Consider the following 231,538-nt stretch of genomic DNA (forward strand, 5'->3'; position numbering starts at 1 on the left):
TTGCGGGCTCGGCATAAATCCAACCAAAATGGAAGTAATGCGATTTAACACCAAGCCAAGGGCACCCGAATTACACATCACGCGGATAAATGAACAAAGATTGGCTCATTCTTCCAATATAAAGTGCCTGGGTGTGATCCTGGATCAAAAACTAAATTGGAAGCTGAACATAAAACTGAGTGTTAAGAAGGCTTGCATAGGTCTTCGGGCGAGAATGGTTCCATGAATGAACACAGCCGTAGTTCGTTCCAGCCTAACGTACGGTTCTGAGCAAGAAGTACAATAGGATTCAAGGAACCGCATGCGTAAGGTGCTACTATAGCTCTGCAGTTCTGTGTGGCGGATGCTCTCCTCCCCTCGGACGTCCACATTAAATACACCGTAGCGGCAATGTTGTCTCACCAAGGGAAGTGGCCCTAGTGACAACCTGGACAAAATACCTCAGGAACTCTGGACATTTCCTACGGACTATGCCACATGCAAGCCGAATTTAACGAAGAACTTTGCTGTGAGTTTTCCCACCAAGACAAAGTGGGGAACCGACGTCCTATTGTTGTATTGTGATACAATATTCTTCACCCACAGATCAAAGATGGTCTGTGGAGGCAGTGCAGGAGTTTTCTCCAATATACACAATGTAGCCGAGTCGAACTGGTCTCCGAAGATTCTCCAATGTATTGCAGATGGAAGTGCTGGCGATAGTGGAAGCCTGTCGATGATTGGGGTATGATCCGAGCCACAAGTATAACAGAGTCATTGTAAGAGCCAAGCGGCCTTTAAGGCTTTGTACTTAGTGTCTACATCCTCTTGACCGGTGAGGCAGTGCAAGGACGCGCTGCATCTTCTGGACGGCACGCTCAAACTCAGCCTTCTCTGGGTCGCCGGTCATAGGAACATAGAAGAGAATGAGCGGGCTGATTGGCTCGCTAGGTGGAACTTCAATCCCTCGGTGGGCACAGTCTGCCAATGACTGCGAGGAGGAGGATCTAGCCGGACTACACACTAATTCAGATGGCACAAGCTCACCACCAGCGCCAAGACAATGAGGATTTGATCTACCAATAACAATATCCAGTAACAACCGGGTTGCGGACGCTAGGTGAACAATTCTTTGAGGACCTCAGAAAGAGGTCCTGGAGGACTGCTATCCATCTTGAATACTAAGGAATGGCAACAAATATTTAAAGAGTGATTTAGGGGAAATTTATTCCCAAGACAAAAAACATCGAAAGATGCCAGAGATTGCTTGACTCATCATTATATTGTTGATTTACCCATCCAAAAGAAATTGTTTTAAAATCGGATAATATAAATTTTATTTTTAAGTCTTTAACTACTAATTTTACTATTATTATACAACTGGTCGACAAGAGCGTGATTCATCATCATCAGCGGCGTAACAACCGGTATCCGGTCTAATCCTGCCTTAGTAAGGAACTCCAGATATCCCGGTTTCGCGCGGAGATTCCCCAGTCCGATATCCTGAAAAGTTGCCGTCCTCGCCTACGCTATCACTCCATCTGAGACTGAATCATCCCCACACATATAAATTAAGTGACCCATGCACTGCAACTTATCCACAACCAGATGGCCGTGGTATGGACTACAAAACCGTGATGGACATGGTTACTTCAATGAAAAACGTACAGGGCAAACTTATTGAAAAAGAGGATTGACAAAGGAAATGGTCCTTAAGATTGTCAAGAAAGATTACACGATTCTTGGCAGTTTCTATGTTAAACTATGAAATCCCTGGAGAACAATTCTGCCGAATATGGAAATTACTTTGGAAGACCCTACAAAAGTAAAGTAAATTAAAAAGATTACGAAGGACTTTCTGGTTATGATTTAGTTGATTCAGCGAAATCCATTACTACAGAAAGTTTCTCGGGGCGCAAGAATTTTACTTGGAGGAACGAAATGGTTAGAACGCAAGGCTGTCGTATGGAAGGTTGTGGTTCTAATCTCACTGGTGGCAGTGGGATTTGTATCGTGATTTGATGTCAGATACCAGTCAACTCAGCTGTGAATGTGTACCTGAGTCAAATCAGGGTAATAAATCTCGAGCAAGCGCAATGGTGACCACATTACCTCCTACAGTGTTATTGCAGTGTACCGGTCTTGAATGAAGTGCTCTAATATACTTCAAGGTCCTGATCCAATATGGATTGTTGCGCCAACGATTATTATTATTAACAAAACAATGTATCACTGTGTGATGATCTATCTAATCAATTTGAAGACATTTTTTCTGTAAATAAACCTTTTCCAAGGATACTTTTGCTTATTTGCGGATATCCGATGAATCGGCTTATTCGCAAATACCATGCCATCCAATTACGCAATTAGTGAACTGTAACCTACTTTGCAAAATCTTATCTGTCTTTGGTTTGTTTGGTTCACCAAGGGTTATCTGGTACATGTGAACTAGGATCACCTTCTGAGAACATATGGTTTAGGAGAATTCCTGAAGGACGTGCTCGGAGCCTGGTTATTTGCGGTTAGCCCCTTATGAGAGTGGTGGTAGTGGTTGTGACCATATCGCGAGCAGAGCTCCTTGTAAGTTTATAACTCGGTATGAATGCTGAGCCTCCGGAAGAGCGGGAGGGCTAGCCGAAGTAATGTGTCAAACGGTTCCAGGCTAGTTCTTTGATGACAGAGAGGTGTTTAGTTGGTAGTCCGCCAGCGTACTATTGCGGGAGTCCAACACTTAGTGCGTAAACGCATTCACCTACCCTACTCCCAAAAAAAAAAATTAATGCTGAGCCTGCCCTCAGTATTAACTAGTACTACGATGCTAATCACGCTGGACCTCCGAAGAGGACGACGGTGAGATTATACCTTCACAGCAGGTACTCATGTTAAACTTCTATCTCTTCTATTTCTTCTATCCCGAACAAAATATCGCACTGTTAAGTGGAATTTATGGTTTCAATATCCTCACAAAAAGAAAATGCTTTTATTTTCGAGATTACCTCTTATGCCTTCAAGTTCAATGTTCTGCAAAAATGCGAAATTAAGAAAGCCCAGGAACAAATGAATCGAGTAATGAGTTTTTATCATCTACAACAAATGTTGTAAGATAACTTCAAAACGATTCACTTCTCTTCTCCTGCCGATTATTACAAAAAGCTAAATTATTGCTCAAATACTTCCTTTCATTCCAGACGCAAACAATCATTATCTACTTCCAGAATGATAACTCATCCACATGAACTACTTCCACAGATACTTTTGTAGGCAACTCGCAATGCGACCTAGCTATTGAATACTTTCTAGACCATCTGAATCTTATATTTCTCCACTGCAGACGCATACTGCTCTTTACCTTTATCAGCAATGTTCATTGCTATCGTAAATTTTCAAATTTTAAAAATAAAAGCTTGTCAAACGAAGAGATAAAATTAGATACAATATTTACCAGAGTATTGGGGAGGAAGTTTCCGATAGTTGAGTGCGAGTTACGTGGATTATTGTGAAACCGCATGAAATTGTAGTTAAAATTTAGTTCATTGTTCGGTTTGAAGTAAATTACATTTTATGAAATAATATAATAAGTGTATCATATAAACATTAACTACTTTGTGACGGAAAACCACAATAATATAATAAAATAACCGTAAACAGGAATGAATAGAGAAAATATCTAAAAAAGATCTTTATAATGAAATAAACATTAAAAATTGAACAATCATCGTACATTTCCATAATGGATATAACGAAATTTGAAGCCGGTATAAGTGGAACAGGAACTAGATATTCAAGTGCTGACAAAGACAATGACCAAAAGCAGGATACGAATATAGTAGCTTCCAACCTGCTGGTAGACCCCTTTCAAACTATTCAACATAACGAAGACGCAACAACATCCTACGAAGGAAAACTTTCCCATAAAATGCAGTCAAATATTGTTTCATCACAAACCCAGTTTGGTAGTATCGCTCTTAATAACTCTAAAAACGTTATGTTTGGTGACAAAGCCATCTACCAAGGACCTGTAACAATAAATCAATACTTACTGAACAAACAAGCTGCGGAAAATAAGGGTGAAAGTGGGAGTGCTAAAAGCAAATCACAAAAGATATTCAAATGCTTCAAAAATGGTATGTAATTGTTGATTTTTCTTAATTTATTTATTCCCAATATTGAATTCAAAAAACGATCCATACCTTCAAATACCTTCCTTTCCGATGTAATCATGACGTGTTACACCACTGGTCAAACGCAATATCTTCGTCTTCATTATCCCAAGCATCGTTCATAGTTTTTTATAATCGGCTAACACTCAAAACCATAGAGGGCCACAGGACAGACGACACTGCGATAAATTTTGGATTTCAGACGTTCGTTCGTACATCAATCATGAAGAACGCCAGCTGAGGAACGCGACTTCATCCAAGTTGCACTGAGCCGTTAAGCAGTTAATCATTGGCTGATAGCGTTGTTCTGGGATATTTAAATCGTGCAGTTCTGGGTAGGTCACTGTCACTGACAGTGTTTGTAACTGTTTCATTAGGATCAATCGCTAAAAACTCTGCTTTATTCAGATTCAGTCCGAGATCGTATTACATGAGCCCATTTTTGAACTAATTACTCGAGATCAACTTTGCTATGAAAAGCTAGGAAAATATCATCACTCATAAAGCAGTGCGCTGGACGTTGGATGTTCCATGTGAGAGTGTCCATATTAAGAACAAAAAGAAGTTGTGATAGGGTGGTTTCCTGATGAACATTAATAGAGACATGAAGCGGTTTGGATATACCCCCTACACTTCGAACTTTACTTTTCGGACCGTGGCAGAGCAAGTTAACCCATCACAAGGGTTCTCCTGCCTGCGTTGTTACCGCAGATTACCATATACCAGATGATTTGTGATCCACACGGTCAAACTCGTTCTCCATGCAATGTAAAAAGGGCGAGGCTTCTCACGGTCTTTCTCCATGAATAATCGGCAGTGTGTATTGCCTCATAGTTCCTAACAAACCCTGCTTGATTCGTTGCTATTTTAACGACATCATGAATACGGTTGTCAAGAATGCGGTTAAAAATTTTCATGGGGCAGCAACCGGGTCTACTCAGTATCCGCAAAAGGTAACCTCAAATATAGAAACAATCCCCCACCTTGCAAAATTGAAGGCGTTTCTTATATCTAGCGCCACAAGAAGCATCACTTGTCGGCAATGGCAATTGTATGCCTCAACCTCAGCGTGGACCATTTCCTCAATCGATCGCCCCGCTTTAGAACCATATTGTTTTGGTGAGAAGTCTCTCACAACACGTGTTGCGTCAGTCAATCTTGGCTTAATGAGCTTCTCAAGCAGTCTTCCTGCTTGAGGGAACGGTAAACTGACGGCGCCTTTTCACTTTTTGCAACTCGACTTTGAAAACCTGGCACCCTCAGAACCGGAAACATGAGCCGTGTGTTTGCAAACCATGATTAATGTAAAGAACACAGCATTTTTCCAACCCGCAAGTCGTCGCTTCGTGCCCGGGTCCGCCACACTTATAACACACAGTGCTTCTGTCCTGTCCTTTGCAAACCCTGGTTATGTGCTCATAGCTCCAGTACTTAAAGCAGGAAATCGGGACTGTCCTTCATCTTATCCTGCAGATGATCTACCGAATTATTGTTTTTCCGCTGTTTTTTCAGAGACGGTGGCAATGGTCATTTTTTGTCCTCTTTTGTCGTGCCTAGAATGCTAAGGACTGTCTCACAGACAATATTCTTCTTCCAGACTTCAACCCAAATTCGGCTAATATACTTTCGATTTCGCCGGATAGACTTGACGTCGTGTGACTCGATTTGATTCTTAAAAACCACACCCTAATGTGCGTCCATTGACCTTTCAAAGACTCTTCCTATTTGCGTTATGTTTACCGCTCCATACATTTTGGATGATATATCACACTCAATTCTTTCACCACCTGGAATGAGATAATGTCCACCACCACCAATAGTTCCTTATCTGACGGGGTTCTAAAAGCGCTGCAAACCCTCAGCGCCATCACCCAGTAAACCAAATTCACCTGCTTCCTTCTCTGAGAGTTTGTAAGCGCCTCCGCCTACACAGAACGTAAGGCAGAATGGGTCGCACCATTTCGACTAAAAGTAATCTTCTACAGTGTTAGATATTGCCTTCTGTTTGTAGTTAAGTCTAAAATTGATAGACCAGTAGCTTACTCCAAACTACAATTTTATTTTATTATGTATATATATATTTCGATAATATATATATATATTTTCGATCTAGAGCATGCATGTCAAAGGGCAGCTAGTGCCAGCGGGGTATTCGCATAAATGTTGTCAAATGTTGGCGGATCAAAACACTGTAGAAGATTAAAATTGATAGACCAGTAGCTTACTCCAAACTCCAAACAATATTTCGCGAGCAACTTACTCCCTTCATCAGTACAAAGCTACTGAAAATATTCAGTAATAAAATAAAATTGTAGTTTGAAGTAAGCTACTGGTCTATCAATTTTAATCTTCTACAGTGTTTTGATCCGCCAACATTTGACAACATTTATGCGAGTACCTCGCTGGCACTAGCTGCCCTTTGACATGCATGTTCTAGATCGAAAAGTCAAACTGAGCATCTCCCCCAAGTATCTGATAGTCGACTCAAAGACGACTGTATGTGCACTGACTTTTACATTCACAGGGTTTTGCTTTTTTCGGTTCGTTATTGAGACCGATTCCATTTTCTCATCCGCCAGATTAAGGCCGACCTTTTTCAACAAGGAACCGCTCTTACCAGGTCATCGCCAAAACCGATAATCGTTGCCGCCATGACATTCCTCAGCAGAAAACAATGTATTGTTTGGGGTTCTCATCCGTCTTGTACCAAAAAAGTTTTCTCTAAGAAGCAATCCTCGACCAAAATCACCCAATATCCATCCAACCCAAGAATTTATATCGGGACCTTAGCACAACCGTTTGAAGCAGTCCTTTTTGTTTTTGCGAATCCCCCCTTTTTACCGGTTCATAGTTGTGTATGTTTCCCTTGTGGATCGTCGCTTGCTGGTGCTCTGAGGTGACAAAGAATTAGAGGTATCAGCAACCAACTAAACCAAACCGCTGTGATCACATTGACTTGCCGATCGTGATGCAGAAGGCGAATGCTCCAAGGCTTAATTAGGGCAATCATATCCAAGTCTACACGTCGCGTATGTGTATGTTTCCCCTATAGATCGTCGCTCTCTGGTGCTCTGAGGTGACAAGGAAGTAGACGGATCAGCAACCACCTGAATCAACTTCTACATGGTAGCACCGGAAACCACTGTGATCACATTGACTTGCTGATCGTGATGCAGTAGGCGAAAGCTCCAAGGCCTAATTAGGGCGATCAGATCCAAGGCTACAAGGCGGCTCACCGGAAGTGGCTTCGGCTATGAAACCTCACCAAAGGTTATCTGGTACCACGTGAACCACGATAGCCCTCTGAGGAAGAGAATTACTATGATATATGTTTTCGACGCGGTTATTAGCGGTTGGCCACCTAGTGGGGGTTTCATTGAGGTTGGGTTTATGTCCAAGCGAACAGAGACCTTCAAGCACCAGACTTGGAGTTGCGTTTACAATTCAGCTACCGTTCCGGTTAGTTCAGTAGAAATTTGAGTATGTCTTGCATCCACCAGTATAAATGCTGAGCCATACATTCAATACTCGACCGTCGATACCGGATTTCTCCGATAAAGCACCCTTACCCGCAAACATTCGGCTCGCAAACTTGCGATTTTGCTGTTCCACCAGTAGTTCGGTTACCTACTGGGCAGCAGGCTCCTTCTTCTGAAAGTGTGTGAGGTCTCAACATTCGCGAGTATTACATCTAGTTTCATGAGTGCTTTGAGCAAAACACGTCCCATCACATTCATTGTCCTGCTGTTCTATTCAAGAAACAGTCAAGAAACGTCCTCTCATCCAAACCCAGAGCGCCTAGCACCTACTCATGCCCCGCAAGTGTAGCACTAGGTGGACCATACCAGCCGTATATATAAATTCGTTTCACTTGTGCTCTGATGAATCCCTCTTCCAGGTGCTCCATTATTTCCAGAAAAACTTGTTCTCTACAAGCCCATATCGTGATGTCAATATGACTAACTAATTATGGTCATATCGATATCCTTCTAGCGGATGGTTTGTGAGAGTAGACCCTGCACCACCTGGCAGTGGTTAAGATTGATTTCCCTCTTCTATATTCCGGATACCTGTTACGATCTGCTATATGCCAATGGTCTACACCCTCCTTTCATTTGCACAGTGAGCAATTTGCATCAGCTCCACAATTCTTGCTGATATAGCCCTCCATTCCGCATTTCCTTTTCCTGAATTCACCTATCGCAATGCTACCGAAAGCAAGATATATAAAGCACCATTTCAGTGCCGCCTGATCTCTAAAATGGCACATAATCCAACCTATTCTTCCTCTCCCTGCTGTCGATAGTTTGAATGCTATCCCCACTGGTAAGCTGATGGTGGCGATTTGAATCCTATCGTGGGCTTTTTCTAGCCTCATGAAGTCCAATAAGGTTGAATTCGTTTCAACTTCTTTTCAAAAGCCTTGCGGACCTCCTCCTTCATGATGACCTTATCTATCTCCTTGCAGACTATATCGGTCTACAGTCTGTTACCGCTTATATTGGTTTCATGTCTTAAAATTTGTCCGCGATTACATTCTTCAATTTCTTTAATTCCAACACAAGGTCCTTTTCTGGGACCATCTAATGCAATGTTTCCGTACTATAACGTTTTGAAATCGTTAAATTGCACAAGGCACAAGCCAGGCAAGAAGCGAAACGGGAACTGCAACAGGCCCTGCTGGATGATATCACTTTGTCCGGAATATCGTCGTTTGAAATCGTTAAATTGCACAAGGCACAAGCCAGCCAAGACAGGTGGGGACGAGTGTCAGGTGGTAGGTGTGGCTTTGATGCGTCGAAGATTGTCCCTCACCAGACGCACCAATTCCCGTATACCAGCTCCGCGAGGCTGGCAGCAAATTCCTCTCTCGTGGCGCGGCAGGATTGGCAACATTCAAAATTCTTCGTTTGGAGTAATAATAATCTCCGGTCATATCATATTCCTTTTTCTCTTTTCCCAAGGTTTCACCTTTCTTCAGGCTTCCACATCCTCCTTGTAAGGTACACTCACACTATCTGGAATTGTGGGTACGTGAGTTCCTCCTCACCTGCTGCACTTTCTTGATAGTTGACACCTCCTTCTCTTGGGGTTTATTGCCCTGTTGATTCGTTCAATCGCTCGCGTATCTCAAGTTTCTCCTGTCCTGTGTCCTGAATGAGCACCACTTTTGTTGCCTGGCTTACTTTTCCACCCGAAGCCTTCAATGCGCTTTCATCCTGGACCTTGCCGTACACCAACCTGATGCCTTTTATCGTGGTCCTTATATTCCAGTGAATATTCTGCCATGTCCAAGATGGCCGGGAGCCCACTTCCCCATTTCCGCGGGTACTGAGGTCCCAAAACTCTGCCCGTAACCTTAGCTCTCCTCTTCTCCTGCATGTTCGGTTTTATTTCTGGGTATCCTTCCCATCGCCAATTTTTAACCACCTAACCGGCCTGTTGTTGATTCACCATCCGAATCTACTTTGATATAGAAAAGATTTTTTTTCTTACTATTTGATTTCCTTCAACAATATCAATCATAAGTTACTAATTACAAAATTACAAATGAAACATATTACAGGAAGTAAGAAGAGACAGAGACTGAAAACAAAATTTGTTGTAATTGGAGTCGCTTTAATGTCAGCCATATGCATACTTGTAGTTATAATCATCTGCACAGTGACGCCTCAACCGCAACATACAAACAACCCATCTACATGTAAGAAAACTAGTCTGAAGTGCTATTTCCTTCGACTGATATTATGATACAGTTATATTTACAGCTAGTCTCCATAATGGAACAGATTTCGACATCATACACAGAGACGAATGGTTAGCGCAACCAGCCAAATCAGCCGCCACTTTGAAAGTTCCTGTTTCTACTGTAATAATAGCCCATACAGCCGGCGGGCAATGTTTCAATAAAGTATTCAGACCAATCATAAATTACACTACGAATTTCATTGTATCCTACTTTGCCTTACAGAGCGATTGCACTTATATAGTACAGAATATACAGAATTATCATATCAATGATCGCGGTTTCACCGATATTGCTTACAACTTCTTAGTAGCAGGAAATGGCTTGATTTATGAAGGTCGTGGATGGGAGAAACCAGGCGTCCATACCCCGGGCTTTAATAACAAAAGTATTTGTATCGCGTTTCTGGGAAAGTTTTCGAATGTAGAGCCACCAGAAATTCAAATGAACGCCACTCAATTTCTGATAATGGATGGAGTGAAAAATCAAAAAGTCACCGCAGATTATAAACTATTTGGACAACGGCAGCTTATTGCGACGGAAAGTCCTGGCCTATCACTCTATAAATTGATCCGAAAATGGCCCCATTGGTCAGATGATATTGACTAGTAATAATGGCGATTAAATATTTAGATTTAAGTGCAACAAAGCACAAGAGCAAAAACCACGTGCCAGACGTGACGTGAGTAGAAGCAGCATATTTTACAACTCAAAGTTGGGAAAAGGAGAATATAGCGGACAATAACAACACAGAAAATCTTTTACTTGTATATTCGTCTGTATTTTATTTGTGTATTACATCTTTTTCCGGAATAATTTACAGAATTCTACTATATTACAGTTCTTATATTCAAGTGCCCCAATAAATCATACCAACTAGAAAAATATCCATAATTTGCTAAAACTTTCTATAAATCAAAAAATACGTGAATCAATATATCGATTAAAGGGATTTTGATGAAAAAAATTCTAATAGGGTGTCCATGTCCCATACATTCACATCTATACATAGCTAGGGCAAACCAAACCAAAATTAAAAAGAATAAAAATTGCAAAAAAATCAATAGGTAAAGTTTTTCAGAAAAAAATGAAACACTTGCAATAACAAAAAATAAAATACCAACGATTTCAGCTCACGTGAAGCTATTTAGCCCCGTATTTAAGGGAAGACACAAAAATAATAGAAATAAATTATTGTGGCACTTTGTGCACATGATTCATGTGATGGAAGCAAAATTAAAATCGGATTTTTGGATCCCGTCTCGTGGCATTATGTGCACAATCGGTAAAGTAGTAATGAACTAGAACCAGGCCTTTGTAACATTTTTATGTATATATATATTTTGCATTTCAGAAGTCTATTTTTATTCGCTATTATTCATTCACTTATTAAAATTAAAGAATTTTGTTCTGATACTGATATACATGTCTCGTGTATTTATCTATTTTTCCAATATCTTCTTGAACTTTTCCCGGTTCCAAATTTATTCAGCTCTCTAGAAACCTTAGTTGATTATCAGTATCCGTACTTGTCTTGTATGGAGGACATGACGTCATTCGCTAACGTACTCAGTTTACCCGCTACTTTTGTGACACCCTGGCGAACACTCTCTCTAACATCTTCCAAATCAGGAGCATTGAAGTTCATATTGTTGAAACCTGGAATGAAGAAAATTTTTTAGTACGAATAACATAAATTAAAGCAGCAAGTACAACTGGGCTCAGGCGGCCTGAAGGGTGTTGTAATTTTTGTTTATATTGGGTCTATCCATAGTTTTTTTAGGTTTTCCAAGTCGCTACAGCCGCGTTCTGGAAGGCTAAATGAGCTTGAAAGTATCCACTTATTGGTGGCATTGAAGGAGGAGAACAACGTATACAAATATAAATATGAATAATAGTATAGTCGGTCGCAAGTCCGGTTGTGAAAGAGAAGGGATGGATAGCTTCAGTCTAATGCTACCGCAGGGCCTCATGGAGCAGGTAGGGAAAGTGCAAGAACTTTGCCGTATTACAGATTACTTACTCAAAAGGCTATCACCACATCTAGGTTAGGTATAAAATGCAAATCCATTAGATGAGAAGGGGGTGCGATACGGATAACTGACGGGAGTCGTCTGACTTCGAACTACCGTAATGAACAGCACGGCGTCGAAACCGCTAACCGTGAGGCGGTTCGACGTCCAGGCGCCACGATGTCCAGGAGCATGAATCCGCCTGATGTGGCTGTTTCATCACAATCTGTGAGGATCACTTCAACGTAGGCAGCGGATGAAGTGGTCATACCGGAAATTGACGACCAAGACTCAATGGGGGTCAATAACACCATGTCGCACTGTGGGCAACAGTTTCAGTATTCGCCGCAGCACTTTTATTCGCCGTACGACTGCAGTCTCCGATGAGGTTCGGGACGAATTCCAAACAGCGGTCCATAGGGTCAAACAGGAAATGGATCCTTTGGCTCTCTGCATCTCCAGTAACACCGAGAATTCTATCTCATTTGAGATTGTATCTCGACTGTGTGCTGATATATCGCTATTATAATTACAATCACTTGTGTATTGTTGTGCAGTGACGGCTGTCATATTGCACGGTTAGAAGATTCGCATTATTGGTTTGTGTGACCGAAGGGATCCCGACGAAATTAATAAGACTGATTAGGTTGACCTTGATCAATATGCTAGGCCAGATAAAAGCAGCAGGATCACTCTCGAAACTATTCAACATCAACAACGGGATGCCCTATCATACATCCTCTTTAACCTGGAAAAAGTAATCCGCGATTCAGCACCCTCCTCTTTAACTCCACCCAACTACTAGCCTACGCTGATTGATTCGATGATTGACATTGTGGGAAGAACAACTCGAGCAGGCGGTGATCAGCGCGAGATCTTCGGCTGCACATTAATGAGGGAACTTCAGCGCCAAAAACCAAAGAAGGTACAACATTCAATCGTACTAGTCAAAGGAAAAAAATAAAGATAAGAGGCTACAACTTTGAGACCGTTGAAAATTTCTCCCATGTTGAGTCGAAAATCACTACCGATAATAACTATGACGATGAAATCTCCGCGCGGAGAGAAACTATTTCGCTCAAAACGCCTCATCAAAAGGGCAAAGCTATTACTGTACAAGACAATAATCTTACCAGTCTTTATGTATTCCTCGGACTCGGACCTTGCGAACTCTTGGCAGCGTTCGAGAGAAGAATCTTCCGAATAATTTTTGACCCCCTACATTAGGATGGACGATGCAGCAGCCAGACGGCTTTTAGGGATACCAAATTGGTGGAGCTCGGCGCAAAATCGAGATGTCTGGAGTTCGTTACTAAGGCAGGTCTAGACCAGATACCGATTGTTGCGCCGTTGATGATGATGATGATGACTGAAGAGATCTACCATGAAAAATTCGTCTGGAACCTCGGTTCAAGAATAAAGTGCAGAGGGTTTACCGAAACAAAGCCATCTCCAGTGAGACATCCATAGTTGAAATTTTTGACACACTAAAGTAGAAAGTTTCTATCGTATGCAATCAATTGTGATGGCGTGGCGAAAGTCACTCCAGACGTATCCAGAATAAACCGTATGCGAGAAAACAGCGCAGCCTTTTCAGATCACTCAAAAAATCCCAAAAGAGCATCAAGGCAGTATAATTTTCGGCAAAAAATAAAAGAATGGAATTCGGGGACTACCCGCCCAGCATGCTGACTGGATTACCGCTGAAGTTTACCATTATATATGGTCGGTTGGCACAAAACATAAACTAGGTCATTAATCACTGCGGGAATATTGCCGTGGATGAAGACCAATCTGGAAAACGATCAGCGGCGGATGCCGACTATAATGTCCAAATTCCAAGTGCACTATCCAAATTCTACCGAAGAGCTGATGAACCTGCCTCGGGGCATCAAAGGTTAGTTGATGTTGTAGCACATTACCGCCAAATCGAATCGCTACGCGCTTATTTTTACAGCAAAGAGTAGGCGAGTCTCTGCATCAGTTGTTTGAAAGGCAGATTGCGTCCTGACTCCACTTAACTTCAATGATTGATCTTTCAATCGTCTGAGTGGAGTGAAGTCAGACGAGGAGCAGATCGATAAATGGAAGGTCAGAGGCAGGTGAAATGCCTCTGGGAGCCATTTGTCGAGCAGATGGTTGTGTGCTGGGGAGCTCTTTGCTGAGATGGAGGGATGTTTTGTTTTTTTTTAGTAACGGTGGTGGTCACTTTCTACGTGTTAATTCCATATAAGGACACCGAAATAACAGAACAGTCTCAACTTGATCTTTGTCTTGAAATAACTGCATTTTCGGATTGTGTATAGAGCAGCGAAGGCTTCCTAGATATACAAATTAATCAATTCTTTCGACGCTCTGTCCCTTAATGTAACCTTCGGTCCGATTTTACTTGCCTCTCTTTCCAAGGCGAGAGTCATTTAGCCACAATCCAAGACTTGGTGAAAGTGTCATTGTCTATTGTAGGTTTCTAGGTAGGTGTAAATGTGACAACATGAATAACGTCATCGATAACAAGAACAAATAATATCGGTGACGAGATACAACCTTATCGGACATCACTGTCGACCTCAAATTCCTCTGAAGTGCAACACGTGATATTTTGCGCTTTCATATGCCGCTTTGATAATAGCTATTATTTTCTCTCCCTCGCCATCGAAAACTTTGTCGAAATCGATGAACAGGTGAAGTTTTAATGTGGTGAATACAGAAAAATTCAAACCGGAAACCATCCTGCTCTCTCTCAATCAAGCTTTCGAAGTGCTCCTTGATACGTTGCATGAAAATTTTCAACGGAGCTCATGCTCGTGGCGCTCACCTCCGTTCGAAGCTAACAACAAAACTTTCAACTTTTCAGCTCTACATTTCCACAGTCAGCCAAGCTTTCAATAGGCGATTTTGATAACGGGTTGTTTATGGTTTACGTCACTTGCGTAGCAAGAAAGTTTTCCCATTACATTGCTGAACGACAGCCGGATTATGGAGACGACTGGTATTGAATTTGGGAAACCTACTCTATTCCTCTCAGCAAATGCAACACAGAAACGAAGGTAAACAACCATCAGATGATTTTCCTTTTCGAAGCCGCTGGCAACACTCCTTTCTTACGCCCATTCAGATAACAACTCTTAAATCTACTGGCAATCGCGATGAGCTTTATCCGATTAGATTTTGGTTGCCGATAAGTTGGAAACTAGACCGACCGTGTGCCAGACTCTGTGCTCGAACAGTCTGCCGCCGATGATGAGTCGATGAAAATTGCAGAAGTCTACAAACTGTTGTTGTTGCGGACACCAAGACCATGCCTCCTCATAACATATCTGGAGAAAATATCAGACCTCACTTGGGCATTCAGATCACTCATCACAATCAAAATGTCACCCTTAGGGAACCTCTCAAGAGCAGCGTGTAGTTACTCATAGAAAGCATCCTTCTCCTCTATATCGGACATCTCCATTGGTACATAGAACTGTACAATTGTGACGCTCCTTAACCGGGACCGGACTTTTATAGTAAAGACACTGTCAGAAAACGACTCTCAAGTAATGAAAACCCACTTTGTGGGAATAGTCCGACACCGAATTCGCTTCTACTACCAGTTAACTTTTAAGATTACAAAATCACATTGGCACAACAAAATGAGGAGAGAATGAGTCCGAACATACCATTTCGTTTAGACCCAGAATGTCCGACGGAATTCTCGCTCGAGTTGGAGCAAACAAGCATTCTGCAAAACCTCGGTACAGGGGTGAAAGAGCGTACGCCCATTTTAAGAACCAATCCTTTGCCATTTTCGATAGTCAAAGGTCGTAGCCATGAGGTCTATCCTAGGCGTTGATTTTTCAGTAGATAGCTGGCCCATTCATCTCTTATAATAATACTTTAACTGTATTCTTAAACACCAGCTCACTGACCAATTGTTAGTCAAATTGATTTCTCAATTTGACATCCTCCTGTATAATTATATTATTGTCACTAAGATATTTCCTACGAAGCTGTTAAGAACAACTTTTAAAAAATCCCAACCTGTTGATTGTTTGCCGTTGCCCGTATCAGGAACTTTAGTGTGCGAAACAAATGATAAAGGGTCGGTCCGGGTTGTCGATGGGTGTTCCACGTTTTAAAGACATACCTTGAAGACATATCCGAAGAGTTTTTATCAAATATGAAACTTGCGATTTAATTCTAAACACAACATTCCAGGGAACATTCAAATTTAGAAGTTCACGTAAACCATACCATGAAATCTTACCTCTATGTGATGCTGTATTTGATGATGAAGATCCATCTCCGAAATAATCTGCTGACGAAATACTACTTGAGCCCTGGAATCGTGATAAATTAGTCGCACGTTCAATCGACGATTGCTCGTTGCCGAAAAACTGATCTGAAGAAATACCCTTTGCATTACCGAATTTCTTTTGAGCCGTATCATTTTCATAGGTTTTAATTTCTCGTCCACTTTTCAATGTTTTTCGTCCAGGCTGCTCGTTTATGCTTGATGGCTTGGATGGCGAGAACATAGTGGAAATATTTGATTGCATATCAATTGGTTCAATTGTCTCCCAACCCATTTGACTCAGCTCCGAATCAACCTTCGGCGATGTGGGTGTGTACATTGGAGTCGAGTATTCATCGAAAAAATCAGTTGATGGCTCCTTCTCGAATGATTTTAAACTATGTTTCGGTGCAGAGGTTTGAGTGATAGTTTGCATATCGGTAAGCACGGAATGTGAAACGCCGCTTCTGAAATGAAATAATTTAAGAAATGATTGAAATATTTATATAATTATTAATTTAGACTAGATTTGACCTATGAAAATATTCAATTCAATTAAAATACCTGAACCAAACAACAAAGCTCAATCTATAGAAGATGCAGGTACTCATTCGAAATCATCTTGACTTCATTGCATTTAATAAAACGAGCTTCAACTTGAGCCAAACCGGCAAAAGCACAGACCTATTTCACGTAACTTGATCAATGCCTATGTTCAAGATCGGGTATCATTTTTGGATCCATATGATAATGCCGTTCGTGAACAGCCAGGGGCAGTATTACTTTTAAGCAACGCAAAGCACGACCCATGCAATCGGAAACGTGGTTCAAACAAAGATTGCATCTGAAATGTTAGGTGTTATCCGGATTCTGCTAACCAAAAACATATAGGCTAACAGCTAACAGGCTAGCTGAATGAATCGGCGTGGGAAGCTGTAGTAACGCCCACCTACGGTATCGGCGGCAATTTTAACAATCGAAGGAATTTCATCCAAGCGGTATTTGTCAAGATAGCGTCGTCAAAGCATAAAAGAGGGTAAAACTTTAAATTATAACACCAGCAAAACGATAATTAAATATATGTTTGACGACTTGAATAGCGTTTGCCGAAGTATTGCTTTTCATTGACTGTAATGTTTCTGTCATCTTTATCTCTTTAACATCGAACAAATGACCTAACCTGATATAGCTCTACCAACCTTTAGGATAAATAGATAGTAGACTCTAGGGAATACTAACGATCCTAGTGGAGTTATTTGGAATAACACAAGCATTTAGAAGAGAAAAAAAATATAGTAGGGCCCAATGGTTCCACGAAAACTTAAATCATAAAACCATTCAACCGGGAATGTACCTTATTCGAAAATATTATTTTCGATAAAAATTAACATCAGTTTCCATCTCCTCTAGAGACCAATCCATAAATTGTCGATGCAAACGGTGGCCATCTGACTTGAACTGCGTGTTCATCGCAAAATACGCCAATCCTCACTATTAGAAACGGCGTACGGGGTAGAACGAATATACGGTAACAGCGACTCTATCTTCGAACACGTCAATTACGCTGTTGATATGTGAATGCTGTCTGTCATCAAATCATAGGCCTTGGCCAAATGACTGCCGATGATTGTTCGGTGCAGAATCCGCATTCGCTCTTTTGTTTAAAATTTGGTAATGCAACTATTTCAACACCAGCATCAAGTCGAGGTTCGTCCTCTGTGTACTACTATGTGAGGATGATACAAAGAAAGTGATCGCCACTGTTACTCAAAAGCTCAAAGCTTTCGTCAGCTCATATCTACGCCGTGTCATCGGAGTATTCTGCCGTGAGACAATAAGTAATGAAGAACTTCGACAGAGTATGGCCCAAATGCCAGTGGAAAAGTTGATGAGGAAATAAAAGTGGCAATTACATTACGCGTTATTCCATGCAATCAGAAGATGGCCGGCGAGTTGGTCGCACTAGAACTACGCCGCGTATAAAAGTGCAGAGTACAAGCTTCCCGAAAAATCGTGAGGGAGGAACGGATAGCGATGGTGGATTACTCAAGAACGTAACACTTTTCGGAACCACAATATTACCAGAGACCAAACTTAGTGCAGTACGTGCCACCTGAATTAAATAATTAAACTTTGGATGCTATGTTGCCTTCCCAATCATTTAGGTAAAAAGAGTATGAATAGCTCCCGAAATACCTATATACATGGAAATAAACATTTTTGTAGGAGAAGAAAAAAAAATGCCACAAGTTTCAGAAATAACTATTTTAATGTACAGTTTAAGGTTTCTTCTACATGCCGATGCTGAAGTTTCTCATACTCTGGTGAGTTGACAATCATCCCCTAAAAATATCAAACATGCACAACAGCACCCACGGGGATGAATTGCTTTCAGTTAGGCTTGGACTCAGACCCACAGTTAACTGGATATTCGCAATTACAGGTGCCCTACAACCGTAACAGGAACGCCCAGAGGGAGATGAGAAGGGATGTTTTGAACCTAAAGCCGCCAAAGTCAAATCTTTCACAAAATTAGATTAATTCTGTAATGTCTGAGAGAACCCATATGATTTCCACCCAGGCTCGGAATTTTGGATTGTGTAGTTTCCGAAAATGAGTCCTGTCTCACTTGCGGTGTGTACATTATGACTCCTTACTCGCGCACTTTACAGATTCGGATACTAATGGAGACCTTTCGTTTGATATCCCACATGACTATATTCGATGAAAAAAATGTTAACAACCCCCCTTTGCATGTATTGCGATTTCCCCTTTAAACTCCACGTAAATTTATGTCACTCACTGAATGCATGTGATCTCATAGTCCCCATATGCCCACCAAATTTCGTTCGGAACGATTTCGCCGTTTTGGAGAAAAATGCATATAACAGACAGACAGATAGACAGACAGTGAATCGACTTTAATAATGTTTTGTTTTACCCAAAATTTCGAAAACGGCAAGCATGTTAGGAGAAGGTAACGCAAAAGTTTCTAGATCTTTTGATTTTGGTATAGAATTTAAATGAAAAAAGGAAAATTAATTCCTACAATTTTATTAGAAAGGACACTTATTGAGTTACATACGTTTTTTTATGTAGCAAATTTTCGCTGCATTTTTTTAGATCCACCACCGAATTTCCGTCTCCCTCATCGGTATTTATCCAATCAACTGCTGCATAGTCTTAGGTAGGTGTAGGTTCCGTAAATTACCTTTCTTTCAATCTGCGCCACAATTTTTGTATGGGACTCATGTCGCGAAAATTGCAAATTTAGCCAAACATTTACAAGCACTGATAAATCGCTCCGCAAGTTGACAAAGCTCTATGCGGTTGAGCACCATTCTGCATTAAAATCACCTCCTTTTTGACAATAAATGAATGAATATTATTGAAGCAGTGGGAGGATATTTGCCCCTATACTATTCTCCATTAACGGACATCCCCTCCTCAAAAGAGTGTAGTTTTTTTCCGGGAGTGCGGGGCATAGCTGGCGGATTGCTGTCATGACTTTTATTTCACTGACACTCTATTCTGGGAATGCTCATGGAGCCGCTTGTCCTCATGTTGCTGCTTTGTCGATTGCGGTTCAGATACAGTTGTATTCACAACCCGTCCGTAAATAGAGTGTGCACACGCCGCTCCTGACCATGGCGGTTATCGTCAGCCAATTTTGAAGCTTTTTTGCAGAAGTTCAGGCGATCAAGAATGCTTCTTTGCGGAAGATTAAGGGTTCGCATATACGTTTATAAAGTTCGCCAAAATTTACTTGGATATACTCAAGATTCATAGACCTAATTTTGTATTAGAAAACAATTGCCAAATATCGTGCTGTTTGCTTAAATCTACAGCGATGATTTCAACTGACGATATCTCGATGAAGAAATAACTGTTTTGAGTCCTCCTTTTGTTCTCTTGGAGACAGCGGCTTATAAAACAGTAGCCAAGTAACGGCACAAATAAATCCATCTTGCAATGTTCCGACTTGCTCATGGGAAAATTTGATTCCTTCTCTACTTGCAAATTAAGCAGAGTTTAGCAGGTATAAGAAAAATTGAAGACAATCAATTTAAGGTGATTTCCGCCCGACACATATCTTTATGAGTCTATAAACTTTTACGCTACACAATAGATGTGATAGAAACTAAAATGGGCAGGGCCCTCAGTTTCTTATCAAAAAGTAAAAATTGGTTGACGTTGATGTAGCTTCAACGTGACGTGGAATGGCCCTTGGAAATCTAGAAATTCGATAAAGTATTCTACAGGACTTGTGTCTTTCATTTCGGCATACTAACACGCCTGTCAACCGATAACGACTCAAAGTTTATCAAGCGCTGCAACATGCCATAGGAGATGTGTTGCCCCCTATCCTACCCACTATATTACAATCAAAGAGACATTTGTTTACGAAGCCAATTTACAAATACCAAACGAATTCTTCACACCCTATGAAACACAAGAAAACTAGAGTTTCCGTGCACAAAAGTATTTCAACTTCCTCTGATACTTTCATCGCTATTGAAGTTTTGAACACTCTTACGAAGGCATTTGCAAGATTCTAGTGCGAATTGCCAACCATGGCTACAAATTAGAAAAAAAATCGCACGATTTAATTCTTTACCGTATACGCACCACAGAAAGGTCAATCCAATGCCGATCAATATACCTTCTGGTACCTGCTTGACGCAAAAACCTACAACGTCCCTGCTGATGACTATATCATCATTGCCGGCGACGGCAACAGACGCCATGCGGGAAACCCGCAATAAGAGTATCGACGCATAGTCGACTTTGCGGACACTCACGAAGTTGTACTTGCAAACACGCGGCCCGCCGCAAATTAAATTTTTGCGATTTCGTGAGAAAAAAAAGAAAGTGAACAGTAAAACTAGGAGTGTGGCAGGTGTATCAAAATTGATTCGTGTTCTGTCGGTGTTCATCATCACTTCGTCACTCTATGTGTATTAAGCAGTATCCCACGGTACATCTAACGTCCAGCTGCTCTATGCATATTATACTTCCTAAGCGTCTCATAACAATACTTACCTAGAGCAACTTGTTTAAAAGTAGAGTGGTTCATCTGATGCAACACGGTTTGGAACTAAATCTGAGTAAAACAGAAATTTTAATATCCTTCGTCGAAGGGTTGCTTACCATCCACTTTGATGTTCAGACCAATCTTGGCAAGTGAATACTCGTTAGCACGAATTACGTAGGCACACCATCGAAGACGCTTTTCTCGCAATTTTTCCGCGATCGGTACAACCCCATATCGACCGCAGATATCCTCATTTCGGACGTGATCAAAACGTGTCACGCCAACGCCAACGCAACATCTTTGTCTCCATTACCGCAAGACGGCGTTTATTCTCTTATATAGTCAGCCAAAAATTAGAACCATAGAGAACGACAGGACGGGCAACGTCTCTTTTCACGGACCTTCATTTCAACATCGTCGTTCCAAAGCCAAGTATCGCGATTGACGTACCGCTTACCTAACTTGGTGACCCCGAGGGTTGCTGAGGCCATTTTGCGGATCGTGCCTTTCATTTGGTTCCACGATTCTTCCACATTCCTAATGGTAGGTAATCGCGTAAGTGAGATCATTTCATCTTCTTATCACGAGACCGCCACCATTAAATGCATGATGGGCCAGTGCGTTCACGCTGTTTTATTGGTGGTTTGATTCGCAAGAAGGCAATCAACAGCCGATGTTGAGGTGTGCTGGTCTTTGCAATCAATGCCGGTGGTAAAATATCGGGGTCTTGTGAGAATATAGTCTATTTGCGTTTTACTATTCCTACTATAAAATGTAGGAAGATAATCGTTTGATGGACCATATATCCTTAAGTACAAGATCATGGGTGTTGCGCGCTGCAAATCCATTTCTTCCATTGCACCTGTTACTGCTTTTCTTTCACATAACCATCAAGCTCGCCGCCAATGATAATATAGGCATGAGCAGGCATCTTTCTCGGTGTCAGGTCGACCTCACTCGATGGTGCGTATGCAGTGAAGAAGTGAATAGTGCGATCAGCTAATATAATGGTGAGCTTTATCAGACGGTCAACAAACCGTTCGACTTCTTTAATGGCATCAGGGAAACCCTCTGAGAGGGCAATGCCAACACCTTATTGAGTGTGTGGGGACTACCAAAATATAGAAGTTTATAGCCATTTTTACCGCGTCCTAAGTCATAGCTTTTGACACAAGACCAGCGGGTTTCTTGAAGAGCGCAGATGCCAATGCAACGGCCGACCCCAATAAAACAGACACTATCATGTTAATGACGGTGACCTGCCCAGAACAGAGCAATTTAAACCTCGGGTCAATGCTATCAATTGTGAACCGGCGTTCTTTGTAATCGACATTAATGAACGACTCAAATCCAAAATTGACTACAGTATTGTACGCCCGACAATAAACGGCGCCTCTGGATAATGGAACGCACGATCAACCCATGGCGTAACACAAAATGACATCCGCGATCGATATGGGGTTGCACTGATCCTGGAAAAATTGCGCAAGAAGCTTCCTCGGAGATAGGGACATGTAATTCACACTAAAGAGAACTCACTTGCACAGATTAGTCTGAACATCGAAATCGGTAGGAAAAGTTCAAAAGGACGGTCGAAACAACGATGGCTAGTTATGTATGCGTCAGCACACATAAATCAAAAAAACAGATTACACGTGCCTGTATCTAATCCGCCAGATACAGACACCTTAGACGCGACGAAACAAGATACCGTCTGGAAAGAATTTGCTGCATTTCTGGAAAAATGCAACCAGCCAGACGCTTAATCAGCATTTATAAATGAATAAATATAGGAAATCAAATAACATCTCGCCCAGTTGCCGCGAATCACCCGTCACTTCATATTGTCAATTAACATTGTGTAGAATAAATATTTTCGAAAAGTAAAAACTCTGTTTTCATTTATATTTCTTTTTTTTTTGTCCCCGCTCGGAGCTAGGGACTTAATTGGCTTGATACGATAGATGGTGATTTTAGAGTTTCTCGTCTTCATCCAGATCAGTCGATCAAGACCAGCCGGCCCCGCTTCTGAATAAATAAACCCAAACCCCCCAAAACCCATATCCCAGTAATATCCTACTTTCTCCACGACTAGTGGATCTTTACTAGATGTTAACAAAAATTTTAAAAAAAAGTCTTTTAACTTACCCCTTCAAATTAAATCCCATTCCTAATCGCTCCAACTGCTTAGCTTTTGCCGGATCAACAGCTTTCAACTTCTCCTCCTCTTGGCTTTTCTTAATGGAAAGATCTTGATACGCTAAACGAACACTGGTAACTGTCTCCTGTTCCTCCTCCGGGGAAAGCTTACGTTCAGGCACTATTTCTTTATGTTGATCGGCCAAACTCGCTCTATGTTCGATATCTTCAAAGTTCGCCTTGACTTTCGTAGCACCCAATCCGCCCTTCCTAGCACCAAGCTGCACAAAAATCGTTCGCGAAACTTAAATTCACAACTTAAATTGCACGAAATCATTCAACTTACCCCTGCCCTTTTTGGTTGAATTTTCCTGACACCTATGATTGATTTTGGAGGTCCAGCGAGAGAGGGCGAGTTTAGAAAATCAACGCTGGGTTGTTCGGTAGAGAGTAGCGAGGCAGCAGGAGGTATCGGTTCGGCCTTTTGTACTATCTCCACCTGCGAATTGCAGAGTTCATCAAAGACAGAATCACAATTTAGTTAAGAAAAAATAGGATCAAGTCAAGTGAAAAGAGTTAGAAACACGCAACTCAAAACCACAGAACTTACCAACTTGACTGTGGGAGCTTCATTATCAATATCATTGTTATTATTGTTATTGGTAAATTCGTGATTGTCATTTGAGCACTCAGCGAAGAAGTCCTCCTCGTGGTTTTTCGTCTCGTGTTCACTTTTGTCTGAGTGAGTATCCAAGAACAACTGGAAATTGCAAAGAAAAAATGTTGATGTGTACTTACGGCAAAAGTTGATAAAGAAGGTGACTAAGCCTTCTCTGTTGTGGAAATGAGAAGAAAATCGAGGGATTGCTTATTTTTATCAAAGAATTGGAAATTCTCTCGAAAGAGGCAATCAATTAGAGATCCTCAAAACGAGGCATCATAGAAAACCCTGTTTTTAGAAACTCCGCAAGGACAGAGTCCCCAACAACTTCAATGGAAGCATTTTACTTTCTCCCCATCCAAAACTCAATTTTGTCAGATGATCGCAGCACTTCAAAGCAAAAAGTTACGAATGATCCCGCGTATCAGCCAACTGTTTGTAATTAACTGATAAAAAAACCAGATAAGGCACATATTTCTTATTTCGATTCGGTTTCGTGTTTTTTTGCAGTGAAATGATAATATTGCAATCGAGAGAGGTTAAATCAAACAAACAAACCCAACGCCAGCTCAGCAAACAAGCTTGTGATAAAAATCAAAACATCTCATTCGAAATCAAAGCAATTTACCTTCGTTCCGTGAATTTTCATAGCCTGAATGGCCGCAGCTTGCAATTTGTCGCGATATAACTGCGCGGCCCGGGAGTTATACTTTTGCTGGGCGTCCGTTGTATTGCAGTTGTGTTGTCGGAAGAACTGCGAGGCGTTCGCATTACCGCCCAATTGCATCTGCCGCAACTGCACCCATGTCCAGTTCGTGTCTAAATTCGTCGAGCGCACAAAACTCAAGTGAACGCCGAGGCTGCGATGAACGGCAGAACAATCTATGCAAATAAAGACTCCATAGGTGACGGAGGACCACGTTGGGTTTTTCGCAGCACAATCAAAGCAGCTCTACAAACAGAATTAAAGAAAACAATTAGTACACGCAAACATTCATTTGCATGTTTTGAGGCCGTGTCGCCGATCCCCTCGGCGATATCGCACAAATCAATGCAAATTTATTCAATTGAATATAAGCCACCTTGTTTGCTATTTGCGCCCGAAGTCTATTGAAAATTTGCTCGATATCTTGTTTAGTGGGGCCGTCATTTGACATTTTGGACGCGTGCTAGATCTCACTGACTTTATGGCTTTTCATGAACTAGTAACGAGGAAGCTAAGAACAATTATTCCTTGACAAATTATCGAAAATTTAGCGGACAGAAATTGTCAACTACACACTTCACTTGATGGAAACAGATGAGTTTGACGTGTTCATTCCATTCCGTCAATTCCACATCACATTTCCAATTGGTATTGCAGTTCAGATCTATTACGATTTTGAGCAGCTTTGGGAAATTTAGGAAACTCTCCACGTTTTAACATTCGGGGTTTTTTGGGTTTTTTAAATTTTTTTTTTTTTTTAAATTTATGACTTTAATTTTCAAGTCCGAGTATGACATCTCCTTTGTGTATTCACAGAGATAGACGCTAGAATATATTGTGCAAGGGAGCTAGCAAGGGAGGTAGCGCAGAAGAGATATGAAAAGTATTTTGCCGTCGTTGTCAGTTCGAAAATTTTAATAAAAAAAATTTTTTAAAATTTAATAATACCAAACATAACATTGGTGACCTCCACATTCAAGCTCGACCCATGCTCGAGTTGGTGATCTGAAGGTTGCTGTACAGTCCGAATTTCTGCGACGTGTTAACCTGGTACTGAAATCACATCCCTCGGGGAAGAATAAAATAATAGCACTGGATGTATTCGCTATACCTTCTCTGGCTAATGCATTCGGAATTTTCCGTGGACGAAGACCGATCTGGAAAACGTTCAGCGGCAAATACGGACAACTATGATCAAAGTCCGAATGCTCATCGAAACTCTGGCGTGGAGCAACGAATGGACCTGCCTCATGACATAGGAGGTAGGGGCGTCGTTGCGTGGCGGCACATCTTCACCGATTGTGGGCTGACTCCATCTAATTTGAAAGATAGATTTTTCAATTCTTTGGGTGAGGTGAAGTCACACCAAGAGCGGTTCGATGAATAGAAGGCGAAGGCAATGCACGGCAAACATGTGAATTGTCTTTGGTAGCCATTTGTCGAACAGATGGCTGTGTGCTGGGGAGCTCTTTGCTGGGATGGAGGAATTTATGTGTGCCATTCAGGACGGCTTGACTACCACCCCCGCTTATAAAAAGCTCATAATAAAAGAATAGGTGGAGAAAGACCAGTGCAAAATGTATGGTTAGGTGTTAGAGATGTTTAACCATCTCATTTCTGGCTGCATTTTAATGGCACCGGTCCAATACACAAACAAGTATAATGCTGTATGCAAGGCGATTCATCAAAACGGGAACCAGTCCGGTTTACCGGTGTGAGCCGCATGCAGTACTTAATAGTTCGGCTTACAGCACGTCTTGGAACCGGAAAGTTTTAACTTATCACCATACACCACACCACACATACGCTATTAGTTCACAAGACGGGTTGCTCCGCGTATATTATTGATGTTGCTATCCCCCATAATAGCAACATTGAATGAAAATGGGTGGAGAAGAAAATGAACTATGAGCCAGTGGCTAGGGAAATCAAATAAATTTGACGTCTCAAGAAAGTAGTTGTAGTTCCCATACTATCGGCAGCTATAAGTATTGCACATAAATTTCTCACAGCTTCCCTTGATATCCTAGGGCTTCCACGCATGGTTCAAACGATGGATAAATACACTATTATGCTTACGTGTTCGATGTTGCGAGGAGTTCTCGACGCTAGTATTAGGTAGTAAAATTCGAAAAAACTCGAACAAAATATAATATAATTTGAAAACCAACAATCAGTAAGACTTGTTAAAACCAGAAGCCTTTAACATTCACATCATCCAAGGTATGTCACGAAAAATTAGTTACCATGCTAAGTAAATAAACATGAGATGTATTTCTACAGCGTTACTGTACAGCTGTTTAACTTACAGGAATGAATTATATATCTCTCTAACGCACTCCATTAATAGCAAAGTTAGCATTTCCGAAAAAAATGCAGATCATTGATACTTCTTAGCCATAAACTACACTAAACAGTTGTACGTGATAGATGTCGTTATTTCTTAATATCTATTTTTTGATTTTCAGGGCCCAATTGCTTGTTAACCGTTTCAGTTGAGACTGCAGAAATGCTATAAATATTAAAAAAAACCAAGATTATTTTTGTTTAGCTATTGAGGAGTCCTAAGTCCGCATCCACTTTATATTTGACTCTTCAAATGAAGAGCAAGTTACTCCCAGCTTTTTTGATTCATTGACTCCTATTTTGGGCTTGGCAAGTATCAAAAAAAGAAAAGACAACGAAAGACGACTCAGGTACTCATTCTCGGACGAGCGCAATGCTGACCACATTGCCTCCTACAGTGTACTACTGTAGTGTATCGTTACGGTCTTGAATGAAGGGCTCTAACACATTTCAAATCAAAATCAGATTTTCCTCTTTGTCTCGGCAGAATGAGCATCGAAGTGTGTAAGGCTACATCCTGCTAACTGCTTGGTAAAACTTGCGCGCCTGGTGCGGTTGCTCCCTGTACTTTTCGAGTTTACAGACTTGTTGTTTCCCCCAGGATTCCTTTTCATCTTTGAAGTCGCCCCTGCGCGTGCTCGCGTTATTCGAGATTGCAACAATACTCGGTATGCAGCATTCCTCCTTTCCGTTACTAGCTTACATTCATCATCGAGTCAGCCGTTCCGACTTTTCTTTCGACTGGAGCCAAGTATGTTTGTGGCCGTATCAATGATAACGTTCTTCAGCTGGTTGTGAAGATCATTTGTTGATGCTTCCAGGGCATCAGTCTGCTGCGGTTATTGCGGTATCCATTTCCCCTTATAGGTGTTACCGGGGGCTGTATTGTAAATGGCTTCAGTATTCACTCTCACCTGATTGTCAGAGAGGATTTTAGGTGGTGTTGCAATTCGAGTCCAGAACACTATGCTAACGAGATAGTGATCCGAGTCTATACTGGCCCCCTATATGTTCTGACATTCATCAAGGCTGAGAGGTGACGCCGTTCAATCAACACGTGGTCAATTTGGTTGAAAGTGACTCGTTTGGAGAGGCCTACGCACGTTTGTGAACCGCTTTCCGAGCAAACCAGGTAATTACAACAAGTATTTTGTGTAATATTGCTAACTGAATAATCCGCAGTCCGTTATCATTGGTATCCCTATGTAAGTTATGGGAGCCAACGTGTCGCCTGAGTACGGGCTCCGTCACTACTTGACTGTTGAAATCTCCAAGTATGATTTTGATATAAGACTTGGGGCAGGCGTCGAGAGTCCGCTCAACTGCATCGTAGAAGGTATCCTTCTCCGACTCTACAGTCTCCTCTGTAGGGACGTGAATGTTTGTGAGGCTTATAATTCTAAATTTTCCTCTCAAACACAGAGTGCATAGCCTTTTGATTATGCTTTCAAAACCGATAATAGCAGGTTTCCTTTTTTGGGCTGACAAAAAACCCTACTCCGAGCACATGGTTTACTGGCTGTCCACTATAATATATGGTGTAGTGACTTTTCTCTAGGAAACCGGTCCCTGCCCAGAGCATTTCTTGCAGCGCTGTTACATGAGCCTTATATTGAAACATACAGGGAGCACACATTACATGATAAAATGTGTAAATCGTTATTCCCTTGTCATTGCCGGGTTCGTCGTTTTGAAATCCACCCCGTCCGATGCTCCTCCTGTGGTTTCGTAACATCGGTTTTCCGTGTAGGGTTGTTAGCCCTACCCAACTCCAACCTGGAGGACCAGTTGGTACAATTTGTCCCATTTTTAGGCGCGGGGGACTAGTCTTCATCCTTCTCCGTCTCCAGTCTTTGTGGATACCAGTGGACGTTTCGCCCTGGGACCTATACCATCCTTTGACCGTCATTTTTTTGTTTTTTTTATTACTTCTGATGGAATTGAGCATTTGGTTTGTCTGCGAATAAATTCGTTGATTGTCTTATGATTTATATCGGAGCATATTGAAAAAATCAAAGCTAATTCAACTCCTACGGATGCCAACGCAGGGAGGGAACTTCAAATGTCTCGCCTCATTGCAGATCTGGGGCAGGAGAGGAGTCGTGTCTCGTCGTATATCTTCCCTCTCGATTTCAGACTAGGCGCGCGCGGTTGAGCGCGGTTGAGTTCTTTTATTGTCAATTTCAAGGTTTAGCTCACGTGTTGATCTTTCGGCAAGTTCGCGCGAATTGCCATGTTTATTGATTTGCAGACCCCGGTGTGTTAAATAACATGTGAGTATGAATAGGATCCAGTTTCTATTCAAAGCGAAACGCGACGCCTAAGCTTTTTCTCCTCACATTGTACACACCACTGTATACACTTTGTACATTTGTAGATATTAGAGAGTTCAGCAGTTGCTGTGTAACATTCAAGAAACAACCCGGGTTTGATATTATTGAAAATTAATTAAAAGTTTCTTTAAAAACGTATGCCTCAAATTGGTGCTAATGTGAAAGATAGTTGAATTAATCGCAAGGCAAGAAATTGCATTCTGGACTTCAAAATTGGCACTATTGCAACGACTTGATCGGAGAAAATGGACCAGTGCCTTATCGTTGCTCGATACGAAGGAGTAGCAAACAATCAAAAGGGGCTGAATTCTCAAGAAAAAAACTTTGGCCGACTATTTGCATTTCATAGATATAATGGATTTTGCAAAAAAAAAATTAAAAAATGTCTTTCTATCAAACTTTGCCTTAAGTAGCGCAGTCATTCGGTAGAACGTACAATGAAAAATAGGCTTAATGTTACATAAATTGATTAAAATTGATGTTCTCCTTAATCTTTGCCTGTAATTTATTAAATGTTCAAAATGTTGATGATGATGTTGAAATGATTCATCCGCCTCGCCTAGTAATTCCCAGAATGAAAAGATAATTACATATCTAATATCGATGGCAGCTCTATATATCATAGATTAAGAACATAACATCATTTGGGACAATGAGTAAATAATAAGGAAATGCAGTAACGGCAGGAGAATCTGGCGATCTTATGTTAAAGAGAGGAAAACGGACTAAATTTTGACTCAGGTAATATTCAATCGAAGCTATCCAGCCAATTAGCAAATGAAACACCTGGTAATAATCACCCCTACTCTCGTCCCCTACTACTAGTATCAGTACTAAACTATCAGCAATTAAAACGGTTGAAGATATGAATAGCGGAATTCAGACCGAACAGGAGTTGAAAATATATTGAAAAAGGGAACAACTGCTGCCAGAACAGCCTTTATATGAAAAATAATTCCAAACACGTCTTTGAAAAAACAATGATAGTGTTTTCATTCTTGAAAGTTCGTGGAAATCGTGGAAAAAATCTATAACGACAAAATGGCATTTATATGTTGCTACAACCATGACCCAATTTTGAAATAAAAATTTCTGGCGGCAACTAATTGAAATCGTTTGCAAAAGTTAAGAGACGTGCTAATTCGAAAGACAATTGGTCATAGAATGGTGTCTAGTTCCTCAAGAATTGCAAAACCTTTTCCATGTCAATCAAATTTGGTTTTAGAATTTATTGAAACTAAATGAAACTCTTTACTAGGTAATAAATGATATTACTAGATTTATATAACGACTTTGTGTTTATTTTCAATCTGTTAATATAAACTATCATTCCTTACCATTTCAGAAAATATAACAGTTTTGGTGGTCAATGAGTTTGCTGCCTACTGCCCAATCTCTAATTTTTTGAAATATTATTATTATATTATTATTTCCGAGTTATCACAATCTCGGCAGATGCCGGATTTTACCTAATACTAGCACTAAGTGCCAAGCATTTAGGCTCGGACGATCCTACCTACTTAAGAACTAAAGGGGCACTGGTGGTGGTGGCCGGTGGTAGGTCAGTGGGAGAATCCGTCGAGTACCCCCCGCAACATCGAGCACGTATGCAGAATGGTGTACTTCTGCATGGTTTGAACCAGACTGTGCGAAAGTCCCAGGACATCAAGGGAAGCCGTCAGGGATTTAGGTACAATACCTGTAGCTGACAATATTATGGGAACTACAACCACCCGCTCGAGACGCCAAATTTCTTTGATTTCCCGAGCCAATGGCTCATAGTTCACCTTCTTCTCCACGTATTTCCGTTCAATGTTGCTATTATGGGGGATAGCAACATCAATAATATACGCGGAGCGACCCGTCTTGTCAACTAGCAGTACGTCAGGCTTGTTGTGTGCGGTATGGCGATCAGTCAGAACTTGCCGGTCCCAATACATGCTGTAAGCAGAACTATCAAGTACTGCTTGCGGCTCATATCGGTAAACCGGACATGTTTTCGTGATCAGCCCATGCTTATATGCAAGGTTTTGATGGACAACCTTACATACAGCATTATGCCTGGTGATGTATTGCACCGGTGCCATAACAGTACAGCCAGAAATGAGATGGTCCAACGTCTCTAACGCCGAACCACACATTCTGCACTGGTCGTTCTCCACCCGCTCTTTCATAATGAGCTTTTTATAAGCTCGGGTGGCGACCACGCCATCCTGAATGGCACACATGAACCCCTCCGTCTCAGCAAAGAGCTCCCCAGCACACAGCCACCTGTTCGACAGATGCAAATCGACAAATGGCTGTCAAAGACAATTCACGTGTTTACCGTGCATTGCCTTCGACTTCCATTCCTCGATCCGCTCCTGGTCCGACTTCACCCCACTCAGAGGATTGAAAGATCGATCCTTCAAGTTAAGTGGAGTCAGTCTGCAGTCTGCCTTACAGACAGCCGCATGCAAGGGGCTCGCCTGCTCTTTACTGTAAAAATAAGCGCGCAGCGAGTCGACTTGGCGATGATGTTGTGCCGCCACGTCAACCACGCCCCTACCTCTGATGTCACGAGGCAGGTTCATCCGCTCCACGGCAGACTTTGGGTGATGGATTCGGAATTTGGACATAGTTGTCCGTATCCGCCGCTGGACGTTTTCCAGGTCGGTCTTCGTCCACGGCAATATTCCGAATGCATAAGCCAGTGAAGGGATAGCGAATACATTCAACGCGCTTATTTTATTCTTCCCCGAGAGATGCGATTTCAGCACCAGCTTTACACGTCGCAGGAATTCGGACAGCAGAGCTTCCTTCAGATCACCAACTCGAGCATGGGTTCCTTGCAGAATTCCTAGGTACTTGTAGAAGTCTGTCTCGGTCATAGCTTCGATGTGGAGGTCACCAATGCTATGTCCGGCATGCAGCTCGTGATGACCTTTGCGAATGGCTTGGATTCGACATTTGTCTAATCCAAACTCCATCCGAATATCACGGCTGAACATGTCTATTATTCGCAACAGACTTCTAAGATGGTCGTCAGTACCAGCATACAGCTTGATGTCATCTAGGTACATCAAGTGTGTCAGTTCGCACTTAGCACGTAGGCCATATTTTATTGCAAAACCATGCCCTCTAGCATCATTCAGTAGCCATGAAAGGGGGTTCAGTGCCATACAAAACCAAAGAGGACTCAATGAATCCCCCTGGAAGATGCCCTTCCGAATACGGATGGGCTCTGAGGTATTAGCACCCTCAGATGTACGGACTGACAAGGTGGTATGCCACCCTTCCATGACTGTCGTCAAAAACTTTATTAGTTTCGGATCAATGCGATACAGATGTAGGATGTCGATTAGCCAGGTATGCGGAACGCTATCAAAAGCCTTGGCATAATCGATATAGCAACTGAAGAGGTTTCTTTGGCCTCTAGTTGCTTGTCCTACAACTACCGAGTCGATAATGAGTTGCTCTTTGCAACCCCTTAACCCAACTCGGCAGCCCTTCTGCTCCTCGGACAGAATGTTGTTGGTCTCGAGGTGCGCATTGATCCTTCCACTAATAATGGACGTGATGAATTTGTAGAGGGTTGGTAAGCAAGTGATCGGTCTTGTGTCTGCGGGGTCCTGCACCGTGTCCTTCTTAGGGATGAGGTAGGTAATTCCCGCAGTGAGGAAAGGTGGAAATTCCTCCGGCCGACTCATGACTTCATTTATACTGCGTGCCAACCGACTGTGTACGCTGGTAAATTTCTTATACCAGAAATTCTGCACCCGATCCAGACCTGGGCCCCTCCAGTTCTTCGAGATGTTTATGGCTCGTCGAACTTCCTCTTCGGTAACATCCGCGAAATTCATTGGCATGGCGGGTGCCTTCGGTGGTGATCCTCTCAGCATGCTCAGCATGCTGGGCAGGTAACCCCCAAAGTCCACCCCAATACTCTTTCGCTTCCGTCACCGAGAACTGTATTGTCTGGGTGCTCTGTTGGGATTCGTTGAGAGATCTGAAAAAGCTCCGCTGGTTCCTCGCGTATGTTGCATTCTGGACACGTCTGGAATAACTTTCGCCATACCGTCGTAACCGACTGCATATGACAGAAAGTTTCTGTTTTAGTGTGTCCAGAATTTCAACTACGGGTGTCTCACAGGGGATGGCATAGTTCCGGTAAACCCTCTGCACTTTATTTCTCACCCGTCGGCTGGCATTGCCAGTGCTGATCTGAATCAGTCTAGCAATGTCCTGCCTTAGTGAGTCCCGCCGACGTTCCAGACGAATTTTCCATGGTGGATCTCTTTTGTCACTCAAACCAATAATGCGAAAGCGAATCTTCTGACCGTGCAATCTGATAGCCGCAACTGCACCACAATACACAAGTGATTGTAGTTGCAGCAGCGACATATCAGCACACAGTCAAGACGCAATCTCATCATTGATTTGAGATAGAATTCCCGGAGTTGCTGGAGATGCATAGAGCCTGGGAATACCTGGTCTATGCAAAGGATCCATATCCGAGAATTCTATACACGCTCTTTGGAATTCGTCCCGAACTTCAGCGGAAACCTCAGCTGGACGGTGGAGAAGAGTGCTTCGGCGAGTACTGAACCTGTTGCCTGCAGTGCGGCGTGGTGTTGTTGATGCCGCCGCCTCTGCCCCCATCGACTCTCGGTCACCAGTTTCCCCGATGACTTCAAGTCGAACACGTTCCCTGATGGTGGCCGGGATTGTGTCACTGCGAGTGATGAAGCGGTACTGGTCTGCGACTCGCTGCACAGTCACGTGCGCGAATTGCGGGAAACGCTCGACGAATCTCTGGTGCAACAAGGGGCGGTAAGATGTTGTACGCGCCTCCGCCGTTATTTCGTAGTAGGAGCGGATGATGAAGAGGTTCATTTCTTCAGTCCATTTCATCCGCTTCCTACGCGAACCTGCTGAAGTGGTCGCCACAGATTGTGGCGAAACAGCTGCAGCAGGCGGAGCTGTGCTCCTGGTCGTCGTGGCGCTTAGACGTCGAACCGCCCCACGACTAGCGGTTTCGACGCCGTGCTGTCCATTACGAGAGCCCGACCCAGTCACCAAGTCAGACGACTCCCGCCGGTTATCCGTACCGGACCTTAAATTTCTCCTTCTTCTCATTTTTTGGTGGTGCATTTTATCCCTAGCTGCCAGGTGTGTAGATAGCTTCCTTAGTGAGTAATCTGCAAGACTGCAAAGTTCCTGCACTTTCCTCACCTACCCCCTGAGACGCTGCGGTGGCGTACAGCCATTCAGACTGAAGCTATCCATCCCTCCTCCTTTCACAACCGGGCTTGGGACCGGCTTCGGCGGTATTATTATTATATTCTCGGTAAAATATGATTTTTTTCTCATTAATATAAAAAAAAATAAAAAAAAAAGATAGAAGTGTGCTACTCTTTTATCGTGGAGTGTATAATTCTAATGTGTTTAGGATCTTTTATTTATCTTTACCTTTGGGAAACTTCACTTAATTTCCTAGCTAGTGGAATTAACTTTAATCCCCGGGAATTTTCGAATGGGGCTTCCCCGCGTCAAACTCGCCAGTTAAAGTTGATTTCCTCTACCCATTTCTGTGTAGAGTTTCAAAGAGAACTTGCGAAATGAATGAATAGCAAGAGCAAAATACAAAACGGACACGTCAGACGGTAATCTGTCAGTTCGCTTCAATCAACTCGTAGGTTTGGTTTGAGTTTGGTGCCATTATATCGTTTTCTGCAATTGAGTGCTCGTGCCAAATGGTAAATAATTCGTGTTTTGAGTGACAGACTTGTGTTCTAGAATAGTCAGTTGTTCTGTGGATTGAATATTCCTCTTTACACGTATTGCAAAAAGTGTTTGTTTACTCACGTCATCGTTTTCCCTTTCTTTGCCATATTTTTAGAACTAGACGCAGAATCGCAATGCGAATTTGTATATTACTCAGCTTGACGTGCTTTGTCGCGGTTTCCGTGGGACTTCCCGTAACCCAGCAAAAGGGTTCGTCATCAACGGAAAAACCAGAAAAGCCAGCCGAAGATGATTTAACGGTGAGAACAGATTCCTTCCTCCCAACTACTTTCCTGGTTCCAACATATGTTGCAATAGTTGCGATATCAAATACATATTTTCTCGCATTTTCATATTTCAGAACGTCCTTGAGTACGAAAGGTACCTGAGGGAAGTTGTGGAAGCGCTCGAAAGTGACCAGGAGTTCCGGAAGAAGCTCGACAAAGCCCCAGAAGCAGATATTCGGGTGAGTACTTTAGTGGAAAGCGAGCTGTGTAGAAAGCGTAGTCGTAAATTGCTAATTAAAAGTAGTTTTTATGCACGGTAAATCGATTTCATGATGCCTGTCGACTTGTTGCTTTCCTCCTCTCCTTACCGCTGTTTTGATTTAGGCGCGATTCACCTAACACAACCGGTTCCAGTAGATGAGTCCGAAAGAAAAGTTTTTTTTCACAAGTGTGTTATTCAATGCGAAGGTCAGTTGGGTAAAAATGTTTACGTAGAACTTTAGCGATTATCAGACTACCACGTACATTGTTTCGCTTGTTTTGTTTGTTCTCTCAAGGAAAGATGTGTCAGTGTTTGGAAGAATACGTGGATGTTTCTCAGCCTTCTCAAGAAGTGGAATGATTAGCAAAAACTGAAAGGTTAATGCACCTGTTTCAACAATCGCCAACTCGTGCACGGCAGCGTAATTAAACATATGCTTCACAACTGTCGATCGAACTATTGCAAATGGCTTGCAAATTTTGCCGGCATCGTTATGGAGTGCTTGCAAGCTGCAATTATGTAATCGTCAATCAAGTTTGCCGTGTGGAACTAATTGGATTGGTCAATTGAAGTTGCATTGAATGTCAGCATTAGACATAAATTTAATTACTCCTATGAGCTACATTGAGCATTGCTGATGATGAAAATGATTTTCTAAACAGATGTTTCTGATGCTAGGATGTTTTTTTGTTTACAAATAAATGGATGTGGCAGAGCTACTAGAACATGAAATAATTAAAAGTATTGAATTATGAGAAATCGAAATAATCTTCAATAGCCCTGGCCCGATGGGTGAAACTTAGACATTATAAATGTCGAAGTTTCCTCACTAAACGTACGAAATTTTCCATCGAAAAAGAATAATAATTTCTGGAATGTTCGAGCTGGGGTGGAGATATTTTCCTATAGAATTTGTGGAGCGATGGTTGAACTCTAAGGAGTATTGAATTGCGTAAAATGGGAGCTGATATCTCCCACAAAGCATTCTCTCTCTATTGTTAAATCAAACACGGGAAACTGAAGATTTTACGTATATAATCCTAAATGTTTTTTTATATTTATGAAATTTGGGTGCTAAGTACCTTATCTGCATGAAAGCAAAAATACAATTGCGTAGTATCTCACAGCGTAGCAATATTACTGCGAAAAGTTTACCCGCAGTAAAGTTGTCGTATGTGTAAAATGCACGGCATGCGAATTATTGTTGAAGAAAAGACAATCGGCTGAACAGACTACAAACAATCAGAATGCTATATTTTGCAACCTGCTGATCTCTTCTTGTAGGTAATCTGGAAAATCTGCGGAAAATACTTTGAAAATTCTTGAGAGAGGTTCTCCTTTCTTGGATGCTTAGTTACGTCTACTTCTGTTACTAATTTTACTACACTTAGAAACGATGAATGTTTATTTTCTTCGATTTTTCCTTCCACCATTTTTTTTAGAATATTAATAAAACTGTCAAGGGAAGGTGCATTGCATCCTAGAAGAAGTATTGTGCCATTGCAATAGTTATAGTATGTCGGTTAAGTCTATAACTGACAGAAATGTCAATATGTTCCCTACTTCCAAATGTGCCAGCCCAGCATCTGGTATTAGGTATTCCCCCAGGGGCCTTAACCTGACCATCAAATACTTGGGGGTGGTGATAGACAGGAAGCTCAGCTATAAGCAACATGTACAGTATGTTTGTGATAAATCATCCAAAGCTAGTATGGCTGTGGCGAGGATGATGCCGAACGTGGGAGGGCCACGGCATACCTCTAGGTTGCTTATAGCCAGGGTGGTGACCTCAATCATACTCTATGCGACCCCAGTTTGGAGCGAGGCGTTGCGGATGTCAGTTAATACTAGCAAACTGAATGCAGTCTACAGGAGGACAGCTCTAAGGGTATGCTCTGCCTTCAGGACTGTCTCAGATGATGTAGCGTTCGTCATTTCTGGAATGATGCCGATTGACATCTTGGCAGATGAGATGACGAATATATACCATGCGAAGCCAATCTCTCCCTTATTGCAGACGAAGAACGCTGAGAGGGAGAGATCCATAAATAGATGGCAAGAGCGGTGGGAACGCTCGGGAAAGTGTCGGTGGACTCACAGGCTCATTCCTGCCATCAAGGAGTGGTTGGAGAAACGACACGGTGAGATTAACTATAATCTCACCCAGTTTCTCACGGGACATGGCGGATATCTCCAATACCTTCACAGGTTTAAATTGGAGACCTCACCCGACTGCCCAAATTTTGATGGAGTCCCAGAGGACCCAGAGCATGTATTCTTCCACTATCCGAGATTTGTGTAAGAAAGGGGGAATCTAGAGGAGACTCTAGGAGAGGTGCTGGTACCAGAAAATCTGGTGCCGAAAATGCTAGCACATCAAGAGAATTGGGATGCGGTCAATTCTATGATCGCATCTATTCAAAATAAATTGCGAAAGGCAGAGGAAAGGAGAAAAGCGCGGTCAGGTGCGCCGCATATAGAAGAAATGAGATTAAGCTAGAGTGAGTTGATTCCGCCCCGTGATGTAATATCTTATGGTGGTTCCGCGGGGCAGGGAGGGAGTCGGGGGTGGTTTTAGTGGGTAAAAATCCCACACACTGGTGTGTCCAGACCAGTGTCTTTTGAAGATTTCCACCTCCTCAAAAAAAAGGGGCCTTAACCTATATACTTTGCACAAGTCCCGAACTCTGTCACAGAACACTTATGAGGGTTTCGTCATTCTCCGCACAGAATCTACAAACAGTGTCCGTAAATATAATTTTCTGCTCAAACTGATAATTCAGCCTGCAATGACAAGTGTGTATTCTCACTATGATCCTGACGCACTTCCTGGTGAAGTTTAAGCAATACTTCGAACGCTTTGGTTAGTTTACTCTCATGATCATCCTGGAATGTTACATTCCTGGTAAGTTCGCCCAGTATAGTTCCCTCATTGCCGTTATGAATGATAGACGCTTTTGATTTTCCACCAGGAAAATCCTCGCAGACCACGAATCTACCCCCGGTACACCCAGGTTTCTTTAGCCAGCACTGTTTCAGTGTTTTCCTTGAAAATTGCCCTTGCAATGGTTGCAGATGCAGCTTTTGCATTATGGAGGTTTATTTGAGCTGTCTGAGTGCTGGTCATTGGCTTCATTAATGCTTGGTGCTCTACTTCAATAATTTCCTGTGTACCGCTGTCCGCTTTGAGCCCAAGAAAATGCAGATCTAGGTCGTCCAGCTTATCCTCCTTAGTGGGCAGTGGGCAATCCAATTTTCTGCGCAGAACTGCCTTTTGGCCTCTATGATCTTCGTGATTCCTTTGGGGATCTCAATACGCTTTTCAACCGATTTCTCCTCCGAAGCATCTTTCTTCGGCTTTTCCCTGTGCATAAGCTCAAGGATGTTATATAAGTTAAGAAAAGAACTAGGTGTTTTTCCTTATCCTGTAAATATTTTTATTTTTTCCCCCGCACACAATTGTTTCGGAGATCACGTACCTCCTTCCTCAGTGCGAGTACCTAATTACGGAAATAAATGTATGCAGTCTCAATTGGCTGAATTTCTGACCAAATCTCGTTTTTACGTTACATTCAGACAAAACGTTTCATATTTTTTCTCACTGATCGCGAACAGAAATCACGAACAAATAGGTGAATATCCAAAAAGAGGGACTACCGGTTTCGTCCAGGAGAGAGGCAACTCATCAGACGCTGCCTCACCTCTACCCTGGAAGCAGCGTGATCGAAAGCGGCAACAGGTGGAAAACGCTCCTTTATCTAATCAAACACGACAAGGGTGCGAATTATTTCCAAGTTTGAGCCCGAGCTAGGCTAAAGCTAGATGAGTATTTCGAATATGATGATGTTAGATCGGACCAAATGGGAGCTATGTCCGAAACGACGGGTTCGGGACCGAAAAACTTGGGAGTAAGTTCTCCATTTGGTTCGATCCAACATCAAGTGGATATGGACTTCGGAACTCTCGAATACCTTCACAGATTTTTATATTGATTTGGGATACGCCACTACTGTTCAGAACGATTCGTCCCTCACTTTCACGCAGATTCGCTATATTCATTTCAATAATTAATAGTTCCTCTCAATCCAGATATTTCGAAATAATAAAAGCAATGAAATCAAAGCCGAGTACACACCCACCGAGCCACCTTAGTCGCCTAAGCCTGTACTTTAACTTTTCTTCTTTTACACAATCAACACAAAAGCAGGCATTATTTCAGGGGTTCTTTCCCGCTGCCATTGCCCCGCGGCAACAACAAAAAATTCAGACAAGGGTGCGCATTGGGAATTTCCACAAGCTCATCATCATCATCTTTTGTTTGTATTGATCCGTTACGCGAAAAGACATTCAATGACATGCAAATTGTGTGAGAAATGCAAGACTATAATCATTTGATATTCGGACAATATATGTAATATGAGTAAATGGGGTCGAGGGTTTCGGAAAATGTAAAATTGGAGGGATTGATCTAGAAATTTGAAAGTAAAACTAGACTTGACCATTTAATGAATATTTAAAAAAAATAAATAAATAAAGTGAATAAATCAGTATTTTTTTCTTCAGCTTCTGTCCCGTTCAATGGCTGACTCATCTCGAAATAAAATGAGCTAAATCAGGGTAATAATCGGGTCCAAGCGAGACGTTGATCGGATTGCCTCCTAGTGTTTCGATACGATCTTGAATTAAGTGCTTTAACATGCTTTAAGGCCTAGATCTAGATTGGTTTGCTGGACAAAAACTTGTGGCAAATGCGTTTTATTAGGCGTGTGTCCAATATTACTCTGTTACCGCACCCTGAAAAATGCCTGGTTGGTTGTGTACTGCTGCAGACAATATACAGGAATTGCACTCTTTAAGAAACCCAGTTATCGCAGGCGTTCTGATCAACTGAAGCTTTCGGACCATGCTGATGGACGTTCAAGTAAAAAAAACTACCCTCAAATTTGAGTAAAATATATAGTATCACGTGACAACTTCGGCTAGCATCACGACAGCAACCAACCGTCGAATATGTAACTCATATGAGACGTTGTGACTATGAATTATTTCGGAGATGATTTTTCTCTTCAGCAAGAATCCAACTCACCCAGAAGCGGGCTATCGGCAAGATGCTAAAACCACATTGATGAATTTCTCGATTTTTCTTTGCATACACTAAAAAAATCTTCATTACTCTTTCGCCATCTTATTTTCTGATAGGCTCAACCAATTTCGATTTTTTCTCCCTTTTCAGAGCGGTAAAATAGCCCAAGAATTAGAGTATGTTAACCATCATGTCCGTTCCAAATTAGATGAAATCAAGCGACGGGAAATCGAAAGGCTTCGTACGCTCGCCAACAAACAGGTAATTACTGCCATAGAAAATATGTCAACCCATATATCAACACCCGTAATTATAGTTTGAACTGTCCAATGATATCGATCGTGAACGGCTTAAGATTCCCACTCATGTTCAGCATGAAAACGAACATACATTCGAAATTGAAGACTTACGACGGCTAATTCTTCAAACATCGAACGATTTAGCTGAAGCAGATCGTAAACGACGAGAAGAATTTAAGCAATATGAAATGCAAAAGGAATTTGAAAAGCAACAACAATTGGAAGGGTTGGACGAGCAACATCGCAAAGAGTACGAGGAAGATCTGAAGAAACAGAAGGAAAAGCATAATAAACATGAAAAAATCCACCATCCTGGCAATCGTGCTCAATTAGAAGAAGTTTGGGAAAAACAGGACCATATGGAAGGACAAGACTTTGATCCTAATATTTTCTTCAGGTTGCATGGTAAGTAAAGGCTTTATCATCTTACAGTAATTAGATTTGAAAGATCGCAAAATATTGCAGATTTGGATGGAAATGGCTTCTGGGATGAAAATGAGCTTAAAGCGTTGTTTGTGAAGGAACTCGACAAAGTGTACAAGGAAGGCGTACCTGAAGATGATATGCGCGAACGAACTGAAGAGATGGAACGCATGCGTGAACATGTTTTTAAAGAATCAGATACCAATCGTGACGGATTGATAAGTTTCCAGGAATTCATTGATCAGACGAAACGCGACGATTTCAATCGGGATCCAAGCTGGGATACTGTAGATAACGTACCTCAGTATACACATGAGGAATATCTAGAATTCGAACGTAGACGCCAAGAGGAGATTCAGCGATTGGTCGCCCAAGGAGTGGTAAGCTTGACTTGAAATTATTTTCTATAATTCTAAGTGACGGCACCCGACATTTTTTCTAAATGTATTCCCATTGATATTTTAGCTTCCACCGCATCCGAACATGCCACATGGTTACTATCCAAACGGCCAACCACATCCTAACCCCAACCAACAACAATTACATTATCAACAACAGCCTCAGTACCATCAGCAACAAGTGCCACATCAACAACAGCAACAACAATATCATCAACAACAACAATATCAGCAGCAACAATACCAGCAGCACCCCGGCCAACAACAATATCAGCCTCAAGCTCAACAAAATCATAATCCACCGCAAGCACAACAGCAATACCAGACACCTCCAGCACAACAACAACAATATCAACAACCACCCCAACAACAACAATATCAACAACAGCCTCAGCAGCAACAATATCAACAGCAGCAACAATACCAGCAACCACAACAAAACCAACAGCCACCACAAAATCAACAACAACAGCAGCAAAATACCCAAAATCAACAACAACAGCAGCAAAATACGCAAAATCAACAACAACAGCCACCACAAAATCAACAGCCACCACAAAACCAACAACAACAACCACCACAAAATCAACAGCAGCAGCAACAGCCACCACAGCAGTATCAACAACAACAACCCCAACAACCTGCTCAAACTGGAGGCAATGCTCCTAACGTCAACGCTATTCCATCGGATCCTAAGCAAAATCAACAACAATTGGGGAAACATAATTAATTCAATTGAATTTCGAGATTGTTATTTAGAAAAACAAATTCTGTGGTTGTATGAATTATTCTTTTATATGATCCTTTTTTTATTAAACAAAAATCAAATGCATATCGCATACGAAGCGATAAGGACAAAAGTCATTTTATCACCTGTTGTAAATAATATCAAATAAACGTACAATTTAGGAATGAGTTTCTTATTTATGAAATTTTATCTGTTTTTTACATCTAGTGTAGGACGATGCAATAGTCGAGTTGGATGAGTGTCAAACTCTTGAACTCAGGTCGCAGGCTCGAATTCCAATTGCATCTTTGATGTTCTTGTTAATCTTCATGTTTGTGTGACGATAATGAAACTCGTATTGCCTCATTAAAAATGAAAAGGAAAAAATAAAGAAGTTCCTGGAATTACTTCCGAGGAGCGTTTCTACCTCTCCTACCACGCTGGCCCTTGCTGCTCAATGCAATGAAATTGATTCGAGTACGCACGATTTCAATTTGCTTTGGACTTGAACCCGCTCGAAGTTGCTAACGTTTTATGTGGTCGATATCTTTTGACCTACATGTCAGTGAATTCGCGAAAGCTTTTGTAGCTGCTTTTGATCGTGTAGATGGTCACGGTAATTCTTTTGTTGTTTTATGACAAGGGGTTTCTTTCGATTTACAGGTATTTCAATTTTGTTGGATTCAGAGTCAGGAATAAGAAATTAATTGTTGTTGGCCACTTTTAAGAGATTAAGATCTTGCTTGGATCGTATGGAATTAGAAGCTGCGGTGAAATCAGGGCGTTCTCTATGCACTCACACGCCCCATTGGTCTGTGTTCCAGTTGGAAAGGCTTTGCTTCAATCGCCATTGTAACGTATTTCGTTTTTTTCTGAAAATAGTTGTAATTCTCGGCCAATAATTAACCAATTGATGAAACACCGGAGGGCTTTCGACATAGCTAAAAAATATTATATGATAAACGGCGGATTAAAACAGCGGAAACTCCGAAACTAAGCAAACCGAGAATGAGGACACTGGTAAATCCATTCGCCACCTGAGAAATAAAAAAACCCTGAAAATCCACCTAATAAATTATTTCTTCAGTCTCGCGGCTTAAACGGGATTTTCCAATTAACTATCTCTGAAGGATGGTATCCATTTGACATTGCCATATCGCTGGGATGTTTACTGCCCCCGTAGATATTTCGGGCGAACGAGTCCGTAGGTATCCGATCTAAATCTGCCTTAATAAGGAACTCCAGACATCCCGGTTTTGCGTCGAGGTCCACCAATTCGATATCCCTAAAAGTTGTTTGACGTACGCCATCGTTCCATCTCAGGCAGGGTCTGCCTCGTCTTCTTTTTCTACCACAGCCTTATAGACTTTCCGGGGTGGATCATACCCATCCATATCCATCCATCCATATCCATATATCCCCGTAACCTATTAAGCCAGCAGCAGAGGGAGCGGGTGCCGGTGTCATTGATCCAAGGAAAATGTACTTTGAGCCAATGGGCAGGTACACTAGCATATTCCAGGCGGAAATATACGCCATAGACAAATGAGCCTCCTTTAATCTGCAAAGGAACTACAGGGGGGCAGAACATAGCTATTCTCACCGATAGCCAAGCAGCGATCAAGGCACTTAGGTCCAACCAGGTGAACTCTAAACTGGTATGGGAATGCCTTGAGAGACTGAATACACTCGGCTCGTCCAACAAGGTCTGGATACTTTGGGTTCCAGGCCATGCTGGGTTGGAAGGCCACGAGGCAGCGGACGAACTAGCCAAGAAGGGAGCAGGGACGCCTTTACACGGGCCAGAACCCTTCTGTGGAATCGGAAACGGTTTCATGGCTATGAGTATAAGAAATGAAGAGAAACAGTTGAGGGAACTATATTGGGCGGGCCTACCAGGGATGGAGCAGTCGCACAAAGGATTGCTTAAACCTCACCAAAAAGAACCTCCGAATCATAGTGGGAATTCTCACTGGTCATTGTCGGCTGAACTATCACCTAGAGAAGCTAGGGATATCTACGGACACTGCCTGCAGGTTTTGTGAGGGGGAGGACGAAACCTCTATACACGTCCTAGGACAGTGTCCGGCACTTGTGCCAAGTAGGTCGAGACATCTGGGAGAACACTTAATACCAAATGCAAAGCTGAAACATCTGGAAGTGGGGAACATACTAAAGTTCCTAACGGTTACAGGCCTGCTTGAGATAGGTACACTATAACCAGTAAAAGCATACAAAGCACAATAGTTCTTCAAGGACGCGATGCGGCTTTCCCTTAATAATAACCTAATAACCTATTAAGCCGGATTTTAAATTCTTCAGAGGATTCTTCTCTCGAACGCGGCCAAGAGTTCGCAATTTTTCTTACTAAGATCCCAAGTCTCCGAGGAATACATGAGGACTGGCAAGATCATTGTCTTGTACAGTAAGAGCTTTGGCCCTATGATGGGACATTTCGAGCGGAATAGTTTTTGTAAGCTGAAATAGGCTCTGTTGGCAGCCAACAACCGTCCGCGGATTTCATCATCGTAGCTGTTATCGGTTGTGATTTTCCACCCTAGATAGGAGAAATTATCAATGGTCTATAAATTCATTCTTCATTCTTCCCGTTTGACCAGTGCGGTTTGATGTTGCTGGTTCCTTGGTTTTTGGTGCTGACGTTGCCACCATATATTTTGTGTTGCCTTCATTGATGTGTAGCCCAAGGTCTCGCGCCGCCTGCTCGACCTGGCTGAAGGCAGTTTGTACGCCTCGGTTCGTTCTTCCTATGATATTGTCAGCTTAGGCCAATAGTTGGGTGGCATTTACCTCAGCATTACGGATCACTTCTTCCAAGGCCAGGTTAAAGAGGACGCATGATAGGGCATCCCTTTGTCCTAGACCGTTGATGTTGAATGGTCTCGAGAGTGATCCTGTTGCTTTTATTTGGCTTCGCCTCCTAGTCAGTCTTATCAACTTCGTCGAGATACCGAATTCTCTCATGGCCGTGTACAGTTTTACCCTGCCTATGCTGTCATAGGTGGCTTTAAAGTCGATGAAAAGATGGTGCAACTAATGTCCATATTCCAACAGTTTTTCCATCGCTTGCCGCAGAGAGAAAATCTGATCTGTTGCTGATTTGCCTGGAGTGAAGCCTCTTTGGAATGGTCCAATGATGTTCTGGGCGTATGGGGCTATCCGACCTAGCAAGATAGCTTATATCTTATAGATGGTACTCAGCAACGTGATACCTCTATAATTGCTGCGCTGCTTGATATCTCCCTTTTTCTGTATGGGACAGGTAATGCCTCTTTGCCAGTCGTCAGGCATTGATTCGCCGTCCCACACCTTGAGTATAAGTTGATGAGCCCCTTGGTGTAATTGGTCGCCTCCATATTGAACTAATTCGGCTGCAATTCCATCGGTTCCTGGCGACTTATGCACGGACTGTTTCTTCAATACTTGGTGGTGGCAATATTTGTCCGTCGTCTTCAGGCGGAGCGACCTCCAACTCGTCGATGTTCTGGTTGTTCAGTAGTTCATCAAAATACTCAACCCATCGTTCCAATATGACCATTCTGTCGGAAATCAGATTTCCCTCTTTGTCTCGGCAGTATGAACATCGAGCTGTGTAAGGCTTCATCCAGCTGACTTGTTGGTAAAATTTTCGCGCCTTTTGTGGTTTCTCCCTGACTTTTCCAGTTTACAGACCTGTTGGTTCTCCCAGGCTTTCTTTTTCCGTCTGTGAAGTCGCTTCTCCCCTCGCCAGAGTTCGTGATAAGTCTCCGTGCGTGCCCGCATCCTTTAAGAGTGCAACATTACTCGATATACAGCATTCTTCCGTTCCGTTGCTAGCTTACATTCATTGTTGAACCAGCAGTTCCGACTCTTTTTGTGGCTGGGGTCAGGTATGTGACCGTGTTTATGATAACGCTCTTCAGGTCATAATGAAGATCATTTGTTGATGCTTCATCTCCAGGATCTCTGTTGACTGCGGTTATTGCGGCATCCATTTCCCCTTATAGGTGTTGCGGAGGGGAGTGTTGTGGATGGCTTCAGTGTTAACTCTCACCTGATTGTCAGAGGGGATTCTGGGTAGTGTTGTTATTCGAGCTCGGAGTACCACGCCCTGGGACCTATACTACCCTTTGACCACCATCACCAAATCATCAGCACTGTCAAGTTCAAAAATGTTTGTAGAATGTTAGAAATAATTACAAAATTAAAGGAAAGTAAAAGTTTTTAATACAAAGTAGTCAATTTGTAATAAATGTTATTATTTGGAATGTTTTCAGACACCCCATAAACTTTATTTCAGAAAATGTTAGAAGCTATAATTTTATAATTGCACTTTATCTTTTTATGTGCTAAATCTTTTGAATATGGCAGGCAGTGTCGCACGCGGCACGGAGAGTGTCTATTTACAAACACGTCATGCTTGCGAATTATATTGCGTTACAGCCGAAGTTTTTAGTTTTTGGGATTAAGGGAGCCTTAAGTTCAGTAAATCGACCACATTTTAAACACTGCTCTTCGGATTGCAGATGAGCATTTCTATCCTGCAGTCATTCTGCCACTTAATATTGTATGTTGTTGCAGTATTTAGCTTTCTTTAAATCAATCACAGAAGTTCACAACTAAACCTGCTGGCTGAAACTTTTGTAAGCATAAACAAGTCGGGAAACCGGAAGCTGGACGCTTCAGATACGAAAGGTTTTGTGTATTTCTTAGTACGTAGCACGTAATATATGCATATATTATGTGAAAATATCCACTTTCGGATGACATTGACTTTCATAGTCTTGAATTTGCAAAGAAGCGACAATTTTGACGTATTATAACTTTGTTAGTAATAGTGCGATTTCCACCAAACTTGGTGATATCATGCTCTATATTATATCCTATATTGTTGCGTGGTGCTAGCATGAACTTAAGGGGGGTTTTCCAGCCAATTACTAAAAATTATAGTAATATACTATTATTAACTTTATTTGTACAGATATCAGTATGGAAGGTATTTCGGAGCCCAGGCACCATATAGTGGCAGCCTCCTGATTTTTTTCAGATTTTTCGGTTGAGTAGTTTCTGAGAATGGCCCCCTTAAAGGAGTGGACACTTTGAACCTCCCGCACTCCCCACCTTTCCAACAAATGTCAAAACTAAGACCGGCTTCGGAAAGTACTAACCGAGACCTTTAATTTGATACCCCACATGACTATATTTGATGAAAAAAAAATTTACACCCCCCTTTTGCATGTATGGGGACCCCTCCTTAAATTCGTCATAAAAGGATGTAACGGACTGTATGTGTGAGCGTTCACAGTTCCCAGCTTTCTAGCAAATTTGGTGTCAATCGCTATAACCGTCTCCGAGAAAAATGCGTGTGACGGACAGACAGATGGACAGACAGACAGACAGAGAAGCAAAATTGAACTTTGTTCTGGCTTGATGAAATTAAGTGTTTATTTTCATGCTGATGTAAAAGTAGAAAAAATTAACCACTATGATTTTGCTGTCAAAAAGAGTATTCTTTATTTACACTATTTTCCTAAAAATTATTTAGTTTTCCATAGTTGATTTCTTATAAAAAGTAGAAACAGATTCATAATACGCGAAATGGAAAAATCTAACGCAAGTGAAGAACAACTGCTATCACATAATTTAAAGGGGATACAAAAGAATTTCTTTGTGAGCAATTTACTTCAATTGTAAATAATCCCTAATCTAAGGAAAGATTCAAATAAAATGCGTATATCATAAATGTTCTCTTTATGGAATTTATATAGGTCGCATTTTCTCTTGATTGTATACTTTCAAATATTTTTATAAGCAATTACCTGACATCATAGCACCGCTTCTATTCTTTCCTTCTCTTTATTTAGTCGCACGTTGCTTCTAGCTAGTTACCTAATAAACAAAATTAACATTGTATTGTGCTTCTAACTGTTTTCGCTATTACTCCAGTAACTCAACTAAACGGTATGCATATTTAAAAGCGATTAAAGAATTGATAATAGATTTAAACGTCAGTTCTTGATAACACATACGCTTTTGTTATTGATCAAACATTAGACTATGTTCGTAGCTTTTAACATCAAAGGGCGAGATAAGGGTTTGCAGTTGATCGCCTTTTGCCCTAGACTGAAGCTTTGAAACTTCATTACGCCATCGAAATCTAGAGTTCGATAGAAACTAAATTCTTGGCACCACTGAATACTTTATCAACCTATCACTAAGTATCTCATGGTTTTAATGTAATCAATACAATTTTCTCAGTAGCATTTTAACAATAAAATCATTTGAAATGCTCATTAGACAACTAAGATTAGTAGATAAGAAATCATGTTTTGATGATGTAGACGTAAAACTGGAAAATCATTTTTCTTTCATATAAAGGCAAAATGTTAAAAATATAAGGCGTTAAAAGGCAATCCTCTAAAAAGAAATGCAAATAAAACGAATATGAACTAGGTTAAGGCATAAATACGTGAGAAATGATATATGTAAGGTATTGTATGATGAATCCTAAGAAAGTTGTTATATGTCGTCTCCAGGATTTTAGCTTCACAGTTATCTCCGAACAATACTCGATGGACGAGGAAGACCACTTTTTCGCACGGTCGATGGAGGTCTCAATCCAGACGGCTTTGGTATACCCGTTTTGACAACCCTCGTCACTTCCTCCGCCTGTACATTGTTGCTCAATGATTGACGGATTTCCTCGTTACTTGTGCTTTTCTCATGTATATAGCCATTAGTACATTTGGCCGGTTGCTGACAATCCTGTACACTGCCTCTTGAACTTGTTGACGATAAGCTCTGTGAAACATAATTTCCATTAAACTGAAAATTATAAGAACAATATTAACTCACGTTATTCGATGAATATCGTCCACTTTGTATATCAGGATCACTTTTCACAACTGCCTGTCCATAAAATCCGGAGGATGGCCTCACCAATCCAGTTCTACGAGAGTTTGCTGCTCGCAAACTCGAAACTGGAGGAGGAACTTTGAATTGTGATTTTCCGTCTTTCTAAACATTTGTAAAAACAAGAACTTTTATTTTCGCACAGTTCAAGTTCGAATATAAATTGTCTCTCACCTCCACAACATCATTTTGTAAGGCTTTCATCGTTGTTTGTCGTGAGGATAGTTGCGGTCGATCGTTTTTCTATAGAAAAAATTGAATTAATGAACTGTCAATAAGGAATCAATGGAATTAAAAATATGATCGGTTGCAATATTTGATTGGCGGTCATAATCTGAGTTACTATGCTCTACAATTTCTTACGAGCTGCTTCATATTATCCTGTCAATTGCACTGAAAAACTTGAATACTTTGTAAGGTTATTTACTGAAAATGAGATAAAAGGCCATTCTAACTATTAATGAGTAAAACATCAGCAAAAACTACAACTACGCACACTACAAAATTGCAGTAATAATACCATACAAAACTTGAAAGTAGAAATTGAAATATTATAAATTTGAGAACAGTTTAAAATACTCTGAGAATTATCTAATTGCAAAAATTTTATTTGAAGTATTACTGATTCTAGGACGCAATATATTTGGATGATTTAACCTTCCTTCTTGCCCAAATACCTCCAGAACTTAGATTTATTTGTTTCTATTGAAATTTTGTAGACTTTTAGACAGAGTTTCCGCTTCCTTTTCTCCCATAATAATAGTCTTGGGAATTGTGGCATTAAAACTACATACCATAGCGCTAATTCTATAGCCACTTATACCTACCTACGCAACCTCTTGTTATCAATGACCAGATATTATAGAAGTTAATGAACATTTAGTACGCGTTCCTTCTACCTTCACTGGAACTTGGCAATCATGGAGGGTGAAATGAACTTCTGAAGTTTCTCCGTATAAAAATAGTTGTACCGTGGCTTATAGAGATTTACTGGAGTTATATTTCCAATATGTACTGGAGACGCGCACGCATGGTTTTCATAGTGAAAGATTTTCGGCCAATCAACCTCCCCTCTTTCGTGCTGAAGATTCTAAAACGCGTACATATACTTAAAGACGATCAAGGAGAGGTCGCCCTTCTCCAAATGTCAGTACGTCTCCCTCAAAAGCGATTCTACAGAAACCTGTCGCAAAGGTGTGTCTTACGCAATAGATAGTAAACATGCTAAGTACCAAGATAATCCAGTCTGACCTGGGAGGCAGCCACTTGACCAGAGTTGTGAGTGCTATTTCTCCGGTGCTCTGCGGTGTGATGTGCTGGATGAAATTCTACGGTTACTGGACACGAACGGAATGACTTGGTGATATTGGTGTCAGGGATGTTTCCCTCCTTTATGAGTGAGATTATGAAGCGTACGTTAAGAAAGATGTGCCTGTGAGTTCCAAGATTCGGACTCAGCATAAATCCAAACGAAACGGAGCTTATGCTATTTGCAATCAAGACAGAGGTAGCCGAATTCCACCTTTCACAGCCAAATGGACAAAGATCGACACGTTTGATTCTGGATCCTAAGTTAAATTAGGGACTAAACATAGAACTGAGGGTTAAGAAGGCCTGTATAGCATCCTACGACTGAAAGAAGACCTTCGAAATTGGGTCTTCGGGTGAGCATGGTTGTTTAGATCTACACAGCCATGGTTTGTTCCACCCTAACTAAGGGTTCTATTGTGTGCTGGTCGGCGCTGAGCAAGATGTCAAATAGAAGCAATCTTAATACTGTCAGACTTTCTAAATCCGGGCGTCAATCAGCAAAACCCTATGGCCACAGTAACATTCTAGACAAAGAACTTCGAGAACTCTGGGCATTCTCGATCGGCTGCGCCACATGTAAATCTAGTTTCAACAGGGATTTCGCTGCGGGCTTTTCATCTAGGGGAGGGTAATGTGTTGCAAGCTTATGGCACAGAATTTTTATAACTATGGATCGAAGATGATCTGCGGGGCCGGTACGGCTGTATTCTCGAATACGCATAGTGTAGCCTTTGAGATTCGACATATTCCAGACTGGTGGGGTAGTCCAAGGACGTTGAACAGTCTGGTTGGCACGCTCAAAGTCACCCCCTCTGGGTTTCCCGTCATAGGAACAGAGTAGAACGGACAAGCCGCCGGACTTTTCACAGTCTCTCAGCGGGTGCAGTTAGCATCCCCCTGGCGACTATGAAAGATGGAATCCACTCACATTGATAGCCAGATGACGAAGGTTCACCAACTGCGCCAAATCAAAGAGGATCCTGCTCTAATCTAACAAGACCCGATTGGGAGAGCTTCTAGCCAAAACGCAAGCGATTGCGTACAGGATTACAGCGGTTTGTATGAGGGACATTCTTAGGGAGTTTCTGGCACGCTAGTTGGGTTCCCCGTAGCGACCACAGATACCTACCTACCTGTACATTGGGCATATTTGTCACCAATTCCATGCAAATCAGCTGTAAGTTAATGTGCACACAGTTTTGCGCGGACCTGTATTCATATTAGTTAGATTCAGACAGAGCTTGTTATGCAGGAGATCGGCACAGCTTATCGCAGAGAAAGAATGTGAAGCCTTATTTTTTGGTAGAAACAGTAGAAAAAAAACCTTTTTTTTGGGTTTTTCATGGGAAGCAAAGTAGTCAAATCAAATGGTTATGAATTGTTGTACTTGAAAGGTGTCAAAATGTTGGTATTAGGTCTCATGGCTTTGTGGACTCCATTACCTAAGGTAGGGCAATATAAGAAATTCCGCGTGCTATGGAATACCTTAGCTCTTCTAGCAAGTCCTACCCAAGATGATCCGGTCTGATGCTGAGGCAATGATTGGCGCGTCAAGACAAAACGTGTTGTTGGCTCGTTAAAAGTTGGAAGAGAGAGAACTGAAACAGGATATGGTAAGGTGCGGAAATATAATGTTATCACCCCGCTGCAAAAATTGCTATAGATAGGTACTGACATTTTGGAGAAGCGTGACTTTCAGTTTTTGTTTGGCATATAAGGGGCCGGACCAGATAGAGAGCTACATACTCTCATTTTTTTGCTCTACGAACTCCTCGTTTCGGGCGTAGCACACAAGTATTCAAAAGTAATAGTAGTAGAAAAAATATGGTTTAAGTTGAATATACTTCGCACTCTAGTCATGTTTGCGATTTCGATCGGCCGAGGATTTCCTTCTGTCGTCACTTCCAGTGCGTGAGAGAATGAAATAATTAATGAGGACTGGAATTATTGGAGCGATAATCATCGGAAGAACCGCATACTGTGAATGAATCTAATTCGAAAAGGTGGCTGTGGTTGATACGGATAAAGTGAATACGAAGCAGAACAATCCCCTACAGATGGGTAGGTGATGAACCCATATAATATCACAAAAGTAATATCACCTCGTAAAGTGTAATATCACATTACCATCACCGTTCGCGATCTAAACATTACAACATCACCGCATCACAAAAGTGATGGTGGTATCACTTCTGTGATAGTTAATGATATGTAATATGATATCACATTTCAAAACATCACCTAGCATTATTGCTCTTCATGGTATAAGCGGCGGTGACAATTAATGAGTATCGAGCCAATGATGCTGCCGAGTATCGCCTGTTGTTAGGGTTGGCTATTTTTTTGACTAGCTTATATACAGATTCTTGATTTTAAATAATTAATTTGTAACGTTATAACTTGGATTGAAGGTCGGTTGCTAGTTGATGGGTGTAAAGGCGTTGGGCTATGTGCGTAGTATTTCCTAGTAAAGGCAACCGAGCCGACTATTGGTTGCGAATCTATTCTCTTGGCTGGCTTTGGTGTGAAAAGATGATTTCGATTTTGTGCGAGATACACAATCTTTTAAATTTTAATTGTACCAATTAAAGATAAATGAGTGAAATAATGCTCGTATGCGAAAATCAGAAAGTTCTTTGCATGTGAAAATATTGTATGTACTATCTAATGTTTTATCAAATTTGTTGGTTTTTCCTTCTCTTGCATGAAACGTTGAGTCATTGGTACCTATTTGGCGCTGTCATATACTTTACAATATGAAGGTAATATATGCAGGTAAATCATTCTGGTGATAAGTAATATTTAGTACTATCGGCTGCCGAGTGTTCATATTTGTACTTAATGATATAACATCAGCTAAAGTAATGAATGATAATGTTTACAATATTATTTCTTTCAAAAAGTGATATGTTATCACATTATCTACATATAAACGTGCTCAAATCTATATTCTTTCGGTCAGGGGGTGATAAAAGACATTGCGTCACTCCAAATCAGATTGAAATGGATGAGCGAATGACAGAAAAATCTGAAAACCCTGCTCGTCGAAAGCAAGGTGAAATGAAAAGCAAAGCACAATGCAATTGATGGCAACCAAAGAGCGAATGAACTTGTAAGAAAGGGATACAAAACACCATTTGTGGGACCGGAGCCTGCATTTGGAATCAACAAAGCCGTAGCTGTGAGAACCACGTGAGAATTGGAGTTCAAGTAATTAACTCATCGATGGGACATGAATTTTCACATGAATGAATGTTAGCAAGATATAACATACAATAAGCCAAAAAACTGCAGTATGGACCCAACATAAGCCTATCTTTCACAAAGTACCCATGACACCATGACAAGTAAACGTGGTTGACGCATTAGGCACAGGTCCTTTTGGATCTTTCCCTTTTGTTGAAAGAATTGATGAACAGAAATCAAAGACTTTCTTGGTTATTATTTGCTGGAAGTAGTAAAAATTGCTATAATAATGGACACCATCTCCCGTGCAAGTGGAAGAAAACCGAGCGTTGTCAGTTGAGTCAAATTTTAAAAACCAATGATATACTACAACAGAATAGAGTTGTGGTGTTTGACGATAAGAACTAAACTAAAATCAAAATTTTATACGATCTAATGTTTAATGAAAGAAGCTGTGAGCAAGAGTGGATTATAATTTTAATAATGAATTGAAAATTATTAAAAAATATATCCGTCAAATGCAAATGTATCAGGCAAACTAATCCACGTGTATTTCTTTTTGGTCAACGGTGGAACTATACCTGAACTCTATAGAGAGTTTTTGGGGAAGCGTTTAGCAAGGAAGACAATAGTGTCTGATACGATATCGGAAGATCCTGTTCCTTCTGCAGCCCGTTCTCAGCGACGAAATTCAAATAAGAGCAATGTTGGGTGCTAGCAAGTCTACATGATCATTGCGCAAGTGAGAATAGATGGCCAGTATCACGCCTTTATTAATCCATTTCAAACGCACCATTAGAACCAATCATTTTTTGCATTTTGTTTTTGTTATCAAGACCTATGGTGTAGAAAATTTTTGAGATTTTTGTCACTCAAGAACTGAAGGACGACCATTGCCATAGAAAAATATAACCCAATACTAGATCCATAGAATATCAAGCGCTTAATTTCCTTCCAAAGCTTGGAGGTCTTCTCTATGATATTCGAAACTTTATTTAAGATTCCACTTGAAGAAACATGGGTTCCTAGATTCGCCGAGCTATTATTTTATGTGACATAATAAAATCTACTATTTCTGTCCCAAGAAACAAAATTAGGATTAACCTAATAGTTCGAATATGGTGATCTGAAATAGGCGATTTTTTATGACTTAATCTGTTGCGAAATTAAAATTATAAGAAGTTAATTCATTAGAAGGCTGATGTAAAGTTCTCTATTTCTCGAATGCGTGTGATCCTTGGAATTATAATGCATGTCCTTCAAAGTAGTAACCAATCAGCACGAAGCAAAAATTAGTTTTAAGCAAACACACATCGATGCCTGAAAAATTTATATCTTCTGAATTTATATCAAATATTGAATATTACTGTTCCGCTCGAAACGTCTCACCATAGGGTCAAAGCTCTTACTGTACAAGACTATGATCTTGCCAGTCCTCATGTATTCCTCGGAAACTTGGGTTCTTAGCAAGAAAAATTGCGAACTCTTGGCCGCGTTCGAGAGAAGAATCCTCCGAAGAATTTTTGGCCCCCTACATGAGGATGGACGATTCCGTAGCCTACACAATGACGAAATCTATGAGCGATACCATGACCGTACGGTTGTGGATAAAATCCGGCTCAATAGGTTACGGTGGGCGGGTCACTTAATCCGTATGGATGAAGATGATCCCACCCGGAAAGTCTATAAGGGCAATATCTATGGTAGGAAAAGAAGACGAGGCAGACCCTGCCTAAGATGGAGCGATGGCGTGGGCCAGGACGCCAGACAGCTTTTAGGGATATCGAATTGGTGGACCTCGGCGCAAAACCGGGATGTCTGGAGTTCCTTATTAAGGCAGCCCTAGACCGGATACCGGTTGTTTCGCCGTTGATGATGATGATGATTGAATATTACTCGAAAACTTCTTGATTTAGTAGAACATTTATTAGCAAATTTGATGCTAGATAAATATGTAAATTAACAAATTAAATATTGACATGCAATATCATAAATGTTTGATAGTTTCTGAGAAATCTGCATTTTAACGTTTTACGAACAGAGGTGTCAATAAATACTACAAATTAAATTGGGATAGACATCGTTACAATCTAAAACTCCAAGACAAAGTCGAATTTCGATTGTGTGCAATATAAAAATTATATATTCAATAAACCAACACCAGACATAAAATGTTATAAATGGGGTCCACCATAATCTATTCTGACAGCAACGTGCTTAAACCAAACCAAACCCAACCGCTTCCTAAAAACAACTTACTCAACATACACTTACCTCTTTATAATTCGCAACATTTCCTGATGTTTGCGTCAATAGCGATGGCTGTGAGCTCGGCTTTGCTATTGACAATCGATTAGCTGAAGAAATGCCATACGAACCGTTGCCACCACCTGTAAGATTAGTAAATGATTTTGCCTTAGTGCCCATCGGGCTCTTCAAAGCATTGTTCTGAGGTGTGTTTGTGGCAATACCCAAGTTGCTGCTTAATTTCCTCATTCCCGAGGTGGCTCCGTTAGCATAGTGATTTCCTGTTGTATTTGCATTGTTGTATGTTTTATGAATGTCACCAGCTGAATTTGCTTTTGGTAGTGCATCGGCACTGAAATCAGGATCACGTCTTGCAATTCCACTAAAATATTTAGGTCGAGAGAGTGATCGTGGTTTCGGTAATTCGCGATTTGTCGTTTGAAAGGTCGCTTGCTCGTTTATTGATGGGGGTTTCATTAGACTTTTCGGCTTTTTGTACGTTTGATACATAATATTCGGCTCCATTTCGGACTTGTTGTTATTGAATACTGTTATTGTTGTATTTGTCGAGTGTACCTCTACAGGCTGCTCGCTATTTGTCGTATCCACGTTCTGATCTTGCTCTATGTTCTGATCGTTGCCCTCAATCTCTGAATCGATGCATGGAACTACAATTTCACTATCCGTCGACTTTTTGAATATTCTTATTGTCTTAAAACGTTCTGGGTCTCGATTCCTTTCCAGTTTTGTCTTGGCATTCTTAGCGGCTTCGACACCTTTCCCGGAATCTTCAACCGTTTCCACAGGCGACGTCATTTCAGTCTTACTTTCTACAGTATAGGAAGAATTGGACACGGTTGAAGGATCAGTCTTTGCAATTGCTTTTTTAGAATCATCTACAATTATTGTTTTATTTGCACTTTCAGAACCTGATTTCATCACTTGAACGTCATCGTAGAGTCGGCTCCTTCGACTCAAAAGGCGTTCACTACTACTGGAAGCTGATAGAGAGCTTTTACACATTGAATCGGAGGGAAGACGATTCAGATCCACACTGCTATCACTGCTTTTCCAAGTCAGATCATGCCCTTTTTCCAGTGATAACAAAGCATGTTTCTTCTTAATGTTGTGTATTGATTGACGCATTTTAATGCTATCCTCTAGACAAGAACTTCTACCTAATTTCTCCAGCAGATCATCAAACTCTTCCTCGTTCTTCTCATCTGCCAGCAATTCCATACCATTCTCGAAACACTCTTGTTTTGTGAAAGAGTCGTTCTGAAGTACTTTCTCGGTCTTGAAATTCTCGATTTGTTCTTGCGTATTTGGGAAATTGCCTGATAATGATTCCAGGTATCTTTCTAATTGGTCAATAGACGCATCAGTATAAGGCTTTGTTTCGTCGAGTAACTGAAAATCGTCGTCTAAAACTTCATTGTTTCTAGCAGGTACTATTGGAGATATGTTTACATCTTGAATAATACGTTTCATAGAAGGAGTTTGACTAACTAACGATGAAGGCAAAACTGATGAGACGTTTCTGTGTGGTGTGGACTGAATAGTGCCATTCATTTTGATAGGTGGCAATTCAACGGGCGAGTCGAAATTTCCGTCGTCTTCAAGAACGTTCGTTCCGGAACTCTCGAGGAGATCAAATGTTTTGTTTCCGTCTAGTTCTTTGTAGTATGTACGGTTCATAATTGTGGAAGGGCAACCATTTGGATTATTAAACGTAGAATTGAGAATATCCTTTTTCGAAAAGGTTTCATTATGTGTTTCGATGTTATCTTTTCCGAAAGTCGCATTTGCATTGCCCTCTGTTTCAGGTGCTGCTGTTTGAACTATATGGGTACTATCTATTAGTGTCATGGTTGTGTTACATATTAGATCATCTAGCGGCATATTGACTGTTTTATTGATGAATGTTTCGTTCAAGCCATTTTTCGATTGAAGAGTGTCTGATTCTGATAGTGCAACTCCGTTCTCTATCGCTGTTTGATTGAGCATTGAGAAGGTGTCATTGAGGCAGCTGGCCGTACTCTCTGTTGAATTATGCATTGTACTGTTGCCAGAATTGGTCTTACTTAGGTAGGTAATTTCATCGATTTGAGCAATGTTGCAATCTTTTATTATTGCACTGTCTCCTGATAAGCTTAGCCTTTCTAGGGTCTTGCAATCTTCTATCACATTATCGAAATTGTAACCAGCAATTTGTGCGCCCGACAGAACATCTTCCACGTCTGTTGTTTTAAAGAAGCTAACATTTGTGAAATCACCACTAGTTATTAAGCTATTTCCCATACGATCTATCGATGATGCATCTACTGATGATGATATCGAACTTGGTGGCGATGTATCCATGAGAAAACTTTTTTGCATTTGACTTGTGACCAGGCCACCAACTTTCAAATGAATGTTCGAACCAGTATTGTCTGCTGATCTTGAAGCCAAAGCAAAGTTTGGATCCAAATTCTGAGCGGACCGACGTTTCGGTCGGGTGAATGTGCGGGTATCCAATTTGCCATCTGAAATATCACGAAATTAAAGAAAAATCGCTAAGATTAGTTTATGTGTTTAGTTCTCTAATTTAAACTTGTTTAAAATTTTATTAAATTCATTTAATTTCCAACATACAAAAAATTAAAGCCGTCAATTCACTGATTTACACGTTAGCGCAAGTATTAATCTTGGAGAACAACTATGAGTGCTTTATTGCTTACTAGCCCCCAGTGTGTATATTTGAGCCAAACAACTCGACAATGAATTTAAATTTGATGAATTTCTCTCTCTGTTGTTTCGCATCCACAGTGAAACAAATGAATGGCCAAAATGGAAATTATATGTGGATATTCATCGTTAACAATGAGCACACTTAAAACTACAATATTTTTAATAGAAAATAAAGAGGTTATTACCTAATATTATTGCAAACGAAAGTTCACACGGAATGGTCTAGACGTAAATATTTTTTTGCTAGAATCTCCTCAATAGTGAAACGATATAAGCAACAATCTTACAGTTAAGGTGGAGTGAATTATTGGTCGATATAAAGTTAATTTTTAAAAATGGATTTGTGCCCTCTGACGTCAATATTGGTTGACAGCGGTAGTCTCTAAATGATGTTTTTGTTGAGGAAATATTGTTTAATTCATTGTGATAAATGATATCTTTTAATTGTGTGAAGTAATCGATCTAAGAATCTGGACTATAAAGTTGTTAGAATTGATTAGAGGCTGGCGAGTGCTAGATAAAGTCTCATCTCAGATCATCGTTGTTTAGAATGTAGTCTGACTATTGCAGGTGAACAGTCTGTAATACAAACGAAAACGGATTGGGAAAAACAAGTAACAAAATGGAGGTTTCTAAGCGACTAAGGACTCCTTTGGAGATAGAAGATCAATTGGAAACTCTGAGACGCACAAATTTAGAGCGCTTTGTAGAGATTTATCCTACCAGGTAGGCTAGAGGGTTCATATGCTAACACATAGATGTCGTTACTATTCAAAAGACACGTGTACAAATTTGACAGCTGTGGAGCTATTAGTTTCTGGAATAGAGCATTTCAAGTGAAGCAACTTATGTTGGTTTGAAAAAATGGATAAAAAGGAATTTCGTATGTTAATAAAGCATTGCTTTTTGGCCAAAAAAAAATAATGCTGAATCCAAGGTTTGATAAACATTATTCGGACTCTGCACCACGAAAATCAACCGCTGAGACATGGTTTGCTAAGTTAAATCGCGGCGAAATGAGCACCAGTGATGCACGGAGTGGACAACCCCCAGGCTCTTAACGACGAAAACATAAACAAAATGTTGAATGACTACAAAGTGAAGTTAATCAAAATAGCTGAGGCTCTAAAGATATCAAAGAAACATGTAGGACATATCGTGCATGAATGTTTGGATATGCGAAAGCTCTGTTGAAAATGGCTGCCGCGCGAGCTCACAATCGACCAAAAACCACAACGAATTGATGATTTTGAGCAGTGTTTGAAGCTCTTCCTTCATAAAAGACCCGAATTGATGCGCCGATATATGACAATGGACGAAGCATGGCTCTATTATTCCAAACCAGAATCAAAACGATAGTGGACTACACTTGATAAACCGACTCCAAAGAGTGCAAAGACGCAACAGTCAGCTGACAAGACTATGGTATCAGTATTTTGGGATGCGCATGGTATAATATTCATCGATTATCTTGAGAAGGGGAAAATCATCAACAAAATTGCATGAATTGGACTTCTAATTGCTTCCGCATCCACCGTATTCTCCAGATCTGGCCCCCAGCGACTTTTTCCTGTTCTCAGACCTCAAAAGAATTCTCGCTGGAATTTAGCGCCGATGAAGAGGTAACAGAGGCCTATTTTGATGCTAAAGACAAATTGTACTATAAAAATAGTATCAAAAAATTGTACGACCGTTATAATCCTTGCATTGCCCTCGACAGCAACAATATTGAACAATAAAATCAAATTTAATAATAAAAAAAAATTTATGTTAGCCTACGAACTTTTCAGTCTATCCGGTATCTCCCGACGTTAAAGCGATAAAACGGTTTTATGGTAGAACCGAGAACTGCAAAAACTTAGGAAATCAACCAGACGACTTCTGAATCGTGCTTGTAAAAGCAATATAAATGAAGACTGGTTAAACTTTCGGAACTCACAGCGTTAATATAAGGGACCGGAAAACGTTCGAAGTGAGCATACTGCGAGGAACTGTAAGCAGAAAAAGAGGCTTCAAGGCTATGCAGAATCCTTTAAAAGGATGAGTCGACCAAGTGCTCTTAGAAAACCGGATGGAACTTTCGCGAACTTCACAGTTAGGTCTGTACAGACGAAGTACACCATCCGGGAGAAAAGGGGACATAAGTGGGAGGGTGACAATTGGCAGGGAATTGGGACCATGCGAGAGCTACACTATTATTTGAATATGTCAGAACATCTGGCATGGAATTCTAAGAAATATTTTTCGAGGTTGTCTTGCTCTGAGCTACCTCTTGCTAGAAGGCTAAGATAATCTTCTTACCTAAACCTGGGTAAGATGACTATTTAAATCCAAAGAATTTCAGACAAATCAGCTTAACATCATTTTTGATGAAATATCTGGAGAGACTGGTTGGACGTCACATTCGCGAGAAGGCGTTAAAGTCGCACCCACTAAATGAAAACCAACACGCTTACCGGTGTCAAAGTCTTGTCTGATCTTCTCCCTTTGGTATCTGAAATGCGCGCACACAACGTGCTGTTGATTTGATTGACAGCTAGTGCCTCAAACACTTTCAGTACATCCAAATAAAACCACAATGGTATTATTTACAAAAAGGAGAAAACTGAATGATCTTTGGCATTCAGCGATGAGGGGTACAACCTTTCAAATCTGCCAAGAAGTGAAATATCTGAGAATTATTCTAGGCAAGAAGCTTCTTTGGAACAAACATGTAGAGGTAAAGATGAAAACAGTTCTCACAGCTTGTGGACTAGGTAGGCGGACCTTTACTTCGACATGGCCTCAGGTAGTAATGATGACGATATATGTTGTTATCATTAGGCCGATGTTCGCTTAACATATGCGTCCATAGTGTGGTTGATTAAGGTGAAACAAAAGAGTTTGCGGTGTAAACTAGCCACACTACAAAGAACTGTGTATCGGTGTCATGAGTACGACATCCGGCGATACTTTAAATGCATTACCCAATCTGTAGCTTTTGGATATGTTTGTTACAAGATATGAGGTTATCTTGGGTACTTGGTCACTGTGTTGTAAAGGAATTGAAAATCAAAAGAGCAAAAGAGGGTTCAACTTCCCTCATGCGAACAAGCTTCGCATAATGACAGGTAGCAGAGCATTAATGCTGCTAAACAAACCAAATTTTTCAGGAAGACTTGATGGAATATTATGGGCATTCTGGCTATAATTCAGTATCTGGCATATGTTCTGTAGGGATATATCGGGATTCTTCAAGATGATAAATGCCCATCCTCTAATGAGGATGTCGGATCCCCGAAACATTTTCTATGTGAGTGCCCCGCCATTGGACACATCTGACATCAGGTTTTTAGTGCTGATATGCTCTCCATTTTGCAGATAGCACAAATAACGGAAATCCTAAAATAATTTGGGATAATCCGTTAGACGGGGGAATCGAGTACAATGGAGAGTTTAAGTGCTAAGAAACTTTGCCTCTCACCCACTTTATATATACACATACGCCTTTTAGTTAATAAAGTAGTAAAGCACAGCGGCTTTAATCTTCTATATAGACATACAACGTTGATCGAAACCATCGTATAGCGTTCCTTACTGGCTTGATTTAAGTTTCTTTTTGTTAGCCTGTTACTGACATTTCCTCTAAATTTTAGCATCTTGCAAAATTTCAGAATCCTCCACGAACCATTTTTCTGTCTCTTTGTTGTCAAACTAACTAACCAAATTTAAACTACCTTTTTATTTGCCAGAATAATTATAGTTGTTAAAGGGAGGTTTTTTTCCGTCTGTAATAAAGACGACATATACTTGACGTTATAATGTTCGTCATCTCGTCAAGATGTCAATCGGCAAAACACACCCGTATGGCCATCTTTCTGTAGACTGCACTCAATGTATGTTCGTTACATAAAACCTGCAGTCTCCTAAAAGTGCCACAAATATGACGCGACAAGCCTGCATTTGGCGACACCTTTGCAGCCAAACTTGCGGTAGATGCCTTATAGTGAACAGAAGCGCTTCCGTTTTTTCCGTGTCAATTTGGTGCCCTTTGACCAAGCTTTTTTTCAAATTAGTGGGTTCAATACGGATCCCTGTTGGGCATCTGCGGAGACAGTGTTCTCACTGAATGTATCATCGGTGCGGAACAAGGCTTTGATGGTGGGTTTTTGCAAGTAACTATCGAAAATAGCCGCGTGATAGGAGGGAAAACCGATCTTCGTTCCTGCACCTTTCTGATTTCTGTATAATTCGGCGAGTTGAACGCATTTCCCACATCGAAGTCATCACACCGTAATACTTGCTACTACTCCTCATTTCGTGTATTACGTTTTCGACCAAGCCAGCAAACATTTTGATGACATCAATGGAATCTATACTGGCAACTTGAAAGACCGTCTTAACTCTCAACAACTAAGAACAATCTACTGTAGATTATCGTTCCAACATTTTTCCTATAGTGTCTAAGAGACGTGGTTCTAGAGAAGGATGGCGCGCCTCAAGGCTTACCAGACTTAAGCAGCATCACCAGCCTCTGAAACTTTCATGAAGCGAAAAATGTAACCTTGGCGAAAAACTCAGCAAATATGTCCGATGTAGACTGCAACGCGAGATTAAGGGTTCATATTCTACTGGAGATTTCTAGCAACTTATCTCTGTTGACTGTAGGAATCGTCGGCGCATCTAGAGGTATAAGTTAGCCGACCGTCTTTTGATGGACGAAAACCCTTGGACCATTTTCAGCAAGAGAGTGGGGCACGTGATCTGGCGAGTTGAGCGTCACTGAATTGTCCCATAACAATTTCATAGATATTCTCCTAATCGAAACCTCACACATTAAAGTCAGTGGTAATCACTTTTCGACGTCGCCTCCTTACCTTGCCATATGGAACTTAGTGTCCCTACTGCACACCTCGAAAATATGTCCTTTATCCCCACACAGCATTGATTCGACTGTTTAATGCCGCTGGTGCATGCCTCTGTGAAGTTTCCAAACATAAGGCATCTGAAACACATCTTTAATGAGGGGTTCGCTCAGACGGCATACAACCCATCCAATTAGAACTTTTTATCGAAGAAAAGCTTCTGCGCTGCCTCAACTGGTAGTCGCATGGTGACCATTAGGCTTTTGTCGAACTCAATGAACCCTCCTCCAAGTTCCTCCAGTAGTTGTTTAAAGCCAATGCGGATTAAATGGGGACTATTTGGCGAGAAAAATGAAACGAACACGACTGCCGGTCATTACTAACGCTGAAAAACCGTGGAATCAAACTAGAAATACGATCCAAAAAGCGGTCTATGTAACCCTTATCAATCTAGATACTTGACTTTAGCATGACGATGTTTAATTGGAGGTCCGTGAGAAGAAGCGCATCTATCAACAGTATATCGTCGGCAAATCCCGGTCAATTGGTAGATGTATGTGAACGGCGCACTAAAAAGATCTTTATGATAAACTGAACACTCGGAACGGCGAGAGAGATCTGTATCGAATTGTCAAAACCCGATACCAATGCACACACGATATCGAACACAGTTGTGTTACTTTGCTTACTGACGAATGAGCCGCAACGGACAGATGGCTCGAATACTTTGAGTAAATTTTAACAAAAAAATTTTCACATCCACCACTTCCGCAAGCATTGTTGACATTTGGAGCAATTCTACCTGTCAGTGCCCCAGCAGTTGGAAAAGCAATCAAACGTATCAAATCGAGGACAGCAGGGACCTAATAATCTGGCTAGACGAGTTTTTCAATCGCGTTATTGAGTAGGGTACAACTCCATCCATCCATCCATGCACGACTTCATTAAAGACCGTAATGTACACTACAGGAAGCAATGTGGTCAGCATTGCGCCCTACCGTGATTATTGCCCTGATTTGATTCAGGCACTCATTCATTCACAACTGAGTCGACTGGTAACCACCGTTAAGTTACGATACAAAATCCACTGCCACTAGTGAGATTTGAGCCGCGAACTTCCGTAAGATACCCTAATGTTCTAACCACTGAGTTATCTAGACACGACTGAAATTGGGTTGCACTTATCGTTTTTCAAGGTATGGTTACGTAATTCCTTCTGACAAGAACTCACTAGCTAAGATTATTGTGAATATCGAAGTCGATGGGAAAGGGTCCATAGACCGGTCGAAACAACGCTGGCTGGATACGCTAGATGGTGCTTTGAGTACCTCTCGATTCCATCCGGACCAAATATATGGCCTAGAAAAATTACGCATTCGATCCAGATGAGCCGGCACCGGTACTGAAGGGGACAGACGCTTCATCAAGGCCCTCGCATGTATGTAGATCTACGGTTTTTGAGTACGCAATGCGATGTTCTGCCCGTGGGTTATTAACTTGGCTACAGTTTTACCCCTGTTAGACTTTTTCAACTGAAAGGAGGTAACCCTTCAGGACCCTTCGAATCATTTCCTCATAGGTATTTCAGGTGGGAATAAGCTTTGACCTCGTTTAGTATCTCCACATACGGTGGATTGCCCTTGATTTGCCTTTTCATTTGCGGTCTTAGTCAACTTACCATTTCACCAGGTTTTATTTTTCCCGATGACCTCTTTCTCCCTCTGCGACTTATTTTAAATGACCTCAAAAGCCCTCCACCATGGTGCACGTTGTGTTTATGCTTTATGAATTCGGATAGTATAAATGTTTATGCTCCAAGCTTCATGAAATGCAGTTCCTCCGGATTAGGGTCCCATCTTAAATCTTAGAACTGACAGGCTTCTCCTGATTCACCGGATAGTGTGAAAGAGGGGATGGATATGATATTAACACTATATTATAACGAGGTGCTTCTCTCCCGCTCATATTGCAATAACCTACCGGGCCGTAAATGGAGCAAAAAAGAGACACAATAGGTTTCCAACCGAGCAGCCGAATTTTACTTAATAAAAGTCGGTTCATAAGCGAACTGAGTTGATAGCAAATATTAAGCAAATGGCATTCACATCCTGGAATATCGAAAGAGCCTAGCTCTTAGTAATTAGTGATAAGGCAAGGCGATATGAATCGCTCTGTGGTTGGCTAATTGGATTCTTCACATCCCTATAGTTACATTGTCTTCAGATGTTAGATGTCTTAAGACGTATTCGTAAGCGAGGTAGGGAGTTTTCCTCAATTCCTTGGTCAAGGTTCCTGGTAAGGGAGAACGAGAGAAAGCATGTAAAAGTATTTGAAGATAATCTAACCTTAGATATCGCCTAGTTTCCGGACATTGTGGCATGATTGAATGTTCGCATCCACAATAAACCCCAGGATGAAACGGGACTATATTTAAAAGGGGATATATACCCTTCTATTAGTAGCGGAAGAATGTCTACAGCAAAATGGACAGGGACAGAGACATCTATTCCGGCAGTCAAGCGGGGTTATCAGCACTAAACAGCACCAGCATTATCTAGTTCAGTTGTCACAAAACAGCCACCGGATGACCCTTCAATTCGATCATCTGAACGAAACGTTGAAGACACCTTCAAGCCAAGTTCCAAAGATTCACGTAGTCGTATGGAGAAGTTTGAACACATGTCGGCAAGTTTAAATCTCTCTGAAGGAATCTGAGGCTGTTAGAGCAACACTTTTATTGTTCTTTACTTGGAAACCTGATGACTTCTAATCTGATACTGCTCTCGAAATTACCACCTCGGGAAATCGACTTAAACTTGATTACATTTAGGGAAGAGGAGACGTCCCCTGCTGAATGTGTCCTCTTAAAACTTAAACCAAAAATACCTCAGAAAGGCTTACGCGTTGTCTACCTACAGAAGACGTCCTCGAATTCACAGAAGCCAACGAGGCAGAAAAAAAAAATCAGAAAAGGGGTTGTCCAAGTCTGACGAGAAGGGAGATTTCCCGGGGGGTCTGAAACAGAAATTTCAATGAAAACTAGGGATAATTTTCACCCCAATTTTGGATAATTTTCTCCTCGGATTGTTTTCTCAATGGTACTGAGATTGTATAATAAGCTTAATATATGGGGCCTGAGTGCATCTATTCCCTGGCCTATTTTTTTGATGTGACTCATCGCATTAACAGCGATGAATCTAGGACATAGAACCCGTCGATGTATGTGGCTTAGACCAGGAAATAGCAGCGCATGGGTCATTTGTAAGGAAGTGCGAAAACTTTATAGTGAAGTCCACTATCCCAGAACCGTCCAAATTAGAAGCAAATATATTTTTTATTCAGTTTGGTAACAAACTTATGGACTTCATTTTGGGAAAAAGACGGTAGAAATTTGCATTTAATATAATCATAAATATGCTAAATTTTTCCCAAGAAAATTGCCGTTAGTATGAAGCTCAGATCGATTTTAAAGTTAATTATACACAATAACACCATAAAACTGGATTACATGTAAGTCTTTAAGCAGTATTAATTCGATTTGGGTTATTCGAGTAACAATTTAGGTAATGCTATCAGCGAGATTAGAGGCAAAGAAACACCCGGTGGGCGTGAGCAGTCAAATACCGGCTGCACATTAAAGCATTCCCATTCTCCACACGTTAAGGTAATGCGTGAGCATATGCAGAGCGTATTTGTGATCTAAAACATCGATAAACCAAAATAAAAACAGAATCGCTCCCATTCGTTCAACAAAGCCTTCTATGTGTGCACACTGCAATTCACACATTCCATGCAAAACTCCTCGGCCCTAATTAATTATGACCGACAGCGTTCCTATTCCTAATACCACACAATGCATATCAATGGTGTACAGCCTCGGGCGATAAAACATTCGCCCCAAGTGGGAAGTTGCCTTTATCGTTCACACACAACAACCGCGCCATGAATGGAAACTGGAATCTCGACGCAGCTCATTCTCGCACCGATAGAACTGCGAAAATCAGCTCAAAACAAAGGGAAGAGCGCTCGATTTGGAGATATGTTGCCACAGAGAAATCGGGGCCATTAAAAACTTAAAATAACTCCACACAACTCACCTGGACCATTGGGACCATTGCACCCATTTTGTCGCCACTGTCGCAATATATTATTTATGTCGTCCTGCTCACTTTCCTCCTCAATCAAGCTGCAACAGATGGTAACGAAAATAGTAAGGACTATGTGCACGGAGGGCTCCTCAAAGTCTCGAAACTCACCAAAATGAATCATCCTTGAGAACCTCATCAATATCCAGAATATCCATTTCTCTCTGCGCCGCAACTGGATTTCAACAGCAAAAATTGTATCAAACAACTAACGAAATTCGTTTGAATTTATCACACACTGTTCAGATTAGATGAGAGCTATTTATCAACAGAACTGTAAACTTTTCTTGATTCTCGGTTGATTGGATTTTTATCGTCGCCGTCGTGACATTCTTATGAAACTCTCTCGCGCGGCGATGGCAAACTCACGGAACTTTTGCCAACTTTTACAAGATTTGCAGTCTTTTTCGAATCCCCTGCTGTTCGAACGTAAATTGAAAATCACAAGTGAGATTTACGCGTAGGACAATGACGTCAGATCGCACTTTCTCAATTCTTACCTCTAAAATTTTGCAATTTCCCTTTAAAAACAATCAATCGTACAAAAATATAATTTTTTCGTTGACAAATAAAATTTTTTGGAGTAGTGAAGTTGAATGCGTGTGTGTGTGTAAAGAAGAAAAGCATAGAATAAAGGAATAGATGTGGGAAATGATCAGCTGTAATAGATTCAAAGACAAACGTTAATTTTCGAAAGTTTCTTAAACAAACTAAATGTTCCCTATATGTGCAACGTGGAAATTCTTTTCTCTTTTATAGAAATAATTAATATAAATCTCTGTTGATATATATACCACCATTCCGTCTCATTAGCCGCTGCAGTTGTTGTCCCGTCTAGTACCTCAGTTGTCCCGCCCTCCCCGCGTTCCGTCTTTGCCTAAAATCACCTTGTAAACAAACGTCATCCACATCTGACATATCTTACAAGAGTTTGCATTCCGTCACATCTGACAATTCGCCTCTATGGGGTTTTCTCGCCGGCAATAAGATTTCTGGATTTCTTTCAGAATGGAAGTGGATAAAGTGAATGTGTTGAGTAATGAAAAATACAGTGAGGTAGTGAAGTTCATTGGCAAGTTTAAGGGCTTGCCAATCAACTGTGACTTGGAATTGAAGAAGGTGTTTAAGGACATCGATGAAAACACTCTGAGCAGTATCCTCTACTCAGAATGGAACCATAAAATCAAAGCTCAGTTTCATAAAATCCAAGCAATCGCACCAAAAATGCTGAAAAGGTCCGTATCTCTGTTTTTTATCATGAATTGTTGAAAATAAGAAAGCGATAATCTTAAACTTCGAATCCAATCCCTCTCAGCAAAAACTTATTCGTATTTATGTACACTCCTAGCTAAAAGTACGAGGACACCAACCAAAAAACTTATTTGCAGTGAATTTAGCATTGTATTGTTTATTTTTAGGATTTAATTGGATGTTACGCTGTGGATTTGACTTGGTCAATCCAACCTTATATGTTACATATTATATGACTATAAAATATCTGAGGATCATCAGCGGCGTAACAACCGGTATCCGGTCTAGACCGGCTTTAGTATCGAACTCCAGACAACCCAGTTTTGCGCCGAGGTCCGCTTATTCCCTAAAAGCTGTCTGAGGTTCTGACTTACGCCATCGCTCCATCTCAGGCAGGATCTGGCTCGTCTTCTTTGTCTACCATAGATATTGCCCTTAAAGACTTTCCGGGTCTAGATCATCCTCATCCATACAGATTAGGTGACTCGCCCACCGCAACCTGTTGAACCGGATTTTACCCACAATCAGAGGGTCGTGGTATCGCCCATAGATTTCGTCGATATGTGGGCTACGGAGGCATTCATGCTCATATAGGGGGGCCAAAAATTCTTCGGAGGATTCTTCTTTCGAATGCGACCAGGGGAGTTCGGATTTTTTTTTTTTGCTAGGAACCCAGGTCTCCGAAGAATACATAAGGACTGGCAAGACCATAGTCTTATACAGTGAGAGCTTTGGCCCTATGGTGAGACATCGTCATAGTTGTTATCGGTTATCGGTAGATAAGAGTCCAAAAGTTGTTGTCTCTTATCTTTGTTGTTTTCGTTTGATCAGTGCGATTCGATGTTGCTCATTCTTTACTTTTTGGCATTGACCATCTTGCATCTCGCACCACCTGCTCGATCTTGATGAAGGTAGACTGTACTGTGTTGTTCTTCCCATAATGTCAATATCATCATCGTAGGCCAGTAGTTGGGTGGACTTGAAGAGGATGGTGCCTCTCGCATTGACATCGCCATCGCGGATCATTTTCTCCATGGCAGGTTAAAGAGGACGCATGATAGGGCATCCCTTTGTCTTAGACCGTTGTTGATGGTGAATGGTCTCGAGAGTGATCCTACTGCTTTTATCTGGCCTCGCACATTGGTCAGGGTCAGCCTAATAGTCTTATCAATTTCGCCGGGATACCGAATTCTCCCATGGCTGTGTAAAGTTTTATCCTGGCTACGCTGTCATAGGTGGCTTTAAAGTCGATGAAAATATGGTGCAACTGATAGCCATATTCTAGCAGTTTTTCCATCGCTTACCGCAGAGAAAATCTGATCTGTTGTTGATTTGCCTGGAGTGAAGTCTCTTTGGTATGGGCCGTACCTTGAACATCAGTTGATGAACCGCTTGGTGTAGTTGGTCACCTCTATATTTAACCAATTCGGCTGTAATTCCATCGACTCCTGGCGAGTTATGGTTTTTAAGCCGGGGGATTGCACGGATTGTTTCTTCTATGTTTGGTGATGGCAGCATTTGTCCGCCGTCTTCAGTTGGCGGGACCACCAACTCGACGATATTTTGGTTATTGAGCAGTCCATCAAAATACTCAATCCATCGCTCCAGTATGCCCATTCTGTCGGAAATCAGATTTCTTTCTTTCTCTGGGTAGGATGAGCATCGAGGTGTATAAGGCTTCATCTTGATGACTTGTTGGTAAAGCTTCCGCGTCTGGTGCGATTGTTTTATATTTATATTTTATATGTACATTAGAAAAGATCATTCGGCACATGACACCTACGCACAAGATACTGAGCAATGTCAGATTCAAGTAGTTCCAGTTGTCGTTTCAGCGACATGATTAGTTCCTGCAAAACTTACGTAAAGCGCTGAAGATGTTCGTTACGACTTTTGTATAAACTGAAAAGTCTCGCTCGGGAAGAGTCTGGTCTAGTGAGTTCTATCTTCAATTTGTGTGCTTTTTAGTTTGCCAGCGTTTGTCTTTTTATTGTTAAGTCCCTGCATTTCTGCCTAAATTTTAGAAGGCAACTACGAATGTAGCAGTACATTTTCAGACACATTTGGAATAAATGTATCATCGCTGTGATGTGGGCCCAGGATTTAACCTTCAGTTCCATTGTCCAATTGGACCTAATAAGGAATCAAAGAATTTTTCTCTATAGACAGTGTTCTTCATTACATTTAGATTACGTTTAATTCTGCCGAACAATATCAATTTTGGGATTTTGTAATGACATAATATCCACCATCCTAATTGGCTGGAGACGCGTGACGCGAGCAGAAGGGTTGATCCACGAGGGATGACATTGTTAATCGATGCTTCGCCTGCCTCTGAAGTCCCGTCCTGCCTTGGCATTCTCAGGCCATCTTATTGGAGGATGCCCCTTGATTATTATGAGAGCGAGCTCTAAAAGGAAGAGGAGAAAAGGAAGTCTTCAAATCAAATAGATATTAAATCATCTTCAGTCCGAAAAAAGAAAAAAAGCAACTGCCTAATTGATGTCCTACGTCTGTATCGGATTGATCCGAAACTAATAAAGTCTCTGACGACAGTCATGGAAGCTGTATGCTGGTACTGACGACCACCTTAGAAATCTGTTATGACTAGTAGATATGTTCGGCCTGATATTCGGATGGAATTTGGATTAGAAAAGTGTCGAATCCAAGCCATCTGCAAAGGTTATTACGGCCCGCATGCCGGACATAGCATTGGTGACCTCCAAATCCAGGCGATGTCCGAGAAAGACTTCTATAAATACTTGGGAATTCTGCAAGGAGCACATGCCTGAGTTGGTGATCTGAAGGATGCTTTGCTCTCCGAATTCCTGTGACGTGCAAATCTGAAGCTGAAATCGCATCTCTCGGGGAAGAATAAAATAAGCAAATTCGCTATCCCTTCAATGGCTTATGCACTCGGAATATTGTCGTAGACGAAAACCATGTGATTTTCGCCATCTCTAAGCTTTCGTAGTTATTAAATGGTATCACAAAACATTAATGACAGAATATGAAAAAGTCGAAAACCAAAAGAATGTCTTAGGTTTTAGTAAATTTACACAAAAGGAAGAACTGAGACGTGAAATAAGTTATTACTTGGTGGTCCCGCATTCCAACTCCTTAAAACTAATGTCAATACGACCTTCTCCGGAAGCCTACATTTGGCGAGAAAAATTTAAACTCCTCTTTTACATGTATGGAGATTCCGCATAAACCCAATGTAGAACATTGTTAATCAAGGCATGTTTGGGCGTTCACAGTTCCAACCTTCCCACCAAATTTCACGCACATCCAACTGGTATAGAGATCTTTTGACACGTCCCCATTGTGGAGAGTTTAAACCCAACTTCTCATTTTAAGGATGATGAAAGGGCAGTGCTGTCATCTTGTCGTCACGCAGTCATCTTGTCATTTCACTAGCTTTTCGGTTATTTGTAGGCATTGTTTCTGTGGCTTAACATCAAGGTATTACAGGCTATCGCCACGTTGTTGGCAATGTGGTTATTGCATCAGTGAACATTTTCACGTCAAATTCTTTCAAACTCGACTGCCTCGCCGGCATGATTATACGAACACCGAATATATCATTCTTTGTTGTTATTAGTTTTTCCCTCCCATTTTTCAGTGAGACTGTGCTTCACTTTCATGATCATTACGTTTAACATCGTCCTTACACTTGTTTAAATATTTGTTTTCCTTTCTGGGATTCTCCCTGCGAACCTAATATGTTCCCTGCCGTTTTCCATTTTTAACTTATAGGCTCGTCCATATAGTGGTTTCTTTTTAAAAATTAAAAAAAAAAACGAATAAAATATTTGTTTTTCGGTATATTATTGGTAATTGGTAAGAGCGAACATTCCCATTATTTTTGGAATACAGTTTTATTCATGTGGCTGCTTCGGCAGGCTTCACGCTACCGCTTCCAGTTAACCCAGTTTCCAGACCTTGATGATAAATTCTGGCTCTAACTCACGCATCGCTCCTCGATATTCGCCTTAAGGGCCTCGATAATTAGTGGATTGTTCGCGTAACGTCGGTCCTTCATTTCAACCGACAAAAAAAGTCAAATCGCAGCTCCGTGGTGGCCAGTTAATATCCACGATTATCGAATTTGTGGCAAGAACTGTATGCCATGGTGTGCCATCCTGTTGTAGCCAAAGATAGATTTATGTCTTCAATTTCCGAGATTTGAATTTCGATCGTCTTTTATTAGTTTTACAACATTCTAGGTGCTTTTGTAATATTTGTAACATATTAGCCTCTTGCCGAACTGTATATTACTTCTTCTCTTTAGATAATATTTCTGCAATTTGGACTAAGATTTGCTAGGCCGATTTCTTTAATAAAAGCCTTTAAACCATTCTAGAACTTAATGCTATTTTCCTTTTCTTCCTTTAATTCTCTTATTATTTTCTCAGGTTTGAAGATGCTGCAAACAAAAAATTCGATGACAAAATTTTGGTGAATATGTCGATACAATGCGGTCTATCACCAACGATTTTAAGTCGGTTGATAATCAATGAAAAGTACCCAAATTTACCAAAAAATAAAATCTTAGAAATGATAAAAAATCCATATACGATTCCTGACGATTGTTTGGCAGCTAACGCCCGAGCTTGCTCATTTTGTGATAACCAAGATGGTCCAATAGTAGACGTGATACGGCGTTGTGTGGGCGAAGAATATGAACAGAAGGTTTGGAAACGAAATTTCGTAATTGGGAAATGTTTTTTAACAAGCATTTTTTATGTCGTAGCTCAAAAATATGGCTTCGGAAGCAGGCATGGTTTTCTATGATGAAGGGGACTTGAGAAGAGTTGGATTCGATAAAACCCCAGATTTGAAGTTGGCCTTACCGTGTCTTTACAAGGAGAAAGTTGTGAATTGGATTGAAAGTAAGGCTTTATTCGGGGATCTGCGAACACATAGAAGATATCTGAGAGAACAGTTGACGAGCTACTGCAATAGGTAATTTGAGCATTGAACTTCAGAATTTGTTACGGAAAATTTTTAAAATAATTTTTTTTTTTGTAGATTTGGACCAGGGATTGTTATCTATTGGTTTGGATATTTAGAAGACATCAAATATCTGAGTGAAAACAGTAACGGTTTAATCATAATCAACACATTTCCAGATAAGACTGAATTAGAATTTTTGAAAATTGATATTTAAATGAATTTTAGCTAAATTGTTGTAATATAAGATTATTGTTGAAAAAAATCTCATTTATATATATGAACTCGTTATAAGTAAATTGAAAGTATCATTATCACTTTTTGTTTTATTTTAATCAATGCATAGTGGCATTGGATAACGAGTATTCCTACACCTTGCATATGATCAATAATTCATTTCACTTTTCTTGCGTAAAAACTGGATAAGGCATTTTTGTATCGACAGCACTCACATCGATGAACATAGGATTTCATCATTCATATCGGGCGGAAGATATAATGGAATTCATGGTTGGAAATCAAGAGAATAGTTACTTGAAACCAATCGCTTTAGATAATAACTATGAATTAAACAGTACATGTGTAATCTCCAACTAAAACCTTATATTCTATCGAGTGGTAGATTGGATATTCGGTTTTAGCCGATTGCAGATGCACTGTTCAATTCATAGTTATTATCTGAAGTAAGTAAGTTTCAAGTAACCAACCTCTTGATTTCCAACAATGAGTTCCATTATATATTCCCCCCATGTGAAAGCCCCAATATCCAATCTACCACTCGATATGATATAAGGTTTCAGCCGGTGATTGCAGATTGTTCAATACTGTTTGAATATTCTTCATATTTGGGTGTGCTTTATTCGGTTCCGGCCAATCATCAGCATCTAAATTAATGCACGGCGTACAAATATTGTGGAATCCGAATTGGATGGCTGACCAACCCTGACATACAGCCCGTTGTGGGTAGCGTGATCGTAAGGATTGTGCTGAGAAGTGGCTTGCTTTTTAATTCCATGCACCGTAAATTCGACAAGTACTATGCGTAATATGTGTGCCTTTTACTAGAGATGGGTAAAGTTAAACTCACAAGGTAAGTGAGCAGACAGTTTGAATGGGGTAGAGCGATCCTCATTGTTAGTCACAATTATACTAAAAATATCAAAATTACGAAAAGACGCGCGAAATATCTGGTCTGGCTTTTATAAATAAATAACATATCGCCCCAAGGACACCGCAGAACAGTAGAGAACGACTGCGGGCGTCTCAGGAAATCGTAGAGGAGCTGAAGCGTATTTAAGATAATTGCGAACGATGGCGCACTATAACCCACTAAGGGTAAATAGCAACCATATATATACATATACATGGAAATGTTGTGTTTTAGAATAAAAAATTGAAAAAGAAAATGAAAATTGAACTATGTAGTTTAAGGAAAAATCCTACTATGCCAAGGAGACAGTAGTTCTGAATATACAGTAAAAATCGAAGTTAATCGAACGAAAATTGCTCAAGTTGACCTCGAAATTTTTTTTTCAGAAAAAAACCCGTAAAATACTGAAATATATGAACAAATTCGCCTTAAATTTAATCTACAATGTCTACACCATACAACTGATCTCCCAGATTGTCATTCTGCTGACTTTTGCCCTTAGCAGTTCGTGCCTGTTTTGCAGTGTTGGAAAAGGATCTAGTCGTCTTGCTTATGCGTTTCAAGTTGATTTCCATATCACATGACATAAGTGTTCGGGTTGATTTATATATTTGCATTATGGATGTAAATGCATCGTTGAACATACCGATGGAGATGCTAAACCTAAGTTGCGCGAGTAAGGAGTCAAGAAAGAGACCGCGCAATTAGAACTCTTACAAATTTTTCTATTGCATAAAACTTGCTAAGTGATTTTTAAGATATTGAGCATAGTTTAAACCAACAAAAATCCGTTTCTCAAAAGTTATAAGACTTCCCTTTCATAATGGTTCGTTGTCATTTTTTATTTCGAGATAAAATAAGTCGAAAGCCGGAAGGTCCGCGTTTCAAGTATGATAGGTTTTGTGTATTTCTTATGTAAGAATATTTGTGTATGCGTAGGTAGCTTATAATGTTTATACATTTAGTATGTCACATTGTTCTTTTTAGTGTGATATTAACATCCCGTGTCTTACAGTAAAGTTAAACGTAACAGACAAATCTCATTCTTGTTATATGTTGGCTTCGTTGGCTGAAACAAATTTTCGTTCATTACAAATCATATCGCAAATAAAGGTTGCTGAAGTCATTAAGTTTTTGGATACTAGTAGCTATCGCTTTCTATCCTCAGTTCAACAGAGCAGATAATAACATAACAAATAGGCTGAGGCTGATCTGCCCTTAACAAGAATGTCGATGATAAGATGCAACCCTCGCGGACTCCGCTTCCGACTTCAAATTACACATTCTGCGCCGTCATATGTCGTTCTCATATTAGCGAATAGTTTCTCCGAAATGCCCCTCCTGTGTGTAGAGGACACCAGCAAGCTTCTTCTTCACGCTGTCGAAAGCTTTTTCGAAATCGAGGAAGAGCAGGTAACACCAGGATCTATACCCCACGCACTGTTCAAAAATGATCCTTAGGGTGTTGACGTGATCAAGGGGGCAGAATCCGTAGCGGAAACCAGCCTGCTATATGTCGATCAAGCATTCTAGATGTTCTTTGATGCTTTCTGGCATTATATAAGCTATAATTTTTGCGACCGCAAAAAGCACGCAGATACCTTTCCAATTGTCATACTCAAAACAGTGCCGCTCTTTGGAATCTTAATGGTCATCCTCCTCTGCCAGTCTCTGCGAAAGGTGTAACTGCAGGTTCACCCATAAATAAATCTGCGGGGAGATCGCCAAACCTAGCGCCTTTAATCCGTTTGAGTGCATTGATGGCTGCAATGATTTTTCTTCTGCTTAAAGGCACAGTTCCTATCCGCATGTTATGTTGACTAGCCATTTCATCCACACGAGGAAGAGCTTCACCGGATGTAATACGATTATGAACCGCGGTGAAGTTTACTTTCCACTTCTTCAGCCGCTTGTAATCGTGAATGAAGCGTCCTTCATGATGTAGTATACACTTCTGGAAACATTGCGTTCTGTAGCATATTTCGCTTCCCTCACCAGTGCAATAACAAATTCCCTTTTGTCATCGCGCACTACGTTGAACTTCCCGAAATTCCTTCAACCCCTACTATTCATCGATCCGTTTCCACAATTCTGCAGTCAGTCTTATTTTATGAAAGTGCTTTGGGACGTGACCGACGAGCTGCGTAGCAACCGAGAAAAGAGTATTTTTTATGGCAATTCTCAGGCGGGATCAGCAAGATACCTCTCCCACTGTCGAGCCAGAGCTGAATCATATAAGCGATCGATAATAAAACTGGAGGTCGCAGTTCTCCAACCCTGTGAGAAGTGGTGGATCAACAGGTAAGCGACCATTATATGATGATCCCTTTCGAGGCAAATGTCAGCACCTCTCTTGTTACGCACATCCAACAGATAACTCCTAAATCTACTGCTAACCGCGAAATGGTCGAGCTGATTGCTTGTATGGCGTCTGTCAGTTGAAATCCAGCTTACACACAGGCTCTGTGTTCGAACAATGTACCACCAATGACGAGGCGGTAGAAGTTGCAGAGATCCACGAACCTCCCACCATTACCGTTGCGGTCGCCAAGACCGTGTTTCCCCATTACATATCCGAAGGTGTTGTCAGGTCTCGCTTTGGTATTCAGATCACTCATCATTATCACAATATATCACCTTTAGCAACTCTCCTGGACTATGTAATTGCTTGTAGAAAGCATCTCTCTCCACTATATCCGTTAGTGTACAGCACAATGCAATTATGATGCTCCTTTACCTGGATCGAAATCTGCCAGTCAAAAGTCTATCAGAAACCGGCTCTCAGAGGAAGAGAGCGTTCATTGCTGTAGTCGTCAGAAGCAACCGGACACCAGATTTGCGTTTGCTTCCACTTGGCTTTCCAGAGTACAAAAGCACAGCATTAGTGTGGTAGGTGAGAGAAGAGTACTCTCCAGAGTACTACCACTTCACTTCGCTTAGGCCCAGAATAGACAACTGATCCCAACCGTTTCCGATGATGCTCCTGGAGAGTATCCTGGTAATTCCAATATCCGAATGATTTTATTAATAAAGAATTCTTTTAAAATCGATGCTATATGAATTGCTGTGTTATCCTGTTACAATATGGATCCTTCGGTAGTTTGAAATCTCTCATCATTGACTTGATCCTGAATCATACTGATTTTCGATTTGTTGCTGAATCGACTATTGCATCTCTGCATTCCCATGGTACCCAATTACCCAGTTGAATTTTATTGATCTAAATTCTCTTATTATGCGATGAACTGTGCTCACATTAGCGTAAACGCATACACGTGGCGCTTTCCTCGTTAGAGAAGTTGGTCTCGCTGAAACAGACAACTTTCCTGCAACTCTTAATATTCTTTGCAATTTTTTGAAATAGTTCATCCTTTCTTGCGGAAATTTTTTGTAACTTTCATTTCACTTTCGCCATGCCTCGCTCCGCGTGTCATCTTCTCATCGCGGTATGAAACGAAGACTAATAGCCTTTCAGACACAATACTCGGCCTAAAATCCTCCAGTGGTCTATACTTCCGAATGCCTGAAATTTGAATTTTCTCATTATTTTAGTCATCATCATCAACGGCGCAACAACCGGTATCCGGCCTAGGCCTGCCCTAATAAGGAACTCCAAACATCCCGGTTTTGCGCCGAGGTCCACCAATTCGATATCTCTAAAAGGTGTCTGGCGTCCTGAGCTACGCTATCGCTCCATCTTAGGCAGGGTCTGCCTCGTCTTCTTTTTCTACCATAGATATTACCCTTATAGACTTTCCGGGTGGGATCATCCTCATCCATACGGATTAAGTGACCCGCCCACCGTAACCTATTGAGCCCGATTTTGTCCACAACCGGACGGTCATGGTATCGCTCATAGATTTCGTCATTGTGTAGGCTACGGAATCGTCCATCCTCATGTAGGGGGCCAAAAATTCTTCGGAGGATTCTTCTCTCGAACGCGGCCAAGAGTTCGCAATTTTTCTTGCTAAGAACCCAAGTTTAAGAGGAATGCATGAGGACTGGCAAGATCATAGTCTTGTACAGTAAGAGCTTTGACCCTATGGTGAGACGTTTCGAGCGGAACAGTCTTTGTAAGCTGAAATAGGCTCTGTTGGCTGTCAACAACCGTGCGCGGATTTCATCATCGTAGCTGTTATCGGTTGTGATTTTCGACCCTAGATAGGAAAAATTGTCAACGGTCTCAAAGTTGTATTCTCCTATCCTTATTCTTCTTCGTGTTTGTGTTTGACCAGTGCGGTTTGATGTTGTTGGTTGATTCGTCTTCGGTGCTGACGTTGCCACCATATATTTTGTCTTGCCTTCATTGATGTGCAGCCCAAAGATCCCGCGCCGCCTGCTCGATCTGGATGAAGGCAGTTTGTACGTCCCGGGTCGTTCTTCCCATGATGTCGATATCGTCAGCATAGGCCAGTAGTTGGGTGGACTTGAAGAGGATCGTACCTCTTGCATTTACCTCAGCATCACGGATCACTTTCTCGAGGGCCAGGCTAAAGAGGACGCATGATAGCGCATCCCCTTGTCGTAGACAGTTGTTGATGTCGAATGGTCTTGAGAGTGATCCTACTGCTTTTATCTGGCCTCGCACATTGGTCAGGGTCAGCCTAGTCAGTCTTATTAATTTCGTCAGGATACCGAATTCTCCCATGGCCGTGTACAGTTTTACCCTGGCTATGCTATCATAGGCGGCTTTAAAGTCGATGAACAGATTATTTTATTACCTTTTATTAATGATGATATTTTAACTTATACATTTTTTATGTTATGAACTTTATTTGATAATTTAAAAAAAACTAGGCGGACTATGTCTTTACATGGAGGTATCATATATATGGTGTTATCCCCTTAGCAGCCTAGAAGCATAAAGTTTTTTACTTTTTATGTAAACTACTGTGCTGTGGATATTTCAATATTATTAAGGCAGGAAGAGTTATGTTGAGCCAAAATGCTTGGCTCTAGATTAGGTTCTGTTGCTTTCGCCGGTTTCATTCTTTTGATTGCATTTTCAACTTCTGTGGCACTAATAGTTGTATTTGTCCCAAATATCGCAGTCTCGAGTGTCCAGTTTATCATAAAAAAATTTTTTTCTCGGCAATGACGTAAATGAAATCAATAGGCGCCCTTTGTCGCGAAATCGTCTCTATCTAAATTATGGTAAGCTGATGGACTCGCCGTATTCTTGCAATGAAGATTTGATGTAGAGGACGGCAATCAACGACCGCTGTTATGTAATTCCGTGGAGTTCAATTTCGCTTAAAAAACGGCGGTACCTTATGAAAATATAGCTGGTCTTCGTTTTCACTAGAAAATGTAGAAAGATGAGACAACCTTTCAATAAATAGATTCTCTCATTCCGTACAACAAAGTATTTATTCCCACAGACCCGGTTGGTTCAATAAGCTGAGAATCCAATACCGATGATTTCGAAGGATAATTAATTGCAATAATATTCACTAGAATGAAAATACAGACCACCTCCTTTATTAAAAAATATAAAAGTTATTAACATGTACACTGTGAGTAAATTCTGACTTGCATGGACTCTCGAACTGTGGGTACCAACAATTATGTACGCGTATTCATTGCTATAACAATTAGTAATCGTAGTATCGTATCGTTACGTTACTCGTTAATTTTAATATTAACCTGAATGTTGGATGGTTGGCGTCTTACATACTGAACATCCTTTTTATTTTTTGTTTGTGCTGCCTCATGGCAATTACGTTGCTCCTAACTGTGAAATTCGGGGTAGAGTTTGACGTTAGTGAAGTTTGTTTCCAGACAGAGTCGTTATCAGCGTTAGTTCCGTTTAAAATATTCACTTGTTTGAAGTGCTGCATTGAAGACGGCAAAGCAAACGAGAAGATTGAAAAAATTGGGCAAGAATTTTTCTCTCAATGCGTTAGTTTTTCATCTTAGAAACGCTCAAAAAAAGTAAATTAAACACATTTCGTTGGAAAAATTACAAATTCTCCTAAAAATTCTAAAAAAAGCTATAAATCTTGATAACCAGAACTTCCCTCGTATGAGCTATCTTACGCGTCTCCAACCTTGCAACTGTTATTTTTGCTTTATCATCATCAACGGCGCAATGACCGGTATCTGGTCTAGCCCTGCTTTAGTAAGGAACTCCAGATGAAGTCCACAAATTCGATCTCCCTACGCCATCGCTCCATCTCAGGCAGGGTCTTCCTCGGCTTCTTTTTCTATCGTAGATATTTTCCATTATACTTTCCGGGCTGGATCATCCTTATCCATACGGATTAGGTGGCCCGCCCACCGCAACCTATTAAGCCGAATTTTGCGCACAACGCGTATCGCGGTATCGTTATGTGGGCTCGGTCCTCATGTAGGGGGCCAAAAATTCTTCGGAGGATTCTTCTCTCGAACGCCATCAAGAGTTCGCAATTTTTCTTGCTAAGAACCCAGGTTTCCGCGAAATACATAAGGACTGGCAAGATCATAGTCTTGTACAGTAAGAGCTTTGACCCTATGGTGAGACGTTTCTAGCAAAACAGTTTTTGTAAGCTGAAATAGGCTCTGTTGGCAGCCAACAACCATGCGCGGATTTCATCGTCGTGTGATTTTCAACCCTAGATAGGAGAAATTTTCAACTTGCTTACTTGATGAAATTACGGGTCGAAGGGAAACTTTAGCAACTCCCACTAAAAAACGAACTTCTGATGCGGTTCAGGAACAAACCTGAACATCCAGAAACAAAGTTTAAGTACAATAATTAACAAAATTCGTAATTTTCAATCATTTATATAAAAAAGAAATTACAATAGTCAATAATTCACACGAAAGCTCCTCCGATGGCCGTCCACACTTTCACTGTGTCTTCTACACTTGAAAATTCCAATCTTATTCTCGTCGCAGGAAAAGTTAAATGTGTAAATTGCATTAAACGATTCTTGGAAAACAAGGAAATACATTGCTACTATCTCGTATTCGATATTCAAAACTCTAAACGCGTGTGCACGTATCCCGGAATGTGGGCGGAATACTTTTCATCTTTTTGGTTAGGATATGGACACTCGGAGGAAGCTTTTCAGTTGCAATCAAGAATAAATTACAAGTAATTTGTAAACACAGGCGTTTTGCATTTCATTGAGTCGATCTGTTCTTGAAAGTTGTCCAAAACCGAATTTTTTATTATAACATGCTCAGGAATAAACGTTATGAGACGAAATTTGGCGAATTCACAGCTCTCTGGCGTGTCTGGATGTTAGACATCTTTGAGGTCCTCAGGCAGGTCGTTCTTTGGATGCTTGTTCTCGAAGTGTTGCTTGTACGTTTTAGGGTCTGGCATTTGCGCCTGGAATAACAAGTGCATGTCAATACCCCAATTTCTGGGAATTTCATCTGAACGTGCAACGGGTACTCACTTTGCAAACCGCACACACGTGAACTAGCGCTTTCTGTGCCGCTTTCTTTTGATCTCCAGCGCTGTGGCCTTGTTGCTTCTTCATTTTCGCCTGCTTTTCTTGGTTTTTCGCCTGGGATTGGAGTTTCTGATGTCCACGAGCCATAGTAAATGCACTGTAGAAAAGGATCCGGAAAAAAGTTCACATCAAAACAAGCTGACACACCGCGGCATCGCCGTCATAATTCAATCCCCACAATCTCGGGAAAGACGAGCATTTGCAGTCTCACCTGAATTATTTGAAATCTCAAAAGGTTACTTTTAACTCTAGTTTAGAAGTAGATGAAGCAGACAGGTCGAAAGGCGTGATTTTTATTCAAATCTGTAACCTGGAAGGAAATTACGACGACGTCGATGTCAGGTAGTTTTCGTCTCTGTCTCCTTGGTACAGTGGCTGGTGCAGTACTAGATTTGGGTTATGCGGTTTGTGGTGAGTTGAAGAACGGTTTGGATCTTGTTAAACCGTATATTTCGAATAGTTTTCTGTTAATTATTCAGAAAGGAAAATAAATCAATGTGTAGACTTAAGCTACAGGCTGGCTGCCACTTTCTATTGTTTTAAAGGGTAGTTCTTAACATCTCGGTTTGGAGTCGTTTCGTTTTCCCCAATATGATAAAGTTCCTGGATATGGAGGCATAATCGCTTCCTTAATTGCAATTTTTGGAAATTATGCTCATCACAACCGAGGAGATTGAGGTTAATTTAATACCAATGTATATTTGCGGTGCTTCTAACGAAGAAAGTAAATAAACACAACTGAGGGTTCCGTGTCCAATGCCAGGACAGTTTTTATTTTACATATACTCGAGTTTTGGTAACAACTTGCACTTAGGAAGGGAAGAGGCTGCAAATGCAAAATAAAACAGTTTTGTAACGTCGCAAAGTCTCCAATTGCATTTAGTTAATTTATTGATTATTGAAACTCTTTAGGAAACTTTCGACATCAGGGCTTGTGTTGTGCTGCTGTGCTTTAATTAATTTAGTTTAATTCAAAGGAAAGCAAATGCGTTCAAACTTTGTTGTTACTGAGGGGGAGTGATATTTGACCCTAATAGGCCTGGTCGATCATTTTATGAAAAATGTGTTCATAGACGTGTTGGGGACTCATTCCCTTTCTTGCTGCTTATTATGTGTTTTTTCTTCAGTGCATCCAATTAGCTTTATGAGTTCACTTTTGCGATTGGCATAGCTTACATAAAATCATAAATGAGAACGGGCTGCGGTTTATTTAGTTAGTAGTATCACTGAAACGTTTGTCGAAAGGACCTGGTTTGTGCAGAAAGCAGCTCACAGACTGTCGTAGGCCTCTCCAGTCTAGACCGCTTTCAATCAAATTGACCGCGTGTTGATTGAACGCCGTCACTTCTCAGCCTTGATGAATATTAGAACATATAGGGGAGGCAAAATAGACTCCGATCACTATCTCGGTGGCATATTGTTCTCGGCTCAAATTACGGCACCGCCTAAAATTCCCTCTGACAAACAGGTGAGAGTAAATACTGAAGTCATTCACAACGAAGCCCTCCGGAACACTTATAATGGAAATAGATGCCGTGAAAGACGGCAGCTAACAGAGATCCTTGCAAATGAAGCAAATACCAATATTTTCACATCTTCACAATCACTTCAAGAACGTTGTCATTAATACGGCGACAAACATATTTGCCTACAGTCGCCAGGAAAGTCGGAACGACTGATTCGGCGACGAATGTAAGCTAGCAATGGAATGGAAAAATACTGCATAACAGGCAACGCTGCACTCTTAAAGAACGCGGGCAAACGCAGAGGCTTATCACGAACTCAATCGAGAGGAGAAGTGACTTTACTGACAGAAAGCAACGGCAAATCGGCAAAAGATGAGATTTTCTTTCTGCAGTAAGCGATGGAAAAACTATTGGAATATGGCTTCCAGTTACACAATCTTTACCTCGACTTCAAGCCGTCTATGATAGCATAGCGAGGTCAAATAAAAGCAGCAGGATCACTCCCAATACCATTCAACATCAACAAGGGTCTAAGATATGAGGATGTCCTACCATGCACTTCTTTAACCTAGCCCCGGAAAAAAGTGATCCGCACAGTCTACCTTCATCCAAATCGGCGCAAGATCTTGCGCTGCACATTAATGCAGGCAAGACGAAATACTTGGCAACGTCAGCACCAAAAACCAAAGAATCAACAGCATCAAATGTCATGGGGATGAGGACAAGAAAGGTAGAAGGCTACAACTCTGAGATCGTTGCTAATTTTCCCCGCCTTGTTTCGAACATCATAACCGATAACAACTATGACGGTGAAATTCGCACACGATTGTTGGCTGCTAACAGAGCCTATCAATTGTTAAGATAAGTTGTGTGTGAATATGAGGTGAGGAGGAAGCAAAGCCCTTCAATACTCAGACGCTAGTGGTCCATTGTACTCGATTCCCCCGTCTAAAGGAGTATCCCGAATTCGTTTATGCATCGCAGGATTTCCGTTAGTGGATGTGATGCTACTTGCTGCAGTTGGAGCAGATCAGCACCAAAAATATGATGCCTGATATTTCTATAGGCGAGGCACACATAGAAAATGTTCCGTACATCTCGTTTCCTGATTGAAGGATAGACATGTATTATTTTGCACAACTCTTATTTTGAACATTTGTCCAGCTAGCGAATTATGGACAGTCAGAATGGCCACAATACTCCTGCAGTCGTCCTGCTGTTTGATGGGGTAAACTGCAGTGCGTTTGTTTGGTTCTGCCAATGGCATCCCAATTGGTGGTGCATCCGAGATTTCATTTCCCTCAACACCACAACTGAGAGTAATGCCACTGTATAGAATCTAGAAACCGTTGCATGCTGTCTTAAACGAAAAGCCCACTTATCGTTTTTATTCGAAAGGTAGACTCCTTCTCCAGAGCCCTGTTATGTTTTGGAGCCATCGGTGTAGAAGACGTCAGTATATCTTGCCACGAATTAATTCTTTTAATTTGTCCTGGTTTTCTCTGCGTTTCAAGAAAACTTCACATCTTCTACTAAACAGATGTACGATGATGATCCGAGGATCAGAAGATATTGCAAAAACTGGTTTCAGTTCTCGCAATAAATATTCCAATGCTATATGCCCCCCATTTTCGTCGCTTCCCTATAGATCTAATCGAATTTGTCTAGGAGTTGTTCTCATTGCAGAGCTCTGAATAAGCAAATCCAGGGGTTGCAAATTGAGTAATGCAATTAAACATTCAAAATATTCTTTCATATGTTCCAAATTGAAGGTAAACGTACGTATGTATGTACATATTCAAGTAATAAATATTGTGTTAATCCTAAACAAACATTGTCTATAACCGCATACTGATACATACGTATGTATGTACACATCTAAATTGATCTCACTTATCTGAATATTTCCGATTTACTCCATGCACCAAAGCATACATACATATGCATGTCCACTGACACATATAGAGGGTGATTCAATTAGAGGTACTTTTTTCAAACATAAAAAATAATGACAAAAATCGATTTTATTTGATAATCCTTATTATCATACAGAAGAGCTATTCTTGACATTTATTTCTTAAGGATAATTTCTACAAAATGTTGGCCGTAACTGCGGTTTAGATGGTCCATTCTGAAGTTCCAATTTTCGATGACGCGATTATGTTGCTCTAAACGCAGGAAACACTTTCCTCACAGAGCGTTCATTTTCGTAAAACAACTGAATAGTTTGTAGACGATGTACCGGAATAAGTTTTTCAATGGTGCAATGCCACACGATACTATACAAAAATACCACGCCAATTGACACGACGCATGCGTAATCTGCGGTTAGATCCTTGCGAATAAAACTACCTCTAAATGAATCACCCTATACATATAAACACACTACAAAATTTTTCTTATATGCTCTATTGCTCTCAAGATTAGTTTGAGGGAGCAAGATATCATGACTCAATATAATCTTTAAATTAACGAGAAATGTTATCTGTATGCAAACAACAACTTTCTTTTATTTTACAATGGCGGCAACACGCGGGAATTGTTAAATCACATAAATATTCACAAACGCACTATTTAAAAGGGCAAAGTTAGTGGATTCTTGACGTAAAACTTAACTTTATTTCATTCGTATTTTACTAATGGGGAGTTTATCGTTTACAAAATTTATATTCTATTAAGAGAAGAACTTTTGCTACACCATTTTTTTGAGAAAACTTCCCTCGTTTTGAATATGTTAAGGGAAAATAATTTACGGAAGAGAAAAAAGAGAAACACGATGCCCAATTAAAAAGTCTGAAGTTGTGGTGCAAAATTATTTGAAAAAAGAAACAAATGATGGTACTAAAAATCCCCAAAAAGACAGGTGAATGTTCCCGAATAAGGAAATAAATGCCATTATATTGAAGCTGACCACCATATTATGAATGCACTCCCATTTCAAACTCAAATACAACAAAAATTAGAACCTCCAGGGACAGTCCGCAACATTGCTCATGCCTTACAATTAGCCCCTTATATCAAAGAGGAATAAAGCTAAGTGCAAGAAGTTTCCTAAATAAAATTCTAAGGACGCCGAACTTGAATTTTCCTAAAAGCATATGATGACTAGCGAGCGGGAGAAAATGTTTTCCCGGCCGAAAAAAAAATAATTCAGACGATCCTGATTCTTTTTTCTGTTATAACCATGAAATAAGACATAAGGCAAGAAGATATTTGTATGTCGAAAGGCAATTTTTGAATGGGAAGTGTTATGTTTTGGGCCTCCTTCTCAGCGTCTGGAAAAGGGACTCATGTCTTCATTTCTCCAAAAATGAATTTCATTATGTAGAATGAAATGCTAGAAGGCGCTTCTACACCTTTCGTGTATGAAGAATGTATTTGCCCCCACGAAAATGTCTCCATACATGTCTAAAAGATGTCAATTTTGTGGTTCAAAGGCCACAAACTATTAATACTAGAGCGTACTGTTCGGGTATGAATTCCACGACAAGTCTGTAGGACTACATGGCACGCAATATTATATATAAAACGCGAGATTAAATTTTTCATACTGTGACGGAGCATTAAGGAGGTGTAGGATCAAATAGATCCCAGTTTGCACCAAACTTTGTTGAAGTCTATGGCAAACTGAATTTTCTAAGTTATTCTTAAAAATGGTAGCACTACTCATTATTAATAAGTTTGTTTTATTAGATTTTTATAAGTACATTTGAACGTAATTTGTTATAAAAAATATAGAATTTTTTTTGTTAAAAACCTAAAAATTTGAAAGGAATACTAAGCCTTATTTTTAATATAATATTTAAAAATTACATTTTAAAATGTAATTATTTCAATGTGCATATACTGTGATTTCTGCTTCATGGTATTTGACATTCAGAAATTAGAAAGAAGTCTTGGAAAACAATAGATTTCTGCTTTAAATTAACACATTCCTATTTCTGCCCCAATACATACACTGCACAAATCAGCACTTATCTATAATTCACACCATAAGCTCAAGAAACGCATCCCTCAATTCCCAGAGTAATAGTTGCCAATTCTACCCACATACAATCACCCGACCCTTTCCTTATGCTAAAGACTATAAAATTCAAGCGAATTTGCCTAGAGATCTTTTCCGGCGATTGAATGTCGTTTAAGGCATCAAGGGCATTTGAGAAACGAACTATGTAAATGCACACCTGTGCATTTCCGCTGCGAGTTAATATTTTAATAAACAAGCGAAATTGTAATTAGTTGCATTCAAACCGTGATTAAAGAAAGATTCAATTCCGAAATGCAAGTTGTTTCATTTGAGACTGCATAACTTACATTGTTCCTGTTTCAGACAATAACATGCATAACATAGTATCTCATCTTGTTCACTAAAAAGGTGATAATCTCATGCGAAAAATTGATCTGACGTTATATTTACGTTTTCGACTTGCTATGTCGCTCATATGTAATAGTAGGTGTTGAATTTATGAAAATTTAAGTTATGTACTTCATGCCATATTGGAATTCGTAAACATTTTGTTCATACCATATCTATCCTTATAATTGTTGTTGCACAAAACCTTAAAATGATTGTTTCAACGTGCAAACATTCTTACGTAAAATATCATATTGGTTGCATGTGCAAAACAGAAATGTATACACTATGTACATCGCAACAATAAGCCATCCAATATCGCCTCACTAATTCAGTTGACTCGCATCTCGCTGAGTCAGATGTGTGACTTGCTGATTGTGCCGTTCGATGCCGTCGACTCTTCTGGGGCGGTTTGATGTGTGCGATACTTCTGAGTCGACTCGCCTCTTTTGTGATTAGTCAGCTCACTTACACAATGGAATGAGTAGCACAATCGAGTCGACTCATTTATGAGTTGCCCATCTCTACTTAACAGCAGCTAGGGTTACGCATGCTGCACGGAGCGTAGCAAATTACTATCGAGACGTTTTCATTTGATACTCCACACGGACATTTTCTGTGAAAAAAAATATGTGTGAAAAAGCGGATTACGTTCGATTTAAAGTCTGTCAACGGATATGAGTGAAAATTGGGAAAATAAAAGCGAAAAAAGGGAGTAAGGGGACATTTCAAAATTACAGAAATGCTCAATAAGGCCTCCGAGAAGATAAGGTTCATTATTCCACGCCATAAGGAAGGAAGGGTTGTTCCTTATGTGAGGAAATTTGACTACAATGGCTCTGGCATTCTCTTCTCTAGCCAATCATTGCCATGTGCTACCCACATGGCAGACAATAAAGTCTCGTCCGAACTTGAAGAGCAGGGAATGAGACTCTACGTCGAATAGAACGTCAGTCCAGCAGTAAATCGCCATTAAAGAAACAAATTACCACACATACATAACGAAAATCATTAATATCCGGCTAGGCCGTTTTCGAAATAATTACCAAACGTTCTTTCACCAGGAAAAAACTTTTGGGGTTTCAAATGAAAGATGTTTGTTTCTGAAACTATTCTGATGCGAAAGGGAGGAATGGCAGATCAAAATGTAGAAAGTTAAAATGATATAAGGCCCATTTTCTGAATCTAACTGAAAAAGCTAATATGTGGCGAAACCGGAAGCTTGACGCTTCAGGTATAAAAGGTTTTGTATTTCCCTATGCGAGAAGGATAACGCAGTTCTCCATTGGCTGACAGCATTGACTTGAGAGAGATATTACGCACTACTGAACTAATATCAGTTGCGGAGTTGATAAGGTAACAAAACTCCCATGCTGATACTCATACTGTTAACAACATTCACATCGACGTTGTTTCCAATAAACTGAGAGGAATCTTGCATTGACAAAGCCTGCAATATGAATCCCCAATGTCGTCATGCAGAGAAATACAGGAGAGTAGCATCGATCATATGACAGTCAGTAGAAGAAGCCAGGTGTTCAAGAAGTCGGTTTCAGACACCTCTCTAGCAAATTTGTCCACGATTGATGCAACCCCATATCGATCGCTTCGAATGTTGTCGATCAAAGCGTGTTAAGCCCAGTGCAAGACGCTGTTCATTGTATTTTATAGTCGGTCAACACTTAAAACCATAGAGAGCGACAGAGCGGATGACATTACGGTAAATTTTTGATTTGAGACGCTCGTTGATAAGTCGATCCCGAAGTGCACCAGTTGTAGAACGCGACTTTATTCAGGTTGTGCTAATGCGTGAAGCAATTTCATAACGCAGTTCTCCAGTGACTGATAACATTGACCCGAGATATTTAAATCATTCAGTTCTGAGTTGGTTACTGCTACTGACAGTGATAGTGTCTATTTCATGAGGATCGATCGTCAGAAATTCAATTTTATTCCGGACCAGATTATTCAAATGCCGTTGCCATCAAATGTGAACATTACAGTGATCATCATAGTGGCGTTTAGGCATCAGACAAGAGCAGCAAACCGACAATATGGACCTGTGGAAATCGATTCACACGAGCTGAGGTAGGGGTGCAGTGACTAACAGGCTATCATTTTCGAAGGTGGAACGTGGTGGCTCAAATATCTAGCAAGCATGATTGACCAGAAATTTCAAGGAACTAAGGCATCAAGAGAAAGTACATTTCTAGTGAAAATGTAGACAAGTATAGGTGGAAAAGCATTCGATTCCTTATCTCAAAAGTTGCTAGTTCCATTTTGTTCTATGCTGCAAAATTTTTGGGAATCTGAGATCCTTGCAGGGAGATAAAGAAGGATATGATCGTCAATATCTCTATGAAGGCACTTGGCTCGCGCCGCCTGCCTAGCAATTTGGAGGTCTTCGCATGTTCCTATTGACGCGGGGATAATAACTAAAATGATTCCTGAATGCAAAAAAAAGAACGTCGCGAACTAATCGAGACCTTTCATTTGACACCCTAAATGACAATATTCGGTGAAAAAACTGTTGAATCCCCCCTTTGTATGTATGGGGAGTCCCTTTTTAAACTCTACCTAAATTTATGCTGTATACGTGGGATTTCCCATTTGTCCACCAAAATTCGTTCGGATTGGTTTAGCCGTTTTGGCTGAGAGACAGGTGGTGAATCGATTTTAATAAGGTTTTTTTACACAAAACCTTGAAAAAGCATGGTGCATCTGTGAAATATATTTTCGCTTATCCATACTTCATTTCATGACTTTCCGCTACAGTAAAACCCAAAACTATCTTGCGCGATAGTAAAAAGAGACCACTTCAAATAGCAAATATCGACACACTCCCAATCATAGTTAGCTACACAAAGAGCAAGACCCAGAGTAATAAGCTTTTCGCTCGATGAGTTTTTAATCCGCCTAATTTATCTCACGTTGCCAGAAATGTTATCTAATCTTGTAATCTGCCTTTTTGAGGTGAATGGAAACACGGAATTAGAAAATTCACATCTTTTTATTGCTATTTATTTTCAATTATGATAACAGTTGTCCAAATATAAGCATATTTAAGAAAACAAAGGCCGTTATTATCGGAAAATCTTTGACAGAGGGAGAAGATTTCTATTTCTTATCCGTAGTAAAGCAACATAGTTTTTTATTCCAGCTAGAGTTATCAGTAATTCAATTTACATAACGCGTTTTTTAAATTTTTTTACGTACAAATAGCATAAAAATGTTCGTGTTACCAATAACTAAGAAAATAGACTTCATATCACGGTAAAATGGGAGCGCCCGAATGGAACCGTAAACCCGTATGTCTCGCCTCTGGAGCAGTACCCTATAACTTACAAAACACTGGAAATAAGTATTCATTTACAAGCTAGGACTAAGAAATATCCGCAGATTTCTAAGAATGATTGCAGTCCACATGCGGTTCCTCTGCTACTCCCGAATATCCACGCGTAATCTTAGTCAGATTTCACTTAAATCGAACGGGGACGGATTGTTAGCTCTCTTCAAATGATATGTGCAGACAGTAGAAACATTAAAATTTTACATCATGAACTCAATTAACAAACGGAATTTATATTACGCTGGTATCCGAAAGGAATTACACTTCCTTAAGGTCTTCAGGCAGCTCATTTTTCGGATGCTTGTTCTCGAAGTGTTGTTTGTATGTTTTTGGATCGGGCATTTGTGACTGTAATGTGGAAAGTAATGCGGGGAACAGTTACGATGATCTGTTAGTGCAAAGTTATTATGAAACTTTTTCCAACTAAGTAATTACCTTGCAAACTGCACATACAAACGCCAAAGCCTTTTGTGCAGCTTTCTTCTGTTCGGTTGCATTATGCCCCTGTTGCTTCTTCATCTTTGCTTGCTTTTCCTGATTTTTTGCTTGCGATTGAAGCTTCTGGTGTCCACGAGCCATTTTCGAAAGTTTTCTGGTGATGGTTAGAGTAAAAGTTTTGTTGATGCATTAAATCACAATAAAACTGACCACTGACAATAATTTCACTGTTGATTGAATATGCCTGACTTTCTTGAACCCACCTAAAAGTATAATTTACCCGAATTACGTATACAGCTTAATCCTTCAGCCTTAAAAACACCAAATCCAATCCACCAGCAAACCCCTGTTTTCTGTGGCAAGCATACAAAAAATAAGACAGATGACGACGTCGACTTGTTGTGGTTATATCTGAGTCTGTTGCTTTCACACCACGATGGGAAGACTAGTACAAAATTCGAGGTGGAAAATTGAGTGTGTCTACGATAGGCCGTCATAGTGTCTTGGCTACAGGAAGTCGGTAAATCATATTTGAAGAGTCCAACGGAAGCAGACATCTGAGGCGAATTAACATTATTGTGAGCAAATTTAGAAAAAAAATTCTTATTAAAGTTGATTTGCTGTCTGCCTGGCACATAGGATCAATTGCAATTTGGTGGCTTTCGTGTTAAGTTTTAAAGGGTTATAATGATTTAACGTGAGTGGGCCATGGCCTGATCTTAAAAAAATCTCGTAATTGACCATGCCTACTTGCCTCTTTGCTAGCCAGGCTCATGAATATGTGGGGGAAGGTCCTTTGAACACTTCGATTCCCCACGTGTAATTTTACAAAACTTGACGTGTTCTCAACCGGCCACAGGGTCGGCACCGAAATCTAGCGGGAAACTGAAAAAAACAGCTTGACCGTGCGCGTGGAGCCGTGAAATTTTGAACTTGAGTGCCGCGATCAAAAACGAAGATCCATGGCCAGTTGCGTTTTCGATCGATGCTTCCCCTACATCAGATGTGCAATGAGCCGCGGCTTTTATGATTCCTTCACTGCCTTAACATTCTGAGGTCGTTATATTGTAAGATGCCCCTAGATTGTGTGTTAAAGAAGAGTTAGAAAGGGCAGTCCGCAAATTAACTTTTCCATTAAAACTGGAATTCATTTATTCATTATTCAATAATATTAATAAAATAAAAGAAACTCCGTTGTAGCCGGTCCCAAGCCCAGTTTTGAAAGGATAGCTGGATGAGTAGAAGGTGGATAGCTTTAGTTTTCCGTAGGTTACTGCAGCGTTCCAGGGAGTAGGTGCAGAAACTTTGCAGGGTTGCAGATTACTGACTGGGGAAGCTATCATCACATCTGGCAGTTAGGTATAAAATGCAAATCCAAAAATGAGGAGAAGCAGAAATTAAGTTCCGGTACCGATAATCGGCGAGAGTCGTCTGATTTGGTGACTGGGTTGGGCTCGCGTAATGGACAGCATGGCATCGAAACCGTTAATGAAGAGGCCACTCGACGTCTAGGTGCCACGATGACCAGGAGCATAGCTCCGTCTGCTGCAGCTGTTTCGCCACAATCTGAGACCACCACTTTACCCGATTCGCGTAGGTAGCGGATGAAGTGGACTCAGGATATTATATGAACCTTTTTATCATCCGCTCCTACTATGAAATAGCAAAGAGGGGGGGGGGGCAGGTGAAAGATCTTACTACTCCTTGTTACACCAGAGATTCGTCGAGCGTGGCAAGACGCGCACCAAGAGCCGATGGGGGCAGAGGCGGTGGCATCAAAAACACCACGCCGCACTGCAGGCAACAGTTTCAGTACTCGCCCAAGCAGGTCTCCTTCACCATTCCAAAAAGCGTGTATAGAATTTTCGGAAATGGATTCTTTGCATAGACCAGGTATTCCCAAGTTTTATGAATCTCAAATGAATGATGAGATTGCATCTCGGTTGTGTCCTGACATATCGCTCCTGCAACTATAATTGTGTATTGTGATGAACTTGCGGTTGTCACATTGCACGGTTATTTTCGCATTATTGGTTTGAGTGACCGAAGAGATCCATCATGGAAAATGTGTCTGAAACATCGGTGTGACTCCCTAAAGCAGGACGTTGCTAGGCTAACTCACATCAGCTGTGACAATGCCAGGAGATAGGTGAAGAATAAAGTGTAGAGGGTTTACCGGAAGTATGCCATCCCCAGTGAGACACTCATGTTTGGATTTCTGGACACAATAATGCAGAAACTTTCTTTCGTATGCAGTCGGTTGCAACGGGACGGACAAAATCACTCCAGCCGTGTCCAGAATGCAACGTACGCGAGAAATAAGGAGAGCTTTTCAGATCACTCAACGAATCTTAACAGAGCGTCCAGATAGTGCAGCTTTCGGTACCGGAAGGGAAAGAATATTGGGGTGGACTTTGGGGGTTAACGGACTGCCATGCCGGTACACCAGGCATGAATTCTGCAGATGTTACCCAAGCGGAGGTTCGACAAACCATAGACAGCTCGAAGAACTGGAGGGGCCCTGGTGTGGATCGGGTACAGAATTTCTGGTATACAAAATTTACCAGTATACACAGTCGGTTGGCACATAGCATAAATGAAAAATAAGAAATGAAGAAAACTAAGAAAAAATAAACGAAGCAAATAAAATGAACGTATTTGGGATTGATAAGAACCTGATGGTTTAAGAAGTAAGAACCCTTCCTCAGAACTCTAAGAGGCAGGTCACAAGGCCGTTTGCATTCGTTCGAAATGAAATTGTTAGACCTAAAGATTAAGCTGTTATTACATTTATGCATTAAGGAATTCTTCATTTATATTATCTGTGAGTGAATAATTAATTGGGGACACGTTAAATATATATTCGATCAAAAGTATCTGACCATCCCGATAAATGGCAGAGCGACACTAACGCCACCCAGTTCAAGGATATTTTTATCCATCCTATACCGCCGACCGTTCTTCAACAACTCCTCAACTTTCATCAGCTGTTCGTGAGAGAGCAAACAGGTGTTATTAGTGTAGCCGAGCTGTTTTAGGAAAGATATCGTATTCCTTTGAACTTCCCTACGTCTTTCGACAGGATAGCATGAAAACCATCACCGATAACAAGAAGAAATAATATCGGAAATCTATGTACCGCTGGCGGACTCCACTTTCGACTTCAAATTCCTCTGACGTGACGTGACATTAAAATCATTAGTTTCTCCGGAATGCCTTTCTTCAGTCCCTGCTCACGCTGTCGAAAGATTTTTCGAAATCGATGAAGAGCAGGTGAAACCAAGATCTAAACTCCGTGCATTGTTCGAAAATGATCTGTAGGATGTTAATCTAGTCAATGTAGGAGGATCCGGGCGGAAAATAGCTCGCTCTCTGTCGATCAGGCTTTGATGTGTCCCAGGGTTATTTTAGTTATTATCTTTACGACGGCATGGAGCACGAAGATACCCTCTCCAATAAACTCCCCGCCTTATTTTCACTAATGACGGACATTATTTCTGAGCTGCAATCAAACAAAACTCTTAAAGACTTCTGGAAGCTTTTTAGCTGTCCCAAAAAGAAATATTTCTAAGAAGTGGACTGCCATTGCTCTATTAAATTCAGTTTCTTTAGAGTCAGGTTTAAATTTTGAGGAAGATTTGCATTAATTTAATTTCTCAGATTTGTTAAATAGAAAATATGTTTGAAGCAATAGACGGAGACAGTCATTGGATTCTACATTACAACACTATTATTCTAATTAGCTCGTTACATTACTGTCGAAATGTAAGGTAAATTGAAGGATTGTCCTTTCAAGTAACCATTACCCCTTTTCTGTTAAAAACTGATTAATTGATTCAAAAGTAACAATTAACAAATACTAAACCGAATGATTTCACGTAGATAAGATTCAAATTACCCGCTCAGTGATGTCACATAAAGTGTGAGTTAATCACTGTATTTTCTTTTCGGCTTTGTGAGAATTCGATTTTTAAACCATTACAATTAATAAACAAGCGTTTCGAGTTGTTTTTTTTCTCAACGAATATGGTAATTGGTCAGGAGAGACTACTATTTCGGGGTAGAAAAAACATATAGTTGTTTTCCAACGCATTCAGACCGGGTGTCCTTTTTGGAATCTTAACGCTCATCCTCTCCTCCCATTCTCTGGGAAAGGTCTCGGATTGCCAGGTATTCCGTAGAAGTGGAAGTAGCAAATCTGCACGAATTCTGCGGGAGATTGTTGAACACAGGGGCTTCACTCCGTTTGGGTGCATAAATGGCCTAGGTGGTTTCTCTTCTGCTTGGAAGTGCTTGGAAGAACATTCCCTATCCGCATGTTACGGGGACTAGCCATTCCATTCACAAGAGGAGGAATTTCACCAGATGCGATACGGTTAAGAACCATGGTCAAGTGTTCCTATCATCCTTTCAGTTGCTCGTCATTCTGGGTAAGTCGACCGTTAACGTCATTCACAGGACAAACGAAATGTTTGCGACCAAATTGGAGTTCCTTCGTGATGCGGTATACGTTTCGGAAATCATTGCGTTCTGCGTCATCTTCCGCTTCCCTGTGCAGTGCAATAACAAATTCCCTTTCATCGCGGTGCACACTACGTTGAACTTTCCGGAATTTCGAACGGTATTAGAGTTCTAGCGCGTCACTTACGCCATCAATCGCAGCGGTTACCAGAACCTTCAATTCCTTCAGTCCATCGATTCGACAGATCTTATAATCTGCCTTGAGGGCGTGGCCGATAACCTACATGGTACCAGAGTGAGTGAAGGGCATTTCTGAAAGCGGCCCAATGTTCAACGATATTCTCAGGCCGGTTAGTTACTTAGTGTATCTGCCTTCCGACCAGCAAGATGGCTTTCCCACTGTCAAAGATGTTTGCCCCAGTCTAGTATCTTATGGGAACCGCACCTATTAGACAGTTTGCAGATGGGTGTAATTGACCAAATTTGAATAGAGTCTCACTGACTCCTGGTTGCCTCAGTAAAGAAGCTTGACCTTACGAAGATCTTAACCAGCAAAGATTAAGGATCAGGAGGTACGGACCAGCAAGGGGATCAGAAATAGGAATCGAATGATATCTAAAAAACGGATACAATGGTAACAGACCATAAAGAAGTCCCGGAATAGTCGAAAAGGAGGGTAACAATGACGTTACTCCAGGAAACAGCGCTGGCACAAATGTATTGTATCTGAGGGTGATTTCCTTGAGAGGAACACATAAATATCAATAAGTTTTTTATGAAAAGTAGATTGTGACCTTCCTTTTTTTCACTGAATGCGGGGGGGGGGGGGGATTACAGTTTAAACCTCTCCGCTAAAATTCGCGTCAATAAATGTAACCGCTTCTGTGGAAAGTAGCAGACAGATAGACGGTGGACCGATTTTAATAAGATTTTTATTTTCCAGAAAACCTTAAAACAGACATATAGAGATAAGAATCGATAAGACAGCGATTTTGCTCAAATAAAATTTGGTTTATTTATAACTTTCTTAAATTAAGCTTCCCACTAATTTATAATTCAAAGAATCAGGTGACCAAAATGCACTAATGATTCCTTCGGTTATTGACAGAGGTAAGCAAAGCATATCCCTTCGTCAGACAAGTCAATTCCTAATTTCGTACTAATAATGAAAGTGTTTTTTGATCGATCCGAAATACTGAGTGGTTTCTAATCGATTTTATCATGTCCCCCTTGTGGTATATAATATTTTCGATGGGCGAAGCTATCACCAGGATCGAAGGGTGCATTGGAGTCGCCTGAATTATTTTTCCCTGTAATCTTGATGGGAAAGTTTATTTTATCGGGAAGGATGTGGGAGCACATAAAAATGTTAGAAGTAAATACATGCCCTTATTTCGGAATTTATTGTTCGCAGTTACTTGTATCGGCAGTATTAACCCTTATTGCTGTTTGCCAAGGTGGAAACCACTTTGTTACACCGTTTCCATAGCCAAACTTTATTTACATTCTATCGTGTGTACTCCAAGCAATCAATATTGGCGGAAAGAGAATGAAAGGTGTGAAGCAAATTCTCGAAAAACAGTCGGTGGCGGAGGGGTGGGGATGAGTTGAATGTTTTCCAGAATATAACGAAAAATCATATGAATATATTTGCGAGGCAAGGAACCTCACCAGGAGAACTCGGTAACACGATTGTATGAAAATGTGCTGGGGGCTTGTGTTCGTTTTTCCGCCGGAAAACCACACAATGCTTCGCCCAAATGGTGGTGTTTGGTATCTAAGCTGGATTTGGGTTTGTGTAATGTCCTGCTACTACCCCGAACTGACTCATTCGTTTCGCTGTCGCGTTCCATGCAATTTCCTTAATAAATTCAGATCAAGTTTTTTGATATTTAAGTAATCAATATGGCTAACAATTTTTTCTTTTCATAAGCATAGTGGAAACCTATTTATGAAAATATATTATTCGTAGAATAGCGTACATAGGCAATCAGTCGGGCAACTGTTTGCCGGAATTTCTTTTTAAATATTAGAAGGCGGGCAAACGATAATGACAGTGCGCGCTAGAGCTGAAAAATATTATCTCGGCCCCTTCACTGGAACTGATTTTCCGTGCTTCATATGATACATGCACACTATGTGCGTGTTTGCACTACATCACTTTTCCCCGAACATGTTCTACTGGAATATCTGCAAAATTTATCTTCACCGCATGAGATTTTTTTTTTATTGTAAACAAGTTTTCCTCACATGAGCTCGAGTCTATTTTCAATTTATGGATAATAGAACAAATTTTTACTAAAAATAAGATATATTTAAATTAACTAATAAAAATACTGGCTTGTACATACACACAATTTAAATCGTAAAAATATATTATTTGCACCGGAACTTTGTTACAGCAAATATCTAGGCTAACAGAAGGACTCCTTATTCTAATTTGATTGTACAGTAAAACTTTCCTAATACGATTTCAGTTTGGTCGATATTGTGAATTATGGTGCACATCGCACACTTTTTGCCTTTGCAAATTTGAACGAAGATACAAACAAAAAATTTTCCGAATCGTATTAAAGGAGCAGTAGAGCAAAAAGAGTATTTTACTGTTACGGCTTGCCTTTCTACTTTTCACCGCGTTTATTAGATAGAACCCATGTTTCTGCCAGATTCAAAATTTCCAGAACAAGCGATACGTAAGTTGTCGTTCCACAGTAAGAACCCGCTTCCGAAGAAGACATCTTTGTGACTCTCTTCAAAAATGCTAATTTGAAAATATGAGATCGAGCTCGATTTGTTTTGGTAAATTTTAGACTGAAATTATACGAAAATATAAGTCTTCCTCGGAGGTGGTCGACAGTCAATATCCAGATAGTCAGCAATTATGAAAATCGACGGAGTGCACAGGTCCTACCTAATAATATTATACATTATCATCGAAAACGCTCTAAACTCCACAAAGTTGGCGAGTTTTCTTTTGAATAGATAACAAAACGAGTAGTAAAATTTTAGCTGTTTAATTTTAAATACTGTACAGAAGATTTAGCGGGTGACATGGTATTTGCCTGAAGGATCAGAATCAAGTAGATATAGACCCAAAATCGGTTTATTTGTTGGCAGGTGAAACTTTAGAAAGGTTCTGAACAACGACTTTAGTCTTGCGGACTAGTCGCTCCTTATTCGATAGGATTAGCTTCAAGAGTCTCATCGTTCTGAAATTATGAAAGGGTTCATATACATCAATTGTAAACAATTCAACACTTATATACTTACCACGTCCCACTCGAAGAACGGATTCACACTTATGTATAGAACGTGAGCAAGCATAATTACAATGGCCAGTGCCGCAACATTAGCCAGTATACCAGCGTCAACGATTTTGTCATAATTTGGTCTAGAAGCATTGGAAATGTATTTGTTTGTATGTAAGACGGTGAGTGCGGAAAAACAAGTGTGATACTTACATGTCGGTTTTAGCTCTACCTTCAATGCCAACCACAGCCACAAAACCGCCCAAAAGAACTATGAAAATTCCGAAAAATGCGTGTATCGCTGCAAAAAGCTCTCTGGCTGATTTGTCGACCACTTTAAAAGCAAAAGCAAATAGTCCACCTAGGAACTGAAATTATAAGTAGAATATAATTAATAACAACTTAGCGATTAATAGTATAATACCTAGCAAGCCTACGAAGGATGACATACATATGTTGAGGAATAAAAAGACTAGAAAAAAACTCGCCCAATTTATGAACTTTAGTATGACAAATTCAAAAGAAGAAATACATCAGCACCATCTTAGAAAAAGGTTCTTGGAGGACCTAAGGCAAATCGACAATTGCCTTGCTGGAGGCGATAATTAAATCATGACATATGGTGGACCTAGCTTCAACCGGACCAACTACTTGCTATCAACGCCGTAGAAACGGAAATTAACAGCAAGCAGCAAACTCTAGCCAGCGCTACCTAAACATCAACAACAACCACCACAGGTACCTCGGAGGAAATAGGTAAGTACCAGCATTTTTCCTATTGTTATTGTTAACCCCGCGGAGTTTACGCGGTCTACCATCTCCAATACCGTAACCAACCGCAAAGAAGTCAGAAAACTCCAATCACCAAATACTCCTAAAACCTAAAAAGGACTCTATCGCTACGAAGAAGGCAAAATTCTTCATGTATACTCTTCCTTCGGAGAAAACAACATCACTTATTATTAGTGGTCTAAATCGCACTTATTCTGCACAGGAAATAGCTGGGGATTTGAAAAACAATGGCTTCTCACATGTGTTCTTCATCGCTTTTCTGCACTTTGGACCGTTTCAAGTGGTTTATGAATAAACAGATATTGCAGTGCAAAAACAATCAGCGAGTCAGTCATGTGGCTTCGAACTGCCTGCAGTATCGTTGCCTCAAAAGTGGGTCTACGAAGCCGCTGGATTAAAGTTGCAAGATTATCAACTGGGGAGCAAGCGAGCACCGCGCTAACTATCACAAGTGTCCTAACTTCACAAGAGTGATGGCGAGGAAAAACTTTCAAAAAGTGTGGTGATTTCTATGCAGCCTTTCATTCGATCATCTTTGTCTTTCGTGGAAGTATAACTCACCGATCATTCAAGCCCATCCGGGCCCCACTTGTACCTTCTAATGAAATCATCCCGGACCTTTGTGACCCACATTTCCAAACTTCAACCTTTTCCGTATAGACAGACACCATCTTAACCAAAGTTCTTCATATCTGGCTAGAGTCTCGGCAATACTGTTTACGACACACTTCTCCCAATTCATTCTCTTACCGCCAATACCCTTAAATCCCTAGAGGTTACTATAAATGAAATTAATTCTGGTTTCATATACGTCCTTTTCCTGCATTGTCCCAACTGACTTTTTGTTCCAAACGACCTATCTATCATTGAATCCTTTTATGAGAACCAACCCCGCCCAACTGGCAAATCTTGCTCCTTATTCTTAAGGGATGGTTTAAACATCAGACACACCTTTTGTTCGGACACCTGCATCGATAATAGGGGTCGTTAGTTTCACCGCTGGTTGACTACATCCCCAGGAATTCGTAACATTTCCCATTTTAGTGCGGCACTCTCTGCCTACAATGTAACGAACAGTCATTCATACGTCGATCATTTTCTGATAATTATTCCTCCACAAAAAATAGCTCCTTTTGAAAAAGTAAACATCCTTGGTAACCATATTTCATGGAAGCCCACAACTCAACACTTGAGCTTTGAAGTTGAAGTCAATGCATCGATTAAATCCCTTTGATCCTCACTTCAAACAACCACCGGAAATTGCTTCCTTCCATTACCCTCTTCTCCTGAGCAGAGTGACTGCTTCAATCACGCAAATGAACTTCGGAAAACCTAAAATAGTCGTAATGTTCATCAAATAGGGCAAATGCAAAAAGTCGACCGGAATTAACTAAACTCCTTTCATAATCCTTAAAAAATCCAGGTTCTTTTCTGTCAATTTTCTTATTTCACTTCGGACTGGATGTGTGCTCAGATCACACCCATTCCAAAGAAAAAGGAAAATCCCCTCTTTGGATAGTTATTGGCCTATCTTTATCGCTTCAACCTCCGACAAAATTTTTGAGTGGACCATTAAGTAGTGCAATCGAAATAACTCTATTCCGGATATCCAGTTTCCCAACCGAACGGGTCATTTTGTTGAGGGTGCTCTCCTAGTCTTGAAAACGACGTCCCGTTCGCGATTAATTGCAAGTCATCTGCAATAGGCTGCCTTCTTGACACAAGGAAAGACTTTTGGCGATACGGATTTGTTTTCAAGATAAACGAAAGTCTTTTAGTTCCATCCGCACCTCTGCAAACTAATTTTTAAGTTTTCAGAATCAATCTGAAATAGAAATTGAAGAAGGTTTGCCTCTATGCACTCATACTTTTCCAGATTTCCTTTTCTTTGCCCTCTTCAGTGGCTTATTTTGAATCTTTATAATCGCGGAAGCATCTGTGAGCTAGTTCTTTCTCCACTTGAGTATCTTCTTAGTTATATTCTTGGAATATAATGGATGGACATGTTAGGATCCCCATATTCTTTGACGAACTCTGGGATTGCTTTAGGGTCCGGAAAATGTTGGGAAATGTGTGTTTTCTTTTTTCGTTTCCCACGGTACCATATTCTTGTATTCTCTTTCTTGGGGCTTTCGCTGTTGGATGTTGGCGCTGTGTGTTTTTTGAAAACAACTCAAGCCACCCTCTTCACTTATTCGATTTTATTAAAACTATAACCATTTTGCCTTTTGGAAATTTGTTTTTCAATCGATTCGTTCCTAGAAAAGCGTTACTTGCATTGACTGCCCTCCTACATGCTAATATGATACCTCCTTGCAGGCGCTGCGTGTTTGACTTAGCTTTTAAGACACTCCTTGGAGAATTCACGAAATTTTATTAATTGAACAGCGTGTAAGTATTAAGAGGCAGCTTAGGTTCATTCAGTACATTCTACATCATCATCATCAACGGCGCAACAACCAACCAGTTTGGGCCTGCCATAGTAAGGAACTCCAGATATTCCGATTTTGTGCCAAGGTCCACCAATTCAATTCAATATCTGGCGTCCTGATCTATGCCATCGCTTCATATTAGGCAGGGTCTGCCACACCTGCTTCTTTTTCTACCATAGATATAGTCCTTATAGACTTTCCGGGCTAGATCATCCTCATGCATACGGATTGTGTTTGTGTGTGAATGGTGGGGGAGAAGCTACAGCTTCTGAGCACTCAGGCCGTGTTGGCCCATTGTACTCGCCTCCCCCGTCTTATGGAATATTCCGGATTCGTTCACGTATCGCAGGATTTCCGTTAGTGGATGTGATGCTACCCGTCGCAATTGGAGAACATCGGCGCCAAAGGTCTGATGCCTGATGCGTCCATAGGCGGGGCATTCACATAGGAAATGCTCCGTGGATTCCGCTTCCTCATTACAGGAGGGACACGTATCATCTTCGGTAATTCCTATTCTGAACATATGCCCAGCTAGTGAATTATGGCCTGTCAGAATGCCCACAATACACCTGCAAGTCCTCCTGCTTTTCGACAGGATAAACTTTGCGGTACGTATGTTGGGTTCTAGCAGGAAAAGTTTGGTGTGTCGAGCAGCATTTAGGCTCTGCCACCTGTCATTTCATTACCCTCTATGCCATAGTGACCAGGTACCCAGAGTAGTTCCATCGTATTGAATCTAGACATAAAGTTCAAACGGTTTCTGCATTCCTGAACGATTTTCGAGGTGATCAAAGGACTGCTCAATGCGCTCAGTGCAGCTTGACTGTCACTGCAGATTGCGATGCGCCTGCCCTTCAACCGCTCGTCTCCTTCAACCGCTCGTCAATCACCCAGTTTGCCGCCTTTAGGATCGCATAAACTTCGGCTTGAAAAACCGTTGCATATTGTCCCAAAGGAAAAGCCCACTTCTCGTTTTTATTCGAGAGGTAGACTCCGGCTCCAGAACCCTCTTCTGATGCATACGGATTAAGTCATCTGCCCACCGCAATTTGTTAAGCCGGATTTTACCCTCAACCAGACGGTCGTGGTATCGCTCATAGATTTGGTCGTTTCTACATTGCCAGGGTTGTGAGGGATTGGAATGATTGGATTTTCGCTGACTTTTTCTATCTTCTACGCGATCTAGGATGAAAAGGGTGATATATTACATGTGTAGGTCAAAATTTATCGAGTGTTGAGTTCCCTGTGAAATGAACACTTCAAACATTAGATGTCACAGTAGCCAAATTTCTCATTTGTGTGGTACCTCTTCTTTTAGAGATGTCAGGAGGATCGATTGGAAGATGTTTGGTTATCAAAAACAAACACTCCGCGCGCGAAATTGCAACACGGCAAATAAACCGGTGTTGAAGGTCTGGGCACTGGAAAAGGCATTCGAAACCTCCTCCAAAGTCTCTGGTGTTGCAAAATACAGTTGGCCTGGAAGGTAGTAGGAGCGCTTTTTTTCTTAACAAGTCGGAAGGCTCCTGGATAGAATCTTCTGGAGGTGCTAGACCATATGCATTTCTTACCAGCGAGGAGTGACTGTGAGTCAGAACCTTGCTTGGAGGTTGTTGTTCTGTTCGCTTGTAGAGATTTATCAAAGCTGAATTTCATCCGGATACATATCACACCCTTGTAGACAAGCGCGAAAGCAGGCAGGCTATGAGTTCGCAAAGGACTTCCGGCCAATCAGCCTCTTTCGTGTTGAAGATTCTAGAGTGCGTCCTGGATATCATGCAGAGCACTCCCTTATTCATTCTTCAGCATTCCTATCTGAAAGGCAAATCCGCTCTTCACTAGATAATGAGCACGGTTGAGCGGTCGCTATAGTGCAAACAATATACAATATTTTAGCTGCCTTGCTGGGAGAAGCATTCGTTGAAGTTAATGCCAAAGTCATCACTGAGTCTTACGCATTGGATAGTAGCCATGTTAAGAATCAGGATAATCCAAAGTGATTAGCGCTCTGGTGGTCTGGTTGGTAGTGAAGTTGGTGTCGTATGCAGACGATTTGTTATTGGTGTCGGGGAAGTATTTTTCCGTTGTTAGTAAAATTATGGAGGGCGCGTCGGGAAAGGCATGTCTGTGGGCTGCAAGATGCGGAGTCAGCATAAATCCAGCAAAAACAGAGCTGATGCTATTTACCACTAGGTCAAGGACACTCGAATTCCACCTTCCGTGGACTGGTTCAGGGGGAGCTCTGCTCTTGCTAGTCCTTTGGTGGCGTCGCGACCCACTAGCGATTTTGAAGAGTAAAATCTTCTCTATCTATTTAACAGTCGCTGATTTCAGATGACGAAGACTCACTGCCTGCGGATTTAACTGTCTTATAACAAGACGTGACTTGGAGAGTTTTTGAACCAGACGAGAGCAAATGCCTACTGGATTATGGTGGTCTACATTGCTGAAGGTGCGGAGAGAATGGACAAATTCTCAGGCACTACCTTTACGATTGCCCTGCTCTAACTAGAGCGAAGCTACGCGTAAATGATTTTTTGAGAACCTCATTAAAAAGGTCTCTAGTTGCAGCTATTTCTCACAAGGGCTGGCCTGATTGGATTCTGCGCCGCCTGCTCTTCCTACAGTAGTCATGGTCTTAGGAACTTGTGGCATCAAAACGTCGTACCGCAGCGTTAATATGGTTCTTTGGAGCCGCCACTAATATCTACCTAACTACTCCTGAACTTCGATGGTCAATAGCCCTCTTGTCTAAATACTAAAAGGGACGGATCGGGCTCGACTCTGCTGTGTACTTCTCTCACTCTTGCGGCACTGTACTATTACACTCTGGTGAGCCTGCCGATACAGATGAAAAAGGGGTTTCCTACGAGGAGTTCAACACGCTCCAGGAGAGGGTTCCTAAGGTTGGAATTGTGATCGTGATAGGTGGCCCGAATGCCAAATTGGGATTCGGTAACACATTGCTCCAAAATTTTTTGAAGAAATAGTGATGCTTTTGATTTCCTGCACCGTGATAATCCGTGCAAAGTGTCGTGAGATATACGCTGGCCAGGGAGGGGAGGGTGCTGCAAATAATAAGGAATTCGGTATTGTACGTATCATCATAAAAGAAGTTGCAGGTGGCCGTAAGTCATCGGTGAACGATGTTAAGGTCCACTCCTGCAACTGAAGAGATGGAACTAGCATTTTAGTGTTAATACCTGGTAAAATAGCAGCTTTTATATATGAAATGCAAGTCACTATAACACACAATAAAGGACTGTTCCTTCAAAAGAAAGTGAAATTTGTGTTAATCTCATCTGAGATTTGTGTTGAGGTTCCTCTGGCTTGCTGTTGTCTGTAATGTACCTTCTCCTTTCATAAAGTACAATAAAGCATCTGCAGCTTCTCTCCGCAACCTATTTCTGCCCACCTAGCTGCCAACAGTTGCTTACATGAGGATTTTCGAACTCTTTTTGTTCATGTGAACCCCCTTTCAAATTCCTTAAAGAACCTTCGTTGGGAATCTGGAAGGATTGTGTTAATAAAGAACCACTTACTTGTAAAACGAAGATAATGAAACACATAAGACCCAGCCACGAATGAACACTGTAGAAATGTTTTCTATCGCCATTTTCTGCTTTTGGGTTATCTGGAGCCTGATTTTGATTTTTGAAGTCATCAATCAATTTTGATCGCGCCATTATTGCAAAAGTAAATCCCACAATTACAAGAAGAAACGCAATCAACTGGAAAACGAAATGTGCCCACTTGACTTTTCTTGCAGCATATCTCCTGAAGGCTCTATATAATACTATGCCTGCATCAGGATGAAAAGGGTTAGATTTCCAAATTTCCCTCCATGTTCTATGGCAACCGACGTGACGCTTACCATTGGCTGGGAAGAACACAGCACCCATCGGCATTATTAACGAATGCAAGTTCAACAGTCCTTTATAAGTATTCAATCCGAATCCGTTGTTGTCGCCATATTGTCCCAGCCAAACGCCAATGAGGATGATCGCGAGAAGTCCCAGCACTTCAATGCATATCATTATATAAATCAAGCATGATTGCGCTGAAGCCATTTTCTTGAATGGTAGATCGAGCACAAATCGACGATGTTAAGGTCTTTTTTAACAAATATATATACAAGGGCCCCAAAAATGTTTCACAATATAAATAAATATATTTTTTTTTCTATAGAAAAGATACTTGTAAGAGACGTAAAAAAATTAAAATTTTTCCAAGGCAGACAAATGAACACTAGCTTGTCGGCATCGGTAGCTCATGGCAATTGGATTAAAACAGTTCGTAAGTGTCTTATGTCATCGACGAACAAGTGAAAAATCAGGATCTTTTACAAAGTGACCGGGTACATAGTATTACGACGGAAGTATGTTTGTGACAACTAAAATTTTGATAAAAACCTGAATGCTTACTGGGTCGAAAGGAACAGAGGAGAATAGAATGAAGGTTTACTATAGGCAAAGGTATATTTCTGATTATCCAGAAAGGGTCATAGTAAACCAAATTAGCCGACAACATGAAGACAAAAAGGATAATTTTTTGACAAAACTTTTAACCTAGTTTATCCGTCAAATGGCCAGAAAATATGCCACTTACAACCTTATACTAGCCTCACCTCTACTAGTGGCCATTGTATTTGAAGCAACTGAAGGATTTTGATACATATGTAGATACAATTATAAGGCACGATATTTGAGTAAAATATCCTAAAGCCAGCTAAGCGACATGGTTGAGCGAACGTCAGGTAAGCCCAGTTAGACTTTTTGAATAACTACTCATAAAAACTCGCTTCCATTCGCCAATGTTGTGTCATTGTATCCTTTAATTGGAAAAATCTAGCAGGTCAGGATTGGCATTGCCAACGGAATCCTTCCATTTGCTTTATGGCTTCCCAGATGTCCCCCTTCTATTTTTTATTCGTCGTTTCACGGGTTTCACGTTCCCGGCTCGTCGTAATTTCTGGAAGTTTAATTCTCATCATATAATTCAAAATCAAAAATAAAATTTTTCTGAGAAATCGTCGTTGGAATATTTTTCCTGTTTCCACCTTGTCGTTTTCATAATCCACGTCTTGTTGCTTATAACACAAGTCGAATTAATATTCTGTATATAATTGATTCCGTTTTCTAGTGGAAGGTGCCCGGTTGTTCAAAGCTACAAGCGTAACACTTGTAGTAACCACGAGTGCGATAAGGAGTCAAAGGCTGAGTTATAATCGATGTAGGCTGTCGAAATATTTCATTTTTGGTGGACAGCCTGCTTTACAGCGAATGTATTGATTATAAGCTGTTCTTTACAGCCTTGGGAGCCTTTTACACATCCGTTTTGCTCTTCAGCTATCAATTTATGAACATCAAGATGTTATTAGATGTTCGCGCACAGAACTGAAGTAAAAACCTTGTAGATGGTAGAAAGACAAGTAATTGGTCGACATTTGGAAGGGCAAGAGGCACCGTGTACTGAAATTCTGGAACTAATTCAGAATCGGCAATCATCTGATTAAAATGATTTGTCAATACCCTGTGAGTGCTCTTCAACTGCTTCAGCGAGAAGTTGTGAATCTTATCAACTCCTGGCGCCTTCCAATTACCTGGCTTTTCAAAGGCTGCTTTAAGTCGATTTCAGCTATGTCAGTCATGGTAATTTCGGGGAGGGCCTCGCAAGAACGCATAAGGTGTGGAAGCCACGCCGCTTCTAAATTGCAACGACTGGGCTCGCTCCAAACACATGTCTCGAAGCCTCCTGCCTGATCCAGATTGAGGTTATTTTCGCGACCTGAATTAGTGAGATTTTTATAGAATCCCTGTTGGTTTTGGAAGAACAAGGTGTTGTCTGTCCTTCGCAAGTTTCTGCTTCAACACTTCGAGGATTTCTTCGATTGGCATATCATTGTATAGATGGTAGATGCCAATGATGTTTGCAACGCATCTGTGCACTCTTGGTAATGGATTGCCTAGAAGTGCTTGCGTGACACGACCAATCTTCTTTCTCAACTTTTCGTCTATTTTGTTTAGTCGAAATATCCAGAACAGTAAATTCCTATCCTCCAAGTTGTTGATTATTGACACGAACAACCGTGGCAGCTGCACCGTAGATCAGGCTATGGACCTCTGTCGCAGTAATCTCGCTAGCCAAACGGTCAGCCAAAATTCTCTCAATGGCAGCAATGATTTTCGTAGTTGCCGAAGTAAACTTTAGTTTTGGAATCCTTGGCCTAGCGTCTGGGAGAATCTCAGCATATTCTGATCTGAAAGGCGTCAACGCCTCATTATAAATTGGGTCGGCACCCCCAGTCACTAAGCTTCTCCTGATTACTGGGTTCATGGGGTGCCTTACAGGTGGACTATTCGTGTTGCCCTATGGTTTCTACCCTAGGGATGTTCACCTAATCACCTACACATACACATCCTCGGGGTTTTATATACATGTTGTTGTTTTATTGTGAGTCTGCTGACCTACTACTGCACTGGTATCTCCTTCTCCATCTTAAGCATTCAGCTCTTAGTCTACTTTCGTTCCACTATTGGATAAGGTCTCTATGCTTGTTATCATGAAGCTTCCATTGCGTGCAATGATGTTGCTGATAAAATCAATGCCCTCTACTTTCTCGTTAACAAATACTTCTTTCGTGGTTGTTAGGAGCTTTTTCGCCTTAATCAAATAACAATCTTATCGGTTTTATTTGAAAAATAGACGGAGTTATCTATTGCTTTGTGAGGTTCACTAATGACTGCAATGTTAACGCCCATCTCTTGCACCGATTGCATCAACAGATTTTGTGAAGCCTCATAATGATTGGAGTTTATTTGTATGAACTTCATCTTTATACTAAGTTGAATACTCTCCTGTATAGTGAGTGTGTGCAGCTCCCTACAATGTGATCAATGTACCCGAATTTGCTTCTTTCACCACCTGTTTTGAGCTAGGTGGTCGACACTTTTGACATCCATAATACTCGGGTAGCATTAGTTTTTTTTCGGAGAGAGCAGATAAATCATCCAATTTTTACTTTTCGCTTTGGGACATTTTATCTGTTCATTCTGCGGACAGTGGACGGTGTTTCCTTATACCCGGTCGTAAAATATTCTTATGCCTTTTATAGTATAATCATTCAGTTCTTGCAGACCGGACTGACGCACCAGTTCTCTGTGAAGAGAACACTTTAGTATTTTCTCGTGAATACAGCACTTGACAGTTGCCTCTTCCCCCAGAACAATTTCGTTTTGCACGCTCATTGTTCGTTGTTCTGCAGTCCCTTTGAATTGGAGAAGTAAGTTACCCTTCGGTGTTGTTCTTATTTTAGTGGTTGCAGTCCCTTTGTTTCTTAATTGGGGATCGGCCTTAACTTTTCTTAGGATATCCATACAGAATATCCATACAGGAAACGGGATTGGGTAGGTTAGTTTTGGTGTTTTCTATTACGAGGAATGGCAGCAACCGGGAACCCGCCTGCTCACTCGCAAAAGTTGCCCATGTTGGAGTTCCATAAGTTCCTTTCTCTTCTTCACTTGCATGTTATTTTTCATTTCAGGGTATACTTGCTTATCCGCGCAAATACATGGCCCTGATGGGAGACCGCCAACTACTTGCAGGCTGTATTCTGATAGTGTATCTTTTTAGATGTTTGTAGCTCTAGGAGCTATCATCCAACCAACTACTCTTATCGCGGAATTATTATACAGTATTACGTTGCGAGCGGTATTACTGTTTAACTGTTATTCTTGTTGTTATTGTTCGTGTTAACTACGTTGGTGTTCCTATTCGGCTTTTTATTTCTTTTAAGCTTCTCCTACTCGAACTTCCTTTGAATGGCTTCCATCACTTTTGCGACTGCGATTTTAGTATATATATGTACATGATTGCCATAGACCCATGATGTTTCAATCACTTCGATGTATCGTAGTTGTCAGTTCTTGACTATATTATATAGCTTCTAGCAGGACTATCTGCAAAGTGAGTATCTAAGCACGCAGTTGGTACTCTTCTTCTATTGTTTCTGAGGCTGAACTTTAGGATGTATTCAAGGCATTTCCCCATCCTTTAAAATTCGTTCAGTCAATTACCCTACAAATCCATCTTCAGTTTGCCACAAAAATACACGCCTGTATTTCATTTAATTGTTGCTGGTATTATGTCATTGCTGGCTCTATGGATAAGTAGATGGGCGATTGGGTAGAGGCTACATGGTTGGGCCTCATAGCGATCAGTTGCTTGCAAGATTATGAATTGCATGCAAGGTTATGAATTTTCAGTTATTATGAAAACGACATCGGAAGGATTAAGAAGAGTTCCCATAGAATGTAGAGAAGGAATATATCTATCAGACTGGAAACTTGAAGGGTAGGCGAGCACCTGGAGAGAGATCTACTGGAAACTGACAGATATCAAACGAGTTATTCCTTTGTCTTTCAAATTAGTTGCCTCATTCAACGACGTGATCTACCGGATGCTAACCATTCCTCTACCTTTGGAAGGCGGAGTAAAAAAGAGCAACATTGTTGATGTCAGCAGACTGAACGGATATATCGCGCGTATCATCAGCACGCTTCGACGCAAGCTGACTTCGGATCCACAGCCCAAAAGAAGAATAGCTTTAGAATTTCACCAAATCTGCTTTTCATTAAAACGAAAACTGGAGAAACATGGTTTGGGCGTCGTTTTCAGCAGCAGCCAAGGCTAGCTCAAAACTCTTCTGGGCCGCAATCGACCAAATAGAGACAAAAGGAATGTTGAAACCCGTCTTGGGGAGCACCTGATGAAAACAGAGTAGGCTTGAGAAAAGGGAACAACTGAATGTAGATCGAAGGTGGTGGAGCACATCGTCTTGTTTAATCATATCGCTTCCGAGAAAAACGTGAAATTGGTGAAACACATAAAGAATGCAAGAAAGTTAGATGTGGACGAAAGTTTGGAATTTATTGAACCTCGAAAAAAGGATTTCTTAACATGGCTTTTCAAATTGGCGAAAGGAATGCCATAGCCGTAAAGACCATGCCGGTTATAGGGGTTTACATCCGTTGTTTGACTCTAGCTAAACAATTGTGACGGAAATGCAAAAGGGTCTCACTTTGCTCTTTTTCGAAAATGGCGGCATGGTTCCGTATTGACAAATACTCTGTGCGGATCTCTATAACCGCATTCGTGCATGTCTGATCCATCCTGACTAAATAGAAGAAGATCCAAATCTTCTTCGATTTAGCGCAGGGAGTGAGCCTGTGCCATTTGTATTCAGTAACCGATAAGTATTGCGAGTAAGTTCTGCTTTTCCTCACAGTCAGCACGCTAGGCTAGACGGTTCGTTTCGCCCCTGCACAGACTCGGCAATTTGGAGGGTGTCACTTCCGACTATAAAGCTTCGATGATGGTTTAGCTATTAGTCTAAATATATATATATTGCTTGCGACACGTATTACACCTTATCCAGCGGCAAGCCTATCGAATCGCTAGTATAATCGGCTCGAATATTCAGACATATACTGAAACGCTGTGTGGTTTAGACATTGTGTGTGTATCCGAGTCAGTCTACAGTCCAGCACTCCTAGCTACTTCTACGTTTAAGTTTCTAATCGATTTTCACATCCAGGATCACATCAATATAGATGCTTTAGATTGAAAAAACCTGAAGTTTTTGTTCGTTCAGCCGTGAAAGGTGCTTTGATTAGCGTTGAATAGTATCAGATCAATTTTGGTTGGATTGAACTCTAAAATTAAAAGTCCGTGACGGCGCGATTGTTGAGGGGGTAGAGCATCAGCCTCCCAATCTCGATGCAGTGGATTCGAATCCCAATCATCATGGGTATCTGTGTTCGTGTTGTGTTTGCCTTGCTGCTGTGAGTTTATCACTTACATAGCATTAAGTGTTATGATAGTGAAACTGAAGTACAATCTGACTATATGAATGCCCAATACTACACCAAGAAGTGATCAGGAAACACTAAGTCCGCATCTGCATTCACTGGCTCATTTTTTTCAGCTGAGCCTCCAAAATCTCTCCGATAGCGGTGAAAACCACCTCTGATACCAAAAAAACAACTGAACGTTGGTATACACTCGGTATAAAGAGGTAGAACTGATTAGTGTAAAGTTTACCCGTTTCCAGTGTGAAAACTATTTTTGCACATCTCCAGGTGTGCAGTACGCACCTGAGCTCAATACAAGATTGATAGATCTCCATCAGACACGGAATAATCCTATTTAATTGATTCTGCAGCATAACTGGTATTATCCTGTCCGCACCAAGAGATTTATATATTGAAAAGTTATTTACCACCTAGCTGATTCGTTCCTTCAAAACTATCGATCTGATGCTTTCTGGTGACTTGGATTTCACGTCATAGACTCACAATGGCCTTTGCATGCGGGAACTGAACAGCAGGTCTAGAATCGTGCGGGAAAATTCAGTGCCGGAACCATCCGATATTCCAAGAAAGGATGGCTTCCTATGTTCTTTAGCCAGAATTTGACTAGGCTTTGTAGAGTCACTGATGTTTTAATATTTTGACAGTAGTAGTAGCCCTGATGTGAAATTTCAGACAGCCCTTATGGTATTTATGTGGCTGCCAGTAGTTATGCTTATATCATATATTAAAGACCTACCTGGCTCCTTCCAGATCTCTGCCCTGGAAGTGTCATTGTCGGTAAGGAAGGCAATACCAGGAGCCTCCTCCCAATCCTCAGAATTATTTCATCTTGGAAAGTTTGATTAATTTCACTTTGACCATAGTGAAACTGCTGGAGACTAGGTCAGGACAGAGAGAAGGTTAGGGGTTTCTGTTAGCAAGCACACAACTCTTGAGCCTCTATCGATCGGCAACTTCTGAGCTCTAGAATATGTTCTTCTGTTTGTTGGAGTTCTTTTTGATCACATCTTTTACAAACCGTGTTAAAGTGAGGTCAATATTTTCTTCCCTGAGGAAAACTAGGCGATTTGTAGAGACCCACTTAAAGTTTTTCTGGTTGGTCTTTATTTACTTGAAGAACGTTGGTGTTGGAAGGTCAGTTTCTGTTTCTATTTCTAATAACTCGTTAGTGGTACCGCTTGCATTCAGTCCCTCATCTGGTTTCGAGAAACGGGACCTTAATATTCCTAATTATAAATCGTAATTTGTAATTCAAATTTTCTACCCTTTATTAGTTAGGCCTTGAAAGGACAAAATATACCTTTGAGGCCTTTCCTTCTTTAACACTACCCAGTTGCTCATAGGTATCGCAGGGTTATCGAGTCATAGGCATTGAACGAGCTTGGCTTTGTTAATGAGGACTTTCTGCAGCCAAATCGAATATGTATGCATGTATGGGTTTTAATATTCTCCTGAGTACATTGAATTCAATTCAATCCCGACTATTCCTACATGATCTCATATGGATGCGTGAACATTTCATCACCCACGATAAGGGAAAATTCGTTCGCTGTTCATTCTACCTTGACAAGTTTTTCGCATACGATTAATGCAATTATTCATTTCACACAAAACATTGCTAATAGACAAAGAACAAAAAACATGGAACACATACAATTAGTGTCTTTCGGAGATGGAGCACATTTCCGTTGTTGTCGATGAAAAATTCATGGGCATTCATTCCGTTCGTTCTTTGGGTCGGAATTCCGCAAATTGCATAAATCTACTAGAATGCGTATTATGTACTCGTATAACTGTTATTTTCCGGATTTCAGCCTTTAGATAACATTTTCACTGATGCAAAAAGAATAGCTTTCTAATTTCCAATAATTAAATTCGAATGAAATAAGGTTTTGCGTGTCCTCATACGCATGAATTTATGCCTTTTACAAGTATTTGTAGATATTCCAAGGTCCTGATTTTTAAACATAAAACAAAGTAGAATAGTTTCCTAAATTGCAAAAATGCACAAAGAAATTTCTAGTGAAAAACTCGCTGAGCAATACATGACATTGGCTAATGGAAGTTAAACTCCTAATCAAATATTCATTACATTCCAGATCAATTAGCCACGAGAATTCTAACGTATCACACATGTCTCGCTACCTTCATACGGAAGGTCTGCCACTCAACGAACAAAGTAACATGTTGAACAATTATTCCCGGCACGGCCCATTTTGACCCCCGTGCGACAAGCGACGGATGGAACAGTTACGAAGCAATCGGCCCGCAAAAGACCTCAGAGCAGGTTCATGTCATGGTTCTTGACTTTGCACCTGTTCTCACCTGTTATCTGACTTCGGCCGCATGCTAAGGAATTTTTATTCCGGTCAACATGTGTGCTAAGACTTAAGCCAATGGCGACGATGTTTACGTTGGGGTGCAATAACCGTCATAATGTCGGAACAGGGGACGTAATTTTCTTTGAGTTGTTCTTTCAGGTGTAGTTTTTTTTGTCGTTTGTTGTTTTGTATTTTAATGAATGTGAAATTGCTCTAACCGATCGAAAGGTAAGTGAATTTCAGGTAAGATACGTAATGCCAACCTGAAACGACTTCCAGTTTTAAATGAAATGATCACTTGAGTTATGGACGGATTGTCCAATAAAGAGTTGCAATATGACACTGGTTTCACACGCTTGAGAAGACTTATTCTACATACTATGACCCTTTATGATTTTTACTTGAAACTAACAGAGATACTGAATACTAAAAGCTAGTCTAAGGTTCAACAGGAAGGGATGAGAGGAAGGAGGGATTATAGGCACGGCTTTCGAGCACTCAGACAGTTTAACGGAGTATTTTACATTCGTTCATGTATCGCAGGATTTCTGGTGTTGAATATGATGCTACTCGGATATATATCCGAGGACTGGAAAGTGAGTTATGCATTCAGAGCTGCGCCGGGTGTCGTGCTTATGCCACCGAAAATGTCCTACGACACAGTCTTTTGCTGCTTCGATTGTCAGGCAGCGAACAACACTCACTTCCACAGATCACAAATTATGGGTGCAAACTTAGCGTCCTCTCGCGAATCTGATGCTCAACCACCAGACATTTTTTGGGTTTCAATAGTCATCTTTCCCGGGTTTTGCTATAAACAACATCTCAACCTTCTGTCAAAGAGGTAGGCACTTAGCCCAGAGCAAGGCATGCAAACAACTATATCGTTGATGTCGCTCTAAGCGTTCTATTTCATCCTTTACCATCGCTGGAAAAAATGTTAATCATGCTAGCTGTTTTGAAGGACAGTATGGTAGCTATCGTTTTCTCATTGGTAGCTATCGCTCTTGCAGTGTTTTAATGCCCCTTGTAACACCGTTGACTCTCTCCCTCCCACTTCTGTCACAACTTCTCTCGGATGGTGTACTTCTAAGAGATTGGCTCAACTCTCAAGTTCCTGAAAGTTCCTTTTGAGTTCCTTTATGGAGTGTCTCTTTCACCATTAGTTCCTCAAGTATATTCTAAAGGAGTTTTGCCTCGAACGTTTTACGAGCCTCTTATATTCGCGCTGTGAGTTTCCAGACTTTAACCCGTCTTCATTCTTATTGCTTTTACAAGTACGATTCAGACGTCGTCTGGTGGATTTCCAGAGTTTTTGAAGTTCTCGGTTTCACCGTTTTACCATTTTTACCGTGGGTTAAGAAGTTCTTTCACTTTATGTAGGGTATGCACTATGTTCGCAGTTAGGAGACCAGTTCTATTGAGGAAATGAAATAGCTTCTCTTATTGTATTTGCTAATTCCCCAACAAAATTTGTTGGGCGTTCGTATCACAACCCATTAAAAGTGTAAGACCACTTGATACTTTATACACTACCAGATCTCTTAGTTCTTGCGTATCATAGGGTAAGTGAGCAAAGGCAACTATTACGTTTCTTCTCTTGCCATTAATATGGTATTGTAAGATGATCTCAACTGGGTCTTGGTAACAGAATTGTCTCAGCATGGTTACCTGTAACAATTTTGACATTAGGACCCTGAACCTCGATCTCTCATCGAAGAAGACCTCAGCCCTGTTTACTAGCCCAATATCACATATTTTGTAAAATTAAGAACATATGAGCGCAGTACTGCAACTTTCCCAACCTTGCTGCCAAAAGCAAGGAAGAGACTTTGACATGCTGGAAGTTAATATCATTTACGTTCCGGCGGCTGCGACCTTCCTAGGTTCATGGTGTCCGGTCTGCATGTGTCCTTTTCCACATGCCGGTGTTAAATAAGCTATGGTCCCATAACCAGCTTTTTTTGCTGATTTTCCTGGAAGAGGCTTTAGGTCTTTTCTCCTGTGTGGCTCAAGTTTCTTGCTCTCAAGCTTTCCTTTTCTATTTTTTGGAAGAAGTAGGGAACAATTGCACCAACAGATCGACTATAGTCGGATTTCCAATTCTTCCCATCATGGGAGTTGCCGCACCCTCCTTTGGGTTACCGCTCTAAAATCCGTGCCTTAGCCGCGACTTGATTGCTCGATATCGCGGGTGGAATTGTTTAAGAATTTTCCTCTTTTTACTACAAGGGTGAAATTACTCCTCAGTGAACAAACTGGTAAGAGGATAAAAAATAAGGTGGATTTGGAAAAATGCAGTGACATTGCCAGACCTGTCAAGCTATCAATCAATGTGTCGTTATAGTAGCCGAACACTATAGACCTCTGAGAAACAATTGTAATGGGGTCAACAAAATATCATCATCATCAACAGTGAAGCAACCGGCATCTGATCTAGGTCTAGTTCCGTAGGGAAATCCATGTGCCGAGGTCAACCAATTTGATATCTCTCAAAATTGTCTGGCGTCTTGACCCACGTAATCGCTCCATTTGAGGCAGGATCTGCCACGTCGTATTTGCAGTGTCACGACTCTCACAATTTAAAGGGGAGAATCAAAATGTTTCTAGCGATTAAATTATTTGAGATGTTCAAGTAATGCTTTTGCCTTTTGCTAACAGTTCAGAGCAGACTTGAAGCAAGTGGTTCCCGAAATATCACTATTTGCAAGGTTAATAAATAATAATAATAATAATAATAATAATAATCGTTGGCGCAACAATCCATATTGGATCAGGGCCTTGAAGTGTGTTAGAGCACTTCATTCAAGACCGTAACGGTACACTACAGTAGACTGTAGGAGGCAATGTGGTCAGCATTGCGCTCGCCCGAGATTATTACCCTGATTTGACTCAGGTACTCATTCACAGCTGAGTCGACTGGTATCCGACGTCAAATCACGATGCAAATTCCACTGCCACCAGTGAGATTTGAACCGCGACCTTCCGTATGACAGCCTTGTGCTCTAACCACTGAGCTATCCGGACAATAAATAATACTAGCGAAAAGTCTTAATTATTTCAAATCATCATCATCACCATCAACGGCGCAACAACCGGTATCCGGTCTAGGCCTGCCCTAATAAGGAACTCCAGACATCTCGGTTTTGCGCCGAGGTCCACCAATTCGATATCCCTAAAAGCTGTCTGGCGTCCTGGCCTACGCCATCGCTCTATCTTAGGCAGGGTTTATCCACAACCGGACGGTCATGGTATCCCTCATAGATTTCGTCATTGTGTAGGCTACGGAATCGTCCATCCTCATGTAGGGGGCCAAAAATTCTTCGGAGGATTCTTCTCTCGAACGCGGCCAAGAGTCTCCGAGGAATACATGAGGAATGGCAAGATCATTGTAAGAGCTTTGACCCAATAATGAGACGTTTCGAGTGGAACAGTTTTTGTAAGCTGAAATAGGTTCTGTTGGCTGACAACAACCATGCGCGGATTTCATCATCGTAGCTGTTTTCGGTTGTGATTTTCGACCCTAGATAGGAGAAATTGTCAACGGTCTCAAAGTTGTATTCTCCTATCCTTATTCTTTCTGTTTGACCAGTGCGGTTTGATGTTGTTGGTTGGTTCGTCTTCGGGAAAATCATTTCTGCTTTCCATGGTTTAGGCCTGAACCAGACCGGTTTTACCTTGAATATATGGTATACAATTCGTAGTCATGTCGTGTTTGTGAATACATATAAATGTAGTATGTAGGAGCAACAGTACCAGACAACCACATTCGTTCGCTCTTCTCCCAAGGTAGGTTATTGTTTTGTTTAAAAAAAGTTGACAACTTATAAAGGTTAACATGCCTTGAGGATGTGTGATTTTTACCCACTAAAACCATCTCTCACTACACTACGACTGACATTTTCCACATCCAGCAGTTTCTTTTTCATAGATTGGCTACACGTTTCCAAGGGAAAAAATATGTGGCTAACCCCAGCCCATTAGTTGGCTTTACTGTGGAAATGGTTGTTCCTAATAAGTCCTTTGGCAGCTTGTCCTTTATGAGAGTAACTAAATCGGCTTGACTCTTCAGTTTAGACAGGCTTGTGATATCTGTCAATTTTTGGATTTCATTATTTTTATGAAAACCTGAGTTCAAGATAGGTTTAATTGCATGATCTTCGATGAAATCACTAACCATCTGTATTCGTAAGTGCTTAAGCAGATTCTATCATACTCTAAATAAAATGAGCGATAATATTTTCGAACACACTTGTTTTTCTTCTATTGCAATTTCAATCAGATTCCTGATCCTTTACACTTGTTCGATTGTAGAATAAATTTCATGAAAGCCAATTGGGGAGCTGCTATAAGATCGCGATGCACAAAAATTTCAAATTTCACTGGCGGCAGAAAGATTTGCATCGTGACTCGATGTCGACTCAGCTGTGACTGAGTACCTGAGTCAAATCAGAGTAATCATTACAGGTACGCGGAATACTGATCACATTGCCTCCTATAGGGTGCCATAGTCTTGTAGTGTACCGTTACGGTTGTGAATGAAGTGCTCTAGCACGCTTAAATGCCCTGATTCAATTGGATTGTCGCTTGGAAACCATGGAAGTCATCAAAAATATATCGAACATTCCATACCTCGGAAGCTCCCATCCTTAACGGATATACCTCTAGGCAAATTAACAAACAAAGAGCCCATAAAGCCCACCAAAGAGAACACGGGCTCACAGAGCGAATCCGAACCGACAGTAGCCGCGGCGTTACCTTACATAAAAGGCACGACGGAGCAAATCGGAAAAATCCTCAGGAAACACAAAATCCACACCATCTTGCCGACCAAAATAGGGCAAATATAAAAAAACGGCGAAGGACAAAAGAACGCCTCTTTACACATCAGGGGTATACAATACTCTTTGCTTCAGCGGAAGAGTGTACATAGGGAAGACCGGTAAGACGATACAACAACGGCTTAAGGAGCACGAAAGCGATGTAAAACACAATTGCTTCACAAAGTCAAGGTCAAATTTTCTCCGACAGGACCGTTGAAGTGTCAAAAACTACCTCACATTAGCCCCGAAAACATCATAGGATCATTGAAAAAAAACCTTGAAAATAAAGCAAATTACGTGACTGAGAATCGGAAACATACCCAAAACTGACGAATTACCGCCATGAAAGCCTAAAATCCAGATTTAAAAGTTTTGATCTCCTACCTCAATTTTTCGATTGACCAGTACTGTTAGATGTGCTTTTTGATTTTGGTGTGGATGTTGTTGCCATGTACTTCGGCGTGCCTTCGTTAACGTGCAGCTTTAGATCTCTCTCGCAGTCAGCTCTATCTGAATGAAGACAGTTTAATCATAATAGTTAAGTGGACTTGAGGAGCATCTGGCAATATCCCCTTCATGATAGAGCGTCCTCTTGCCTTAGTCAGTTAATAATAGTGAAAGATCTCCAAAGTAATCGTGCTGCTTTCATCTGGCGGTGTACATTGATCAGGGTCAGCCTAGTTCGCTTTACTAGTTTGGCTGAATACCGAACTCTCTCATGACCGTGTAACATTTTATCTTGGCTATCATAGGTGGCTTTAAAGTCATTAAAAAATGGTCCAACCAATGCCCATATTCCAATAGAGTTTTCATCGACTTGCGCAAAGAGAAAATCTGATCTGCTGCTAATTTTTCTGGAGTTAAACCTGTTTGGTGGAGGCCAATGATATTCTGGCGCATGGTATGTACATATATAGCAATGTGATACCTCTCTAATTGCTGCACTGAGTTACACCTCTTTTCTTATATATATTGGAATGAGAATGGATCACTTTTTTTTTCAAACATCAGAAGGTGATCCCTGTTCCAAACCTTGATCTTAACTTGATTGTTTGATGTGTTATCGTCTCCGTATTTAACAAATACGGTCGTAATTCCATCGATAAATTGCATGTAATGTTCTTTCATAATTGGTGGTGGTAGCATTTGTTCGTCCTTTTCAGTTGGCAAGACCAATTCTTTGGAATAACATTCAGGCGGACCAGGGATTCATTCGTAAGGATGTGTTAAGGGTATTTGATAGCTGAGGTTATGGAAGGCATCCATTTTCCCCTAGTAGGAGGAGCTCATTCTGGGTTGCTTTAATAGTTATTCTTACATGATTGTCTTAAGAATTTGAGTAGAAGTTGTATTCGTGCTGCGAGCTCGAATGTCAATGTCAATAAGATGATGATGATGGATTTATTAATCAAAACTGAGAAATGGCGGGGTGGTCAATATGATTGCAAGTGGTCTCGTTCGGAGATGTATGTGGATCTCTTTTCGTACTAACTGGGTACAATAACTATTTCGTCTTAGCAGTTTAGCATATTACTTATAACACAGAAATATATATATCAGCCCTACATTCGCAGATAGTATCGGTTAACTGTTGAGCAGCCCTTGCCCGGTGTAGGGGAGGGCAGGGGAAAACACTTTCCATGAGAAAATGCGCTACTCGTTTGCTCTATTTCTTTGTCGGGTCCGAGGGTCCTTTTGTGGCTTTGTGATAGGTAAGTTTTTGGAGTTGGGTCGTCAGATTGAGACTAACCACCAAACTTGATGATCAGTTGAAACAGTTTTGCTTGCTTTTAGGCATGAAAGACTCGCTATCATCTTTCACCGTCCATAGTTTTCTGTGAAAGAAAGTTTTCAAAGATCTCCACGAGGAGGTAGAGATAGCGTTTGGTAATAGAGGAGTTGGCACTGGTTTAAGGGAGCTTTTCCCTCTGAGTCCTTTATCAAATTACTTTATATTGCGGATACTACCATCGAGGTTGATAAATCCTGTTTTACGGTGACTTTCTACGCGCAGAATACTTCCAATTGAGGCGTTAATGAAATGAATTGCTCCTAGTGTGGATTGTCATTCAATTCTTCCTGGAAAGTTTTCTATTCTTGCACCTCCTTGGATGCTTCGTTAACATCAAACTGTCTACCGCGAGTCGGCGCTTGGAGGAGGTTAAGATCTTTGCAAATTAGGCAATTTGGGAGATCAGATTTTGGTTGCTATCTTTCTATCTATCTGCCCACATGTCTGTCCGAAATCCGGGGGAAAGATTGGAATATAAACCTCCATGCGTGAAGTGAATAACATTATGTTACGTTTAGTTCCCAAATATGCAAAACGGCAGTGTAATTTATTTTCATCGAATATAGTCATGTGTGATACCACATGAAAGGTCCTGTTTATTGTTTTCGAAGCAAGATTAAGTTTTGAAATTGTTTATAATGGGAGGGGGTGCGAGAGGGGAAGTCACGAGGCCATTTTTAAAAAGTATTCTAAAAAAATTGTGGGTCGTCCCTATATAATAAGTTATAGTGGCCATGTAATAAAACGGTGGCTCGAAATAGGTTCCATAGTCAACTAAAAAAGGAAACCCGCTGTTACTCACTTTGGAGATATAAATGGACGGTTATACACTCTGCGCTTGCGACGAACCACTGAACGCTCGAAACGTTTCACCATAGGGCAAAGCGCTTACTGTGCAAGACAATGATCCTACCAGTCTTCATGTATTCCTTCGAGACCTGGGTTCTTGTGAGAAAAACACCGAACTCTTAGTCGCGTTCGAGGGAAGGATCATCTGAAGGAGTTTTGGCCCCTTACAGGTGAATGGACGACTCCAGAGCCTATATAAAGATGGGGTGAGCGGGACACCTAGTCCGTAAGGAATGAGGATGATTCCAAAAACTCTATAAGAACAATATCTATGTTAGAAAAAAAAAATAGACATGCAGATGAACGATGCGGGATCCGCATGACATCTGGTTTTTCAGAAGAACTTTCTGCCCTGTCGCTCGGGTCGATAAAGGTAGTTTTGCAATATAGGGAAAATTTCGTGTACCCTCCAGGCAATTACCAGGGTTAAATTGCAACATGATCAAGTTTCTGTTCATTTGCCAATAACCCTGAATTAATTTCAACTTGGGTGGAAACCCAAGGCTTTCGATTTTAGATTTAACATTGCAATGTACACATAAATATTTTTCTTTTTTGGGTTAGTGCGACTAAATTTATACTTGTATCTGTACAACTATAAAATTCCGATGAAACTTACGTTGTGCAATAGCATAATATATTTTAAATTGTTGAACGTTTAAACTATCAATTCTCCGCCCCAATTTTAACTCGAATAATTACCATGAAAATTGCAGGAAACTTTTACAATCAAATATTTGATAGGAAAATTGTGCTATTGCATGTGTATCATCGTTGGAGCGGTGCTCACTAAAGGGTATTTCCATCAAACTATTTCGGTATGAATATATAAAATGTATGTATGCACGTAGGTGGGTAGCTCTAGAAACTACCCCACAGTCTCAGGCTAGGCTATGAATATGCAGACGTACATAGGACCCACCACGACTTCCTCGTTATATAATGGAAACTATGAGCTCAACTTGCTGTTTGAGAACGATTCCTACATAAATCCTTGTGTACTGTTATTATATTACATATTCACTAGAAAAATCTTGGTGGTTTGGCTGGAGTTGTTACCTGATTTGAATGTTTTTTTACCTTTTCGTGCCAAGCTTTATAATGTCTGTAGCGAGAATGGGGGTATGGTAAATGTAAGACGCGTGTAAGGCGAAGAAAATGTTTCCACTATATTTCGATCTAACAACCCCAATTCGAGGCCAGCGTTCCTCGAAAGTAACATGCATGAATGTACGATGGATGTATACGCGGCATATGTACCCTTGCATACATTGTCCGAAAGCAATTCCAATAAACTTGAGACATTGTGGAAACACGTTGCGAAGTTCAGCCCCATAATGTTCATTCTAGGCAAGCTGGCTTTAAGTAATAATCCAAGTTTTCCATAATTCATAGGAATATGGCGTAAGGATAATGAATTGTTTGGATTAGGATTGAAAAGTTGGTCTTGCTGAGACTGAAATTGGACTTGGGAGGCAGAACCATTCAAAATCAATCGAAATAACTTTATAAGTGTTTTAATATAATTTCTGTTGCTCTGTTGTGGTTGCCTCTATAAGATAATTGAATAGAATGGAATACGAATTGGATACAACACTTTCCCCATTGGACGGACTACATCGTTAAGCAAGTTCTACTTCTTTTCGTGCGATATCCCTCAGTGTATCTCCCTTTCCTGCAGCGAATTCAACTCAGCCAAAGTGGTTGTAGTGCTAATGACAGCAAATTGAGGGTGAGGTGGAATTGGGCGAGTTTACTTCGTGCACCTAATAAGAGAGGGTGGAAAAGGCAAGTCACAATTTTTTAATGTATTTTCTACCTTAAATGCCCGCGTTCTTATCATGATTTTGCAGTATCAACACGACCACCGTTGGTGCCAGTCTTACTACAAAATCAACATAATAATAGCGTAGCATGGAACCAACAGGATATTTTTAACTGTGGGTGGTGGCCCTGTTTTTCATGATGTCATCATTGGCGAATAGAAAAAATGAATAAATTTATTAATATTGAAGAAAAATATGAACTCATTCGCTTCAGTTTTTATGTTTCATCAAATGTAGTCGTTTGTCACACAGGAGGCTTGGGTACAAAATGATAACTCCATGTTGCACGAAGGCTAATATCAGTTTCATAGAAAAGCACTAAATCGTATGTTCGATATTTATTGAGGAATAATCGAGCATGGAAAGGTTTAAATTTTGATTGTCAATTGATGTGGATTTTCCATAAAAAATGGTCCCAGGAACGGTTGAGATAGGAAAGGAAATGTATAGAAATAGTCAAAAAGTCAATGACCTTAATTCGTCAATATAGCTTCATTGTTCCCGTGAGGTGATGGCTACGAATTTTTTCAATATCTTCCCTTTTTCACATCAATGTCTACTACAAGAAATTAAGTTGGACAATTAACCAATAAATTTTAGAATGGAATTAGTTATGCCCCGTTAAAACGCTTGCCAGGAACCTTACTAGCCTTACTAGGAACTCCTTAAAGCCTTAACGGGAACCCTTTCAAGTGTAAATAAAAATACCGAGCTAGGTGCTTTAAGTTCCAAAGTAAAGATTTTAACATGTCTACAGAGCACTAAGTTTCTCCATTCGGCTGTTTGAATCCTTGCGTTGAGGTGAAATATGATTCCTGTTTTTCGGAAGAGCTGCTCCAGTTCTAAATTTGCGTTTCCCTGACTTTTGATTTTTACAGACCTTTCAATGAAAATTGCTATATTTGTAATCCCAAAGAACCTCTGACCATTTGAGCATGAATTTTTTCTTATGCCCAACTCAAAAATGAATTTTGACATCATAAGATCCAAGGACACCCGATAATTGCTAATTAATCTCCAAACAAATGCATAACGGTACGATTAGTGGCAGTCTCAAGAATCGATGGTACCTAATCTTTGTTTATGGTTAGCTTAGTTATTTTGTTAAGGGAAGTTGCCCTGCGTCCTTAAAAAACTATTGTGCTTCTTTTACTGGTTATAGTGTACCAATTAACTATAATATGTCAAGCAAGTATTTCAACTTGGCATATAGTATTATTAAGTATTCTCCCAGGTGCATCCCCCTCCCAGCATCGCTTGGAGCCCAGAGGATTCAGATCTTATTATGCGAGCCGAGTGTATTTGGCCTGGAATATGGTAGTGTGCTTACCCATTGGTTCCAACTACAGTTTCCTGGGACCAATGACTGCGGCACCCCCCACCTGGCATCCGTCAGCATACCAACTAATCAGTTGCTCGTTTAAACCGTATTTCAGGGCCACGTTTTCCCAGGTTGCTCTGTTGTTCCAACGCGTTTCAAACTTCTTATCGAAATTAAACCTCGTTGTCATTTTATCGCTTGGTATCATAATTCGGCGCATCGCCTAGAAAGAATGTCAATCTTCCTTCGATTTAGAGAGCAGATGGAGAGGATTGAATCCCAGAAGTATCTTAAGGGATGCCCTATTGATACACACGTAAACCAGTCTTTGGGGTTTGTGTAACTCCCTGCCTGTTGTACAATGGTGGCTTTATCTGGGTTGATGCGCAGCTCCGCCTTCCTGCACCAGGCATTATCAACCTTTAGTTCAGTTTGGATTCTAACACAGTGTATCCTCATATTTGCATCTACGATTAAAACAAGGTCGTCAGCTTAACTCTGGCCCTATGCTCCAGTATTTGTTAGCTTGTAGCATCCACTACCATACTCCACATAAGCGGTGTTAGTACCCCGCTCTGTGGACAACCTTGAGTAATATTTATGACAATAGGATTTTATTCCCACCGATAATTCTATTTGCCTGCTCTCTAACATTCTGCCCATCCAGGGCGTTTCCCATTTCTTTGCTCCTTCGATATCCAAAAACGCACATAGTGCTATTTCTTTTGTTTCTATGGCATCCCGTAATATATCCGTTGATAAGCGTGTTGACACTTATGTTATTGGGCATTTGAACGTTAAAGTTAATAGACAAGGGGTAACTTTCTCCAAACTACAATTTTTGGTTTTCAACAGTAGTACAAAGCTAGTAGGTAGTAGCTTTGTACTGATGATGAAGGGGATAAGTCTATCACCTTCCCCACGAGTACGAAGTACGAAGCTGCTTTCTGTTTCATCTATCCCCAAGTGATTTAGGGCGTAACGCATTGGCAACCCAAATCTTTGGATTTGGACTAATATCTTTCTGATGTAAGGAAAATTTAGTGTCATGCAAGTATACATTAAAATGAACTTTAATAAGGATCCATCCGGCTCCAGGATGTTACCTATTGGAATCTTACAGGACCAGAATAATTTTTAAGATTTCAGATATTATTTCTGAATCTAATATATCCAGGTTAGTTTGGAATTAAGTTACACTCGTGCGGTGGTGTGTATTCTCTAACACTCTTTGCTATTGATTGCATTGACGAGTTGTGATTGCTAAAAATCCAGAGACAATCTTAGGATTGTTGCTTGTTTGAAGATGGTTTGTCCAAAAGCTTTGTATAGTCTGGAGTCGGCTGTATGTTCAGCGGCAAATGCTTGAGGGATTTCGGATTTAGTATATGGTGCTGATTGCCTGGTGTCAGCCCCGCTAGCAGAAGGGGGTTACTTTAGCTGCTCTATTGAGGACCGCGTTACAGTACCATGTTAAGGATTAGTCCCCAATTGAATATGTAGGAAATTTCAGCCTAGGTTCACATTTTGCATCAGTAATCTGAGGTTTTGTTTTTAAAAGGACCAGCTTTGCCTTCGCCGAGATAACGCCAGTTGAAATGGGGGTCTGGGTGCCGTATAGTTATAGTTTCTGCTACATTTTTATTCCTGTGATCACTCTACTTAGATACTGAGTATTTCTTTCACTAGGGCATCATAAGTAATTACCAGAATGCCGAGTGCAATGTCTCCATGAATAAGTTTAACAGCTAAAAATTGCACAAGATGAGTTTGGACCCATAATTGGAGACGATAAGTCGAATAGAAAAACAATCAAGCCTTGCGAAGGTATCAAAACAAATTTGTCGGTGGTAAGAATCACCAACCTAATCTTTACGATGATGAATTGTCTGCCTAAAGTTTATAAGCCTGGAAATGGAATGATGGAGATCATCGCCGCAATAAAATCCGGGAAACCTGAACCTGGAGAATTGGTTGTTTGTATAATAAAACTAAGCGCACTAGGACTCGACGAAGTGAAACAGTGAAGAATAACGAGGGCACTGTTCTATGATTTGAAAGTATTCTTTCTTGGACCCACTCGAAAGTATACACTCGAAAGTTCAGAAATTTTCAGTTTGGAATTTTCCTTCATAGACTATTAGATTATATGTTTGGTCTAAAATGCGTGCCATTAAATCACTTATGTAGATGTATACTCCAAGCTCACATAACTGGGCCTTAGGTCTACCCTTTGTAGTAAGGCTTTAGTCAAGGTACTGCATTTGCTACGCTTAGGATTGTGGGAAGAAAGGGCGGAACTAGGGATGAAACTTATGAATCCCCACGGAACCCACGGCGAAGGTCTAGATGGCTTTGGATTAGATCGTTAGGTTGTCGCAGCGGAAGGTTGCTGTTGAAATAGCATTTGTATCGCCACTATATGTCGAATAGATGTTAATGGGTACCGAGCTTCAAAGCCCATATCTGCGCTAACGATTATTATTATCATTGAGGTGCCGAAGACTAGGCTTTCACTCTTTCTTTTTCATGTTCAGCTCGTATGAGCTCCTCGGGAGCAACACGAAGATATTGAAAATAAGGTTTCACAGCAGAGCTGTAGGTGTTCATTTATAGGCGGCATTCCTTGGGATTTAAGTTGTTTCACCGGTAATTGGATTAGATGGATGCGATATCACACATTGCAGCCGAAGGACATCAGCACAAAAAATCTGAATTCCTATTCTGAACATGTAAATTATGTGTAGTTGGTCAGAATGTTGCTTTTCTTCACGATAAACTTTGCAGCATGTTAACTTAGTTTTAATAATAACTTAGTTTTAACAACAATCGTATTGGATCAGGGCCTTGAAGTGTGTTAGAGCACTCGGTACACTACAGTATAATGTAGGAGGCAATGTGGTCAGCATTGCGCTCGCCCAAGATTATTACCTCGATTTGACTCAGGTACTTATTCACAGCTGAGTCGACTGGTATTCGACGTTAAATCACGATACAAATACCACTGCCACCACTGAGATTAGAACCGCGACCTTCCGTACGACAGTCTTGTGCTCAAACCACTCAGCTATCAGGACACTAGTCCTGCCACTTGTCCTTATGAGAAGGTTGCTCCCCGCTTGATACCAGGATTAGACAGTGTTCTTGTTATTTTTTTTACTGGTTCCAATTCCGGCAAGAGAGAAATTGAACCCTCTTTTGCTAAAGCATCCGAGATTTCATTTCCGTATACGCCAAAATAGCCAGGTATCCAGAGTAGTTGCTATGAATTGAATTTAGATATAGAATTCAAATGATTTCTACATTGGATCCGTTTCTCCCAATAACTCTTTTAATTCTTGGTGCCCCTTCTCTATGAGCTACTCTCATTGCAGTGTGCTTATATATATATCCATGGGTTGTAAACTGAGTAGTGCAATCACAGCTGCGCCGGATGTCGAGCTAATGGTGTTGGTAATACCCAGCCATGCAGTTCTATACAGTGAAAATACTTTTGACCAACCACTTTTAGGCGAATATGGGCTTAATGATAGCAATGTATATCCACATTACTACAAGAAGCCTAAATCTTTTTGGTGAGGCAAGAATACGTCTATAAACCCCATATGCATATATATCATCTTTTCCTTTACATGTTTATCCAGAGGAGCTCTTTATCTAGAATGACTTCCAGATATTTCACTTTTTGGGTGAGTTGAAGGGTTATATCCATCGTCTCTGGAAGGCAAAGATGGTTCAGTTTCCTTCTTTTCTTTCCTTCCTTCATAGTAAATTATAGGATCGTGATTTTATTTGGATTTCCTGAAAGTCCATGCCTTAGGTAAGCACATAGCCCAGAGCAAGACATGCCAGGAAAATAGTTTCTTGAAGTCGCTTTCGGTACTCTATACTCTATTTCAGCATTGGCCGATAAATGCCATCCATGCCAGTTGGTTAGGAATGGTCACAGAATAGCATGGCAGTTCCTGTTTTTCTACTGGTAACCACCGCTTTCGTAGTATTCCAGTTTCTTATGCGACATTTTCGTGTTGAAAAGTTTTGATGATTTTCTCTCCTTCACCTCTGCCATCTGCTCTCCCAGGTGGTATAATTTCAATCTTAGCTTTTGTAGTCCTTCAACTTTGTGAGCAGAAAGACAGGGGCTGGGCACGCTGAAAGTTAATTTGCCTAACCTTTATAAGTGTATAAGGAATTAAAATGTAACACCGTAGTGCAGTGTAGTGACTATTTTATTCAGCATATATCGATATTTCGGGAGCAACTTGTTCTCTTCTCCTGTGCACGGGTGTATACTGTATCCTGTTACGTTTTAATTCCTTAAACCTTTTCTCTAGAAACATCGCGACCCACATCGATTATACTACGCTGCTAATTGAAGACTTTATTGCATCCAGAAAGGGCCTCACGAGTTTACTAACTTGTTTCCACCTTCCGCCGAGAGTTACGCTTTTTTGCTTCCTATCTCTGGATAATACCACACCTGGTGATGCAGCAAAGCCCATATTCGCATTCCTAAGAAATTTTGGCATTTCACCAGAAGCGTTCACATCATCAGCTCTCCTTTCTTTCGCTTTTATTGGTAGAGGCAGAAGAAAAGGTTGCTCATAGTCGCGGGTAGATTTAAGGTTAACATCTTAGCCTTGGAAGAGTCAGAATCCGTAAGTTAACTCATATTCATGTTTAGGATACTTTTGGGGTAGTGACAAATTACTATCGGCTACCTGACGTCGAAATGGTGTCCGAGAGGGTGGTATACTACGCCTCCTAAAAGTATTTCCAGTTTAACTATAGATTTTATTTATTTGAAGATAGCAGACAGGTGTTTCGGACACAACATATGTGCTTCTTCAGTGCTGGCTTTGCAATAATTTATTCCACTTAACTCTATAGCCTTATATACCCCAACCTATTGGACCAATTAAGGGGATAACTAATATTTAATTAATTTTTCTGAAATTGTAATCCCCCCTTAATAACTTACCCTAATTACTTGGAATAAGCTAGATGAACAATTTTTGTCGCTAGTTCTGCTAGTTCCGCTTCTTTGATATGTTTTTCGAATCGTGTTTTTATCAATTGCTTAGTATGCCCTATATATATTCTGGTGCATTTCGGGCATGTGATTTTATGTCTGCTTGTTGGGACAGCCTCTATTTTGAATCATTTAAGCACATTACTAATCCTAGGCCACAACGAGGTTATGTAACGTTCGATCTTACTGTTTTCTTTTCATTGATGCCTGGCAACGACGTCAATTGTTTCCTGTTATTTACAGCGTGTTTTTCCCTTATTATAGTGTCTATAATGTCGATGCTGTACCCGTTCTTTTTCGCGGTGTCTTTTATATAAGTCAGTTCCTTGATATATCTCGATCTGGTTAGAGGGATATTTATCATTCTATGTACCATGCTGTGGAAGACCGCGAATTTATGCTCGTTGGGTGGTTATGGACTTTCTGAATATGTCGAACTCGAAGTCTTCCCCATTTTTAATTATTTTGATGTCCAGAAATGGTATTTCTCTCATTTGTTCAGTCTCCATAGTGAATATAATATTTTTATGGAGCTGATTGATTTTTTCTAGCAAGGGGGGTGGGTTAAGCAGTTTAGCATACAGGGAAGTGGGTGAATCGTGATAAAGGAAAATTTGTTGAGGTACTGCCTTGAATAGAAAAAGTCACACGCCGATATACAATGGGAAAACTTTCTCATGATAGGGGAAATTTTCAAAGTAGGACGAAATAAACATTTTTGACATGTTACATCAATTGAAGTTACAGTACATTTTTCATGGAGTAGGCGGAAATACCTTGAAAAAACCGCAGATTTGTCGCTGACCTCAGGGTATTATTTCTTGGAAATATTATTTTTGGTGGCCTATCACTTCTTCTCACCTCTGAAGTAGAAATAGCTGATAAAGGGGTTGGAGAAAACAGTATCATTTCGAATTCTTCCTATAATTGTAAAAATGATATATTCATAAAAATCATACCAATATTTTATTCACTTCTAACTGGGGTGCTGCATCGGATATTCATGGAAATTTATGTCCATTAACAGGGTAAATACAAGGAATTTTACAATAAGTTGGAGCTAGATGGACTCGTTATAGTTTGTTTCTGACCTTGGTTTTTGTTACAGGGTGGAACTAGTGGCAGACATGAATCTTCATTAAAAAACCTTCATCACCCAAATGACACGTTTGAAACCTAAACCGCTTATGGGTTATGAGTTAAAAGAGCATTAACAAATGCAGCCAGACTGATGGGGGATGGTTCAAAGTCCCTGTTCTCAAGGGAATCTCATTCTATAAATATACATGCTTTTGTATGAATCCTAATCGATTAATATAACATATCCGTTTCGAAAGCATTGTAATTGGGAAAGTGATTCCAAATGTAAGGCCACTCAACGTATACGCAGGTGTTAGTCCTAAGCTGGTTTATATCTAACGTTTGGAAGTCCCCTTACTTCACCTGTTTGTGGTGGTATATGGTAATTAATGGGTAATATATTTGTGAGGGTGGACTTTGTTCGCTGCTTTCACTATGCAGCGGAATTCTTTTCTAGACAAGATTGGTAAAAAAAGTCACTCTTCAGCTCAGTCGACGACTCGAAAGGATCTCAGCAATCAGTGCCAGGAGTTAAAGCACATAAGATAGGAACCAACAATTAGGGGACATTTTCAAGCCGTTTATTCTCGTCTTATATGTACCTTTACGATGTAATTTGCTATTCCAAATGAAATGTTAACCATTTTCATTGGTACAATGACAAACAATGACAAATTTGTTTGCGAAAACCGTAGCCCAATACAGTTTTCGTAAATATTTTCCAAGGCAATTAAACTTCAATTACAATTTGTGCTACGATATGAATCTTGAATTGTGTCCATGAATCACCACCAGGTAATATGACCAGTAATTGTTGACGTCAAAGCCGAAAAGTGCTAGACTGCAAGTGATAAATTATATTCCAAAATTCATACATTATTCGATATACCCGCATTTATATAGCGGGGGAAATTCGGAAAAAATGGAGATGGGTGAAAAGGATATTGTAATGTTAGTGTACGCATATTTGTTGTAACCCGGCACGGCGGTGTATACAAAACAACGCTACCGTTGACAAGTAAAGGCAAAGGTAGGTAATGCCAGTAGACCATGAAAACCATCATCGTGTTCATCATCATCATCGTCTATAATAGTTTTCCATGTTCTACATGACAATAAGCCCCAATACATATTCAAAAAGATATTGAATCAGCAAAAAATATTTACATTCTGGGATGAATGTGCTAAATCACTAAGAAACTTATGAAAATTTTAGATGAATTATTGAAGAATCTTAAATATAGTATCACTGGTGACAGAGGGCTTTGTATCGCCGACTCAGCTGTGTATGAGTACCACAGTCAAATCAGGGTAATAATCACGGACGAGCTCTATGCTGACCACATCCTACAAGGTTACGGTGTTCAATGAATTGCTCAAAGTAATTTTCTTAGTTTTTTGTTGATTTATTGTGTTGTTAAAAAATAATTGCCAGAGAAGCTGCAGTCCTTTATCCTTAAAGTGGTAGAAAAAGCTCTAGTCAGAGAGTAGTTGCTGGGTAACTCTGTATCTTACAGTCTGATTCTGCAACACGAGCTCCGTTGCAAGGAAGAAGTGTAGCGGACATCCGAGAAAATCGACTGAGACGCAGGACAGTTATTGTGTGAAAAGATTCGTTAAAAATTGTGCTCTCATGTCTCAGATTACATTATGTTGTCGTATGTCTAGGGATGAAAAACCAAATGCTTTCCGACCCTTTCGTTTGGCGGCTACCAGCTTACTCTATCTGCATACTTCCTTTACAGCTTTCCCTTGTTTTGTGTTCCCCACAACTCTGCCTGATATCAGCTTGTCAGACAATTTGGCATTGTTTTTTGTTTGATGTTGTTATGTTCTCTTTTGGTTAAAACCTTGCTCCTATTTTTATGAATAATTATTCGTCACTTGCTTGTGTTTGATGTGTGTTGATGTCCTTATACTATTTGGTTCTGTTTCGCATCTCCTAAATTGTTTCTCTGCAATCAAAGTACGTTGGCTTACTAGCTTTCAGTGCTTGAGTTCGTATTCTATTCTTATTTCATCTCGACTCGGTACTATTTAATACCTTTTAATTACCCCGCTAGAAATATTCTTGAATAATGCTCCTTGATTTGCTCCCTTCCGTAATTGTGACTGTTTCACTCCTGAATGGATACATCGAAAATTCACTCCATCGCTCTTCTTTAGAAACTTACTTACCTTCTGTGTGCCTCCGCTCTCTCAGTCTCACTCACCTGAAAAGGCTTTCTTTGATATACATATGCACCCCTTATTGTTTTCCTATTGCTCATTGGACTAATGGATTACTCCAACTCAATGCATTTTATACCTCACGGCATGCCGCTGTATTCACCAGGCATTGCCCCTTTCGAACGATGGCATAGAAACTGGTTGAATAATATTTCAACATTGAAGATAGCAGTTAATAGTTTTTGGACAGCTTCAAAAAACGGAGAGTAAGGGTTAGCTAATGAGCGCAGAAATACATTGTTAAAACGATCTTAGGTTGACTATCGCTAAATGAAAAAAAAAATGACGAAAATTCACCGGGCACCGGAGTACCTGTATAAGTACTGCTTAACTGAAGTACCCACTATGCTCGGTATAATTTATCGACTCGATAGTTATAGTACAGGTAATTAGAGGCCAAAGAAATCTCTTTAGTTGCTATATCGATTATGCCAAGGCTTGATCCTAAACTAATAAAATTTTTGGCGACAGTAATGGAAAGGCGGCATACTACCTTATCAGTCCATTTATTTGGGGGTACCAACACTTCAAAGCCCATTCGTATACAGAGGAGCATCTTCTAGGGGTATTCGTTGGGTCCTCTTTTGCTTTGTATGGCACTGAACCTCGTTTCATTCACTGAATGCTAAAGGATACGGTTTTGCAATAAAGTATGGCCTACGTGCTAAGTGCGTGCTGACATGTACTTAGATGACATCAAGTGGTATGTTTATACTGATGACTACCTTAGAAGCCCGTTGCGAATAGTAGACATGTTTAGCAGTAATATTCGGATTTAATTTAGATTGGATAAGTGTCGAGTCGTTATTGCCATCACGAGCCACATGCCGGACACGGCATTGGTAACCGCCACATCCAAGCTATGGCCAAAACAGATTTTTGCAAATACCTAGGAATTCTGCAAGGAACTCATGTTCGAGTTGGTGATCTGAAGGATGTTCTGCTGTCCGAATTCTTGCTACATATAAAGCTGGTACTCACGTTGCATCTTTTGGGAAATAATACAATAAGCACAGTGAATGTATTCGCTATCCCTTCACTAGCTTATGCATTCGGAACATTGCCGTGGACGAACATTGATCTGGAAAATGTCCAGGGGTGGATAGAGACTACTATGTCCAAATTCCGAAGGCATCATCCAAACTCTACCGTAGAGCGGATGAAAATGCCTTGTGACATCGGAGGCAAGGGCATTGTTGACGTGGCGGCACAGCATCACCGCCACACGTTACATGCTAATTTCTACAGCAAAAAGCAGACGAGCAGCATGCAGCTGCTTGGAATGTAGACTGTGGGCTGACTCAATTTAATTAGAAGGATCGATCTTTCAATCCTCTGATTGGGGTGAAGTCTGACCAAGAGCGGATCGATAAATGGAAGATGAAGGTACGGTAAACGTTATAAACGTGAATTGCCTTTGGCAGCCATTTGTTAATCTGTATTTGTAGAAGAGATCGCTGTGTGTCGGGGAGCTTTGCGATGATACGGAGGGATTTACGTGTGTCATTCAGGATGGCGTGGTTCCCACCCAATCTTCTAGCAAAGTCAGAGCGGGTGGAGAAGGACCAGTGTAGTCCTTAAGGCGTTATAGACGTCACTTCTGGCTGTACTGTTATGGCGTCGGTGCAATACACGAACAGGCATAACGCTGCATGGAGGGTTCATAAAAATTTTGCATGCAAGCATGGGCTGATCGCAAGAACCTGTCCGGTTTACCGGTATGAGCCGCAAAAAGTACTGGCTAGTTCTGCTCACAGCATATACTGGGACCGGCAAGTTCTAACTGATCGCCATATATCGCCCAACGAGAATGAAGTACTGTTAGGTGACAAGAAAGGTCGTTTCGCATATGTGATGTTGCCATCCTCCATAATAGCAACATTGAACGGAAATAAGTGGAGAAGATGGTGAACTATGGGCCACTGGCTCGGGAAATCAAACGAATTTGACTTCTCGATAAAGTGGTTGTAGTTCCCATAACATTGTCAGCTACATATATTGCATCGAAATTTCTCACGGCTTCCCTAGATGTCCAGGGACTCTCTTACAGTCGAGTTCAGTCCATACAGAGATACACCATTGTGCATACGTGCCCGATGTTGCTGGGAGTTCTCGACCAAATTCACCATCGACCACCGCCACCAGAACCACAGTCAAATACTAAAAATTTTACTAGTTTTAACTTTATTTGAGAAGATATAGGTATGGAGGGTATTTCGAAGCCTACGTACCATATAGTGGCGGCCTTCTGACTTTTTTTTAGATTTTTGGGTTGGGTAGTTTCTGAGAATGGGTCCGTGAAACCAATGATTACTTCCGACCCCGCGCACTTCCCACCTTCCCAATGTCAAACGAACATCGGCTTCGGTACTAATCGAGACCTTTCTTTTGATACCCCACATGACTATATTTGATGGAAAAAAATTACACCACCTTATTGCCTTACCCATGTAACTCACAATATGCGTGAGCGTTCACAGTTCCCATATTTTCACCAAATTTGGTGTCAATCCCTGTAACCGTTTCCGAGAAAAATACGTGTGACAGGCAGACAATAAACCGCACCTACCTACAAGAGGATGGTTCACCTGGAGGTGTGAACCCATATGTATTCTAGACACTATGAGGAAAATGTTGGAGTGGGTAATTTACAATAGATTACTCCTGATCGTCGAGAGCCCGGGTATCCCTTCAGTCCGGCAGTATGGGTTCTGTAAAGCCAGATCAACAATTGATGCCATCAAAATGGTTACTGGCTTGGCCGTAACAATTCACAGAAGGGGCAGTACCAGCAAATAATGTGTGGTGGTGGACCCTGAACGTGAAGAATGCATTTAATTCACCGAAGGGAAACCTTGTACGAAAGATTCTGGCCACGATGGTGCGGGTGTCCCATAGAGTCCCGTACTTGGTCCACTATTGTGGAACATCATGCACAATGATGTATTTAACCTTCCGGTTGCGAAGGACGCCACGGTGGTGGATTAAGTCGATGATATACCATTGATTGTAGTTGCAAAGCATCTAGAGGATACTGAGTTATACTCTTACGAAGCAATCAGTGCTGTTAAGGTCTGGTTAGACAGCGCTAGACTGGCATTTGCGGAGGAAAAAACGGAAGCGGTCCTCATCACAAAGCACCAATTGACATCTTGGCAGACGAGATGACGAGTATACACAATCTGAAGTCAACCTCTCCTTGTCGCAGACAAAGAACGTCGAAAGGGAGAGATCTGCAAATAGATGACAGGAGCGTTGGAATCACTCGGGAAAGGATCAGTGGACACACAGGCTGATCGCTACCATCAACGAGTGGCTGGGGCGACATTATTATAATCTCAGCCAGTTTCTGACGGGCATGGGGGATATCGCCAGTACTTCTACAGGTTCAAACTGGGCAATTCGCCCAATTGTCTAAACTGCGAGGTAGTCTCCGAGGACCCGGAGCACATATTCTTCCACTGTCCCATATTCGGGGACGAGAGGAGAAATTTACTGGAAACTTTAGGTGAAGCAGGAAGGTGAGGAAGGAGCGGTTACCAACAGTGGAGAAATAGCTAAGCACAGTGGAGAAATAGCTAAAGTGAGCTCATTTTTGTTTTACAGAAAATCTTAAAAGGAATATAAGACAAGAAATTTATTTAAAATTTAAGAAAGTTGAAATTTATGTCCACGTTTTTATTTTTTACAGTGATTATATATATATTAAGAAAAGAATTAGGTTTTCTCCCTATTCTGTAAATTTTTTATTTTCCTTTAGCATACAATTGTTTCGGGGACCATGTTCCTCCTTCATTAATGCTAATATCCAAACCTGAATTCGGAATAAATCCTAGTTCTTCCCTTAATATAATCAATAATATAGTAAATGATAATAAACAAATAAGAAAAAAAATAATTTAAATAAATGCCATATATTTATCCTAAAAGAAAAGCCCTCCCTAAAAACTCGATGGTAAGCCAGTAAGTCTACGTTTTCTCATTACATTTTTTTAGTAATGATGACTTCGATATTAATTCCTGCTACTTGATCCGCCTCTTCTTTTCCTATGCAGTATTGCTGCCGGTTTCTGGTAATGTGCTTCAGCTCCTTTCATAATTTTCCGAGAAGCTAGCAAAATTTCGAAACTAATTTAATTCAATAATACTCGTATTCACTATTTACTGAAGTCATTTAAAATGAAATTATGAAGTACAATTCTGCGATAAGTAACATGAAATTTGAGCACTACACCCGTCCAATTTGCTGTCCAATAACTGTCCCCTCGAAATGAAATGAATTCCGAAATGATTCACCGATCGCCCGAAACAAAGAACCAACTGTTCGTCCTTTGAATACCCAATTGAGCATCCGAAATACAACAGTGTAAAAAGTACCAAGCCAACCATATCTTGATAAATATTTCTATACTGGTTGTGCCGATGTGCTTAGACAGAATGCATCTAATTGTGCGCTAACATGAAAATGTACATAGAATTGCAATGTTAACATATCAAACGGTTAAATTATCATTTTTGTTTTAAATCTGATTTATTCATTAGTGTTGGCGAAGGTCTGGCCGTTATATGGTATCGGATGAACATTTTGGAATGAAGTTAATATGATCATCTGAAAAGAATAGCTGTAAGACGTTAATTGTGTCATTCTAGAGTCGGTAAGGGATACAGAGAATTGGAAATGGGATTGTGGAAAGGATAAAAAATGCTGCTGCTGTAAGCAAAATAGAGAAAATGCGACATGCATTCAAATGTGTTTCTGCACCACTCCCACCACTACCAGCAATAGAGAAATAAAGATGTTTCGCATGTCCTGATGGATGCTACAGTGATGGTGGCGAATACTATTAGTAGCTTGTTTTTTAGTCCCTTTTCACAAAAAATAGCTAAATTTATATTATATATAGAAGTATTATATTAATTATAGAAGTAGAAACTAGATAAGAAAAATTGTCATCTCTGTGTCCTTTTCCTTTCCTTTTTGTAATTATAAGACGAAAGAAATAACCGGTCTTAATTCGTGCAACGTCCTTTTTAAAATACACCTTAAGATGTCCGAAGGAACATGTACGCAGGCCAAATTTCCTAGAGAACATGCTGCCTTCAAATAACCTTCCCCCTATGTAACCGGCACCGCGCCATCCCGTACAGGTGTATACGAATTGCTGTTCACTTCATTTAATACACACTCTTCCGTGCGCTCAAACTATATAAAATATTATAGCGGATGCGGGGGACTCCCTAGTCCCGGGTCGCGGGTCCCGACAGCCAGCAAATAGTTTTTAGTTAGTCGTTTGTAGTCAAGGATACGGTGCGTGTCGTCTTAGTAACGGATATCAAACATACTTTTTTTCGTCGTATTTTAGCAAAGTTTTCGAATTTGAATGTAAAATCGTCTATAGTCAAGTGCCATACACGAAACGATTGGCTAGCTGGCAAGAACTGTCGTAAAATCATAGTAGTAGTTACCCAAATGGTTAGTTAGTCCTTTGGCAAATGAAATCTGAAATCCTTCTCACTTGACTTCTAGCCAGTCTCAATCTGAAAGTGATTTTTGTAAGATTGCGTACGGAAACAATTTTTTTTTGTCTGGCTGATCTCATAAGCCGACTGGGCTTTTTTATTCAGAAAATTACTTTTACTAACCTTTTTTATATAAAGTGAAATTTACATCTGGTTTTGAAAAAAATAAGTGAAACTGAATAAAGTATTGAATATCTGTGATACTTAAAATACGAGGACATCCTTGAAGGGTAAATCGATTGGACAACGCCCGGAATTGGATAACACCAGTACTTCTTCCCTCCAGGTACGTTATTGTGTGATTAACCTTAGTCGATTTTGAATTGAAATCCCTAAATGACTAAATTTAAATAAATTGACCAGTGAATCTTGGCACTGGGAGAATTCACAGTTCATTTGATTTCTGTGGATCTTTTTGTGCCAAAGTTTAACGATCGATTGAATCAGCGTGGACCACATAGAATAATCAAAAATTTCGTTAATCCTTTCAATGTAAATTTCGAATATGATTTTGGTGCCGTTTTTGGTTTCTGCACTTTGCACTTTTATTAAGTTCGCTGCTTTCTGTCGAATATCCTTATAAATTTGGTAGGGATTCTAACATGCAGACTTGTAACGTCCTTTGAGTTTTTATTATCGCTGATTCACTCTTTCTTTTTATTATAGTTTCGTATTTTGGAAGTAGGAAGCTAAATTTGGGAGAATATTGTACTGAATATGGTTATACGGGAATTTTGAAGGTAGTTTGAAGGTCAAAATTTTCCAGTAATTTTTTATAATACTGCAGATTATGATACGAAAGAGAAACATTATGAATTTGTCTGGATTTAGAGCTTAACATACTCTAACTAAGGCAATTTTCGCCCATTATTCATTCTTGTTAGGGTATTTCTATTTTTATGAATTCAATTCATTTTGATGGAGATTTTTCCCTAATTTTTGTGTTTTTTTTTATTAATACTAAGGTCTTTTTTATGAATAGTGTTAAAAGATTCACTACTAGGTCTTTGCTTAAAATTGTCTATATATTTTTATTCCTTTTCAAACTCATTGTCAATAATAGGTTTTCGTCATTAGCTTTCCTACGTTATTTTTCAACTTTGTTGATTGCCTCACTGCTGTTTTTGAACCATCCACTTGCTAGCCTTAGTAACCAAGATTTTCAATAACTTTGGAATTACTGCATTTCAGCGAGTAACCGGGCCACACTTCTATATGAAAATGTTGGCTTAGTTTGGGAATAAAAAGTGAACGGTTGTAGATTCGGAGAGGTGTTATTTAAACAAACTAGATATATGTCTGTGGGAGGCGTCAATTCTTGTCGATGGTTCAATTTTATTTGAAAGACAAATGTTATCGTGGGATGGCCAAATGTCCCTTTACTGTAGATGTACATAGAACATTAAGGAAAGATAGACTGTAATACTATGCTCAGCAAAAAGTGAATGGAAGCATAAATATACAGTTTTTTTTCTTTGAAAGGTGTGACTTAGATAAAAAAACCTTAAAATGAATCCTTAGTACATGTTAAAGTTTCTAATAAGTGCGGTTTTGCTTTTTAGGAAAACTCAACTTGAAATATTATATTTTAGGAAAAAAATAAAGATGTTAGCATCTTTACTACTATATCCATTTATATATTAGCACCTCTGTAGTATATTTTGGTATGTTTTATAAATTTCTTTGGAAAATTTTGTGTTTGTTCTAGATAGCCAAGTGCGATATTGACTGCAGTTCTCTTGATTATCCGTCCTGTTATCTATGCTCTTCTATGTCATAGTTACGCTACAGCAACTAAAAAACAATAATTTTTACTCTGCTGTTCTGCAAACATTGCTTATGATTAATTAGGACAAGGTTATAAATTTGCTTTTCGATTGACCAGCCTGATCATTTTCTAAAACTCTTTGCTTACTTAAGTGTTCTTTAGTGTATCGTATTCGATGTGAGACTACATTCTCCTTTTATCTTGTCGGAATCACAAACAATAAGACTTCTCTCTAATTTTATAAGGAAGACGTTATGCTTAGCCAGTAAAATGGTAGGGTAATAATTTTCGAAGGCGCTTGATATACTTAAGGTAGTTGAGCGTTAGCCTCTCGATCTCGTTGCACCGGGTTCGAATCCTGGTTACTTTTTCTGTTCGTCTTCGTGCTGTCCCGCTGTGAGATTGTGTGATGTCCACAAAGCAATGAATAGGAGATTTAGAATGTTTGAAAACTAAATATGTGGCAAGTCTTATAGCTTCGGGGCGCTAAATTTTAATTCATAACACTAATGAAAAATATATATATATAGTCCCAAAGGATTTTCTGTGTTAGCATCAATATTTTTTTCTTTTTTATCTTTTTTTTTTAATCTGTTGAAAAGAGAAATTTATTATAAGAAGCTAAGGAAAATTATTAATTTAGTTACGTAAAAAGAACCTTAAAATTTTGAATTTATTGTTTATGCAGTCCCTTTTCCTAGGTCATTTTCTCGAATTTCCTGTGAGATAAAATTCTCTTAGTCATTACGTTGGTATGACTTTTTAGTACGGCTGTCTTTAATAAGACTCAATTTCTCACATTATTGGTCTAACTACCAGAGTTCAGAAGGAGTCATAATTTTTTGAGGAGTTTTGAACTTAAGTTTGATTTACTGCTTTTTTTGCCTCTAGGTGTCATTTCCAGATGAGCCAATTATCGAGGTTTATTGCTTGCACTTGAGCAAAACTTTCTTTCTTTCTTTTCGCAAGAGAATGTTATTTGTACACACTTCATCATCTGCAACTAGATCCACTATTCTACTTCTCTTAGCAAAGGAAGCTGTGATTGTTAGCCTGCTAACAGGAAAATATCCTTGTAAAACAGATACAGTATGACCCCGTGCGCACTTCCCCGAGGAACTTCTGCTCTGGTCTTATGTTGTTCAGTGAATACATTCCTGTATTTCACCTGGAATTTAAGTTTCGTTAAATACGATTTTAATAGTTTATGGGGACAATGAGTGTCTAGTTGTTTGATCTTTATTAATAAGACCCACATGTCAAACGTTGTCGAATGCTTGCCCCTAAGAGTAGGGTAAGCTATATATATATACTGCTGTGTAATATCTTCATACTTCAAAAGAGCTGCTTATTTCTGATACAATCCGGTGAAGTTGCTCTATTATATTGCCCTCATTTCCTGATTTGGTAGTACGTGGCTGTTTATGCTAGAATTGGCAGTGGCAGTTCTTAATGATGATTATTGGTCGATTAATTTTTGACTTGCTTTCCACAACAAACTGGACTCAGAAGTAAACACCCCAAAAAATCGTTGAATATCATACTCCTGATCCCCTGTAAGCGTCGACATTTGTAGTTTTACTTCACACTTAAGAAGACGTATGAAACTGAGATTCTCTTCGTACTAGTCGATAATGACACAAAATGGCTTTAAAATTGTCGATGAATAGGCTGCTTTGAAGAGAACAGAATGTTTCATTTGGTTTTTACGGGAAAAGTTTGGTGTGGTTAGCAGCGTTAAAGCTTTGGCACCTACCATTATGGGAATTTTGTTCCTAGTTTTTGATAGTAGCTTTTGCAAATGGTACTGACACCCCAATTGCTGGCTCCAGGCCGGGCATGCTAGAAATTGAATTTTCTATTGCTAAAAGATCCGACATTTGATTTCCCTCTACACCATCCGGGCATCCAGAGTAGCTCCACCGTATTGAATCTAGAAATAGTACAACCAGTTTCTACATTCCTAAACTATTTTTGACGTGATCAAAGGACTTCTCAACGCACACATTGCAGCTTGACTATCGCTGCAGATTAGGATGCGTATGCTTTTCAACCGGTCGTGTATCAACCAGGTTGTCGCTCTTAGGATCGCATATATAATATTTCACCCTGAAAGATCGTTGCATATTGTTCCAAGGGAAAAGCTTACTTATCGTTTTTATTCAAGAATTTTGGGTGAATAGGCTTCTATGAAGACGATTCTCTAAGATTGTGGTGTTGTTGTAAAAGCCACTTTTAGTAAAACTTCGTTAAAATGCTGAAGCACTTCATTAATGTCAGAATGCTTTTTGATCGAATGTCCTACGAAATATTGTTGTCCATTTCTTTTCTGTTTGTTCGTCAATTTTTGGATTTGTTGTTTGTGGTCTATTAGACTGTGGCTTATTCCATACCGTAAACTGTGTATGTGAATGTACCTTGACGTGCTATTTCCATTCCGATTAGGTCTGTCGTTTTATTGATGTCAGTCGGCCAGTGATGACCTATTGATATGTGGTGAATGTTGCTACCTAAAACTACCTCGTACAATTCTTTATTTGAGGGAGAGACTAATCGTGAGGTATATGGTGGCAACGTCAGCACCAAAAACCAACCAACCAATAATATCAAATCACACTGGTCAATCGGGTCAATGGTCGCGTTCGAGAGAAGAATCCTCCGGAGAATTTTTGGCTCCCTACATGAGGATGGACGATTCCTATAGTCTACATAACGACGAAATCTATGAGCGATACCATGACCGCGAGGTTGTGGATAAAATCCGGCTCAATAGGTTGCAGTGGTCGGGTCACTTCATCCGTATGGATGAGGGTGATCCAGCCTGAAAAGTCTATGATGGCAATATCTATGGTAGAAAAAGAAGACGAGGCAGATCCTGACTGAGAGGGAATGATGGCGTAGGCCAGGACGCCAGACAGCTTGTAGGGATATCCAATTGGTGGACCTTGGCTCAAAATCGGACTGAAAACCTCAGATGATAATGAATCTGCTCCCTAAGTTTAGTGAACTCTTCCCTAGTTATCTTATGTCTTGCCAACGATGTAGCAAGTTTATCGACTAATGAGGTTCGTTGAATGAATTTCTTATTGGTCTCTTTTAACGGATAGTGTTTTTGTTCAAGTCTAACAAAAATCGCGGAGCCGAATCTGACTTTCTTTCCAAGGTGTTTAGCGTTATAAAAATGTAGTTGGGAACACCGGTCCTATTATTTTTTCCGCAAAGGGAGTTTCAGATATTAAAAATAGATCAATGTATTGCGTTTTCAAGAAGTGCATAACTTCACCTTAGACCATTCACATTTTAGTGAGAAATTGTTATTTTATTTATTTAAAAGAATGTTTCATTATATTTTGGTTTCTTCTTTGTTCTTGAATGGTAGTAATAGATATAGTATAAATAGTATTCTCTATAGTTGGCAGTATGGTTTAAGCCACAATTACTGCATTTTCGGAGTGTAGCCTCATTTTTGTTTTTTTTTTCCACAAAACCTTTTTTTGTGGAATTTACCGTAGATGGCGAACACGCTGTAGATTGTACGCTATGATCTGGTGCGGCTGATTTCCTGACGGTTCAGGTGTTTAAGTGGTTCTCCCAATCTGATTCTTTTGTCAAAGAACTCGTAAAGATTTATATCGGGTGGACGCCACTTTTCTAATTTTCCAGCCTGGGTTGAGTTCAACTTTGAATAAACACAGCGCTACTATGCTTCGTTCGATCGTTATTATTGATAACGATTTTTTTTTCTTTTCTACTTCACTGTTTTTGTTATTTTATTGATTCATATTTAATTGTAAAATAAAAGGAAAGCTGTAATTGCTGTTGAATTTCGTATGAGACTGATCTCTTCTTAGTTGACTTACTTAGTTTACGGAAAGGGAGGGCTGATGCAGAAGGATAGTATTGCTTTTCATTCAAATTTGTTATGATCGCAGTCATTTTCGAATGTCAATTCCTAATGCAATGGACTTGGGTTGCAAGTCTAAGTGTCATTTTCAAAGAAAAACCATTTTGAAAAGTCAACTCCACCGAGGGGTGAATAGCAACCAGATACGTATGTATATATAATATTTCGATGATCTTTCTGGGTTTCGTTTGCCCATTGTTTTTAAATTTCGGGTGAGTCTGTTTTGGTAATGGATGGATCTTCGGTTCATGAGAATTTATTCATTTCCTGGTAATTCTCTTATTTCCTCGTTTGTGATGTGATTTCGACAAGTTTGTTGTAGATCCTTCCAATGGTTTGCATTTCTGCTGTCTTTATCAAGGAGCTCGGCTGTAATCTGAGATTCGTAAGTAAATGTGAGACGAATGGGTGTTCTATAAGTATGTATTTTGTGGATTCGTTGATGAATTGCGTGGCGAAGATTAGCGTAATTAATGTGACTCTGGGTTTTGTTCTCTTTTGAAGTTTGACTTCGGAGTGGATATTATTATCAGTACTAAGCTTCATACGGGGGTGCCCGAATTCCGAAAACTGTTGATTTAGGCTTCCCCGGGGTAATTGTAAGAGAACTTATGACCCTTTTCCTTTTTTTGAAAACAAAACCTTATTACAATCGGTCTGTCTGTCTGTTCACCCATCTGTCAGTTTGTCTGTTTGTCACACCCATCTCCTCAGAAACTGTCACTCCTATTGATGCGAAATTTGGTGGAAAGGAGGGAACTATGAATCCCCTTGAATGCAGTGAGTAACGTCGCTTTACTTTGAGTTTAAAGGGGAGGGGGTCTCCATACAGGCAGCATCGAACATAGCCATGTGGGGTATCGATTAGTACTTGTCGAAGCATATATGAGTTTTTGATATGGTTCTAAAGGCGATTATGTTTTCGATTTTCGATTTTTGGGAACTTTTGATTGTTGATGGTTACTGTTAAGGAATTTTATCGAGCATTTGTGGAAAATCTAGGTAGCAGTGCTGTCCTTTGTAGTTTTTACGTATCTAATGCGGATCATATCCTGCAAGTTTATGATAAATCACGCTATACGATCTTATGTTGCTCTATCACTGCGATGCCCTTTGGCCTTTTTGCTATCCACGAATTAATAAATTAATGATGATTCATCCGTATCTTCCTCATGTTTCTTATTCCTAATTCCAATTCCAATTAAAGTTTTTTTGTTTTTATCGGATTCATTTCTGGCTGAATTTTTCAATTGACCCTCATTTGCAACAGAAAGAAGGAAAGCTCTGTTTAGCTAGGAGTCTACTATTCACTGGCACCTCACTTGGAAAAGGATAGTGATTCACCCTATTTGAATGAAAATTGTGTAATCACTTCTGACAAGGGCAAAAAAAGAAAAGATTAAGTTCATCAAATTTGCCTTCATAAGCGGGGTGGAATTGCTTGAAGGAACTCAATATTCAGATTCACAGGCCGGCCAACGACCAAGTATACTCTGAATATTACAGGCTTATATCCATATTTATGATAAATTGCTTGAACAGATATTAGCCGAAATTAATTTTTTTAGTGCTTTGTTTTTCGTAAAGATGGACAGGCACGCCTTTTCGGTTTTGAAGCCAGTAACGGCAGTAGATTTGGCGTGAAAAGGAGCGTCTTTCGAAGATTGTTTTTCAGTAAGTGTGCGCAATGGAAAATCTTATTCACCGATAGCAGAACCCCGATAATATACACCTTTTGTTTCTGAAGAATTACATTGCTTTCACCGCAATCGTCAGAACATTTCATATTGTCAAATACATGGAAGGACATTTGAAAGTTAGAGTATCTTGTTTTTAGAAAGATAATAGTTTATAGTTTACTGCGGTTGACTCTATTAGTAACGGTTCCGCCGCAAATTATTTTAGCTTATATATGTATAGGATTGCCATAAACCTTTATGTTGAGGACAGCTCGCCACCGTTGTCGTTTCTTTGTAATCTGCTTAACACAACTTAACCTTTATTTCGAGAATCATTGCGTGCCTTGAATGTTAACAACATTCGTCCCATAAATTTATTGCTCTCTGAATTTTCGAAGAAATAGGGTCTATAAAACTAAAACCTAATATCGTATTAATGCCTCTAGGTTTTTTATGAATAGCTTCCATTCACTGGGATTTTTAAGCTTTGACAACCGGTTTTGTTTTTTAGTAATGAATATAAGTGTAAGAGGCTTTCTTGAACTGTAGCCTTCAGAAAGCGAACACCGTGGTCCCGTTCTTGCTAGTTGCGTTTGATACTCCATATCGTCTCAGCTTGAATTGCACTTTGTTCCAATCGGGTGTCGGTATTCAAGAAATCAAAATTTGTTAGAAATAATGGGTACTTCGTTGGGTAATGAAATAGGTTTAAGTTTAATGTTTTTATTTTTAAAAATCAATTTATTACATTGATAATAACTGACAAACGGTTGGCCATCTTTCAATCATATCATGCCTCAATTGAGCTTCGTTAGTTTAAAGTAACAATAAAGTGTGCCAGACTCAGTTACCCGAGAATATATAAAGATGTATTAGCGCAACCTGGATGAAGTGGTCTTTCACAACTAGTGTTCTTTGTAATCGATGTATCAACGAGTATCTCAACTCTAAAATTTATCGCACTGTTGTCCGATTTGTCGTTCTCTATGGTTCTGAGTATTGGCCATATAGACAATGAACTGCGTCTCGCGGTAATGGAGACGTTGGACGAGTGGCGTAACACGCCTTGATCACATCTGAAATGAGGATATCCCCGATCGATATGGGGTTGCACCGATCATGAAAAAATTGTGAGGAGTGTCTAATGGTATGGTCATGTAGTTCGCCCTAACGAGAATTCACAATTCTTCGATGGGAGACGAACAAAAGGCCGTTCGAAACAATGGTGGCTTGATACGCTAAATGACAATTCGAAAGCCTCGTGACAACGAGACTCTTCTTCCCAGTCTCGTTGTCTAAACAGATCTTGAAAAGAGCCAATTCAACATTTAGTTAAGTATAAAACAAAGAGTCACGCTCTCCAAATTATGTATACGAATACCACAAAGCCTTTTTTTCTCCACTCTCCATGACATTTTTCACCAGCAAAATAAGTCCACTTTTCATCACAAGTCATGTTGTATGCGGGAAAAGGCGTTTGGTGACGTCAGTCCTTCTATGAGTTCCTTCGAACGTACTGATTTTCCGATATAACTTTATCGTTGAGTATATATAATATTTAATTCCCATTCGACTTGAATCCAGTTTGTTAAAGAAAATCCACCAAACAGATTGTTTTTTTTGGCCTTTTGCTCAGCAACTTGATTGACTTCCCGAGTATGCCAAGATCTTCTACTGCCGTCAATTTTCATATTTCGATTTTCGAGCATTTAATCTACTAACCGAATCGTTTCTTTTGCCTAGTTAATGTTGTCCATAGTCTCTTTTCTAGCAAAAGCAACGAAATTCTACAATAAATTATAACACGTTCTCTATCCTTGCAAATTGGGTGCTAGTCCAGAACAGGGTTCGTGAGAGAAAGTTTATTTTCCAGCTAGTGCGGCCCGCCATCAATTGACTGATTCAGGAATTCTTCCCAAATAAAATTTATAATACTTTTATTTACTTTTCCATTGTGATTAATTTATTTAATTAGTTTTACTTACTAAACAAATATAGTATTTTTTGTATCAGGAAAGAATATCAACACTTTATGAACACCTGGTTTACACCTAAGTTGGTTTAACGTTTCTTTATACTGATATTTAACAATTTTAATTAAGGTTACAATTTTTGCCGATATAAATGGTTGTATTACAGCAGAAACTAAAAGAAATTGCCTATAGGGCATACATCTTTTAGTTTTATCATAATGTGGAACCATTTCTTGGCATTGCTACAGGCAAAGTGAATATTGAGGTAAGTTTTGCACTACTGACCATGTCGATATGATGGGAAGAATAACCAGAACCGTGAAAACTGCATTCATCCAGATTGAGCAGGCTGTGCAAGACCTTCGGCTACACATTAATGAAAGTAAGACGAAAGGTATGGTGGCAACGTTTAATCAAAAGCCAAAGAAGCAACAACATCATATGGCACTCGTCAAATGAGAGCAACAAAAATAGGAGGCTACAACTTTGAGACCGTTAATAATTTCGAAAATCCATAACAGGTACGATGATGAAATCCGCGAAGCCAACACAGCCTTTTTCAGCTTACAAAAACTGTTCCGCTCTAAACGCCTCATCATAGGGTCAAAGGTCTTACTGTCCAAGACAATGATCTTGCTAGTCCTCATGTATTCCTCGTAGACTTGGCTTCGGCTTCGGCTGAATAGGCTGCGATCGGTGGGTAACTTACTCTGTGTGGATGAGGAAAGTTGTAGTAAATTTTGCCTCAGATGGAGCGACTGCCTAGGCCAGGACACCAGGCAGCTTCTAGGGATGTCGAATTGGTAGACCTTGGGGAAAAGTCGGGGTGCATGGAATCACTTGTTAAGGCAGGCCCAGAACGGATACCGGAGGTTGAACCTCTTGAAGATGATGATTAAACTGAGACAGGAAATTTAAAACCTTCTTATACAATATGCTTCAAAAATTGCTTACAGAGCATTCATTTTTTCATACGACTGCTTCACTAAGTTGATAGGTTGGACATGTTAAGTCAGAGATTTAGATGTTCCTTAAATATCTTTATAATTGGAATGATCTGATGATTCTTTGAGGTATGGGGTTATTTCGTTGCTTTAGTATAAGGCTAGCTTCTGCAATATTGAGAGAATGTATTTGCGTCGCTGAACTTTTTTCAGATTGTATTATGACAAGAGCGTTTAGCAAAAGGATTGAAGCCTTAAGAAAAACTACCAAAAGTCACGACCTAAAGTCGTTCGTACGTGAATGAGGTGTCTGTATTATTCATCCTTTACGTAAAGCTAAACAGTTAAGAAGTAGCTGTGCTGGAAACATATTAAACGTGAGGCGACTTTCGGCACGCATCATAACTGTCATAACTTTGAATTTGTAGAGAAACCATAACCTTTGTATTAATCTATATACTATTATTACTTCTATATATATTGAGGAAATACTGGAGGATTTTGAAAATTGTCTAAGCCACCTTTATGCTCAATTTCTGTAAGAAGGTGCGATAATACATTCCTGCCGTAATAATTCCTGCTAAAATTACTTACTTTTAAATGTGCCCGTCGAATTTTTTTTTGGTTCGGGACTCATTTCTGATTGACAGTCAAGCCCACGTTTTATAATAGTGTGTCGTGACACTTTTTTTCCTCCTCTTTAGTCAAACAATGGTAAGTATATTTTCTTACATATTGCAGACTGTCTTCGTTGATCCGATAGTAGCTTCACGCTACGTTTGTCAATTGATGTTCTCGGCCTTCCTGGCCGTCAATTATATTATATCCTTTCACGCCTTCATCGAAGCGTTTAACCCTACCTACATTATGGTTGAAAGTCTCTTGATCACAAATTTGACATAAAGTCCGATAAATTTCGACAGGGTTTTTCCTAAATAAAATTTCAGTTTTAGTCAAGAAGGTTACACACAGGAGGTGAAATTAATCAAAAAAGCAGGATAAAAAATGAATCATCCAGTTGAGGGTGAGGCAAGATCGCAGTTCGTTCTGTGCACCTGTTAATGTATTGGTGTTTCCATACCAGTTTTGTATGTGCGAGGCACATCTTCTTGTGTTACGTCGAGTAAAATTTGCCCGGTAGAAAAAATAGGCTTGAATCTAAACTAGAAAGTACGAGTTTGTTATAATAGATGAACTTAATAAAGAAAATATATATATATATATATATATTGCCCGGATTACGCGATTAAGCGACCCGCCCACCACAGCCTATTGTGGGAAGCCAAACATTTTTCGGAGGATTTTTCTCTCGAACGCAGCTAAGAGTTCGCAATTTTTTCTGCTAAAAATCCAAGTTTTCGAGGTTTTCCCATCGCATTCTGTTCAGAGAAAATCTGATCTGTAGTGAAACCTCTTCGTTATGGAGCGATGATGTTCTAAGCGTATGAGGGTATCTGGTTTAGCAAATAGTGGAGAATATCTTTTAGATGGTACTCAGTAGGTGGTACCTCTATAACATCATATCCATTTTTCAAGGTTTTGTGTAAACACAAAACCTTATTAAAATCCGTTTACTGTCTGTCTGTCTGCCTGTTTGTCTGTCTGCACGCATTTTTCTCGGAGACGGTCACAGCGATTTGTAGAAAGCTGAAAACTGTGAACGCTCACGCAAACAATGAGTTTCATCCTTTCACAACGAATTTAAGGAGGGGTCCCCATACGTGGTTCCTCTGCTCCGAAATACCTTCCATACTGATATCTGTACAAATAAAGTTAATAATAATATATTACTATAATTTTAATAATTAGCTGCAAAACCTCCCTTAAGTTCATCCTAGCACAACGCAACAATATAGGGTATAACATAGAGCATGATCTTACCAAGTTTGGTGGAAATCGCACTGTTATTAATAAAGTTATAACACTTTAAAGTTGCCGGTTCTTTGCAAAATCCAAGACTATGAATGTCAAAATCATCCGAAAGTGGATATTCTTACATAATATATGCATATATTACGTGCTACGTACTAAGAAATACACAAAACCTTTCGTACCTGAAGCGTCCAGCTTCCGGTTTCCCGACTTGTTTATGTATGGAACAGATAGTGCCTCGTTCTCAGTTGTCAGGCATTGATTCGGTGTCCTACAACTTGAGTATAAGTTGGTCTCCTATATTTAACCAATCCGGGTGTAATTCCATAGGCTTTTGGTAACTTATGGTTTTTAAGCCGAAGAATTGCACGTATTATTTTTTCTATGCTTGGTGGTGGCATTTTTCCGTCGTCTTCAGTTGGCAGGACCTCCAACTCACCGATATTTTAGCTGTTGAGCAGTTCATCAAAGTACTCAATCCATCACTCTTATGCGGTAGGAAGTCTGACAGACTGTTGTTGGTAAAACTTCCGCGTCTGGTATTGCTGTTCCTTGTACTACTGGAGTTCACGGAATTGTTGATTCTCTGATGCTTGTTTTTTCTGTTTGTAAATTCGCTTCTCTATTCAACGGAGGTGCTGATAGGTCTCTGTGCGTGCCCGCTTTCTTTGAGAGTGCAGCATTGCCCGGTATGTAGTGTTCTTCCTTTTCTTTGTTAGCTTACATTCTTTGTCGAACCAGTCGTTCCGCCTTTTTTTGTGACTGCCAAGTATGCTTGTGGCCGTATCAGTGTTAACGTTCTTCAGGTGATTGTGAAAAACATTTTTCGATGCTTCATCTCCAGGATCTCTATTAACTGGATGGCTTGCGTGATCACCTTCACCTGATGGCGAGAGGGGATTCTAAGCGATGCTGTAGTTCGAGCCTGAAGCAATGATAACGTTCTTCAGGTGGTTGTGAGGAACATTTCTCGATTCATCTCCAGGATCTCTATTATGGCTTGCGTATTCACTCTCACCCGATGTTGTAGTTCGAGCCCGAAGCACTATGCCAATGAGATAGTGATCCGAGTCTATATTGGTCCGCCTATATGTTCTCACTTTCATTGACGCCGACGAGGTGGGGTCGTTGAATCAAGATGTCTTTAATTTGGTTGAGAGTGGTCCTGCCTGAAGAGGCCCATGTATGTTTGTGTTCTGCTTTTCACGCAAACCAGGTACTTCCAATAACTATATCGTGCGACACTGCTAACTGATTAATCCGTAGTTCCTTATCATTGTGGCTATGCGAGCCAAGGTATCGCCTGAAAAAGGACTGGATATCTACTTGGCTGGTACAATCTCCAAGTATGATTTGCATATCACACCTGGGGCAGGCTTCAAGGATTCGTTCTTCTGTCTCATAGAAGGTATCTTTCTCGGACTCTCGCTCATACTTTCATTTGTTGGCCGTCTAGGAAACTAACTCGGAGCACATGATTTACTGGATGGCCACTATAATATATGGTGTAGTGGCCTTTTTTCAGGAAACCGGTCTTTTGTAACGCTACGATATCAGTTTTATATTGGTATATCGTATTGATTAGCTGCTTGGTAGCTCCTTTTCTGTGCCGGGAGCAGAAGTTTCATGACAAAATGTGCCAATTGTTCATTCATTTTCGTGGCCGTATCAGTCGTTGTAGAATCCGCCCAGTCCGACGTTCCTTTCATGGTTCCGTAATTTCGGTTTTGCATGTAGGGTTTGCAGCCCTATCCAACTTCAAATCTGGAGGACCAATTGGTAAAATTTTCCAGTTTTTAAGCGCGGGAGACTCGCCTTCGATCTACTCCGTCTCAGTTTCTCATTTAGAATGAACTCCCAACGATCAGCACGTGGAAGTGAATATAGGGTTTGGTAATCGAGCTGTTGGTGGTTGTTCAGCAGACGTTTCACAGGTTTTATGTTCCATTGTGGGTACCAACCCACGTTTCGCCCTATACTACCCTTTGACCTTTTATTATCATAAAAAAGTGAAATGAAAGTAGAAGTAATTGTTATTTCTTTTAAGGGATTTTCACCTCGTTGTTAAGACACGAAAAATTCTCCTATTAATCGTTGAGAGAATAACACAAATGAATGTTTTCCTAATTTATAAAAATTGTTAACCTTTTTTCCCAATTAATCATTCATGTAATGCATTAGATAATTTAATTTATATTTGTCCTCTTGTTTTTTTCAAACCCGCTATTGTGGTAAAAGTAAAAGATTTGAATCAATAGCAAATTGAATTGAAATTCTAATGAAATGGAGTTGAATTGATAAGCAAATGCTAGTAATGTAATTGTTCGCGGTATGAAAAGATACTAGAGGTCCGCATAGTATGTAATTATTGAGAAATATACATATTAACATGCGTCAATACCGGACAAAGTCGTCAAAACATGTTAGCAATCATTCTACTTATAATGATAGGTATTGCCTGAAAGGACAATTTACTTTACTTGGAAAAGTATCTTTGAAAGAAACTCTATGTGCACATATACACACACACGAGTATGTTGCTGGGTCAGGTATACTTCTTAGTAGAACTTACTTTTCTTTGTGAAACTTTTAGAAAACAAATCGCCTAATGTTGACGACAGAGCTATAAAAATAGAAAAGTCGAGGCAATGAACTGATGAGGCTTGTAAGTGCTTATTCGAGTAATGTCATATTTCACTGTGGAAATCACTAGTCGAATATTAAATGTGTTATAATGACAGGTCATTTTAGAGCATTTGAAGAATTGTATATGAAGGTGCTTACTTCTGAAGATAGGATAGAAAGGTTTTGTAGTATATCAGCGATGATCCATCATGGAGAAGATTTCTAATCGGGCAGGTTTATTTTTGATCACCTGAGAGTGAAAAAGAGAGTAATGATATATAAGGTTCTCGAAATATACTGTTGTGTCTTCTATTTATTTCTGTTTGAAGTATAGGGCGTCCATGCAGTCCCAATTTTCAATAAGACTGCGTTTGTGCTGTTTTGTGCAAGTGTTTAGCTTCTATAGGCAGGACACAAAAAGCTATGATAACCGGAGTTTGAATCCAGGGAACCAGGTCGAGAAGCTGGAGCTCAACCACTGCTTAAAACACAGGAAACTCGTCTTATCCCAACAGATACAGATTACTGGCATGGAGATCTAAAGGGATTGCTTTTCTCACTCTTAATCATGATTCATCATCAATGGCGGAACAACCGGAATCCAGTCTAGGCTTGACTTAATAATGAACTCCAGACACCCAGGTTTTGCGAGGTAGACCAATTCGATATCCCTAGAAACTGTCTGGCGTCCTGACCATCGCCATCGCTCCATCTCAGGCAGGATCTGCCTCGTCTTCTCATGGTTCCTGAATCTTTTATTACATTTGGACGCAACCTTATGAAGTCAAAGAGTCGCAAACTAGCAGAATTTCTAAATATATATTATATCGCAGCCAAAACTATCCTGGAATTCTAAAAAGAAATTCATGTATAATTTGAGATACTACCGAAGAATAACCAATATCAGCAACTTAATGGATTAGAGTAGATTTTCGAAAACTATTTCTGCTTTTCTGATTAAATGCCTTAAATTATAGTTCTAAATAATAATTACAACTTTTAGTGCATAAAATTCAATGGTATATACTGTAGCTCTTGGTTTACTTTTTTCATCGTAGAAGAACTATCCACTCGTTTAATTCAAACCGAAAATCGTTTTTAATTAATTCTGTTGTATTCACCTTTCGTTTCGTTCTGTTATATTATTGATGTTTCTATTGCCCATAAGAGCAACATTGAGGGGAAACACGGAAAGAGAGGGGTGAACTGGAGCCTCGAGAGAGTGATTGCGGTTCCTATGATATTGCCAGTAACAAGTATTGTACCTAAGTAGGTAGGTTGGTATTAGTGGCCGCTCCGAGGAGCCCAATTAGTGCTTTGGTGCGCCGTTTTGATGCCAAAAATTCCTAAGACCGTGACTGTTGTTATGGAAGCAGGGAGGCAGAGTCCAGCCGGCTCAGATCTTCAGAGCCAGCCCGTAGCATTCACGAAAGAAAGCAGCTATCCCACTCTGCAGCTAGAAATTTCTCTGAGGTCCGCAAAGAGTGGTTTACCCAGTGTACGCAGCCTGTCTCCATCCAGGGCTGGGCAATCGCAGAGAAAGTGCATGAGGGTTTCCCTTTCTTCTCCGCAGCTTCGGCAATGCGAGTTGTAGGGTATGCCGAGCCTAGCGGCATGGTCCTTATAGGCCAGTGCAAACCGCCGTAATATTGAATAAATTTTCACGCATCTGGCACAGGAGCTCTCGTGATCGGGTTATGTTATAAGCGAGCCAAATTCTCCTTGACTTGGCACAGCTCGTAAACCTTCGCCATCTGCAAGTATACTCGGCTCCCGACAGCCGCCAGCGGAACACCGACTGTATTCGCCGAAGGACTGCCAAGAGCGAAACCTTGCCTGGCCACTTCGTCAGCTCGCTGATTGCCCTCTATGTTCCTATGCCCGGGAACCCAAAGTAGAGTGACGTTGAGCGTGCCGCCCAGACGGTTCAGCAGTTCTCTGCACTGCCCCACCAGCCTGGGAGATGTCGTCACTGAGTACAAGGCTTTGATGGCCGCTTGGCTGTCGGTTAGAATGGCTATGTTACGCTTGGCGCTCGAATCTCGCCGAATACTGTGTCATAATCTTGCAAGACGCCGCCGGTCTTCCATTTTGCCCTGGTTGGAAGGTTCACAGCAAAGTTTGGATGTGACATAGTCCGGGGAGGGATGCGCAGATTTCCCAAGGTATTTCATCTAGAATGTTGCTGTGGCCGTAGGATTTCGCTGCCCAGCAACCAGACTCACGTAGTCTGACGGCACTGCATGCCGCAAGATATTTCATGTGGAGGTCTAAGCTGAAGAGATGCAGGAGTACATTGAGAGCATTTGCCGGGCAGCACTGCAGAGCCCCAGTAGCACCTGCACACGCGGTTCTTTGAATCCTCTTAAGATTCATCCTATTGTATTTTTTCTCCAAAGCATGCCACCATACAATAGAGCAGTACGTTACGATCGGACGCACTACAGCAACTTAACTTCCTGTTAGTTGTCCTAAATATCTTTGGAAAAGTACAGCAATGAGCAAGTCAGAAATTGGAAGCTCAACGTTTCAGGTATCAAAGTATTTGTCAGTTTATTTAAATACTAAGGTCAACCATGGTTCCGTTTGTACATAGCTCGTTGTGCATATGAATTGAGTATTTATTTTTACATACTATTGGATGATGATGAACGATGGATAATGAACGCGAAAGGGCAGTTATTATTGGTCAAATACCTTTCTTAATAATAGCAATGTTACCACCAAACACTCCGGTGTGACTTTACATATTCTATTATTATCCTATATTACTACAAAATTGAAATAAATTTACAAATTAAAGTAATCTAATATTATTAGCTTTATTCGAACAGATATCAAGATGGAAAGTATTTGGAGGGCTAGATGTGATACATAGGCACCACCACAGTGCTTTTTTTGCGTTGGTAGTAAATGATTACTCTTTTTTATCAAATGAAAGGTGTGTGCTTTCATGTTGCTCTGATATTTTTTGAAAATAAGAAGGGAGAAGGGTTGAAAAGAGCATATTTAAATCAAGGACTCATTCTCAGAAATTTCCCAACCGGCAAATTTGAAAAAAAGTCATGATCGTGCCCTTATGTAGTATTTATGTTGGTCTCAAAATACCTTGCATACTGATATTTGCTTAAATAAATAATTTTACCTTTATTTATTTTGATCCATCTTAGAAGTACTAAATTCTGCAGGACATAATATTGGCAATAATATGGAACACTATACTGAAAAGTTTGGAGAAAAGTCTACTATCATTAACAAATTAAAGTAGTTTCATGACAATTTTGTAAATATTTTCGGCACCCTATGAGATAATACGTAGAATTCTATATGATATACCCAAAACCGTTCATACCTGAGGTGCCGAGCTTCTGTTTTTTTGCATTCAACTTATATTTAAGAAAAAGCTCATTGCAGGAGCATAGCTACACAAAGGAGAATGCCGTCACGACGACGGTTGGAGCGTTACCCTCTCGATCTCATTGCCCTGGGTTCGAACTTCGGTCGTCATGCATGTTTGCATTCATCTTTGTACTTGTCTTGTTGTTGTAGGTTTATCACTTACACATTATTGAGTGTGAGGGTAATGAAACTGAAGTATAGCTTCATTGAAAACTGAAAACCGAAAAAAATAATAATACAAAAAAAAGTCTCTATTTGAAAACACTGTACAATATAGTAGTATACATACAGGGTGGTCCAAAAGTCTTTGCACATGATCCAAAAGTCCCTTCACACCAAAATAAAACGCCGAAAATAACTAAAAGATCCATATATTGAGGATAAGCGAGAACAAAACGTTACTTAGGGTCTCTGGTAAGTGTTCGAATTGGGCACAGTCGCAGTTGATGCAGTCGTTGAGGTGCTGAATTGGATTCTTTCCGAATGCGTTTTCGATGTTTTGAAAAGCGTCATAAATGTACGCCTCCAACTATTGCAAATTGTGTGGTCTACGAGTGAACATCTTGCCCTTCACGACAAGGGGGTCAGGTCAGGGAAACGGGAGGTCATTCAATGGCCCAAGCTTGGGCCTCTGGAATACGTCATCTAGGTAGCCACGAATCATAACTGCATACTGCGGTGGCGTACCGTCTTGCTTGAACTACGGGTGATCAAAATTGAGAAACTACTGTATTCTTGGGAGGAAGTAGTTGCGAGCGTTAACATTGCCGTCAAAGAAATAGGTGCGGTAAACACTTGCTTCCGAAATTACACCCAGACAGTGAGTCCTGGCTAGTTTAGCTGTTGTTCCAACGTGAGAAGCGAATTTGTGAAGTCCCAATGCAGGGAGTTATGACGATTCACGTATCCCGATAACTTAAACTTAGCCTCGTCGGGCCACAGGACACTGGAAGAGAGTGTAGGATCGACTGTCAATTGATTCTTGATGAGCTCACAATACTGCAGTCTTCAGTTCGGGTCATTTTCATTTTAGGCGTGTATCAACTGTGGCTGATAACTTACATAGTACCGGCATACATTAACAGGGTCCCGTTTCATTTTCACCATTTTCGTACATGTTATGAGAGCATTTTTCGGCAGTTCACGAAGACACCACACAACTTTTTCAAAAGTATGAAAAGACTTTTGGACCACAATTAGTAAAATTCTTTACAGTTATTGTCAATGGCATTTATTATTACATGTGCATAACAGTCATTGCATTCATTACTCAGTCTCACATATTTAGCATAGAAGGGTCTTCAGAGAGGACCAGACTTTGTAATGCGTCCTTAAGATACCTTTTCTTCCGAAACAGTCGATTTCATCGCCATTGATCCTCGTGTCGGAAGGGTTTCACTCTATTCTATCAAAATATAAACATTAGCAGTCCAAAAGACAACAAAACTATCTACGCTACCATTTTGATGATTTTCGATCTACATATATCATGTAGATTTGCCATTCGATTAGCAGTAGTCAGGGCCCCATATGGATACTGTAACTGCTGGCTACAAATCTGCTCTGGGCATAGTTTTAAATATAAGTTGTTTATTCAAATTAATTACCGAAGAATATTGTTCCATCTTCGCAATCCCCATATTATATTTCATAGAAAAGAAACCAAACGATTATAGAAAATTGATAGGCAGCTAAATTTTTTTTTTCAAACAATCCCAGCTCCATCCTTTTCCAGTGGTAAAAAGTTGGTATAAAACGTTATGGAAAAATATTGAAAAAATTCTGAACTTGAACTGGAAAATTCTAATTTTGGAATAGAAAAGTCTGAATTTGAAATGGGAAAATTCTAATTTTGGAATAGAAAAGTCTGAATTTGAAATGGGAAATTTGGAAATTGATTTGGACAAATTTGAAGGTAATTTGGAAAGGCCTGAAATTAGTCGAGAAAATTCTGAATTTGGTTTGGAAAATTTTGAATTAGATTTGAAAGGTTCTAAGTGTGACGGATCATCGCAATCTCTGCATTAATGGGCGGAGCATCGAAGGGGTCGACCAATTTGTATATATAGGTAGCGCGGTTTCTGCCGATGGTCGCACCGAACTGGATATTGTCCGATGCATTTACAGCACTATATCTGCTTTCGCTACCCTGTCTAAAATCTGGAAATGCAGTTATGTCAACGCGAAGATTTGTGGCTGTTCTGTGCTAATGTTCTTTTGGTGTTGCTATATGGGGGTAGCACATGGAAAGTTAACTCCACTGTTATCCAAGCTTTTGTCAATACCTACCTGCGTTATGTCATCGGAGTGTGTTGGCTTGACACTATCTCAAACGAAGAAGTTGGTCGGCGCACAGGTTTGGGACTCGTACAAACTATGATTGGAAAACGGAGGTGACAGTGGATAGGTCACACGCTAAAGAAAGACGAAAATTGCATTGCTGGCTACGCCATGCAACACGGGTGGTGCTGAAGGGCATTTTAGGTAACCGCGAATTTTGGCGCGTAGGTGTGGTTGACGGACTATTCTTCATCAAGGGTTGAATGGCAACAATATATTAGTATTTATATTTCGGTAAATATGGTGTGCCTCCAAAGTCTCTTTTTTTTCACTTACGATAGCTGTCGATCATTTTTGAGGAGTTTTTCTGTACTTGCCTACATTTGAATGCCTCTTTACAAATTGTACCAAATCCTCTCCATATAGGTGGTTGTCTTTTAATCGGGCAGCACCACATCGCGAAAGGTCATCGATATTTGGAAGATCTTCCCGCAGCGAGGGTTCACTGGTAGTAGTATTCTATTCAATAACCATACTGGTACTTCTAAATAGGCTGAATTGCCCTTCTTAGTCCGTAAATAATTTCACAATTCTAGGCATGAATTTTTATGTTCTCCAATGACGAGAGCATATAAATATGGCAAATTATAATTTAAGGGTTATTTCACCGACGAATCCTACATTTAAAATATTGTTTTATAATTCTGTAATTAATATTCTTAAAAGTGACAAAAGTTACTTTGAATGGATCATTGTCAAATTTTAATAATCATCTTTTGCCTTTTTTCCTCACCCAACGTCATTTTTGTTCCATAAGTATGTGTAATTCGAAAATTTGAATTTTTTTCCTTCTGGGCTAAATTTACTCATTGCATGATAAAATCTTCCTGAAATACTAGATATATATTAAAATGGATAAATTTGGCCTTCTAAATTATATTTGACAGGAAAAGTAAGTATCGTCAGGGAAAAGTTTGTAAAGGTAATAAAAACTAAATTTAAAAACAAACACCAGTGTCTACCCCCCCCCCCCCCCTTCCCCGGCCAAGTACTTGTTATAATCTAACTACGTTTGATTGAACTGTTGTTTGCAAATTCATTTTATTTGTTCAGCTAAGCGAGGTCCCAGAATTGTTTTCCAGTAGTTCCTTTTAAAATGATCATTCGTTGGTTAGCCAAAGTGTTGTTCATTGATCCAAGTAAATGGTAGTCTGAAGGAGCAAAGGCTGAGGAAGAAGAAGAGGAATAAGTTATTTGGTGCAGGCGAAAAACGAAATTTCAAACTAAATTTGCTGGACCATATTAACTACATAGGAAAACATGTCCCTAAAAGGAACGTGAATTTTTCTTTAGAAGCATTACCGTTAAAAACTATTACCATTTAAAAAAGACACAAAAGGACATTCTTTTTAAATTGAGCAGCTTATTTGATATTCACTTATAAACTAACAAAGATATTGAAATTTTTAATTATTTTAATGCTTGGTACGATAACCCTTGTTAATTTAGCCGCCTTTTCATAGAATTAACAATATTTTCTGTTGTTTCTGGCTTGATGTTCTTCCATTCTTCTTGCAAAGATTTTCTTAAACTATGGGTACTGGAAATCTCGTGTTTACGGATGTTGTTTCAGTCTGGCAACTGTGGCGGTTGTTTTATTACATGGGGGCACTTCCATATCAGCCAAGTCTGCATGATCCCTGGTTTATGTTTAAGGTCCCTGCCTTGGTAAAACCGAAAGTTGAGGTGCAGTCCCAGTTTCTCAGGGTTTTTTTTTCGAACTATCCTTTAGAATAGCGAGGTACATATTTTTGTTCATGTTCCTACCGATGAACACGAAATTTCCAACCCTCGATTCTGCCATGCAAACTAAAACCATGACACGACCACTACCATGTTTTACTGTAACACGAACACCTAATTGAACTGTTCGTTGGGCCTTCGCCATACAAAGGGCCTTATATCCGAGCCAAATATGTTGAATTTTGATCAAGAAATATGGCAGTCTCCCAAAATGTAGTCTTTGAAAATATGGTTTTTGCAGACTTGATCTTTATTAATTTTTTTTTATTAATAAATGGTTCCTAACTTTAGTAGTACTCGACCACGAAAGTTATGTTTGCCTTCACTTTTCATCGTGTTTTGATTTATAGATGTACTTTAATATTGTCAGGAGGATTCTGCACCTCTGGAGCCAATTTTTGTCCCAGTAATCCAGTGTTTTCATTATTTTTTTCTTTTATCCACCTTTCATCACTTAAAATCAAAATTGTGTTTGGTCTGTTTCTACCCTTTTTCTTCACTCTAGTTTCTTTTAAAAAATGCCCGATGAGGCGTTGAACTGGTAACGATATAATCACTATTTCACTAATATAAGACTATTCCCACTTTTGAAGTGATAAAGGACGAATTCGCTTTGCTGAATAGTCGTGCATTGGCCCTTATTTGTAATTAGCATATTCTTACTATTCAACTCACAAAATTGCACTAAAATTGCAAAAAACTTTGAGGAGTAAGCCATAAAAAATGAAATGACTTCTATTTGTATACATAATGGTAGCAATACTGTTAGAAGTTTCCTGTGTTTTTTTGTTTGCCTTTAATGGATAACAAAGCAAAATGTGAAATTACAAACATTAAGATTCTAAAAAAACATTTTTTTTTTAGTCAAATTCTTATTTTTTTCGAGATCTGATATAGTTTCTTAGTAACTATACATACTTTGACGTTTCATTTAGCTGACACGGTTAATGATCAAATAAACTAAAAGGTTAATGATCATCTTTGATGTTTGACAATTTATGTGTTATAATTGTATAACGTTTAAATTTGAAGGTGAGAGGATTTTGTCAGAAACATTTGAAAGCGAATTAAAATGATAATCGAAAAATTAAGGTTGAATGTACGGTAATTTATGAAAGGAGGGTAGTGGGGTCGTTAGTTGATGCTTGACAGGAGGGAAAGGAAAAAATGCCGCATACATACAAATGAATCTTCTTGTTAGCTCCTTGTAGGGTAAAGGCGGAGTGAAATGATACCGCGAAACAAGCTTAAAATAAAATTTTAACAATTCAAGCACAACCACGAGTTTTGCTTGTTTTAAGTACCCTAGTGACTTATATCTAAGCAATTCACTTACATTTAGTTAACATTTTTACAAGTGAATTGTGGAATTGATATCCTCCAATTTTATTTTTATTAATAATAAATCTGGAATTACCATCTAGCCACGAATTATTGCTGTTGATTTGACTATCTCAATCCTCAAAGAGGGGAGTGTATGATTACATATTTATGTATAATTCAAAGTAATAATGAAGTGCATCTGGTCTAAGTGTTTTTTGTTTAAACCCTTTCCCGATTAGTATCATATTTTTCGGACCATACAAAATGTCTAGACATTTTTTTCCAACAAGGGAACTTTCTAAGGCTTAAAGGAACATGTAGCATGATCTTTGAATCTGATATTCAAACATATGCAAATTGAGTCCTTTGAGTCACGATATTGGTGCAAGTATTTGAATATAAGAGTTAATAATTCAAGTCGAGTCATAGCAATATGGTTCCTTAAATAGATGCCATGTCAATTTTCTGAATGCGTGACTGATTGGAAAACGATAACAGTAATATTCATTGTGGGAGGAACTACTTTCAATGTGAGAATTAATTAGGTGCTTTAGGTTTCATGTTTCTCGTAAAAAGTAGCTGTTATATTTTAATAAACATGAGTTAAGTAAATTATAATGGATGCTAATCGATGAACTTGAAGAGTTGCAGCGAATGAAAAATGAGGATAAGTTCTTTCTATTTATATTTTGTAAATCTATATTTTATATTTCCCGTATTTAAACTTCATAACTTTATTTATTTGCTATTTTTTAAGCAATAAATCAATTTTTATATGGTTCACAATAAACATCTCCAATATTCTGGAGTTAGATATTTAACCATTAACTCCTTCCGATCTTTAAATATAAGTCTTAGCAAGTATCCTTGGTGATGGTCGTTGGGCCCCTCTACGTTATTACATCAATGGGTCGGTTTTAAAATCATATCTCATATCTCCGTCTGCTAATATTCTTGTTTTTTTGGGAGTAGGGTAGCTGAATGCGTTTACGCACAAAGTGATGGGCTCCCGCAACAGTACGCTATCGGACTACCAATTAAACACCTCCCTGTCATCAGAGAACTAGTCCTCCTGCTCTCCCGGCTTTGGGAATCTTCAAGTCAGGGAATCCCTTTCACCAACGGCAGGGGAGGAAGGAAGTTATTAGTTCAGAGAATTCTTTGCATCTGGTCCCTCCGCTGATCGAGTTCAACCTTTTTCGCAATAATGACCGCAATACAAGTCAAATTGATAATCACGGATGAGTTACTGGTTTTATAAAGCAAAGATCACTGTTAAGTCTGGGAGGGGGCGAGGGAGTGTAGGCAAGAGGCACCATCCGTAACGCCCCTCGTACATCTGGACGATGATTATCCTACAAATAATATAAGGAATATTGATCGCTACGGGTTTTTAGCGGGGATAGAAAGGCATACTCTTATGTTCCCCTTACATGCTCTCTTGCCATCTTTTTTCTTCGGGGGTGGGGTTGGCAAAACAAACTTCAACATGATAATATCAAAATACCTCCATTTGAAGCATCATAACTTCTTTAGGATTGGTGACCACCAAGTTTTTTCAACGACCTATCCTTATCCTAGTTATAAATGTTGTTTAATGTATTAATCCTTCAGACGGCTGAAATATTGAGGACAATTTTGATCAGCTTGTTCCAATAACCGTCAACCGCATACTACTCTTCTCTTGCGACTTCTCGATGATAGGTATGATGTCATATCGACCGGTGTTCTCGTTTCAATCCAAGTGACCCAGCATAACATTTACTTTCGATAAGAATGAGGTAATATTCGTTCTTTTGGTATCCGCTCAGCACTCGGTGAAAGATTTCGAATTTAAGATATTGCCCACCAGTTGCAGAATGTGTACTTCATCGCGAACAGATTTCGCATCGCAGTTTGTTAATGGCTAACAGTATGGATTCGAGACAGCTAAAGAGCTCATTTCTGGTTAGGGCACTTTTATTGGCGGAATTGTACCTGTCTCACCGTCAGAAATTTTCATAAGGCGAATATTCCAAATTTGAACAAGCTGCATACCTTGCACCGATTGAATAAGCGATGGTTTTATGTGTTGGTCGGCTTCGAGTCGATCTACCAGTATCTCATAGGCGATTATGAAATGAACCGTACGAGGGGTGGGTGGTCTTTGAATCGCGTGACTTCTTTAACGACACTGTGGAAATTTTCGGAGTTGATAATACTGCCAACGCGCTTCATGTCGTAACTTTTGATGATACTCCATCGAGTTTCTTCTAGAGTGCAGTTATATAACATAGGTCTTCCTCCGCAACGACGTTTGTTAGCACGTCTTTCCGACTCTTCTGCCTTACTTATTGCGGACCAATTTACCAACATCCCGACGTCGCAGCTGTTGCCAAGAAGCTTTGCTCGTTGCCCGACAAAACCGGGGCAGTGTGATGCCTATGTCCAAACACACTCTAACATTTTTCTAAAACCAACTCTGAGAGGTTTTCATTAGTTGTTGACAGGAAATGTATTTTTTTGGTCGGCTTGTTGAAAGACCTACCAACAGAAAAGACCAGTTAAAATTTGACGTATATACTCCTTTATCATATCCTGTGTTTATTTTTCCAACATCAGCCCCTTTCCTGTAAGAAGACTATTCCGACAGATTATTAGAAGTCCTAACCGTTTTGTTTCCCTCTCTTCCTTTCATCCTTTGCGGCGACTTTCCCATTCCTATGTTTTTTTTCCTATCACTCTCGGACTTTCTTCCTTTCTCAACCACTTCATCCACCCTCCTCTTTCCTTACCCCCTTTCATGAACACCCAGGCCGCCCATTTAACCTTGCCAGAAATCACTTTAAATCGTATTCTTGACTATGCTCACCTACCTTGCGCAAGCCCATCAAATTTAATTTTCGTAAGGGAAACTTTGAAGGTTTGAGCTCAGCCCTGGCGACTATCAGCTTGGGTTCCCTCCTCTCTCAGTTTACGTGTAACCAAACACTCAGCACGTTCTATTACCATTCTATTAGATGTCCTTATTACGTCCCCTCTTTTCTGGCCAGTGCAGAATTCTCACTGGAGCGCCATTCTGGTCCTACAGTTACAACTCTCGCATTTCCGCCCAACCATTTTTTCTGTTCTTTAAGTTCACTGGCTCCTCTGTAAAGTTCGCAACTATCTTGTGATTTGTGGAAGCAGCCTTCGCGTCTCCTACTGGGACCGTCTTTACCACTCTTCTTGTCGAGTACCTCATTAGCAAACTTGGCTCCAATGTTGGCCTAGGTCACGATTGGTTTTGCTGGCGTCCTATAGCGCTCTATTCTGGACTCTTTGTTACCTTTATTCTTTACCAACGATCTTCCCCACTACATAATTGTACGAGTATCTGTTTGCCCTATGAGGAAGATCTTAATTTGTTTTCCGCTATATCGTCGCTTATGGACTGTGTTTTCCTTCAATATAACCTAGACACTCTGCCTCGTTAGTGCTCTGCTAATGATTTAGCGTTAAACCTCCACAAGTATACTCTATGTGCCACCCGTTCAAATCACTTTCTTTTCCTACTCTCATGACGGATATACTCAATCCAATCCTCCTTAACTCTCTTCAAGTAGAGAAGTATCCTTGGGTACTGCTTCGTGACTTTGTCGATATTATCATGCACAACAGTTTGGTCCCTTCAGTTTTTCTTTTTGTTTGCAGAATTATGCAAATTGTCTTTCTCCAGATTTCCTCATGCGGGAGAATGTTTGAACAGGTCTTGGCGGTCAAAAGGGTAACTAAACGTTGCCTCCTTCAAGAGCCACATCGAGTGAAATCCTTGCTGCAGGAAAACAAATTGGCAGATCTTGTAACCGAAGCATCGAATGTTCCAGTGGAACTAGGATCTAGTATCGGTGGATAGTTTTCTTTTCCAAAACACATGTGCCCGGTCCAGCTGAGTATTCATTGCCATAGTATACGCTAACATATGTGTCAACGAAGGAATGGGAGCAAAAATTGAGTACTTTTGGGGATATGCAGTTAAGTAGAGACGATTCGAATCTTATAGATGATCAGGGCTGTGACGAGTTTTACTCGCAAAATCATTATCGGATTGAAGACTGCCGATACTTAGTACCACCTCCATGGCGGCAAGACAACCTAAGGATGGGAATTCCTACCATTGGGCAGTTAAATATTATTTCGGTCAGGAAAAAAGATGGCTAAAGAATGAAGCTCTTAAGTCAGACGAATTCATGACGGAGTATTTGAACTTGGGGCAAATGGAAGAGGTCGTAAGGAAATTCGAGGGGGATATCAGTGGAAAAGCATACTGTATTCCGTATATATTCGTGTGATTCGGTAGGAGGCTACTTTTACGAAAACACAGAATGTCCTTAACACGTAAAGTTCTACGCCAAATAGAGTTAGTTTAAACCAATTGATTCACCCTTAGCAAAACCGTATCTTTGACATCCTAATTATAATTCGCCGGTTTAAATATGTGTATTCTAGCGATATCACTAAAATGTATTGACAGATACTATTGAAATCGGAAGATCAGACAAAACTCAGATTATTTTGAATGAAAAATTCTGAAGTACCGCTTAAGAAATATTTCTTGAAAACGGTGACCTCAGAGCTGGATTGTGTATCACGGCAGGACATTCGCATTACTCCATCAGCAGATGATGATACTCCAGAGGAAGAAATTCACTGAAGTATCATATCAAGAAGGCCTACGGAAATTTTACGGAAGGGTCAACTTGCCAAACTGGACCTCTATCAGGAAAGAAGTTTTGCAGCGAGCGTCAGCAAATTGAATTTTATGTTGATCTGGAGATGCAAAGTACGATCTCAAGATCTTTGGCTTACATTACAACTCCAAGGAAGACTGTTTTTTCTATAGCATTGATCCAAGTTGGAATATCATATATACTAAAAGAAGGGTACTAAGCATAGCTTCTATTCGACTTCATCGGCTGGTTTCTGCTATATGTTATGGAACTAAAGATTGAAATTCAGCGTTTATGGTATGAAGGGTATGGCTGGGATGATCGCGTTAAAGAAGCATCCAAGGCTCAGATAGAAATGCCCTGGCGTCACCACCACACTTAAATGAGGTTCGGATTCCAAACTGGACCGAGCATGTGTCTGGTGGTGAAGAGGTGGAGCTTGTAGGGTTTACTGACGCGTCAATGGATGGCCACGCAACGGTCATATACAGCAGGACAAAGGTCAGCCAAGGATACACCATTCGGTTGATTGCCGCCCGGGGATGCGTTACCCAACTCAAGATTAAGGCTGATTTCCAGAGCATGTGGTACCATTCCAAAATTGAATTGGGCAGCGTGGTGCTTCTAGCAGAATAGTACAGTGATGTTTAGGGGCAGTTCCTATTAGATTCACAGCATATACTGATTCTGAGGTGGTCCTTTGTTGGATTAGTAGTCCAAAAGGCTGTTGAAGATGAATTGGTAAAGCGAAGGGTATCGGTTATCCATAAATTCTCCTGAGTATATACCCCAGGTGGAGTCGAAGTGTAATTCTGCGTATTGTCCTTTGCAGAAGCTTATGGTTTACGAATTTTGATTCAATGGACCACAGCTCTTGCAGCACGAGCTTTTGCCACACGACGTTCGCTGATTTTAAATTTAGTATGTTGACTCATGTAACAGAACTGAAAACAGTGCCGCTAAGGCAGTAGAAAAACACTGTTAGCCGTGAACACTCAATCCGCTTATAGAGGAAATTTCCAGAATTCTTCGCGCGGGGGGAAGGTTGGAACAGGCATTTCAAAAGCACCCTATCATATTCGGCAAGTCACATTTGGCCGATCTACTAATTGAGTCGATACACAGAGCAAATAAACATTGCGGAATTGGACTATCGCTCGGGAGGTATTACATTCCCCTTTTATAGCAGAGGATGTGTGACTATATCAGGAGGTGTGCTTTGTGCATTAGAATATGCGGACAGACTGCGGTTCCAAAAATAATTGACTTTTCTTTTGAACTAATTATCATAGATCAGTCACGGTTTTCGATGAGGTTGGTGATACAAAATATGGCTTTGGATTTTAGTGCCATATTTATTGAAGAAGTAATATTGTAATATTCTATTTTAGAAGTAATGTTGTGGTGCAACCTTTTGCAATGAAGTCTCCGTAAACACTTCTTTCAGTTGTTTTAAGTATAGGTTAAAGTTCTTGTTTTTGCCTCCTTCTGAGGGCAATAAATAAATGGAATTTACTCTGTTTATTGTCCATTAATAAATAAATAAATCGTTTTGCAAGGCGAATATAAAAACTACGGAAAAACGGTCAGGTTTACAGGGAAAAAGAGGTCCTTCCCCTAAAACAAAGCGTTGTCTCACACCTCGGCGGCGGTCATTGTGAAAAAAAATGTGCCCTTATGGTTGGGATTGCTTGGCCGTCCTTACTCGCTACATGTAGCCGCAAGTGACTTCTATTGTTCTCTAAGTTGAAACTTGTGCCCGAATGACAAAAATGCCTTGCCAATGGGAAGGTCATCATATTTGTGAATAACTACTTTGTAGAAAAGGTTTCTCTTCTGGCAGTTCGAAGGCATGGGAACATCGCTGGGAAAAGCGTTTAGACTTACAAGGATACATGTTATTGACTCGCTTTTCGCAGGACTTAAAGTTATAATGACCTATTTTTGCATAATCTAAAAAACCCCTTCCGAGGACGATCAGTTGCAGATTGCACTAACTCTGTAAATATTGAGATCTTATTTTATCTCAAAATGGTGTCTAAGCATCAAAAATTTGAAGGTAAATTGTCTTCAATTAAGTGAAAAATAATTCATGATTGTGTAACTGTTGGTCAATTCTTAGAAAAAATCGATTTTCCCTCAATTCATGCGTGATTAAAGACAAGATTGCATGAGGCTATACATGCTTACGTAGGCGGAATAAAGCAACAATGATGAATACTGTTCACACAGATTTTTTCCACACACCTAACCCATAATAAAATACCAAAATACTAAAATGACTAACTAACGTTTAATCAGAGATATGCAAATAACTTTCTTTCTGTCTTGAAAAGTCTTACAAAAACTATGCAAATGAAAACGATTTTTATCGGTAGTACTTCCATCACGTACCCGCTTTCCAAAAAGGAAGTTCCAATACATCATTTCCCACTTCCACGGCCGAGGACTATGTACGTGAAACGTCTTAGAGCGAAAGCTTAAACGAGTTCAACCGTAATTTGCTGAAGTCTTACTGCAATTAAAAATCATGTTACACGCACCGCCATGCATGAACATTCCATGATTTCTGAAAAGGGTCTGCTAGACATTGGCCACATAGAGCGGTAGCCGCATTTTAAGGAGCGCCACACGAAATTATCGCTTTCAGTAAATCGCGAGGGAAACCAACTACCCTCGGATTACATAGTTTCGCATGTATTCCCAGTAGTCGTGCACGTCTATATGAATGTAATCAGGATTTTGAAAAAATGCCCTTTTCCTCCTTTCTTCGCCATGCAAACATATTAATCCTTACTTCATAAAAAATACGATAGCAAATGTATGTGTATCTTTATATCCCTACATATACACACAAGCTTATACCCATTCATTAAGTATTGATTAAATAATATTACAGGCAGAACGTTGCTATTGTCGGCGGAGCTGATAAACTAATGGCGCCACAAAATTCAACTTTACCGCATGAAAACAACATTGCAGGACTATCAACTCCAACTTTAGCATCAGCGTCACGACAGTCAAACTTTCGAAAGGATGGTAACGATGACGTGCAGCGCGATATAAAATCGATATCAAACCAGTCCATTAACATTCAGGTAAGGGCGAAGATTACTATTTTTGGGGAATAACACATTAAGGACAGAGGGGATTGGTGAATTAAGGATAACGGTGGAAATGTTGAGGTTGATAAAGTTGTCTGCAATGTGTAATTAAGGGACACTGTAAGTCTAGGCTTTTTTCTGAAATATTGGAAAAATTCTTCATGCTGAACTGATCAAATTTGAAACATGGAAGAGCGTAATTTTTCCCTACCCTTGGAGGCTGTTAGATATTTTGGAATCCTAAATTTTTTCGCTTGGATTACTTTTGCTATAAGGATGGCGCAATCGATGGGCACCATTTTATGTCCAATTGAAAAAATCTTGGAATTCCTTACATTATTAGTTAGTGCCATCTTTTTTTGATTAATTTTCTCCTACTAAAAAGGGCTGACGAGCAAATAAAGTCATTTCTGAAGGTGAAGATGACAAAGGATTGTGTGGGGTTAAAAAGGAGAAAAGGACCTCAGTAAGGTTAAAAGTAAAAGTAACTTTTTTTTTTTCACCAAATATAATCATGTGGGGTATCAAATGAAAGGTCGCGATTAGTACTTTCCGAAGTTGGTCCTAGATTTGACATTTATTTGAAAGGTAAGCGTAAGAGCGAAGCGAATATGCACACTAAATTTCAGAGCAAATAAATCTAGATTGACATTATGACGAGTTTTTAGGGTATGTGTTTTTACTCAAATCCTAGCTTAGAGTTTTTATTTCGAAACTCATACATGTTTTTAGTTTCACTGTAGTATTTTTATCGCGATATGTATCTTCCCCATTAGTCGTCTATTCGGGTGCATACCGTAATACTTTACATCATCCTTGAGGTCACTTTCAATTAATCAGATTTTTTTATTCAATTTGAGAATGGCAGTGGCTACCTGAAATGGTAGTATCATTTAGTACAAGCGTTGATGGCCGATGAGGTAAAGAATTGGTTTTAGGATGTTGCCTTCGGGAACTCCGCCCTGGATGTTGGAATCACAAGACTGTAGCTTTTGTATTTCTCTCAGAATTTTGCATTTTAGAAGAAAAAAATCTAAATTGTCCTGCATATGCACAGGAAGTAACTTCTTTATTTTGAACATCAGACCTTCATGTGATTTTGTTGAACACTTGAGTCACGCCCAAAATTATCGCTGAGCAATACTCTTTTGACGGCGCGATGGTTGAGGGTGTGGAGCGGCAGCCTTCCAATCTCACTGCTCTAGGTTCGAATCACAGTCGTCAAGGGTGTCTGTGTTTGCCTCGCTGCTGTGAGCTTATCACTTGCACATCGTTAAGTGTGATGATAGTGAAACTGAAGCACTGACTATGTGGATGCTCTATATTCCACCAAGGAGTGAACAGGAAACATTTTCTGTCCCCTAGTGCACCCAGAGACCAGCTAGGGGACTTGCTCGATTATTGCTTAAAGAATTACTTTGCTTTTCATTAGATATGATGCGACTTTTGTAACTAGTAGTTTTCCGAGCACTTAAGAAAGGATTGCGACTTTTGGGCCTGTATGATATTACTTGGGTAATTCCCATATTTAGGAATTATTGTAATCGATATAGTCTTCCGAGCATCAGGGTAATGGGCGAGACGTAGAATTACTTTGAATATGTAGGAATATGGTGATTGCGTTCGCCGGAAGTTCTTTCAATATTTTTCCCGTGATGAGGGCATATCCTGGGCACTATATGGATCCACTTACTTTTGAATTACACGAATAACTTGGTTGCCTCGAAATGAGAAGCACTTGTTTGATATTACCATAGCTACTTTTGGAAGTATTATCTTCACTTTTCGCCCAGCTACCGACTGCTGGGGGTCAAAGGGTAGCATAGGTCCTAGGACGAAACGTGGTTTGCTACCCACGATGGACTATAAAACCTGGGAACGCCTGCTGAACCAACAAAAACAGCTCTACTACCAAACCCTATATCAGACGATACGTTGGCTCCCATAGCTTACATCAAAATACAAATGATAACGGACCGCGGATTATTCAATTAGCGGTGTTACGCGAAATGATTGTTGGGAGTGGAAAGCGGTGCACAAACATACGAGGGCCTCTCCAGACGGGACCACTTTCAACCAAATTGACCACGTGTGGGTCGAACGGAGCCACCTTTCAACCTCGATGTATGTTAGAACAGATAGGGAGGCCAATATAGACTCGGATCACTATCTCGTTGGCATGGTGTCCGAGCTCGAATAACAACACCACCCAGAATCCTCTCTGACAATCAGGTGAGAGTTAACACTGAAGCCATCCACAACACAACCCTCCGCAACACCTATAAGAGGGAAATGGATGCCGCAATAACTGCAGTCAACAGAGATCCTGGAGATGAAGCATCAACAAATGAACTTCACAATCATCTGAAGAACGTTATACGGCCACAAACATACTTGGCCCCAGCTGCAAAGGGAGCCGGAACGGCTGGTTTGACGATGAATGTAAGCTTGCAATGGAACGGAAGAATGCCGCATACCGAGTAATGTTGCATTCTCAAAGAACGCGGGGACGCGCAGAGACTTATCACGAACTCCGACGAGCGGAGATGCGACTTCATAGATGGAAGAAGGAAGCTTGGGAGAACCAACAGATCTGTGAACTTGACAGGATGGGCATATTGGAGCGATGGGTTGAGTACTTTGATGAACTACTGAACAACCAGGACATCGGCGAGTTGGACGTCCCGCCAACTGAAGACGACGGACAAATACTGCTGCCACCAAGTATAGGAGCAATTCATGGGCTTAAAAATCAAAAGTCGCCAAGAACCGATGGAATTACAACCGAATTGGTTAAATATAGAGGCGACCAATTACACCAAGTGGTTCATCAACTTGTGCTTAAGGTGTGGGACAGCGAATCAATGCCTGACGACTGGCAAAGAGGCATTATCTGTTTCATACATAAAAAGGGATGCATTACACAGTGCAGCAATTATAGAGGTATCACGTTGCTGAGTACCATCTATAAGATATTCTCCGCTATCTTGCTAAGCCAGATAGCCCCATACGCCTAGAGCATCATTGGCTCATACCAAAGAGACTTCACTCCAGGCAAATCAGCAACAGATCAGATTTTCTCTCTGCGGCAAGCGATGGAAAAACTGTTGGAATATGGACATCAGTTGCACTATCTTTTCATCGACTTTAAAGCCGCCTATGATAGCATAGGCAGGGTAAAACTGTACACGCCCATGATAGAATTCGGTATCCCGACGTAATTAATAAGACTGACTAGGCTAACCCTGACGAATGTGCGAGGCCAGATAAAACCAGCAAGATCACTCCAAAGACCATTTGACATCAACAACGGTCTACAGGATGACCTATCATGCGTCCTTTTTAACCTGGCCCTCGAGAAAGTGATCCGTGATGCTGAGGTGGATGCGAGAGGTGCGATCCTCTTTAAGTCCTTACGATATCGACATCATGGGAAGAACGATCCGAGACGTACAAACTGCCTTCATCCAGATCGAGCAGGCGGCGCGAGATCTTGGACTGCATATCAATGAAGGCAAGAGAAAGTATATGGTGTCAATGTCTGGACCAAAAAACAATCAACCAACAGCATCAAACTGCACTGGACAAACGGAAGAATAAAGATAAGAGACTACATCTTTGAGACTGTTGATAATTTCTCCTATCTAGGGTCGAAAATCACAACCGATAAGAGCTACGATGATGAATTCCCCGCACGGTTATTGTCAGCCAACAGAGCCTATTTCAGTTTACAAAAGCTGCTCCGATCGAAACGTCTCATTATAGGGTCAAAGCTCTTACTGTACAAGACAATGATCTTGCCAGTCCTCATGTATTCCTGGGAGACTTGGGTTTTTAGCAAGAAGAATCATGCAAAGAATTTTTGGCACCCTACATGAGGATGGACGATTCCGTAGCTTACATAACGACGAAATCTATGAGCGATAACATGATCGTCTGGTTGTGGATAAAATCCCGCTTAATAGGTTGCGGGGAGCGGGTCACTTAATCCCTATGGATGAGGATGATCCAACCCGAAAAGTCCATAAGGGCAATATTTATATCTGCCTCGTCTTCTTTTTCTACCATAGATCATCCTTATCCATACGGATTAAGTGACCCGCCCACCGTAACCTATTGAGCCGGGTGGTTCTTCCCATGATGTCGATATCCTCAGCATAGGCCAGTAGTTGGGTGGACTTAAAGAGGATCGTACCTCTTGCATTTACCTCGGCATCACGGATCACTTTCTCGAGGGCCAAGTTAAAGAGGACGTTCTGCAAACAAAACCATAAAAAATGCGAAGAAAAAAGTTAGACTCTCATCTTGGAATAATGACGAAAGAATTGGTTCGTCAGAGCGGTGATGAAAATTCGCATCTGTTCAAATTGTAGCAAAAAACAAGGGCATGTAATTGGCAGTTCAATATTTCATGATGTGGCAAATGACCACAGCCCAAAGGCGAGAAAGGCAATGAATAGATTTCATTTTAGGAAACAACGACGTTTCTGCTATCACCAATAGGATAATCCCACTATCAATTTACAGGAGTCTCACTGCTCGGTCAGATTCCGTGTTGCCAAGCGGCATATGATTCTTTATTGAAAGACACCTACCTAAAATAAGAGCCGAGAAATTTCAAAATGTCAGCCAGAATCAATTAAAGGCATGTCGCCCACCATGCCTGGAGGTAAGTGCTGACCAACTTGTCTGGTCGAAATTAATTACTTCATGTGGTATGATAATTACTCTACCTTCTTTGACAGTTTTGGAAACGGACTCTTTCTTATGTATTAGAAACCACTGTTTGATGGTTATCTTATGTACGTATATCAGAGTTGGAGGTAATTTGTCAGAAATTTTTAGGGGACGTTCCACTCTAATCTGAGAAATATTTACTCTATTTAGAGTAAATTCATATGGTTTCCCCTTATCTTTGCATATCATATTATATTATCAAATAATCGTAGAACTAATTTGAATATAATTAGTGACAATAACATTGACCATTGCAGATGAAGGACAAAGATGAAGAGGAAATTCCAATTTGGATATGCGGTGAACCAAGATTCATATCAGGAATAGCAAATAGAACGACGTGTAATGATGTTATTCGAGCACTTATTGAAGACGAAGTCCGTTATATCGATAATACTGATGACGCGATCTATGGTAAGTGATTTTTAATTACTCTTAGTTTTCCATTAGGGGAACAATAAATTTCAAAGAAATGTATAATAAAAAAATTTAGCTGGGGTTTTCAAGAATTTCCTTTCATTGTTAGAAAATATGTGGTTCAAATGGGATGGATTAATATCATCTCACTTTTACTCAGAATTTTGAATTATATTAGAAACTAACAACATTATACGATTTCTTCAAACAATGCTGTATACTATACAAAGATGAGAGTTCCGGTTAAAAATCGGATTTGCGACTATAAGAGGTTTCCTAATTTCCAAAAATTGAGAACAGCTTTCTTGTGTTAGCGTAAAAGCGATAGACATATCAAACATTGAGGGTAAAATATTTCACGGACTGGATAAAGAGCGGGGGGGGGGGGGGGCGGATAAATGCGTTCCAGTCGATGTAAATTCCTGACATTTTACACTCCTCTTTCGTACGTGATCCATAAATACAAGCGAGTTCTACATCATCTACAAATAGCATTACACTGCAATTTAAAAATTCGGAAAAATCTTTTTCAATAGTTACCTCCTTTCATTTCTTATAAATATAAGAAAATTATTCTTTCATCCCTGCACTTCTACCTTCACCTCCAAACACTCCGATAATCCCTCTGCAAGTTTGATGACATGGCTTGGTAGGAGTTCAGATGATGCACCTGATAATCCCAATCGTCAAATATATCATATTATGTGAGCCCCATAGCCACATACAGCAAGAAATGACGATTCTGGGAAGCTTACGCGGGAAAAACGAAATGCTAAAATCGCCAGGAAGGGGGTAGAAAACAATTTTACCGGGCAGGATAAAATAAGTTATTACTAGAGTATGACGTGTTTTATTAGGGATACAAGGAGTAAAACGCTATTGAACATCCTCAACGTGAAACAACCGGTACCTTAGCTAGGGCTGTCTCTCCAGATATCCCGATTTTGTGCTGAGGTCCACCAATTTGATAACCCTTAAACCTGCCTGGCATCTTGCCCTACGCCATCGTTTCACCTGAGGCAGAGTCTGCCACATCTTCTTTTTCTATCATAGATATTGTCCTAATAAACTTTCCGAGCTGGATTATCCTCATCTATACGGATTAAGGGACTCTCCCACTGCAACCTGTCTTCTCTCGAACGCGGCTGAAATTTCGCAATTTTTCTTGCTAAGAACCTATGTTTTCAAAGAATACATGTGGACTGCAAAATCAATGCCTTGTATAGTAAGAGCTTTGACACTATAGTGACATGTTTCGAATGGAACAGTTTTTGTTAGTTGGGATACCGAATCCTCTCATGGACGTGTACAGTTCTACCCTGACTATGCAATCATAGACGGCCTTGAAGTCGATGAAGAGTTGGTGCAATTGATGACCATATTCCGACAGTTTTTCTATGGAGTGCCATACAGAGAAAATCTAATCTATTGCAGATTTGCTTGGAGGGAAACCTCTTTGGTATGAGCGAATGATGTTCTGCGCATATAGGGCTGTCCAGCCTAGGAAGATGGTGGATAAATATCTTATAGATGGTATTCAGCAAGGTGATACCTATATCATTGTGGTAATGAGTGATGTCTTTCTTTTTAGGAATGGACAGATAATGCCCCGTTGCCGGTCATCAAGCATTGAACCGCCTGGTGTAGTTGATCGCTTCCATATTTAACCAGTTCGGTTGTAATTCCATCGCCTACTGATAACATACGATTTTTAAGCCGATGAATTTCATCAACTGGTCTTTAGTTTGCCGGACTTCGAACTCGTCGATATTTTGGTTGTTAAGCATAGCCTCATCCTGCTGACTTGTTGGTAAAACTTCCGCCTTCTGCGCCTCGTTGTACCGGTCAGGTGAGATCCTTGTTTATTTGTGGACCGCTTTCCGCGCAAACCAGGCACTTGCAATATCCATTTCAGTTCGTTGTCATTGGTGTTTTTATGTAAGCTATGGAATGGCGTATCTCCTGAATATGGGCTCCGTTCCTAGTTGGCTTTCAAATTTCCAAGTATAATTTTGATATCATACCTTGGACAGGCTTCCAGGTTTCATTCCGCTACCTAATAGAAGATATCCCCGTCTGCCCCTGCCGCCTTCTTGACAGGAGTATAAACGTTAATGTGGCTTACAAATATTTCGAAATTTGCCCTGCAAGTGCAGAGTGCATAGCCATTCTTCCATGGTTTCAAAGACGATAAAAGCAGGTTCCAAAATTTTAACTGACCGTTTCGTCTAGGGCAGAGGCAGCTCATCAGACGCCCGACCTCTGCCCTAGGAGCAGCGTGACCGAATGTAAGGTCAGGTGGTAATCGCTTCATTTATATATAATCGCAAACACGACATGAGTGCGAATTAAATTGAAGTGAAATCCGTTCTAAGTTCAAATCGAGACCAGGCCGATGGACCAGACCAGTTGGGAAACAACTTACTTTTCCTATTGTGGTCCATGGACCCGTTTTTTTGGTTAAACACTCACGTTTTACAAAAATCTTGACTGACCGTTTCGTCCAGGGCAGGGATAACTCATCAGATGCTGCCTCATCTCTGCCCTGAGAACGGCGTGACCGAAAATAACGACAGGTAGTGATCGCTCCATTTATATATAAAAACACGACACGAGTGCGAATTATATTATATATAAATGGAGCGATAACTACCTGCTTCCCAAGTGATCCGGTCCGTCATCAAGTGCAATTCCCAGCATCATCAACAAAAAAATTACTTCGACCACTTTTCGCTAGACTAGGAAACTTTACTCTCTGAGTAAATGGTTTACTGAATAATCGAAAAATGCGAGTATACGGTGTATTGGCTCATTTTCAGTAAACCGGCTCCTGTCTAGCGCAATGACCCTGGTATACCCTGGTTTCTGAATAGAGAGCACCATTGCCTTAGAGGTGAGAAAATCTACAAGTAGCCTAGGTTGAAGCCAAATAGCAAAATTGGAAAATTCACGGTCATCTCTCTCTACCATACGAAAACGAAGTTTAATGCCAGAATACGCATTGGGCGCCATTTGCAAGAGCAAAGTAGGGAAATCTTCAAAATTACCAAATTTTACTTAACTTTTTTCTATGGAGCGTCACACAGAAAGGCCGTGGCGCGTAGAACCAATAGACAAATTAATAAGGCGTAATATGTAATATGTATTCTGTTATTGATAAATTAGTTGGTATCTACCGTAGTTACTCTTCTATAGTTTGCGAATAGTCTGGTATAAAGTAGCTGCGAGGAGAGGGCTGAGGGGGCTGAGATTTCAAATTTGCGCTTGGGGCGACCCAACGGTCGGGCATCTTGGGAGAGTGGATTCCACTGCATTACGTAGCAGGCATAGCAATGCAATTCTCACTCTACTTGAATATATGACCTATCCATTACCGCCTTCCGATCACATCGCCCCTAGTAACCTTCCTGTGTGGCGACCACGTTCTTCATTTGAAATAGTATCAGGCCAGCGCAGTCCGATGATATGCCTCAAGCAGGTGTTAATGAAGGCTTAGAGCTTTCGAGTGGCAGTAAAACTCTGACAAGGCAACGAAATTTGATTTAGCGCGGATAATGCGTGAAGCGCCATCCAGTTTCGCTACCTAGATATTCAAATTGATTGACACCTTAGGTAGCGTTTAACTTCAATCCCCCACTACTTACCTTTCCCCAAATCCACAGCTATTTGGCCAAAGTCCATGACCCAGATGCCATTAGCGTAGTCGAGGTGCTTGAGGGAAACGTCACACTCTTGTGAAAGTATCACGGAGGACGTCACCGATGACAAGAGGAAATAATATCGGTAACAAAATGCAATCTGGCGGACTCCGATTTCTAGATCGAACTCCTCTGAAATCTTAAGTCAGTGCAGCTTGTTATATTTTGCGCCATGAAATGTTGCTCTGATAATAGCAATTAGTTTATCCACAATACCCCTCCTACGTAGAACATGCCAGATATACTCCCTATTCTTGCTGTCCAACGCCTTCTCAAAATCAATGAAAAACTGGGGAAAAGAAGATCTAGACTTCGCGTAATGTTCAAAATGATCCGTGGGGTGTGGATGTGATCTATGTAGGAGGATTCAGAGTGGAAACCAAGCTGCTCTCTGTCGATGAAGCTCTCGAGATATTCATTGATGTGTCCCAGGATTATTACTATTACATTTGCGATGACAGGTAGCACGCAGATACCCCTCCAATTGTCACACTCAAGTCTGGTGAGTAGGGCGGGTGGATTAGGGGATCCCAGCGAAGCGCAGCAATGGTGCCTCGACTGATGCGGCGTTACATATCAACCTTTTCACCTGCTTTTTGGAAGCTCAAAACAGTTCACACCCTTGTGATTCTGCCAACACACAGCATTGTCTTTTTCCCAAACCAATTTGGCCTTGCAGTCGATGTTGATGGTTCCTTTTTAAGGTTTTGTGTGAAACAAAACCTTATTAGAATCGAGACGGTGTCTGTCTGTCCGTCTGTCCGTCTGCCTCTCTGTCTGTCTGTCTGTCTGTCACACCCGATTTATTCGGAAACGGCTGGACCGATTGTCACGAAAATTGGTGAGAGTATGTAATCTGGTGTTCCCTTTACATGCAGTAAGTGCCGCCATCTTTTGCTAAGTTTAAAGGGGGCTCCCCATACATGTGAATGGAGGGTGAACATTTTTTTTTCACAGAATGTAGCCATGTGGGGTATCAAATGAAAGGTCTCAATTAGTACTTTTCGAAACTGGTTCAATATTTGATGTTAGGTGAAACATAGGGGAGTGAGGGCTCAAAATATGACCCCCAAAAAGTGTAACAGGTCTCGTTCTCAGAACCTATCCAGCCGAAAAATCTGAAAAAAATCACAGTGGTGCATCTCTATGAAATCTAGGCCTCAAAATATATCCGGTTTCGATATCTGCACAAATAAAGTTAATAATAGTATATTTCCACATTTTAGAAATTTACCCGGCACCCCCCTTATGTTCATTCCAGAAGTACAAAATTTGGCATGCATATAACGAAGAATATAATGCACAATTTGGACAAGTTTGAAGAAAATCCAATTATTATTAACAAAGTTATAGAGGGTGAAACTTTACAATTTTTTGTGAATTTCGTGCACTCTACAACCTGCATGACGTCATCATCACATATCAATTCGTCAATACTACAACGAGACATGTGTGCATGTAGGTATATAATATATGCGTGCTAATGAACTTTGCGGGTAGTGCTTAATTCAAATAAATATAAGAAGTAAATCGGAAATATGGGTACGACCAATTCATATATGTGCATATATGTGTACAGTATTCGGAAATAGGCAGTTTGTTTGTTTAGGGTGAGCGTAATATTTATGGCTCTAATATGTAGGTATGTCTCGTAGTTTGGAAAAATATGAAGGATTATGTTGGATTTGTAGCTATATACGGATAGAAAAATGTGCGTTGAAATTTCTTACATAAAATGAACACAAAACCTTTATATCCGAAGCGCGAGCTTCCGGTATTCCGACTTGTTCTATTTAGAATTCTCGAAATGGAGCCATTTTTCTTCCCCTGCCATGATTCGATGACAAACAAATGGTTTTCCCTCTTTCTTGCTGTCTTTCGTTTAATTCATGTGGCACCATTTCTCAACCTCGCCAGAGGTGCTCGCTTGTGTCACATTCAATGATTCTGCGGGTTGTTTTCGAGTTTGAATGTTATCCTTATCGAGCAATATTTGTAGTTCAGAATCTTCAAACTTTTTTGGTAGACTTCCAGGTTCTCCGTTTCGTGAATCGAAATTCCCACTTTCGAATCGTCGAAACCACTATTTGCACTATGTTTTATGTAGAGCATGCTCACTTTAGGACTGCACCGACAAACGACGACCCTCAGCTGTACTTTTCTTCAAATGAAAGAAGGTTCATAAAGATCTCCACAAAACCACATTTTCTGGTGGTGAATTCCGTTTGGTAATTAGTACTACTTCCGTGTTCGAGGAGCCATGCAAATGCTCACCAAACCAACGGTGGCTACGGCAGCAGGGAGATTCACGAAAGTGTGGACCCTTGTGCGACGCGGCATGTTGTTCGGTATGATTTCAGTCCTTCATCTGAATTGCATCTATTGAGTGAGAAATCGGCAAATGATACTCTGGATTTTACTAGGGCCTCTAGTTATTTCTAGTCTAGTTTCTAAGAGATTAGGTTTTCGTCTGCTACTTATAGTCCAGTCTAAAATAAATAGACAAGGGGTAGCTTTCTCCAAACTAAGATTTTCGGTTTTAAACGTAAATGTATATTTCGGGAGCGACTTACCCCTTTCTTCAGTACTAAACTAGTAGCAAAAATGTAGTTTGAAGAAACCTATCCTTTGTTTATTCATTTTAACTCCAGTTATCATTGCGCAGCAGTGGATCGAGTTTTAAAACGGAGGTTTACCCAAAGATTTGTTTTGCATGTGAAAGGGCGTTAGCGTATGCAGGAAATGTTTCTTTTTTAAGACATGCGGTAAATGTCTCGACAAACATATTTGGCGCTTTACTACTGTCTGAAGAGTTTTGTTGGGGATGCTATCCAAGTCAGGTGTCTTATTTTCAGCGGTTTTCCAGGCAGTTTCTAGAACCTAATTCTCACTTACCATTGGAACTTCTACGAGGTCGATCTAGTCCGCATCAACTTAATGCTGGACCGGACCAAATGGGGAGCAACTTACTCCTCTGTTTTTGGTCCACGAACCCCTCGTTTAGGTGCTTAGCACCCAAAATTTCTAAAAAAATTAGGCGATGACAGCTTTACGGTTTCTTATCAGGGCAGAGGCAAAACGTCAGACGCTGCCTCACCTCTGCCCTGGGAACAGCGTGACCGAAGCGGCTCGCAGATGTCGAATGCTCCTTTATATAATTCGCAGAACACAATATGACTACGAATTATATTGAGCGCAAATCCGCCTTGTTGACCAGAGCTTGGCCAGAGCTATTTTTTTTTTTTGAGAATTGTGGGGTCCAGCATTAAGATGATGCGGTCTTAGGACTCCACATTTCTAAAAAAAATAGTTTCAGCTCTGGCCAAACTCTGGTCAACAAAGCGGATTCGCGCAATATAATTCGTAGTCATGTTGTGTTCTGCGAATTATATAAAGGAGCATTCAACATCTGCGAGCCGCTTCGATCACGCTGTTCCCAGGGCAGAGGTGAGGCAGCGTCTGACGATTTGGCTCTGCCCTGGTAAGAAACCGTAAAGACATCATCGCCTAAGGCTTTTAGTAATCATTGACTTTCTCTTCCTTCCTAGTTAATGGACATTGTCAACCACCCCTCTACCTTCACTGGTTCATTTCTTGATAAAAGCTCTTATCACGCTGAGGTACTGATGTGCGTCTACTTTAATAACCTTCAACTTCGGATAAAATGTTTGGGGGGTGAAATACGCCCCAAATCGGTTCATACTCCTTTTGACAACTGAAGCAGTTAACGCTATGCTGAGCATTAGATCCTACTTCCCTGGAAGGCGGGCTGCTGCTGTTATTATAGCTGTTCCCTCCTGTAACACCTTCGCGTTTTCACGGTTTTTCGCATTTTATGACGAACGTCAGGGTTGGGGGATGACGAGAATGATATTCCAAAACCGCGCATTTAGGTGCTGGCGGACCTGCACGATCAACTTTCGCCACTTTTTTTTTGGTTTTGAAATACCTCTGCTCTCGTGTTTGACCACAGTCAATTCCGAAGGTCATTCAGACCATCTCCAATACCAACGTTCATTATAGTTCTTGTGAGAGTTGGGGGAGATCAAAAACCGATGATGATACACAAAGAATCTTACCTGTTGCTTAAGTTTGAAAAAGAAAGATATTTAGATCTTTTTAAAAACCTAATGTCTCCATGCATAGGTATATATTGTAATCATTTTTAATGCTTACCAAAACTAGCCGTAGCAATTATGTACTCTCTTTACACATCCCTCCAGTACACCGCAAACAGACTGCACGTGTCTGCGAAGGGAATCTTAAAATGTAAGGGGTCACGTTCGTTGGGCTGTGGTTATTGCATGAAGCTAGTTATAATCCTTAATGCCTGGTATACACATAGAAGAATTGCAATATTAATCATGAAAAACCTACCCCATATGTTGAAAAAAAAAATATGTTTTCCGCTAATCGATTCTTTCTTCCATTATTCTAATTATTACTTTCCCGTTTTAATGTAAATTTTTCTGTTTTCTTATTGTATTTTTTTTCTGTTCTCTCATTTTCGCTGATGGTTCGCATTTTTTCAATATGTCGCAGTATCGCGTGATTTCCGTGATTACGTGATTACGGAGAAATGGCGTGACATAGAGCAAGCATTGCCTGGCGATACATTCATCTTGCCCATTTGGAGTGAATGGGGTGTAGCACAGAATGAGGTATGTATAATTTGGCTCTCGATCCTTTAGTTTCCTTTCACGTGCACACAATAACCAACTTATATAGTTGTGGTTATTTTTTATGTTTATGCTACCTTCGTATAATTCAGGAACAGTATGCGCACATATAATATAATATATATGTAAGTGAAGACTATTAACGCTATGACTCTTTGGTTTTTATGGCTCCAGTAAGCTATTAGCTTGGTAACGTAGGTGTATGCAAATATGGCGATGTGTAATTTCGTTCATTTACATACGAGAGTATTATGATTTGTGATAATTAACTGCTGCGTTAATATACTTTCTTTCTATTTGAGGGAGCACAATATATATTCACCATTAACTCGCTTTTATTTTTGATTTCATTTCGTCCTTTGTTCAGGTGAACTTCAAATTGAAAATCAATAAAATGAAGGCTGAGGTCTCACGCTGCACCAACAACGAGGATACTAAAGTGGTGAGTGTCACTGAATAACAGATATTTATCTCTTTTTGAAAGTCAAATATTAGTACTTTTAGTGTTAGCTTTTATTGGAAAACAACAATAACAATCGAACCATTTATGTTGAAACTAGTAATCGGAAATAAGCGATGGGGATAATATGGGGTTCTATTTAGAAGGGAACATCTATAAAGAGATGTCCTACACTCACTTATTAAGTGAGATCCTAAAAAAAGTCAGTAAATGCTCTCAAGAATACAAAAATTTATTAAAATCGATTTATAGTCTGTCTGTCGCACGCACGTTTATCGGATACGGCTACATCTATTGTGAAAAAACTTGGTGCACATATACAGACTATGAAGTCTCCCGCATACCTCGAGGCTGATTTTATGTGGAGTTTAGAATTAGGACTTGTCACTTTTTTTTACTCCATATATAACTGTCTGGGGTATAAAATTAAAGGTATTAATTAGAATTTTACGAAACAGATTTGGCGTCAGTTGTACAATATTGAAGTGGGGGTTGCAAAGTACAAATATGAAGTGATACAAGACTCATTCTCAGCAACCGCCAAATCGGGGAAAAATCATAAAGACGCCTCTATGTAAAACTTGGCCCTCAAAATACACCTTACGTTGTACGGACTTCTTGGATTAGCATTGTAATATCCAAGGGTTTTATACAAGCGTATGCTATGACCTTGTTCAGACACTAAATGGAAGTTCACCAAGAGTGTGTTTATGAGAGAGGCGTCTGCGAGCCGCTTCGGTCACGCTGCTCCCAGGGCAGAGGTGAGGCAGCGTCTGACGATTTGCCTCTGCCCTGGTAAGAAATCGTAAAGCCGTCATCGCTTGATATTTTTGTAAAGTTTGGGTGCTTAGCCCTAAACGATGGGTCCGTGGACCAAAAAAAGAGGTAGTAAGTTGCTCCCCATTTGGTCCGGTCCGGCATTAAGTTGATGCGGACTTAGGACCCCACAATTCTCAAAAAAAAATATTTCTACGGTCCGCAAACTAGGATAATTGCAATTCATTCAGTAGTTTTTTTTGTATTCATTGAAGATGCCGTGGAAAAACACCAAACTTCATAAAAAAGTTTCATACGGCACCAAAAATTTAGCTTTTAATATTTTTTAATAATCCTAGTTTGCAGACTGTAGTTAAGTCTGTACGTTAAAATTCCTTTACCTTTTAAGATGGTTGCAGCACCCTCTAGCGTGGCAGCAGAAAAACACCTTTTTTTAGAGATGGGTATATACATTGCTCTGTATTTCAATAAGGAACTATGCGATCGGGCTGGAAGAATTACTATGCACACTCAAGATATTATTAATTCTATGGTGAAAAATTCGTATTTATATCTTTATCCAGTTCTTCACAAAAAATTTCTAAAAAAAGCCGAAAAATGGCCTTCACACCGGATGACCCCTTTAAGGTAGCTTGGAAGTATTCATCTAATTGGCGACGAGGCTAGTCCTGTTAGTCACCTCATTGACGCGTGTTATCTGATTTATCTTTGCAAGATCATGGTTGAGAAACACAATGCGACTGACCTAATTTACGACGAACAAAGGCCATTGAATTGGGATTTTGTCCAGGAGGGCGCATCCTAATAGCACGTGGCCTCAGGAATTTGTGACGATTCGACCTAGCCTCCGGTTAATGACCTCTTAAGAGAATTTCTACAGGCTTAGTCACCTAACAGAAAACCGAATTTTCTTCCGTTTCTTACTAAGCCAATGAGGCACTAGATGAAGAACAACATTCGTTTACTGTCAAGAACCTGCCTGTTGTAAGTCGACCTCCAAAAATATTCTTGTCAACGTTGATATGGCGCACCATTATCTCACCTAGTAACTCACTTCCTGAGCTCATGGCGGTTAAAATATAATGATTCTGAAAGGCCACTAACAACCGACAAGTTCCTTTTTAAATTTGAAACGTTAACACGCACAACTCTTCAAGAGAACTTTTCCGTTCTGTTGAAACAAGCTTACATGCTTTTAATCCGTAATATGGCGAATTGATACTAGGAGTTTCCGCAGTCTAACACATAAATTAGTGGACCGAATATGCGGGATGACCTCCTGGATCAATTCCGCGATTGGTTATCTGTGGGAGCGGATCCAAACTCCAAACTCACAAAACCAGTAGGTTATTAGATTGGATGGGATGGGCTCGGCACATAAAGGAGACTTATAACAATTAATATACCTCCGCCTGTAGCCTTTCTGATAGCTATGTAATCCCTGGCGCAGCGAAAGAACGGGTAGCTTTCGAGGAGCTCGGAATCCAAAATCTTATCATCCAATCAGGTTGCGGAAGTGCAGGCGATTGATGAAGGGAAATAAAGTGGTTCTTAGATCTCTCACATTTTATGCTTATTAGCGATTCAGTTATGTTGGTGGGCGAGATAGGCGGGCTGCATGGACATTGTGTCCGGATAGCTTAGTACTTAGAGCACAAGGCTGTCGTAAGAAAGATCGCAGTTTAAATCTCCCTGGTCACAGTGGGATTTGTATCGTGATTTCACGTCGGATACCAGTCGACTCAGCTGTGAATGAGTACCTGAGTCAAATCAGAGTAATAATCTCGGGCGAGCGCAATACTGACCATATTGCCTCCTACAGTGTATTGTAGTGTATCGCTGAAGAAAGTTATCACACGGCCGTTGTAATCCTTCGCCAAACTCTTACAGTGGAGAGGCGCCAGGTATGAGCAGGATTTGCTCCTGATATAACCAAGCCGGGAATGTCGGAGGAAGTAGTGTAATAATATCAATTGTTAGCGAAACAATTCACCTGGACCTCGACCTTTAAGTAAGTTAGGGCACATCATTCAAGGCCATAATGGTGTAGTAGGAGGCAATGCGGTCGGCATTGTGCTCACTCGTGAATACTACCCTGATTTGATTCAGGTACTTATGAGTCGACTGGTATATGGACGTGGAGGAATTTCGCGCGTACCCCACCAATGAAGCATAAATGCAAACAAAGCTCGGTTTGAAGAGTCAGTTGGATTGACCCTAGTATTTGAGATCTCACGGGAGCCATGTGGAGCAGGCAACGAGGGAAGGGAGAGTTTGGTGAACGGAGCGGGACACACCAGTAGCCGAGGAAATACCGTCGCCCGGTGAAGCAGTCGAGAGGAAGTGTACGTTGGGGGAGACTGTCAGTGCCGGTAGAATGAAAAAGACCACACGGACTGCCTACTGGATCGACGCTGTTCTTGCGTGGAAATTTTCCTTCCAAACTTATCAAGAATTCCTATATTAGTTGCGAAAGAATCAATTTTTTATGTTTGCAAAAAGTACTGAATGAGGTGAGCTCACAATCCCATGAAGAAATTAGTGTTTTAATTGTTCTCTGAGTTGACCATGCAGCTAGAAATTTTATATTCTGTTCATCTTCGTAAAATTGCAATTAACTCATATTAATTAAATTCCAGGAAAGACCATACAAAGAGAAGAAAAAAAGTGCAATATCGAAGTTAATTCAAAGAGTTATAAAGCAAGGGGAGGCCATTCATAATCAGCTTTCAAATTATAGGTAAGTAGTTATGCCAACTCTTTGCGTTGAAAAAATAAAATAAAAGTCAATGCTGAAACTGATTTAATTCCAGATTGAATTCCTCATTCAGTCATCGTTCGTCTAGGCGGTATGAAAACAGGAGGAAATCTCAAACAAGTACATTGCCAAGAAATTGTCATCTTCAACCTCCAACATATTTAGATTCACCTAAAACAGATGATAACCACACGGACGACGAAATTTTGATTGTTTTACATCCAAACGATGACGACAAAGACAGTGGGATTAACATACATCCAGGGCTCTCAAAGGACATACGAATCGAGCCAGAGCTTGACTCTATCTCTGAAATATTCGCGGCTCATGGACTGAATGACACCCTCCGCTTTCCATATCCCAACTTGAACCGATTGGCTAAGCATGAGTTTGTGTCTTCCACTCCACATTCTACTAGTAGACGGCGAAAATCATTACAATTCAACATAATCCGAAATGAAATCGTCGAAACAACGCAAGGAATAGAGGACTTACTGCAGCATGAAAAGTACTTGACGAAACACTTAACCAGAAAGCGCGATAAGTATCGAGCTCAGAATGAACTTTATCGAACAAAAGCGGGGCCAGACGTCTGCATTGACGAAATTCAGGAGAACCTCGCAACTTATGGGAAGCAGATCGTAGAACATGAATTAGATTTATATAAGATCAAAAAGGAGATTCAACGCAAGTGCGCGGTCTTGAATAATCTTAAACGGATGGTAATAGGGGAGGATGCAGCAAATTACCGAAGTTTACGGTATGGTAAAAGTGATCGCCGAGTTGCAAGTAGGAGAAGTGGTTTACAACGTAAAAATCTCGAATTTGTTGATAATATTTTTGAATTCTGCGATAATAATGAAAGCATTATTGTGTAATGTATTGATTAATTTATAATAAGATATTGTTGTACGCGATTAGAGCCTGAATTTATTTTACATTAACATTTTTTTTAATTTTAAGTTAAGAATTATCCAAATGAAACTTATACTCCGTTTATTATTCTATATTTTTGGACAATAATTTCAGTAAATTTTTGGCAATTTTAGAACTTGTTATGTTATTCCAAAATCTATATTATGGTTCGATAACTTTCGATGAATACTTTTTTTAACAAGGCAGCCAAAGATGTTTGTACCGCTCATGCTTCCATTTATTATGTGAAATAAGAAAAAGAATAGTTCACTTATTCAAAATATGATAAGGGAGTTATGATATCTGTCTAAAAGTTGGAAGATTATCTAAGATCAACTTGTATATACATAGATACAATATTTTATTAATGCGCGCACATTTTAAGTTACAATATATCCCTTGATAGCATAAGTCTTTATGATTTCCATAAATTTACAATAGATACACAACATATCATATCAACACACTTCCATATTTTACCCGTCTTTCCATGTACATATGCGTTTGCTTTTTGTTGAAGGAATTGTTATTTTAAAATAGAACCAAACGAGACTTAATCACATTTAAAATATATTCAGCATGTAATAACAGCGTATAAAAATATAGAAATATCTCTCTATAAAAATCAACAACCTAATATGAACGTAAAATATATCTTGCTACTTTTGTAAATTATCACGATTTTCTATAAACTTAATTAGTAAAAATAAGGAATTCAAAGTAGACGTTCGTAGTACCACTAAATTTGAGACGAAATTCTATTTAAGTCGTTGTCAAGTCAGTTATAATTTGGTTTACTCGTTAGCACCCGTTAGAAGAATAGCATCTTCAGGCAGTGGTTGCCTTCTGTAGTCCGGCTCAGTAGTTAGATAGACGACCAATCCACCGAAGATCATAAGGAGTACTCCCATGAAATTCACCATTAGGCCAGCATTTGGTAGCTCCGGATAATTGCCACTGGAAGAGGGTGTTCAGAATATTAAATCAAATATCGTCCAAAAGAAAGATTTGATTAAAAGATGTCTGCATGTGCATCTTTAGTGATACTCCGAACTTACATAGAAAAGAAAGCTTTCTCCGATAGTCCAAGCAATGCACTGGCCACGGCCAGCACGAATCCAAACAACCCAAAGAAAATATGAACTGGCATATAGGCCTCTTTATAGACTTGACGCATTCCTGGTAGCAGGTACGAAACAAATCCTCCCAACCATTGGCAGGCAAACAGTATCACAGCCAAAATTCCCAGCCATGAGTGCAGTGAATACAAGTTCGGAATTGGCACTGCTGGCAAATTGTGTGAATCGAAAACTGCAATCAGCGCAATAACCACCAATACAAATGCAGTCATGTGAATCGATGCATGGAGCAGTTTCAGTTTCTTCTTTCGCAACCGGCGCATGCCACGATATATCAGTATTGCTACAAAGAAAAATTGTCATAATTAAATCAATTTCTAGCCTAGTTTTTCCGGTAATTAATTTTCGCATTACAACGAAATGGTGTCAACTTACAATTTCCGTAGAGAAAGACCATTCCGATAGTCATTAGGAATGGGTGCCAATTGAATTCTGTTTTGGGATTTGAAGTCCACGAAAATCCTCCTAGATGAGTTCCAATCCAACTGCCCATAATTATAATCAGAGTAATACCAACCATTTGGGTTGTGATGTAGAGGACTTTGAAATTCATGAACGGCGAGCGATTTAGTTCCTCCATTGTGCTGAAATTAAAAGGTAATTACATCAATTCGATATGATTTGAATTAAAATTATAAATTGGTTTGCTGATTGAGAGACTGGGGCAAGCTACAACTTCAAGCACTCAGGCTTTTTATTAGGCTCATTGTATTATCTTGAATTAACTACATATACTCGATACCACCACCTCTCTCTCCATATTTAGCGACCGGTGTCCCATTAGAAGACCTTTCGGAGTTTCCATGCCCCGTTCTTAAAGGGCAATAAAAATGTCGCTCTAAAGGACTCGGAATTTTTCACAAAGATTTTCGCTTGTGGCAAGAATTCAAATTTCTCTACTTAGCATCATAAACCCTTGGAACTTCATCCTTCAGAATAGACTTTGCAATAGATGCCCTAATGCTAAATACTGTCTTTAGTCCTACCATTGTGGAGTCGGATCTTTAGCAAGGCACTCTGTCAGCTTTGTCATTGCCAGCTCCCGAAGCAATTGTATGCGGGAGGAAAATAAAAATATTTACAGTATAAGGAAAAATACCTAGTTCTTTTCTTAACTTATATATTAACTGTAAAAAAAAACCTGGACATTAATTTCAAATTAGTATGTTCAAGTACTCTGGTGCCCACATCAACAACACGATTAACTGCCGGGGAAGATTTAAATGGTGAGACCACGCTGGCTTTGTTGCAAACATTCTTCAGCTCATCTAAATAATGCCATGGTTTTTCTGAGGGATCAGGTCAATTCACCAATCCCGATCCGCCTTCCATGATTGGATTCATTAGCGAAATAACCGGTGTATGTATACGGATGTCTCAATAAGATGTTCCAAAGATTGGGAGTCCAATAGTCGATACACCTACTTGCTCCCTGACGTTTTGGCAGAGTCTGTCACATGTTCTTTTTCTACCATATATATTCTCCCCATGTATGGTTGCCATTTACTCATTAGTAGACATGATGCGCCATCGTTCGCGGTTCACCTCCTCAGGATTTGCCGAGACGCCCACAATCTTCCTCTAATGTTCTGCGCCAAGTGCTCTTGGCGCAACCCACTCATCGGCTATCTTGGGAGAGTGGATTCCACTGCACTTCTTAATATGTGACCTATCCATTGCCACCTCAGCAGCAGCAAAAACAGAACATTAGCACACAACCATCTCAACTTGATCTTGCTGTTGAGATAACTGGATGTCCAAATTTTAGACAAGGCAGCGAAAACGGTTCTTGCGTTGTTCATGCGTCGGCTAACATCAAGTACGGTGCCACCGTTGGCAGAATCCATTCTTCGTAGTCGTACAAATTGGGTGGGGGGAAGGAGAGTGCGATGATCCGTCAGACCAAGAGCTCTGGTTTTGTTCGTGTATATCTTCTGTTCAACTCTACTTGCCTCTCTCTCCCAATCAAGAGCCATATGGCCAACATACATGACCCGGTAAGATAGTAAACAAGCGGCTTCTGTGCAGTCGTAGTCGTGTTTGAGGAAAGATGTCGTCGTCCATTGAACTAGTCCACGTCCTATGGACAAGGCAACATGAAAAACTTCACCGATAGCAAGAAGGAATAATATCGGTGACAAGATGCAACCCTGGCGGACTCCGTTTTGGACCTCAAAATTCTCTGAGATTTTACCTCGGTGCAACACGTGTCATTTTGCATCATCATATATCGTTCCGATAATAGTTTTTCTCGGAATGCCCCTCCTGCGTAGAACACTCCAGATACACTACCTATTCAGTCTAAAGCTTTCTCGAATTGATGAAGAGCATGTGAATCAAAGGTCTAAACTTCGTCCACTGTTCCAAAATGATTCGCAGGGTCTTGATGTGGTTTATGCAGGAGGATCCAGAGCGGAAACCAACCCGCTCTCTGTTAATGCTATTTGATGTGTTTTAGGGTTATTTTAGCTATTATCTTTCCGATGATAGCAAGCACGCAGATACCCTTCCAATTGTCACACTCAAAACGGGTGCCCTTCTTTTAGTCCAGTCGTTGGAGCTGAAAATCGAGTGCGACCTCCGATTTTTTTCAGTCAAGACCCATTGACATGAAATCTGGGGTGGGAGTAGAGGTTGGCATAAAAAAACAGAAGTTATATAGCGCACAGAAAAACATGTCTTTTGAGAATTTTTCGTACAAGTAATATTTTTCGAGATATTCATGTTCAAACCTGTCGTTTTTTCATCAAAAAAATGCATGACTGGAGTATATGGAATATTAACAATCATTCCCTTCTTCCACGCTTTGGGAAGGGTTTGAGTGCATTGATAGCCGAAATGGTTTCTCTTCTACTTGGAGGACCAGTCCAAATCAGCATGTTACGATAACTAGCCATTTCATCCATAAGAGGAAGAACCGCACCGCATCTGATACGGTTAAGATGCGCGGTGAAGTGTTCTTTTCACATCTTCAGGGGCTCGTCATCGTGGATCGACCGTTAACGTCCTCCACAGGGCCATCTAAAGATTGGCGGCCATACCCAAGTTCTTTCGTGATGCGGTGTACACTTCCGAAATGCGGCCGTAAAGGTTTTGAATGTTGTGCTCTAACATACTCCAAATTTGGACCCACGTCCAAATTAGATTATTATTATCTCCATTGCATTGCATTGAGAAAATCCAACCTTCCCTAGAGTGAAACCAATCATCAAGTATTGATTCGCTGTCTCAAACATTGAGCTTAAGTTGATAAACTGTTTGGCATAGTTGGTAGCCTCATTAAGCCAATTGCCTAGACCCTTTCTTTATTACTTCGTGGTGTTAACATTTGTTTCCCGCCTTCCACAATATTTCGGATATTGAGCGATTCATTAATTCATCGCTCCAATATGCTCGTTTTACTGGTGGCAGTGCAATTTGTATCGTGATTTGACGTCAGATACCAGTTGACTCAGTTGTAAATGAATACCTGAGTCAAATCAGGGAAATAATCTCGAGCAACCGCAATGCTGACCACATTGCCTCCACTGTAATCCTGTAGTCTACCTTCACGGTCTTGAATGAAGTGCTCTAACACACTTCAAGGCCCTGATCCAATATGGATTGTTGCGGTAAAGATTATTATTATTATTAATATGCCCGTCCGAGTAAAAATTAGATTTCTCTCTTTATCTCTTAGGGTGGTACCTAGGTGTGCTTAACATATATATCGCTTCATCTTTCTGACTCGTTGGTAAAACTTCCGCTCCAGAAGTTGTTGTCCCCTATACTTTTTGAGTTAACAGGCTTGCCAGTTTCATTAAGCTTCCATTTTTTTGTCTGAGAGATCGTTCTTTGAGACTACTGCACCGTTCGGAATGCAACATTCCTCCATTCCGCTGCCAGGTTGCAATTATCATCAAACCAATCTTTTTGACTTTTTTTGCGGCTCCGATCAAACGTGTCGGCAGCTACACCAATAGAACGTCTTCCTGAAGGTGAGTTATTGTTGTTTACGTGCAGACGATCTAACAGCTTCAGTTATTGTAGCATTAATTTCTCCTTGTAGAAGTCACGGAGTGCTTTCTTGCCTCACCTGATTATCAAAGGAGGTTCGAAATTATATTGTTATTCGTTATACTAAGCGGCGATGGTGTTAAAACGTAGTGTATTTGGTTAAAATTTAAAAGTCCCGTCTGGATAGCCCATGTTTGTTTATGGACCACGACCTGCGCAAACCAGGTACTTCCAACGACCACCCCGCATGAGACTGCTAGTTGCATAATACCCAATTTGTTATCATTGGTTCATTTATGTAAGCTATAGAGGCCGATATATCAGCTGAATATGGGCTTCTTTCTTACCTGGCTGTATAAATCTGCCAGTATTGTTTTGATGGGTTATCCAAGGCAGGGCAAAGGTAAGGCTGCGTCTGATGAGTTGCCTCTGCCATGGATGAAACCGCAAGTCACGTGTTTTGCAACTTGGGTGCTTGCCCAAAGATGAGGATTCCATGGACCACAAGCGAGAGAATATGTTGCTTTCCAACTGGTCTGGTGGAATGGCGGACTTAGGAATTCTCAAAAAAAATGTTAGTTTAGCCTCGGTCGGCTTAGTCCTGAAATTTACGAAGCGGTTTTGTCTTCATTATAATTCATACATATGTCGTGGTTTTTATATAAGGGAGCAAATGTCAAGTTGTAACCACTTCGGTCACGCTGCTTCCAAGGTAGAGGTGGGGTATCATCTGACGAGTTGAGTTGCCTCTGACCTGGACGAAACCGTAAGTCATATATTTATTCATAATTTTATAGGAAAAAGAAAGTTTTTTTCGAATTGAACCCGTCCGACAACAATTGGACAATAATCCGCAAACAAAAATAATTTCGCTTCAGCCTAGTTTGTGCTGTAGCCACTTTCGGTAACGCTGCTGCCAGGGCAGAGATAAGGCAGCCTCTGATGAGTTGTCTCAGTCACTTTTTTGAATTGTTATTATAAGTAGTTATGAGCTGCTCTTTTATTCAAAAATTCACTTTAGGACTTTGAAGTCTTCAACTCTCATTAGAGATTTTCGAGCAACTCTCATTCCTTTCCAATTATAATGCAACAACAAACTAAAAGCAACTTACTTTTCGTGTTCTAATTGCTGGTATGGCCACCGTAGACTCGTTAAAGGTAATTTCCAGTGCAAATAAGAAAGGAAGTATCCACCATGGACTGAATTACCTTGAACCCAATTTGATAATCCTTTTGACTAGATACAAGACTGACACTCTAGTGCATATTCTCTCTGGTTGACGCGGGATGCTTTTGCTAGTCAATTTTTCCAAACTGCATTGGCCAATCTATTGCGACTTGACCAGTATTTTTTTTTAAATTAAGTGAGGAATAGAAATTCTATTCATCTTCCAGAAATGGTTAGCAAACTGGAATACGAACGTCAGCATGCAATGATGATCATGCGCTGTTTTATTCAATTGTGTTACCCACGTTATCAACAAAAATTAAATTAGGGGGAGTTAGGATTCTACTAGCCTAATTCTTTAAGGGGCAGAATATTTTTTTTCCCCGTTCGGTAGTAATGTTATAATCATTCAATAAAGTATCCTTCCATCATTATGAAATTATGATATTATAAAATTGCCTATTGATAATTACTTAATTATCATTTGCTGTGCACTTTGATAAAGCCTTAGCATAGAGTATGTGTGCTGGCAACAATGACTAATGGAACGGGAAATGTTTAGTTCTTATGATTTGCAAACTTTGCTATTGAGTACACATACATATCAGACGCTTATCAGTTGGTTGATTGAGGAGAATTAAAACAAGTGAACTGCGAGCAAAGCTGCGAAGCCGTGTTAATGAATGAATGATATTTCTTATATGCTTACTATTATGCACCAAATGGGGCATAGCGCGCTTTAGCTTCCTCCAAGTCTTCCCATGAAGCTTACATCCTTCTTCTTCTATGCTGCGCTACGTGTTTGCAAGACGACCTACGGGTTAGTGGAATCCATTGCAAGGCACAGCCAGTCAGCATAATGGCCTAATACTCATCAATACATTCTGGTGAACAAAATAACGATATCTGATCATGAAGGTACTTCTTACTGGCGGACAATAACGGAATCACAGAATCGGACCATATTGCTTTCGGGGAGTCGTGTGCTTCAACTTTACGAGCAAACGCGGACACAATTTGCAAGCAAAGATAAGCGATCACCAGTTAATGGCACCTTTTGAGGGCGACGTTAGCACCTCTTTCGTTTCGCACACCCAAAAGACCGCCTCTAAAACATACTGCTCACTGATGTGGTCGATATATTGGTTGAATCGATTGATCTTTTACCAGATCCTGTGCTCGAACAATCTGTCCCCAATAACATGGTCGTGGAAGTTTCAGAACGTCACAAAACTTTCATTATTGTCATTACGGCCTACAAACCTATGCCCCTCACTCCATTCGGGGCAGCTTCCGTACCATCGTTAGGGAGTCTTTGCAAATTACAAAATCGTAGCCGGAAAATCAATTCATCTCTGAAAGATAGTACTCGTGTCCAATACACAAAGAAGATTCCAAATTAGCAGGTGACAATCCTCCCCCGCTTGTGAACGGGACTAAAACCGAAGAAAAAGAAGAACTCATAGGAAAACTACTACCAATGAATCGACTAAGGTTCTTTGAATTTTCTTTCTTTTCCCTTTACAAACTAAGAGAACCAAGAAAATAGAAATTCCAATAAAACAAGACAGTAAAAAAACAAGGTACGAAAAGTTGATTGAAAATAAAATCCAGGTATTATGAAAATACGAGAGCAGGAATATGTAAATGACTAGACGCTTTAAAAGGAAATTGGGCAGCATCCGTGAAATGTCGGTTAATTTGTCTTTAGTTCTTACTATCATAATAAGTCTATATGGTTTCCATTGACATGAAAAAACGTCCCGTAACAGTGATGCACCAAACATGATCACCCCAGCTTATTACAACGGAAATTCGAATCGGTCAAAACCTTTGGTTTCGAATTAAAATTATCAGGATCAATTAATCATGAAAAACTCGTGACCAGAGTACTGCGATCGAAGAGGGAAGATTCACGATAGATGATTTTCTAATTCGAAGTCTTTTCTACCTCAAATATCGATGAGATGCAGCATATTCGCTGATTAAGTTCTGCATCACTTGTTTGTTCTAAAATTTAACTTGACGAATAAACTCACTTCCAATCCGTATCTTCAGGGCTCAGGGACCTCAATAATAATTGTCAGCTGCACTTTTATTGAGTTCGTACGAATTGGGCACAGTAGAGTCTACACAACCAACAAATGAACAGTCCTCGACTCCGCAACAATGAAGGCGCCAGAGTCGAAACTTCTATAGTCATGGCACAATATAAACCCTTTTTCCCTGGGTTTGCTTTTTTTTCCTAAAAAAGTGTGAATTTTTATTGTGGGCAACGGTATTTTTGATGAACGGTTCAGTAAGTCAGGTTGAAGGTTTCATCTATGCTAGGCTCTACACAGCCAAATATCTCTTTGATATGACATACACTTGGATGACTCTCCAAAGTCTGACTTTGAAATGAATTCACTGATGTTCCAACGGTTACCCGAAAGTAAAAAATAAAATGCTTTTTTAATGAACCATCGACCTTCCGTTACATTTGAATTATCAGGACAATAGCCAAGCTTTTGTATTCAGCAATTGCAGCATGCATTCGGCAATTTCACAACAGCTGCGTAATTATTTCTACATTGTTTAAGCCGAACCGCTTAGACAGCATACATTTAATTGCACGCTACACATGGAAATGTACATAACCAGGTACAACAGAAAATGGTCAGCGATCATTCGAATATACATATTCAGTTATAAAATAGGATTTAGGGTTGACTACTACACAAGCGTTACTTCTATATAGAAACACAGAGGAAATACTCGGGGGGTTGAGGGTAGTATGTGTCTCAGGGGGTTTAAAGATTCGGCGCTGCAATCCTCAACAAATTACTGGATAATAGACTCCCCGCCTCGTTTTCGGTAATTGGAAAATAACAGTTATTTTTCAAACTATACGCGTTTTAAATTTAATTTAATTTTAAACGCGTTGAAAAGCGCGCTGTGATATGTGACATCACAAGTTAGGCGGAAACACATCAATAAACTAAGAAATTGCCATTAACATGCGTCATTTGCATCCCTACATCTTCCCTACATAGCTTTAATGCTTGGATCTGCAAATAAATTCATGCGCAAATATGGCCAAGATTTACATTAATTTAGTTATATAATAACTTGACACAGCTTACGTTCAAAGCACTTGCCAGTGACATCATTGGGCGTTGTAAGTCAAACTCAGTATTTTTTCCTGCTTTGTCCGAATTTAAACTTAAAAACATTAAAATTAATTAAAAAATTACAATTAATTGTTAAATGATCGCTTCAAAAATTGTTTTTTCAACGGATATGTCAAAAGAACAGCTGAATCTACTATTTTGACATAAAAAAATATATACTTATTTTTTAAGGCGGAGAGTGCATTCACGCTTATTTAACACCGACGCATACTACCAAATCCTCAATCGATCGATACCGTGCAAAACATTGTTCAAATTTGAAGTTCTAGCGAAACTGATTAGATTCATGAGAAACCAGTCTAGCGCTCAAGCAAAGATGCAAAACCACTGGCAGACTCCGGATTGAAGCAAGGTGCTGAACAAACCCCGAAATTATTTAACCTTGATCTGAAGTACATAATCCGAAAGATGCCAGTGGATCTAAATACATAGTACATAGAAAAGGCCGAAATCATAACGTAAACCAGAAGAAAAATGCCAATCAGGTAAAACATGTGTACTTAGGCACTACTCTCCCAAAGACGGAATCAACAGACAGATTATGCTTGCCAACAAAAGATTCTACCTTGTACTGTCAATTTTAAAAAATACGAATGTACAGAGGAAGCCAAAGTTCACAATATATTGTATGAAACTTTGATTCGGCTTGTCCTGCGTTACGTAGTGAAATGTGAACCAAAGAGGAGAGCAAAAAATTAACACTCTCGAAAGTCGATCTTAAGCCGAAAAGGAGGTGGAGGGAGGATTGCGAATGTGATACAGCAGCGAGTTACCTATTATACGACGGACCAGAAGTAGCCAGCCATATTAACGTTCGAAAGCTCCAGTAGAGCTATATAGAGCTTATCAATATCAGAAAAATTCCCATGCGCTTACTCAAGGTGGATTGCAAACGGCCACTCGGAAAACGCCGAAACAGAAAGGCGGAATCATATAACTGCTCGGTTTCTGAAATTGTTCGACCTGGTCGCTGGGCCGAAAATAGTGGAGAAGCAGACTTTGGGAGGGCAAGGACTGACATTGACGCTATTGAAGAAGGAGATGAAAAAGAGAAAATATTGGCGCGGAATAACCTCAACTTGATGTTGTGTACAATTTTTTTTTATATAAATAGGCAAAATGCGAAAACCAGTCAGACTGAGAACCTTCTTATCTCCATTTCAACTGTGTTTGCCTCCTTTTCCAAATACAGAGCCATCTGGCCAAGGTCCGCGGTTCGGTGAAAGAACAAGCAGATGTCGAGGTATCCAAGGAAAGATGACAGCGCCTATTGAACCCCTCTACACCCGTCTAGATAACAAGATGAACAACTATCGTGGAAAAAGTATAACCCTGGCGGACTTCGCTTTTCAACTCAAATTTGTCAAAGATTTTGCTTGATAGAGCATGTAACAATTGAGGTCGTCATTCAGTACTGGGCAAAAAAAATCCGGTCAGTTAAGTGCGCGCTACTTAGTCTCGCATAAGTCCGTTATTTTAATTTAAATTGGTAAGCAGTTTTTTTGTTGTATAAATACAGATGTGAAGAAAGTATTAGTACCATTAGATTGTAGTTTCTTCCAATGGAAAGTTTTTGAAGTGATTCATAAAAAAAATTGCAACATGTAAAATGAGCGATATCGACAAAAGAGAAATAATTGCCATATTCCATGAAAAATGCAGCACACAACAAATAGCCGTCGTTGTGGACTTTGGTCAGTTCTCTCTAGCTGTCTTTTTGAAAAAATCCCGGGCCATTGGATCTACTGGCCGAAAACAGGGTTCAGGAAGGACGAGAAAGTCTACATCAGCCGAAGACAGGCTGATGCGGAGATTCTGACTTCGGGATCGGTTCAAAAGTTCATCGGACATTAAAAAGAGCTCAAGGATAGCATTGCCGCAAAAACAGCATTTTTTAAATAGAAGAACACGGAAGGGACGCTATTTATGGGCAAAGGATCACGAAAATTGGGTACTGGGGCAAACTGTAATATTCTCCGATGAATCCCAATTTAATATTTTTGGGTTGGATGGGATCCACCGCGTATGGAGGAGATCAAGTTAGCGATTCAGTGTGGAGGAGTGTACCCAGCCCACAGTACGCCAGCCGATGAGCAGAATGATCTGGGGCTGCTTTTCGTTTTATGGCAGGAAAGGATTTTCATTAATTGATGGAAGAGTTAATGGTCCAGCCTATAAACGAATTTTGGAGGAGCATCTGATACCTTGCATTTAAGACCGATAACAGTATTCAAGTGAGGTCATCTTTCAGGCCGATACTGCGCCCTGTCACAGGTCCCACATTGTTAGTAATATTTTTTTTCCTTTTTCTAGCTGTTTTATAAGAAATATTAAAGGTTTCCCAATTACTTGGCCTTTTTTGCTTTGGAGGTGCGCAACTTTCTGGCCGAAAACTCAGTAAAGCAGCTGACTGTGCCCCGGAACAGCCCGAATTAAATCCCATAGAAAACTCGTGAGCACTAATAAAGAAAAAGGCAGCTGAATAGAAGCCGAAAAGCCAACATGGGCTGGATTTAATCCTCTTAAGGATGTGGAATGACGAAATTGACCTGCAAATTTTGCTGAATTTCGTTTCATCAGCGCTCGCTGACGTTGAGAGCCGTAATTAAGGCAAAAGGAGGTGATACGAAATTCTGATTAAGCATTTATGAAGTTATTGTTTAGTTATTAGGTAAACAAAAAAAATTATTGTGTTTCGACGAGTTTTGTGATTGATATGAAACACAAACCAATTTCACCTATTTTTCCTAGACTAATTTTCAATAAAAGTCCCTCATGAAAATTTTTTTTTCTCCAAAAACTATTTTTAGTGCAAAATATCAATACAAAAAACCCTCATATTTACTTTTTTTTATCAGCTCGATATTTTTTTTCAAAAATCAGATTTTCTTACTGATCGGATTTTTTTACCCAGCGCTGTATGCCTGTCACCCTGGTAATATATATTAGTTTCCCCGGAATGCCCCTCATATTGAACCTGTTGGAATCGATGAAAGTAGGCGGAGCGGTGAACTCTGCTCCTTGTTCCACAATGATCCGAAGGTTGTTCATGTGGTGGACGTAAAAAGATTCATAGCGGAAACTTGTCGGCCAAGCTTTGGAGGTATTTTTCAATTTGTTCCAGGAAAATTTTAGCTAATATCTCCGCGGCAGCAGGAACCGCAAATACCTCTTAAATTACCTTCTTCGGAATTATAACAATCACATCATTCTACCCTCCTTAATGCAATTCGAATTATCTCGGATTCTGAAGATAGAAGAGTCATTTTCAGAAATAACGGAAAGCGTGTAGCTAATTCCATCGCTAATTGACTACGGCTGCGGTAGGATTGCCATAAAATACTACCTCTCAGAGTCGTGATTTCAAAATCGACTATTCAAAAACTTTCAGAATAAAATTCTTATCCTGCTTTTTATCGGTAAGGAGTTATGAAGTCAAATTTTCAAGGGTGTGGTACATACAAGTCATCATCATCCCTTTCGTCATGAAGTGCGCAATTTTTCCTCATATATTCAGAGATATTATTCTTTCCGTGACAATACGATTACCCCGATTATGTTGTAACACAACATAGTGAAGTTCTGCTTCCGGAAGATATGTATTCGAATGAGTATATAAGATCAAATAAAGGAACAATGGGGATGCATGCATATAGGCCGTTGCTTTAAGGTCGCGGATTCCTACTATTCCTGCCTTTGAACTACAATCGCATCAATAGAAGACTTTAATCTGTATAGCAGAAAAAACGATTATAACAAGGGTGATTTTTGTGTTTTCAAAACAACCTCAAGCCCCCATTAAAAGATGTATTCTTATCTAATGCTAGACAAGTTCGCCGAGGTGTTCCATTTAATCGCAATCCGCAACTGCTGCAGGCCATAACATTTTAATTGGTAGCGTTATTCAAAAACGTAGCGCACATTAACGAGCTTTTTCTTGACCCAAATCATATTCCATTTCTTTTGTTTGAAATGAATACGGAGCAATTGCAGCGAGATAGTAAAATATACCTTTCACTTTAAATAATAGCGAGAAATTATAAACCAACAAATTTGACACGAACTCATATACATCATTCAGAATGATTCCCCGTAAAAATAGAGCAACTGAAGTTATTAATTCGGACCGCCCTCAAGTCAACCAAAGTTCACATTGGAATATATTTTAAACGATTCTGCTTGCTCAGCATCTCTTTCATCATTGCCGATTTTTTTAGAACGCACAAAACTTTTCTTGCCACGAATACTGAATGCGGAGAAGTTTAGTCTTTTGTTACAAATTATTTAAACGCTTACCAATTAGGTGTTATCTGTTACAAAAGTAGATAAGCTCTAGCACCGACAGTAATTCGCGACAACTTCTAACTACGATAGGAATTTGCTAATAAAATTAAGTACTATCACTCATTTTCCCGTAACATATGTGAGCCGCGCGATAAATCTACGGATAAATTGGTTCTCGGAACCTCAGTCACTAGACTACTGAACTCGAGTCAAGCCGCCACCGGAACGCTATCAACAAAAAGAACTTGTTGAATTGGAAGTTATTCTTTATTTTCTTTTTTCCTGGGGATTTCAGACGAGCCAAGAAAGCCCCCTTCTAGCAATACTAGTTTGTCGGTCTTAAAGATTACTCACTGCGGGTTCTTCTCATCTGTATCTGCTCAGTAGCACACTACGACTCGCTCGGCTCTCGTCCACGGATTTATGATTTTTGCGCTGTATTTCAGTTGAGGACAGACGTGCGACCTGTCGGGATTCCTATCTAATCGCTCAGATATTTTGCTAGTAATTGACTACGCCATATGTCAACATGGTGGTCTATTCATGAATGAGAGGAAGATTTAAACATGCGCAACAAGTTGCTGGCATCTGTGAAAAATCGATTTTCACCTGGTTACCTGGCTACGCTGTCAGTTTATAATTGTAGCAGGGTTAGCATACTTCACATACAATTATCGGCGTTTACGCTCCGATATATCAGATCAACGCGTTTTAGATCACTTAAGGGATAAACTGAGTTGCTATTGGGTCTCTGCACGCATAATCAGATGTAGTCGATTGGTATCTCGAAGAAAAAATAGTAAATAAGACAAAAAAGACAAAAAATTGACGGAATATCCGTTCTTAGTTCAAATTTTTTGATTGAAACTGCACGAATACTGTACTTCCGTGACCAACTGTTCCTTCATCAGTATGCACTTTTCGAAAGAAAGAAAAGATAAAAATGCGCCCATGTATTGGCGGTCAGTTCTGGGGAGCCGAACTCGTATCTAGCAAACCTACACTTTCAACTTCGCTAATATTTTCAATCTGTGCGTTTTTTTGTTTATTACAAACTGCGCCCAACGTGGGTCATAAACACGCTGGCTCTAAATTTTATTTTTGACCTGCGAATAGTAGCGGCAACTAGATCCTCTGTTCAAGGTTTAATTCTACATACGAATATTTGTGTTCAACCCTAGCTCAATAGCCTTAACAATGTATCGGCTGTTACATCGAGGCACAATAAGAAAGCATAACCTTCATAGGGACAACAGAAGCATATGCCTTGTCGCTTCTTCTACTTGACAACATACAATAGCAATACCACATGTTTCTTATATTATCGCATCTTTAAAAACCTGAAGTAAAGGTAAACAAATGCATATTAGAAATAAGAAAGGCAAACATGGCGTTTGTGGGTTGACGATAATTGGAAGCAACACTTTCTTAATTTGAAAGAGAGGTCCTCTCGTTGGCCGCTTTATGCACTTCGATTCAGGACATGAAAGTAGGTATACTAATTTCATACCGTTTTGTCCCCCGTGTTGCCATTCTAAAGCCCTAAAAATTATACACTAGGCGACATAATTCAGCGTACGACATCTGAAAATATTATAAACTGCATTTATTTGAATTAACTGAGAATAAACAGTACAAAAAGGGAAACATAACAAATATACAACTCAAATAAACGCCTCTCTCGTAATTTTTCCACGATCGGTGCACCCCATATCGTTTATGGTACGACTATTGTTATTCGGAGATATTTGTCTAGTGGTTAAATATCAATACTTGGTTGGGCCTCCTTTGCTTCCAGGACTACTTGCATAGATGACACAAGTTTCTGGCTAATACTTTGAGGTATACTACTCCATTCATCCTATAGAGCCTTCTTTAGAGAACTCTTTGAAGGAATGTGGTATTTGTGTAAATGCTCTTCGTGGAAGTCCCACAAATTCTCGATTGGATGTACGTCTGGACTCTGCGTTGGTAAATGCAGCTGCTTTGGAACATTATACATTAGCCACTCACGTTCCGTACGAGCTGTATGTTTGGGGTCGTTGTCCTGTTATAAAATATAATCAGGACCCCAACCCATTTTATTCTCAGCTTCCTTTAAATTGTTTTCAAAATATTTAGGAATACCTGCTGGTCCATTTTGCCATTGTTAAACACTAGATTTCTGACCCCTGACCAACTCATACTTCCCCAAACAAGCACATTACCTCCACCTCTTTGCCTCTTATGCAGTACCCTTTTTCCGCCAATTTTTTTTGCGGACAATGCCTCGTCTTTGCTGCACTGATGACAGGCTTTTTCTTAGCTATCCTAGAGTGTTTATGTCGACATTACACTTTTGCAATAATTCTTCTCTTAATTTTACACCACTTGTTCTTGGGTTTTTGCGTTTGCACTCACTATCACTTTTTTTCAGATAACTTACAAGGTTTATTTTCTACTGTTCCCGTTTCTTTATAACTTTCCACGATATTTTGGATTGCTGACTTTTATTTTTAAGCTATTTCCGATAATGTTTTACGTTCTGACTGATCGCATTTCAATGCAGTTTACTTCTTCTTTTTCTTCAGCCTTTGTCCCGTTCACAAGCAGGGCCGGCTCGTCGTGATCGGTTTCGCCATTTAGCTCTATCGAATGCTTGACCTGTGTGCAATTTCGAGGCTTTTAAATCCCCATCCAGCGTATCAAGCCACCGTTGTTTCGGCCTCTCTTTTGATCGTTCACCATCGACTTCGATGTTCAGACCAATCTTGGCAAATGAATTCTCGTTAGCACGAATCGCGTGACCATACTATCGAAGACGCTTCTCTCACAATTTTTCCACGATCGGTGCAACCCCATAACGATCGCGGATATCCTCATTTCGGATGTGATCAAACCGTGTCACGCCACTAGTCCAACACAACATCGTCGTCTCCATTACCGCAAGACGCCGTTCATTGCCTTTTATATTCGGCCAAAACTCAGAACCATAAGGAGCGACAGGACGGACGACATTATGGTAAATTTTAGATGTGAGACGTTCGTTGATACGCCGATCACAAAGGACACCAGTTGTGGAACGCCACTTCATCCAGGTTGCGTTAATGCGTGGAGCAATTTCATAACGCAGTTCTCCATTGCCTGATAACGCTAATCCGCGGTATTTAAATCGCTCAGTTCCTGGCATATCACTGCCGCTGACAATGATTGTGCCTGTTTGTGTGTTGCATGAGGCGATTATTCCATTTTTGGACAAGTTGCTCGAGATCATTTTTATTATTAGATGCTTGGAAAACATCATCTGCATAAAGCAGTGTGTAGGGCACTGGACGTTGGATGTCCCGTGTCACAGTGTCCATAACAAGAACACGGACCTTCATTTCAACATCATCATTCCAAAGCCAATTATCTTGGTTAATGTACCGCTTACCCGGCTTGGTGACCACGAGGGTTGCAGAGGCCGCTTTGTGGATCGTGTCTTTCATTTGGTTCCACGATTCTTCCACATTCGTAATGGTCGGTAATCGTGTGAGTGAGATCGTTTGTTCTTTCTTCTCACCAAATCGCCAACATTTAATGCGCCGCGGGCCAGTGCGTTCCTCACGCTATTTTATCGGTGGCTTAATTCGCAGGACAGCAATCAATGGCCGATGTTGAGGTGCGATGATCTCATAGGGAACAGCTTTGCAATCAGTGACAGTGGTAAAGTGTCGGCGTCTTATGAGAATGTAGTTGATTTGCGTTTTACTGTTCATTCATTCATAAGCACAAGGTCATGGGTGTCCGCAAAATCGATTTTACGCTTGCCACCCTCATTGCGCGCTCCGAACCCCTTTCCCCCATGGCACCTATTACCATCTGCCTTTTCACCTACATGACCATTAAGGTCGCCGCAATGATAATATAGTCGTCAGCAGGCTCGTGACAAGTCTTTTCATCGAAAAGTTGTCAGAAGACATCTTTCTCAGCATCAGGTCGACCTGTCTGTGGTGCGTACGCGGTGAAGAAGTAAATAGTGGGATCAGCTAATATAATGGTGAGCTTCATCAGCCGATCATCAAATGGTTCTTTAAGAGCTTTGTATTCTTTTCCTTTTGACAAATTTAGGAGCTTCTATTCTTCGAAATAGGTTTCTGACAAATTTAAAAGCTTCTATTCTTCGAAATAGGTTTCTGACATGATTTTCGTATTTTACAAAGTTCAATACACAATTTCAAGAAAGTACTCTTATTATAACTCCGAGATATTAGAAATAATACTGATTTCCGTCTGTAACTGTTTTCTTTTTGCACGAAACTCGTTCTTCTCACAATGACTGCGAACTGTCTTTTTTCTTATTATTATTATTTTTTTATCTGACGTTTCTCGTCACCTACTCTGTTCTTCACTCTTGTAGCGAGGCCTGAACTGAGTGGAGAGCGCTGGTGACGTCATCTGTCCGCTGGTATTCGCGACATTCGAAATAAATTTTGAATGCCGCGCCACAGTTCAACTTCTTTAATGGCATCACGGAAAACCTCTGAGATGGCAATGCCAACACCATATTGAGTGTGTGGGCTACCAAAATAGGGAAGTTTATAGCCATTTTTACCGCATTCGCGTTCAATGTCACAGCTTTTGGCACCAGACCATCGAGTTTCTAGCAGAGCGCAGATATCAATCCGGATTTTCCGAAGTTCTCTTGTGAGTTCCTCGCTCTTTCCAGTTAGGGTACCAACATTTAGTGTGCAGACATGTCTTTGTTTTGTTCGAACTAACGTCGTCCATTCGTCAAGAACCTTTGCCCATTTCTCAACAGGACCCAGGCCCGTCCTTCCGCGTCGGCTGAGGTGGACGCCTTAACATTTCTCCGAGGCTTGTGACTCCGATCATCACGTTTGTATCGAAATTGTATGCATTTTCTTGGTCGGCAATTTACTTACAATAAAGAAAATGCGGAACGGCTGAAGTAGTCGTACGATGACTTCTATCGTTTGAGATACGATGCATATTTGCATTTTTTCTGATATTACTCGAAAAGGATGCCAGGCAAACATTGCAAACAAGCATGGCACTTGTAATAGAAGTAATAATATATAATGGAATAAATAAAAAAAGTAGAAATGGACGCCCAGCTTGGTTGGGATAATTCCACCATACTGCATCCTGCCTAATGACACCCTCCATCCAGGAAGTATAACGCAATTGGCGTCAAGCTTTGCGGTCCGGAGCAATAGGCTTACAACCGATCATCCAACAAAAAACTAAGCACTAAGCACTAAGGCAGGATAAATACTATCGGACGCCGTTGATATAACACAGATAGACATAGATGAATGACTGCGCTCCAGGATCGTGGAGTGTTAGATAACTGAAAAGACTTACTCCAACAGGTCAGCAAGGACAAGTTCAGCGTTGTTATAGACCAGGAAAAGAATTGGAATGGTTACGAGATAGCCGACAAGAGGTCACTTACAATCTTCACAAGTAGGAAACTATCAGGGAAACGTGAGTCTGGATTCGCTTTCACTGCGGACTTTAATGCAAATTTTATCGACTTCGAACCTATGGACGATTCTGTGCGCTCCGCAACAAAACAACAAATCGGGGCAAAAGTATCGATGAATTAAAAAAAATTAACGATAACATTGCGAACGACAACGCAAGACAAGCTAACAAATTAGTTAAAAAGCCAAACATCCTGTACAGAAATGATGAACAGCTTCGGGAAGGATCGATACCACGGAGACAGTGAAGAACCTTAGGTGTGGGTATCAACCCAAAATCACCCCTTTTAAAAGCAAAAACGAGACAATAATTGGAGCGAAACAAAGACATGTGAAAGATGAACGTCTTATTTTAAAGGACTCTTCAACCCTTCCCATACAACTCAATCACTAGAGAATTGCGGTTGAACATAATGGGACCATTGAAGTACCACCACCAGAAGAAATAGAGTTAGCAATCAAAGGTCAAAAAATGAACAATGTGTCGGACAAAGATGGTATCCCCAATAAACTCAACTCAGGCGGCCCATGGACTCTGAAAGTTATCCATAATTTGATTCTCTCCATTTGGACCCAACAACGATACGCGTTATCCACATAAAAGATGACAAGTTGGTATGCAAAAATTAGAGAAGCATCTCAGTACTTTTTACGTCCCATAGAATCTTGACGACAATATAATATAAATATAAACCTCGACAAACAGCAAACGAGGTTAGTCTAGAAATTAACAAAAAGAGGAAAATTATTACACAAACAAGAAAAGTGAGAATTAACGAGTACAACTTAAAAACTGTGGACAACCTTATGTACTTAGGTGTAAAGCTGACGAAATAGGGAAAGAAAGTTGTGAAATAAAACGAGAGAGAGCCTTCTACTCGGTCCTGACGATTTTACAATCCAGCTGCATACACAGGAAAGCAAAGGCCCGAGTATACAAAACGATAATAGGACCTATGCTATGCTACGAATGTGAAACATGGATCCTAACACAAACTTCCGAACAACTGGCCAAAACCTTCTAGAGCAGGGTCCTAAGAGATAAATGAGAGGACGACTAATGGCGATTCAGCTACAATCTTGAATTTTATCGAATATTTGACGACCCTGACGTCTCCAAAATAATCAAACTTCGAAAGTTGCAATGGGCTGCCACGTTCAAGTTATAGATAGCGCTAGAAAGGGTATTCGAAAGGGAAACAGCGGGAATGAAGCCCGGTGAGAAAACCCTGAAGGGGCAGATTCTGTTCTTCGAAATTGAAGAACATAATCGTTGGATCGAGATGGTTGGAGGAAGGACATCCTAAAGGCCAAGGCCATGACGACGAAATATTTATGTGTACATTTACATGTAAATAATAAACAATTTCGTAAATAAAAAAGATAAAAATTCTTTAAAAACCAACAACATAGCTAATAATATAACAGGCTTACATATGTATATATTATATAAGAGATCGGATTAGGATCCGAGTGGTTATGCGCCAACACTTTCAGCAGAGTGAACTTACCATTTTGGAAGATAATATTAACCGCAACTCAGAAGGATACTTTCTGTTTGACCCCAAGAAATCCAAGAATGTAATCGCGAACAAATTCTTGATTCAAATCGGAAAGTCTTTAGGGCAGGAAACGGACATAAGGACTAACAGGCAGGAAATCGTTACAATGGTAAAGATGAGGTCATCGCGAAGGAGTAGGTTCGTGAGTCCTTAGAAAAGGTGTTCGACCTTATTGAACTTCAAGAGTTAGCGGTAAAAAGGCCACGGAAAACCTGAGGAGGGAGTGGATCACCGGCATATTACAGGCAGCAGCAGACAGCGCCTGCAACACAGGAGAGCTTTCAACGCAAATCACAGATGAGATTGAAATAAAAAAACATTAACCACCGCCAGGCGGCGCAGGATCTACTCTCGTAAACCATCCACGAAGATAATATTTGGCCATAATTAGTGAGCCATATCACAGTGGTAGCACTTGGGTCAAGAATGAAATGGGTCAAGCAGCGTTATGGGCTTGCAAAAGAACAAGACTTGGAGGAAATAACGGAGCACTTGAAAGAGAAATTTATCAGAACGAAAGTGAAAGGAATCCTTATATACAGTTGCTATAATCCACCCAGCACTACACTTACCGAGAATGAGCAAATTCTGAGTTCTTTGGTTCTGAACACAAGCGGATGTGGGCCAAAAATCATAGCAGGTGATTTTAACCTGTGGGGCATTGAATGGAGTAGTCGGACAACAAACACGGGTGGCAGCGCACATAGTCGAAGAAGCCCACACCATTCAACAGGAAAATCTTGAACTCTTGGGGCATACAAACCGATCGACAGTCTTGAAACCTTGGGAAAGTTTGAAATTTTGAGATAAGACGCGACGCGGTTATTAAACACAGATCTAGGTAACTAGTAATTACCGTATAATCGCAATTGTTTTTAGTAGTTTTAGTAGCTTTGTACTGATGAAGGGGGTAAGTTGCTTCCGAAATATATATCTACATTGGAAACTAAAAATTGTAGTTTGGGGGAAGCTACTTGTCTATCAATTTTAGGTTAGACTACAAATAACAGACAAACATCTAATCTCTCCACTGTCACTTCCACGGCGACCAAGTACATCATTTGTTATTGTCCAAGGACAAAATATCCGGTTTGAATGCTTGGAGCTCCTGAGCAAAAATGGTGGTCACTTTCCATGCATCCGCAAATTGATCAATGCCTTCGATATCCGGTCCAATGTAAATAGGGAGAGTGCGATGCTCAGTCGGATTAACAACCTTAGTTTTATTGGTATTTATCTTCAGTCGAACTCTGCTTGTCTTCTTCCCCAGTTTTTGGGAGAGGTTTTTGCGGAAAGATGACATCGTCCATTGAACTCCTCCACGTCGGCCAGCCAAGACAGCATGTAAAACGTCACCGATAACGAAAGGAGAATGTATCGATGACAAGATGCAACTCGGATGAACTCCAATTCTAACTTCAAATTCCTTTGAGATTCTACCTCAATGCACGTCACATTTTGCGACCCTCTCATACTAGATACACTTCTTGTTGAAACTAGTAAATCTTTCTCGAAATTAGTGAAGAACAGGTGGAGCGGTGGTCTAAACTCTACAATGATTCGAAGGGTGTTGATGTGACCCAGAATACAAAACGGTAACCAACAGTTAATGTGATTCCGGGAGATTGGAGCTAATATCTTTGCAACAGCAGAAGCTAGTAACCGCGAACCAGTTGCTCAAAATGGGTACTTTTCGTAATTTTAACGATCATTCCTTTCAACTTCCTTCACTCATTGGGAGAGACTGCCAGCGGCTTTACTCCGTGACAATTTAACTTCCATATCCACAAAGGTAAACTTCATCGGATTTTATACATTTCAGAACCGTGATGAAGTCTTCACATCACAGACAAAAGTACTCTTCATGGAGGCATAGTGGTCATTAGTATTTTTAGGCGGGTTATTAAGTTGAAAATTGAATTTAGAGGACCAACGCTCTGTTCCCCTGAGACCAGATGAAGTAGCGAAAACTAAGTAAAGGTAAGCGACCAACAGATAATTGTCCTTTTTGAGACGGATGTTAGTCTCTCCACTATTATTTAGAAGACAACTTCGTTCAGTCAGTGGCAGTGATTTGGGCACTTGAATACCTCGGCTCAATGCTATCAGCCAATGGAGAACGGCGTTATGAAATTGCTTCACGCATTAACCCAACCTGGATGAATTGGCATTCCACAACTTGTGTTCTTTGTGATCGACGTATCAACGAACGTCTCAAACGTCCTGTCACCCTCTATGGTTTTGAGTGTTGGCCGATTATAAAAGACAATGAACGGCGTCTTGCGGTAATGGAGCGGAAGATGTTGCGTTGGACTAGTAGCGTGACACATTTTGATCATATCTGAAATGAGGATATCCGCGACCGATATCAGGTTGAATCGATGGCGAAAAAATTGCAAGAGAGGCGTCTTCGATGGGATGGTCATGCAAGTTGCGCTAACGAGAATTCACATGCCAAGATTGGTGTGATCATCGAAGTCGATGGTAAACGACCTGGGTGGGGATTCAAAAGCCTCAAGACTGCATCCGGATCAGGCATTTGATAGAGTTAAATGGCGAAACCAATCACGACTAGCCGTCCCCGCCTGTGAACGGGACAAAGGCTGAAGAAAAAGAAGAAGAACTTCGTTCAGTTGAAACCCAACATCATATGGCAGATCCTGTACTCGAACAGCATGGGGTCAATGACGAGGCAGTGAAAATTTCGGAAGTTTAGATACCGTTCACGGTTGTCATTACGGTCAATAAGACCATGCCATTAAGTAAAAAGGCTAAGCAAGGTGTTAGGTTGAGCTCACCTTGATACTAAGATCGTCCATCACGATTGCAATAATAATAATAATAATCGTTGGGGCAACAATCCAATTGGATCAGGGCTTTGAAGTATGTTAGAGCACTTCATTCAAGACCGTAACGGAACACTACAAGATTACAGCACACTATAGGAGGCAATGTGCTCAGCATTGTGCTCACCCGAGATTATTACCCTGATTTGACTCAGGTACTCATTCACAGCGGAGTCGACTAGTATCCGACGTCAACTTACGATACAAATCACACTGCCAACATTGAAATTTGAACCCCGACCTTGCGTACGAGAGTCTAGTCATCTAACAACTGAGTTATCCGAACACAATCACGATCACAATGGTACCTATAAAAAGAGTCCTCCGCTATATTGGAAATCTCCTTTGCTACGTAGCACTACACAATTGTGATGCTCCTTAACCTGAATTGGAATTTCCTGTTAGGGACTGGCACCAAGTTCGTGAAGGCGCGCCTTGTAATAGCTGTCCGCAACACTTCGACCCCAGATTCGCGTCTGCCACCACTTGGCTTTTCAGAAAAGATCCACTGATCTACGTAAAAAAAATGGAGGAGCTAATCAATGATGACCAGCAAGTAGCTAAGTCGCGAAAAGTAATAAGGTCAAAGCTGGAAAAGCATTTTCAGGAGGGGAAAATCAAAAGAAGACAATATGGAAACATCGAAATTCTGCACGCACAATAACCGGAACAATAGCTGAACGCGTTTGGGGAAAATAACGGCACAGCAATGTGAAAGGAAAGCACCACTAATCATTTAGTGTTCAGAAATAAAAATTGCCACACATTTGCACTTGCACATTTTCGCTATTTCACTCATGTTGAAACCAATTTCGAAAAGCACGAAATTATCTTTTAATACTCCAGTATAACTGCTTCCGATGGACATAATTTATTTCGTTTTTTTGGTGGTATTATAGCTCTCAAAAATCCTACAAAGTCGCAAAATGACTTGCCATTCTTGCATATTTATTATCTGGTTTCTTAACAAGGCTTTAGTTTCACCACAAAAAAGTCAGACTGTTTCCTAAAATTGGATATCTACAAAACTTGGTGGCATCGAAAAGTTATCTTTGTTTTATTAACAACGTTAGTAATAATTATAAACAGTAAACAATATGTGTGATAAATTGAAAGAAAAGATAGTTTTGTTATACATGCCCACCGGCATTTCGGAAGCGTTTGGAAAGGAATAGCTGGTTCCCGAAATATGGGTGCATGCATCCCATGAAACAGATTCTTGCCCTAAAATCATCTTGATTTCAGATGAGAATGGTTCACCCAAGATGCCCTTCATACATAATATAAAAAAATTGTTACTCACGGATTTGTTTCACTGTTCAGTGAAGCCATCTCTTAGTTTACTCCACGCCTTTTAACTAAATATTTAATCCAAGAGGAGTCCGAACAAAGTATATTTTAATCGATGAGCAGTCACAGACTATCCACTCTATACTCTGCAATCTTTTTTCTAGAAACAACCCACGGCAGGCAATTTCATCTCCTCATTTAGATAACAAAACAAGTAAATTTAAAGTGACGAAAGATACTATCTGCAGGTGTGCAAATAGAGTGAACGCTTGGATTGGATATACTTAGTTTCGTATTTTACTCCACAATGCGAACAGAGCAGTTAACGGAAGATAACTGACGCTTTTCATCTATCCACGTTACTTTTTGCATCACTCATATGAAAGTTCATTCGATTCAATTCACAAATTTTGATTCGATATAATTTGTAGACTGTCGTATAGAAAGTAAAAGATAGATGCGAAAATGCATTTCGCGATCTTTTTTATTTCCACTTAATTATATGGAATGAGACTAATTTTTATTGTGCTTATTTTGCAAGTATACTCGTATGGTGTTGCCGATGCATATACATATATAGAACACATAAAGTTCTATCAGCATGAATAATTTTAGATAAGCATTTTTTTATATATATTTATAGTTTCTATAATTTCAGGGGTTGCAAATTAAAAGTTTTTTAATCCCCAAAAAAATACATAAAAGTGTCTCTTTTCTTTTCAGGCTGGCATCTGCTCAAATAAAATTAATAATAGAAATTTACTATATTTTTTGAAAATTCAGTGGATAGTTTATGTTAGGATCATAAAAATCATACAATGCTGTAAGATGGGCCATAACACTATCAAGTTTGGTGGAAATTGCACTATTACTAACTATATAATGCATCACACTGCATCAGAGTCGCCAGTTTTTGTTCAGCCCAAATTTTTTGGCCGCTACAAAAATTCTCAATAAATCTGTATTTTGACACTTTTTTCAAAGCAGGAAATGTGAATGCGCGTTTTTATTTATTTTTCATGAAAGAATATTTGAGTACATGGTGGTCCTATTTATACATAGCTCGTGGTGTATATATGCCCGATATTCAATTCGGTGTGATACTGACATTTTATCTTTTAAGAAGTAGTAATTTGACGCGAAAGAGGCAACATTGACCTACTATAGTTTGGTTAATCATAGTAGGATTCCCAACAAACTTTCCAGTATGTTGCTTAATATTAGAACCCATATTACTCGTTTTGTTTTCAACAGAACCTTAAAAAGGACAATGGCGTAAAACATGTTCGATTATCTCTTCAATGTATTCATGATACAGTTGTCATAAACTAAAATGTGGGACATAACGTGCCACCCACAAATACGCGCCATTGTTGTCGGTTCCTGCTAAAAAAACACTGTGACCGAAATGATATTTTCATCAGCATTGAAAGTCACCGCGGCCATTGTTAAGTTGGTCAATGTGTGGAAGTGATGATAGACGACCGAAAGATGGGTGCGGTATACTTTTTGTTTGTCCAGGCCTGACGAGAAAATGCGAGGAGGGGGTGAATTTCCCCGGTTCCCTAGGTTTGTAAAAAGTTTAAGAGGCGATGGGGCCTCCATACAAGTGATAATAGATGCAAAATGTAAAAATATGTCTGATATGAAATGAAAGGTCTCGATTAGTATTTTCTGAAATGGGCCTTAGATTTTAGTTTAGTTGTGAAATAGAGACGAGGTGAAAAAGTATAAACTCGAAATGAGATAAGACTCGTTCTCAGAAAATAATCAACCGAAAAATCTGAAAAAAATCATTGTACTTTAGACTACAGGCGCTTAGTTGTTGGGTGAAGAGGCCACTCGGGAATCAGAAGATTGTATCCTCCTCCGTAATCTCAATTTCAACTTGCGTCCTTTGATACATAGTGTAACGACATCTACACATCAGATGGTGATCCCTTTCGACGCGATGTCAATGCATCTCTTGTTACAACTCCTAAATCTGATGCTGATCGCAAAGTAATCAATCTGATTGGTCATATGGTGTCGGTCAGTTGAAACTTAACTGAAATTGGCTCCCAGTTCAAGACAGCACTCAATCCGAATCCGAATCTGTTACCACTTAGCTTTCCAGAATAAAAAGCACATTGCCCTAAGTGTGGCAACAAGGGGGGGGGGGGGGGGGGGGGGTGGTTCGCTAAAGCCAAGAATGTCCAGCTTATATTCTTGGAAATTCCGCTCTAGTTGGAGAAAGTGAGCATTCTGAGGATCCTCTCTACCGTACCAGAAATCAATCATCCATTTCGATAGCCAAAAAGTCGTATCCATGAGGCATATTCAAATTCTGCAGTTGTTAGCCCAGAAATTTCTACCCCCTCTAGTCACCCCTTACGAAAAGCAGGAAAGACTTTATGTGAATTCTTACGCCCCAGCTCCCAGGGGCCTATATTAATATGCATAATTTGCATTCTCCCTACAGGCAGTTACGACGTTTAATTGTCTCCAGGGATCGGTCGTCTACCCCGATACCTCCTGCTTGCTTCTAAAAACTCTCCATAACTGCGTGTGGAGATCCATGTTTTGAGTGATGAAGCTATAGTCTATAGAAGCTATATGAGAGTATATATAGAGACTGTAGTGTAACCAGCCCGCTGTGTTCTCCGTCGCGCAGTCTACCAGTATAAGACCTGGTTGAAAGTGTATGCCGGTAAACACGAGTTCCTTCTTCCATCCCTCACATATCTTCATGACGATGTCATGGATCTTCTGACTCCAGCCTTTCCACTGACCGTCCCGAGATTCCTCTTCTCATGGGCACGGATTTAGATTTCTTGGAAGCATTTTCCCCTTGCGGGCTGATTCGCTGCTTTTCGTTTTTCTGGCTCTGATGCTGAATGCCTAGGACTATCCTGAGCATTCTTAAGGGCCTCCTCTGATTGCAGGGCACCCTTCAGATAGCGCAGAAACCATTTGGCACCAGGGCCACTGAGACAAGTCTCCTTCCTGACGTGTGATATGGTAACCTCAGACGTACTTTTCCTCGGTTCTACTTTTTGAGCCGGGAACTTTGTTGGTTGTGGTGTTTACAGTAGTCCAGGCCTAAGTTTTAACAAGTGTAAAGGAAAAAACTCAAGGGAGGTGGTCAGCAACGTAGGTCCCTTGGATTTCTAGTTACTTGTATAAGATTGAGACAGTAGATGATGCCGATCATATCTTTTTTCTAGTGAAAGTTGGGATGGAACAACAGTTGTCAGAGAGATGCTGGCAGATGGAAAGTAATGTGAAAATGGAGGTATTCAATTGATATTCCGACGTCCAACACTTAGTATTCACAGTCACTTATTCTACCTAAAATTCGAGAATATTGGAAAAATAGGAAATAAATCACGAGAAATACCTTGTAAACACAAAACGAAATGCTAAAATCGGAAATTAGAACCACTTATTCTAATTTCAGTGTAGCACTTCCCAGTCGTCATGAGTGTCCAAGCTTTCGAAGCGGACACCCGGCAGTGGAAAATATCAGGAAGTATTTCTCCTAAATATTGGCGCCAATAATAATTGGACACTGTTTCGTCCAACAAGGTAATGTCTGCCAAGAGGTGTAAGATGATACTCCCGGAGAAGTTATCATCAGAAGAAAAAGGAAACACGAGCCCTTTGGAACTGAAAGAAGTAAGCGCAAGCCTCCTCGAAAAAATCGAGGAATTGCCCGGCCCTGGTTGCCAGAACGGAAGCTGGCGAAGCAAAAAAGAATGCTGATGTTATGAGAGTCAAACAGGTGGTGACGCAAATGTTACAAAGCTTGGCCCCACCAGGCATATCTTACGCTCAAGCAGAGCTAGAGTTGCAGCCCCTCAAGTTCCGCAAGGCAACAAGTTGGCCTTCAGAAACTTGATCGGAACATTGTGCCACCGCACAATAGTTGGAGGATTCTCTGAAAGCGGAATTCTACTGTGTTTTAAAGAGACGATTAAAAAGTAGGAACAATGAAAATTTTATCAGTTAAAATATAATCCGGAACGATACCAACTGCGGTACCGCCCTGTTAGTCAGAAAAGATTATGAATTTGAGGGAGTTGCCATCGAAAACCTGTAAACCTGTTCCGCGGCAGTGACTTTAGTTAAAACCATCGACAGTAGACGCGTCTTAATAGCTGCAGTCTACATCAAATGCAACTCACCATCTGAGCAACTGGACCAAGACTTGAGTAATCTCCAGTCAAAATCCAAGAACCTAATTTTTGGTGGCGACTTCAACTCCAGGCACACTTTCTGGGGCAATTGGAAAAAAATTGAAATGGGGTTACCCTCGAAAGATGGATGCACAACCAAGACCCATTAAACCAGCTTAGGATGATCTTGCCCGACTCACCCACAAGACCTGAAAGTCAATCCATACTTGACTATTTCCTAATGTCCACAGATGCTACACTCACAATACAGGTGTTAACGTACAAACATTACCAGGCATATCCGATCACTTTTTAGTTGAATTCAGACTTTCTTTCGTCTCTCAACTGCAGAAGGAAGTACCCAACAAAATTAGATCCTTCGCCCACACTAACTGGGATAAGTTCAGGTCAGAATTAGCACCACAACTGAACCTGAAAAAACTTGCAAAATCCAACAGACAAAGAAATCGATGAGACCATCACTTTGGGTACTGATGGCCTCAACTCTGCTACACGCAGAAATATAAAGCTCCCCGAAGTCGATGAGATTCAGTTTACTAAACTGCCGGACGAAATAATGAAACATATGAAAATCAGGTCCAGTTAACCCGTTGGGGAGTTCTGTCTCCACGTACTCGAGGAGGGCGATCAGACCCGAGTCTGCAAGGAACTTATCTGAAGTGGCTCTGCCACGAAGCCTCACCGGAGGTTATCTGGTACCATGGGAACCGGGATAGCCCTCTGAGAGCATATGCTCCAGGAGAAATCCTGGAGGATGTGCGGTTATTTGCGGTTGGCCCCCTAGTGGGAGTTTCGTGGTGGTTGTGGTTATGCCTACATCGCGGGCAGAGCTCCACGGAGCTCAAGCGTGGAGTTGCGCTGTACAACTCGGGTGCCGTACACCTTAGTTGCGGCAGAGGTGTTAGATAGGCCTCGCATCCACTGGTATGAATGCTGAGCCTGCACTCAGTATAAATCAGGACCGCTGTGCTTGCATTGCGGGACTCTGATTGTAGTCCCAAAATCAATCCGTGTCCGAAGAGGACCGTAGGATTAAGCCTTCACGGCAGGTACTCACGTTAAACCCCCAGGACTTTCATATGCAAATCAGGGAGATTTGGCGCAGAAATCTCAAGCGCAACTTCCATAAAAGTGCCAACTGAATTAACACCGAATATAAGGTATTAATTTTTCGGATTAACTGCCTAATCACATTAATCCGTCAAATGGTTGAACAACTCACTCGCAAGCTAGTAGATGTGAAGTCCGAACCTAACATGTTTGGACACATAAAAAAATTGACAGGCAGAAATAGATCTAGAACCTTCGTTCTCACCAAGAACAACGAAAACATCTGCAGCGACGCCAAGAAATTTCAAGTACTTGCGGAGTCTTTCCTCATATAATCAAATTCAACTACACCTAGAAACAACGCTGCCGTCACTTCGATTGTAGGCTCGACAATCAAAGACTTCCTTCATGAGCATTCACTTCAATTGACTACCTTCTCCGCCTTCAACCCATCCTGCAAGCCAACGGACCCAGCAACATTTTTGATCGCAGTTCATAGCTATCACAAAAACCTTAACGGTAAAAAATCAACCGCAGCAGATGATATCGCAAATATTGTCATCAGAAACCTCTCTAGGACATCAATGAAGTTTCTTCTTGTAATCTTCAACAATTGCATGAGCAATGGTTATTTTCCCACCACTTGGAAAGTAGCGAAGATAGTTGCCATTAAGAAAAAAGGCGGCTCTCACGAATCACAAAATACCAAGCCCGCCTCTCTCCTTTCTAATTTAGGCAAGCTTTTCGAAAAAGCATGGGCAGTGGGGTTATTCCAACACTGCGATTAGAAAAGCATTATTCCGCGCCAAGCACAGGACTCAACACGCACTAAGCTACCTTCACGGCAGTAAAGTGCAGGAACTTTGCAGTTTTGCAGATTACCCACTAAAGAAGCTGTCCCAACACCTGGCAGTTAGGTATAAAACGCAAATCCATCCAATGAGAAGAAAGAGAAATTTGAGGTCCGGTACGGATAACCGGCGGGAGTCGTCTTACTTGGTGACTGGGTCGGGCTCTCGTAATGGACAGCACGGCGTCGAAACCGTTAGTCGTGGGGCGGTTCGACGTCTAGGCGCCACGACAACCAGGAGCACAGCTCCGCATGCTGAAGCTGTTTCGCCACAATCTGACTTCGCACTTAAACTAAGCTGACTCAGTATAAAGCCCTTATAGGACCCATCCTTTGTTACGGAGCCCTTACATGGATCACCTGTTCGGACAGTGCTATGAAGAAATGTGAGTCCTTCGAGCGCATAATCTTGAGAAACTGTACGGGCTTGACGTACAATTGGAAAACCAAGAGATGCGGCCGCAACGCCGAAGTGTACCGGCGAGCAAGAATAAAACCTCACTCTCAGCCTGATAGAAAGATTCTTCGAAAGAACGGAAAATCATCTGAATCCACTTATGAGGCAACTACATCTGGAGGGTAACTCCACCCCATTGGCCACATTGTTAATGCCTTGCCAAATTGTGAGCACCAAATTAAAACCCGCCATTGTCTCCTTCTTCAACACTCCTTGCCTGTTAGGGGTACATAGATGATGAGCGCAGAATTTGTAAGGGCTGTTATAAATATTAAATTTATGTATTATTATTAGAATAAGCTATAATAAGTAAGTAGATAAGCTTTCTCGCGCTCTAGGAGCAAGCGTAATTTTTTAAATATGTTTCTTTTGCGACTATAAACACAAAAAGTTAAATCATAGAAGGTTGAACAGACCAAACATTTGTAATACACTCACTTTAAATAAATATTTAAGGTGGTTAAGCTAAATTTAAGCTAGAATGTTAGACACCAAGAAAATAGATAATTTAAAAAACAAAACAAAAAAGTGTGATGCCCTATATTCCACCAAGGAGTGGCCAGAAAACACCACATGTAAATAAATTTTATGTTCTAATTTCCTAGCTTTTGTATTTTCTGTGAGTTCTAAATCCTCAGTCAATTTGGGGAAACTCCTACATCCAATCAATCTTTGCGAAAATACTTTAGGAAACAATAAAACATTTTCTGATTATAAATATTAGTTTTTCATTGTTATTGTGGATACGTAAATAAAAGCTACGCATGGTGACGCATTTATCCTCTTCCGACGCATTATCTATTTTTAAATTGAAATAATTCAAATTCACGCTGTATGATATCACCAGAAACTTATTGGCCACAATCGAAAACTAATTTATTTCCCTAAATAAATCTGTTGATAGTGTCAGCACAACCATAGATTTCAACCCCATTCAATTTTCAGCGCCACCTCCTAGCAAGCACACACATTGGAGTTGTCAAACAACTTACTCCACCCCCTCTTTCAATTTTCAGCTGTTTCAATGAAATCCCAATCATTCAACTTACGCTTTCGAAAATGTCAGGTCGTGGTTCTTTGGAGTTCGTTCGCGAGGATGATTTCGTTGAATATTTCATATTCCCTCAATTAACCGACGAAGCTGATGATAGCGAGAAGGCACAGCGCGACTTGGAGAATGTTTTGCAGAAAGTTGAATCCATCGTGTCGGAAGTGTCGCGCGATTATATTTGGCACAAAGACGAATTTAGATTGACAGCGCGCACAGACAGGCAGCAAGTGCTGATACAGGCCAATGGCGAAAACAGCGGTTCGTATTCATATTTTGAAATATTTTTAGCTCTTCTGATGAATGGCATTTTACAGAGGCGCTACCACCGCACCTGTACGGCATATCACACTACGGCGACAACATCCAGGACGAGTGGTACATCGTTTATCTGCTGTTCGAGATCTCGCGGAGGGCGTCTGACATCGTTATCAGGGTGGTCGATGCAGACGGCGAGTTTCTATTAATTGAGGCTGCAAACGTTTTGCCCAAGTGGGCGAATCCTGACACGTGCGAACAGAGGGTAAGTTGGAAAAGGCTCTCCCAGTCTATACCGCGCACATTCCGTCGCTATCGATAGGTCTGATAGCAGACAAAGCACACAAACAACTCCCTCCTCTGGTTGGCCCGAGTGTTTCTTTATTGTCTCGTGCTTCCCGACGTCTGCAGAGTTCATTGTAACTGCCATCGATTTCCTGTCGACTTTTATTTTAGATAAGTGCGTGATGGAATTTCCATAGAATCTCAGTAACGTTCCGTTTTACAAAGTGATAGTGATGATTCACGATTCGACCATACAACCCGGTTCGCTTGCAAAGCGCGAGCAAAACCTGTTTTGGCTACTGATGCTTGCTTTAACGAACATTTTGCATGAGTTGGGTGTCGGCGCGCAAAACCTCTTTTTTGTATCGAAAATGATTGTTATTATCGTTGAAGGTTCAGTTGAAGTGTTCCATCATTATCATGAATTACTCTGAATTCTAATTCGCAATTGTGACTTTGGTTTGTTATTTTGGATGTTACGTCGCAGACTCAAAATAAGTCCATTTGCGGTCAACAGAATACTTCCCATGTTTTGTTTAAAATCAATTCATTTCTGCAGAATCGTCAAATTTGCCGCTGAGTGTGCGAAACTTGCATTTCCGATTCACTTTTCCAATTCGGTGATTATTTTAAGACTGCTTAGCTCTTTAGTTAGTTCGAAAATGTAATTTGACAAATGTGAATAATTTGCTCATTAGATTTTCATCTGGAACTTATAAACTAGCTAAACTATGGATAATCGCAAACTCCCTGCCCGTCTTAAAGGAGTTTGTGGACGGAAAACTTGAATATTTTAAAACTGTACTACTGTGAAAACTTTAAATATTTATCGGATGCGAATGGGGTTTTGGGTTACGAATTGGTAATAAATGCAGAACAAAAATAGGGTTTCAAGGTGCCAATGCCTATACAATTTTCGTTTTTACTCACCTACAGGACAAGTATGGTAAATCGGTGAGATTTCAGGGAGGACTAGTCTCCCTTATAGCGGCACTATACTATTGCAAGTTTTCTGGGAAGAGCCGGGAGTTCAAAGTTAATATACAAGAGTTTCTCCTAGGTCTTTAAAGAAAGTTCCCTTTATATTGTAGACATTTTATTTTTTTGTAAGCGTACACGTATTTTACACATCACATATGTCCTTCATTATTACAAGCACAATTGCCTACATCACTATTGAGCAGCCTTACGTCCCCATGTTTGCTTCCTCCCGCATCTAGTTTATACGTCTTTCGAATGATTTTCACGTCGTCTCAAGCAATTTTATAGCGACTTTCAATTATAGCGCGTTTAGGGTGCCTGGTCAAGGGTAGTATAGGTCTCTGGGAGCAATCGGTGGACGATTATCAACAGAGCGATGTAAGAGATATGCCGTCTGCAAATAAATACCAACAGCTTTGCTACTAAATCTCAATATGTAGGAACTCCCATAACCTCCCAATTTCATCATCATCATCATCAACGGCGCAACAACCGGTATCCGGTCTAGGCCTGCCTTAATAAGGAACTCCAGACATCCAGGTTTTGCGCCGAGGTCCACCAATTCGATATCCCTAAAAGCTGTCTGGCGTCCTGACCTACGCCATCACTCCATCTTAGGCAGGGTCTGCCTCGTCTTCTTTTTCTACCATAGATATTGCCCTTATAGACTTTCCGGGTGGGATCATCCTCATCCATACGGATTAAGTGACCCGCACACCGTAACCTATTGAGCCGGATTTTAGCCACAACCGGACGGTCATGGTATCGCTCATAGATTTCGTCATTGTGTAGGCTACGGGATCGTCCATCCTCATGTAGCGGGTCAAAAATTCTTCGGAGGATTCTTCTCTCGAACGCGGCCAAGAGTTCGTGCGCGGATTTCATCATCGTAGTTGTTATCGGTAGTGATTTTCGACCCTAGATAGGAGAAATTTTCAACGGTCTCAAAGTTGTATTCTCCTATCCTTATTCTTCTTCGTGTTTGACCAGTGCGGTTTGATGTTGTTGGTTGATTCGTCTTCGGTGCTGACGTTGCCACCATATACTTTGTCTTGCCTTCATTGATGTGCAGCCCAAGATCTCGCGCCGCCTGCTCGATCTGGATGAAGGCAGTTTGTACGTCTCGGGTGGTTCTTCCCATGATGTCGATATCGTCAGCATAGGCCAGTAGTTGGGTGGATTTGAAGAGGATCGTACCTCTTGCATTTACCTCAGCATCATGGATCACTTTCTCGAGGCCAGGTTAAAGAGGACGCATGATAGCGCATCCCCTTATCGTAGACCGTTGTTGATGTCGAATGGTCTTGAGAGTGATCCTGCTGCCTTTATTTGGCCTCGCACATTGGTCAGGGTCAGCCTAGTCAGTCTTATTAATTTCGTCGGGATACCGAATTCTCTCATGGCCTTTTACAGTTCTACCCTGGCTATGTTATCATAGGTCGCTTTAAAGTCGATGAAAAGAAGCCTCTTTGATATGGGCCAATGATATTCTGGGCGTATGGGGCTATCCAACCTAGCAAGATAGACGAGAATATCTTATAGATGTTACTCGGCAACGTGATATTTCTATAATTGCTGCACTGCATGATATCTCCCTTTTTATGTATGGGAAAGATAATGCCCCATTGCCAGTCGTTAGGCATTGATTCGCTGTCCCATACTTTGAGCATCAGTTGATGAACCGCTTGGTGTAATTGGTTGCCTCTATATTTAATCAATTCAGCTGTAATTCTATCGGCTCCAGGAGACCTATGATTTTTAAGCCGGGGGATTGCACGAATTGTTTCTTCTATGGTGGCCGTCGTCTTCAGTTGGCGGGACCTCCAACTCGCCGATGTTTTAGTTGTTCAGTAGCTCATCAAAGTACTCAACCCATCGCTCCAATATACCCATTCTGTCGCAAATCAGATTTCCCTCTTTGTCTCGGCAGGATGAACATGAGGTATATAAGGCTTCATTTTGCTGACTTGTTGGTAAAACTTGCGCTCCTGGTGCGGTTGCTTCCTGTACCTTTCGAGTTCACAGACTTGTTGGTTCTCCCTGGCTTCCTTCTTCCGTCTGTGAAGTTCCTTCTCCGCTCCACGGAATTCGTGATAAGTCTCTGCGCATGTCCGTGTTCTTCGAGAATACAACATTATTCGGTATGCAGAATTTTTCCGTTCTAGTGCTAGCTTACATTCATCATCGAACCAGCCGTTCCAACTTTTCTTGCGGCTGGGTGTATGTTTGTGGCCGTATCAATAATAACGTCCTTCAGGTGTTTGTGAAGATCATTTGTTGATGATTCATCTCCAGGACATTTGTTAGCTGTTAGCATTAGAAATTAGAATTAGCCGTGAACATATATCGCTCGTTCTCGAAAACATCTTACAGGCAGAGTGTGACAAATATTTACAGTGAAATATATGAATAGGATAGTCAGTCATTGCTTTTCGAAAATTCCACCGCTATTGTCAATTTTATCGATAAAACTCGTAGAAGTTCCTTTCCCTCGTTTTGCAGGAAGAATTTCTACGTGCCCAACTCTTCTGTTTTTCTCAAGCTACACCTGCATAAGAGGTAATAATTTCTAAAATTGACCCGCAAAAATCTGCTGATCGATTGTCAAAACCCATTACGAGAGCTGCTATACTATCCTTTGGACATTTTAAAGCACCTGGCATGGATGGCATCTATCCAGCGAACCTAAAGGAGGGCATTGAGGACTTAAAGTAGCTTCTAAAAAATTTTTTTCAAGAATGTTTTGCTCTGGGCAATGTGCCTATCTCTTGACAGAAGGTTAATGTAGTCTATATACCTAAGTTTGGGCAAGATTACTATTCATATGCAAAGAACTTCAGAGAAATCAACTTAACATCATTTTCGCTAAAATGTCTGGGGAGACTGGTTGAGCGTCACATTCGCGAGAAAGCGCTAAGGTCGTACCCACTAAATGAAAATCAACACGCTTACGAACGTGAAAAGTTCTGTGAGTCTGCTCTTCATTCTTTGCTTTCAAAAATAGAGGACGCAACTCTGAAGGGTGTGAAGGCGATGGGGGTATTAGTAGACATTGAAGGGGCGTTTGACTGTACCCTCCTCCAATAGCTCTGTGATGTCGCCAGGGAACACGTTGTTGAAATTTTAATTAAGTGAATATATTTTATGTTAACTTAGAGATTGCCGTGTGCTGATCAACGGAAGCTATGAAAGGCTTTACCGAAAGTGGTGTGCTATCGCCGCATCTATGGAGTATGTTGAGCGACTTATTACTATGCGAACTGCCAATACTTTTCTTCTCAGAACCAAGCAAAGATACCGCAAAGTTTCTCCTGCCAAAAAGCAGGAGGACTTGCAGGAGTATTGTAGGCATTTTGACTGGGCATAATTCACTAGCTGGACATATGTTCAGAATAGCAATTCTTCAAAATAATGCGTGGCCATCCTTTAATGAGGAAGAGGGATCCACGCAACTTTTTCTATGTGAGTGCCCCACCTATTGACATATCAGACCTTAAATTTTTGTCGCTGATGTGTTCCAACTTCAACGGATAGCATCACTTCCAGTAACTGAAATCCTGCGTTACATATACATAAACGAATCCAAGATATTGCGTTAGTCGGGGAATTGAGTACAATGAACCACTAAGGTCTGAGTGCTCAAAGGCCTTGCCTCTCCCCCATCTCATACACACAATATCCTTTTGAGTATTCTCGAATGGTCCATTCGTTAAACGTGGGCAGCCCAAGCTTTTGCAATTTTATCGCCTTAGAGACTTTCTGGTCGTCATAAATGCCATACAGCTCTTTGTTGTACCTGATTAACATTTCATCATCCTCTGGAACTGTTTACTACTGTGCGTCCACCTCTGAAACCACCTTGATACTGCCAAAAGTCATTGAGCACTCATAGGACGTTGGCCTATTTTTCAGAATGTCGGTGAATACTTTGTAGGATGGAGTTTCCTCTTCCTTCCATATTTGCTGGATAAGTATGTAGATGACCTTTTTGACGCAATTGTGTGTGCTACTAAAGATATCTGAAATTGCTTCAATTTGAGAACGGTTTAATATCAAGGTTTGTTTCGTACATTTAAAGTCTGCAATATTGAGCGGTTGATTATGCAATATTAAGGTAGTAGTCTGGTAACTTCAGCCGATTTTCATGTTTTTTTGGAAAGCGTTTTTTTGTAGAAAAATAAAAATGAATAGTTTTAGATTTTTAGGATGTTTTTATTTACATGTTGGTGTCCGGATGGCTCAAGTGGTTAGAGCGCTGGGCTGTCGTAGCGGAAGGTCGCGGTTCAAATCTCGCTGGGGCAGAGGAATTTGTTATCGTGACTGGATGTCGGACACCAGTCGACTCAACTGTAAATGAGTACCTGAGTCAAATCAGGGTAATAATCTCGGGCGAGCGCAATGCTGACCACATTGCCTCCCACAGTGTACTGTGGTGTACCGTTTCGGTCTTGAATGAAGTGCTCTAACACACTTCAAGGCCCTGATCTAATATGGATTGTTGCGCCAACGATTATTATTATTATTTTATTTACATATTAAATATACGAACAAATATTTAATAGTTTATTATTATTATCGAAGTAGGCACCTTTGAAAAAAAGCTCGTGGGTGTCTCTGGTCATTTTGGCTCTTGATGTTTTCTGAAATCGAAAATTCTTGATAATTTTTGATCTATAGACATGTCATTCTGGCCGGAACTACTGAGGTTAAATTCCATTGATAAATAACAAAATGGCGGACTTTGAAAAAAAGTCCTTTTATTTTAGCAAAAAGGGTTGTGAAATAAAAAGTTAGGGGTTAAAAAATTCCCCGTTAGTTCCGACGAGAACTATAAGTGTGTAGAGTAGCCTGTTAAAATTTGAAACCAATCGATTTGGTAGAAAAAAGCTAGGACCCGGGCTTACAAGAAAAACGCTGTTTTGAGAAAAACGCATTTAAAACTCAACAACAGATTTTCAAAGGTAAACTCATATTTACGTTAATCGTCTACACCTGGAACCGCAAGTTACCAGACTACTGCCTTAAGCGATTGCACCATTAAAAGGTTTTTTTCGAACACAGTCCATGCGGTAATTCTCGATGAGTAGTAATCTCCGAATTAAGGCGTAAAGCATATGCTAGTAGTTCATAATAATTTGCAATTATGTTACTAATTTTTCTTTGAATTTTTTTTTTGGGGGGGGGGGGGGATTGTTCTTGTCGATATATTTTCTTTTGATCGCAGATTAATATTCAACGTGCCCAGCGGCAACTAGCTTTAGATTAAAGTATGAGCAAATTGCCTTATAAACTTCGTTTTAATGGTTACAAATTTCATTTATGCAATTCACTAGCCAAATCATTTATATTTAAATTCAACACAAACTCTAAAAAAACGATCTCCAACGTTCAATAAAATATTCTTTATACTTAATAAAAATACTTGAAAATATGTCCATGCTATGATTTACAGTATTAAAAATTCCTTGCAGGTTTACATCCATAATGGGGATTTACATTTGGTTCAAAACTCCCCCTCTAGCACAACAACTCTTTTACCCGTCGCCACAGCTATATCGAAAATTCGTCAGATGCCAACTCTTTACAAAGTACCAACTGAAATTCAGTCTTGCATCGATGGACGTTTGAAAGAATTTTCAAACAATAATGCCGGTCAATTTCACTATCAACGAGTTCGGGTCCCAGCTTCAATAGCGTTAATGTTAAAGCAGAAACCATCATTGATAGCACCGGCATGCAGGGCATTCTGTGAACGCGACACAATTGACATGAAAGCCTGCCGCGCCATGCGATATTTTCCTCCTGAAAGTCGCGTGAAAACAGTGGTTAAATTTACAAGATGCTTGTATGCAATGATTTCAAGCAATAATTACCAGCCTGACCGTCGAACAGGATGGGATCTCCCTAGTGCCAACACACAAGAATACAAGGAGGATCTGTTGGGAGTAAAGATTGCTTGTGGTTTTGAGATTTTAGCATCACAAGCTAAAGATAATGATGATATGGAGAATGATCGCTCATGGAAAACGTATTTGAATAGTTTGGTAAAGAAGGGTTACTTTCGTGAAAATGTGGAAGGATCGAATGAGTACAATCGATTGCTAAAGGAAGCAAAAGGCTTTTATAAAGCAAATATTGAAAGATTTCGAACAGCTCCAGTCGTTGGTAAGGAAATTTTAACGATGCTCTCGGACTTGGAAGTGAACATGGAGCAACTAAGAATTGAAGAAAACGAATTACAACCAAGTGACGATGATAACTGGCTTAACATTTCTCCTGAAGAATTGGACGCAATGCTTACTGAGAAATACGGAGTTAGAAAGTTATACAACGCGAACGGAAGTGTGGACGCTACTGAGTTCACTTCAAATATATCAGAATTTTTGGATAGAAAATCAGAATATGACGGTGTTGATGATGAAGAGCTACAAAGACGGCCCGTGAAAAAATCGCAATCGATGCGACGAGCCATCGAATGTAATCCTGTTATTGACAATGACAACTCTACTTCCAATAAGTCCAATGATATCAGCTTCGATCCGGATGCCTTCCAAACTCACGTCAAGAACTTCCTTGATTTTGTAATACCCGAAGATGAATGGGATTCTGCCTCTGAAATGAGCGATTACGCTGACGATGATGATCTCGACAAAAACATTGGTAACATGGAAAATGCCAAATTCAACATAAAGACTGATCTCAAAGCATATATGGACCAGATGGACAGAGAATTGGCCCAAACAACAATTGGAAAAACATTTGAAACGCCCAAGAACAAACACATGGATGACTTTGACGATATCGAATCATTCACCCCAATTAATATCGATGTGAACACCTTGCGGAACATGGTGGATAGCTATAAGAATCAAATTGGAGGTCCAGGTCCTGCGACAAATCTTTTGGGTGCCATGGGCATTGGAATGGCGGCAAAACTTCAACAATCCGATGATGACGGCATACCAGATTTAGGTGGAACGCAAGTGTAAATGGGTTACTGAAAGCCGATAAAACGAATCAATTCTCAATCAACTACTTCAGAGAAGTTCGAATACATTTTATTTATCTGACAACATCTTTTACGTAGAAAAAGAATCATCACAATCATCGATAATGTCTGCCAACGAATGTACACATTTTATGGGGTATTGAGTACAGTAAACAGCGGAACAAGTTTATACAAGTGATAAGGACTTTTATTCTAACTCAACACTATTAGATCGAACTACACACTGCTCAAAGCTAACTATTTTTCTAAATATCTGAAGATACGAGAATGTTTATATTTCTTTTACAAAGAATTTTGAAGTCCTCGAATCGTGCACAATGATTTTAACTGTATTCATTGGGTTTGGAGACCACGAGGGTATTACTTTTTATTGTTTTACGATTTTTAATGGAAGCTTTTTGTTTTAAGAGTGTCTAAAATGTAACAATGGATTTGTTGTGTATATTAGACTCTATATAAGTCTTTAGATATCCCTTTTTCATATTTTCATTCAATAATTATCAAATAAACAAAATCTTAATCAAATTATGGACTTTTATTCTGTGTAGCAATAAACTTTAGTGAGTTCCTTATAATCGTGTGAAGAATAAGTAATTAGGCTATTGAGGTCGAGAATTATATTCATTATCCATTTGGTTATTCAAATCGCGCAATGGTATTGGTGCATAAGGACGAAACGTGATTTCAGAGACGATGTGCGCTATCTTCGCTTTGCTATCCGTAGTCTCATGTCTCC

At 40.3% G+C, this 231,538-nt stretch overlaps 11 protein-coding genes across 23 annotated transcripts; 5 read left to right on the plus strand and 6 right to left on the minus strand.

Moving 5' to 3' along the window:
• The first annotated feature begins 3,277 nt into the window (after window positions 1-3,277).
• Window positions 3,278-11,309, plus strand: LOC119648218 (peptidoglycan recognition protein-like). 3 transcript variants are annotated; one of them, XM_038049826.1, is made up of 4 exons: window positions 3,280-4,103; window positions 9,706-9,843; window positions 9,896-10,050; window positions 10,111-11,309. In XM_038049826.1, the coding sequence occupies exons 1-4, from the start codon at window positions 3,710-3,712 to the stop codon at window positions 10,492-10,494; spliced, it is 1,071 nt and encodes a 356-aa protein (XP_037905754.1). In that variant the 5' UTR covers window positions 3,280-3,709; the 3' UTR covers window positions 10,495-11,309. The 3 variants fall into 3 exon arrangements, with proteins under 3 accessions (XP_037905756.1, XP_037905754.1, XP_037905755.1); XM_038049827.1 differs by having other exon boundaries at window positions 3,281-4,103; window positions 9,908-10,050; XM_038049828.1 differs by lacking the exon at window positions 9,706-9,843 and having other exon boundaries at window positions 3,278-4,103; window positions 9,908-10,050.
• Window positions 10,642-25,314, minus strand: LOC119648217 (ADP-ribosylation factor GTPase-activating protein 3). The gene is made up of 7 exons (XM_038049825.1): window positions 25,091-25,314; window positions 24,637-24,960; window positions 23,958-24,107; window positions 23,694-23,846; window positions 23,357-23,628; window positions 16,147-16,640; window positions 10,642-11,544 (listed from the first exon to the last, which is right to left on the minus strand). The coding sequence occupies exons 1-7, from the start codon at window positions 25,163-25,165 to the stop codon at window positions 11,402-11,404; spliced, it is 1,611 nt and encodes a 536-aa protein (XP_037905753.1). The 5' UTR covers window positions 25,166-25,314; the 3' UTR covers window positions 10,642-11,401.
• Window positions 25,315-34,979: 9,665 nt separating this feature from the next.
• Window positions 34,980-42,783, plus strand: LOC119648584 (nucleobindin-2). Its single transcript, XM_038050355.1, has 8 exons — window positions 34,980-35,131; window positions 35,275-35,419; window positions 35,521-35,625; window positions 40,882-40,992; window positions 41,048-41,435; window positions 41,496-41,833; window positions 41,919-42,320; window positions 42,363-42,783. Exons 2-8 carry the CDS (start codon window positions 35,294-35,296, stop codon window positions 42,579-42,581), a joined length of 1,689 nt encoding a protein of 562 aa, XP_037906283.1. The 5' UTR covers window positions 34,980-35,131; window positions 35,275-35,293; the 3' UTR covers window positions 42,582-42,783.
• A 5,281-nt stretch (window positions 42,784-48,064) lies between these two features.
• On the minus strand, window positions 48,065-68,553 carry LOC119647478. 4 transcript variants are annotated; one of them, XM_038048421.1, is made up of 8 exons: window positions 68,451-68,553; window positions 68,062-68,369; window positions 67,903-67,991; window positions 56,456-58,756; window positions 56,259-56,374; window positions 49,662-49,730; window positions 49,431-49,592; window positions 48,065-49,376 (listed from the first exon to the last, which is right to left on the minus strand). In XM_038048421.1, the coding sequence occupies exons 2-8, from the start codon at window positions 68,106-68,108 to the stop codon at window positions 49,128-49,130; spliced, it is 3,033 nt and encodes a 1,010-aa protein (XP_037904349.1). In that variant the 5' UTR covers window positions 68,109-68,369; window positions 68,451-68,553; the 3' UTR covers window positions 48,065-49,127. The 4 variants fall into 4 exon arrangements, with proteins under 4 accessions (XP_037904349.1, XP_037904346.1, XP_037904348.1 ...); XM_038048418.1 differs by having other exon boundaries at window positions 56,259-58,756; XM_038048420.1 differs by having other exon boundaries at window positions 56,259-58,756; window positions 68,062-68,366; window positions 68,451-68,533.
• A 275-nt stretch (window positions 68,554-68,828) lies between these two features.
• LOC119647479 (CDAN1-interacting nuclease 1) lies at window positions 68,829-74,474 on the plus strand. The gene is made up of 4 exons (XM_038048422.1): window positions 68,829-69,185; window positions 73,620-73,896; window positions 73,958-74,169; window positions 74,236-74,474. The coding sequence occupies exons 1-4, from the start codon at window positions 68,959-68,961 to the stop codon at window positions 74,372-74,374; spliced, it is 855 nt and encodes a 284-aa protein (XP_037904350.1). The 5' UTR covers window positions 68,829-68,958; the 3' UTR covers window positions 74,375-74,474.
• Window positions 74,475-82,056: 7,582 nt separating this feature from the next.
• LOC119648205 (zinc finger protein 706-like) lies at window positions 82,057-83,124 on the minus strand. Its single transcript, XM_038049807.1, has 3 exons — window positions 82,964-83,124; window positions 82,696-82,849; window positions 82,057-82,625 (listed from the first exon to the last, which is right to left on the minus strand). The coding sequence occupies exons 2-3, from the start codon at window positions 82,837-82,839 to the stop codon at window positions 82,536-82,538; spliced, it is 234 nt and encodes a 77-aa protein (XP_037905735.1). The 5' UTR covers window positions 82,840-82,849; window positions 82,964-83,124; the 3' UTR covers window positions 82,057-82,535.
• An 8,447-nt stretch (window positions 83,125-91,571) lies between these two features.
• Window positions 91,572-92,783, minus strand: LOC119649903 (zinc finger protein 706-like). 2 transcript variants are annotated; one of them, XM_038052296.1, is made up of 3 exons: window positions 92,570-92,723; window positions 92,357-92,513; window positions 91,572-92,269 (listed from the first exon to the last, which is right to left on the minus strand). In XM_038052296.1, exons 2-3 carry the CDS (start codon window positions 92,498-92,500, stop codon window positions 92,180-92,182), a joined length of 234 nt encoding a protein of 77 aa, XP_037908224.1. In that variant the 5' UTR covers window positions 92,501-92,513; window positions 92,570-92,723; the 3' UTR covers window positions 91,572-92,179. The 2 variants fall into 2 exon arrangements, with proteins under 2 accessions (XP_037908224.1, XP_037908223.1); XM_038052295.1 differs by having other exon boundaries at window positions 91,577-92,269; window positions 92,623-92,783.
• A 6,394-nt stretch (window positions 92,784-99,177) lies between these two features.
• On the minus strand, window positions 99,178-107,665 carry LOC119648613 (cytochrome b ascorbate-dependent protein 3-like). Its single transcript, XM_038050382.1, has 5 exons — window positions 107,167-107,665; window positions 106,835-107,094; window positions 100,282-100,436; window positions 100,091-100,211; window positions 99,178-100,029 (listed from the first exon to the last, which is right to left on the minus strand). Exons 1-5 carry the CDS (start codon window positions 107,360-107,362, stop codon window positions 99,994-99,996), a joined length of 768 nt encoding a protein of 255 aa, XP_037906310.1. The 5' UTR covers window positions 107,363-107,665; the 3' UTR covers window positions 99,178-99,993.
• A 214-nt stretch (window positions 107,666-107,879) lies between these two features.
• Window positions 107,880-189,750, plus strand: LOC119648691. Of its 5 annotated transcripts, none has more exons than XM_038050492.1 (8): window positions 139,728-139,745; window positions 140,096-140,243; window positions 171,115-171,313; window positions 176,314-176,470; window positions 184,714-184,832; window positions 185,218-185,292; window positions 188,727-188,827; window positions 188,901-189,750. In XM_038050492.1, the coding sequence occupies exons 3-8, from the start codon at window positions 171,152-171,154 to the stop codon at window positions 189,721-189,723; spliced, it is 1,437 nt and encodes a 478-aa protein (XP_037906420.1). In that variant the 5' UTR covers window positions 139,728-139,745; window positions 140,096-140,243; window positions 171,115-171,151; the 3' UTR covers window positions 189,724-189,750. The 5 variants fall into 5 exon arrangements, with proteins under 5 accessions (XP_037906421.1, XP_037906420.1, XP_037906419.1 ...); XM_038050491.1 differs by lacking the exon at window positions 139,728-139,745 and adding an exon at window positions 139,772-139,820 and having other exon boundaries at window positions 139,996-140,243; XM_038050493.1 differs by lacking the exons at window positions 139,728-139,745; window positions 140,096-140,243 and adding an exon at window positions 107,880-108,048.
• A 354-nt stretch (window positions 189,751-190,104) lies between these two features.
• LOC119648692 (cytochrome b561-like) lies at window positions 190,105-215,009 on the minus strand. Of its 3 annotated transcripts, none has more exons than XM_038050496.1 (4): window positions 214,700-215,009; window positions 191,275-191,483; window positions 190,819-191,182; window positions 190,105-190,717 (listed from the first exon to the last, which is right to left on the minus strand). In XM_038050496.1, the coding sequence occupies exons 1-4, from the start codon at window positions 214,726-214,728 to the stop codon at window positions 190,555-190,557; spliced, it is 765 nt and encodes a 254-aa protein (XP_037906424.1). In that variant the 5' UTR covers window positions 214,729-215,009; the 3' UTR covers window positions 190,105-190,554. The 3 variants fall into 3 exon arrangements, with proteins under 3 accessions (XP_037906424.1, XP_037906426.1, XP_037906425.1); XM_038050498.1 differs by lacking the exon at window positions 214,700-215,009 and adding an exon at window positions 203,875-204,043 and having other exon boundaries at window positions 190,555-190,717; XM_038050497.1 differs by lacking the exon at window positions 214,700-215,009 and adding an exon at window positions 203,533-203,843 and having other exon boundaries at window positions 190,555-190,717.
• Window positions 215,010-222,251: 7,242 nt separating this feature from the next.
• On the plus strand, window positions 222,252-231,326 carry LOC119648932 (protein ecdysoneless). Its single transcript, XM_038050845.1, has 3 exons — window positions 222,252-222,530; window positions 222,587-222,792; window positions 229,265-231,326. Exons 1-3 carry the CDS (start codon window positions 222,281-222,283, stop codon window positions 230,780-230,782), a joined length of 1,974 nt encoding a protein of 657 aa, XP_037906773.1. The 5' UTR covers window positions 222,252-222,280; the 3' UTR covers window positions 230,783-231,326.
• The last annotated feature ends 212 nt before the right edge of the window (window positions 231,327-231,538 follow it).

This window comes from Hermetia illucens, chromosome 2, assembly GCF_905115235.1.
Source record: "Hermetia illucens chromosome 2, iHerIll2.2.curated.20191125, whole genome shotgun sequence".
Classification (NCBI taxonomy): Eukaryota; Metazoa; Arthropoda; class Insecta; order Diptera; family Stratiomyidae; genus Hermetia; species Hermetia illucens.

Bases quoted from the DNA above. Each gene is read 5' to 3' on its own strand.
- LOC119648218 (XM_038049826.1), top strand. From the start codon at position 3,710: ATGGATATAACGAAATTTGAAGCCGGTATAAGTGGAACAGGAACTAGA. The intron at 4,104-9,705 runs GTATGTAATTGT...AACATATTACAG, and splicing joins ATTCAAATGCTTCAAAAATG to GAAGTAAGAAGAGACAGAGA. The intron at 9,844-9,895 runs GTAAGAAAACTA...ATTATGATACAG, and splicing joins TACAAACAACCCATCTACAT to TTATATTTACAGCTAGTCTC.
- LOC119648217 (XM_038049825.1), bottom strand. From the start codon at position 25,165: ATGTCAAATGACGGCCCCACTAAACAAGATATCGAGCAAATTTTCAAT. The intron at 24,961-25,090 runs GTGGCTTATATT...TTCTGTTTGTAG, and splicing joins GGGCGCAAATAGCAAACAAG to AGCTGCTTTGATTGTGCTGC. The intron at 23,847-23,957 runs GTAAGTTCTGTG...TGCAATTCGCAG, and splicing joins AAGCTCCCACAGTCAAGTTG to GTGGAGATAGTACAAAAGGC.
- LOC119648584 (XM_038050355.1), top strand. From the start codon at position 35,294: ATGCGAATTTGTATATTACTCAGCTTGACGTGCTTTGTCGCGGTTTCC. The intron at 40,993-41,047 runs GTAATTACTGCC...CCGTAATTATAG, and splicing joins GTACGCTCGCCAACAAACAG to TTTGAACTGTCCAATGATAT. The intron at 42,321-42,362 runs CAGCAGCAAAAT...CAGCAGCAAAAT, and splicing joins CACCACAAAATCAACAACAA to ACGCAAAATCAACAACAACA.
- LOC119647478 (XM_038048418.1), bottom strand. From the start codon at position 68,108: ATGGATATTCTGGATATTGATGAGGTTCTCAAGGATGATTCATTTTG. The intron at 67,992-68,061 runs GTGAGTTTCGAG...CATCTGTTGCAG, and splicing joins CTCAAGGATGATTCATTTTG to CTTGATTGAGGAGGAAAGTG. The intron at 49,731-56,258 runs GTAAGTGTATGT...TTTTTTCTATAG, and splicing joins ATGTTGCGAATTATAAAGAG to AAAAACGATCGACCGCAACT.
- LOC119647479 (XM_038048422.1), top strand. From the start codon at position 68,959: ATGGAAGTGGATAAAGTGAATGTGTTGAGTAATGAAAAATACAGTGAG. The intron at 69,186-73,619 runs GTCCGTATCTCT...TTATTTTCTCAG, and splicing joins GCACCAAAAATGCTGAAAAG to GTTTGAAGATGCTGCAAACA. The intron at 74,170-74,235 runs GTAATTTGAGCA...TTTTTTTTGTAG, and splicing joins TTGACGAGCTACTGCAATAG to ATTTGGACCAGGGATTGTTA.
- LOC119648205 (XM_038049807.1), bottom strand. From the start codon at position 82,839: ATGGCTCGTGGACATCAGAAACTCCAATCCCAGGCGAAAAACCAAGAA. The intron at 82,626-82,695 runs GTGAGTACCCGT...TTGTTATTCCAG, and splicing joins ACGTGTGTGCGGTTTGCAAA to GCGCAAATGCCAGACCCTAA.
- LOC119649903 (XM_038052296.1), bottom strand. From the start codon at position 92,500: ATGGCTCGTGGACACCAGAAGCTTCAATCGCAAGCAAAAAATCAGGAA. The intron at 92,270-92,356 runs GTAATTACTTAG...TCCACATTACAG, and splicing joins TTGTATGTGCAGTTTGCAAG to TCACAAATGCCCGATCCAAA.
- LOC119648613 (XM_038050382.1), bottom strand. From the start codon at position 107,362: ATGGCTTCAGCGCAATCATGCTTGATTTATATAATGATATGCATTGAA. The intron at 100,437-106,834 runs GTAAGTGGTTCT...TTATAATTTCAG, and splicing joins TCATTATCTTCGTTTTACAA to TTCCTAGGTGGACTATTTGC. The intron at 100,030-100,090 runs GTAAGTATATAA...TCATAATTTCAG, and splicing joins CGTTCTTCGAGTGGGACGTG to AACGATGAGACTCTTGAAGC.
- LOC119648691 (XM_038050493.1), top strand. From the start codon at position 171,152: ATGGCGCCACAAAATTCAACTTTACCGCATGAAAACAACATTGCAGGA. The intron at 171,314-176,313 runs GTAAGGGCGAAG...TGACCATTGCAG, and splicing joins ACCAGTCCATTAACATTCAG to ATGAAGGACAAAGATGAAGA. The intron at 184,833-185,217 runs GTATGTATAATT...TCCTTTGTTCAG, and splicing joins GGGGTGTAGCACAGAATGAG to GTGAACTTCAAATTGAAAAT.
- LOC119648692 (XM_038050496.1), bottom strand. From the start codon at position 214,728: ATGGCTTCACTGAACAGTGAAACAAATCC. The intron at 191,484-214,699 runs GTGAGTAACAAT...TTTTAATTTCAG, and splicing joins CTGAACAGTGAAACAAATCC to CACAATGGAGGAACTAAATC. The intron at 190,718-190,818 runs GTAAGTTCGGAG...ACCCTCTTCCAG, and splicing joins GAGAAAGCTTTCTTTTCTAT to TGGCAATTATCCGGAGCTAC.
- LOC119648932 (XM_038050845.1), top strand. From the start codon at position 222,281: ATGTCAGGTCGTGGTTCTTTGGAGTTCGTTCGCGAGGATGATTTCGTT. The intron at 222,531-222,586 runs GTTCGTATTCAT...GGCATTTTACAG, and splicing joins GGCCAATGGCGAAAACAGCG to AGGCGCTACCACCGCACCTG. The intron at 222,793-229,264 runs GTAAGTTGGAAA...AATTCCTTGCAG, and splicing joins CTGACACGTGCGAACAGAGG to GTTTACATCCATAATGGGGA.